At 38.3% G+C, this 253,951-nt stretch overlaps 7 protein-coding genes and 1 non-coding gene across 15 annotated transcripts in view; 2 read left to right on the top strand and 6 right to left on the bottom strand.

Annotated features, from left to right (window-relative positions):
* kcnk5a (potassium channel, subfamily K, member 5a) overlaps positions 1-5,695 on the bottom strand; it is an 11,230-nt gene extending 5,535 nt beyond the window's left edge. Inside the window, exon 1 of the mRNA XM_014974444.2 lies at positions 5,153-5,695. Coding sequence (XP_014829930.1) covers positions 5,153-5,338 — 186 coding nt within the window. The 5' untranslated portion in view covers positions 5,339-5,695. The remainder of the gene's footprint in view (positions 1-5,152) is intronic.
* An 18,715-nt stretch (positions 5,696-24,410) lies between these two features.
* kcnk17 (potassium channel, subfamily K, member 17) lies at positions 24,411-33,286 on the bottom strand. The gene is made up of 5 exons (XM_014974439.2): positions 32,456-33,286; positions 29,430-29,544; positions 27,730-27,896; positions 27,450-27,618; positions 24,411-27,353 (listed from the first exon to the last, which is right to left on the bottom strand). Exons 1-5 carry the CDS (start codon positions 32,669-32,671, stop codon positions 27,103-27,105), a joined length of 918 nt encoding a protein of 305 aa, XP_014829925.2. The 5' UTR covers positions 32,672-33,286; the 3' UTR covers positions 24,411-27,102.
* Positions 33,274-37,832, bottom strand: LOC106908367 (potassium channel, subfamily K, member 16-like). The gene is given in 5 exon segments (XM_088002616.1): positions 33,274-34,203; positions 34,384-34,579; positions 34,582-34,811; positions 34,892-35,006; positions 36,006-37,832. Coding segments are annotated over 5 exon segments (966 nt in total). The 5' UTR covers positions 36,219-37,832; the 3' UTR covers positions 33,274-33,991.
* Positions 37,833-40,125: 2,293 nt separating this feature from the next.
* kif6 (kinesin family member 6) lies at positions 40,126-95,431 on the bottom strand. Its single transcript, XM_088002501.1, has 23 exons — positions 94,942-95,431; positions 92,816-92,925; positions 90,996-91,070; positions 86,408-86,555; positions 85,016-85,125; positions 83,337-83,466; positions 80,300-80,506; positions 79,689-79,832; positions 79,087-79,173; positions 74,602-74,705; positions 73,019-73,124; positions 70,718-70,874; positions 63,720-64,370; positions 54,890-54,992; positions 54,602-54,657; positions 48,116-48,166; positions 46,658-46,745; positions 46,381-46,516; positions 44,854-44,942; positions 42,733-42,822; positions 42,512-42,598; positions 41,704-41,819; positions 40,126-40,546 (listed from the first exon to the last, which is right to left on the bottom strand). The coding sequence occupies exons 1-23, from the start codon at positions 94,999-95,001 to the stop codon at positions 40,524-40,526; spliced, it is 2,928 nt and encodes a 975-aa protein (XP_087858627.1). The 5' UTR covers positions 95,002-95,431; the 3' UTR covers positions 40,126-40,523.
* A 3,274-nt stretch (positions 95,432-98,705) lies between these two features.
* On the top strand, positions 98,706-210,107 carry daam2 (dishevelled associated activator of morphogenesis 2). Of its 6 annotated transcripts, none has more exons than XM_088002912.1 (26): positions 98,707-98,906; positions 145,177-145,465; positions 155,966-156,055; positions 166,065-166,139; positions 172,799-172,893; positions 184,505-184,838; positions 186,133-186,243; positions 186,470-186,573; positions 186,646-186,712; positions 186,802-186,919; positions 187,030-187,168; positions 189,853-189,911; positions 189,999-190,183; positions 190,710-191,012; positions 191,627-191,734; positions 193,058-193,087; positions 194,969-195,075; positions 196,423-196,507; positions 197,122-197,228; positions 197,634-197,722; positions 199,736-199,904; positions 202,924-203,031; positions 203,143-203,203; positions 203,440-203,571; positions 206,855-207,025; positions 207,108-210,107. In XM_088002912.1, the coding sequence occupies exons 1-26, from the start codon at positions 98,794-98,796 to the stop codon at positions 207,318-207,320; spliced, it is 3,462 nt and encodes a 1,153-aa protein (XP_087859038.1). In that variant the 5' UTR covers positions 98,707-98,793; the 3' UTR covers positions 207,321-210,107. The 6 variants fall into 6 exon arrangements, with proteins under 6 accessions (XP_087859040.1, XP_087859038.1, XP_087859037.1 ...); XM_088002911.1 differs by having other exon boundaries at positions 98,708-98,906; positions 190,707-191,012; XM_014992730.2 differs by lacking the exon at positions 98,707-98,906 and adding an exon at positions 110,065-110,351 and having other exon boundaries at positions 190,707-191,012.
* A 2,201-nt stretch (positions 210,108-212,308) lies between these two features.
* Positions 212,309-221,331, bottom strand: LOC106921212 (interferon-inducible GTPase 5-like). Of its 2 annotated transcripts, none has more exons than XM_014992737.2 (4): positions 221,260-221,331; positions 218,815-218,889; positions 214,043-214,602; positions 212,309-213,889 (listed from the first exon to the last, which is right to left on the bottom strand). In XM_014992737.2, the coding sequence occupies exons 3-4, from the start codon at positions 214,593-214,595 to the stop codon at positions 213,270-213,272; spliced, it is 1,173 nt and encodes a 390-aa protein (XP_014848223.2). In that variant the 5' UTR covers positions 214,596-214,602; positions 218,815-218,889; positions 221,260-221,331; the 3' UTR covers positions 212,309-213,269. The 2 variants fall into 2 exon arrangements, with proteins under 2 accessions (XP_014848223.2, XP_014848222.2); XM_014992736.2 differs by lacking the exons at positions 212,309-213,889; positions 214,043-214,602 and adding exons at positions 216,295-217,749; positions 218,074-218,624.
* Positions 221,332-226,030: 4,699 nt separating this feature from the next.
* mocs1 (molybdenum cofactor synthesis 1) lies at positions 226,031-242,276 on the bottom strand. 2 transcript variants are annotated; one of them, XM_014992738.2, is made up of 11 exons: positions 240,120-242,276; positions 239,263-239,374; positions 238,201-238,368; positions 236,375-236,539; positions 235,215-235,276; positions 234,327-234,438; positions 234,068-234,180; positions 229,196-229,306; positions 228,934-229,054; positions 228,805-228,852; positions 226,031-228,693 (listed from the first exon to the last, which is right to left on the bottom strand). In XM_014992738.2, exons 1-11 carry the CDS (start codon positions 240,291-240,293, stop codon positions 227,699-227,701), a joined length of 2,181 nt encoding a protein of 726 aa, XP_014848224.2. In that variant the 5' UTR covers positions 240,294-242,276; the 3' UTR covers positions 226,031-227,698. The 2 variants fall into 2 exon arrangements, with proteins under 2 accessions (XP_014848224.2, XP_014848225.1); XM_014992739.2 differs by having other exon boundaries at positions 228,558-228,693; positions 228,790-228,852; positions 240,120-242,275.
* trnav-aac (transfer RNA valine (anticodon AAC)) lies at positions 231,843-231,915 on the top strand. Its single transcript has one exon. It is a non-coding gene; the product is annotated as a tRNA-Val (tRNA).
* Positions 242,277-253,951: the final 11,675 nt, after the last annotated feature.

The following is a 253,951-nucleotide window of genomic DNA, read 5'->3' as shown; positions in this document are numbered from 1 at the left end:
TCTGATAAATCTGATAAGTGAAGATGTAATTTGTTTTATCATATCCTTCCTGACAGATTGCATCTCCAGCAGATTAACCAACAGAACCATGGGATGCTGCTTATGTCATCAGTAAGAAACAGGAAAGCAAGTGCCACATCCTCTAAACTTCAGTTGCACAATGACGAAAGAAAGAAGTCTCAAGAAAGTTGTCTTCAAAACAACCCCTGCATGTCATACTTCCATAACCACAGCTAGAGGCGAACAGCTCCTAATCAATCATTCTTGACCATACACGTCCTTGAGCTGCCAAAACAAAAACTGGACTTTCCCCCTCTTGGGAATAAGCAAACACCAGACCATGTGTGTTGGGACAATGCATCGCCCCGAGCTCTCCCTCTCCTGGTGTATTGGTAGCTGAGGAAATGTGCACACATTAGCAAAATTCACATAAGCTCCAACATGCTGGATGAAGCTTGGTTGTTTAATAATAACAGGTCTGCGACATCTCTGGTCTGTAATTACCAGACAAAGGGGAGCAATTCTTTGGCATGAAAAACAAAGCTTCTATGTTGGACTGTTGAGGCTTTGAGTTGATCACGTTTATGTTGAAACAGACTTTAACTTAAGAATGTGATGGATTTTAATGTCACAACATCAGTGTTTGCTTTAAAAATATTCATAAGATAAAATAGATTTTGGAACCAGTTAAATGTACACAGAAGATGACGCGATCAGACACAACTTTAAAGAAAATCCGGGAGTCCATTCAGCACTGTGGAGCAGGTTACATTCTATAAACAAGGAGCTAAAGTAAACAGTGATCTGTGTAATGTCATTTGACCTTAAAGTGTTCCAGTTTTAGTATAAATAGTAAAAGAATCTCACTGGATCCAAGGCTAACACAGCTGTGGGACTTAAAACAACTCAAAGTACTGTACAGTAATGATCCAACACAGTTTTCCCTGCATTTGATTAAATGCTTTTTAGGCATTTTGTAGGTCTTAGACACCATTTCTTAGGTCAATGACTTTTTAACCGTTATCTGTGGCATCTTTGAAATTTAATAAAACAATTTCGAACCAGTTGAGCGCATGTGAAATTGACCTTCCAGCCTTATCAGTCAAAACACGTGACTGGCCAGTTGACAACACACAACCAGTGAACCTCCCATGCCAAGGTACTTCCATGTTCAGCTGGAAAAAATAACTCCTTAGTGAAGATAAAGTGAGCTACTTTCCATATCAGAAATATTTAATACTGAAGAAGGAGAAAAACGCAGGTGTGGGAATCATTCAGACTGCAAAAGAGAGCAGGACTATCAGTGGATAACAGAAAGTTGCTCTTGCTTTCTGGACATGTTGGGTTCTTACTACTGGGAACGTTTTGGGCATATCAAACTTAAGTCAAGGATCAAAATTTTCTACAGCATGCGGTTTAGATAACACTAGCCGTGTTAGCACATCTGTGGTCTTTCTGTGTTACCACATCTGTGGTCTTTCAGTGCTAGTGTGTTTTTAGCTTTGCACCTAATTTTAACCTAATAAGGGAAAGTCAAACATGATGACACTTTTCTTGCCAGATAAGGAAGTGATGATTGATGACTTCCCGAGAAAAACTGCTGAATTTATAAAAAACAGTGGGGGTTTATGCTGGCAGTCAGTCTGAAGCACTTTAAAAGGAGCTTGTGAGCTGACAGGACAAATACCAATAAGAGGTGGTTCTCTTCATAGCTGAGCAGAAAAGAGTTGAAATGACCACAAAGAGGTCAGGTCATTTCTTCCTCAACATAAGAGAAGATCCACACACCTTTATAGTCTATTTGTGTTGCTCAGGAGGCCATGTAAACATGGACAAATAAGCAAAAAAAAGAAAAACAACGATGCAATTTTCACAATTATGAGAATCGTTTACCAACCTTACTGCAAGTTAACAATACGACTGATTTCCTGAGTATTCAAAGAAAGTTTCAAGCCAAAATTGTAAAGTAGGACTTTCCTATTTATTCTGCAGATTGGTTTTCTGTCACCCTGACTGACTAATCATCCTCTGTCACTCTATGATAACCCAACACACAGTTGGGGGAGATAAAAATGAAACAAAATATAAAGAAAAGGTTACCAAGACAGCTGGTTGCGGAGCAAGCTGCTCCAGTTGCTCTGTACTTTTCCACTTCCAACTGCAACGCAGCAGCAGCTGCTTGTAAGATTTACAGAGTTACAAACAAAAGAGTCACTTAAGCTCCTCCATGTCAATATGAATTAATTCCCATACTTGGGTCATAAACAGCATCTGAGTGTACACACCACTCAGTGCGCCAACACCAACAATAATCAGGACCTATGACTTCATTGATTAAGAAAGAAAAAACCCTTAAGATCTTTTTTTTATTTAACATAATAAAAGAAGAAATCTGTCATTGAAAGGACTTCTTAAAACTGAACATCTGCAGTTGCTTTAAATCATGGTACTAGTTTAAATTCTTCAGTTTTTTATTTTATTTTATTTTTTAAGACAATCGATACTGTAGTTAAACTAATTAAACTTGAATTACTGCCCAATCTTTTCAAAGGTTTAAAGGAGGAATTGAGAACTTGATTGAAAAGATTAAATGACCACATCACTTTGGGAGAGCTCTAACAAATAAATATCTTAAGGGTGGCATCTACACTCATTCTACTTTCAAAATGAGGAAGATGCATTTTCCTGATAGAAAACAGCAAGTCAAGATCCAGGTCACGAGACAAAAACCTCTTCCTGAAAACACTGCACCATTTCATTCCTGTCTGATCATTCCTCCCGTATCTCAGCAAGAGGATGTTTTGCCACAAACATGTGATTGTTGGGTGTTGAAATCCTGCTTGAATCTTACTTTTGCAGCAAAATGGTTAAACTGAATTATCTGCCTCATCTCGTGTTTAAAATTAGGGAGGTTAATGAGTCGAAACACAAGCTGAGGCTTGTGTTCTTAGATCATCTGTGATCTAAGAAGAGTTTTTAAAAACACGCAATGTTTTTGTGGTTCATTAAAGATGTGTGTGTATCTGTGTGTGTGTGTGAGAGCAAGAATTTCAGGAGATAGAAAGATTGAACAAATGGCAGCTAACCAGTTATCCTTTGGAGCTTTATTTTTATCTGACATGGGTGATGGCTAGATTTAGAAATGTTGGCTAGCTTCTGGAAATTTCAAAGTTAAATATCTACATCCAGGCAGAGGTGTCAAACTCCAATTTTCTAGAGTCAATGTTCTCTAGCTTTTAGATGCGTCTCTGCTTCAGTTCACCAGAGCATATCAGTTGCAGGACACAGGTCCTTCAGGACTCTCCTGCACAAGGAAATACAAATGGAGACCATTTTTGGGTTCCTGATCACCATTGCAAAAATATTAAAGACTGCTTAAGCAGCATTTAATCGGTTATCTATCAAATATTTTGAATACAATTTTGTTCTTAAAGAAAAATGATACTCTGCTAATGGATTGGAAGTGGGTCACAAGGTTTTGTGTGCATGTTTACAATTCACAACATCAGAAAAAATAGGGTTTCAGATATAGGCTCTATCTTTACCAAAGTTTATAGTTCATGAAGATGGCACTAACCTCAGAGCAATAAAATGCATAACAAATTTTTACAAATGACGCACAAATGTGCATACAAGCATTGTACAGGTTGAAGAGGTGTATTTTCATGCTTTAAACTTCCTAAGTCTTCAGGCTTATTTTTTTTTTTGCATTTGTGAAAAATTAGGGAGTAAAAAGGGGAAAAAAATGTTTCTAGTGTACACACTGAAGAGGGCTTAATGCTTTGCCTGTAGCAGAGATAAAGCCTCTGCCCAGCAGCACCCTCATCGTACTTTATAAACGCCTCTCAAGCACCAACACTGATGGGCTATAAAACCCAATCTGTGAACTGTGCCCACTGCAAGGATGCCTGTGGTTAATAGTAAACTTCTTGTTAATAAAACAGAGAGGACTGACTTTTACGAGTGTCGCCTTCCTTGTTGAGCTGCTTTATAAGTTTTAACTGCTTACAAAGTTTCCATCATGGAAATCTAACAACTTCTGCCAGGGAAACCTAAACCAGCACATTTGCAGCAGGTGTTTTGGCAAACGGCAACCGCTATCTGCACGGCTGTGAAAAAAAAAAGAGTGAAATGCCCAATGAGTAACATGATACGATCTTTTCAATGTGCAGTGAAGCCGCACACATGACTTTATGTAGTCCTTTTTGCCGTGCATGAGAACAAATTGTTTGAGTTTCCTCCTTCTTTTGGTTGAATTTAATAATCAATTGCCAAAATGGTAAATTTCCAAAATCATCCAACCAGATTACACTGCTGATTTCATTCACAAGCAGATTTGTTATGAATAAGGGGTGGGAGGGAGGTTCATAGGCATATCCCTTTTCAGTCCCCCCACCAGCACACAAAGAGGAGAGACAGAAGGGGGGATGGGGAGGATAATAAATCCCCCTGACACTGGACCCAAAAAGGGGGCACAGGTTCAGACATGTCTCTGGGATTGGAAAATGAGAGGAAAAGGCAGCACTTTCACCAAATAAGTTAATTAAGCTGCAAAGAGCCTGATACAGACAAAGAGAAATTATTGCCATGTTCGAACATCTCAAATGAATGTAAAGTTTTGAGATTTCAAAGAAAAAAAAATCATATGTCAACCAAATAGGAAAATAAATAAATAAATAAATAAAAAATCCCTTATAAGTTCAGTCCCTGCCGGCTGAACGACTCCAGCACAGGGCCCACAAAAAAAACAGAAATAAAACTGTGAGAAGAAGCGCAAACTCCACTGGGTTCTGCAACCTCTTGAACAATAACTCCTCCAGACAAAGGAGAGAAAATTTGCATCAGTCAGCTGAGAGCTGTGTGTCATAAATGACTTATCATTCAGCCACAGGGAGATAAGGCAACGTCTAAAAGTTTTAGTGCGGGAGAGAATTCAGGCCTTGAGGCGCCTCTTTGGAGGGTATGTTGACCCTCAGCCTCGCACCAGCTCATTCCTCAGGAGTTCTGTTAGTTTTCAGTGAAAGCTTCACAAACCAGCTGAGACTCATCCTGTGTCACCCCTCTATAAGAGCACGCCCATTCATTTTGTTGCAACCAAGCAGAGATAAGTTATAAACAGCTACTTCTCTGATAACCAATACAAATAACATACCTCTAATATTTTATCCAGGTCATCTTTGGACAGGCAAGGGTAGTCCTCGAGTATTTTCTCCTTCTGCTTTCTGTACTGCTTCACAGCGTCTTTCCAGTTGGGCTCCTCCAGGACCTGAAATATCGCTGCCCCAATGGAGAGGTAGAAGATGATGGCAGAAGTCAGCAAGGGGCCTTTATCTACCATACTTCTATGCAGTAGAGCGGGGCAAACACAAGAGGAGGGGGTAGATAACAAGCAAAAAGTCGACGTTATGCGAAGCTCATTCTCAGAAACTCTCAAAAGTTGGAGCTCACGAGAGTTTCTCCTTCGTTGCGACAGAGCTGGGCGCAGATAGAGGAGCGCGCGGCAGCTGACAGCATCGGTCTCGAGACAGACCAATAGCGGGGCAAAAAAAAAGTTTAAAAAGCCGGACCGAGCGCGCGTGCCAACTCATTCACTTGTTGCATATGCTCCCACGTGCACATCCGGCAGCCAAATGCGACCTAAAGGTTGAGAGCAGCGGAGGGTGGAGTGGCGGAGACCCGCCCCAAGCCGAGGGAGGGCAAACACTGCTGGTGCTTCTACTGCTGCTGTGAAGTTTGTCCACAGGTGCACAGCTCGCAGAGACAACAAAAACACACTTAGCTTATGTGGCACTGCTCTAAGCTGCATCATAATCAAATGAAATAAATTTAGTATTACGAATTTAGATAGAAAAAACAATTATCTGAACGTTTTCCCTGTCTAAATAAAATATTCACGTATAGGTATTTATTGTAGAATGTCTGTTATTGCCATAATAACACAATGCACTGCAATATAAGGCCTAATAAAACAATATTTGCACCATTAGAAATTAATTAATATCATGGTAGATCCAATGGGAGGAGCTGAATAGACACTGGCCCCGCCTTAAAAACAATTGGCTCCTAAGTTTCTGCTGTTCAGTCACAGTCCCTCAGACTTTTAAAAAGCTTAACATTTCTGCTATTGAAGACGCATTTATTTCCTCAAGTAAATAAGACAAAAGATAACCCAACTTGAATAATAAAACAATGTATATTGTATTATATTGACAGGCAGCAAAATCCAAAAAGCTCAACACACTGAATTTTCATGGTAAATTCAAAAGAATAATGAAACTTGAACAATGAAAGTTTCAAACTGCGCTAACATTTCTTATAATCAAACTGATGCTGTTTTTATCTTAGAAAAAAAGATGAAAAAGAAAAAAAAATCAAACTCAAAAGGTTGATAAAAGGATTTGTATCAGTATTTTTTTATTTTTTGATAAGATATAAACATGTCAGTTTCATTCATCTGTTCATCACATTTTTATCAGGTTTGTCTTTGTCTTGTTCTACTGCGTTGTAAATTAAAACTTTTAAAATATTTTTCTTTTTTTATATGGCATTGTTTTCAAATGCGTCACTAATGAAATATTAAGTTTTGTCTATTTGTTTAAGAAGTCCAAATATGTTTTTCTATTGGTTATAACCTCTCTGGAGTTTTCTCATTTACAGCTGCTATTGCTACATTTTGTATTGTGATTGTTTTATAATTATTATTGTTTTATTTACTTAGTTTAATATTTTTGGTCAGATTGGTGATTGTTGCTTAGAAGCTGATGCATTAGACAATTTAAAGTATAATGTGTGATTGATTGGTTGATTGATTGATTGATTGATTGATTGATTGATTGATTGATTGATTGATTGATTGATTGATTGATTGATTGATCCATCCTCTCCTGTCTGTTTATGATGAAAAAATATGTGCTCTGTTTTTACATATGCACCATGAAACTCATGCATAAACTAGAATGCATGCAAATAATTCATTTCTGTTTTTTTTACGAGTGTTTTCTGCAGCATTTTAGGTGTGAATAGTTACAATAAGATCTGATAGATTCTTGCAGTTTTGACATCTTACATCATCACATGTGCCATGTTCACCAGCTGACATTTCATGAACCAAGAAACATCTGACCTGGATTACAAGACAAGGGAAAATTCCATCTTCTTCCATAATGTAGGATATTACTCCTCCTCCAAACTTTTGGCAACTTGTTCACAGGGTTTAGAGAGAACTCCAGAACCTCAATGGGGATGATAAAATGTATCTTTCTGAAGTTGTTTTGACGGTTCTGTACTAAACACTCATTAGGTGCTTTAGACAGTCACACTCGCATTTATGCAGTGCTTTGCAGAAGTATTTATAAACCTTTTATGTTTTCATACATAGAAATCTGAAACTCCTGGACAACATTTAGTGCAATCAGTTGTTCCTGTTAGAAAACAAAACTGAAGAGTCTGGCACAACCTCTTACCTAACTAGGCATGAATCACAGTTCAGGTAGGAGAATCTGCTTACAGGAAATGACTAGCTATAGAAATCCAAATCTGCAAACCGGTCCTTCGTGAAAATGTGGCAAGAAGAAAGCCATAAGAAGTGTGATCTGCAGCAACAGGCAAAAATGTGGCTCTAGACAGATGAGACCAAGTGTGGACTTTTTGATTTACATGCAAACTGCAATGCAGCATACAAAAAAAAAAAAAAAAAAAAAAAAACTGTCACTGACCAAAAGCCTGAAGATATCATCCCCACAGTGCTTCACTGGCAGCTTCATCAGGCATCGTGCATGGTGCATGATGCTGCTGCCACCGGCATCATGCTATTAAAGCAGATCTAATCCAGAACCTGTGACAATACTTAAAAAACTGATGTTTATAGATGCTCCCCATTAAGTCAGACTGTGCTGGAAAATTATTGCCAAAGAAAAGTCTGGTCGGGAATTTGCCGTTTGTCTGCCATGTGCTGCTTTGATGAGAAATTAAATGTATAGGAAAGATTTGCTGAGTGGACTGAAAGTTAAAAATGAGAGTAGCAGTTGTGCTTACACACACTTTCATTGGGAAAGCACTGCATTTCTGATGATGGGACGTAATATCAAAGGAGCTCTGTGCTACAGGCACCCGAAGTGCAAGTGTTAACTTGTTCTTTGAACATACCAAAGATATTATGAATGTGCAAAAAGGCTGTCTTTATCTCCTTCTTTTTTGACCGAATCACAAGTTTGCGTTTTTAATACTGTGGAAAAAGTATTCACAAAAATGAAAAAAAAAAAAAAAAAAAAAAAAAAAAAAAAATATATATATATATATATATATATATATATATATATATATATATATATATATATATATATATATATATATATATATATATAAAAATTCAAGAAAAACACTTCTGTTAATTTCATAAACATATCAGCAAGTCCATGTTGTTAATGAATGTGATTTTATGATAGTTCATCTGTTGAAATGTAAATTGTATATAACCAGAATATGGCATTAGAAAAGCAATTATTATTTGCACTTTCTAAACTAAAATAAACCAATAGTCATAAAGGACTTGAAAATAAGATTACCAGAAAAAGATTCTGTTTAAAGAAGTGTTGATGAGGTAGGGATCATTTGGACTGTCAGCAAGCCCAGCACTTGAAAGCAAATTCCGGATAGGAACAAACTGGAATAAAGCGAGCAGCACATCCGAGATCACAGAGATTCCTGACAGAAAGAAGAATCCCAAGAATGATTGGACTGCTGGTTGATCCCCATGCTGAGTTTTCAAAACCCTAGCAGCACATCCCATTCACAAACCAACTGGTGCTTCACATGGGGAGTATTGGACATGATTAAACAGCTTTAAATCTGGGATTCTCCCGTGTTAGACTTGCATGCAAAGAGCTCTGTGGAAATGAAGCTTTAAGAGGATCTGTTTAGGTTTCCAGGTGTAAAACTTATGTATATGAAGTTTTATGTGTAAATAAGAAGGAAAACAGTCTTTTAGGAAAGTTTCACTGGAAATATTTACATGAACGTTATCTAGCACAAGGTTCACATCAGCACATATTTCATATAATTTCAACCCATTTTATTTATGTATACAGTTTTGCAGTGTTTTAGCCAAATTATGATTCAGTAATCAAATGTATATGTCTTCTACTAGTCTTACCAATTGTAGTTGACATACGCATGTTAGGTGAATGGGAATCAGACTATTCCTGCATATTCTGACTAAATAAATTGTAACTGCTCAGTTCTCTCCTATTAATTCCAGATTCATTAACATTTTCTTTTTTATGTTGCAGCATGGCATACCAACTGGTGAAAAATCTTGCCAAAATAATTGATTTCCTGCATGTGGTTTTATGCTGGAACAGGACTTCAGTGTGTTAGTATGGCGAGATTGAGCTGATGCTTTTCATTGTAACTGCTTTTCACTTTCGGTTTCAGTATCCTCAGTTTTGTTTATCGTCATTTCTTGGTTTTTGGTTTCGTTGTGATAGCTCAATATTTAATACCGGCTTTTCACCATGTTCATTTAATTTTTCTTTCTGTCAGTGTTACCCGCAAACATTAAGTTTCTTTTTACCACATTTAAAGGTGTGGTTACCTCCTGCGGTAACTTTTCTGCCTGTCTTGCTTTGTTTCTTGGTAGTTCATTCATATGTGTCTCACTATGTTTTTCCTGTCAAGGCCAACAGTTTTTTTTTTTTTTTTTTTTTTTTGTTTGTTTTTTACTTCCTGTTTATTGGGATTTTTTTCAGGGCATGCCTTAAAAAAAGTTTCATCTCACCACTTGGTCAGGAACAGTAATCACTCAATTCATGTAATTAATTCATTCACTTACATCTCCTTACATATTACATAAAATCCATACCTGCTGCGTCCTCTATGTCCATCTATACCATCCTTCTGGCTGATTTCTGAGTTGCATCCAGTGCATAGTGGCCAAGACAAATACTATTAGCAATGCATGCTAATACTTAAGCCATTTCATGCATTTAATTAATAAGATAAGTTCTCCTACAGATATTTATGTTCCAACTTTGCAACTCTGTCTCAGCAAGTATTCTGACAACTTGTGAAAAAAAAATAAACTACCAACAGTTCTTCCAAGATGCAGTCAGAGCAGGAGATGATCACTGTATGGATCTCGGCTGCAAATACGTCACGCATGCGTGAAGCTGCTGCTGGCTGGGTTGTTGTTGTTGTTATTTTTGTTGTTGTAGGTTGTGGATCATATGTTAGTAGATCAGAAATGAAGTTAGACATCTGAGCATGTTAAACAACACAAAACCTGTTCACAAAACAACCGTTTCTCCTCTGTAAATCAGGAAGCTTGACTGTGTTCACTTAACATGAGCAGCCAGAAGATGAGATACTGAGAAAATGTCATATTTCCCTTAATATTTACTGAAATACAAGTAATCTTTCCCAAATATTGCAGTACTATTTGTTGCGGTCTAACGGATGTTTAGCGATACCCCGCCGGGCACAACAAAGCTGCTAAGGGACCATGATGGTGGTCTCTTGTGAAAACTCTGTTGGGATTTCGACTTCCGTATTTCTGGGAGTCCAGATAAGACAACGGAAACGGCGCATCTGATAACAGATTAGCCACTGTGGATGCATTAACACGTGTTATTTTGTGACCAGCAGTCTCCAAAGATGAGCTGATCTGTAGGGGGATCTTGGAAAGACTTGAACTTGAACTGTTAGATAAATATTGCAAGGCTGGAACACAGAAACTCTTTTGGTTTCTGACTGAGATTAACAGATTGTTGGATTTCTTTTTTTTATGTAAGAGTCATTTCTGTCATAAACAGGAAGTACTCATCTTGTTATTTCAGAGAATTTACTTTAAGCTTTTTAAACCCAATACTCTAAGTTTTCTTGGAATTGAGAAATAAAACTGACATTTAAGGTAAACGTAAGTGTTGTATAAATACAGTATGCCATCCGTTCGCGATGGGATATTTTTAGCAAATGTAGGTGTGTACAGTGGTTTGGCCATGCGAAACTGAAGATATGCTTCCCTGTCCCATTGTATTATGTTTGTGCTGTGTTTTCATCGTCCCCAACCCACCCAGGCCTCTTGCTGGGAAGGAAACTTGCACAATCAGTCAGTTAATTTTTTCAATGTCTGTCATCATGCGTTTCCAAGTGTTCAACCTGAATGACGGAAGACAATAGCTCATGCAACGCTAGAGAGATCCAACTTTTCTTTTAAGTGCAAATTCTATAAACACAATTAGTTATGCTTGTTTTTTTATAAAAAAAAAATCAAAGTCTTGCTATAAGTCTTGCTTTAATAAGAAAAAAAAATAGAAATGAAGTAAGGTTATTACATTTACTCGGACATTTCTGTCTGTTAAAACATTTTGACAGTTCCATGTTCTTGCTCCAGTTTTCCTGCAAACACACTTTAAGATGTTAGAGATGTTTTTTGGTCAAACTCTTTAAATGACACATTTCAGATTTGGGAACACGAGTATGGGTAGGTTGCTCCAGTACTTGTTCCCTACTGGAACAATGGATTAAATGATGGATTGGAGTTCAGATTCAATTTATGTTATCTGTACAGTGCCAATTCACAGAATTTTCTGCTAAACACATGGACATGCCTGGAAAAAAAAAAAAAAAAGGTTTTAAAGGCAACACACATTCCTCTCTGCCGTGTTGCTTCATTCATGCTGTCTTCATCTGAAGGGCTGCGATGCATATCGTACCATCACAGAGCCTTGCTTTTGAAGTTGTTGCTGACAACAGTTTTGATGCTCCTTTTAATCCAGAACACACAGCTTGGCAAGTGTAGACTTTAATTTAAACAGTAAAAGTAACTTCAAGCCCTCGACAAAGATTTCCCAGAATGATCATTTGCTCGTTCTTTCTCAGTGCTGTCTCAGAGATGAAATATTTCAGCTTGTTCAAGCTTAAGCTTGCCCAGTGATGTGCTTGAAGGTATTCCTCGAATTGTTTACTGGGATTCTAGCAGGACAAATGTGCAAATCCCTTGAAATCTTTCTTTGATAAACAGTTGTTTCAGATTCCACTTTAGACTCCAAAGGACTCATTGGCATTTGTATTTTAACACCAAATCATGAATATGGTCATCTTTTTTGTCGTGAAATGGGTGATTATAAGTACCTTGGGCTTATAATCTGCAATCACATTTAAGTTGAAATGTGTTCTGTCATTGCAAAAGTCTTGCACAAATAATCTATTCAAGACTTCAGTGATAGATTTAAGGTTTCTATGAACTGGATGAAGAGTAAAACTAAGCTGCAGAACTGGTTGGCTCATAAATGCAGATCCTTATTCCTAAAAAACAAAATCCTTTTCTTGGAGTGAGACTTGACAAACTCATGTAGGTTCATTACATGGTAACGATAATATTCCTAAGAATAGGCAAAGCATTTAACCGACAATCAGTCTTTGTCCTGTATCAACAAGGAAGGTCTTGTGTTTGAGTGCTGCTTCTGTGCAGCCATGTAACACAATCACTGAGTTCTGGCTTTAGAGGCACCATTGACAGTTCAGATACTGCAGGAGTTTCCAGAGGCTTTACAAGGAAGATATAAAGGGACATTGATGGCATCTTTTGCTGTAAATTACACTGAAGCAGTAGAACCAGTTAGTTTGACATATTGAAAAGACCGTGTCTTAAATAGACATTCCTAGCTTACTAACAGGATATCATTTTAGGGCTACTAATGTATGTGTATAGAGTCGTACAAAGACAATTTTGAGATTAACACTTACGATTATAAAGTCATTTATATTTTAAAGAGTTAAAGATGGCACTGAGATACAGTTTTTGATGAGATTTGAAAGATCCAGCAATAGTATCTTGCAATGACTTGGTTGAAAATGGTTCTTACACATGGAAAGACAAAACATGGTGTGCTTGTGTGGAATGCAGATGATTGGATGGAGTGAAGTGTAATCCTCCTCTTAATTATGCATCATATTTCATCATCATGAGTGACGGTGCATTGCCCTGTTATTTCTTTTTGTTTCATATCCTTTTAGCTCCAACCTGACGATGTAATGAACTTTATGCACATGAATATTTAGTTTTTCCACTTAAACCATCTTTGGATTTATGTTTATATATCGTAGTGCTTTTGTTTTTCTCCCATTATTGGTGCTCATATTCAAAGTAGTGTCTTTATTTAGCTTCATTGCTCTCTGACTCACATCTTATTAAACATCAGTCAAGAGTTATATTCCTTTTCTTCAGAAAATCTAATGTCCACTCTTAGTAACTCAGGTGTCTGAAAAAGTATGGACATGTAATGCAATTATTTTATTCATTATCAGCAAAATGTTCCATGGAATTGCAAAATACATCTATTACAGTAAAGCAAAAGAGCTCTCGGTCAGAATCTGAGTTATAGAGTCACTGAATGCTGTAATGGATTGCTGCCCTACAGGCTTTGCTGGAACCCAATCTGAGTTTCTTCATTTTTACCGAGGCGCTCAGCCCCACCCAGGGAGACTGAAACCAAACTGCCAGTAGCTGTTTAGACTGCTAAATTGTGTCTGTGACTGCTGTCATCTGTGGGTTGGTTTCTTGTTTTTGTTTTGGAGAAGTTTTGTTCTATAAAACTGTTTTTAGCACTACTACTAATCTGAGCACGCTGCACTTAGCGAACATTAGCGCGTTCACCCACTGCTAATTCAAGCTGCAGCTGGTAAACACAGAACCGCTACTCACGAAGTAAAAAGGATTTTCAGTTCACTTCCACTTTCATACTGAGTCACTTCACAGAAATGGGTGTTGGAGATAACTACGTTCTGGGAGAAAACAAAAGTAACAGCTGTCCGCCTGCCTGGTTGGTAAAGTCGTTTCTGAAGTTAGCAAAAATAAAAAGATAAAAGTCTGTTTGACTGGTTTTTCCATAGATCCCTTAATCACCCAGGGTTGCAGGGCTTGTGCTGGTGCCCAGGTTCAGCAGCCAATGGGTGAGAAGTTGGAATTCATCACAAGGCAACACAGATGGATGAAAGAAACAACCATGCACACAAAACCAGGGCCTTGCATCGTTAGGAATATGTGGTCATTTTGATAACTTTTCTGCAATCTGTTGTTAAAGCAAAAGATAGAACCGTTATCTGCTGTCTAAATGCCATGGGTTGCTTAAATCTCGTGCTCGAGGTTGTCTGCACTGCGGAGAGGCTCTAAGCCAAAGAGGAAACACTGTTGGGTGAGCAAAGGCATGCCATCGACTGGCAGCGCAGTCTGAGATGTCACGATTCATCAGTGATGAATGTTGATCACTGGATCAACTGTTCTAGAAACAAAGATTAGTGTTCCCTGGTGTACTGGAGCCACTGAAGCTCTGGCACGTCCCTTCCTATCATGGTTCAAAGTTTGCCCTCAGTATCAGAATTTTTTTTTTTTATCACTGGGCTCCATCACATTTATTGTCGGGTAGCAATAATAGATAATCAAGCTGCAATTGCTCGGAAATAAACAGAACTGTGTTGCCATCGTTAATCAGAATAGCCCCCATAAATTTTTTGCTTTAGGTCAAGTGGGATAGCTATTAAACTAGATTCATCCAATACTTGAAGATCTCTCTCATTGCATCTAAGAACACCTTTTCTGTTCTCTTTTAGAACTTGAAAAGCTCATACAAGGCCTTTATTCAGGCATATGCCAAAGACACATTAAGCCTTTGACGACAGCCTCTTATGACAACAGTCACAAGTTTACTGGCCAGACAATAGTTACTGTAATTTTGTGCATATTGAGAAATAGTTTATCTTTATTCAGTAATAGGCACCAACATGTGAGCCAGTAGCCTGGGGGGAGAGTGTGAGGATGCTTTCTGTCCTGGCTGAGCAGCGAGACAAATTGTCTGGGGTAGCTTTTAAGATTAGAGCAAGGAAACTTGTTAAGGCACCATAATGCTTCTTCTGTAAACTGTTTAGGTGCTTTCTCATTCTGCAGAAGCGCTAGTAAATAAGTTTGCAAGTGTATTAACAATAAACTTTTATTCTGTACGCTGTTTAATTCTTATTTGACATTTTGATTGAACTTGCAACCATGAACAGACTTCAGCTTTCCCCCTCATCTTGTTGGCTCTCAAAACCCCAAAGCAGTAAAAGTTGAGAGTCTATGGACTCTCTATATAAAAGCAGAACGGCAGCAAACATCACATTCACTGTTATTTAATGCCTCCTATAAAGTTCACGTTGCGTCTTGCCAACCGAATTGTACTTTTTTTCATGCACATCTGTTCCTATGTTTGTGGCTGTGACAAATTCCTAGAAAAACTGGGGTGTGTGTAAAGAAGGAGGCAGCTCTTTTATATGCCTGAATGCTTCACAGGTCAGAGTTAAAGTTTAACAAACGAGAAAGCCTCTTCTGAAAACTGTCAGATTGTGCTTTGAAAATTCGTGCGAAAAGTGCTTAAGCTGAAAAAGTTATATAAACCTGCAGCAGGTTTGTGGCTTCAAGTGATTTACACTCTCATGACCCGTGAATATATTTCACGGTTTGTCTACATAAAGAGCATCACTGTGAAGTAGGAAAAAAAATGACACACGGTTTTCAAAATGTATGCAAATAAAAATCTAAAGGTGTGCTATTCATTTCAATTCTGTAAGCATTAGTCAATGCTTTAGATCACATGTGTCAAACTCAAGGCCCGTGGGCCAAATCCAGCCCGTGGTAGCTTTTTACGTGGCCTTCTAAACATTAAGTCTGGTTAAGTATTATGTTTTCAATCAAATCTAGCAACTTGATTGACAATTTACTGCCAAATTATAGCAATCAATCCCTTCAGCTTCTTGCAAATTGTCGTGGAAGTTCACGCAAACTTAACAAATCCCCGCACTTTTTTGCGCTAATCCATAATTGGGAGTTTGTTGCAGATTTTTCTCAAAAATTGTCAAAAACTTTCTTACTTGTACTAAACAGCTGCCTCAGCCTTAGTCGATGTCAGATTATAGTCCACGATCTATACAGCGAGTAATAAAAAGTCGGATTTAAATGAACGCATTTAAATAAATGAGCGCAAATATTTCCAAATTAGTACCACAAACACTTTGCAAAAAGAAAATAAAAAATCACAAAAACAATCGTGAAATTCTGGAGGGACTGAAAAGATGTTCAATATTATTAGATTTTAAGAATTCATTGATGTTCTTAACAATTTAACAGGTTTAATCAATACATTATGGCACAACCGGCCCTTTAAGAGCGTTTATGAACTTGATTTGGCCCAAAACGAAAATGAGTTTGATAGCGCTGCTTTAGATCAACCTTCAATTCCAGTTATAGCTGCACTGTTTTGGGCCATGTCTTTTTCACTGATTCTCTCATTTTTAATGTCCTCGGCTGTCATTTTGTGTCTTTGGTCATTTCTTGGTAGGTTTTGCATTTGGGCCGTACTCTTTTGCTGTTTTGGGTAAATGGTATGTGCATGGCTTTGTGAGATGAACACACGTTTTGATACACTAATGTAGTTGGCAAGGACAGAACACAAAGGAGCGAATGGTTACCCTGTGCTTGCATTAGTTTAGAGTTGCTTGCCTTGGAATTTAAAGGTGTCATGTTCTTTGCAGCCTTTTTGAGGACTCATTCCCTTCCTCTAGAGGCAGAGACTGAGGAGGAGTTCACAAAAGGTCTAATGTTTTGTGCTTGACAGGGGAGACGACCCAAAACACAAAGACCACATCGCAGGAAGCCAGACAAACATGTTTAAGGTCCACAGCTACTCAGCTCTGAGGACTGTCAACAAGAACACACCCACTTATGAGCTGTCAGGACTTCCAGACTTCACAAAAACATGTTTAGTGTAGTAGCATGGAATCCAATCATGCACCATCACTGGAGGGTTACACTGTTTTACTATGAGTTAGCTTCAGACTGTATGGGATAGTTTGGGGACAGACATGCAAATACACTCAGAGTCGCAAGCAGAAAAAACACACAAAACAAAACAAGGGCAGACAGACTCTGTAAATACACTGGCTGGTCCTTTTTGTGTGTATATGCTGCTGATAGCTGCAGCCAGTAAGCAGGACTGGCTGTAGTAATAGTGTGTTATCATGAGGTAAGTAAACTGACCACTGTTTCGGCTCAAGAAAAAAAAATGTGTTGAAATTCATGACTGCAGCCTCGCAGGTCAAGTTGAGGTCAACCTTAATGTTTTCTAGTCAATGACTGATGTTTGAATGTCGTTTTCTGTTCTGCAAGCAAAATGTAACTTTAATAAGTAAAACTTTTATGCGACATCAGTGATGGAGAGAATTTGTTAGTTTGATTCCTCATGGCACCATCACAATTGTTTATTTAATCAAATAAAAAGTTTGCTTTTGTTTTTGTGGGGTTTTTTTACATTGTGGAAACCTGACAGATGTATTTGCACAAAAATGTAGCCTCTCAGGTTTGTAAATTATCCGTGAGATATTGTTGCAGGATCCAAACTACATTTAGGTTCATGTAATTTAAGATTTATATGAATGCATGCTGTAGTGAATGACTACATTAAGGTTAGATGTCGCAATTGCTGCTCCTCTTCTGACCAGCATTATAGGACAACATTATAGGACTAATACCTTCCCATTACTTCAAACAATTGTTTCTACAATATTTTTTATACTGGGGGGGAAATGTTGTTTTTGTAAGTTTCACCGTTTTCCACATCAGTACATATTTTACTTGTGTAAAACCTGCTGTTCAGTTATGTAGAGATCAAACAATTTCAAGGATTCAAACTCCATGAGTCCATTTACTTTGAATTTATGCACAACATGTTTTTTATAGCCCCATAAAGCCACTTTAAAGCCACTTAAATCAAATGCTATGCATGCAGAGGAGGTGTTTTTGTTTTTAATAAACAGACAACATTGGAGCTTACTTATCCTCATTTTCAGTCAATTTGGGATTTCTTTGAGATTTCAGAAGTTTTGCCATCATTCCTATAAGTGGGTGACTCTCAGTTTTTATGGATGTTTGGTTTCAGATATGTTCTGCACTCCACAATGACTGACACTCTTTGAAAATGAATAAAAAAAGACTGATTATGGTAATTATCTGATTGACAATACATTTTTCCAAAAACAACAAAAATCCAAATAACCAAGAAGCTGGAAGGAGGTGACGGCTTACAGCCTGCTAAGATATCCGGTGCCTTTCATCAAGAAACAGGCCAACAGCATCATAGATCCTCCCTCATGCACAACGGTGGGCATGTTGGGATTTTTTTGTTTTTTTTATATTCATCCTTTGATTTTTTTTATGTTTCCTCTTTGTAACTTTGGTCTTCATGCAGAAAATAATGAAAGAAGGCAGTCTGGAGGAAGAATCTGAAGCTTATCCATGTCCTCCTCTTTGGACTCCGTATGTTGATAAACAAGAATGATGTTTCCTGTCGGCGTTTACTATTGGCACGTCCTGTGCGTCAGTCACTGCTAAAGGAGGATAACTGGCAAAATGCAGCTGTTCAGCGTGGAATGAGGATGTGTGGACAAGAAGCTGTTTTTCTTCTGCCAGGAAAAAAAACAAACAAACAAAACAAAAACTGAGATTTAACGTTTCTGTCAAGAAGCGTGGGAGAACGTCAGCTTTCCAAGTATTTTTATTATTTTTTTTTATTTTAAATGTTTATTTTTATTGACTGTCTGTACAGAGTCAAAGAATCGGAGTCAGTCTGACTCAACAAAAACTAAAACAAAACACTAGATGTATAAAAATAATTGCTCTTATAACGTTGAATCCAATTAATTATGAACAATAACTGCAATGGAAACCCAGTTCTGTTGCTTTCTAAGATGTTTGTTTGTTTGTTGGCTATTCTCCCTTGCAAACTAGTCGCAGCTCCGTAGAATAGTGTTGGTGAACATCAGTGTTTTCTTAAAGTCCGCCCAGGACTGGGGTCTAGCCATCTTCTCCACAAATCTGGCTAACATCATTGTCCATACTGAAGGACAACATCCCCACAGCATGACCCTGCCAACACCATGTGTTACCATGGCAATTTAGTGCTGAGGGTGATGAGTAGAAAGTTAAAAGGTGACAAATTATAACATTTTCAAGAGGAATGAGTAAATCCATAAAAAAGAGTCATTAGTCTTCTCCCACTGTGACACGCACAGAAGGAGTCCTGATAAAAATCGCCTGCATTTACTCATTTCAGAGCTGGGCAGGGAGTCTTCTCTGAACTTTGACCAGTCACTGCTTTTAATTTTGACACATCAATATCTTGGAAACTCCCATCGCACCTGGTCTCATTGAGCAAGGACCTGGGAGAGTTTTATCTTCATATAACTAATAACACTAGCTTAAAGCTGGGGATAGGTTGACATAAGTTGCAAGTCTTTGACCTCACACATAGAACAAGACTTGCTTTGCTACTGATGCTGTTAATGAGTGCTTGGAGGAGGGTGGTGAACTTTTGCTGTGTTTTGGGCAGGTCACCTCAGTCAGGAGTTATCTGTCTGCTCTGTTGTGCTTCCAGTGTTTGAACATGACCTTTGCAGTTCTGGGTTTCTTCCTCCCCACTCTTTTTTTCCTGAAGCCAAACATCCTGTTTATATGTGTTTTCTCACTTGCCTTCAAAAACCCGTGCTGACGCAAGGAGAAAGGTGAAAGCACAGACAAGGAGGCAACCCTCATCTATTTCACAAACACATTCAGGCAAAAACATCTCAATGTGCTGCTCAAGAGACCCCGCATAAGGAGAGCGAAGCTTTTTATATCTAAATATATTTTCCCACAGTATTTGCAAACCGCAGTAACTCTGCGCAAGCATGTCACTCGACTGATTACAGTAATTGCCGGGATTCGCCTGAGAGCTGCAGCTGATGCTTCGCAAGGGAAAGTAAACAAGAAGCTTGCACAATCTGTCAGGTTCAAAAATGCACACAAACAGAGGTTTGACGCAGAGAGATATGTGTCACCAAAACAGGTGAGTGCAGGACACTTCGGAGACAGAATGGGAATGTTGTCCTTAAAGTGCAGCAGAGAGAAACACAAAACAACATTAACTATTAAAGACAAATACAACTTGTTGAATAAGTCTGAATTTTCACAGGTATTCAAAATTTATCAGTAAGAAGGTGAAGAGAAACTGCTTATTCCGCTTGGAGTGAATTTACGTCACAACAGGTACAATAAAATGAGAAAACTTTGACACGTTTCCGTATAAATTCTGAAACTTTTAAGCTGCTTCAGGGTTTAAACTTAGATGCTTGAGCCAGAGTTTGACTTTGACGCCCCACAAGCCAGGATGTGCGTTGACTCGGATGGTGAACCTACTGCAAACTATAACAGTGACTATGATTGTCCTCAGAACTCTAATTGACACAAATCTGTTTAGCTTCCTGTCCAAGTCTAAGTCATCACTGCATCTTACCACAACAACTTCTCTCTGTCCTTAATGCGTGAGCACAGTGCCACTTTTTAAATGCGTAATATGGGACACGGGTGTCCTGAGTGGGAGGCACGCTTTCTTGCAAACAACAGAAAACGGAGTCTTCGGTAAACATGAGGGAGGCACTTTTGTTTTGTGTAGACTTTAAGAAAATATTAACAGACACTACTGACGGGTATTAAAGTAACTCATGTGAAGATTGTGTTCCTTACTTAACTAAAACTGGTCTGCATTAGATCAGATGTAGTTTCAGTTCTAAATTACCAACAAGTCAATGACTATAGATTCCTGAAAACTTCCTTCTTTTTGTCAAATCCCCTAAAAGAACACTTTAATTTGTTTTTCCTTTGGTTTGACACAAGTATGAAATCACAATATGTATTTTTTATGTTTACACTGATTGCACAAGTGAAGTTTATTTGCATAGCAACAAGGCAGTTCAAAGTACTTTGCATGGTAAAAACAAAACACAATAACCAAAAGTGAAACAAGCAATAAACATTACATACCTTCATCAAAATCACCACTGATCAAACATATTGATCAGTGTTCTGGTTTTTGGCTGTTTTGGAGTTTCCTGGAAGTTTGTTCCACATTTGGGATTTGTGGCACCTATTTGTGAAATAAAGCAAACAAAACAGGTAGCAGGTTCTTCTCACAAACACATATGGTCCAAATCTCTTCTCTGCTCATTCTTGAGTTCACTTCATGTCAGTTCATGCTAGAATTGCCACTGGCTGATCGTATTGCATGTCTCATACCCTGCTGCCAGTGAGGGCTAACTAGATAAATCAGGGCCATTATAAATCTATCTGCCTTGCAGTCATTTCAATGAGAATGTGAGCAACGAGAGAAAATGAACAAGAATAAAGTATTCAAAACAACTCTGACCGGGTCCTTTGTTTGATGTCACCATGGACCTGCAACTTGTTTCTGGGAGAACAGACTTTGCCTTTATAAAATAACAAATGAGTGATGATACTGAAAAGTCTGAAGGGTGGCTTTAAAATTGAATAAAATGAGTTAAATAAAAAAAACAAGTTCACTCTAAATGTGTGTAAAATATGAAGTAGCATTCTTCAAATCTTCTGTTACAAAACATTACTTCCCTTCTGCAGTATTTTATTTTTTACTACAGTCCCAGTTTCGCGGCATACGGTCCACAGTTCTGTATCAGCCCCACGATTGGAGCAACAGCGAGTCTTACTTGTCAATGATTCCTAACCACAGCCATGTTGTGACGCAACCAACCGCTGCTGACAAGGCGTTGATATGGTCTGAGACAAAATATTTGAAATTTCACTACAACTAACCACAAAGTCATACTTCTGTCGTTCTGCAGTGTCATGCTCCACAGTTTTTTGGGGTTGAATATGAAATGTGGTCATTCTGGAATGTTTTCTTGATCTCAATTTCATTTGAATTCATCAGAATGTGCTGATTCTGCCCCCCCCCCCACCGTCAGTCTAAATGTGCCGTGTAAGCTTATATGATTTGCATAAACTTTCTTGCAGAAGATAACATGCAACTACTTGTATTTTGCCATTGCCCTATTTTTTTTTCGTTTTTTTTTTTTTTAGAAATGTTACATGAGGCTGAGGAATCTTGGCAGTAGTTTGTGAGCAAGGAAAAATGTCCTGTGCAGGTTAATCCATCTTCTGTGTCTCTCTAGGTGATTATAAATGTTATTGGAAGAGAAGCAACTTATATTGCTGTGTGCATTTAGGAGCATTTCTTTATTCTTTATGTACTCAACCCGTTTTGCTTGGTCAGAAGGGAGGCATGCTTTTAGTGTGATACAGTGCAGTCCCCAGCTACTCTACCTCACACTACTTTGACTTGTTCTGACATATAAAATACCAATAAATTACACTGAAATTATTGGTTATAACTGGACGTCATGTAAGAAAGCCCAGAGACGTGAAACGTTTTGCGAGGCACTTTTAATGGGTGGGTTCTGGAAGTCAAGGGTCATGCACCATGCGGTGTTTGCTGTCATGGAGAATGCTCACACATAGGCATTACTGTCTGTCCTCTCTCCCCCTGCTTGTATGCGTTTCGTTTTAAGAAGAAGCACTTTGTGCAGATAGTTGCTGCAACTTATCATCTATGTAATCCATAAATACCTGGTTACTGCATTCACACGTCACCAGATCCTGCTACTGCATTTACAATTTAAGCAGTCACGTCACTTGCCTTTATAAATTGTGCTCAGAAAGATGCTTAGGTTCCCATGAACAAGCTAGAACCCGACTTTATAAACGGCAGCCGCTCCATGGAAGGGGATTTGGGAAATCTCTCAAATTTTCTTGTAAAATGAGAACCTGACGTCTTGAATTCCAAGGTGACGTCACACCGAACACACCACAAAAGTAGCGAGCTCATCTTGTGTAAATTAATTAATAGAAAAAAATTACTTTACCACACTGACTCAGCTTAGAATATCCAACGCTTGCCAGTGGCAGTGAAATTAGGTGGATTTTTCTTTCTAACTGTGGTTAATATGAATGCAAACACCAAAGTTAAGTCTATTGCACTTTACAATTCTCAATGAACCATGTCCAGAAAGGCATTCAGCTGGACGGCGGTCTTTTTTTCAGTCACTCTTTTTTTCCCCCTCTACAGTATTTTCACAACCTCCACAGGGAATAAAAAAAAAAAACTTAACTGCCTTCTTCTGCAGTCTGGAATCTTACACTTTCCCCTTAGATATTTCCACACTTTTTCCACCAACTTAATGTGTCTTTCATTGCTGTGCATCTGTCTAACACGTTCTCAGTTTCCGCCCCTGCTGCTTTCCGTCTGTCTTTGCTATTTACTCAATCTCAGAGTAGCCTGACTTTCTGATATATGAGCCTCAAGACGCCTTTGCATTTCTAACTAGAGTGCCAAAGCACAAGCGAGCGCACGACTCTTCCTCTCTAGACTTTGGGCCAATGACGTAATAGTCAGAAAAACTTGCATCAGGTCAAATTTTGGCTAAATATATACATTTTATTGCTGTAAAATTATATCGACTGTGGAGACATTATCAATACCGTGAATTTGCGTTATTCAAAGTACATTCTGTGTTTGCTTATTTGCCTTTATGTATTTCTACTATGCTTGCTCTTCACTGCCCTCTCGTGGTTACCAAAGTTACTTCAGCACAAATGTATTGAACAAACCTGATCTTACAAATCGTCATCTCCAAAAATAATGACCTATTATGTCTTTTTTTTCTTTACAAAAGCTGTTGTAGGCAAAAATATAAATAAAATAAATAATAACAACAATAATAATAATGAAAAATAAATTGGCAAAAAAAAAAAAACTTAGGCCATTATCTTAGGAAGGTGACAATATGTTACTGTAACTATATTGAACAGGAATCTATAAGTATTTACTTATTTATAAGTAAATAGCATGCAGATATCATGCACAATAACCTTTGCACAGAAATACATAAAAAACATGTTATCTGATGAGGTCTTTTCTGAAGTGTGCATATCCGTTCTAATATTTGATTTTGTACCTGAATACCAGCAGTAGACTAAAGAAAGAAATAAGTTGTTACATTAATATAATTTTGAACTGATAAAATAATAAAGATGCAGATAAAACTACATTTTTTATTTTAAGATGTCTTCATTATATTGTTAACTCCATCTTGTCTTTAAGACAATATATTTCAAATGTTTTTTGTTTTTTTTAAGCAAATATAAGATAGTTGATGCAAAACCACACACACAAACCCCTCTCGGAGAGTCATTAATCATATTGCGCAACATAACCATTTGTCTCATATTTCAATCTCCAGATTTGAGGTTAGATTTGAACGTTTAATTTGAACGAGCCTGTTTTATAACCCCGATGTGTCAAAGACGGTCGGCTGCCAAGTGCCTTGGAGCTGGCAGCTGATGAGTTTGAACTGCAGACAGATTCAGTGGAGGTTTCCACTCTGCTTCGACCTGCTTCCACAGCAGAAGCACAATATAATTTCTCTACAGGATTTTAAAGACAAAAAGTTATTTGAACAAGAATCACTTTTGTCACAGCTTCATCTTTGTGGAACCTTTTATTGATGTTTGTGAAACGACAAACTGGGGGCACTTAAAATGTTGTTTTTGTATCACGGCTATCTAAACAGCCTTGAATTGAGACAAGCATGAAAACTGTAAAATATAAAATGGCTTAGACTGTTTAAATATTCTTTTCCAAACTTCCTGAACTTCAGTCTTTTTGTAAAGATGTTATTAGGTTTTGTGAATCTAGCTCAAGTTGTACAGTCTACAGCGATCTCTATGTTTGGTACCTGGGGATAATACCAGTACTTAAGCAAGTGAGTAAAATAAATAAAAATTATTTATACAGCACGAGTTCAAAGTGAGCATGCAGACAAAGTGATTTACAAAAAGAGTAGCCCAAGAACATACAACGTACAATGCCGACAAAAAAACAAAGACAAACACAACACAGTCAAAAATGCATTTTACAAAAACCCACTAAAGCTTTTAATAAAAATATTTTTAGCTGGTTTTTAAAGGTATCCACAGAGTCCAAAACTATACAGGCAGTGCATTTCCACAGTCTGGGCGACAACAGCTTGGAAAGATCAGTCTCCTTGAGTTCTGATGCAGATGTGCAGAGGACCACAAAAAGGCTCTGATTCAGTAACTTCAGAACATGGGGAGAGGCCTATCTTTAAATCAAATCAACAATAGGCGAAGAAGCTTGTCCGTGTAAAGCTCAGAAGGTTCAGAATAACATTTTAAAGTAAAACGTTGATCTGACTGGCAGCCAGTGTAGCAACTAAAAAACATAGGGTATATGAGTTCCTCTGGTTGAGCTCAACAATAGTCTCTGCAGTTTTGAACAACCTGAAGAGCAGCCAGCCCCTTCTTCCTGAGCAAGTAAAAAGGACATTACAATAGTCCAGTTGAGATAAAGGAATGAATTATCATCTTAAAGTTACTTGTTGACATCATTATTCTAAGCTTTGAGATCCTCAAATAGAAATAGAAAAATAAACAGTTTTTAATCATCTGCTTAATTGATGCTCAATGGTAAAAAGCCTACTTAAAAATAAAACCTAAGTCTCTGAGTGTCTCCAAGTCCTAAAACAGATTACCGTTTGGAGTGGTCAACAAAATTTCAAATTTGCCTGGTTGTAGCTGGAAGTAATTTTTTTTTTTTTTTTTTTAACAATTGCCTAATGTTTAAGTGATTATTAAAGAAGACAATTTCTGAAACTCAGGGATTAAATGAGGAGTATAAAAAACATCATCAATGACAACATGAGAACCGTTACAAAGGTACTTAATGACATGAAAAAGCAACAGGTCCCAGCATGTAGCCAAGAGGAACTCCATGAAACTCGGTTTAGATCCAGACATAATCTAGTTTGCAGACACACTAAAACTCCTGCCAGACTTCCCAACCGGATCCCTCAGTCTGTGTCAAAACCTGAGGAGAGATCTAACAAGTCCAGGGTGGTGTATTCCCCAAAATCTATTATTATCATAATAGCACTGGTAACTTTGAAAAGTTCTGTTACCGTGGAATAAAATTTACGAACACCAGTTTGAAGGCAGCCATAAAAGACATTTTTTCCCCACTTGGCTGTAAGTTGGGCAGCAAAAGCCTTTTGAAAAAGCTTTGACATAAAAGGGGGTTTGGAAAAAGGCCTATAGGTTTTATGTAATGTTGGATCCAAGTTGGGGTTATTTAAGTTTTTGTTCAACAATGGCACGTTTGAAAAAGATGAGGAACACCCAGTCAGAAGGGTAACATTAAAACCCCTAACAACCCAAAAAAGACCAATGACATAAAAAATATAGGGCCTCTATTTCTTCAAAATAATGACGGTTAAAAGCTGTCCCCCCAAAGCCAAAACAATGAATCAGAAATCTACTTTATGGAAAAAAAAAAGTATTTTACCTACAATAAAAAGGTGAGAAATTGAGTGCACAAATGGATGCTGTTGAAAGAAAAAGAACGCGATCTCTAAATTTTCAAGAAATTCTAGTTTGCTCTTTGTTTGTGTACACTTTCCTCTTTTATGTATTTGAACATTTTCACTCTCTTAAAAACCTAAAGAAAGAGTGAAAAAATAAAAATAAACATGTTTGGATTCATGGAAACTACAAAAGATAGAATTAGATTCTTCCTTATTTTTAAGAATATATTAAATATCTCTTCTTTCATCCCTGTGAGCGCAAAGGAGGGAATAACTAATCACAGTGTTTATACAAGAATTTATACAAGAACTGCTACTGACTGAAGTTTTCTTCGTCCTGCCTGGTGCTGCATTCCTGTAGCTATTTTCCTGCTGATAAAACCAGTAAAAGTGGTTCCCTTAAGTATTTAAGAGAATAACAAAATAGGATGATCCCTTCTAAATGAAACATGGTTATTACTTTTTTTTTACACAGATTCATGTATGACTATTTGCTGTATCTCTGGAAATTTGTAAAAGTGACACTTTCTACGCAAACTGCAAACACAAACTGTATCTCCTCCGTGGAACATAATGAGACATGTCGCTTTCTTATTCGGCTCGCTGGCCACTTATCACAACTTTACAACCCTTGATCAGTCACATGCTAATGAAGTGGCGATTATGAAGAATTACAGTATTTACAGCCTGATAACACATGTACTCACGGCCTGTCACCAGTTCCCATATCCTAAGTACAGGGCTAATGGCCGTGTAATTGACTCACTAAAACCTTCACCTTGTTGTTGTAGATTACTGAGTTATCGGAGGCTTCTTGATCTCGTCGTCATCCTCCATTTGAGTGTCAGGGTTGGCGTTGTCTGCGCTCTCAGACTCATCCCCAGTCTTCTCACCACAGCAGCCTTTTTTGAGGAGGGCGTTAAGCCGCTCCAGGATGTCAATGGTGTGGTTGATGAGCAGAGCGAGCCAAGCCAGGCCGAAGAATATCCACGAGGCCATGAGGACGCTGTACCAGTCAGGGTAGTTTTTGTCTGGATTACTATCTGGAAAGCACACACCAAAGAATCGTGTCTTTGTGCCAATCAAGAATAAAAGTTAAGACAGTCAGCGGGTGTTTGGGATTTAGGGCTGTGCTGTACCTGCTACGAAATCCCCAAAACCAATGGTGCTGAGGGTGATGAAGCAGTAGTAGATGGCCTGGGAGTAGGTCCAGCCCTCTTGCTGCTGGAACACAAGCATGGGCATGATGAAGAACAGGACGGTGCCACAGATGTAGCAAAACAGGTGGACAAAAAACCGGGTGCACCCCTGCAGTTTTACCAGGGAGAGAGAGAGAGAGCAGTGATGTTGGTCACACTCCAAAGAACAAAACAAGACAAAACAAAAACAATACTTACTTCGTCCTCATCACTTGCTTACCTTTCGTCCAGATTTGCCTTCCAGGAAGTCTGAGACATTTCTCTCCAATGCGAGCATGTACTTGCCCACTCTGTTGAGCACCACTACGTTGAGAGGAATCCCAAAGAGTGCAAAGAAGACGCAAAAGATCTGACCAGTTGTTGTGCTGGGGCTCATGTTCCCATAACCTGTTAAAAAAAAAAATAAAAATAAAAATAATAATAATAATAATAAAACACATTATAATATCTCACTGTTTGGTGGCAGATGAACTGTTTTAGCTTCATCTATGTAAATATGAATAATTAAAAATAACATTACCCTATAGACTGATGCCATGTACCAAGCCCATACCACCAACACCCCAACATCGTCCTTAGCTCATGGCATTAGGTGTGCACTATGGCCAGACATCTGGTCTCATTTAACATGCTGGTGGAGCTACTGGGTTTCAGACATTACTCGGAGTTTTGCAAAGTCTGACCTTGGAGTGAATTTGCTGGGAGGTTCGTTCTTGGGAAGACTGTGTCCTTTAATGCCTTACAAAACCATAAATGTCCCTTGAACTTTTTTTTATTTTATTTTGTCATGTCATGACCACAAAGTACAATATATTTCACTGAGACATTTTGGGATAGGCCAACACAAAGCCTTTTATTTTAAGTGGATTGCCATTTTCTTGGAAAGGTTTGCAATTATGACATACTCCTTCCATTTTTGGATAATGGATTGAACAGCGCTCTGCGAGATGTTCAAAGTTTGGGATATTGTTTTATAACGTAGCCCTGTTTCAACCTCCCCCACAACGTTATCCCTGACCTGTCTGCTGTGATCCTGGGTCTGCATGGTGCTGTTTATGTACCAGTGTTGACATTCATGGCAAAAAAAAAAAAAGAAAAAAGAAAAAAAGCAAAGACGGTGGTTCCCAAACCTCGTCCTCAAGTATCCCTTTCCTGCATGTTTTAAAAAAACATTCAGGGCATTTTGGGGTATTTTAGGACCAGTTTGAGAATCATGAGGTAAGGCATGTTAACACTTTTCAAAGGACTAGGATTTTTTTTTTCTGCTTGAGAATAATCTTGAATAGCAAACTCTAAATTGGTTAGAAAAAGTCTTAGAACCCTTGTAAATGGGCACCAACCTTTGTACATTCTTGACGATTATTTTACTGCTGTCTTTTCACTTTGGTATCGTGTTGACACTCATCTTGTTTGTGTTCTACGGCAGCAAATTAAACCAAAACTGGCTTTATTGAGATGTCCATAGTACTTATGATCAGTTTAAAGCTGCTAACTTCCTAAATTAAATTCTATGGAAACTGTTCCTGCAAATGTAGCTGTAAATATGACTTGAGTTCCTTTTCTGCCTCTGTTGGTTAATCCCCTTCAGTAAGAGCTTAAGACATTAAATTGCAAGATCTTCACTATGAGGGTAAATAGAAGTAAACATTAGAAATAGAATAAATAAAATAATTATTAAATATGTTATAATACCAGTGCATAGCTGGCCCAGCCTTTAACTACTACTCTAGCTGTGCTCAGATAGCTAATAGTCTTGGCAGAGTGAATCAAACATAATCATCTAGGCACGCTGTTTATCGTTATGACCTTCTTTTGTGATTAGATATCATTTTCAAAATTAGGTTGATATGTAACTGGACCGGTTATCATTTTCAGCAAGTCATACTTCACAGGAAGCGTGTAAAAATATGTGACCCTGACCTATAGTTGTGACCACAGTGGCAGCAAACACAGCCGAGCTGGTGAATTTCCAGAAGCCGTCTGTGGTTTGGTTGCCTTTCAAACTCAGACCAGCTTTTGATGCCTCTTGAACAACCTAAAAGAGAGAGAAAAAAAGGGAAAGCTGGTATTTTCTACGGTTTACATTTATCAATATAAAATGTGTCTATTGAACAGGGGTCAGACTTTATTAACCGCATGCGACTCCTTTACACAGCAATCTATTCTACTTTTAGAACAACTTGGAGCTATTCTGGCCAATAAATCACTGCAATCAGCATTACACAGGAGAATATCTTCTCACCTCTGTGATCAAAGTTCAGCATCAAGGTGAGATATTAAAAATACTGCAAACAACAGGCTCAAAGTTTGCAACGCTTTGCGTGAAGCGATATAAAGGTCACGCACCAGTGGCTTTACAAGTAAATACGCAGGGAATTAACTTAAATCTTAGACTTTTGTTCTTCCTCTTTACAAATTTAGCTGGATTTGCTTTAAGACAATGCAAATCATCGTCTCTCTATTACTGAGTGGCAGAACATTCTGGTCAATAGTTTAGAGTCATAACATGAATTTGAACAGACGCCAAAGTTGCGGGTGCTTCTTAGGTGTTTCAATAAATGCCGTGGTTCTCCTAACAGAACACGGAGAACTTTTGTGGCCGATCAACGCCTTCCAGATTTGACTCATGTAGGCAAAGCAGAGTTAAAAGTTTCCACAAGCCATTTGCATGAAAAAGGGGTTGCCTGTTTGTTATTACATGCTTTTTTCCTTTTCTTTGTTGCTTAGATTTGACATCAAATCAGACAATCACGTTTGAAAAATCCGTGCCTGCTCCCGAACTTCTACTGCAAATTTCTTCTTAATTTTCCCCAAATTTTTAAAAGGCTCAAACTAAAATTCAAAATGTCATGTGAGATTTATTTTAGCTCAACAAAAACCTATTTTTGACACCCCAATAAAATCTAATTTTTCCTATGAAGACATTTCCTTTAATTGATTCAACTTTCAACTCTGTTATGAATTATATTAAAACAAATGATTCCATCGCGCACAGAAATATTGCAGTGTGTGGTATCCTCGTACCTTAGAAATAAGACGTGGACATCTAGTATTTTTATCATGCTCCTTTAAGCTTATTTTGTATTTCACAGGATGAATCACTCCATTGGGATTCAATTGAGTAAAGCTAATGGGTATTTTAATGATTTATTAGATGAAGGGATTGGACACCTGCTGCTTTGCATTTTGCTGGATCATAAACACCTGACTCGGTGTCTGTGTTTTTTTTTTTCAAACTGGCTTTAGTATCTAAAGTATCACTTTTCTGCAATGTGGATTTATCTCCTTTGCAAAGTCTTTCTCAATACAGGACAGTGGTGCATTGTCCTGTATTGAGATGTTTAGTAAGTTATAAGCCAAATATCTGTAATCACTTGTTTTCAGTGCAGTTTAGGCATCCCTCTTAGTTCTAGCTTCTATCCCCAAGCCAAAAGAACATATCAACTTTTGCAGGTTTCCAGGAAAACCAGTGGTTCTCTTTGGTGCATCTGGTCAAGAGTTTGTAGCTTGACTAAGTTAAAAAGAAGCATCCTGCTGAACCAAACATGGCTCAGAAGGTGAAAAAGTTGCCTTAGTGGTTGAATGTGTCTCCACCTTACTCCTGCTAGCGGTACTGAGGGATTAAATAAAACAGAAGTTATAGAAATTGTTTTGAAAGCTAACCGAATGTCATGGGCTGTATTATTTGAAGTAATTGGTTTGCTGCTTAGGTGAGTCTTTTTTATTTTTGTCTGTTTCAGTAATCACACACTTGTGTCTCTGAAACTCCACTATCTATCGCGCTGTTCAAGGGTGCACTTGTCGTTAAAATGAAGCCAGACTTGATGATTCTTTAAGTGTTTTTTGAACATGTACCCAAAGTAAATATAGATCATTACTGAAAACTGAGGTTCAATTTTGATCTCTTTACCCGCCACAGACAAAAGACCAAGATAAATATACCTGAGAAATCTAAACTGGAACATCATCATAGAAAATTTGGATTAGCAGTTCTGCAGAGAAAACATTATGATTTTAGGTTTCAGGACTAACGAGTAAAGTAGCTACGTTTGTTTAGAAGATAAAATGTCTCATGACACCCCAATTTTTTATGACACACATCCCCAAACACACTTTTAATGTGCTCTCAGATGTAAAAGCACAAAACACCTCACCAGGACTGAATTACTGTGCGGCTGTACGGCTTCTTAGGGTTCAGAATGGGCTCTACGTGTCTTTATAATAACCTCATTACTGTGTAACAACCAAGACTGTCAATGTATTCAGGAACACAGCGGATTCCAGTTTGCTTTTGCATCAATAGGACCCTCACTTACTTACAGGTTATTAATAAACTGCGATGCTGGACGGTTTTACCCAGATTCTTCCGTCCCAAAACCATCTAAACATGGAGCCAATTGTTTACATTTTTGCTGTCTTCCCAGTCATCTGATGCATATCATAGCATGTCTGATGGCAGAGAGTTTATGGTTCTAGACTTGAATTATTTTTTGAGCAAACATGTCTCCTCTTAATTCTTAATGATAAAATGAAGGTTTCTAGTTAAGGGCTACCGGAGAGTTTAAAGGTCACCCAACTGCAATTTAAATAAAATTAAAATCTGATGGCAAAACATACAAATTCTTTATTTTTTTATTTTGGTTTTCTGTTTCATGGTGGATTCATCTGCATTAAATGTAATCAATATTTATGAATCGCATACAGACCTACTGTAGCTACATGTTAAAATCTACTAAGCAAATGACACAAAAGTGTGTAAGTTTATAATTTTTTTATAGAATCATAATAGGCTGTGATCCATTATGAGTGTAGAGATATCTTAAAGGAAAAGTGATCTTGATTGATTTATCCATGTATGTATCAATTAGGAGTTTACATGTCAACGTTATACTTTATATTATTTTAACTAATCCATTTAATTATATTCAGACTTCTGAGTACCTTACCTGAGCCACTTCCTCCAGACCTTCTTGGTTCAAGCAGCTGTACGTCATTAGCAGCCTCTGTTTGTTAAGGAGCAACTGGGAGAGATCCTTCCTTCCAAGATCTCCTTCCAGTTTCCAGAAAATCACACCACCAACCAGCACATAGGCCACATAAATCAAACCAAGCATGAGAATGGATGGCACCCGGGCCAGATTGAACATCTCCTTCACTTCCATGTTGGCCTGGCAGTCCGAACGTTGACGTCCAGTTTTAGGTCGGAGCCTCAGCCTCTGCAGTCAAGTGCAGAGAGTAGAGAGGGTTTACCTGGCGGACTCACATCACAGGCAAATGAACCTTCCCAGAGCACTACTGTTTGAATCACTTCACTGGCCTGACATGCAAATCCAGAGGAGCAAAGCAAGATAAGGGAGACACGGCAGCACGAGCAGGAATGTACAATGTCTTGGAAAAACTAAGAAATGCACATCGCTTTAAAGTTTCTCACATTTTGTCAGCTTAGAACCAAAATCTTTAATGGGAAGTTTGAGATTTTGTGTGATAACACAGTCTTTTTAAAGATGATACGCCTTAATAAAAATAAATAAATAAAAAAAATAAAAAAAAGATAGTACCATCAACTGTCTTCAGAAGTCCCCTAATAAGTAAACAGAGTCCACCAGTATGTGATTTAATCTTGGAATATATCTAGCTGTTTATTTCAGTCTCTAGCTCTGCAAAGCTGATAGCGATACATCCTAAAAACCTAAACCAGTTTGATCCAATGCACTGAAAGGTTGTTTTGAAAAGTATTGATTTGTCAGGAATGAAGACATATGGATGCGACATATTTCAGATTTTTATTTCTAATGCACCCTGCGTCCTCTTCCTTCGACTCCATCGTTGTGCAACACTTTAATGTTGGTCAAAAACATGAAAGTTTGTGATTGCAACGTGACAAATTGTGGAATTTCTATAACTTCTGTCTGCACAGCGTCTTGAATGAACGTCGGATGTGTGTATTTAGTGTTTTCAATTTTGCCTTCTGAAAAACATAAGGCAGTGTCAGGTGAGGGTCATCCTCTCTTTTTTCCACCTCGTATCACCATCTTGATTAATGTGTTGGTTTAAGATAGCCGTCCGTGCTCAATTCTCCCGTTAGCACACAAGCACAGATGTGGACTGACATCAATGAACACACAGAAAACACCCCCCCCCCCCCCCACACACACACACACACACTATGTGACACGGTGTCATGAAATAACAGCCCAGATCTGAGCTTCCTGTTTGAACATCTAATCATACGTGTGGGAATCAGAAGAGAACAAGGAGAAGATAAACACCAATCATATAATGGAAAAAAAGAGATGATCCCCAATCAAGCAGACTTTCACACTGAGGTAGAACACAATATATCACCAAAATATGTATGTATTAAAACTTCTGTTGCCTCGTCTTGTATTAAGAGAGATCTTAGAGAGAGAAAACCAAAACAACATTCAATAAAGTATTAACCTGCAGAATAATATTACTTGAAATAATTTTAAAGTCCATTGTCAGATCTTTGATGTGACTTCTAATTTACTGGAGGAAACGTCCTCATCCTCTTCTTTGTGCTTCTTAAAACCCGGGTGAGTCAGGATAACCAGGTTCTCCATGATCCTCACTCCCATGTTGACGATAAGCGCGAGCCAAGCAAGCGCGAAGATGATCCAAATGCCCGCAAGGCAGCGGTACAGGGAGATGTACTCCTTCCCTGGGTCGGTGCCTTTAAGCAAAAACATGTAAGAACGCGTTAAGTGAGTTTGTCTGAGTTCACAGCGCACTTTAATCTTCCAACACCTCGCTGACTTATGCAACAGAGTGAGACCTGGGAGCTTTAGGTAGACAGAGGCGACCGCTGCAGCCTTTCTAGCACATTAGTGGCTTGATTGTGGTCTCTACTCACCCACTACATAATCTCCAAAACCAATGGTGCTGAGGGTAATGAAGGCAAAGTAGAAGGCCTCTCCAAACGTCCAGCCTTCCACATAACTGAACAGAAGAGGAGGGATGACGAGAAACAGCAGGCTGCCGGTGATGAAGAACAAACTGACTGCCAGGGCTTCCACGGCTTTCTGGGAGAGAAAACAAAACCTCTTTATTTAGCCAATATATGCGACCATCAGTTATACGCCGCATTGCAGAATAAAGAGAACCATGTCGGAACCTTGTGAGGAACAACCGCCACCATTCCCGTCTCTAGTCGGCCCAGATGAATGGTCAGACACTTGCCCATTTGTTTCAGGAAAGCCAGGTTCAGAGGAATACCACAGAGTGCGTAAAACACACAAAACACCTGACCGGACACGGTGCTCGGGGAGAGGTTTCCGTAACCTGTGAACCAGACAAGTGAGACGTAATGAAGCATCATATTTTACAACAACTGGAGCTGAAAGGGTAAAACATCGATCTACCAATGGTTGTGACGACAGTGCCTGCAAAAAAGAAGGAGCTGCTGAAATCCCAGTTGCTGGGGTTGGTTGAGTTGCCTGAGGGGTTCACTCCCTTTTCCCAGGCATATAAAATCACCTGCAGACAGGGTAACATGCACATTACGACATAAATCACCAATGACTGATAGGCTTCAACAGAAATATTCTTGCAGAGCCAAACTTAGCTTTAGTTGTGAAGCTAAAACTTAATCTTTTTTTTTTTTTTTAATCTACAATGAGTTTTACATTAATTTCCTTTGGAATAAAGTAATGATTTAGCTGAACCAGGTAAAATATTTTCTCAGTTTATCCGATTTAATGTTAGATAACCCCATATTTGTCAGGGTAAATTATATCAGACTTATTTAAATATTTGTTTTTCAATCAGCAAGACTTACACAACTGAAGGTAAAAAAAGATAAAATATATATATATATATATATATATATATATATATATATATATATATATATATATATATATATATATATATATATATATATATATATATATAATACTTTTTTAAAAGGTAACCAATGACTAGTAATACTAAAAACAAATTATATAAAAGCATAAAAACTAAATAAAACTAAACAGGTAAGAAAAAAACAGGTAAAACATTGCCATTATTGTCAAGATGAATAAAGATAAGCCAATAGATTAGAAATTAATTAACATATTTTACTGTAATCATTTTTAAAATTAATTTTAACAGATCTTTTTGTGAGGGCAACCCCATTTAAATCCTTGAATTAAATCACTTTAAGGAAACTTTTTAAGGTCACCAGGGTAATGATTTTGTCAAATGTTATAAATTACGACACACTTATTGATCTTTCAAACCAGTTACTGTAAAACCATTTACTGTGATAAGCCTGACCTAATAATAAAATCGATTTTTCAGCTTTACAAAGCAAATGTACCAAACATTGACATAATGAATTAGTTCTATTTGTATAAGACTGAAGCCTTTGTCAACCACAAAGTGGAAAATAACTCTAAAACCATGCATTTTAACCTCTCCTAACCTAAAGAAATATTTCAGATTAATAATAATAATAATAATAATAATAATAATAATAATAATAATGGAAACCTGGACAAACTTCTCCAAGGCAGGACCATCCAAGCAGGTGTAATTAGCCAGGAAATGTAGTTTCTCCAGCTGGAAGTGGTTTCTGTTGTTGCTCTCGGCTTCTCTTTCCAGAATCTGGAAGATGACGGCCCCGATCAGCAGGTATGTGAAGTGGGCCAAAATTAAAAGTGCTGTCCAGTTCACTTTGACCCGAGCCAGGTGAAACCACGCCATTAACGTCCCCCTCCCCCACAGCACCAGTAAAAGACAAAAAATGATGGTGCTCAAGCTCAGAAAAAAACATAAAAGTACTTCTAAAAAAGAAGAGGAAGATTGAATTTCTATGTTAAGCACTTCTTGTGAAGTTCTCCAAATAGATGTCCTATTTCTTTAGAAAAAAGCATTCTTCTTAAAAAAAGAAATGAGGTATTTTGAAAAAAGCAGTCCTGCTTAACATCACAGTTGCTCAGGCTGATGTTGTATCTCTCTCTGAACGGCAACGTCTTCAGTCTGATTGGTCAGAGGAGCATGGGTGCTGATTTCTGGGTTACCGAGGTAACGGCCAAACTCTTTTCCTCAATTAGCGAGCGACATCTGCTCCCAAGCTTTCCCCTGTTTCCACTAATAAGGAAGCAGTGGCAGTATCTTGTCAGCAGAACAAAAGTTAATGTTTTACCTGCTTTCCATCTGACACCCTCAGATGTCGGTCTCCTACTTTGGGATCTAATTTTATAAATGTGAAATTAGTTATTGCAACCCTTGGTGTACGGAGTAGAAAGTAAATCTAGAGCAGTATTTATATCCTTTGATCTGATCACATTTTGTGTCAGTGCATCCAAGAATTTTAATGCATTTTATTTGATGCCTAAATAAAATACAGTCCAGCCGTCAATGGTCAGAAGCGAGGGCCGCTAAGGACTGTTGGAGAACGTTGGTGAACAGTAACACGAAGAGCAAGGAAAACAGCAGAGAGGTCAGGAATTAAGGCCTGCAGAAGTTTAATACGGGGGTTAGGATGTGAAACTACTGTACAATCCATCATTTATTGACGGGTCGACCACTAGCTGTGAACTCTACAAGCAATACCATAAGCTACATAAGGACACAGCAAACAAGTGGAAGAATTTTCTGATCAAATAAAACAAAAAAATCACAACTTTTCTCAGTACCTTAGCATATCAACCACAGTGAAACATGTTGTTGACAGCGTCATGCTCCAGAGGTGCGTTTCTTGAGTAGGGATGGGGAAGATGATCAATGAAAGAAGGAATTAGCTCTACAAAGGCAAGGTTAAGAAGAAAACTTGTTAGGCTGCAGAAGACTTGAGACTGAGGAAACAGTTCGCCTTGATGCCTGAAGGCGAACCCATATCGTTATTTATGGGAAATAACCATAAACCATACAGACAGAGCTACACTAGAAAGGTTCATATTAAAGCATGTGCTTGTTTTGAAATAGTCCAGTCAAAGTCCAGAAATTTAGAATCTGTGGAAACACTTAAAAACTGCTTTGCTTTGACTCTATCAAATGAGTGGTAAAAAACAAAAAAAAAACAAAAAAAACAGTCTCTACATGTTCAAAACTGGTAGGGACACGCCAGTTGCAGGTTTGCAGGTTTAAGTGCACTGATATGAGGCTCTGAAAAGCATTAGCAGAGCTGAGCTAAATACTGTATAAATACAAGGCATCATTTTAAAAATAAAATCTACATTAATACAAATTTAAAAACCTTGTGCTCTTTCGCTTTATGAATATGCACTATTTTTTTGACGATCTGTCACATAAAACACAAAAACACAAATAAATCACCCTGAAGGTTGTGATTTCAACTAGACAAAATCCCACGTATCAGAGGTTTTATCTGAGACCAAAGGTTTTCACTTTTATTCTCAGATGTAAGCCCGGATACATGTGGTATTTTGTCTAGCTCGTCTAATTCAGTTGCTTTACAAATTAACTTTTTAAAGTCTAACCAGTGTAAATGCTCAGTCTTTTTACAAGTCAGCTGGAAAAGCTTCTGCACGTTTTCCATCACATCTGGAACCGTTCGTTGTCACACGGGACGAGTTTGAACCTTTTCTTGAATATAAACCAAGAAACTAAGCACTTCAAAAACCTTTTTATAATGAAGATCTTTAGCATCATTGATAATCCTGGCATCATGTTGAAATGTGGCTGCAGTTTATTGCACCACCTGGCTACTGCTTAGAGACGTTCCAAATTATCCAAAAGAATTAAGATCCTTTTAAAGTGAAAATCGTTTCCTTTTTCTTAAGCGCCAACTGTGTTAAGCAGGTGACGGGTTTTTATTTCAGAATGTTTTCTAAGCCTTCTTTAATTTGAATAATGATGCCGGTATGGTCTCACCGTGATTAATTAGAACTTAGCTGGATTGCAGGAAATTTGGAAAACCTTATTTAGAGAGAAGGCAAATCTGACACTGCTAAAGTGTGCCTGCCTATTTTCCATAACCTTAAGATGCCTTCCTGTGACTGTGACCTCACCACTCTCTGTTTACAGCTAGTATTTTACTATGATGATCCTACCCAGTTGGTCAAAGACTACACCACACCCACAGCTGCAGCCTTAAACGACTCTGTGGGAGAGCACTGGGATGCAGCTACGCTAGTACATGAAAGGAGATAAGTCGCCTCGACTCAAGGCCACTATGGTCACTGCTAAGTCATAGCAGTGTAGATGAGCCTCATGTCTTGGATATGCTTCTTCTGCTGCCACAAGTCTCCACCACAAACCAAGTTTATATACGATTTCTTAGTATTTTGTAGATTTGGTTTTAAACTGTGTGAGTTAGGTCAAAAGAGCCGGGTATTGTTAGTTAAATGCCAGGATAATGACAGAATTTGTTTACTTTCTTCAAATGGTTTCTATGAGAAAGAGCAGAGGTGTGTAAGTATTTCGGATGACGGCTTTGTCAGCTTCTAATTTACAACATTTCAGTTAATTTGTGGCCCCACATGCAGATGAACCGGTGGGGCCACACAGAAAAATGCATTGTTTCCTTGTGTGACATGGGGGAAAAAAAAAAAAAAAAAAATCTGGATCAGCATGGATGGCATCAAAATTACTGGGAATACGTACCATTAAAGAATGATATTGCAATGTTATTTCTAAATATTGTGACAATACTGGTTGTGGTAAAAGCACATTTATCTCACACCTCTTCTTTTTCCATCATCATAATGCATATATCACTCTCCGTAAGCTTTCTGATAACAGTCACAAACATGCATTAAAAGTAAAAGGAAATGCAAATGGCTAAATATATTATCATCAGGCAGAATTTTAATGCATGGCGCCTTTAGTATTATAGCCCGATAAATATTTAATCCGTTAGGTAATTTGTGATTGCAATATTGCACATGTTCTTGTTGCAGTAGAGACCGTGAGTTGACATGGATGTGATTGGTTGTATATATAAATATTGGTTTATATTATAAATATACAAATTGAACACCGCCTTCTAGCTGATAGATGAGTGGATTTCTTCCATAAAGCATTGCATGCAGTCGTGGAAAAGGCGTTGACGTTACGGCGACGAGATGTAACAGATAGGACTTTAAAGGGTTGTCTTGGAGAAATATCCAAGGCAACGAAAGAGCCCAGAACTGAATGCAAAGTGTGCAACTTCTTGTCATCCGTCAAACAAATTAATGCAAAGCAATGCAAAATGTTGACAAGTTGTTTGAAAGGTATAGGTGGATCCAGAGTGGCTGGTTGGATCTTCTTCTCTGTGGCTTTAAGCAGAACAGCTGCAAAGATCTGAAGGACACAGCCGATTGCTTATTTTTGTGCGATGGCCTCAAGGTTTTCCCAGAATTTAAGAATAAATTTACCTAGTAATGGACCGTCTTCCTGAATTTTCTTTACGTGACATTTGTTTTTACACAGAAGAACCCCATTTGAAGTTGACAGTGAAAATTTTTCTAGGTAACTGTCCTGGTGACCTGAACAAGAAAATAGGATTAAAAAAGTCAACACATGGCACAGGTGCTATTTGTAGCATCGTAAAAGTATTTTTCTCTGAGGACAAAACTACAAAATATAAAAACTTTGTACCCTGGCAGTGACTTGTTTCCTATAGTGCAGGACAACAGCACAATGAAGTGATGGCTCAGGCATCTCACAGTTCCACTGCTTTTGCCTTAATTGTTTGGGCAAAGCAATGAAAAGCTTTATTATTCACACTACATCCCATAGTTTTATATTAATTTACATAAAAATTAATAGAGCAAACTCAGCTGGAAATATATAAAAAAGCACTTCTTTCTAAATGTTGAAACATCATGTCACCAATTAAAACGTTTCACGAGATTTCAACAAATACTGCGGCTCTTTTCTGGTTATTCTTCTGTCTTTTCTCTGTTGTTTTATTAGTAAAAGGGTTTAGATCAAACGTTAGACACAGTCTGTGGTTTATGCTGCTGTCCAGAATGAGAAAGCATGAGTGGTCTGTGGCAATACGAATTCCCAGACCATTCGTTTTGACTGGAAGTGATGATATGGCTCCTCGTTAGAACTTCACTTCACATCTTTACCGGGGCCTAAAATACACAAAACACAAACCTACTTGATTAGTGGCTATTATATCTAACACATCACAGACTTGACAGATAGCAACACTCCTCAGTTAGTTAAAAACTAAACTCAACTCAATTGTACCTCATTTAGACTGTTTTTTTTCTGTATTGTAAAAAAAAGTAGTCTAGCAGCTCAAGTAGCCTATGACCTCAGCTTCTCTGAATATCTGATGGCAAAATACAACACAGGGAAATCTGCTGTTGGCAAAGCAAACATCTACACAAAAGCTAAAACGGGAGAACCGACAAATCTATTGAGATGTGATTTCTCTGAGCAAATACTTCAAACTGTTCTTTATATAATCTTCTACATAAACACTGTTACAACCGTAAAATTAGAAAATGTAAAATGAATAGTAGAACTGAACACCTGGCAATACACAGTAGATTTAGGTTTAGGGTTTGCACCAAAACGCATTTAATCTGAAAATCAGCCAATAGGCCAATGGTGGCGCTGGGGGTGATGTCTCAAAACGTAGTCAGAGAATAATTAAATTGCTTAGATCAGGGTGTCAGACTTTAGTTTTCGAGGGCTGCTGTCCCGCAACATTTTGTCCAACACACCTGAATGCAAGGACAGAGACCCGTGGGTGAGGTGTGTGGGACCAGAGATGCATCTAGAAGTTGCTGAAGGCCTGGAGTTTAACAGCTGTGGCTTAGATCAAAGAGTATGCATGTGTCAGAAGGGCCACGCTGAAATCCAGTGGGGCAAAACCTGGAAAAACTCAAGTTTTTTTTTAAGGCACTGTATTGTCTGATGAACTCAAGCTCTTGAACGCTAACAAAACTTTGTGACACGTTGTAATTCATCACACCACTAGAGTGCAGTGTTGAGCACCCATTTTTGTGTGCAAGCTGCATTAGGCCTGTGTATATGACCATGTATTTGAAACATTTTAAGTCTCAATAAGAAGCAGAGCTGCTTTTGGGTTAGGGCTTTGGATTAGGACTAAGATGTGAGTTGAGTTTAGGGTTAGGCATGTACTGGCAGTGGTTCGGTTTAGGATAAGGGCCGGGTCTAGGCTATTGAAATGGATGAAAAAAATGGATGGAAGTCAATGCAAAATTCTACATGTGAGAGAATGTGTGTGTAGGTGTGCATGTGTGTGTGTGTGTGTTACCTATCCTGCTGAGGAGATTTTTCCGGGCAATAACAAAGGCCAGGATGTCAGAATCAACTTCCTGATCTCCAGTCAGTGGAATGGAAGAAGACGTGAGGGTTGTTGTGGAAAGGTCCCTGAAACGTACTTGTGGTTACTCCAACATGCCCAGGGTTGAAATTTGTCTTTTTAAAAAACGTGGTCATGTTTGTTTTGGAGAAGGCACAAAAACAAGTCTTCATGTGACCCCTGCATGAAACATGTAAACTGTTCACGGAGCAAAATTTAAAGCAGAAACTTTGACAGAGAACAGCTCCTTGTGTTTCAGAGCCTCGCTACAGAACAAAAGTGGGTCTGTGCTGCGAGTGCTTGTTTAAGAGGAAGCATATACATATTACAGCGAGTGTTTAACAGTGGCTGTAAAATGGAGCTTTCAGCATCTGGGTTAAAGCGAGACTCTTTTGATTTGTGAACACGACTCGCAGACGTTACTTCACAAAGACATTAAAATTTATGACGGCTCTCGTAAGTGAAGAAAAAATACAGAACAGCTATAAAACCTGCAGGTCTGGGCTGAATGTATGGATTTAGGAGTCATTGCGTGTGTGGGTGTGTATGAAAGTATTAATTGAAAAAATTAGGCAAAAAAAAAAGAGGCTTAATTTCAGTTAGTAAGAGTCGCAGCTCATTCAGTAGATGCCAGAAAAAGCAATTTCCCAAGTTAAACTATTTCAGTTTTCTAATTAGCGTTTCAATTGAAGCAAAAATTGGTTCAATTCACATATTCTGGATGCTTTTTAGATCTGTGATAAAACTCTGGTTAATGTACCTCCAGTATGAATTCTTACTCTCCTCTTGGGACTTGTTCCAGGCTGACCAAACTGGTGCTGGAAGTTTGTCTATGGGTTCAAGACAGCTGAAAGTAAGACAAATTGAGTTATTTCCACTCTCAGCTTTTTTTTTTTTTTTTTTACTTTACAAACTCCAATGCAGTACAATCTAAACATACTTCCCTGAAATAAAAGAAGAGATAATTAAGAACTGACTGACCTCAGTTCAGGAGCAGAAGAGACCGAATGGTCCGGATTTGTCTCCTGCTTTGACGGAGACTCCTTCATTGTGCTGCTTAGCTCAGGAGAGCTGTGGAAGAAAGCAGAGCCTTTCATAAAGACGGAGATAACGTCAAAGTAATACCACAGGTTTGTGTTTGAAACATGGAAGTGATCCGTGTCCTCTTCTTTATACCACCAGATGGAGCTACAGCATAAAGCAGCCAGAACGTTTCTTTTGCAGGTTCATCAAAATTCTTGATTACTTTGGGCCCTCTTGTAAGTTTCTTCCAGGCTTGTCCTGCATTCAACTCAAGTCCTCTTTGGCCATGTAGAACTAGAGAAACATTCCCACAGTGGTATGGTGCCCCCATCATGTTTAGTAGTGGGGATTTTGTGTTAAGGGTGATGATCATTGTTATTTCTTTTGCCACAGAATGTTTTGCATGTCGGCCAAAAAGTCCAGCTTCGGGTTTTCTGACCAGAGCCCATTCACCCACATGTTTGCAGTGTACCCTACATGGCTTGTGGGAGATTTTACAGGATTTCTTATGGCTTTCTCCTTCCAGCTTCTTTATAGAAATCAGAATTGTGGGGTGCGCCAGCCTGGCAACAGATGCAGCTTCTGCACAGCTACAAAAGCCCTCCTGAGTGCTTCTCTGATTAAAGCTTCCCTTCGAAAATGATGTATCCTTTTCCGTTCACTTCACACACATTGTGAACATACGCTGAAGCTTGTGGTTGGAAAATGGAAAAAATGGAAAAAAGTAGTTTTCAAAATTGTGATGAGAATGATTTGATTCCTCTGTTCAGCTCTGAGCGAGCTTCAAACTATGACACATGTATTAAGTGCAGTTTGCAGAAGGAATTTACACTCGATGTGGATTCTGCAATTTCTTTGTTCTTTCTTTCTAGTTTTTTCTTATTTCAAAGTGAAAATAAGAGAGAAACGGGAGCAAATAAAACTTAACGAAATAGACAAAACCTTCCTGGTTGCATTGTGTCAGCAAATAAAGTAGCATATTGTAAAACGGCCATATGGTAGTAAACACTCGCCAACAGCAGACATGAGAGGAATCATTTCCAGGGCAGTTTCTGTGATCAGTCTCGGAGGAAAGCGTTGACAAACTCTGGGCTCTTTCCCTCACTGTGTGTGCATTAATAACTGTCATCAGAGTTACTGTAGATTTAAGATGATAAATTCGGGCTGTGATTATGTTGTGAATGTCCTCTGGCTGACGGCGTCACAGATGGTGAAGCAAATGCACACAAACGCCTGAAAGTGATGACAAATGTTCAATGTCTGTTCCGTGCAAGCCAGCAATCAGAAGCACGTCGTTGAGTAATCAACTAATTATGAAAGGGTAAACATTAATGTATTTTGTAGAAATGCGTAATTGACAACTGTTTTTTTTTTTTTGTGCAACTTGTGACTAACAATTAATCTCAATTTAAATTTAATCAGAAGGTGTATATTTTTGAAGGTATTTAAATGAATGAATGAATGAATGAATGAATATACTTTATTAATTCCAGATGGAAATTCACATCTCAGTACAATTCATGAAGTAACATATATTTGGTTGTCCTAAGTTTTTTTTTTTTTTTTTTTTTTTTTAATTCTACACATTCTTCCCTATAATTTTTTCAATTTTGGGCCTAAAAGGGCAAAAAACATCATTTCAGAATTTAAGAAAAAAAAGTTTGTCACTTCTCCAATTCGGACAAAATGCTTTCCTATGTTGGTCTCCGTGAATTTAAAGGAGATGTGGATTGCAGCTGGTTATTTGTCCAAGGATTTCCTCAAGGTTTAAAAACAAACACTGAATAAAAAAAAAAAATTAAAAAAAAAAAAAAAGAGGAGGGGATAATTGTCTTGCTATGTGCCGAAAATCAGCTGCAAAGAAAACAATGAAAAGAACAGAGATAAAGGAAGACTTTGGTTGTGTAATAATCCGCTGTCGTTTGACAAAACCACATCACCGATTCTTCATCCGGAATTTCCAAAATGTAACAAAACAAGTAAAAGAGGCTTTTGAGACCTGTAAAACCATTCTCAATACTCCTAATTGGTAGAAAAGCAAAGAGTGCATATATAAAAATATAGCAGAAAAGGTCTTACCAAAATCCTGGAGTGCCAGGTGAAGATGGTTGCAAGGTTTCATTTTGAGATGAAGAGCCATATTTTGCTACAGGTTCCGACTCAGATTCCTAATAAAAATACATTTTTTAAATTACTGAAACATTTCTACAACAACTGTCAACAAAAACAGCCCGACAGAATAACATGAGCATGCTACAGATTAAAGAAAGCACCTCTGATGCTTTACTGCTCTGGTTCGTCATTTAGCAAACGCAAAGTTTAAGCAAGTGTGCGTCTAATACTGGATCAACGCTGTTGGGCATAAACTGGTGAGAAAAACACTCAGCTTTGTGAGGCAAAACTGCTACACTTCCTCATCGTCCGTCATTCAGAAATTCATATCCAAATGTTGCCGAGATAAAAGAGAGAGACGCTCCTATCTCCATTCATAAGGTCAGCAGAATTTGCTCCTCAGATGTTCTTGCTTTACATCTTTGTTTTGGCTGGTTGCCTGAAATGTGCTCAGCAGTTGTCCAGGCTGAGCAAAGCGTGAGTTATCAGACTCCTCACTGAGTCAGTGTTACAACTGAATCCTTTGCCAGCCGTCCTCTCCGCAATCTTTTACTATATTAGACTGAAATAGACTCTGACTCATGTCATTATCCACTCTGTTAGTGTTTGAGTCACATGGAATTCAGGAAAAATAAATAAACAAATGCATCTCTGTTTGCCTCCTATTCTTCCTCCCACTAAGTCCCATTTAGCTTTGTGACAAACAAGAGGCAGCAATCGACACATTTGTCCAGTGTTGTACATGCTAAATGTCAGCACTGCTCAAAACACCAGTATGGCAAGAAACACAGTTCATAAAGAGAAAAACATTGATACAAACCTAGCATGAGAATCACATTTTTGGTTGTTTCATTCTGATCAGAGCACATTTACAGCTCCTAACAAATTTTTTCATAAACCTTGAACTTTTTCACACTTTGTCTCAAAGTATTAATGTCCTTCCATTTGGATACAAATTATTAATTTTAACAAGCATAATATTGCTGCCACTGTTATTTTAGTTCATTGTGTGTATGCATATTTAAAATGTTTGGAACTAAGCCTCAACAGGACTGCCGGCTCTGCACCAAGCTCTACATCGAAGCGCACACTAGTTTGCCTGCTGGTCTAAAACAAGTTTTTTTATTTGCCATTTTTGCTTGACCCCTGCCCTGACCTGAGATCATATGATTCTATAGTCGTCTTTCTTTTATTTGACACTTATCGCAACACAGTTGCAGTGGATTTGTATTTAGAAGTGTCAAATTAAACATAGGGTGAATACCTATGCATTTATATTTCCAAGATCCTAGTTGTGAAAAGTTTTGAAAACTCTGCATTAGTGGGGGGGTTTTTCAGCCACTACAGTTACACACGACATTGTGTTGTTGTTTTTTTTTTTTTTTTTAGTAAAGATATACTGACGTTTGTGGTTTTATTATGACATAACATGAAAAGTCCACGGGTATGAACACATTTGCAAAAGGCACGGTGAGATGAAAAGAGGCCAGTCACCTGCAGATTCAAAGCCTCCTGACTCCACCACTTCAGGAAATCCTTCTGGATCTTGACCTTCACCCTGTCCATCAACAGCTGCAGATGCTCGATCTCTGTCCTCAGAGCCTTTAGGCGGCCAAGGTTGCTGTTGTAGCTGACAAGGGATATCAGCAGTGGAAAATGTATCTTTAGTTGTCGTTACACAGCACCTGCTGCGTTCAATCAGACCAAGCAGGGTCTTTTGGGGGGGTGGGGAACTGTAATAACATTCGGTAAGTTATTTGAGACAACTCACGTTACTTTCTCTTGCTTAATTTGTTTGCAGAGGCTTTCTTCCAGGGGGTCGTTCTCCTCCCCGTCCTGCGTATCGTTCCCTGTCACAGCTATAAAGCAATTCAATTTAAACATGCAGATATTTAGAAATTTGCGTCCAGAAGTAGAATGTAAGTAAAATGTAATTTATGAGCTCTTCCATGAGGTTGAGATTTAAACTAACAAGAAAAGCCCTTTGACGTCAGAACCAGAGGAAAATGTTAGCTTTATGACCAAATTTTCTCATCAAAGCGTCCGTGTTAACAGATCAAAACCATCAGAAGAGGAGCTAACAGAGTGTAGTTTCGGTATTCAAGCTTGCAGTCACTGAGGCCTTCTGTCAAAGCTTTGAAGTGGCCACTAATGCACACAAGACAAAAGCAGCCAGAAAGTTCAGGGTTTCCCATCCTTTCGGGAGTGACGAGTTTAGAAAAACGATAAAAAAAGATGTTCCATTTGTCAAAATTTATACACTGATATGACATCAGTGTATAAATGTTCAAAGGCGCTTCAACACATGGTCAAGGGAAAAGCTGACATCAAACTCATACGATCGTGAAACAACTCCTCCGCCCCATGCCGGATCCTCCACCATACATAACAGTGGGCATGTGATGTTTTTCTGCTTCTTCATTCTGTGTTTCACGCCACACACATCTAGAGAGGTTGTAGCAAAAAAATAAATAAAAATAAAAATAAGTTGAATCTTTCTGTGCCAGGAGGACATGCTTCAGTTAAAGGTCCAGTTTAGAAAACCTCCACATCTACATTTGTGAATAGAGGCTTTATTGTGGCCTTCTCCTAAACAGACGGTTTACATGACTTGGACAGACTCTAATGAAGGCCTGGTGCCACCAAGATGCAGCTGCTCTCTTTCACTGAGCTTGTCGACTTTATTAACCATTCTTATCCTTGTTTGTCACAGTTAAAGTATTTTAGAACTTGTTTTTTGTTTTTTTTGCTCTAAATGTAGGAATGGGAAGGTTTATAAAATAATATATTTACCTGACCTTACATCTCCTTCACATGCATCGCATATTCTTTTTAATTTTGAAGGATGGCTAGAATGAATTTGCCTCTATTTTAAATCGTATGTATAGCCCAGAAACAAAAGAGATCACTGATTGCAAAACACAAATTAAAATTAACTCATGTTAGTTAATTTTGACTAATGTTCAAATCAACATAAAAAAATGTTTTTATATTTACGCAGTAGATGTCTACGGTACAGGTTACATAATAGGTCTGTTCCTGGCAACACCATTAAAATTCCCTTTTTCCTACTGTGGATTTCCTTCCCCACTACATAACTGTACATAGAGCTTACTGCTGGTGGAACTATCTACAGAAGCTCTAAAGAAAGTGTATAGGTTTACGTGTATGTATGTTGAACATACACGTGGGTTATCTCGTTCAATCATGTACGTTTTCATCTTCATACCCTGAGCTGCTCTTTGTCTCCTCCGCGTCTCCAACTGCTTCTTCAATTCAGCTGAAGACAAAGAAGAATGAAGACAAAAATATGTTAAATTTTCAACATTAAATGTGTTTTCAAATTACCTTTTTACATAATCTCTTTTGCAGCCTGCAAGAGATACTGAACGGGAAGCTGAAAACAAAATCAGTTTGTGGGGACAAACCCGCAGCAACACTTGAAGCCTCTTCAAGGGCATTTCTGCACTTTCCTCAGTTTGTGATTTTAACAGATATCAAGGTTTAAAAAACTGCAATTATTCTTCATCACATTGTTCTTTTGTTAATATTTCAGCTTTTGACTGAAGAGCATTTTGGTTCAGAAACCAAAACTAAATAATTTTGGCTTAGAAATATATTGTTTTAGGAAAAAATATTTAGTTTTAGAACTAAAATTTTAGGTAAAATTTTCTAGAAGTCCAATATGGTGAACTTAAATTATGGAAAACTATTTATTTATAGTATTTATTAGTTATAGACAGTAGAAAAACGATTGGTGTAGATTCCTAGTCATGAAGATTAGGACAATTAACCAGTCCTTATATAATCAGATAAATGAACTTGTGTTTGTTTTTTTCTGTGAGTGTGATCCTTAGCTGATGGAGTCTATCTGCTTCAAGGTTCAACATCTTCAAAGACATTCTCTAAACGTCAGTAGCAACAACCATTATCTGTGTTATTGTTGGGTTTCTATCACCTCAAACAAGTCAGACCCTGACACCAACATAATTTCCACTCACTGGAAATAATTTCTGGGCCGTTCTCTGTACGCTTGTGAGATGGCTGTGTGATCATCTGGGTAGATCAGCAGTTTCAGAAACACTTAGGCTGGTCTGTAAAGCCCCAACAGACATGGCCTGTTCAAACTCACTTAAATCCCCAGTGCTTCCCAGTTCTGATGCTCAGTTTGAACTTTGCCAAATCGCCTTCACCACGTTTGGATGAGTTGCTAGGTTGAGAGTGTCTGTAGCTATTTGTGCAAACAACGCCAGGAATAAGCATGAAGGGGAGGTTTGGGTTTTTTGGGGGTCACAAACAAACAGACATGAAGGGTAGAAGAATGGTAGTGTCTGTGATTTTCTTTAACAATCCCTTAGGTCTCATACATAAAAACTGCTCAGTAATTGAGCCCTGCAAAGTGATGCTATGTCCAATCTAAAATCAGAGGTTTAAGCTCCATAGATGAGAAATCCAGATGAAGTCCTCTCTTGAAAAACTACCTTTACACTGAATACCACCCATGCTGTCCTACAATAGTTGGATTGAAGTGATTCTAAACCCACAAGGATTTTGCATTTAGTCAGCACTTTCTTTCAGAAAGCTTTAAAATTGTTTGCAAAATGCCAGTGCAACCAGTTCGTCTTTCCAAGCGCATCACGAGCACTTTCGTTCAAAGTCAACCGCTTTAGGGGTTTCTGTAGACAGCAGAGATTTGAACAGATGAAGTGAAACATTATACAGGACACACAGAGTCATATGGTGCCCGTGACAAGACTGTTTTTCCAAATGGTTATGAGGTATGAGGCAGAGTTTGGGATCCTCTCATGAAGCCATGTATTTGGGTAGCTGAGAATGTAAATGATCTGAGACGCCCTGTGGCTTCATTTTGTGGTCAGGTGGGTAGCCTGGGTCTTCTCTTACAAGCACGACACTCTAAAACACGCCTACTGATGTCGAGTCTGCGTCTTCAAAAGAACATTAAAGGATTAAGGGATGTTTAAACCATCACTCTAAGAGGGAAGTTCATAAAGACATGATGAGCGCACTGTCTGTGTTGTTTAAATCCATCACATCACGTACATAAGCATTTCAGAATCCCCAACACTAAGATCAAAACAAAGGAACCACAGTGGGAAATTCACGTGATCTACTTTTACGTAGTGTAGTAGTTGTGGCCGCAAATCTGTAATATCTGACAATTCCTGCATGCTGGCTTTGTGGAGCAGTAAAACGCAGTCGCCAGACAAAGCACCACAGATTCGACTTTAAATGCAACTGAAATCCTGGCAGTAACCTCCTTCTATAGCCGGCGCTTTATATGACCAAAAAAAAAAAAAAAAGAACTGCATCTGCAACAAAGTGAAAGAGTTGATGAGAACCGCATGCATAATATAAAACGCTTTACACTCCTGGAAAAAAAATCTAAACTGAGCAACGCCACAAATCACCTGTTGATAAAGAACAAGCAGAAAGTGTCCACTCAGCACATACAGAACTGGGAGAAAACCTGTTTCTCACAATGTCCCTTTTATTTTTGACACACTGCAACTGAACTTTGCTGAATCAAAGAATTTTAAATATATTTTAAGGGCAAAGTCTCACTGAATGGTGGTTCCTAAAATTCCTGATGTTTTATTGATGTCATTTTTCTTTTCTATTTTATATTGAGTTGTAATGAAATTTACCTGCATTAATAACACTGAAAATAATTGGTGGTTGGTTGAATTGTTTTACTAGTGTGGTATTTTTGCTGCCAAAATGAAGAATAAATATTGAAAAGAATTTGATATTGCTTTAGAGAGGACACAAGATTCAACCTAACCAAATTAAGTTTTTCTCCATAGCATATGGTAAAGGTTATCCTCTTTGAAGACAAGCTTTAAGCTATAAGTTTCAATAAATACCCACATTTTGGTGGCATGATGCTTGAATGGGATTTAAAGTATGCCATGAGTCAAGGATCTAGATCAGCTTCTGACGTAAACAGAAGGAAATATTGTTTACACCAAGGAAACAATACATCAAAAGATCGACATAGTAGTAAGAAAAACCTACAGGAAAAGTTTACCAGTGTATCTTGACTGCAACAAATATCACATATCAAAAGAGAGGAAACATAAAATGTTGTTTATACTAAACCAAAAAAATTTACTAAACAGTCTCTGTTTTTTGTTGAATAGCTGTGTTTATAACAGCTGTATGAAGACTTTATGCAAAAACAATTGTATTTGCAACATGAGTAATGCATAAATCATAACACTCATGCAAAATCTGGTTTATTATCTCAATCTGTGACGCATGGCGGCTGAAATAGTCACAGTGTGGCTAAATATTTTTGTAACCTGTCCTTACCTTGTTATTTTTGCCGTTCTGACATCGTCATCTCTCAAAGTGTCTTTTTGAGGTTTTTCGTCAGTTCAGGGGGAATAAAGTGTATCTTTGTAAAAGGTTGAGGTAGCAAAATCCCCAAAGACCCAATTTACAACCACAGCATCCTATATAGTTTAATGGGATTTTATATGACATTCCAACATAAAGTGATGCATAATTGTGAGTGGAAAGGACTAAGATCGAATTTGTGGAGTGGACACGTATTGGTTATGCAAGCATTTTGAAAATCATACACCATTTCCCATCTATCAATTATGCATTACTGTATGTTGGCCTGTCAAATATAGTTTCTGAATGTAACCTGACAAACTGAGAGGCTGATTAAATGGTGTCATTGTTTTTTCAAAGCCCTGTAAAACTATCTCTAACTGCATGATTAATCAGTGAGCCAAGAGCCAGAATGAAACATTTAGAAGGCATGACAAACTATTGATCAAGACCCTTTAAAAAAAGAAATGTCTAGCACACTGGAAAGAAAAAAAATAATAAAGGAGGCTCTTACATGATATATTTTTTGATAATGATATATTTTTGAAACATCTTGTGCTTAAAGGTCATTTATTTAAAGGTGAGCTGAGTGTATTACCTAAGAGATACCAGATGCTTTACCTAAGACCGCGCTGCATAAATCCTCCAACATCTGGCCAAATAATCAGGAGATGCTGCTTGCTTCCAGCTGCCTTCCACGTTTTATACTGCAGAGGACGCGTATCGCTGATCTTTCTGAGCAAATACATACACATGCATGCACTCTCTGAACCGAGAGGCTCAAAATGTATCTTCTTCCAGTGGGACTGGATTCCAGAGCTACATGTCGTGGCCAAGTACAATAGAGTAATGTTTAGACACTGATGTTTCCTCGCGCTCCCATCTCTCTTTTTATCCCCTGCTACCGACCCTCCAAGCTGGGTATGTCCAAAAGCAAAAGAAATTCACTATATTACATAAAATTTTTCCACGGTGCACATTACCCATAAGACATAGGTGGCTAACAGCGTCCAAGCAGGGCTTCCAAAACAACAAAGAAGCTTTGAGTTACCAGCAGAAGAAGCAACACTTTTTTTGATTAAAAACAGTGTGTAATGCAGGAAGAATGCAGTTCCATCAGTATGATAATGTAGTAATATTCACAGCCTAAAGATGGTTTTGAGACAATTTTTTGAAAATGACATTTTTTTTAACATTTTCGAAATGTTAAAAAAGAAAAAAAAAATTTTTTTTTTTTACTTTTCAATCATACAAATGATTATCTTCATTTTACTTTACTGTGTGTGGGTCAAACGGAGGAACAAGGGTTACTAAACGCTGTCATACTTGATTTCTTTGTGATGCACAACAAACATGGCCACGTCAGCACTTCTTGGGGCGAAAGGAGGAAAACAATAGACTGTAGGGGTGACAAACACATGGTGGCATATATGAGGGTGACGGGCACAAACTGCCAAACCACTGAGAGCGATCCAAGGCAGGGATGAGGCGTGGTCCTGCTGTAAACAGATCTATTTTATTGGTGTGTGAAGTCAGCCACAAACACACATGAGTGGATGCATCACAAGAGTAAAGGGAAACTTAAAAATGTACTTTTGTTTGTAAGAGAAAATGTAGCCCACATAAAACTCTAATTCCATCCCACCTACTGCACGAATTTGCATCAGACAGTAACCTACTAAACTTGTCTTCAGATGTCTCCGAGTGTTTCTGTGGAAACATCTTAGACATTATTAACTAACCAATTAATCAATCAGGATCTTCTTTTCTATCTAATTTAGTAAAAAAAAAAACAACAAACTTATTTTATGGTTTTTAACCACTGTGTAACGCCGAAGCCAAATTAAGATGTCTGTTGACAATGAAGATTATTGTTATTATTGTAATAAGCAGCTGACAAACTATTGTGAATGTGGGGAAATTTGGAGAACTTCTTTGCCTTTTAACGCTTAATTTCATTGAGGTTTATTTGTTCTGCCTACAGTCCCACCACAGCACATTAAGTTTGAGGTTTGAACTTTGAAGTATGTTGATTTTTTTGCTTTTTCAGCCAATCTCTGGTATATCTGCCGCTGTTTTAGGCATACTTTTTGCTGTTGATCTAGTTTCGATCAAGCTTCAGACATCCGACAGATGGACAGATTACTCTTGAATACCTTGGTATAAAAAAAACTCAGTAACAACAACGTGTCCAGATCTTGTGGCTGCAAAACAAGCCCATATCATTACCTCTCCACCAGGGAGACATGTTGGGTACTGTTTGTTAAAAACGTAATGACATGTCTTATGCCATTTTCCTTTTAGAAAGAAGAGCCTTATTAATGCTTCTAAACAAGCTGTTCTTATTCAGTCTTTTTCTAACAATTCAGTCAGGAATAACTTCTGGAGGCCTCGAGAGCATCGCATGTAGCTTTTGGGGCTTTCATCTTTTCTCTGAGCATTAAAAGGGTTAATCTTAGAGTAAGTATACCGAGGCGTCAAATCTTGAAAATGTGATTTGAAAATTTGTTTTGTTCTGCGTTGTAGAATAATTAATGTTTTAACCCCTCCCAGACTGATGGGTAGGAACTACTGCTTCTTTGTGATCATTGTTGAGGTCTTACCTATTTGGACTTATTGTTATCGCAGACACCCAACTGCTCCACACTAAACAACTACCAAAACTTCTGCTTTTACAGAGGAGCTCACAAAGATAAGTCCATCAAGTCCATCTGGTAAGGAAAGATTGTATTTGTCATCTTATTATTTTTTTTTTAAAGAAGCAATTAGAATTTTTTTTACTAAATACTTTTGCATTTTCATATTTAGTCCTAAGAATTAAAAACTGCATCCAAAAGCTGTTAAATTTTACATTTACCTAGTATTTAGAGAAAGAACTGTAAAATTAGGCCACTGTACTACCATTACATATAGCTTTACAAGAAGTACATGTGTTAACAAATCGCAGCGAGAGACTGTGAACGTCTTTGGATTCATTCACATTGCATTGCAAATTAATGCCAGGACTCATTTTGGCTTAGTTAAGTTAGTGACTATCAGGAAGAACTCGGGGGAGCTCTAACAGAATCGTCATAAAACAGCCTGAGATCGACTCGTAAAAAGCACAGGTTGGAAGCCCGCTATAAGTGGATGGAAATTTGAATGCCTCCCAGTTCTGGGAAGGCTTAGGAATGCTGTGAAAGATATTCTGACGCTCGAGGGACTCAACACCCTGACAGTGATCTGGTGTTGATGTTTTTTGGTTGGGTACCACAGGAATAACACTGAGAGCAAATTGTAGACGTGAAAGATGTTCACAGCTAAAAACTGTAACGTAATATCTACAGAAGAACTCCCAAATGTTGAGAGAACTCACTGATTCTGTTTCTGGCTCCCTTTAGTTGTTCTCCAAGTCTTCTGGCCTCATCTGACCTGGTCAAAAGAAGAAGCCAAATATTTTTTTTACACTAAATTTAATGAATGGAAAACTACAATTAAGGAAATAACCAAGGGGTGTGCTTTGAGGTGCAATGATTATGAAAAAGGTGAAATAAAATTTTATGTTATCATGTGTTTGCAACTTTACTGTATCAGAAGGAATCTTAAATGCAAGCAGAAGCCATATAACACTGTGGAGGAATATCTTGTTCCTTTCGTCACTCACCTTTCTTTGAGTATATTCGAATTCTCTTCAATGGTTTGATGTTCCTCGTGATCTCTTATGAAAATCTCAAATGCTTCCTGTTTTCCCATTGACAACTTTGAACCTGAGGAGATAAAAATCTGTACTGAAACACCAAAATACTCATGAAGGACCATTCAAAAGTATTAATACTACTTTAATAGTAGACCACGTTGAGGTTTGCGGTTTGCAACCACAAACCTCAACGTATAAAACAACAGTATGTGCAACGATATGTGAACATTTCCATGGGAAATATATATTAACATTTTTAAAAGTCACATATAATCTTTTTAAAACCAGCAAATCAAATTTCAAACTACTTGGGTATAAGATCAGACTTTTTTATTGGTTTCTTTTCTTGTGTTTCATCTTTAGCTAGTGACAAACAGATGGTTAGCTCTGGACAAATGAGAGATAATTATAATTGCACATGCTGGGTTAAAGCTTGAGATCTTTATCTCTAAACTGCCTCCAGCAAACAGCTTACACTCAGTCCTGAATCATGGCTGTTACTCACTGGAAAACACAGTATGGGACTCTAATCTCTAAAATATTTGCTTAACTAAACCCATCATTCAAATTACCTTATTTACAATGTCTGTGTTTGTCATACTCCCCTAAAACAAATCTAATAACTATGAGAAAATTGGACAGAGCTGTGGTCTCTCCCACATCCTTTGACTCCAATCTGGCAGCCAGATGTGGGCCGAACCCCCCAACCTTCCACCTTTTACCAAGGACAAACCACAAGAACAATTAGACTGTTGTTCAGGGTTAGGAGGGATATAAACACAAAGATAAACAGCATGTCAGCAACACCTACTACAGCCCACCCCCTCCAACATAAACTTCTACAAATTAGGACATTAAATTATTTTGAACCCCACATCCTCACTGTTTTATATGCTTGTAATGATTTTAATAGGGTTTGTTTCCTGAAGATCTATGCATGTGCTATAAATATAGTTTTTTTTTATTTGGAACAAGGTCATTCTAGATCTTTGTGTTTTGTTTTTGTTTTTTTGTAATCCAAAACTGTTTGTTTTAACAAGAGTGTTATCAAGATGTAAAAATATCCTACTTTGCACAAGAAGTAAACTTAAGTAAATGCTCAACTTTGGAAAACCCCAAACTTGACATCAGTTTCCAATATTTCCACTATTGTTACTTTTGTGACGTTTGCAGAGGGACATACACAGGGCTCTGACTCGTTTGAGAATTATGGCTGTTTAGTAAGTGATTTGTGTTTCTTCATTTTTGGAAAGTCTTGACTAAAACCAGCAGCCAACATGTGGACATAGACTGTTGGAGCCAATCTCAACAATTCACTGTTGGGCTTTCACAGGGGAACCATTTGGCTTGCATGAACAGCAACATACCAGGAATATCTCAGAGAAACATCACCTCATTTCATACAATAACATAGCTGCACAGATACAAGGACACTGTTTCTTTTTTTTTTTTTTTCAAGTGTTTGAGAAACCGCAACCAGCTTAAACCAGAGAAGATGGCACTAATCCTCAGATTTGGAGAATATGACTCACCAATGTTTTTCTTTTGATATTTATGTGGATAACCTAATTTAATCCGTGTGCTTTGTGGATTTAGATTATGTAATGGGGAAACTTACATAATAGAAGCATGTAATAAAATGAGCGTAAATATCTATCTATCTATCTATCTATATATATATATATATATATATATATATATATATTTCTTATTAATTTATTTTTTTATCTAAACTCAAGTATATTGAAGCTCTCAATTTTATTCCAGACAGACAGTGTTTAATAAACCATTAAAAAAACTGAGAGAGAATAAATATAATTTGTGAGGTTTGTTTATACTTGAATGTGCAAAAGAGAAGAGCCAGGTAAAGTCTAGATGTGTTTCAGTTATTGGTGTGAAACTGTGGAATGAATTGAATGATGATTTTTTTTCTTGGTGAGCTTTAAAAGAGCTCTAAAATGTAAAATGATAACATCTTACGCTGTTATGTAGATGTATATGTATTGTGAAGATATCTTGGTAGGTTGTTGGGCACGAATAAGCTTGGCTTCAGCCTATTCCTTTTTTGGTAAATTATGGGCTTCTTTATTGTTATTTTTCTGTTGTTGTTTCCTGTGTTTAATGTGGACAATTTACCAAAATAAATTGATTGATTGAATATGGTCTGCTCTGTAAAAACAGATTTTTTTTTTTGCAGTTTACTGCTCTGAAGCATACTAGTAAAGGTAACACAATGCCAAGAGAGAAGGACATCAGCAGTGACCTCAGCGAAACAACTGTTGCTGACTATCAATGTGGGTTTCCAAGCCAAACAATTTAGGAATCACTACAGTGGAAAAAAATAATAATAAAAAAAGTCTTCATAAATGGAAACCATTTAAAAAAACAGTTGCTAATTTTACTGACACTGAACATCAAGCAAAGTTCTGATCAAATTCACCAAGGTTAGAGCATGCAGTGTTTAGAGGAACTGCAAAGTACCCAAGAGCTTTATTTCAGAAGCCAGAGACCTCAGTTAGCGTGGCCAAAATAAAAGTTTATGACAACATAATCAGAAAAGGACTATGTATCTTGCTTGGAACATAAAAGAAAAATATTTCCTAACTCTAAAATAAATAGTACCACAGCTTGAGTTTACAAATTTGCACCTGAAGAACCACAATGCTGCAGCAACAATGTTCTTTGGAAAGACGACAGGTAGAGCTATTGGGCCATAATATACAAGCACAGCAGAATTTGACACAGAGAAACCAAAACGGTTGCTGACTGCAGAACATGAAATGTTGGATAAATGTTAAACTCCAGCATATAAACATTTAGTGACCTATTGAGCAATATACAAAGACCTCTGCAGCACATTTGTTTTGGATTAAAACAGAGCAGTGAAGAATGATGTAATGTGCTCATAGTTATCCAGATGCCAAGGAATGATAGATGTTGCAGTACATTAAAATTCAATTCCTGGAATATTCTGGACATTCTGTGTATTTTAAAGAAATTTGATCAATAAAGCTTATATTTTAACAACTATTCTTTTAAACAGTGCTATTTTAAGAAAATATCACAAAAAAATATAAAAAAAAAAAATCAAAATCTTTTCAATCATAAAAAGAAGCGTTGCAAAGAGAGTATACACACTACAGATGTTTTTTGTAAATTTTAAATGGCTCTTATTGTAATGTAATATACAGTAACAAAAACCATTACTATGTATTTGTATTTAAATAATCAAAGAATAAAACAAACATTAACATATTTCTTTCCAAACCATACGTATAAAAAGTGTCCTAATGACTAAAACGTTGAAAAATAAGTAGAAAAACAATTAAACATATTCAAATTTCCAGCAAACATAATGCAATGGTTTCTTTGGCCACTATTTAGTCAATAGTCATCAGTTTTATGATGCTGAATTAACTCCGGATCTCTGCACAGTGATAGCCAATATCACCATAGGCAAATAAAGTTTATTCAGTAATCCTCCTGAAACAGTTTAATGGACTCTTAAACAATTTTTTATCTATTTCCCAAACTGCAAAGCTCGTCTGTAAAGCATAAACTTTTCCCTGCTGCTAAACAGCTGACGGAGCTTAAAATGTGTTCTGCTCAAACTGTCAGAGCAAACAAAGCAGAGAAGAAGATTCAGCATGAAGTGTGATGAAATGGGAGAAGCATTCCAAGCCAGAGACATCATTGCTAGCAAGGGTTTGCAGGACCTAGGAATTCTGTTTTTCCTATCGTGAATGAATGGGATCCATATTCATGGATAAAATACCTAATTTGGCTAATGTGCAATTTAGTTTATGAATATAGTCCTATCTCATTTTAGTTCAGGACAACAATTTAATGTTGGAAAAAAAAAAGAGTTCCCAACAGTAACATCAACTGTTACTAAAAAAATCAGAACAATTACTTTCTTGCTGCTGTCACAAATATTAACTTTATTACTGAAGCTTTTCAGCTTCCATGAGATACTCTAAGAAACAAATGGGAAAAGATAAACTATTCACTTACAATGACCAAGAGAGATTGATTTATTTGCTTTTGCAATTAGACAAGATACATTTTAAACTGTTCAAAAAGAAAGTAAGAAAACTTGGAACTGCGATGATGTTTTTAAAAATCAGCTAATTAAGGAAGTAAGTAATTAAGCTTAATCTCTTTCAGAGAACAATCTCTCTGATTGTTCTGCTCCTTTACAAACAATAAAGGAGCAGATTTCTTCTAATTAAAGACATTTCTTTCCATTCATGATTCCCACTGGAAAAACATGCAAACTTCAAAAGGCCTCATTAAGATATTAATTAGCAACCTTGAAGGTGTGATTTTTCTGTAGAAACTACGAAAACAACAGAAAACATCAAAAGCTTTAAAGAATGAAGTATAAATTAATCTTAATTATCCCATCCATTTTTAAAAATGTATGTAAAAATAAACACTTTTTTTTTTTTTGAACACATGACCCTTAGGAGCCATGCCCCATTAAACGTTCCTCCTGGAAGGTCAGTTAAGAGAATCAGCTGTGGACCAGAATCATTTGTTCTGAGAATGAGTCAAGGGAACAAGAGCACTTAACTGCAGCTGCGGTCTGATTCATTATCAGTATTTAACTTCCCTTTGACCCACAAACAGGGTAAGATTAGCTTAGATTTTAGATACAATACATGATGTCAAAGTTTGGGGTTGTGTTTTTTCTTCTGAGCTGGAGCTGCAAGTTTTCCATGGAGGGTGGGGCTGAGCTGGGTGCTCCCACACACCTGCATTGCATCAAGCTTCATTAATAGCTGAATAAGAGGAAGTGGCTGCAATGCCTGAGTGTTAATATCTCTGGCACCTTCAGCTTGCTATTGAGCTCCATGTTTGTTACTTTATGCATTTGACCTTTATGCTAATACCTCCCCTGTTCTCTTTTTCTGAAGGTTACCTCTTTGTGTGCTCCTGGAACATAATCTCTAAGTTATTCAGGTTTCCTCCACTTACTGCTTTTGCATCATTCGCCCATAACCAACAACCTTAAGGTTTCTCTTAAGACAGTCACAAAATCGGCCTTCTATCACCTGAAGAACATCTCCAGGATTAGAGGACTTATGTCTCAGCGAGATCTAGAGAAACTCATCCATGCGTTTATCTTTAGCCGCATTGATTACTGTAACAGCGTCTTCACAGGTCTGACTAATAAATCAGTCAAACAGCTGCAGCTGATCCAGAACGCTGCTGCTCGTGTTCTCACGAAAACCAGGAAGATAGAGCACATAACACCAGTTTTAAAGTCCCTACACTGGCTCCCTGTAGCTCAAAGAATAGACTTTAAAATACTGTTAGTTTATAAATCATTGAACGGTTTAGCACCACAATACATTAAAGATCTGTTGTTGCTGTACCAACCGTCTAGACCCCTCAGGTCTTCTGGCTGTGGTCTGCTCTGCAACCCCAGAACCAGAAGCAAATGAGGAGAAGCAGCATTCAATTTCTATGCACCACAAATTTGGAACAAATTTCCAGAAAACTGTAAAACAGCTGAAACACTGGGTGCCTTTAAATCTCAACTTAAAACCCATCTGTTTAGAGTTGCGTATGGGTAAATTAGGGTTAGAGTGCGGGTTTTGATGTCTTCAATGTTTTAATGTTTGTATCTTAACTTTTTATCTATTTATTAATTTCTTTTTATTTCTCTGTTTCACTGTCTATGTTTTAATGATGTAAAGCCCCCCTGGAAAACGTCCCAATTAAACGACGTTTAACTAAAGTCCTACGGGGTTTAGAGTCCCAATTGACGGCGTTTCAACTAACACGATAACAACAGAAACGCAAGTGAATTTTACGATAACGACAGAAACGTAAGTGAATTTTAAAAATGCCAAAGTCCGAGAGGTTAGAGTCCTTGTCAAACGGGGTTTTGACTGAAGTCCGAGAGGTTAGAGTCCTTGTCAAATGGCGTTTTGACTAAATTCCCAGAGGGTTAGAGTCCCAGTTAAATGACGTTTAACTGAAGTCCTAAAAGGGGCACGGGTTTTAATGTTTTTATCTTTTTTGATCTTTTTTTTTCAAAATCTCTTTCTGTTTCTCACTGTTTATTCAATCTCGCATGCTGTTTATATTTTAATTATGTAAAGCACTTTGAAATGCCTTGCTGCTGAAATATGCTATACAAATAAACTTTGATTGATTGATTCTCTTCATCACTGCATCATCAAACTCGGTCCACTCCTACCTCAGCTCCAGCCGCACCCTACCTTCCGCCATGCAAACTAACACCCTGGACTCTACCATTGTATATTCCTTGTTAATACTATTTTTTTTAACATTTAATCTTTGTTTCCTGAGAGTATCTTGATTTGGGTCAGAAGTCTATCTAAAACCAAGGCACATATTTATAATAAATCTAACTGCAGTGAGTTTAGAGAGCTTACTGGCAAACAGTGTCTTTGAAATAAGGTTTTGACTGTTACATTGAAGCCACGCTATTACGCTCAGTGTGAGTAAAACACACTTTTCGATTACCAGTCCATCAGGTATACAAAGCACTGTTCTTAAACTTTTCTCATGAATTCCTTGCCAGAAAAAAAAAACTGCCTTATGAACTACTTCTTGAGCATGATGCATTGCTGTCATTACTTTTGTCTTTAGTGTCTACTATGTGATTTTTGAGTTTGCCCTGTATATAACATCATCACTGTTGACTGTTGCAGATCTCTGTGATGTTGGTTTAGAAATTTGAATTTGTGCTACTATATAGTTATATATAGACAACTGGGAACAGCTTCACTGCAAACTAACTAGCCACTGCTCTACTCAACGGGTATGCTGCCAATTTTTTGTGCTCTGAAGATGCCTTCTGCTTGTTTAACTAGACTTTTTATACTTGGTTTGGCATCGTCCTCCGAGATTTTTTATCGACGTTTATGGAATTAGAATTGTCAGAGAATTAAGAGTCTAGAAAAGAGAAAATTCCAAAACTGATATGTCTAGAAATGAATAACTCCTGACTGTAACATTGTGTTAGCGACTCATCAATGGCTACAGGACAATGGATTCTGAATAAAAATACTGAGCTCATTAGTTGTTGTTTTTTACCCCCATCAAATAGGGAGAGCGATTTATTAATGGTGAGTCATAATTGGACAAAGAAAGTTGGCAGAAACTTTAATTTCTCTGCAAGGACCACTTGGATGACAGAGTTTAGCCTTCATGGCATGACATGACAAAGTGATTTATGAAGGTTGCACGTGATTTATCAGTGATTTTATAAATTGCTGGTTTGCAGGACATCCCTCGGAGCTCTTCCTTCTGTTCTGCCCCTTTATATGACTGATCATCAATCCTGTCTGAGTTAAAACATGTGTTTGTTTTTCAGCAGGGACCCGATTTTGTTCGCTCTATTACCAAAGCTGGGCACTATTGCAGAAAAATGTCAAAGCATATGAGGGAGCTGTGGTTCGGACAGACAACAGCACAGCTTCATGAGTTTCTGGCTCGCACATCAATGCTCGATGGCTATGACCAAACTTTTTAAAGGGGCCGAGTTTATCATCACACTTAAAGCTCTACTGAAGCAAACTTAACCAGGAAAAGCCAAATAATTGTTGCCTCTGGCTTGAAACATGAAAGCTCAACTGTCTTAAATGTCAGCAACCTCTGAGTTCTTGTTTCACTTAAATAGCTAGAAAAACAATACTGACAATGTACAAACATCTGCTGTGTTAAGTGTTGCAATTGAACGTTGTAATTATCTTCAAAGGTTTAGATCATAATCTGTGTGCCAGAGAAAAAACGGGAAGGGTAACTAATCAATTTAAGCTTGAAATCTTAAATTGATGTCAGGAAATCAATTTAAGACGAAATTGACCAGCAGTCTGGTTCATTAGTTCATGTTCGAAATTGTTTCCAGCACACAGTGACCAGAAGGAAAACAAAGCAAATAAGTGTTTTTAAGCAATTATTGTGGATTTACAAACTGCTAACTAAGCTGAATAGAGGTTCTATTGCAATGAGATACTGTCTGAACTCTGTGTGGATAAATATTGCAAAGTCCTCTTGGCCTCTGCTACACCCATCATGAGCCACTGAGAATTACAATTTTCAAACTCATCAGGTTTTTACAAGCAACAAAATAACATGTCTAATATATTGTGCTGTCTACAGCTGCTCTGCTGAGACAACAAGACAGTTTGAAAAAAATAAATCTTTTAATTATCCCACAGTTTGCATTCTGCTGAAATTAAAGACGTGTGAAGTCAGATCCGGAATCCAAGATCCTGGTCACGGCCCACAGCTCACAATAGACAGCCACAGTCTATATGACTGCCTACATTCCAGCTGAGAGAGATCACCTGCCTGAAGACTCAGCACCCAATTTATCACAAACTTATCTCTTGATCCAGATCTGGAAGGTTGGATGTCACATTGAAATTTTTTCTGAAAGTCTTTTAGCCGTATTTACTGCTGCCTGGTGGCAGTGAACAGCTACAATTTTGGAAACTTCAAGCTCAACAATCTGATTGGCTGCTTGCCACAATAGTAGGTTTAGGAGTCCTTATTATTCTGCCTTTTCGGCGTACCTGTTCTAGATTTTTCTGCACAATACGCTTAATCAAAACCAGAAAGGAGTAAGGTAATTCTAAAAACGATCGAGCAAAGTGCAAGTAATAAAGTGGCCACTTTTTTGTATAATATCATAACATTATTTTAGTTTTTAACTGAGGAACTACTCTGCTAAAACTGAAGTGTCATAAACAAGAATATATCATTACTAAAATCGTGTTTCTGAAAATAGAGAAAGAACAAAACGTGTAAGTACCTCTTTTCATATACTGCCCAGCTCGTCCTCGTCCCGCTGGAACCGTTTCCGTGTTTTCTCCTCTAAACTGTGGCATTGTGGACACTTTGTGGTCCTCTGCCAGCAGAGTTACCATGTTTTCCACTTTCAACTGAACTGCTGTTGATGCTTGGCCTTCCTGGTCACCTCCAAAGCTGTTCAGGTTTCCTTCGCTAAACCAAGGGCCTGTGCACACTTCTTCTCTTTGGTGCATTGGTAATGTGTCCACGTGTTGCTCCTCCAACTGTGGCACTGTGGAAACCTTCCCACCATGATCCTCTGTAAAGGTCTTATTATTCCCTTCATTATTCTGAAGCACTGGATATGGTTGAGGCGCATGGCCTGTGGCAGAGATGTCAGCCTTTCCTATGCTAAACTGTGGCATTCTAAACATTCTTTCGCTATAGTCTGCTGATGAAGTTTTATTTCCTTTCCTCAAGTGAAGCCTTGTGAATCCTTTCCCTCCATAGTTTTTGAAAAATGTCTCCATATTTGTTTCTTTAGGCTGTGAAACAGGCTGCGTGCTTGAGGGCTTCAACGAGGACAGCACTTTGGCATCAGTAATGTAAGCAAGCCGTGCGATGGCATCATCTGCTCTTTCCTTTTCTTTCTTCAGTATTCTCACAAGGATACCTGCAGCAACTGGTTAAAGACTCAGCAAACGCAGCAAGGACAACATATTTAACTTAATAGCCAATGCATTATAATGAGAACAAAGAACAAAAATAAAAAGGTTAAAATAAACATCTCTGGACAGATATTTAGGAACACCCCAAGAGCTAATTTTAGACTTTATGCTCTTTTTGTAAAATCCAACTCACAAGTGACCTTTTTCCAGTTGATCATAAATTTCCATAATGATATCTTAGGGTGCTGACATGTCCTCAGTATCTGGTATTACAGACTTGGAATGGTGTCATGGTCTGGGATGAATTAGTGGAGAGCAGAAGATCCAGAAGGACAGCAGTGATACTGTCCAGATATTACAATATCCTTTAGTACTTTTTAGTTTTCCCTTACTCTAATACCGCTATATCAAATCCAGTGAAAGGAATTGTCTTCAGAAACCTGTGTGTAATTTAATCTGTGAATCCAGTTGATCTGTTAAGGCCTCGGAGGTTTTTGTCAGAGAACATTATTGAACAAACAGCATCACAGCAACCAAGGAACATATCAGATATATGTTCCTTGGTTGTACATATCAGGTGTGATCGTAAAGTTTTAAAAGAAGCTTAAAGCAAAATTACATTAGAAAACATATCAACTTCAAAATCTCATGGAGCATTAGACTCCTAATAGAACGTGGATGGCAATAGCTTCAAAGATATGCTACAAAGTTAAACCATAACTGAAAACTAACACAGCATATCACAATAAAATCAACAACTCTACAATGAAATATGGAAAAGAGAAGCTGCTTTGGAAAGCTTTACATAAAAGCACATTCATATGTTAGAATGGCTCACTCAAAGTCCATATCTAAATCCAGTTGACAAACTCTGGCAGGACATTATGAAGCTGGTAGGGGCATATCCCAAAAATCCTGCAACACGAGGTGTTTCTACAAGATGTTGTTTCAGGGGGGTGAAGGTAAATGAAGGCCACACTTCTAAATGTCTTATTTGCAAAACATTTCTAAAGTCACATATCATTTTAATTTCACTTCACAAGTATGAATTCATAAGTATGAACTGCTTTATAATGACCTCAACCATAAAATCTGTCAAGAATAAATCAAACATCTGCGTGGAAATTTGAGACTAAAGGTTTAAGGTCTGTGAATTATTTTATGGGACAGGGCACCGTCTGGTAAGAAACTGACTGGCGAAAATGAGAGGATGAATGACATGTTTGGGAACATATCTGTACATGAATGAACTATCAAACAGTTGGGAATTATTGCAACTCCCACGACAATGTCAATGGAAGTGCGTTTGATGCCATAATCCAAACCCATAATTTAAAGTCACACTGCACATTAGTAAGCTATTCGGTTTTCTTACAGTGAGAATAACAGACGTCTTTGTGGCAAGACTGTAACTATCGTGGTCATCAGATATTTTAGGATGTTCAAATTAGAGTAATTTTTTGGATGATGAGTAGATAATTTTCTAAAGGGGCTGGAGAAGTTACTCTATGTCCTTGTCAGTCAACACAAAAGGGATGTCAGTGGTGGTAAAATGTTTCCAGCGAAAACCAACCATTCCCAAAACTGCCAATCCCAATATATCAAATAACCTACAAAGGCCAAGTTTTACGGAAAAATACAACTTTTCTGAGGACTTCAATAATTGTACTTGTTGATAATACACAGTCTGCCCTCTATTAAAATTTGTAATAGACCATCCATTATTTAAAAACTACTTCTAACCCTCTTTATTCTACAAGTATATTTTAAAAAAATGTTATTTATTTGTAAAATAATAAATTATGTATTAATGTAAAATGTATTTGTTCCAGGTGTTTTTCTATTTGGGTTTCAGACTATTCATAGAAAAAAAAGTAACAATAAAAACTAATTGATTATTGGTTAGATTAGACTAATCCATTATTTTTTTAGATCACACATCAATATATCAATCTGTTGATCATATTTGAATACAGCCTGTGTTTAATCTTATCTAAAACCACACTTGTATTAATTTCCCTTATTTAGTTAGTTAATAATATAAATAATTATCAATTCATACAAGTTATTACCTTGGATTGCTGCTTTTTTAATACCAAGATCCCATAATGATGAAGTTGACCACAAAACTCAAGTGACTGTTGAAAACTTCTGTGGGGTTTCACGTAAGATCTGTGGACCGCTTTGCATGTCATTTACTCAACATTTTGTGGTCAAACTCAGTCACAAAGCACTCTCCTCATCTGTCTCAACTCTCCTCATTAAACTGTCCAATGACATCACAGAAAATAAAAGTACTTTGAAAGTAACTGCTGACAAATTTACCACAAACTGCTACAATTTCAGTGTACGGCATAAGTATTTTATTACTGATGAAAACTTAAATTAATAGCTTGCATTCATATTCATTTGATTATAAGTGCAATTAAGAAATGACTACCTTACTACTGTTTCAAACTAGCTTCTGGTGAAGCTTTTTAAAAATCCTGGTCAAGATCATTCTCTAAATTGCAATTATAACATCCCTTCCGTTTCTCGCACTGAAAGTCTAAAAAACTATCCAGTTGTGCTCTCAGTGTCTAAATCTCAATTTGATCATCTTGGTTCTCTATAAGTGACTTTTAATAAACCAAAATGTTTTGTGTTTTCAAAGAAAGAAAAGCTAATGCAGAATGTCCGACAAAATTTGAAAAGCAGAAAATCCTAATAAAATAAATCGATGCTTGTGGCTGTGAGGTGTGAATACTTTCACAAGGCACTGCACCTCTGTACCTTTAGGTTCTACAATGTTACCAATATTAAATATCCACATGTCTTTTGGATACAAAGTGTATCAGAAAATACATGTTTGTATCCAAAGTATCAGAAAATAGATTTGAAGCAGAGGATAGGACAGATCTACAAAAGCTAGAATAAGGCCAGCAGACACGGCTGACAAGCCAATGCCAGTTCTTCTGTTAACACAACACGCTCTGCAAGCAATTAAATGTTTACACATAATCAGTATAATTAACAGTTCCAGTGTGCAAAAGCTACAATTTAGATAATCTTATGCAATGAGCACTTTTGTCTAAAAAAAAAAAAAAAAAAAAAAACATGTGGCCATCTATAAAAACTCCTGCCTGCATTCAGTATTCAAACCAAACCTTGACCCATTTGGTAACAATATTAATAAAATTAAAGCTAAGCAGCAAACAATATGGACCTTCTAAGGTCTGATTTGAATGTTAGCATATTCATAAACTCAATAAAAGGTCTAGTCATAACTATATAGACTATAAAGACTGTTGGGATACTGCTGCATGAGGCCCATCTGAAATTAGATAATATATTTCTAACAAGTTAACCCATGTGTCTAGAAATGGGGTCCAACTGACCCCACACACATAAAACTTGTATCATTTGCCTCAGTCCTCTACATTTGCCTCAGTCCTCGCACGCACAAGGGTTAATAAACACAGAAGATTTTCTTCAGAGCAGTTAAATCCAATGTTCAATAATGATGGGTTCACAGTTATGCTGATTTAAATTATTAGACTGTCTTCTGCTCAAATCCCTGCAGAATAATTAATTCTTTAGACAAAATGGAGCAAACAAAATTCAGGAACGATATGTTCCTGAATTTATGTAACCTTTTGACCTGCTAAAAGGTTTGGAGATATCCAAAAGACGGAATAAGACATTATAAGTCACCCCCATTGCATAAACCAAATATTTTTGGGATACAGTCAACAGAAGTGCACCATAAAAAAATTTAATTGAGCCATCTGTCCGTTGTGAATACTACATCTCTTCTTTTCTGCAAGAAAACTGAGTTGTTCCACTTTATAGCCCAGAGAGAGAGCTCTTGTTCAATCTTTTATCCCCAGTTTCCACCACAGCTGCAAAATATGGCTGATGAATAGTTTGGCTCTTCTGCTGAAAACTCTAAAAAGTCCATAAGTAGAATATAAATCCTGTGTTATACTGCACAAATCATAGGAATCCGGCTAAGAGTGAATACAAGTAAACCTCCCAGGCTTTGTGTGATCTCTAGAACTACACTAAATTCTGTCAACGGATAAAAGGGTAGAATGTGTCAAATGTACAGTTTGGTTTGTTGCATTGAGATGAAACAAGAGGAAACATATAAAGGGGTTAATTGTTGCTCTAAGTTATCAGGTAATACTAGTAATGCCAGTAGTTATCACTACTACTTTATGTTTATGTTTTCATAAGACTCTGTTTCGATCCGTTCAAGTTTACTAATCTGCATAATGTCATAGTGTTGGTATGCTCTCAGAGACTGGCATTGGAGGCCCATGTGTTATATCGTGTAAAGTAGATCTAACTGCGCTAGAATGCTGTAAGCATTAGCCCCATTTGGTTTGACCCATAAGTCATAACACTGCCAAGACGAGATTGTTTATAGCATCACAAATAAATCAGACCCTAAGCAGTTTGTTGTGCGTTTGTTGACTTTTCATGCCAGATACCACAACAACTAAGGTTAGTCACGAGAATGCAATGTCACCCCAATGTTTATTGGTTGCCTTTGTTGTTCCATCATCATGTATTAGAATATGCCTCATCCCACCAGCAGAGCCAGCTAAGCATTACCAGGTGCTCCGACTCCCTTACAGTGGGTAGTGGATAGTTATACACTTTTACAGGCAACATTCCTGCAATTAACCCTATAAAGACCATTTGTCAGTGTGGGAAGTGTGAGCCCGCAGCACAAGCACTGGTGGCTGCTGCAAACACCTTTGGCACAATAAAGTTAAAGGTGTGAAACACTTAGAGGCATGGACACCAGGGGGATTAGCTGGTAAATACAAGCGGCTGGAAGCGATGACACGCCTATAAGCATGGTCAGCCTATACTGTTACGTACTGCAGACAGACCACCATGACTGACAGACTCACAGTTTAGGCTGCTGCATTTAAATATACAAACTCCCCAATGAAAGAAAATAAAGACAACATACTTTGTCAGTAGCGTGGGAGCATTACCACCTGAAGTATATGCTTTCTGACACGCATAGGGGCACTGAAGTGGTCCACATTTGCATCCCATGAAAACCAGGGAGTGACAGTTTGAGAGGGGAAAATATACAAAGTGAGGAAATCACATTACACACATGTGGTCCAAGAAACACTATGCTAAAATATCTGCATGATAATATTTAGTTTATTTTAGTGAGCTGAGGTTTGGCGGGTTAAATAATCAAGCAGATATCTCAAGTTTTCCTACATATGTGCTGGGATTTATTGAGAAACCACAACGAGAGGGGTAGAGTGGAGAATAAACCCTTAAAGTCTTCAGAAATCTTATATTCAAGCCTAAGAACTATAATTATGATCAATAGTGTTTATCATTAACAGAAGCCATGACATGAAAACATATCTGAGCAAATACTTCAAGATATTTTTGGATTTGTGGAGCACTTGGCAAGAATGTAGTAATATTAAAAGTACATTATGTGTGTGCAAATAAGTTATTTAAACAAATATTTTTTTGCAATAATAAACCAAAGTTCTGCAAGGAAGACTTTCCTGATAAAAGTGAGGAAAACAGCAAATTACCCTATTACTGGAATTAGTCTGTAATTCCTATACTTCGTAAATTGTCTATAATTTTCCTAAATTCTTGTGTCAGTAGTGAAAGAAGGAAGAAATGGAATGAATTAGATATTTCCAGTTTGGTAGAGAGTGCTGCCACAGTTCAAAAAGTGACACAGTTAAAAATATTTCAATCCCTTGTTCTTGTGGAACAATTGAGCTTGATGAGTGTATGAGTTATTGTACGTAACAGAACTGAAGCTTAGAAGTGTAACGGGACATTCAACTTGACATGTCCATCTCCATGAGAATAAAAGCAGACAAGGGTTTAGTTATTTTTTGTGGAAAACTAAGACTCATTTTCTGTTTGTTGTCCAAATAGAGTAAAGCTTTCATGTGTTGCAAACTTTGTTGGATTGTTCGACACTCTTTTAAGTGTCGAACAATCCAATCCATGTTTGACTTGTCTATATACAGTTTTTTCCTTTATTTTGCTTTATTAATCCTAAAGTTTTTCTAAAGCCAAAACAAATAAATTAATCAAATTTAATCAAATAAATTTGATTACTTGAACATAGATTGAACCAAACACCTTTAAATCTACTCTCAGTTGTACAGATCAGAGCTTAACAATCCAGAAAGCCAATTTTACTCTTGGACCAGCTAAAAAAATTGTCAATAGCTGTTAACTTTATATGGCTCTGAAAAATGATAGCTTATCGATCAACTCTGTGTTTCATCATAAAACCATTGTCAGAAAAAGAGTCAGAAACTGAAGATTATTGCAGCTGGGTCACAATGCCAAAGGATACTGATCTCATTGTCACGTTGTTTAAGCATTTCATTCAGTTTGGTCAGTTCTGCTGTTGAACTGGAATTGCTGATTTGGGAGTTCTCTCGACTTCCTGTTGGTAGCGGTTGTTGATCACTGCGTCCAGTTTTGGCACCTTTTTTGTCCAAAATCACTGACTGTAAAAAAAAAAGAAAACAGAAAGAGAGATATTGTTAGTAATGTGGCAGTGGGTTCTCAAAATTTTTCAAACACTTAAATATACTGTCTTTTGAAATGATAGTGTATTGAAAAAGTATTGCTATATTTTTAAATCTGTAACATTTGGATGTAGAAATACCCCAAACTCCAGAAGGAGACTATAGTGAAGTATACATTTCATGTATGTCATATGCAGAAGCGGGTTGCTTTCATGTCACAGGGCAGCTTTGCTCAACAAAGAAGAGCCTAACTGTATTACTGACTTTATTAAATCATAGCTGCATCTGGAAACAAAAAAGACAGGTCACAAATATAAGAACATGTGTTTGTTAGATCTTAAGCCTTTTTGGTTATTTATCATGGTGTCTGAGTGTGAATGTGTGCTGGTATAAAATAGGTACGTGTGCTAATTTGTTACCGAAAAGTGTGAGGTTAAAATGCCGAGAAGGGTAGAAAGCGTTAGCGCTCAGCAAGCGTTAGCAAATGAATTTCAAACATACGCATATGCTTTGACATAAATAATTTCATTGTAGCTCTGGTAGGATGTTTAGGGATTTTTCCCCACTATGGCCCACTGTAAAGTGAACTTCCACCAAACTCTGAAGTTTTGTAGCCACAAACAGATTTTCTTCCAGAATTTATGAAATTTTCTTTTGAGCCCTCGCTGTACTTGCTGACTTTGTCGAGTATCCTCAAAAGGATGATGCTGCCACCACCATGTGCTAGTTTCCTTTCCTATTTGCCTCATATGAGTTGGTAGAGTACTTTCTTCCAGATGTTTGCTGGGAGCACTCCATGCATGATGGAACTGACTAGGTTTTTCAACCATTTCAACAAGATTTGTGGAGTGCAAGAGGAAGTTCAGAATTTTAATAGGAAAAAGAAGCCTTTTCTCTTCCACTTTATGTTGTACTGTATGTTCAGTTATATGAAATCCCAATAAACTATATTAAAGCTCACGGCTTTAAAGTGACAAAATGTGAAATATTTCTTGGGGAGTGAATACTTTTACAAGGCTCGTTAAACCTCATGAAGCTCAGCTGGATTAGCAAATTTATGAAACTCTAGTAGCTCACTGTGATTGTCAACACAAACAATCATGAAAAAGAAAAAAAAGAAAAAAAAAACTGCACATCAGCGTTCACCCTGAAACAAGGACAAGCAGATAATTGGAATCCTACGTCAGGACCAAAGAAGAAGGAAATGGGATTTAAACCAGACACATTTCAACAGGATTGCTGGAACCGAAGTGAGGCGTTACTTGCAGGAATGTAAACTGAACAGGAGATAGAGTTTGTGCATCATAACAAGCTGTAGGGAATATAAACAGACATCTATGTGGGATCTGGCACTGCATCTGGTGGATGCTTCAGTTCCAACCAAACCAGAGTGAGCATTGCAGAGGTTTTTTTGTTTTTTTTCTTCTCTTGGCCACCGGGAGCAGCAGTAGAAGCAGCAGCAGCCAGAACACATTTTCTGTTTGTAAAACAGTGTCCAAATAAAAAAAATAAAAAAAACAAACAAAAAAAAAAAACTGACATTTGCACTCAATCATTTTGTCCAGACACCATAACAAAGAAAATAGCTTCACGAAACATAGATTTTACTGTTTGGTGTAAAAACCATCATGGATAATGTATATCGCTTTGCACACCAGAATTCATGACATGTACGTTCTTCTAAATAACCGATTTACTTGTTTTTGAACTTGAATTTGAGTTCTGATTTATTTCTTAGATGACTTCAAATAACAATTCACCTACAAAACTATGCAAAACACTGTAATGTAAAAGAAAATGAAACTTTAGTTATTTTTAACATTGTTGCATAGATTCATATTTGGATAATAAGACAAAGTGATCAGATCCATTCTGGGGTTTTTTAAGAGTTCTGCTAAGAGCAATAACTTTCTAATAGAAATGTGAAAAGTTAAACAAATGAACTTGTTGAAATTGTCATAGGATGCGAATCATGTGTGACAGTGACAAGACAGAAAAGTAAAAAAAAAAAAAAGTAGGATATATTTCACAAACAAAATATATCCTACCAGAAGCAAAAGTAAGCTATACAAAACACATTTCTGCAGTCACTTCACAAACAGAGGCAGCGCTGACTATTTTACCTTCATCAGAAAGAAACAGTGCTGTATCTTTCTCATGTCAGGTCCCAGGGAGAGAGTCACATCTGGATCTGGATCATTCAGAAAGGCTTTGACTAACTCGCCCAACCTAAAAAGCCAAGACACAAAAACAAACACAGACTTACTTTTAGCAATGCCAAAATCCATGTTATAATTTTCCATCACATTCCCTTAACAGGCACTCAAATGGTTAACGGCTTCATCCAAGCAGTTTAAAATGTGGGTCTCGTGAAAGAAAACTATTTACATCAACGTGAGTTTCAGCTCCACTGGAGCAACCTGTTGATAAACTACCGCTAAATGATAGTCCAAACACTGCATCCCAACATGCGGATGCAGCCACTGGAAAAGACCAGAAGACATCCATCCAGACGGATCAAATGCAGGCATGACAATGTGCGGTTCTTGATTTTCTGTTTCTGTTTCCAGGTTTATATGATGGAGGGCTTAACACAAACATGCTGGTCCCTTCAAGAGTTTATGATTTTGGTTTTCTGAAAATCCCTTGATGCCATGCACAATTATTTTAAAGAACAACAAATAATAATAATACAAAAATACTCCTAATCATAATTAATATAATGTAAAATATAAAGTTTTACATTACAAACAATTTAAATGTTTAAATTATTTAAGTGATTAACAATGTGGGCATTTGGTTGCACTGGGTTTTTACTTATGGGCTGCTTACAAATGCAAGCCCATAAGATTTATTTGCAAAACTTTCAAGAATCATGTATCCTTTTCCTTTCACTTCACAGATATGCACTAGGTCTATCAAAAATGTAAATTAACTTCAATCTAATCTCCTCTATTTTTGTAGAAGAGGCTGGCCACAATGACAAAAACGACAGTCATAAAGCAATTTTTTATTCATTTATAGCAATATTTTTATTCGTTTTTTTATTATTTTCTTTTTTTTATTCCTAACATTGTGGCACTTTTGGCTCTCATCATTCATCATTGATGCTAAATGTGGCAACAAGAGTCATTACAGGTTGCCACTGTGAAGTGAACCCCTATTGGGTATAAATAGGAGATACGTCACCCAATTAAAGATGAAATCAAATAAAGCTACAGGAAACGCATCCATATTGAAGGGGGAATTTTCCATGTCTTTAATGAAACCTGTGGTCTAGCCCAAGACGGTTGATGAAATCTAAATTAAGTCCTGGTGAATATCCATCAGTAAAAGCAACAGCCACCTATTAGGAACATCATAAATTCTTATAAATCATATGTTTGATTGTTCAGTTATTTGCAATTCCCAAATTTTGAAATAGAAAATTCCAGACATTTAGGACTAAGATGTCCTGATTGTTTAGGGGAACACCTGAGGCATGTTGCTATCTAAATAAAAGTAAACTAAAAATGCAGAGTTAATGTTGGGACATTCAGTTTTTATGATATTAAACAGAACAGGTAATTTCATGTTTTTTTGTTTCACAGACAAGATATATCTGTTTTTTGTTTGCTTTATTTTGATGCTTGTTTTGTTCTACTTTTGGTGCTTTTTGGAAAAGAAAAACAACAATGACATTTTTGAAAAATCAGAGAAGGCATACTTTTGTATCTCCTCTGCAGTTAGCTGCTCCTGTCTCTGCTCTCCTGTCACAATTGCCAACTCTTCATTCAGGAACTGGATCTCTCTTCTCAAACGTGCAATGAGCTGAAAGATGCAAAAGGAAACAAATGAAGAGTTTCTGTCCTGTTTATTTGGCCTTTTATTATAATCCGAAGAATACAATGTAGAGATCATGGTCCTTTATGAAGTGTCAACAGAAGTCACAGCATTATAGTGGGAGGCTTCACGTCAGATGTCCTTGGGGCAAAAAGCAATGCAACACAGCCAGAGATATGCTAGACTTTTGTAGCTCTGTTTGAATATTTTGGTCACATTGCAAATACAATTCTAACTCCATTTTTAGTATTATGTTAATTTGACAGAAAAAGTAATGCATAAATAAAAAGTGGAAGGAAAAGTGTTGTTTCTCATGAAAAAAATGTACGCAGTCGGTACACAGTTGGTATCTTTATCAGAAGATGCCAACTGTGTACCAGTAACTCAGCAGTGTTCCTCACACAAAGGTCCTAATTAGGCTAGTTTCAGTAATAGCTAATACAAGGTCAAAGGTCAGACTAAGCAATTTAACAGAAACTAAACAGTGGTAATTTTAACTGATCTAAAACTAGCAAAATCCCCAGATGCTGTTGAGTCAAGATGCTACAGAATGAAAACACAGCTATGGTGCGGTTTTTGAGTGGGTGCCACTCCGCTCAACGATGATTACGCCCCTAATCCACCCCATATCGTATGTTTCAACACTGAATATCATGGCTTGACCGTTCCTTCACCAGAGCCGCTCCCTGGTCTCTTTTTGTTAGAACCACTGCTCTGATGGTAATTCTCCCAGCTGCATCCTTAAAACTCTGACCACCGGCTGTTGGTCAGCGGGATGGTGCAGTCTATTTCAGAGCAAAAAAATCCCACACGGGCACCACAGTACCATGGCAGACTTACATATTCTAAGGCTAAAAAATGACCTAGGCCATAAAATGATGAGGTAGTTTTGGGTTTTCTTGTACAAACTCATGTTAGGGCACCTATGCAGCACACTGTAATGATGATATCAGAAGATGTACAGAGCCTTGCAAAAGTAGGCTCTAGAACTTCTTCACATTTTGTCTTGTCAAAGAAAACTGTCACTGTGTGGCAAGCATTGTCTTCAAATCTCTTTAGTCTAGGTCTGGAACATGTAAAATAATAATAAAAAAAATACAGTTCAAGGTGTGCAAGAAATCTTGGGTTCAAGATGGACTAAACCTTTTTAGACCAGTGCAAGCAATTACTTTCATGTGTCACCTAATTAGTAAATAAAGTCGCCTTAGCCCAGGCATTGACCAGCTCTCGTTCAGTTACTGGTATGCAAATTGAAGTAGTATGGCACAATTCACCAAGACAAAATTAATCCAACCAAACTGTCAAAAAAAGTCAAATACATGCCACACGTTTTGAGTTTAAAAAGAGTGTATGCTTCTTTATATATATATATATATATATATATATATATATATATATATATATATATATATATATATATATATATATATATATATATATATATATATATATATATATATATATATATATATTTAAATTTATGCTGCACCTTGTGTTGATCATTTCCATAATATCTAAAAAATAAAAACATTTGTTTCATAAAATCTAAAAAAGTTGTGGAAAAGTGCAAAGAGTGTTATTACAGTTTCTAGGTACAGTAAATGTGGAGTTTCGGAACAGCTCTGCCATCACCTAAATTCTAACTATCTGGTTACCCAATTAAATGTAAAACATTAACACAGCGCTTACTTTAGATTATACCTCCTCCTCTTGTACACGCAAACCACCCACAGTAAACTGTAAGCATTGCAGTATAACCACAGGTTTCACTTTAAATGCATGTATACAGCATCCCACTTCCAAACATGTTGCTATTACAGGGGCCTCTTTTTATGAGGGGAAAGGAGGCACAATTTCCCACTACCTTCTACACGTGGGCAAGTTTTATGCTCCCCAAAAATAAGTAAACAAGGGCTGCACTCATTGCATCTAACAGCAGAAACACTTGACTGAACTTTCTCCAAAACACATGAGAAGATGTTGCACCCACTTGCTCAAACTCTCGTGTTGGTCAGTGAGAGGAAGTTTCACAGATATCTACTAATTGGAGTCGTCTTTGTCTAAGGTACACAAAAGAAATGCAACAGCAAGTTGTGGAGGCATCTTAGAAGAGCTAATGACTGCAGAAAATCTCTACTGGCAAACATAAACCAGCATTTGGTCTACAACTGACCTTTGTGCCCTTAGAGAAAATAACACCCTAATATGGTCAGGTCACTGCAGCAGACTCCATTATGAGCACAGGTCACTTTCAACACCTCATTCTTTCCCATTTCCATGAAAGACTCGCTAAATATTTTGTCTGGTCTGGTTGGTTTCCTGCTGTTCAGAAATCCATTTAGTATCCTGGCTGCACCACAGGACTACTTAGGCAATGTGGCAAATATAATAGTGATGTGAAAACTGCAGCTTTCAAATCAGTTACCACAATGAGCAAGTCCAACAGGGAGCTGTCAATCTAACGGGGTAAAGTGACATCCCGAACCTCAATAAATGACATTTTTATAATTTATAAATTACACTCCAGGCTTTGCTTTATTCCAACTCATGCTTATTCGTGTAGAGATGGTAAGCAGGCAGCAGCAGCAGCAGCAGGGGAGAAAATGCAAAAGACAAGATAAAACTTATAAACAGAGGAAGGAGGTTGAGTTTGCTTGAAGCTGTAACTCTGTCAGACCCAAATGGGAGCAGCCAGACGCTGTCACAATTACTGGGGCCAGCCGCAGACTCTTATAAAAATACCTCTCATGGGTTTGCAAGTGGACAGCCAAATGTTAGCAGCAGGATTACAGTAGCAGTCGGTTCTGAGGAAGATCTGGGTGGAAGCAGAGGACGTGGACACAGCTGTGAAGACTCACAACTCATCCCCTCAGCGGGACATTTCAACACCATGTTGATTTTCAGCTAAAATCAATATGGTGACGTTTATGATACATGTTCACAAGGTAAAGACTGTAAATTGTACTCAGCGTGTCAAAAACGGTGTTGTATAAAACAGGATCGTTTTTTCACATTTGCATTTCTGTATTAAAGGTCTACAACTTCTCAGTCAGAGTCGTCATTTTTGTCAACAGTCCAGCTACAGTTACTCAATTACAGCTGCAAATGTTGTATATTTTTGATACAACATAGGAAATTTGTTGCTATTTAAAAATGAAATAAATAAATAAATCTAATTTTAGATGAAGAAAGTTAAGAAAAACCATCAAACCTTTACAACCCTTTAAAACCCAACTGTTTTTATCATCTCAAGAAATATTACTGGGACTATTAGTATTATTCTATTGTTGGAACTTAATGAAAAATATTTAAAAATTATTGCAGCTATTAAAAAAGTTAGTATTCCTATGTCTCACTACATTGCCTGGCTCTTTATTATTACTAGCCAAAGTTACTAAGACCTATTGTGAAAGCTTGAAAAAACAACTTGTGCCTCCATAGTTGGAGATGTTCTTTACATCTCCAAACTCAAAGTTCCTAATTTTGTAAGGCATTGCTTAAGTACAAATACAAAATCTGAGTATGAATTTTAGATCATCCCACAATGCGTAGGTGTTACATATGAGATGTTTTACAGGGAGGGACGGCAGGTGAATCAATAGATCATTTATATATATATATATATATATATATATATATATATATATATATATATATATATATATATATATATACATACTGTGTTGCTTATCATGTTGACAGTGGGACAGGAAGAGTTTTCATGCTCTACTTTGTTTTTCTCATATTTATTCAGAACTAGAAAAGACCAAAATCAAATTAATTATTTTTCAAGCCTTTTAAGAGGGAGTAAAGAAGCCTGGTAAAGTTAAATACAACGTGCTTAAGGATGCAAAGTTATAGGCATATAAAATTAAATAAATCAACAATTGCAAAGAAAAGCTAAAACTGTGACATTGTCATTGAACTTTAAAGGGGCTGGTTAAAAGTCCTTTAAATTCAGTCGATGCTCTTTTCCATGAAACTTGGCAGATAAATATATGCACATTTTCCTACTGAAATGTTTCCTCTAAAAAATGTGATGTATTTGTATAAAATATGCTGAACAACTATTTATTAAAAGTAAACAGGACAGAAAGAAAATGCAAACAGGACATGTGAGCTGTCTAAATAACATAAGATAGATAGATATCCATGTGTCTAAGATGCAAAAATTCCTGCTGTGAGAGGAGCAGAACTAACACTGGAAATATAATTTCATTCCAAAATTAATCAACATTTAGGTTTCGTAACACTTAGAGTCAATGTCAAAGTTCTGACGACCCACTTTAGAATGGTCAGGGTTGTGTAGTTCGTGGGCCAGCTAAAGTGTTGTTTCAAACAAAGAGCAACAGGACTCTGACAGTCTCACCAGTGCAGGATCCAATTCTTCGTTCAATATGGCCTCGTTCTTGATGAGAGCCACACGCTGAGCAAAGCGGCAAGTAGAGATTGACTCCTGGTGAGAACAATTTTAACAATCAGTCGCTGTTTCTCTGGAGGACAATAAGGGACAAAATAAAGACACTCATGTAATGATTTGATAATAATCACTGTTTTCAAAATAAGCTCAGCCTTCTATGGCAAACTACCATAGAAGGCTGCTGTAGATATTATTTTGCACTCATCTCTTATGTGTAAGTTTGATTGTTTTGTTTTTTCTTTAAAAAAAGAGCTTTGTAAAGCATAGGCTATGTAAGGTGTTAAAAACAAAAAGTACTCGCAAGGTGCTGTTGATTTTTTTTTTCTACATATACCAAATGTGTCTTTAAATACCTGTGATGAACCTAAAGATTTGGTGTGACTGGAGGCACATGAAAATTCTGGCATTTCAAAATGAACTTGGACATCAGAAAATATATTGGTTTCTTATTTTCCTCCCTATTTCTTTTTACCCCTTAACATTTTTTTACATTTTCCAATGGTTTAACAGAATACGGTGTCCAAAACAGGGTTACGGATGCCGATACTTACATCTAGATTCCGTTTGTCGACCGCCATAGTGGCGATCATGGTGGTCATGCAGTTGCCCCCCAGGCTGTCCCTCAGGACTGATGTTAACATGGAGTTTCTATATGGAATATGGGAACGATTCTTCTCTGACAAGGCTATTATCACCTGAGGACAAGAACCAGGAAATGAACCCACTTTTATGATACACAGGAGTGTTTACAGTCAATCAGAAAAAGGTTAGACAATCTGAAAATAGGTACAAAAACATTCAGGAAGCAGAAATGGTTCCTACTTTCCCTTTCAAATTGCAGAAACACATCAATTCTTTCAGTTCGCAACACAATCCAACAACATAATTTGGTTAAACAATTATAGATATGTAGATGATTTCCAAAAAGAGCACCAGATGGAATAAGTCGTTGTGTGAAGAGGAATAGTGTTATCAGGGCATTTTGACATTATGATGCAATGTTTTAGGTCATATTTTGCCCCTTTTTATTCTGTAAACACAACTTAAGACCTTTTTTTCCATAATTTATTGTTGTTGTTCTTTATCACTAACAAACTATTTCCTGAAGAGATGAAAAAAATGGTTAAAAATCAGGAGGATCTTTAAATAAAGATGAGCATACCTGCTCTAGATAGTGGAGCGACAGGTTGATATACTTGGCCTCAGTGAGTAGCTGCCCATCCAGGCCCGTCTTACTGACTCGATCTGACCCGGCCAGGTCCACCAAGTGCAGTTTGGACCGGCGCAGGGTAGCTGAGCCGGGTTCACGCCTGCACAGATGTATGGTGAAAACACAGTGCGAACGAGTGGAGGCCTGGTTCATGGGGGTCTGGGAAAGACGAGAACAAAAAGATACATTAGAGGGCATTTGGGTTAGTTTTGATAGATCTTGTTTGTCCCTCTTAAAGCATCAAACATGTGGACCGACACAACGTACACAGATAATGGTGGCTTATGGATGGTCTTAGGAGAGAGACAGAATTAGGGTATGACTCACTTTCTACATGAAAACATCTTTAACCAAAAGAGGATGGGTGACTCCCGAGACCCTAACTAAGAGGGAAAACAGATGGAATCTAAACTACATTGTATTTTCTTATCCTGAGCCACTTCAGCAACTTAAATGGAATAGCACATGCCTCTAGATTTATGTTATTATGATGTTGTGATTAAGAATGACCTCGCAGAAGAAAAGCTTTTTGTTCTTTCTCTGTTAAAAAAAAAAAAAGTCAGATAAATTCACACATGACATCTCAGCTCCCTCAATTTGGAAAAAAAGGTTTCTCTTAGCCTTAAGTAGTTGACGTAAATGTGCCAACACCTGCTTGTTAGGGTCACAGCAGGTCATGACAGACATTTCTCTCTTAACCTGCAGATGTCCTCCCTTTCCTCAGACCAAATCCCCTTCACTCTGCACGTGTCCAGAGGGTATCCCTAGAAAAACGTGAGACAGCCTTTATAGTTTAGAAAAGGAACCCTTTATGTATTTAAAAGGCATGACTGTAAGGTCATGAACAGGGACAGAGGAGAAATTCTCAGGAAAGAATCTTAGTTTGTGTGCCACTAGAGCTCTGTGGATTACCATGATTGTTTCATTTGAGCCGTAAAGAAAATTCCTGTGAAAAAGCACTAAAAGGCTTATTGGTTTGGACATCGCCTATTAACTGTTGTAGCTGGTAGTGTGCTTCTGTGCATGCATTCAGTCACAGCAAAGGGAAAATAACGCAGTTAAACACGTGTAAAACGACAGCTGCACTTTAATGTAGATTAGGTTAAAGTTGTATGTCTGAATTGTTCACCATATTTTGAAAGTAACACAAACAATTAAAAAATATATATATATAATCTACATTTTATTAAACACAGAAACAAAAAAACAAGAGTCTGGTATTTTAAGAAAAGGTTAGAAGAGTGAATCGCATCTGACCTTTAATTGTTTCAATGTGTAAGCAAGCTAAATTAAGTAGATAAAATGTGATGTCTTTTTGCATTGGACAGTTAATAGTCACATCTACCAGCTGTTCCCTGCAGACAACTCAGCATTTGCTCCGATCTCTAACCATTTTGTTCTTTTCCCCAAGATAATGATGGTTAATAACAAGATGCGATCATTGGGATCGTATTGTCCATAATGGATGAGAGTGTGCAAAAAAATATAATTTTCATAACACTAGAGATGATAGGGTTCTAGTATAAGGAGGCTATGCAAGTGTAGCAGATCTTAAAACCTAAGATGATGCTGAAGGTGTCATACATCTATAATTTAACAAGCTATAAACTACAATCATAAATGCACCCTGCATTGCAGTCATGCTGCTCTGTTTGCAGCACCGGCTGTTCTGACCACACACAGTGCTGAAAGGGAACATCACAAAAGGACATTCTGGTGGCTAAAAGTGAGATGCATAAAAAGGTTACACGAGTATGCAGTCCAGATTTAGACCAGCTGCAATGCATCCATTCCTACAGGTTCAACCGAAGTTAGCGTTCACTGCAGGGAGAAAAGCAGATTTTGAACACGTTTGGACAACAAAGTGAGTCAGAAAAGACCAGATGGGAGAAACAAAAAAATCCCCAAAAACATTGACAGAAGGGTGAGGAATTTAAAATGTGTTTTTTTTAAGTCCAAAATAATTCTCAAACCGAGTGAGCTAATGGTCCTCTGAGTTTTGCTTGAATGGATGTGTCATCTTTTATCCACATGGATGGGATCATGAGAAGAAAGAAGGCATTGCTGTTAACTGTATTGAAACTCTTTATGGAGAACAAACGTCTTGGGGGATTCTGCCAGAGATAAATAAATAATGTTAAGGGCTCTTTGTTCGTTTCAAACTCTGGGGGACTTCTAGAGATGGAATTCCAGAGAGGACAAGCAAGCAAATGTCTCTGTGTGGGTGGACAATTGTGGGGTCTCCCCAAAGCAAAGCTCATTTCCGTTTCTTTTAAGCTGTTTCCAATGAAATACCCCTTCTAGTTTTACAGAATTGAACCCAGAACGGTGTCATCTGGGTGGAACAGAACAAATGGATTGCATTAAGTCCAACACATACCCCTCAGTTGACATTTCCCCTTAATAAAGAACTAAGGTTTGATCACATTTCTGAGTCGTGCTTTTGTTTCATGGAAGAATCCCAACCACATCTAAAATTGACGTCAACGTCAACCAGTCTGTGACTGAAACCTTATCATCTGGGCCACTTTTACTGTCATGTATTTACCAGCAAACCAGTGACAAGAGTAAACAAGGTGCAATCGGCTTTTTTCCTCCAAAACCTCATGAATGTCATGTTGAAAAACTAAGGCTGAGCCACCACACATCTTGTCATCAGTGAGGGGAGCTTGGGCAAGTGAAGAAAAGGCACCACATTATAAACATAAATTACAGAGAGAAAGCTGGCTTTTACTGGGCAAAGAAACTGATAAAAAGGCCCACTGTGGACTAAAATTATGTTTTAGAAGGGTACTAAGGTAGCTTTTAGTATGTATATTGCATTTTAGGAACAACAACAATAACTCCTTATGCCACTTACCCTGGAAGTGGCCAGTGGAATTTTTGCTTACGGTTTACAGTCTTGACTAGGATCACTGCATACATGTTGTGTGTGTGTGTGTGTCTGTGAGCGTGCGTGTGTGGGTGTGTGTGTTTCCCTTTTTCTTACTTCAGCAATCATACGATTGGTGTCACCCAGGAAGAGCAGATTCAGAGCCTCCTCTTCGTTACCAGACTGCTGCACAGACAAATTCTTGAGATGGATGTTCTGTTCTGTATCTTCCAAGATCATCACTTTCCTGACAAAAAAAGAGCAATATGTAATTATAGATTACATCATGCAACATTAAAATCTGAAGTCATGAATAAAATGTTGTAATGTGCAAAAGCCGGTGATGATTTCTTAGCAGAAACAGGAAAAATGGTCGAAGTTAGCGAGAAGATGGGTGGAGGTAAATGTCCTAGTCAAAGACCACACCTAAATCCAAACGACAATCAGTTTTTAAAGTTATTTTAGAAAAACAAATGGGCAAAAACTTTATTCTTTCTACTCAAAAGCTTTGCAGCTGAAACTACGAAGAACATTTTGGAAATCACATGTATATTTTATGCCATTTTAAAATTATGCTCTACTTTGTTTTTGACTGCCACATAAAATCCTAATATTACATTGAAGTTTTTAACTGTAACGTGAAAAAAATTACAGTTCAAGAATTATGGATATTTTTGAAAGGCATTGTATATGATTACAAACATCGTTATTCTTCATTTTTGGAAGAAAAGTAGGATTCATTCCTAGATTCTTGTAAACATGGCATATTAAATAAAAATGTCAGAGCTTGAAAGACTCCATACTTCAAAATTTAACACAAAACTAAAAGCACAACGTCAAATGTGCCAGTTATGTCATCCATTTACCTCCCATGGCCTTGGCGTCACTCAGCACTGAATCCAAACAGTCTGGTCTGCAGACTTGTCTCACATGTGATTTATCTATCTGGGTGTTCATAACTTGATAACAGACAGGGCCAGATCTTAAAAACAAACAGGTGATTGTTTCTCGCCCACATCAGGCGATTTGAAACACAGATGGGACTAAATTACTCCCGTGATCCTACCACATCATTTCCATCCAGCCACCGGAGATGTGAGAGTGCAACTCCTTGACTGACTTGTCAAACAGGAGGAATGATTGGAGAACACATGCAGATAATTATGTTAACATGTGTAGGTAATTCAAGTGGTCTGATAAAACAATATTAATCTTATTGTCATTCAGAGCTGCGTCCTGGCAGATTAATTTTCCGCAACGACCAAGCCAACCTTAGATATAATTTGATTATTGGGCTTTTGCGAAAAAAATGATATAAACATGGAATGAATGAGGGTAATTTGTAGACTTTTAAGAATCCAGATGATGGAAAGATGAGTGTGTAATGAAAACAGATGGAAAGTCAAATGTAAAGCAATATCAAGTAGTGCAAGAATTTCAGAAAGAAAGGAGACCATTCATTATTGGGAGTGAAGGAAAGATGGAGACAGACATAAAATGGGGCAATTGTCACTGCCACTGCCTCTTCATGATTCAGCAAGTATGGCCACAGCATGGCTCACAACGGGCACTGGCTATTTCCAGAAGACTGTGATTTGTGGGTACCTAAAACCTTGACTTCTAGTCCAGAAAGTGACTTAAAATGAAGTGGTACATAAAAAATACATACTACCACACTGAAACTCATGTATCAGCTAATGTAAAATCTAAAAGCTTGACTCATATGGCTTATTTTTTCCCTCTAAGAATGTATATTTACAAAGGCAAACAAAAAAACGTTTGAGAGAAAAACTGACGGTAGGTCCTCCAGTCGCGATGCCTCATATCGGGAATCCAGAAGGTCATATCCCACCTCGTTGTAAATTTCCAGGTAGGAGATGTGCATGGTGTACATCATACTGCCCTCCTGTGGAGCAAAATTATATCATTTGAGACAGGATAGGAGTACAAGCCATCAGATTTTATTACTATTTATTAGTGGATCGTAATCTATGTTACATTTAGCAAGAAAAAAAAAAACTATTCATACATACAACAATCAAAACTTTCATCAAACTTACATTCTGTTAGAACTCATAGGGTACTTTCCTTCCAAAAAAGTAACATGTGTTCAAAGTAATCTGGGTAACACTTTATTTGAAGAGGTGTGCATAAGACTAACATGACACTGTCATAAACATGACATAACACCTTTTCATGAACATAAAGAAGTCTTTATGAATGTTTATGACAGTTGTCATTAAGTGTCATTCGGTAAATAATGACACTTTTAATGCAAAGTTGCTCTAAAAGTCCATTAAAAATGCCAACTTTGCATTAAATTATCATAATGTATAAAATCATGCAAAGTTGGCAATTTTAATGGACTTTTAATCCAACTTTTAGAGAAACTTTGCATTAAAAGTGTCATTATTTACCGAATGACACTTTATGACAAATGTCATAAACATTCATAGAGTTCTTTATGTTCATGACAGGTGTTATGTCATGTTTATGACAGTGTCATATCACTCTCATGCACACCTCGTAAAATAAAGTGTTACCTTAACCTGTAACCTATGTGAAAGTTCCAGAAAGGTACATATCAGTTCCAGAAAATTCAATGAACATTTCAGAAAGATATCATAAAGCAATCTATGAAACAAATTACAGAAAGTAGTCTCTAAATTAATGGAAAGCAATATATGTTCTGGAAAGTAGTGTGTACATTACAAAAATCAACTTGCAAGTACCAGAGATTAATCTGTATGTTCCAAAATGAACCAAATCAGTTCAAGAAGGTACCCTGAAAATTCCAGTAAGTTTCTTGTAAGTTAACTACACCAACCTGCAAGTTTGAGAAAGTCACATGTGTACTTTTTTCTGGAAAGTACACTTCAAGTCATAAGTTTACTGTAAAATGTGCCTTCAAGGTCTGCAAAAGTAGCCAGTATATTGACAGGAATGGCACAGGTTTTATCATATCCTGCTACAAAAACAACCAACTAAGCTATATTTGGTTTAGAAGATAAAAACTTTATTATCCATAGAAATGGAAATTTGATTTAAATAATCTGTGAGCCACCTCTCAGAAAAACAACAAATATCACACAACATTATAAACATTCATCATAACAATAATCTATCCATGCATATTTCCAAATTATTTAGGGAATCTTTACAAGAAAATTAGAGGTGCCTGCTCTGACCTGGTTGAAGCGTTCGTACAGGTAGGACAGGGTGCGAGGTATAATACCACGATCTACATAGCGCTCAGCTCCTCCAGTGATGGTGAATGTTTTCCCACTTCCCGTCTGACCATAAGCAAATATGGTGCCATTGTAGCCAGCCAGTACACTGCACAGAACAGATCATGAGCAACAAGAAGGCCTCAAAGCATTTTTTTTCCCCTGCAGATTTATTACATTCACAGTTTGAAAGAGCAAATGTACAAAACTGTTGGCAAACTAATTTTTCAAATAAAAAAGTTGTGATTAAATGAGTACTTCTAAGGTTTTATGGATCACTAAATCATCTGTTCCTAAATACATTAATACATCTTGAAGTATGCAAGTTATATTTCATTAGTCTAACACACACAAAAAAACTTTAAAAGGCAAGCAAAATCCTACAAATAACCAGATTTAATTGAGCTAAACTCCAATTACTGTAGCCTGCTATAGAATCCCTCCTTTCATCTCAATAATTTTCAGAAGAGTTTGCTCACTAGCAAGTTAGTTCCTATAAGCAATCTCTGTTTTAATTTCTGAAACTGTCCTAAAGCCAATAAGAGTCTTTGTGAATAAAGCTTGACACGTAAAATCCACATTAAAGCATGCCAGTGAATTCAGAGCTGCAATGGCGGCAGACATCTGCTGGTGAGGGTGGAATGCTTTGGAGCATGACTGACAGTGGGAGCCCAAACCCTCACGACTAGGCTGGGTCTGCTGTATTTGGGTTTGGCATGGAGCTGCTCTTCTACACGTGCGCAGAATGATTGAAACCAGTTTTTCTCTGAAATGATGAAACTATTGTGAGATGTGAGATTAAAACATCAAAAGTGGTCAAAACTGCAGTTATTAAGTGTTGAGAAACCAAGAAAAGGTGGTAGGAGGACAGAGAGGCCTCAATGTTTAGACTAACAACGTACATATATTTATATATATATATATATATATATATATATATATACACACACACACCTTACATGAAGCAGCAGGAAAACAGGCAGCTATAATAGAGCATCTGTCCACTCAAATAATGATACCCCGCTAGACTGTCTTGGATGGCCATTGGGCATCAGTACAATCGAGTGTGAGTCATGGTGGTGATTGGCAGCGGGGAGAAAAGACGCAAGCTCAGTGTTTAGCTTAATGTCAGTACTAATGATGCGGGCTGAGGTTTGGGCGTTTCCCAGCTCTTGTTCCTGTTTACACCTCAGCTTTCCTGGCTACTGAACAGAAATGTCTGAACTTCAGCTGCAGGTCTCACTGCCTTGTGAAATGGGATCACACAATACAGACAGTTGGTCTGTGCTGTCAGCCCAATATCATCAAACTGGCTCCTCTTCACCAATAACTGAGGCTGTATTTTTTTTTTAAACTACTTCATGAGACATGAACAGAGTGGTTTATGTTACACCACAGCAAGACAGAAGCGAAGCGCATATTTATGGAGAGGAAAGAAAATGTATGGCTTTCCTAATTTCCTATAAATTAAAATAATTAAAACAGTATTCACTCCTCTTAATTTTTTGATACCCCAAAATAAAATCCAGTTGACTTAAGGAATCACTTAGTACAGACACAATTGAGCACAAAATCATTTCTCCTGTGAAGGACTTAGAGGTTTGTTAGGGAACATTAGAGGAAAAAAATAGCATGATGTAAACCAAGGAACAAAGCAAACAGATTAGTGATAAAGAAGTTTAAAGGGGGTTATGTAGAGCTGCGTAATATATCTAACCAAAATATCCATGTGTGCAAAATACCAACCCCAAACGATCAGATTCATATGATAGGTACTGCTTAGATGAAACCCACACATGGGATATATTACTTCAGGTGCAATACCTTGCATTTCTTCTTTTGAATTTTACATTCAACTACTGTCCATTATACTCACATCTGCTATAGACTCATATGGAAGAAGCTAATCTTTCACGTAATTTGTCAGATGACCTACATCTGACAAATTACATGAGCTACAAATACATGTGTAGCTTTCAAGCCAAGTGCAAAGTGCAGCAGAAAACTAAAACAGCACATGACCCTGAGCACCACACCCACACCAAACAAAATGGTGTTGAAAGTGTCATCCTGTGCTTTGTTTTTCAACAGGGACGATGAGCTGGTTCAAGTTGATGGGAATATGGATGGAGGTAAATACAGGGCAACCCTGGAACAATAAGTACTTTCGACGTTCAACTTTATGTTCTCTAGACAAGCAGGGTTCATGACAAGCAGATGACCTGGCACTAAAATCATCAATAACCGTGGAAACTTCACACTGGACTTCCAAGAATCATTGATTCTGTCCCTCTCTACTCTTCCTCCAGACTCTGAGATCTTAATTTCCAAATAAAATGCAAGCTTTACTTTTCTCTGTAAACAAACCTTTGGACCACTGAGCAACAGTCCAGTTCTTGTTATCCTTAGCCCAGATAAGACGCTTGTAGTCTATGTGTGGGATTCATCTCTGCATACTTGCACTAAATGCACTGATTCCAGCCTTAGTTTAACTATTATGAAAGTCCCCAAAATCCTTCATGAATTTTGCTTGATGATCTTCTCGAGGTCAGCGGTTAGCCCAATTGCTAACGGCAATTTCTACCACACTTTTTCCCTTTCTCTCAACTCTCTATAAATATTCTAGGACACAACATTCTCTGAGCAACCAGCTTCCTTGGCCATGGCATTTTCAGAGTTTGCATAAGGTGGATCTCTCTTGAGGATACAAGGAGCTAACAATGGACTGAGATATGTCTGATTAGGGAAACAGACTGGCCATGCCTCGACAGAGTGATTATACTACAGACAGAAGGCTCATTTCAAAGACTTGAACATCACAAGTTTTTAATTAATGTGGAAAGATGCTGCCTGCCGGTGACTACTGATTTTTATTCTGATGTATACCAGCTGCCACAACAAAATGAGAAGCATTAAAACTGCTAGCTTAGGATGGAAATTTAATACCTTAAAGGTCAGATGCATCAGACTAATTAGTCAACCATTGTTTATATGTCTCCAAATAGCTAAGAAAATCCAAAGTACTTGTGGGATTCCACAAATAGGTCCCAGTGTAATAATGATGTTTGGGTGGAATGTGGAGAAGATGGTAGAGGAAAATCTGAGGTGTAGGCAAGGTTTGCTGGGGTTAAAGCAAGGAAGAGCCTTGCTAAAAAAACAACAACATTTGATTTCAGGAAATTCCAAGTCTTTTCCTGTTTTTCTTGTCTTATTTCAAAAGCAAAAGTTAAAGTGTCACTGACGCAACATAACCACTTCAATGATTTAATTCTGCTTTCATTCTGTGTACACAAAAACATTGAATAATAAATAATTCTCGCAGAATACCATCAATGCAGAGTGGGGCTGTTTTCGCCTGTAGTAACTGGGTCAAACGCCAGCGTCATCTTAAGACGTATTCAGTGCAAGTCAAACTAAAAACAAGTAAGGCTGAGTACACTAAAGTGGAGGAAATTGTGAGTGATTTCAGCAAAGATTTGAGCAATTTATTTGTAGCTTGGGATTAAGAAGCTAGATGGGGTGATGAAGAAGAGGGAGCGGGTTCTACTAAACGACTGCAACCTCAGTTGTTTAGTAGTGTCAACATGTTTAGTATGAGATTACATTAATGAAAAGATAATTTTCTTGGTAGACTTTTTACACACATATCGTAACAATGTCTATGAATCTCCACGTGTCTGTGTGTTTTTAAATCAAGTTTAGGGACAGAGTTATGTACAATACAAATGGAGGTGGAAACGCACAGTAAGATAACATATAAACTAACAAAAACAATACTTTAAAGTAAGTAAAGCGGACAAACACAGACACTGACAGGACTATCATGGAGGGAGCACATCTAATGATATCAATTTGGCCCCATGAGATAGCAGACGGCAGCTTATATTGAGCCATGAATAATAAAGGCACTATGCAAAATAATAAAACATTAAATCTAGATGCTAAAACAACTGACAAATTTGAACGTCAAAGGTAAAACAAGACTGTTACAAAAGTTCGATAAGGAAACCAAAACTGGAGCCGACTGAAAATAAAGAACCAGGAAATAAAACCAGACTCGAAATAAAACAACCAACAGACCATATCAGTAGATGGCAAACAAAACTGTGTTTATCCCATCACTTCCCTTTTCTAAAATAAAAGCTATGATGGCAGATTAGAAAATAATACAGCATCAAAGAAGTATATTCATCTCACGTGTACATTTACTGTAAGCCTATGTGTTAAATATAGACTACAGCTTTGTGGCTTGAAAAGGCTTTCACTCTCATGATGGCACAGTGTGCCATCTTGCCTGCCAGCTTTGTCCACTTAGTGGTTTAAGTGCTTAAAACGTGCCAAGCATCACAGACACCCTCCATTTCCATCTTAAAGAAAACTGAGCTTTACTAACTTCCTGTCAACAAAGCTGGCTGAATCTGTGTGGCCTTACATTAGTCTGGGGTGTACAATGCACACATAAGATCTTTTCCATCACTCGTGTCATATAAAGTTTCAAAAAAGCTAAGGATTTAGGTAAACATCGAATATTTTTTTTTGTTTGTTTTACCTTTCTGCAACTGGTTTGGCGATTTCTTCAAATATCACATCTTGTTTAATGTGCTGCTCAAACACTTTTCGGAACCTGGAGAGAAGTGGGAAACAACACAGTATCGCCATGACACATTTAACGAAGCAGGCTAAGAATAGTCCAAAAAACTGTAGTTTATTTGGAATATCCACAGCTGATTGTTAAATATTTAAGGTCTTAAACAGATGAGGATAGGGTTAAGTGGTTCTGTTCTGTAAAACAAACAAAGCTGCGTCGTGTTCAAGCCCACGGAAAGATGAGGAGAAATGTGAACAGAATCCACCCATGGAAGGTTGTTAAAAGTGGAAACTTTATTGCTATAAGGGCACAGGGGAACCTCTGCGAGCTATTAAAGGACCATGTGGTTTTCAGAGGCTCTGAGTGTCCACTGCTGTCTGACTTCCTAACTGTGAATTTAAGGTTTGGAAGCGTGGCATGGACCCTGCACAGAGGGTATATGAGGCTGCAGCTGAGCATTAGACAGATGTTCTGGCTCTTCACTGACAGGACTTGTGGATGAATTATTCATGGGGAAAAAGTTCAAATGCAGCCACACGAGCCAGGTCTGAGTGTTGGCTTTTCTTATTGTAGCTTTTTACACTTAGATCATCCGGCATATTTGTTCCTCGTATATAAAATTAGTCATGTTTTGTTTGTTTGTTTTTGCACGAATTTGATACTTAGACTGGTCACAGATTAATATTAGTTTAAATCACTGTTAGCCTAATAAAAACATAAGCAGAATGTAGTTCCATCTCCGGTAATCTGCTTACATCCTCGATGATTCCAGAATTATTACTGCATCTTGATTATTTTCAACCATTGAATTGTGTGTCTCTCAGAGAAACTGTAATGACTTGAAATCTTCCACCTGGTGCCCACAAGTATTAAAGAAAAACTGCTTTTAGCTGGGTTTCACCTGAAATATTGCAGGTAGGTAATTCCTTTGTAGGCTTAACCTGCATACCTCAATACTATTTAATTACAGGCCAGTGTTTTATTTTTATTTTTGTTGTTGTTGTTTTTAAAGATTATGGAAAAAAATACATTTATTACAAGCTGCATTCAGTTTTCTACACAGCAAAACAGCAATGTCTTTCATGATTTCCATTCCAGGGAAGTGTTTTATCACACCACAGGACTATGAAGACTATAAAATACAAGGTCACATGTGGAGTTCCCCAAGGTTCCTTCCTCAGGCGACTTCAATTCAGATTCTTTATTCTACTTTTATCTCAGATAACTGGAGAGTAAGAACATCTTGCTCCATATACATGCTGACAATACACAACTTTACATTGATGTGTCACGAGCTGCAGTTCCTTACATTCAGTGAGTGTTTTTTAAAATTGCAAAGAGTGAATGAGTGTATGTCTGTACTCAGTTAATCAATAGCAACGGCAACAATAACATTGAGATAGATGAGATGGTTTCCTGGACAGGACACCAGAAAAGTGGTGCACATTCTTTATTTCATAGCAAGTTAGATTAAATATTATTATTTACAGCAGCCTTTCAATAAAGATTAATTCACCATTTCACTTTAATTATATCTAAAAGTTGGATTTTATTGTTTTTCTTTAAATGTCATGCATATCTTTTTTAACAGTTCACTTTTTTGTCTTTATTCTTTTTTATGCCATTGCCTCTGTTCTTTTATTTTTTCCTTGCATTAGCTTGTGTATAAATGGTGCTATATAAACAAACATGCTTTGCCTTCCCAAGTATCATTGACAAACACAAGCAAATAGGTGTTTTTATTTATTCTTTACAGCAAACACTTATGTAAATGAATGTACCTGAACTTGTAGTTTTCCCTCTTGTGGTTAACAATGCCATCAGCCAGGTCCCTGGGCACCAAAAACTCCAGAGAGCCACCTGTTTCCTCCTCGTGGTTCACAGAGTACACCTGAGGGAGCCAGAGGCAACATAAACACAGGCACATAACTTCTAAAAGTGGCAACTATAGGCAGAAAATGTACCATAAAATGACATTTTAGGAAGCATTTAAGAGCAGTCAAATAAACATTCATGTACTGGTCTGCTATATGTTTCACTGATTTTTTTTTGCCGTAATTGTATGTGGAGTCATACCAACTTCCACATAAAGTCTATACATCATCTTTAGTTAGAAATATAGGTTTGGACATTTGTGGTTTGAGCACTGAAAAAGCCCAGAAATGAAAAGATGGCAGTTTATGGTGCAAGTATCCTGTAGAAAGCAACAGTACTAAAGAGGCAATCAGGATCAGTGCACTGAGAATGCAGGCTCTGCAGATTCAAGCCAAAGCCAGGCCCCAAGGGAGACAAAGAAAATTGTAGAACATTAAACCAATATCGACTGAGCTCTAGCACTGGAGGCCATTTACGTGGGCTTGGCTGGGGTGCTCTAAACACCCATGTTCTCTGCTTTTGAGCCTCTGGCATATGTTTCCAATGGACACTGATGTAATTAGCATTCTCCAGGACTGGAGGAATAAAAAAAAAAAAAGATATGGTCCCAGTGATTAAATTGGTTTTCCACTGTCACCCTGTTTGTTGCTTTGCCCTCCTCTGTTTTTTCCAGAGATGTGTGCCAAACCCTGAAAAAGGCCCTAGGGGGGGAGCTGTGCTCTTTCATTTTGGTGGGTATAGTCAGGTACCACTAAAGCACTACGAAACTACGTTAGATTTTTTTTTTTTTTTAAACAAGGGCTTTGCTCAGTAAAGTGCTTCAATAAGATGAAATTACAGTTTTAGCTCTGCATCCTATGAGAACCTATGTTTACATGTAAAATGTGGAGCAAATGTTCTCACAGGAGCCAAAGCTTCTTACAAAATTTACTGTAAAGTGATTTTGGTCACTTTGCGAAAATGTTTAAACTTTTTACTTTGATGCAGCTTTTTGATGGCACCCTGGAAGTGGACTGGTGGAGAAAACAGAAGCTCAAAAAATGACAAACATAATAACATATGTAAGCTTTAACATTGCCAAGGCAAAATATTTCATTTGACTAGATAAATAATTTCTGATACAAATAGTTTGGTTTTATTTTGCTGTAGACTGTTAATAATCAAAATCAGCAGAAGTACACAGCTCAAATATATAACTGTGGGCATAACAAATCTAAAAAAAGAAAAATATAAATTTTTTGGGTGACAATTTACATACATGTCAAATATAGGAATATAACAGAGGCAATGTAAAGAGGTTTTTTATATAGTGAAGTCAATTTTGCATTAAGGAAAATAAGCAATTTTCCTTCATTTCATTTCATTTTCTTTCAGTACAAACCTGTCCCAATAAGGTAAGGCAACAAAAGCCAGCAGAGAACCTGTATCGGATTGAGGACCTGGATTGCATTGTATTTGTAGACAATAAAATAAAAGCAACATTCAAATTTGATAACTATATAGAACATGTCAACAACAATTGTGTTTTAGAAAGCAAAAAAACAACAACAAAAAAAAGAAAGAAAATGTGGACTTTACAGCCTGAGCTGCTTTTATAATAGGCAAGTTATAGCAAGAAGCGGACATGAAATGTGTCACTGAAAACATTCTGAAACAACTGCATTCCTTCCAGGTGCGCCAGAGCTCGAAACGCTCTGAGACTCTTTTGTGGATTCCTGTTCATCCGAATAATTTATTAGGACACCTTATGGAAAGGAGCCATCATTATTAAAGTTATAATTGACAAATCAAGGTAACAAAATCTTCAGTGGAAAAAAATGTCGTTAAGAAGAAAATGAAACATATATGTAAACATTTGCATATTTTGACACCTGGTGTTTTGTATGCATAATCTAGCTTCTCTGAATAAAGACTAGACTGTATTTATGTGCTAAACGCCACGAGCAATAAGCCCTGTACTGCATCTAATCTTAACACCAAATAACTCTATTTTCCATGACATAAATCTGAATGCCGAGAATTGTGCTCTTACCGCCGCAGTTTTATTCGTGGGCTTAATTCGACCGAATATCTGTATCGTTTGTTTAACCATTTTCTACTATAAAACTAAACTTTTTAGGCTAGCCTCAACTTAGCCCAGGAGCTAACCTTCACAACCAGCGCTAAGCTGGTTGGGTATGCTTTATCTGGTTGCTAGGTGACGGTGGTCACCTCAAAGATCGTCTATCAACGACAAGATGATTCACCGTGGCATAATATTTGTTACAAAACATCCAAAAGAACAATAATTTTTTTTAATGGGCTGGGGGTCGGGTTCAAAGAAATCTTGGGATTGTATGTTTAAGAAAAGGTCACCATAGGTTCAGTGACTCAGTCTGAGGAATTATTGACAAAAGTATTGTCAGTGCTGCAGGCACACCCTGCATATTAAAGAAGGTTTCTTAGAAGGAAATGAGTTCCTGCCACACCTGCTTGATTAAGAAAGGCTAGTATTTCAGAAAACTAATCTGGCAAATAATATGTATCCGGTTCAAAATTCAAATAGATTTTTGAAATCTATCAAAAATCTATCAAAACTCCAGGAAAAAAAGGATTCACACTTTCCTCTGTGACTTCTGGATGATGGTATCTACTAAGTACTTAGATTTTGGAAATGAATTTGTTTGCTAATATATTTAAATATCCAAGACAAAAACTATACAAACTGTTGATTTTTTTTTATCTGTTTGAGCATTTTTTTTTCTTTTGTAAAAAGTTGACAAAGTCACTGTTTTACCATAATCTATGGTCACTGAAAATCCCAAATAAAAATATTAGACCACTACATGCAAGCAGATTATAGGATAAAAAAAAGATTAAAAAAAACACTCAACTAAAAATAATGCTGTAGGAGATTTTGTACATGATCAAGCTAAAGAGAAAGTAATCCAGCAGAGTAGAAAAGAAAAAAAAAAAAAAACTCCCGTTTACTGGCATGTTTCTGCTCCTACCTGGGCATAAACAAGATAGAAACTCTGAAAAGAAGGCGTGACTGCAGGAGCAGACACAGATGAGTGATGAGTTACAAGTGGTAATTAAGTGATCTAGAGACACGATAATGATGAGAAATGAGATATGGGGACAAAGCTCTTAAAAGACGAAATGTTCAATGGAAAATAAATAAAAGCAACAGATCATTTCAACCTGGAACAGAACAAGGAATAAACTTGTGACTTTATCTCAGAGAAGTGGTTTACAAGCCAAATATTTTCACTAGTTTAGGAAATTGAGTAAAGTTGATAAAATACTGCACATGCGAATGTCAGAGTAACGAATTAGACTCGGTGGGGTTACACGTGAAGGAATTTTCCTTAAACATCAATGTGTGTTTTACAATGTTTTGTGGCGCACAACAGTTGACTGTAGATTTTCAGAGAACCACTGCATGCAGTTCACCTGAAACAGCTTGACAGGCTGTGACAGTTATCGAGACGGTGCTCTTGAGTCATGCATGAAAGTGAAAAAAAAAAAAAAAAAAAAAACCTGCGTTTGCAGAGGCTTGAAACTTTGCTAGACAGCTTCAAAGAAGACAACTCAACTTACAGTCCTAAATATAGCAGCAGCTGTTACTTTTTAGGAATACGGTATACACATTAGAGGATGTTGCAGGCCAAAGAGCTTGTTCAAGGTTGCAGAAGCCCCAAGTAGAATTTCATTTGCGGTCACACTTCCAAATCAGAAAGAGAAACTTTTTTGAAACATGGATTAATTAATACGTTTATTCTGTCTAATTTTATTAATTTTCATGACTATAGATCATGAAAACCCAATATTTAAGGCATGTCCCAAAGACCATTGCTAAACAAAATGTCTGTTGATAGGGTGCTGTATTCAAGCATACTATTGAAAAGTTAATTTGGAAGGCAAAATAATGTTTAACTCTAACAGAGTAGCTTTTTAAATTGGTCCCATGTATTCATTTTGTCTAATTAACTGAATTTTGGGTTTTGATTAGTTGTAAGCTGTTTTATTCAAAATGACTAGGAAAAATGCTTGACATATGTTCCTCCTTTTGTAATGACTCTAGTCAGTGGACCCATCTGTAGAATTCCTGAAGTTCATAGATGACACGACTGTGGCTACTGTGGACCACTTCCAGTTCCCTGAAGTCACCCATTCTTGGGACTTGAGATGGTCCTCACGCATAATAAACGTTGCTTGGAATAGGGCCCTGTGCAGGTTGCATTTCCTGTAGCAATTCAAAAAGTGCAGCCTACCACAGGGGCTGTTGTTTATCTTCTTCACAATCAATATTTAGTCTGTCTCATACACATCTGTCACTGTGTTGATTGGTTCATCTACAAAGCAGAAAAGGGACCGACTCCAATAAAGAATTAGGTCTGTAGAGAAGATCTCTGAGAGTGAATATCCCTCCATCCAGGATTTGCACAGGTCAGGAAATGGCCTGCTAATCTCTACGCTACTGTGCAAGATAGTAAAATCTAAACCATTAGTGAAACCACTGTAAATATGTCAAAGTATTTTCATGACTTCTAACTCAAAGTCTGGGCAAGGACCCATTATGTTACTTTACAGTGAAGGCGAAAACCGATACATATATGACTGAAGAGCTTTTGAAACCTAGACGTTACCGTCTGTCTGGGCACAGGGTGCAGCCACTTGTTTTAAAGTAGACCTTGCATAGAGCTAAATGTGATTCCTGGATCGAAAGATGCATGCAGTAAACACCAACCAAAGCTGGAATGGGCCTTTTTGGGAGCTGCGAACTCCGTTTTTAATATCCTGTTTTGGTCTATGTGTTATCTTGAGCTTAAGCTGACATAGCTGTGGTTTCTCCCCAAAAGAGCAACCACGGTTTGAGTCTGTCTTTTTTTTTTTTTTTTACACTCAGACAGCTGAAACTTTCTTTCTCTTTTTCTCTGTCTGTCTGTCTAAAACAACTAAGTTTGCATGCATGCAAGGTAAGCTTTTTCTAGTAGCATAGAATATTTTTTCTCGCCTTTTTAGCGATAAATTCCCACAGTTCATGAGCTCATCTTTGCGTTCTTATTTTCCATTTCCTGTTGTGGGTTCACAAGGAGATCAAATGGCAGTGAGACATAGAAAGTTGTCACAAGCGGATTGTTGCAGTGCCTGGTGAATCTGCAAGTACGTCCACTGAAACGCATGCATCATCTGCTTTGAAAGGACAGAGGAACTGTAAGAGTCTTATTTTGACACAAATGAAGCCACTTTCTTTGGCGGAGCACACTTGAAAACTTGGTGGAGCTTTGAGGCAAAAGCGTCTAAAGAAAAAAAAACCTGTTTTTTCAGTGATCTTTGCCAACATATGACACCTTTTGTCTTGAAGCACCCTCCTGGCAGCTGATCAAAAAGGCGTGCTCAGTCTGTTCAGAGAGATGGCAGCTCTCTCCGGACAAACAGCCTGGCTTGTGGTTGGGATTTTGCCCTCAGGATGACCTGTGAAAACAAAAAACCTAACCTGTGCTTTCACAACACAATCAAATGTAGTATGAAGAAACAAAACAAGCATCATAATGGCATCACTTCTATGCCGAGAAATACAGCTTTGTTTTTTTTTTCTTCCTCCGTCCTTTGCCAGCTCCTTTTCATAAAATGCAACCTCATTCATTAAATGCACAGAAGTGTATCAGACATTGGGCATACTTGCCACTGCTTGCTTACTTTAACTGTAGCCTGACAACCAAGAACCAGCAGAGCACTTAGTGGGAGTTTTCATGCTTCTCTGCATCTCTCTGTGTGTACATGTGCTGTCTAATGTCTGCATCGGTACATGGGGGACTGTAAACACCACACCTTCCACAGCTTCTGGTTAATCAGTCTTTTAAGACGGCATCTCCTTTGCGTGTGGTTGGATTTCTCCATGCCATTATTACAGACTATACAAGAGGATGATGCTTCTGTTAAGTGGTTGCCTCTCTGCGGCTTAGTGGGTGAAGCTGGATGGATTCCACTGGATGAGATATGTGCATTTGGGTAAGTGTGCTGGCTCTTTTCTGCCTGTCATGGGCCACAGGGGCTTAGTGGTGGAGTCCCAATATGCTCCTTTGATCAAAGAGACGATTAGAGACAAGCACACGCTGCCTTGATGCTGTACCGTTGTAGATTTAGTATAGGCCCTAGCAAAAGAAATCACACTCCCTTCATTTTTTTTCCCATTTTTATATGTAATAACCTCAAAAATGTACTATATTTTACACTGGATTTATGTCATAGACCAACACAGTGTAGCACATAATTGTAAAGTAGAAGAATTTATATTCAGCAATCCTGGGAATCCATGAGCAACTTTCAAGTACCCAAGCCAAAATGTCCATTTGGTTTAAATTTGCTTTAAATCACTCCAATTTTTTATTTAGTTATTGCCATGGTGGAAGATGAACCTCAGTCCTTGTATCAGATAGCCTCCCCATCAATTCTGAAAGGCCTTACAGTTCTTGATGGAAAAAAAAAAAGTATACTCCACCATCATGTTTAATTCCAAGGATTCTGTTTTAACGTCTGTCAGTAAAAGTAGATGGTCATGTTTTGGTGGCTTTGCAGTTGTTCTCTACTGTCTTCATTGTCTGATGATGGAGTGCTTTTTGAGATGTTCAAAGTTTACTCTTAAGTTTAACATTGCTTTGAGGTTTATTACAGCGTTATCCCTGATCCGTGTTGTGTTCCTAGGTCTGCAGGAGGCTCCTGGAGCAACGATGTTCTCTAAAAGCTTCTGTTTCCACAGAACAGCTGGACGTATCTGGGTTTAGATTACAAGGTCGCATGTACTTGATTACTAATTACAACGTGTAGGCTACTTTGTGTCGATCCACCATGTAAAATTCTTGGAAGTTTGTGGTTGCAATGTAACAAATTGTGAGAAAGTCCAGCTTTTGCACAGCGTTGTGAGCTGCAACGCACTAAACCATTTTCACATAGACAGTGGAGGCCAGAAAGTCACACCATTAAAACCTGGCAACCATGTGAAATGGCATCAAGCATGTGAACATCTGTAGACACAACATCTGCTTGGCAACATCAAGCTGACAGGGAATGATTGATTTTATTCAACATCAGTGTATTTTATTTAAAGACAGTAAACGCTCAAGTTAGAGGGGGAACAGCGGCGGCTATAATTGTTGTGGTGACACGGGTCGGAGCATGTAAGTCCGCGGTGCGTGGACGTACCCTATTTTTGCTGCTGCTAAAAAAAATGTCAACAAGCTGGAGGCAATAACTTTATGTATCCAGACATGTGACCAACATGTGGGTTTTGAGAACACATTTAAACACAATTAGTGATTAATCTTATGCAATTGCAAAGTAATAAAAAGTTTTCTAACAAAAATATATGTTGAATTGTATAGTCACTATTTGCATCTCTTGCAAAGTGATCACAAAGTAAAGTGGCTAGAAGCTTCAAAATACTTCAAATACTGCTGACAATTCACACATCTAGGAGTGTTCAATCTTGAACTGGAATCCCTGGAAGATGTGGCGTTGTGCCTCACTGGTATCTTTCAATATGAATAAAGGCAAAATAAATAAGAAAACAATGAAAAAAAAACATACTTCTCAGGTAGCAACATGGGAAATCTAGATAGGGGTATTATTCACATGAAGGTCATGTAATTTAATTCCAGAGGCAGGTAGGTGAAGCACAATGTTATATTTACTGGAAAGAAACGGCAGAAAAACAAAACCAAGAAAAATGAAACTGAAACCTGGTTTGATTTATCATGAACAAGAAGACATATGATGATCTAACAAAGCCCAGTGTTGCATAGAAAATGACTTCAATGCATTTTATGTGAAAGACCAAGACAAGTTTATTTTCTGTCTTTTTTTTCCTTTTTCAATCTTGAGGTAAGCTTTAGGTAAGCTAAAAAGACTACGGTTGCTTGAGGTCTAAACCTCTTGCATACTTGCCCTTAGATTAACCCAAGGTGGTGGCAGCGACATGCTGTGGGCAGGCTTTCTAAAAAGCGTCTTTTTTTTTTTTTTTTTCTGGGACGAAAAACCTTCAATACTGGCAAATCCTGAAGGTGAAACCAGTGAGAGGCTGCAAAATACTTGAGACTGCCCCCGACATGACTTATGCTAAATTGAACTTCCTGATGCAATGGCTGTCTTCTTACCATTCTTTGAAAAAGGTCAAATTTGTGGAGTGCGGGCTGCAGATCTCAGTACCTCCTCGATGTAGTATATCTTGCTAGGTTTGTTGTAGCAAGATATACTACAGCATTAAATTGCCATTAAATTGCTCTAAGGAATTTAATGGTTGTAAGCTGACAAAATGTGAAAAAGTTCAAGAGGCGCGGGAACACACAGCAAGGTGCTGTGCGTATCGCACAAATGTTTAAATAAACAATTTAGCCTAAACGCATTGTATTTTTGTCCAGTTTTAGCTAAAGCAAGAAACAGCAGAAACCAAAATGCAGAGTATCTATCTCAGGCAGTCTCCAGCAGCGGAGTCCGTGCTATTTAAGTTTGGGGTTTCAGTAGCTCTCCTGCCCTCCCTCCCCAGTGCATGGTTTTCTGGTTGCTGGCTGTTTCCAAGGGAATTCTTTAGGGCTTTGGTTATGTGTTATTCTCTGAGGCTTCTGCCCTCTGTTATGCTCACTAAGCCCCGGCATATCAAACTTCAGTCTGCATTCCTCAAATACTGTATGTGAGGACTCAAGACAAAAGGACCAGCAGTATTGTGGGACGGTTGTTGGGATGAACAAAAAGTCAGGGACAGGGTGACATTTAGTCACTCTCTGATCCCTGAGAGTGTATTTTTGTTTTCACGTCAGCAGGAAGAACAGGTCAAGAAATGTAAAGCAGAAGGAGAAGAATATGCTTTTGAAGGATTTGTTTGTGAATGTTTGGCACTGCTCACTAAATGAGCTCTCTCGCACGTCGGGCAGATTATAATTATTTTTTTTTCCATGATGCATAGTGAGCATGAAGTACAAAATTTTGCAAAAAAAAAAAAAAATTCTCAAGTCCTAATCTTATCAACAAATCTTTAACTGAAAATATTTAACTTTTGTTCAAATTTCAATGGCGTCAGTTTCTCCCCAGCACCTCGATTCATATCTTTGTTGTTCATCATAATCTTCCCCTTGTGAAGATTATCTCAGAAAACAGTTCCTCCTGTCAGTAAATATTTTTGCTCTGATTGATCTCTCTTTGATGGGCTCCAGATCGCAGCTTGATAAACACTTTTCAAGGTACTTAAGCAATTTCTGACAAGTACAGATAATCCACTCGCCTGGAAAGTACAACACATACCTTTTCCTTTTATAGAAGCTCTAGCGCTTTGTAATGTTTTGCAAGAATAAAATTTTTAGGCCATCGTTACATAATACACCCTACGACACCAGTTTTGACTCAGTGCAACTTGGTTTTTTTTCTCCCAGTTTTCTTTAGATATCTGAAAATATGTTTAGAATAATTTAAAAAGTCAGCTGATTTTACTGAATTCCTGCCATTTCTTTAATTAACTTCAGGAAAATATATTTCCCAGTATCATTCTCATAAGGAGAGACAAGAAAATCATTGAACAATATGGAAATGAGCACTTCAAATGTGCTGCTTGCGTAGTTTTCAAATACCTCATGCTTGTCCAGTGTCTCCTTTTTTCTGTCCATTCCTTCAACCCACACCATCTCTCCACCCTAGCTGCATGTGGTCAGAAACTTGGAGAGTGGAAAGGCACAGGGCTGGGCGGTCTGCTGGCCGCCAAGTGCATGGCAGTGAGAAATAGAGGGTGGATTTTAATCTCTCCTTCCTAAAAAGTATGATCTCTCTGGTCACTTGCTAACCACTCTAACTACAGCATGTGTGTGTGACACAGACAGGCTTTTTGCTGTGAGTGACAAAGGACTCAATGAGGTATGCAAAAGATGGTGAAAAAAGATTATTTTATTATATAATAAAACAATACATAATAAGTATTTAATACATAATAAGTAGAATAAGAAGTTCCGTCAGTCGGGGTGACCTCCAAGTAGAGTCTCATCAAAAGGAGGAGTCAGTTGAGATGGTTTGGGGATCTGTTAAGAATGCCCCCCTGCCCGCCTCCCTGTGGAGGTTTCTCCAGACATGTTCCTCTGGGAGGCAACCTCAGGAACACCCGAAACTTGTTTTGATAGTTTATGGAGTGAAGCAAAATCCAGAACAAATCCAGAACAAAACAGGGTGCATAATAGGAGAAACTGACAAATAGCTCCCCACAAGAGTAACACCTAGACTCCCATCAGGAGTTAAAGGAACAAAAGCAACACCTCAGGCAGGTTGTCAGATATAACGGTGCACAGAGCTTAAAACTCTGTGCTCCACTGGCCAGGAGCTTGATCCAAGGAGTTTCAAACAGAATAACTAAAAAGTTCAGGCGGGCATCCCAAAGAGTTGATGAGACACAAAGAGAGGTGGCCTGAAGGATAACCAGAAGAAGTACCTGAGGACACCAGCCTTCATTGGCTCCTTTATGGAGCTAATGAAACGCAATTTAAGGTTGCTGACCCCGTCCCCTTTTTTGGAACAATGAGAAACACGCAGATTTTAGGCACTGCTTAGATTACCACTGATTATTTTCCTAACGTATAAAACTTTATTTGCTTGTTCATTCAAGCTCCTACATTGTAGCCAGTAAAACTCATACAGTATTTTGCACACAGGTTTTCTGAGTTGTTTTCAGTTCAAACATTTTATTGAAACGTCACAGTTGAAAACTACGGAAGAGGATTGGGGCCACTGGAAAAAAAATAATAAAATAAAACAGTCCTGACTTTAATCTCAGAATCCTGAGATTAAAGTCAGAATTCTGAGAAAAAAAGTCAGAAATCTGACTTTAATCTCAGAATTCTGAGATTAAAATCAGATTTTTTTTTTCTTTTTTCCAGTGGCCCTAATCCTCTTCCTTAGAAAACACAAAAATATGTTTAAAAAAAAAATCTATCCATTTCCCAGGAAGGTAGAAAGCTTGTACCAAGTATCTACTGTGCATTAGACTGGAGTGTTTTTAACAGGGATCTGATATCTAACGTCTGCTGTAGTCAGAATCCTAGTTCTTTCACGCAGGTTTGTTGTGATACATTTCCATCAGAAGGTTGGAACTTTCTTCTGGGAAATGTTCCAATTGCATTTCAAATAATCACTGGGATCTGCTAATTGTGTGTAAAGACTGGACGACACTGGACCTGTTTTCTTCTTTCTTGGAGGCGTTTTTTAGCCACCATCCAAAAGTCTTCTGTAGAACTAATCATAGTTTGGAGTTCCAAATTTATAGACCAACCAGGCATAGCATTATAATGATCTGCCTAGTAATGTGTTTGTTCCCGTTTTGCACTAGCAATTTTAACTGAGCTAGCCACAACAATGAGCCTTGCATGGCTATGACTCTTGTTGCTTTTTCACCAGTACGACACTCTTCACTGTCAGCAGTCATAATATCATACTTGTCTGGTGTACAGCAACAGTAAAAAAATAAAATTATTGTAGCTATGCTGGATTAGGAGATGATGTCAACAGGAACAGGGGACTAAAGTAACATTTGAGGCTGGAAAGAGGATTGTTGTCATAAGAGCGCAGTAAAATATGGGAAACCATTGGAAACAGTAAATCCACTCATGTTATTTAACCCAGCCAGAAGCGTTCGTTCCAAATCCATTTCCTGGTGCAAATTGAGTTCAGGTGAAGCATCTGCATGCTCGCGATGTTATGTAATAAATATATACCGGCTCTTCCAGCCGTACGTTTCTGAGGCTGAAATTCCTGTCGTCAAAAGAGCTACAATGAATACCGAACTGAACTGAAATTGTCTGGCTTTGAAGTCCTATTGAAGACCTCTGCTGTTGTTGCATTCCATTCCTCGCACAATAAGCCGTGTTATGTCACTTTTTACCCCCGTCCAACCCCGTGATGCGGGAGCCAATCCAGGCTCGTATCCTGGGCTGCTACTGGAATCCTGAACTGCTCTAAAGACAGTCTGGATGCAGAAGGAAAGTCTCAGTGTGATACTAAACACGGTGCACTTCAGATATTAGTGTTAATGCCGTAGCTATCAGTTACATATAATCATAGAAGGCTGAATATTCAGATTGTTCAATAAAGGTTTACCATCTGTGACACGGATACACATGAGGACAGTTTATTGAGGATGTGCCCACTGGAACAGTGGGTGGGTGTATTGATTAGCAGCGAGCTGTCATTATCAATCAGACAACAGGGACCAGATGAGAGTGAGTGAGGACATTACTTTGTTTTTCCTTTCACTCACCCAGAGGGCCTATTCTTTCACAAGCTGTTGCCAAGAATTGACATTTCTGCCAGATTTACTGCTCACATAATGACTTTCCAGAGATTCTGCTTCTTACAGTCCCACACATCTGCTGTACTATAAAGTGGAGGAGATAATAGACCGACTGCAGACTCTGCAGACAAGTCAGAGAGGGAGAAAGCGCGACAGATGTAGGAAGACTTTGATGACGGGCAGGAAATGAAAGGGACAGCATCCCAGCAGGCAAAAATAGAACAGTGTGGTATCTTATTGATTCTCAGGTTTTGTATACAATAAAAGGAGGAGACATGAGAACGGGAAGTACAAGGAAGGAATGGAGCAAGTACAGATGACTTTGAGTTATTTCAAAGTGGAATGTGAACTGAGCAGCATTTCGTCACCTCAGAGGTCAAGCTGTCAATGAGTGTTAGTAAAATTCATAGGGTATGAAGTGTCAGCGGACAGAAACAAACAGGCCGTGCTCTCACGTGAAAGAGCAAAGATTCGTGTTGTGTTACAGAGTTCAACCGAGTCATGTCAGGTGGTGAGAAACAAGAGGAGTGACTGCACTTTTTAGCTTGTTGTTTAACACTATTGACCCTTGCAGGGAGTTACATTACCAGCGATATCCTCTCAGTGTCTTCTAACTACACAACTATGTTTAAGTGAACCAGAACTACCAGGTAAGTGATGCAGTGGCCATTCCTATTACACAGGAAATACCACAAAGGCTCAACTGTCCAAGCACATCTCCCAAACTTTATGAAGTCCTCGGTTGTTTTGGAGTTTGATTAATTTATTCTGGTTTTATTGTTATTCTGTGTTCATTAGATAATTATGGTTAATTATTTCTTTTGTCTGGTTATTGTGTGTTACCTTAGTTTTACTATGTATTTGATGTCTAATCATTCTTTAGTTTTAGACTTATGTCTTGTTCCTCTGCTGTTTGATGTTTGTGAGCTATAAAAAGTAATTTAATTTAAATAAGCTCAATTTAATTCAATTTAAATACATTAATTCAATTTAAATAAATTAGGACACAACATTAAATATAGGAAATACATTAGAAAATGTACTTTTTACTATGTCAAAAGTCAATTACACACAGTACCACCCAACAACTGAAGAAACATTTGAGTAATTTTCTAATTGTGTGCATTTAATTTATTTGAAATAAGAATAACTGTAGGGTGCATCCTAATTTATTCAACAGAAAAAAAAAGTGAATTTCTTAAAAGCAGACTTAAAAATACTGCAAAGGTATTTTCTTCAGATTTACTTAAATGGATTTAAATATCTACATGTTCAAATATGTTAGAAAAACACAGGCATTGATTTGTCATCCATAGAGTGTAATAATTATTTTATGAGTGTAGATCTCAATTAAAAGCTAGAGTTAAAAATGCAGCACAAATCACCAAGTGGCACCAGTGTTTCAAACAATTCTTTCATATTTTATTCAAGATGGGGGTAACTTCAGTCAGAGGGGCTTTAATTGTATGAACATGCCATATGTGAATTCACTTAACAGCATGCTGCTCTGCCAGACACCCCTGAGATCTGGAGGTGTTGACTAGACTTTTTTTTTTTTTTTTTTTTGCCTTCTGATGACTGCGGCTCTGTCGTATCAAAAGAGTCTCCAAACAGTCCGGCTCCCGTCTGACAGGCGCTCAGAGGGTCCCCCAGTAACTAAATCTGTTGGCTTTGGCCTTCTGCGTCACACGCGGGGCAGTTTCACCTTATTACAATGATTTGGGTTGAGCTTGATTCGTCTGCTGGGCTCTTTTACCTCCAGAACTGAGACGCGGTGGTTTTCAGGTCTTCTTAAACGTATACTTAAAAGTATGTGGAGCGTGCTTTAACAAAGACTGATCTTGGATCCTGTTCTCCACTGTTCTTTCTGAGGTCAGTTTAAAACCTGGAACAAGTACTTCTGAGCCCTGGATCCTTACACACAGGGTTTTACTGGAAAACTACTTAATCTGTGGTGGCGTCACTGAAGAATTTCTATGACATGGTTAGTTAATTGTCCAATATTTCATGTCATATATGTATGCGCAAACAATACTTAGGACTGATCTGACTCCTGGTATCATATGAAGCAAATCATGCGTGCATGAATTCCTTAACTTTGGGGGTCTCACTAAAAGCTTCAGGTTACTGCTATTATCTGACATGAATCTTACCTCCTGTATGACATACAATCCAATCTGGATTATAGATTTGACTCCCTCTGCTCCAGTTTTGCCAAGATGAGGAGATTAATTGAGGCCTGTTGCTCGCTTCTTTTCCCTCCGGAGTTGAATCATTTGCTTCCACTGGATAATGTCATCACAGCTTTGACAGGCCAAACCGCTGAGCTGCTGGACAGCTCCACTGTGTCTTTCTACCCCTGAGAGACAGATACCCACCGCCTCAAAATTAGGACTCGCACATGACATTGATTCTGGAAATCAACCCGGACACTCATTAGGGACACATTTAAGGGTAACAGTTTTGTTCACATTTTTATTTGTATTTTTTGTGAAGAGGGAATGCACTGACCTCAGCAACACCGAGTACCACACTGCTTTGTGTGGCTGAGTTGAATAAAACAAAGAGCTGTGTGCTTTGCTGTTGTCTAAGGGCATAAAGGGATTTGAAAAATGACAAACACTGCAGGTAGCTGCCGGGTGTCTCGTTTCATTTTGACACTTGATGCCCGCGTTATTAGGATAGTCTGTGACGTTTGCAAGTTCATTTATTTTAGTTTTACTTAAATTTTATAGAAATAGGGACAAATGTAGACATGGGTATGAATGCAATAAGAATGTGCACCCTACCTCTTTAACTCTCAACCCCTAACTAAAATCCAGTCCAACCAGTTATCTTCAAAAGTCCCTTAATTAGTAAACAATGTCCTCTTCTGTGCAAGTTAATCTCAGTATGAATCTAGTTGCTTTATGAAGGGCAAAGGCAAATATGTAAATTTCGTGCAGGACTGTCGGGTGTGCAAAGTTCAGTGAGTTTTGTACATGTTTAGGCCTCCAAAAAGCTCATTCACTTTTGAAGAATATCAAATGCTACATGTATACACCAACCATCTTTCTCTGCTTGGGCCTAATTACGTTCCGTAATAAATCAAGAAAAACTTTAATTAAAACTCTCTTCAGTAAAAAAAAAAAAGATATGATTTTTGAGCCAGATACACCACTTAGGATTTCTGTAACTGGAGAGAAAAATCCCAAAAGGTCATTGTGTCGTTTTGTACAGAAAACAATTGATAGAGTTTAGAAAATGTTTCCCAACGGTGCTGAGGGTGTCCTGTTCATCTAGTGCTGTCGACAGCGAGGCTGTTGTTGAATTATAGTCTTCTGTGTTGACAGAAAACAGACCTTGCTGAACTGGCAGACTCTAAACATGACCTTAACGCGTTTCCTTTGACAGATATAAGTCAGGGCTCAGCCTCCAGTTCATTCATTCAGACAGTCTGAATGATCTAAAATGCCACCGGGACAAAAGCTATGGATTTCCTTGAGTTCAGTTCAGGCCAACTAATCCACATTCAAGCCTGTTTCATGACCTTCAGGAGGAATTATCTCTCTCAATCTGCAGAGACATAGTGCCAGGGTTTACTTTCATTTTCAATCACTTATGAATTTTACCGCTGATCTCCATGTTAGAGCAGTTATGACCGGAATATTAGCAATTAATGACGGATTACAAGCTGTGAAGAGATCAAAACATGGCCAGGTCAAAGTTTTTTCTTCATTTCAGAGGATTAGATGCTTGCCAGCTGGGACAGCAGACCATTTACTCTGCATCACGGAAACTCTGGACTTATTTGAATTACAAACAGAAAACATGCTGAATGTTTTTCCCTGGAATTTCAGTTTGCACACTTAACATGTTCCTGATGTAAAGTTTCACAAAGTGATCACAGGCAGCAACATAAGTAAGCCACATATGAATGATGTTCAACTCCAAGTAGAGATAGCTGTGAAAAAAATGCCTTGTTTGCAGTTGATTACAATAGAAATTAGGATTACGTCATCTTTTTGTTTAATACTTTTAATTTAGTTTCAGAAAACCTAAACAGATTACTACAATTTTAGCATTTTTTCTCCTTTCTAAGAAAAGGAGAACAATCCTGCGCTCCTCTGGACGGCAATATCCATTTTTAGTTTTAGAATTGCAGCCCTTCGTGCCAATATGCACATCTGTTTCAGTTCCTGTGTCCATTAGGCCAATTCAATTTAATCCAAAATCACAAAAGAACAAACAACTCATGATGTGTTGAGCGCCAGGGAAAAATAGATGAGTCCTGAAAATGGATTGAAAAGAAGACTGTGAGGGAGACTGCCTCACTACACTAACACGTAGAGGCGATCTGCTCTGCAGCACAGCCCAGAACCACAAAAGACATGATCCGGCACCCATAGGTTAGTGAATCGTTCCAGTCACTCTTATCATCTGCTTTACAGTAAGGAAAAGGACACTCATATGTTAACCTCAAAATTAGTCATACTCCAAGCAGATTAAGGTTTAAAGTAATCCTGCAATTTGCTTCCTGTCACTGGAAATCATGCTAACCATTTGGAATGGCACAGCCGTAGCCCTGACTTGAGTCTAGTACTCATTAGGGTAATGGAAAGGATGCCTGCCAGTCTCACAGATTTGGAGGTTGTCGCCAAAGATAAAATAGATAAGAGAAATGTGGGCCTGATCATGTAATGTCCATAGAGGGTAAGGTCATTCTCAATATTACATTTTATGAAAATGTAAAATTAAAAACTGAATTTTTCCCTCCCAAAATTGATTATCCCTTTACATTGCAAATAATAAAATACAATAAATAAGGTCTGCAATCTGTAATTTATCTCTGAGGTTTTTTTGGGGGGTTTTTTTGAGTAAAGTTTAAAAGTGCGATCTGTGATCTCGGATTCTGACATGTTGACAGCCATCCAGAGCGCGGCGGCTTTAAGGAGGGAGGCGTGGTGCTGCTGTTTTGACCGACTTGTCAGAGCCGTCTCTCCTCACTACACCCTCAGCTGAATGAACAGCCTCGTACACTCAACACGGGGGGATCCGGTCCTCGCTCCGAACCCACATCTTCTGCCCCTGTCCGCCCTCTGACAGCCTCGCAGGATTATTATTACCGAGCGGTGACAGTTTCCTCGCACAGAATCTGGAAGGTGAGTCCATGATCTCTCCGGGTATGGGATGGTGAAGGCAGCGGCGTGCCGTGCTGGCTCTTCCCCGCAAACTCGGTTCGGCAGGGGCGGACTGACGCGCAGGCTGCAATCGGTTGGAACATGTTTAGGCGAGGATTTTGGTGTGAAACTGTTGCGGTATTGCTCCTTTTGACAATTTTCCAGTTTTTAATTTGTAACATTGAAATGGGTCTCGCAGCATAGGAAATGAATCTTTGCTCTGCAGCAGACCATGCCTGTTAAGGTCTAATACTGGATTTCAATCTTTGTGTAATGCGTTTTTGGTATAATATTAGAGACTGGTGATAAATAATTGTTACAATACACCATATCCCATCAGTTATGAAATAACCTTATAGGCCGCCATTATAGGATTATTGATTAATTTATAAGCACTTCTGCGCATGACAGTTTTATGTCTTCTTTATTTCATCTCGGTACCTTTTTATATCATCAACTGGTAAGCAGATATGACATAAAGACGGGCAGCAGTGTGTATTCACACGCATTTGACCTCGATTTTATCCCGGTGTCGTGCGTTCACTGGGCTAATCGGCCACATGTTAGTTCTAGTGAGTGTCCATAGAGGGCGCTGTGCCCCCTCAGCTGCTGTGTCATCCTCATTCTGCTTCAGCTGGACCCTCTTTTTAATACATGACGTGCAGTGTTGGTTCAGACCTCTAAGCCCCTTTCAAATCAGTTAGAAGAGCTATCTCATTCTTCAATTGCGTTAATTTTCCTGGAAATGTAAGAATTCCCAGCAACTGACTGAGAATGTTTTTGTTGTTTTTGTTGTTCATCTAAATAACTGCACTTTACTTTAAAGGAAAGTTAATTAGAATGAATTAATTAAATACAACCATCCCTTTCGAAGGCATGTATTTAGATTTGTTTGCATGAGAATCTCAGAACTATATTAGATGTGACAAATCCTCCGAGCTTGTGATAAAGCAGCAGTTTGTCTCTCTCCTGAATCAAACTTGGCTGCAGGAGTTTTTCAGGTTCTGTTTCCCATCCAAACATTGTCATGTCAAAATATTTCTTCCTCTAACACAAACCAGGAGTTTGGCTGTCTAAATATCAGAAATGAGGGAAGGGGTGCCTATTAATCAAGGCAGATAGGTGCGTTTTTGAAACTAACTATTATTTAAATACAATAAAGGAGAGTTAAGCCAAACGGTTTGGGTCTTGAGGGCATCTTCCACTCTTATGTCCCATGCAGCTTGTGGGTTTATAGGATTGGGGAGTGCACTGAGAGCTGTTTAATCTGACTGAACATCTGGTAGTAATGCAGCGATGGGTCTTCTTGGCCAGTTGCTGAGGCTTTATAAGCATAGCAGCATCCTAAGCACAAAATGATCACCCACAAAGCTTTTATTGAGGAGTTATTGGCACATGCAACATTTTTCTTCAATGTACTGGGGCTGCAGTGCTTTGTGCTTTGCTCAAGTTTACACTCACTTTTTCACATTTTTTCCATGTTGCAACCACGAACATGACTTTTTTATTTTTTTTTTATTAGTGATTTTATGGAATGGACCAGCACAAAGGAATGTGTAATTATGAAGTGTAATGAAGAAAAAGATTCATTGTTTTCCGTAATCATCTCTGGAGAAGCTGTAAACATTCATAGATCAGATGAGCACAATAATAATTAGTGGCACAATTCACAGATGTGTCTTTTGTGGTTGAGTGACAAGACAAAGGGGGTTGTTTTAAAATAATAATAATAAAAAACAACAACAAAAAACAAGAAGTTTTGCTAACGTTTCCTTCAAGCCAAAAGTACTCTGGTCAGATTAAAATGAAAATAAAACCTTTTGGGGTCCAAAGAACAAAGGAAATTAATACTGTATATCACCAACTCCATGGGGACACAGTGGAGATTATATTCTTCAGCAGAGACAATGAAACTAATGGGAACTGGTAGGAGGATGAAGTTAAATGCAGAATAATACTGGAAGAAAATGTCTAGATGGTGCAAAAAATTTGAGTGGGGTAGAGATTAAACCTTCTAGTTGGACAACAATGCAACCCAAATTCCAACCCATATACATGTGTTGCAATGGCCAAAGTGCAGAAATAAATTTGGAGCCTAAAGCAAGACTTGTACTTGTTTCAGATGCTCTCCATCCAACCTGTTGAGCTTGAGATATTTTGCCAAGAAAAATGGGCTGAGGTGCAAAACTACAAATTATTAACTCATGACATGCATATAAAATTTTTATAAAAAATGCAGTCAGCACTCCTTACCTTTCCATTATGTCAGACTTTATGTTGGTCTATCACATGTAGCCCCAATAAATACATATAATTTTGTGGGTTTTAATACTTTATATTATGAAAACATATATTGATGTGAACACTTTGGGTGCTTTGAGAGAATCTGGTAAACTCTCAACTGTTTGGGAGCGGTCCCAGCAATAAGAAAACAAAAACACTTTTAAAAAGAGCATTATGGGTTTGAGGATTGGAATAGATTGTGACATAGAAATGATATTTTAATCATGCCTTCCTCACACAGAAATAAGTGATTGCAGGATTTATCCATTCAACTCTGCTCGTTGTTTTCTACAATTTTTGATCCGCATGGCGCAGGCATCAACAGGCTGCTCACTTCAACCCCACCGGACTGTGTTAATGGCTATCAGTGATGGATGGATTTATTGAAAAGCCCTGCTCTGTAGCAGGCCGTCACTTTCCGAGCAGAGCTGCAATCCACTGAGCTTTTAATGCGCTTTAAGCTTTTCCACTGGTTCAGCTTCAAGTTAGATTTCACATGCAAAACAGAAATATCTCTCTGATTGTTCCCCAGTCAGGCTGGGAAAGCTTGATCCTGCAGAGTTTTTTTTTTTTTTTAGGTCCAGTGTTTTGACTAAAGAGCAGAATCCTTTTTCAGCTACCTGTGTGTTTTCAGAGGACGGGGGCCGGGGGAAAGAAAATATGTCTGACATCCAAGAGTAACTGAGCCACTGGACTGAGGTGTTCTGCTTTTGGCTGCAGCACTGCTGACTGAGCAGAGGGTAAAACACGTGCGTGTGTGTGAGTGTGTTTCTGTGGCAGGAAGGATGAGTGGGAGCCTTGATCAGCACGGTGTGACTGGGAACTGGCACACAAGGGTTCTGATTCTTAAAGTCTAAACCACCACGCCACACAGAGGAGCGAGAAGACAGGACCTCTGTTTCGTGACCTGCAGCTCAGGGGGAATTGCAGTCAGATCTTATAGTGCCTGGTGTTTTGATTGACAGGTTATCTTGACCTTTGAGTCTCCAAGGTGAATGTCTTATGTTGCGGATCTAAGGCTGTTGAGCCAGAACAGAGGTCTACCATGCTGCTCAGTTCGTATTTCTTTCTGTTTGCAAGGCCTGCTTTCCTTATCAAAGCATATCTGCACTTTAAAATACAATTTTAATCAATTTCACTACAAATTTAGATGTGTAACTATGTCACCCATATAACTTAAAGCTACACCTAATGTAAAGCCTGAAGTAATGACAAGCTTTGATAAATGCATTTGCCCATTAAATGAAGGGATCAAACGTTTGATTAGAGGCAAAGGAGTCACTTTTAAGCATTGCTAATGAGGGAGAAGATTGTTGATGCAAAATAAGCGACTGTAAGCTACCGATGCTTGACTGAATCATCTTCAGGTTACCTTCTGATTCTATGCCTAAAGTGAACATTTTCTAGTTTGGACTCAATGCAGTATTGTCACGTTTGTAGCAAGCGCCATCACATCTCCACTGAGTGACCACAATGTGGCTTTGAGCCAATCTCTGCTTCTCTTCGTGTGGCGGCACACCAGTCCACTGTATCTCTGCAGAGTTTCTGGCTCAGCCCAAAAGGACGTCTGGGAGTAATTAGCCGTGATGGTTTAAGGAAAAACCAGACAAAGTATTGTCCGCATCCCACCACCTTTCCTTGTGATTGTACTTTCATATGAAAAGAAGGTGCAGAATTTTCTTTTTAAAGAAGCTTTGTTGAAGAAAAGGCCAAATTTGGATTTCTTACTCTGCCCAAAAGTTGGATGGTGAGGATAACTCGCTGGACAAAAATGAAACGATTTCATTTTAATTTATTTTTAAAGATCAGTTGAATGCAACATACACAAGCAGGATCAGGCTGAGACGATGACAAAAAAAAAATTGTTGTGAACGTGGTTACCAAATAAAAAACGCATTCATTCAGTGACGTGTCTAAAAATCAAGCCATCGAAAGCCCAGTGATATGCCGACCTGTAGAAATCAACTTACATTTTTGACCACAAATTTCTGATCTCTATCTCTGTCTTTCAGTGCATTACATTATGAGATGATGTGCTTGCTAAATTAAGAGCATCAGCATGATTTCATCAGTGCTGAAGTGTTTTTCGTTTTAATTTGGCTGTCTTTAGACGGTAAAACCGTAAACCTGAATCCTTCAAGTTGACTGTCAAACTGCTCCAGATGTTTAATTTTAATATGTAAGCACTTGGTTTCTCTTGATGGACTGAAATTTCAGGATAATTCAGAGCATAATGGGACAATCAGCAGGGTGATCTGGTCCATTTCGTCCATACAGTAGTTGGGCTGTTCTCTGCTGTACAGAACCTCCAACTGAACACAACAGGAGTGCTCCTGGTGTGCCAGAGATCCTTGGCGTCAGATCAACCTAAAGTTTACTCAGGTGTGAAGCGCTGCGATATAATCTCAATGCACATCTACTAGTGTCTCTCATCCTTTCTGTTTGTTAGAACCAAAATTGGTGTCGGGGCCTTACTTTGCATCACGAAGCACTGAGTGGGGGGTCTTGTGATGATTTGCAGATACTTTAGTGGAGTCAAAGATTGCTGTTACTTGTATTACAATTATTTACAACCGTTGTTATGGAATTAGAATGATGTAAAGTCATAAGTCTATTTGTGGTTGGAACTAATTAAAAACAAGAGGCATCTGCAACGTTCTGAATCATTAGAAACACGGAGTGTACTGCGAAACGGCTGGAAAAATTAATAGAACTTATTGTTGAAAAAATACAAGGGGTTTAGTGCTTACATCTTTAAACAAACATCTGAAACATAATTTGGGAGGAAATAAGTCCCATTGTGCTCATGTTTACACAAAACAATCTTTCCGGAAAAAATCTCAGGTGTTTCACTGATAACATACAAAACCAGATCATTGATGAATTCACCGCTTTGCAAACAGGAAACTGACAGAAAGAGATGAAAGAGCTCAGAGTGACTATTAGCAAATTGACCTGTCATTCAGTTGAACTCATTTTCACAATGACAACTAGCTGATGCACTCAGAGAAAACATTAGTGAACCGAAGAGTCAAGTCAGTATTACTCTTATTGAAATGTGGTTTCTATTAAGCAGGCGGATGTTCTTACAAAGTTTTCAAGTGAACTTGATCATTGCTTCTCCAAGTTATTTGATGGTCTCCTTCGGCTCACTAATCTTTTATCTATCTTTAATGCATACACTGCACAATGCATAAGCTGCTATGGTCTGATACAAACAAAGAGTGAAGAAGCAGCGATGTTGCTTAAGGAAAGAGGAAAGACTTTAAGAGAACGGAAGAACGGAGAGATTCTTGATCTCTGTTCTGAACCACTTCAAATAAGTCTTGGTTCTTTGAAGATCTCTGAAACTTGAGACATCACAACAACTGTTAAAGTTACAACGTTATCTCTTGAATTCAGCTGTATTGAGATATGTCACTTGGCTCAAGTTGTTGTTCCTTTTATATGACGCTTTGACTTTGTCTCGAGGGACACTGAGAAACAGCGCAAGACATATCCTGCTGCTCCCTTGCTTCTTTAATTGATTTCATCTGATTTTATTTTCCACCAACCCAGAAGCTCCAGATTTAAACATGAGAAGTAGCACAATACTGCTGCTGTTAATTAAAAGCTTTCCCCTGAAATATGAAAGAAACGCCCCAAATCCCCATCAGTTGCAGAGGTTGCGAGGCTTTTCTGAGCTACTGTGGTGTTTTTGCAAACAGTAGTTTGCTGCCTTGACTACTTGATTAAATGTGCATGTTTCCACTGCTGCTATAAATGCCTCGCATATAAATTGAAGGTATTTTAAGGCTTGGGTTGACTCCGCTGTTCTTTTCTAAGCCCACTGTAAAACTGCATGATTGTCGGATGATTAGTTTGTGAATCGCAGCAGAGTCCAGGGAGCAGGTGGGCAAGTAAGATTGCCTCCGACAATTATTTTCCCATGAATGGGAGCCATTTAGCTCACGGGGTAATGGAGGTTGAGAATGTCCTAATATTTCTTTCCTCTGTGACAGCCATCTCCCCCTCTTTGGTCAGTCGTCTTTACCCTCCGTCCCTCTCCTCCCATCAAACATCAATGCGCTGGTTGTTTCGGTCTCCAAGTAGTCACAGGTAATTGGCTCCCGCCAAAATAGGAAGCAGGAAGGCGGGCAGAGACTTGGGCATCCAAACACCATGTTTCTGCCCCGCGACTGGCGTTACCCTGAGCTACCGGGAAAGGGTTTTGTCAGTGGAGGGAAGTGGAAGGGGAGTCCACTTGGGACCCGAGCACGTGCTACGTCATCGAACACAAAGCAGCTCTTTCACTTGGGATCTGGAGCACATATGGGATCATTTATAAAATCTGCAATGCGTCAACCTAGTCCTTATTATCCTGGCTGCAGGTTTCCATTCACCTTTACATCTCAAATGTACTTTGCGTCTAAATTTACAGTGAAAAGCGATGGCTGGATGTGCTGCACGACTGCTTCTCCCGATACCGATGCAAACCTATTTTAAAATCCTTTTCGATATACGATTTGAAGTCACCGTTTCTCTTTAAGACATTCCCATAAAGTTTGAATTTATTTGAGGTGCCGTTTTGCTGTTGTGGGGCGGGGGGTGAAATCAATTCATAAGTGAACTAATTAAATGTAATCTTGTCGATCCACTGCTCCAATAGTAACACCATGCCAGTGTGACATCATAAGCAGGGACTGGCCTCTAAACTGCACAGCTGGGTGCAGATAACGGAGCAGCATGGATGTTTATTTTCCACCGCCCCCCTCCTTTGCATTCCAGCTTCTTATTTATAATGGCCATGATCTCCGGCACTGGGGGCTACTTCTATAAAAGGAAGTTTGAAAACTTTTGCAGACCTTCTTGAAGAAGGAGGCTTTCTTCCTGCATTTTCATGAAGATGTAATCTTTAGATTTCAAATTGGAAGTCATTTTTCCATCAGTTGCTGAAGAAAATAAAACAAAGCTTTTTAGGTTTGCACAAATCTCTTGAAAACCCTTGGTAAACTCAGCTGTCTTCCAGTTTGTTTACTGTTTTGCTTGGACTTAAGCCATTACATATCATTTTATCTTTCTAAACTGAGATACAAATTGTGGCAACAAATATAGATGCATATACTCAAATCTTAGTTATAAGATTTTCTGAAAACTTTAATCCACTTTCATCTGATGAAATATAATGGTAGTACTCCTGCTCAAACATAAATAACTCTATTAAATCCTGCTTTTAGATATTGGTAATGTGACTCCAATAGCTGTATTTCCCTACATGACTAGAAAACAGGCAACAACTTTAAATCATTATCTGCCCAATGGTGCATGAATTGTCAAACTTGCAGGGAAAAGTTGATGCATAGTCACTATGAAACATCCACTATTTCATACTAGATGATGTTTGGTATGAAATGAGTTGAGAAGGGGTGAGATGACCAGCTCTTCTTGGGATAAATACCTTGTGTACCTTTGGTCCAATTGTCATCTTTCTTATCATGTCTGCTCTCAAAAGCCAATAAGAGTTGGTTACACTAAACTCTGGAAAATGAACCTTTCCTCAAACCGATGCCAGAGCCTATCTGATTGTTTGTTTCATCCACCTTCTCCTGAGGGGAAGCCTTGGCCTTGTGTTTCTTTTTTTTTTTCTTGTTGATTCTTGGGATCAAGTCCTCCCTCAATTAGCTCTAAAGCTTCTACATTAATGGTCCAGATGTCCTCTGTGGCCTGACACCCTATTTAATTTGCAACAGATGAGTGGATTTTTCACTAAACATATTACCTTAATGAGGTCATTTACCAGTGAACTGTGCAGATTTGGCTAAATTGCCTACTGGAGGCCCACACAGCCCTCTGGCCTCTGAAACTTAAGGTGACTTGCAGGTTAAACAAGTTGGGAGGAATGTTGAGTTCGTCTTTGGATTACTAAGCATCCTTTTAGTAGATTCTTAAATGGTTTTATAGTCATGCATTCTTTCAGCCGTGTTCTTCCAAGTCTTCACTTCTAACCTCTCTCCCTCCATCTCCTGTTTCTTTTTTGCTGCTCTGTGTGGCTCTGTTTTTGTTTGATTGTGGGAAAATGTCTCCACCGTCCGTGAGAGTCCCCCGCTCTCTGGACCGGCTTTTCCCTTGGGTGTCCTCCATACTCTGATACGCTGGGCCCCACCACTGCTGGGCTCTGGGGCCCTTGTTGTCTCAGCAACCACTTGTGGTAAGAAGCAGAATTCATTTGCCGTCTCCTTTTAGGCTCTCTCGAACAGCATTTGTAAGGTATTTGTTTGACCCGAACCCTCATTTTTATTGTCAGGCTCGACAGCACAATTTTTCTTTTCAGGTTCCAGTAGGGAGGCTTTGGGGCTTTCAGCATGGTCATAAGGAAGACTGGCATAAAGAACTCCTTACCAATAAATCACTTCAGATGCTGGAACGAGATTAAGTCGACTCTTGATGTGTCACAGATTTGAGAAAGGCCCAAGCTGTTGAAGGTTTGCTTTGGCCGTGTATGCAGAGTGCCGATCTTGTTACTGACCTTGATTTGTGAAGTTTTTATCGTATGATGAGCAGTTTTGTTAATCAGACCTGCCACTTGACTCTTGCCTTCATTAGGAGGCGTTTTAAAACTTTTCCACTTTTAGTTTTAAATTTTCTGTATTGTGTTGCTTTTAGCAAAAATGTATTTGAATGTTTAGAATGCCTTTTATTTTAGGATCTTTGTGGGACTCCCCTGAAACAGAGGCTATGTTGCAAAAGCTTAGCGGTCAAGAAGTGCAAAGAGTATTTTTTTCTCTTTTTCTTCCTCGTATCTTTGCTTGCTTCCTTCTTCACATCCCTGTTTTCCTTCCCTTTCTTCCTCACTTTTATTTTTTACCTTGGAAAATATTTCCATTTTTTCCTCCCTCCTTTTTTTTTGTTTCATCCATGTTTCTTGTGTCCTTTCAGCTTTCCTCACCCGTTTAGCTTTTCGTGTATGAAAGCTTAATGATAATGTTTTATAACATTTTTGTGTTTATATTTTAAAATGGGTGAGAATAACTTAAGAGTGCTTGAATTAAGTGTTTGGAAAAGTTGGACATTTTTCTCAAAGAATGGACAGAACCACAGGAGTGTGACTTTACTTCGAAAATCCCATTTATCTGTAAATCTCACCAAGAACTGGCCAGTTCTCCAAATAACTTAGCCGTCCTTTTCTATCTTCAATTCAATTTGAGTAATTCACTTTACTGGTGTGACTAATGTGTTTTACTGAAGTTATCTAATGCAGGAGTGCCTCAATTTAACAAGATTTAGGATGCAGATGGATCCCATTCACTTACTGTATTTTCACTAATCCATTATAATATTCTTATCCCGATTCCATCTTCAGGGGCTGGAAACTCAAACAAACATAAACGGAAAGATTGGAAGAACGAGCGCACTGTATCGGGCCGGAATCACTCCGGAGCTCTCACATTGATTCAAAACCAAACTCCTAAGGAGTAAAACATTTTAAAAGATAAACACCATCATAACTCTTCCACAGAGTTTTAGATGACTAAATTTGGCTTCTACATTCTCTACCCATGCATTTCTTTTTAATTGTGTAATAACTTTGTGTTATTCTTCAAAGCTTCTGAAGTAGAATAGAAAGCATTGATGGGCATTTTTACTGCGGGCTTCAGGCTTCTCGCAGACCCTAATGCATCTTCTGAGCTCACTGCCATTGCTCTCAGTCTGAGCAATGAGATGGATTTAGCAGTTAAAGATCCTGGAACGGTGTTGTAATTTTTCTTCTTCTTCTTCTTTTTCTTGCCGTGGTGTAACAAAAAAAAAAAAGCGATCCGAACAGTGGACCTGAGCCATGTCCTTCATGCCAGAAACTTCTTTATTCAGAATGACAAAATGCTCGGTTGGCACGATTACAGCATTCAGGAGAGGAATGAATACGGTTCGGTCTCGAGGGAGGCTTCCTGAGAAAGGGGGTCTTCTGCTTTCGTCCCTTGGGAGAGCAGATTGATCTCCGGCAGGCTTAAATGGACCGTTGAAAGGCGAGGTGTTTATTTGTGCCGTTTTTATAAATGGCACCACTTCTCCAGATCTAACTTCACTGGCGTGTTCTCCATCATCTGGAAACACTAACGGGCCGTCTGATTTCCCTTCGCTTCAGTAATTCTGACATTCACCTGCAACTTCGACCTCGTTTCTGCCTCTCTGCGTGCACTTTGGTGTTTCCTGAGACTTTGTGTGACATAAATAATCATTGTTGATAAAAAACACAGGTGCTCATGTTGGTTCTGGTTCCAATTTCGAAATTCATGTTCTGCAGATGGAAGAGGAACCTGGATAAAACAGATGTCATCACCCTGTGATATACACTCTTCAGTTCCCTTGTGATAAATATCCCCTGGTGATTCTCTTTCCTCCTCCACTTCTGCTGTTCTTTTAGTTGCTAAGATACAACCTCCCCCCACCACCACCACCTTCCATCAGCCTCCTCCTCTTCCTCCCTTGCACTGGTCAGCAACCTCTCTGGGCAGAGTGATGTTTTTCTTCTACGTCTCGTTGTATAAACTATCAGCCATCAGCGTTAAGGGAATCCGGCTGTAAACGCATGACAGGAGTTGGACAAACTCAAATGACCTGATCATGTCCAAGTAACTGTGGAGATGAGGATATTTTTAAATTCCAGTTTCTATATCCATATCCCTGTTGATGGTTGTACAAATGAAACATTCTTATTTTTATAACTCTTTTACTGTTTTTTTTTTGTTTTTTTTGTTTGTTTTTTACTCATATTGTCCATTTCTGGTGTTTGACCATAGACGTATGTGGTGCAGTTTTGACATTTTGCACTGAAGAATTAGAGAACTGACTCGGCTCCTGAGAGATCCACCATCCTTCACTTGTTTACCTGCTGCATGCCAGGTTGTCCATAAATGGTTCACGCCTCTTTGTTGGTATTTATAAGAAATTCTAGTCAATGAAAAGTAGAAGAAAATGGTGAGATGAACAGTTAACCTCCTGTGTGTGCGCCAAATCAGCAGGCATGCATTAAATGTAGGAACTGGTCTGGATTAACAGTGCAGGAGGTTGATATCTTTTTCAACAGCTTAACTTAATAGCTCTTTTTTTTTTTTAATGTCCAGGCCGGTGTGCTCCTTCAGGCAGTGATCCATTGTTTAAAAACCATTTGATGTTCACACTCCCTCCATCATCTCAGTTTTCACCCCACTAACGTCCCATTGTCCAGAAGTCACAGAGATATTTCAGGCCAAACGATATTGTGATCATCGGAGGGGCAAATAGGGGTGACAGAAGGTCAGGGTAGTGATGCCGCCTGGCTTTCCTCAACGTCATCCGCTGGGATTTATGGTGGCAGTGGGGGTGGATTAAAGGTATTAGGCAGACAAACTAGTCCCTGGGTTCAGACACTGTGCAAATACTGCTGCATCCATCCACTAACATGTCTACCCCTGCCCACTCTGTGTCTTTCCACCTCCTCTATTATGCTGACAAGCAGAATCCTTAGAATAGGCAGTTAAATAGCAGACCGACCGAGGATGGAGATCAGCTGCCATATAAACATAACATAAATTCTTATTATTATTATTATTATTATTATTATTATTATTATTATTATTATTAAGGGAAATCCAGTCAGAATTTCAATAATAAAATTGCAGTTTTATTTTGGTAAATTCAGCATGCAGATCCAGAAGTTTAGGCAATACATATTTTGATAGCAACCTTGTTTTGGCAGAAGGACTGTTCTGTGTTTAAAACCTTTTACCCTGTTCCTTTCTGTCTGTCCTTTCCTTGCATCATTACAACTCCCCTCCACAGCCCCAATTTGCTGCCAGGTTGACATGGCGACCGGCCGCGGTACGTAAACCGTCCGAGGTCTGGCGAGCCCAGTGCAGGAAGTTTTGTGCATTCCTTATCTCTAACTCGCCGCCGCAGAGCGCAAGGACCACATCAGCAAACTGAAGCCTCGTTTAATTTTGCTTTGATTTTACCCTTTTCTTTTTTTCTTCTTCTTTTTTTTCCAACAAGGCTGAGAAATGAAATCTTTGAGGTCTGAACCACTCATACTGATTTTATAAGTGTTTGGGAAAGGATGAAAGGGGTTTGTGGAGACAGAATTGAAATAAGAGGTGGTTATGTTGTTGAAATGTTGGAAATTTTCAACAATCCATCATCATTTTTGCGTCTACTTAATTCAGACATTCACATATGAAAATGAAAAACACATTCTTACCATCCTGGCTTTACTTTTGTTAGATTTCATCCAAGATCTGTTGAAAGAGGAGACGTAGCTCCCGATTTGTGTTCTGCGTGATTTTATCTTTGACGGGGAATGAAGGGAGGAAAAAAAAAAAAATCAAGCCAGTAATGTGCAGTTCCACTTTACTAAGATTTTATTCCTTCTTTATTCCCATCCCATAACTAGAACATGTATGCAGAGATGAGCACAGCATTTCAAATAATCTCCAAATGAAACATGGTGACAGGTGAGGAGCACCAGCAATCCCCCTCCCCATCCCCGCCAAACCACCACCATTGCTCCACCATCCAAATGTCAGAAATCGATGCTGGTGCTTTTTGAAAAGGCTGCTTTGAAATGTGTCAGAAGGTCACTGAGGTCTTATATTACATCCTCCAAAGCATTCCGGAGGGGAATTGTATGCGCCACAGTTACTTTGTGTTCCTAATAGTTCCCCTTCCCACTACAATCCTACTGCTGTGGGAGGGAAAGAGAAAAGTCAGACTCATTGTTCTGGGAAGGAAACCAAGATGCAGAGAGAGAGGAAGAGCAGTGGGGGGGGAAAAATTGCTGACCCACATTTTTGTTGCAGTTTGTACCGGGACACAGCTTTAGGACCTGGTCATTTAGCTTAAACGGCATGTAATCGGGACAATGTGTGTTGACAGGTCTCTGCCAGAGGAGATGTGATTAACTCAGATTTGGAGTACGAGGCCAAGGTTTTAGAGCAGGTTGTCATTCTGTTGAAGTTTAAAAAAAAAAAAAAAAAACAGCTGCTCATATTGTTAGAAACAATCTTTGCTTGTAACTTGTTCTTGTCCAGACAATGGACATGAAAACACATTTTTTTACGTCTATACCCTTGTGTGTGTGTGTGTGTGATTGAGTAAAACCTTTTGTTGGACCTTGAGATTGTATGCTACAATTTCACTGTTTTATCTAATAACACGAAAGAAAGATATTACTTCATTGATGTCATTCCTACAAAATAAATGCAATTCTGTTTAAAGAATTGGTCTGAAGTTTTACCACACAGCTCTCTTCAGTCCTCTACATTTTGCAGGAGGATGGTCACATTTTAAATGTGTGAAAACCAACAAAACAAATACAAGGCAAGCACGTTTTTGCACAAAAATGGCCAAAACTTTCAATTTCTCACATGCTTAAAAACATTTTTGAGATAAAAATGTGTGCACTGGTCAAAGTTCTCCTTTTTTTTCCCTCTTCTTTTAACTAAACCTCTTGTCATCGTGCTCCTGCTGAGCTGACAATCTGTTGTATTTCAAATGACTAAAGGCCTGCACATTTTCAGACCGCATCGCTGTCTAAGTTTAGTCTTTGTGTTTTACAGTACTCAGTGTGGATACGAGGTCTGTTTCTGCAGCCAGTCTGTGGAAAATCCTGATTTGAGGATGTGTTTGTTTTGCCACCATGGTTTGATTTGAACTCCACCAACCATCACCCTTGTGATGGAGAGACTTGTTTGGGAGCTTCATTTCACAAGCGTTGCGGGTGTTTGTGTGTTTTTTTTTTGTGCGTTTTGTTTTTTTATATATATACACTTTTAGCAATGGAAAATGAACAAACATGTTGTATGGGCATGTCAGTGTGTGTCATTAAGAAAGCAGATGGATTTCCAAGCCACGTGCCACTGGTTTCCAGTCTAAGGAGCCCACTTGGAGCCCAGCTGGCTTTAATCAACGGAGTCGTTTACCACTCGCGTGGGTGAGTGGTGCTCGATGGATCCCTAAGCGACACCTCCCCTTCCACCTCTGCTCTCTAGCAACACTCCACGCGGCGTGGAGTGATACTGAATATATTTATATTGTCTCTCTTAAGCACACAACAGCGAGAAGGCTGAATCTGTGCTCCCACACTTCCATCTGTTTATTTTAGTCATCCTCGTTCACATAAACACGCATACCTATAGGATTACTGTGATTTCTGTGTTTATGTTGTAGCTTTTTAAGAGTTGTGTCCTAATTGCTGTTTATAACCAAAGAAAATTAGAGCATAATTTTATTTAAGGGTGAAAGTAAATGCGAGGTTCTCAGGTGCTGGCTGTGTTACTTCCTTGGAACATTCTGTGCATTTGTATTTCGGGTTGTTTCCTACCAAAAATGTCAGGTCCAAAAGGAGCCACTAACCACCAGGCTTTTCATATTCCAATGTTTATTTGGTACTTGCTTTGGCAACCAACAATTTCAAGAAATGTTCAACAATCCACTAATAGTCTGCTGTTAGCAGCTGTGGTTATGCGAGGCCTATAGTTGATTTGTACTTGCAGGAGGCTGCTCAAAGTTATTTTAGTGTGATCAGGGGCCATATCCTGTCATATTTTATTAAAGTCAACTGGACAAAATGAGGTTTTGAGCTAGGAAATATTACATTTAAAAACTGTAAAGCCACGATATGCTTGGAGGAGCTGTGATCCACAGCGTAGGTGGAAGAATCTGTTGACAAGACAACTAGTCGTGCACTCACAACTCTGATCTATATGGTAGAATGGCAAAAAGGGAGACAGTGTTAAAACAAAACCAGCGGCAAGACAACCCATGCAGGGGATACTTCAAACCCCTAGAAGAAGGTCTGGTCTGATCTATTTTTTTTGGCTGGTGAACATTCTTTCATCGTCAGGGACAGAAAACGGGTCACGTTTCGTAGGTAGATGGATGGAACTAGAAAACTATTGCAAAAGTCTACAGTCTAGACTCCAACATGATTATAACCCATACTGTTACCAACTTGGCTCATAGTGGGTAACAACATAGGAGACTCCACAGACAAAGATTAACTTGCTCAAATTTATTGCTCAAATTTATTGCTGAAAAGAAAATGCATTCTGCCTGACTTACTGGTAAGATTGAATGACACAGAAATGAAAAAAAGAGGTGTAACTAGAAACATTACCCATTTGGAAAGCCAGCTTCCCAGAAAGAGAAAAAGACGAGCGAGTCCCAAAGCGCCGTATAGAAGCTACCTTTATGTCTGGCAAACCCACCTCTCAGATGCAACTGTAATAAGTTAACCCAAACACCACATTATAGTGATGAACAAATATGCCAAACCCAAGGCTCTCAAGCCACCACAGTACAAATACAATTAAGTAAGAAACATTCCCTAAAAGACTTCCAGAGAACGTTGGTCCTAGACAACATTGATAGATTTTAATTGGTTAAATATTTTGTGAAGCATGTCTTACTTCTATGTTACTATTACAGGCAGATTTATTTTGCTCTATCATGATAAATTGCAATAAACTAACTTTAAAGATTATGGTTCTGTTCTCACAAAAGGATAATGTTCAGGGGGTATGAAAATGCTTAAAGCACTGTAGCTGGGGCCAATCATAGGGTCAGGGTACAACTTAGCAAATGAAGAAAACTGACTAGAAGTCATGATTTGTAACACAAATCTCTATTTATGAATATGTTTATAGATTCATCATCCACTTCTTGAATTCATTTCCATTGCCTGAATATTGGTTGTGGATCAACAATTTTAACTCGACAGCATGGCAATTTTTCTGAAATCTGTCTAAATGCTGCAACTCTGTAGCCCAGTGGCAATTTTAAAAGCTGGGAAAATTTGTGGTGTTGATATCCCTCTAACATCAGTGACACATATGGAAAAGAATGGAGTCACTAATTAAGATTGCGGCTCTTATCAGTTCAAGTTGGGTGTAATCAACACTCATTCCGTCTGTGTACATACAAGTCTGATAGCTTCCTGCAGGCAGGGCTGACTTTGCTTATCAGCTTAAGGCACTGGAGTAGTTCTGACCTAGTCCTGAAACTTAAGCATCTCGCAAACCTCTTTGTCTCTCCATGTAACCACTGGAGGATGGGTTGACTCAGCAGACAACAGTTCGATACCTACATATGTACATAATAAGCTGGTAGATGATGACCAGGGAGCCCCTCAGCTAAATTTAGCGTTTGATGTCTGACCTTTCCCTCTGTTTGTGAGGCAGCTTTGCAGATGGACTCACTGTTTTTGAGTGATGTTGTCAAGACAAAGGTCAGCTGAAATGTGGCAACATGTGTTTGTCAACAGTTAAAATCCATTTTATTTATGAGTATGTAGTTCATTTTGCAAAACAAAATTGCTGGTGCTGGAGGAAGCAGACAATGGGCATTCCACGATCAGTTTTTAAATTTGCTCTTTGTGCCCTTCTTCTCAGATTACATATTGTCATGCTCTCCTTTGCACCCATAAGTAATAACTACAGAATCATGGTTGGAATGAGCAGTAGATCAGAACAGACTGTTCCAACCAAGTGCAGAGATAAACAGGAAGTGTTTGTTATTCTTCTGACATCCCAAGAGAGCTCAAGAGATTCACTCCAGCAAAGTGCAACACCCATCTATCATTCCTAGCATTACAACACATAAAAAAAGAAGGGCACAATGGAACAATAAGTTAACTTTATGCTTATTTTCATCACGAGTCTCTTTGGGTTTGATTGGACCTGTTGGTTATTCAGAACAAGAGCGTCATTTTGGAAAAGTGTTTTTTGCTGCTGCAAATGTGTCTTAGCTATTAATCTTAGTTAAGTAGTCAATGTTGTATAATGTGCAATTAAACTTTAGAACAAGTAACTTAAAATTAAAACTACTAAAGTCAATTTTACATACATAGCTTCTAAACAAAATCCAGAAATATAATTACAGGCTACTAAGATTGCTATTCTGTTGTCTCTAAATGTTCTTGCACGGCACGGTTTAGCTCAATAAAGAAATGAAGCTTAAAGTTGTTTTGACTCCGAAATGCAAAAAGTACCATAACATCGTGGTAAAAACTGCAGATGTTAGAAATTTGAAGGACTCCTGTTATTGTGATCTTTGAATGCTGATTTGTCCACTGATCCAGATGAAAGTTCCCTGTATTGGTCTGAATACTTTTCTTTTGGTGTCGACTGACAAATTCTCTTTTTCAGAATGCATTTTTGAGATTAGTAATGCATTTTCAGTTTTTTTTATTTGTGTCGTGTGCTTCGTCTTACTCTTATTCTTTAAATCAACAATTATAACTCTGCTTTTGGGATCTAAAGAAAGTTGACCTTGGTTGTTTGCTCCACCGCTGAAGTTGCTGGCCTTTTAAGAGTTTCACACCAATAACTAGAGCACAGGGGTCAGGGAAGAAGGAGGGGGAAGGGCCATGAATGCAGACACACCTGTTCGTAGGGCATGACTCCTCGTTTTATTGAGATTCTGTGACAGTCTTGACCCAGAGTGTTGGTCTCGCACAGAGCCGTGGGCAGATATTTTATCTCCAGTGTTGAAAACAGATCTAAACATTTTTGTCACCCTTCCCAGACATTCTTCACCACACATGAACCTGTGATGATGCCTTGATTTATGAAGCTTCGGATCAGTTCTAAGAACAGACATTATTATTATTATTGCAGTTGGAAGGTAGATTTAAACTTTAAACTTGGGTTCAGACTGGTGTCGGGATTTGGACGGTCATATACTGTAAGTAAATGTTAGAAATTACAGTGTCAGTTGCACAGCTGAAATTGGTTCCTTAATAAATTGAAGACCTCATGCTGCCAAATTAATAATGACTTTTAAAAAAAAATGAAAGCATCTGGAAAAAGAGCAAAGTCTTCAGTTTTTTACATTACTATACTGTCAGTCACTGTTCTTCTCTTCATAGTGAACACACCTGGGTTATAGTGGCCAAAGGGGAGCTGTGAAATAAGTCGTTGTATAGGAGGTATGGTTTTCATGCGGACCCTTTGTACCTAACATCTCATATTTCGAACTCCTTAAGGTGTTGCCTATTATGAAGAAACTGTATCCACTTTTAAAGGTTCCATTCTGTATTTAAAATTCACTATTACATGTTAAAACTCCCAACAGATGGCTTCCAAGTTTGAATATTCACATTGTTATACTTTTAATGTGCAATGCTTAACAGCGTGATTGTTTTATATCTGAAAACGCTCTTACAGTTCCTGTCTCATTAAGACTTCTGTCTTAAAATGTTCTGACTCATCAACTGTTTAATTCATTTGGCTAAAAAAAAAAATAAAATAAAAAGTCAGTTAACAGGGTTCCATATGCGACCTGGGTAGGTCTGGATATGTATGGAGTCTCTAGATATTTTCCCCAGACCGCATAAGCAGTACAAAAAATAAAATGGAGTTTGGAATATTTTCTATCCAGCCAGCCATCTCACAAAAGCTTGAACGTGCTGCAGTCCATGCTAGTATTATTGGATTTTAACTCATTTTACATGTTTCACAACTAATACTTTGCCTTAAAGTATATAGTGAACATTTTTGTGTTCTTGCAAGCATGTCTGAAACGTCCAGTTTTGGTTTTTGCTGCAGAACCAGTGAGTTTTGCTTGCTTATTCTTTGGCGCAAAAGCACACAACAGTAATTCTTTTTTTTCTTTCTTTTTTTTAAAGATCTTTTGAAATATATAAACCCTTGGTCTACCAACAAAGCATTGGTATTGTTCAGCTGCTGCCCTCTTTGTGTGAGAGCAATTCCCCTTCACGGTTGCTTAAAAACTGATCTATCACACTGGAAAGGGGAAAACCAGAAATCTGAATACAGCCGTTTTATTATCACTGCTAAACTGAATGAAATCATTGCACGGTCAATCAAAGACTAATACTGATGCCCTTCATGGCCAGCGATCAAAGCATTACATCATCGGTTAACATGATGAGGCTATCATGAATCAGTCTGCGGAAAGCTGAGCCATTGTCCAAACATAACAGCATTTAGCTGGCACACATCCACACAGACACAAGACGTACTGTGGGAGCTGGCGGTTGGATGATCTTTGACCTGACTCAGTCTGCCTCCTCGACAAAGGAACCCTTCAAATGCCCATTACTTTTAGCAAAAAAAAAGAAAATGTGTTTATGATAAGTAATCTTGGGCTTGAAGTTAAATGTAGGTTCCCTTGGTTTTACAGTTCTATATGGAAAGTTATGAGAGACTGAAGTCAAAAGTAGAGAATAAGAGTAAGTACTTGCGGAGTGTGAAGAGTCACCATAAGGATATGGTCATTACATTTGGATTTATTGTTTGCTGCCTTGCTGTGATTACTTTATAAAGATGGATGGGATGGAGCTTCCAGCAATTGTGATTTATAGCTAGCATACAATTAGTCCATGTACACAGGATGTGCCCTCACATTTACACTGTCAAGAGTTCAGGCTTTGTGACAGCAGTGGTACTTTTCTCGGTGGCAATTTATCTCTGCGCGGGCGTGAACGGGTTGGTTGTGTGCAAAGTGCTGCCATGAGGAATTCCTGGCTTAAACAAAACAAACTTAAATGAAGAGCTGTCTGGTCCAGAAGAACCCTAAATAATACTGCGAGGAGTGGCATGTTGTGAAACATGACTGCATGCCATGTTGGCTCTGAGAGCGGCTGGCTTGGAGGAGAATTTGAAGCTTCTCTTCAACGAGGAGCTTGGACGAAATGCCAACTTCTCTGGAACTTAACGGCTGTTTCTTTGCAGACTATGCAGACTATCAAGTTTGATCACTCTAGTGCAGCTGATTGAGTGGCTTAAAGCAATAGGCTATGCCAGTCTTTACCAGAAAACCTGTTTCTGAATCACTGTCATATTTCTGAATGAAGTCATATTCTGTTTTCTCCACTTGACTTCAAGTGACAATATGGAAATATAGATGAGCGCTGAGTAGGAAAAATAAACCCAAGCATGTCCTCAAAAAATAATAGAGCAGATGGGCTTATAATGTGGTGGGATGGGGGTATGATACTTATCTCAAGCATGTGAAACTGGCTCCATTTGCCTCAATTACCAGGTTTTGATGGATGATACAGGAGTAGTCCAAGTGCACTTAGCCAGACTGGAGCTGGAGCTTAGCCTATTCCTGGGAGGGGGCTTCCTAGGAGTATCCTTCGGAGGTTTGAGGATAGTGAGGTAACCCTGGAGAGAAAGTGGAAGTGATGCAGCTGTGAAAGAGAGAGGGGAATCGCAGGAGCGGAAGTGGACGTCTCGGAGATAAGCCTGCTTCTCCTTGCTGGGTTAATGGATACATCCCAAGGGCTTGCTTAGGAATGGACTCAGGCATTACTGCCTTTGACTTGGTGTCATCTGTCTTGTGTCCCCTGACAGAGAAAAAAAGAAAGAAAAATGGCATTATAATCACCTATTTTTCCTCCACATTCCCTTTGCTTATAAATGTCTCCACTTTGTGTGTGACAATTCATCTTTGTGTCAAACAGAACCGATATCTGTTGTTGTTATTTTAGCGATAGATTCTGTTATACAGCATCTTTCAAGTAATACATTTGGAGTGTTATTTTTGAAAAGCCAAAGTAATCAATAGAGATCCACTGACAAATTGACTGGCGACTGGAGCTGGAGTTTTTATATGCTCAATTATCGGTTGCCAAATGGGCAAATATTGATTGGTTGTGGTTTGCTGAAAACTAAAAATGACATGCTTTTTTTTTTTCTTCTTTTTTTCAGTCAGCGAATGGATCATATCTACTTGCTAACATACCACTCTTCTGTACGGACGTTGTTGCAAAGCGCTGAATGTGATAAATGGTTTTTTTCAGTATCGCTGTGGTGTTTAAAGTAAAGTCAGAAAAGACAGAAGGTGGATTCTAGAAAGAAAATTGCCTTTCTGCATAAATTAGCAGAGAATTAAGCAAACAAGACCTTACCTTTTATAAGTATTCAGTTCTGTGTCATGGCACATGCTGGGGTAGCTTAAGATGCATTTTCTTCATAAAATATAATATGTAATCTGAAAAGAAATGCTGCACATAGAGATTAAAGCATAATAATCTGACTCTAATCACATTTGAGTATTTAATCTAATTGTGTTTCGCTTAAGCCTATTAGTAAAATGTTTATTTATTAATCACTGAAGGGATAAGGGAGTGTAAAAAGCAGGTGGTCCTTTTTTTCTGAAGTTCAGTTTACAAATGTTTTCTCATTTGTAACCTCAAAGGAAATGTACATCCTCAATAAATTCTTCTTTTTTTTGCATCAGAAAAGATAACCCAAGGAAAATGTATATAAAGCTGTTTTCAAGTGATGATTTTATTTACTATGGAAATGATGCTATCCAAACCAACCTGGCCCTATGTGAAAAGTAATTGGCCCATAAACCTAATAACTGGTTGTGTCATGGTTGGCGGCAATAGCTGCCATTTAGCATTTGAAATAACTGGTAATCAGCCTTGTACGCACTGTGGAGGTATTTTTGTAGCATTAGTTCAGCTCCATTAGAAGTTTTTTTTTAATTTTTTTTTTATCATAACCAGGCTATTTGAGGTCATGCCACAGCATCTGAATTCAATTTATGTACAGACTTTGACTAGGCCATTTCAAGTTTTTATGTTTGTAGCCACTCAAAGGGAACTTTAAAGAGTGATTTGGATTATTGCCTTACTGAATAAACTAAGTGCCATCACAAACTGTACAATTTCTTACAGCATTTTCTGGTATAGAGCAGAATTCATTGTTCTATCAATTCTGGCAAGTCATCCAGATTATCACACTACCAGGACATTGTCTGACTTCTTTTTTTATTTTTTATTTTTTTACTTTAAACCAGATATAACGAGATGTGGACCTTCCATATGTAACTGTACTTTTCTTACTCGTAGAAAACATCATATGTATTTACTGAGCTTATATCTGTCTGATTTTGAAATTTGTTTGACCTGAAACATTTTTGTGATAAAATAAAATAAATAAATAAATCCATTTAAGGGGACGCATACTTCCTCTTGGCATTATACCAAAACACAGGCTTTAACACGGTTCTTGGTTTTTATATTTAGTTCAAAAGTTCATAATGCTTTGTTTTCCAGTCCTGTTTACATGGCCTTTTAAAGCTGGACGGCTCTAGGTTTTTCGGGGGCAATGCACAGAATGCTGTCAGTCCTAACTAGTGCAGTTGGGAATTTTTGGTGTTGATCTTTGCTCCCACTAACCTCTCACTTTTATCCTGGCTTGACCTCTGCTTCTCAGACGTGTCTATGACATGACCCTCCCCCCTGCAATTCCGTGCATAGCATTAGACTGAGTTAATGCTGTGAACTTGACAAAGCCAGCTGAGTTTTTCTTTTATTTTTTTTATCTTTATCACTATCTAGCATGCCATCTCAACGTCTTGCCTTCTCACTGAACACTGATTGGATCTCAGGAAAATCTGTTTCCTGGTTGGGTCACAGCTGTTGCTTCTAATTAAAAATGCCATGTTGATATGTTTTGTGCTGTTGTGCTAACAACGAGATTCCAGCAAACAGGAAGGTGGCTTTCCTTTGGGCAACTCTTGTGGTATGTCTTGGTCTTGCCTTTCTGTTCCCTCAGAGAAGGAATGTCTCGGGTGGAGTTGCGATTGCATGCATTGTGGGAAATGCGAACCACCGAGGGTCATTTCCTCTTGTCTCACTTTCTCCCCTGGCCTCACATCTGTACTGTACTTCCATGCATGTATTGCCACAGAAAGTCTATCACCTTGTTACTGAAATCCACATGGATGCTGTCATATGCTAGCGCTGGAATCCAGAAAGGGAGGGCAGGAGGGATGAGCAATCAAAAGAGGGAGAGGGTGGGGGAGAGTTGGAGAGGACAGTGTCAACAGCTTCGCTTTGCTTTGAGCTCAGTCAGCTGAAATCCACGGCTCGACTCAGAAGCTCGGAACGCAAGTGGATGGAAACACAAGAACCCCTTTAAAACTAAGTCCAGACATGGAACCTGAAAGAAATGGTCTGAATCCAGAAGATGCAGGAGTGCTTTGAATCACTTTTGTAAACTTACTGTGTGGAGTGGTTCTTTTTCTTGAGTCGTAGTAAAGGGAAGAAAAGAAAATTCATCCCTTAGTGCACCGTCTGTGAACTGAGTAAGTAGGACTTATTTGATTTTAATGCCTATAACTTTTCCTGTCTGTAGAGGAAAGCTTTGTTCTCTCTTGCATACAAGATGTTTAATGCGGTTCGTCCGTGCATTTTGTCCTCTTGCTCAGTCCTACCAGGGAAAACCGAACTGCTGCTGGCTATAAAATAAACAGTTAGATGGTCTGCAGAACTGCAGCAGCAGGACAACAAAGGGCTTCTGTTCTTCCATGATAAACATTCTATGTTTTACGTTGTTGTAAATTGTGGGCACGCTTCAGGTCAAAAACGACAATGAAGGCATGGATGTGAAGTGTGTGTGGTTTTAATGTTTGAGCTCTGCATTCAGCAGTGTTGACAGCACTTCCTGTCGGACCCCCAAATCTACTGGTGCAGACTGGTGATACACTGGGGTTTATTTTTAGATATACTTCCTAGAAGTTTTGTTCCAGGGAAAGTAATTTTCTCTGAATCTTTGCAAATGTTCAGTCATCTGCTTGTTTTTTTTTGTTGTTGTTTGTTTTGTTTTTGTTTTTCTTTCGGTGTTAATCTTGTAAGGAGTTGGAACAGATTGATGCTAAAATTGTCTTTTGCGTTGAAAAGATCTGCGAATTGTTCAGCATGTCAAAAACCAACAGAGAATGAGATGTGTCGTGTGATGAGGAAGGCCTATTTCAGGCATCCATCTGCAGCTCATTGCACATCAATCACATGGCCAAAGCCTTTGGTGCTGGTTGTCAGCTCAGCATTCAGCCTGGCCGCCACACATTCCATATATCCTGAAAGGACTGAACATATTTGCATCACAGTCTGTGCAAGGCATGGGATTTACACACTATACATTAAAACCTTTTCATAAATGGAACACTTCTGTCTCATGTTGGTGTTGACACAAAGACCTAAAACTAAACAATTAAAACAGAAGACACAATTCATAATTCATCACGTACTACTGATCTTTCAGGATTAGCGTGAACAAACGGTAACCTCCCGCAACCAACTGGCAATTCGGTGATGAAGACGACAGGATGATGTTTGGTGAAGCTGCTTTAATCTAATCTTAAGGATCATTTTTATGTTGTGTTTGCAGCAAATCAGTTAGAATGGATGACCAGGAATAGTCTGCGACTTCTTAAAAAAGGTACCATGCATCTCTCCCTCTCCAGAAGGTCACCCACTTCAGTGCAAATGACGCTATTGTATTTGTGCCAGTGACACAGTTCCTGCAGCTTGTGATGTGTAAGCATATCTCCTCCGTACAGTGCCTCAATTCAGCACGGCATTACTGCAGGCTATTTAGGAAAAAGCACGTTCTGCTCACTTCAGGGATAAGTCCCTTTTTGCCTGGCTATATGTATCCCAGAGGAGCATTCCAGACATTAACCAGAAGCCTCCAGTCCTCAATGCTGCAGCTGTTAACCTCTTACCCAGGGAATATTGGTTGCTATTTGGACCGTGGTGCAAAGAATTCAAAGTCAAACAAAGGCAAGGTAGTGAAGCCACAGGGAACTGATGTGAGAACATAGGAAAAAGCATGTACAAAAACAAACTTGCACATAGATTTTTTGAATATTATTTTCTAGTTTAAAAGTATTTTTTCATAAGTTAGAAGCATCTATGTAATTTGAATGAGTTCGAATGCAATTCTTTCAAAATGAAAGGACCCTTGGGTGCTGGAAGGACATTGAGTCTCTGGGAAGTTCGGCATCCTTTCTCTCCTGAGAGTCATGGTAACCGGCTTCGAGGCTGTATCCCTGCCAGGTTTTTTCCCCCGCAAATAATAACATATCTTTAGTCGGGCCTCGTGACTGTGGCGCGTTCCTCCAAGATGAAATAAGACGGCAATTTAACACGGCAGGATTGTGCTTTGGGGTTTGAGGGATACTGATGCCAAGTATTGGATTTCATTCCGACCCCTGTTAATATGTGGGAATGTTGGGGAGCCTTTGGAATGTGTTGTGGTCCACTTTCCTCTCAGCCCCAATATTAATAGCAAGTGCTCCAGTCCGTTTGATGGGCAGAGATCCACCCGATGGCCTGTGGAGAACTGGGTCAGCAGTGTTCAGCCTTCACCCAGGACCAAGTTTAACATTGTTGTTGCCAGAGTCACATTCTCTATTTGGATGACATAATCCTTCTTTTGTAGGTCACGTTTAAGAAGCAGCAGCTACTACAGGTCTTTAAAGATGTTTCTTAAAGAAAATCAAAAACTACCTTTTCAGAAAACCACTACCAATTTCCTTGCTTGACTTTGCTTCCTTCAAAGATCTCGTCTGGCTCTTGGCTTGAATCCAGGCATCCGGTATGTTTACAATATTCGCCTGAGAGTGGCAGGGCAGCTGTTGTTTCAAACTTCAAGATTTTGTTTTGGTTAAAGCATCAAAATCAGCAGAAGCACTGTATCAACTTCCCTGGTTGCCGTTTCAAGTGGTCTGTCCCAGTAATGAATGTTCCCTCCAGCAGGAAATGACTTTTTTTTTTTTTTTTGATGAATCAAACTAAATGAAATAGCTTTTAATGACACCCCTGGAGGATTGAAGAAAATCTCCTCCACTCTTTTTCCAGAGGTTTTAGTTGAAGCATTCCCGTTTAACGGGTGAAGTGGGTTTACCGTGCCTCGCCGGCTTGTGTTTTTGCTGACGTTGCAGCCGATAAGACCTCTGAGGATACTCAAGTGACAGTTGCAGAAGACTTTATAATTTAAGAACGCATTACATAATTTTAAAATACATCCATGTAGAAGTTGGGGTCATCTACATTTGCATGTTGTTAGATCGATGAAGAAGAAAGGTTGCACGTCCATGCATACATATGGTAGTGTCATCTGTCTGTAGCTTTCAGCAACTAAACATGAAGCTGTGTGAGATTTTCCCCCCAGTAATGTTGCTGCTTTTATTCATAACATAGAAGTTATTAAATTATTCCCCCTGCTGATAAAACTGTGTAATATACTGCCTTTATCATATAGCTCTATACAAAACAAAAATGAAACACACACCCATTATTAGTGTTCAAATTCTTGAAATAAATATATTTTGTTCTTCCACTTTTTATTGAGTTACGCAAAAATAACAAGCTATTTACATACTCCAGTTATGTGCTTGGATTGCACTGGTGATATGTTGCCCATTGATTTCCAGTGATACTTTTAATGTCTGACTGCCCAAAAATATTTCCTAACAGCTGAATGTATTTTAGTTGTGAGTGAAAATTGCTTGTAGCCTTCTTTTAGAAAGTAAACCACCACAGCTCAGCCAGAAGTGGGGGCAAGAAGCGTTTTGCAGTACTCAAAGCTACATACAGGTGTATAAAACTTGAGCCACTCTCTCTCTCTTTTCTGAATCCCATTCTTTTTCTGTTTATCTAAAACTTGTATCAGTAGGAATTTCCTGATCTGATCTGTGGTACATTTGGTGTCGGTATCAAAAAACAGATTTTGCTGTTGTAAAGGAGTGCAATGATATTGCTGTAGTTTGGAGCTGCTTTTAAAATTCTATATAGAAATGGCGTTTTGTAATGTCTGCAGTTGCACTTTTACTTTTCGGCAGTATCGGAGCTTTGTTTAATCCGACTGACTCTGCAAGACACTTATGAAGGTTGAATGCTTGTGCTGATTCATCCAGCTCACATAAAGGCTCTGTTGAAGCAACACACTGGAACTGGATCTTTTTCTTTCCTGGACTCCCTTTCTGGGTTGCTGTGGACTACCACACACATTAATTGCAACTTCTTTGGTTACATAGTTTACAGTTTTAAAATTGTGCACTACAGAAAAGAAAGGATTGACACATTATCTGTCTGGATTCTCATTTGTCAGATTCTTCCATTGCTCTTTTTAAATGAGAACTGTGCAAATGTGTGACAATTCTCAAATGAAATTACCCTTTCATTGGCTGTTTGTTAATGGAACAACATGCATCAAAAATCTAGTAAAACCACATTTGCCTTCGAGTAATTATGGGAATGGTTAGGTTATGCTAACAATTGAAGCTATTAAATAATTAATTATAATGTCATCTGATACAAATGAGAGTACTTTAAATGTGTTTTCATACTTAAGCTGCCTGCTTTACATTCTAGTCTTAAGACTTTGACTTAGCTCTAATCCCCCTTCACATTGTTCTCCAGCTATTGTTTAGCCTTGGTAGACGACTCGGTAGATGAAGAAAGGCTGGAGCATGTGAAACTCTTTCCCTCAGGGTCATGTTGTTTCAGAAGGAGCATTCCACCAGGAGATTTCCTGCATGTTTTGCCTCCAACCCAGACAGCCTTGCCACAGACTATGCACTGGTGGCACCGTCTATAGGTGTCTTTCCCAGTTCAAAAGTTGGACAGATTCTCAGCTTTCTTTGCCTTGCAAAATTCTCTGACTGACTGAAGTTCAGAAAAGAAATGATGGAATGAAAATGCAAGCAGTGAATGAAACCAAGTTTTCAGGCATAATTAAAGGGGAGAGTGAAAAGAATAGAAGGGTCTGACCTTTTTCTAATTCTTGGAAGATGCATAGGCATAAGAGCAGAGAGCATGCACATCAACTACCTCCAGAATCCTTGGAGAGCACCTGTGTGTTAGACTAAATATGCTGTCAGGCTGTTTCTTATCTTAACATTTATGCCGGTGTATGGACCACGTGGCTCTAAACCAGAGGAAAAGAAGGTGGTTATGTAGAATATTAAGTCTAATCATGTCTTTTGTCCATGCATATTGCTATGGATGTGGTCTTCTAAAGAACACATATGTATTGAGATAAAGGGTGTGAGATAAACAGTCGTTTTGTAAAAGATGGAGTGTGCAACTGTTGATATCAATTAATTACTTTTTTGATAATTAAGAATCAACTGGCCACCTAAGACTAAAATATCAATACTGAGTGCTCCAGATAAGTCCAAGATCAGGTTTGCTGAAGGAATCAAAAGTTCTGGTTTGCATTCAGTTTAAAGCATCTAGCATGCTGAGGGGAGTGAGTCCTTGTCAATGCAGACAGCATAGCTCAGTGTGACATGTGATGTCATTTTTGGGTGATATTTAATTTGCAGTTGCTTTGATTTTGCTCTGACAGCCTTTGCTAGTCTGTGATAAATTTTTGTATGCTACTTCTTCAAACGTGTAATAAATCATGCGAGACCATTTTTATATTTGGTTTGGAAAGCAGAATTTCAGTAGTGTAATGCTGGTATACGCATGTTTGCTTTGTAGGAAGCAGAAATTCAATTAAAAACAATGACAATGATGACAATGGTGCCAATGAAATGATAAAGGAATGGCTTTCTTACAGATTAGATGCAAATAAACTGCAGTGCCATTGCCTACCGTGCTGGGTCTCTGCAGAACGACTAAGACCCAATCATCTGGCCTATTGTCTAAGTCCACATGAGAAAACTGTGTAGAGATTCATGAAAGTGCTGGCTGTAAAACATGAAAACCCCAGGCAGAATGCATGCTTTCAAAGTGAGCGCAGGAATGCAGCGCTTGCAAATGCACCGTGAAATAATGGCACTTCTTCCACTTCTGTCAGCTCGGGTCATTCGTTAGTGTAGGCTGAAGCTCAATGCTAACTATTGAGACTCTTCACTAGAAGCGGTGGTTGAACTCATAACCCAGGAATGCACTTTAGATTTTGAGGATTTAGTGCTGCTTGTCTCTAGCGTTTAAATTGTTTAGACGGTCGGTGTATCTTGTCATTAGTAATGCCAGTTGCTTCAGATCAATCGCATGTTGTAGTTTCTCTCGATTAATCTGCCCACCCACGCTGCTGAAGTAATTGAGGAAGTTACACATGAACTAGATGACTTTTAGCTTTTGTTGTGAGAAAGAACAGACAGCATATTTGTATGTTTCCATGTGTGCATTGTGTGGTGGTGGAGTGATTTAGTGCTTACACATATGTTGCTCTAATGTAACTGATTAACGCTGGGCTATAACAGGCTAAGACGCGTGTTGTGTGCATGAACTACACAATTCAGAAGTTGGCCTGTGGGTGGGCCACAGATTTTGAGGGATTGTGCTTCCAGTGTACAAGCTGGTTTGTCTTGCAGCGTTTCTTTTTTCGGGGGCTAATTGAGTTATTGTTCCATCATTCTTTGAACAGACAGACAGTCGGATGGGAGAGCAGGAGGGCTTTTTTTTGGAGGGGGCAAGTCTGGGGCAGCGACGGTCAGAAAGTGGCATGGCTCCACTGAGCTCAAAGGCATGGCTGAATAGCTGCTTTATGTTCAATTAACGAGTCACTGGCTCACTTTCATGTCAAAGGACACATGCAGCTTTCACACAGCAGTGTCACATTATGACAGCACACAGATAATTCCTAACCCCTTCATATCCCTTTAAACCTTTTCGTATTTTGTTGTGATACCACCGCAAACTTTTATGTGAAGAAGTAGTGTCTTCAGTATATTAGAAGTGGATGAAATTAAATTAATTAAACTTCTAAAAAAGTGACAGAGACGGTACAAGCTGTTGGGTCTGTATTCCACTAATTTGGCCTGTATGGAAAAATGTCAAGAACAAAGGAGTTGTTGAAAGAACACCTGCTTGGATCAAAGCATATCCGTGTGTTATATTGGCCCAGTTAAAGACCAGACCTAATTTCAACTTCAACATTAAAGGTCAGTTTTCAGCTAATTTTCCTCCCATGTATGGTTCAAATCTAAGGTCTCTTTTTACTCTAGGTGGCCTAGACTGGAATTCAAGTTTAATAAAGTCAGGTTTCACTTTTGATTTTTATCTCGTCAAATTTTAACATCAACCATGATCCATTTTCGTACAGTTAAACTTTCCTGTTCTAGCACTCCTATTTAATTTATAAAGAAAATGGCTGAAACTGCCATGTTGTCACATATTTGTATGTATTAAAATCTCTATCCCCATGTTGCCAGATAACGCATGAAATCTGTTAATCTGCTTTACATTTTGAATGTTTGTGCCAGCGTGGCACTGTTCCCCCATCCCCGGTATCAGCTGCTTACGTAAACCGGACTGCTCTTCCTCCTCCTCCTCCTCCTCCTCCTCTTCCTCCTTCCATGGCCTAGCACCATGCAGGAATGATTCTCATTTGTCGAACCGAACCCAGAAAACAATTGTGTGCAAATAAAAAAATAAATAAATGTGAACCACAACCTCAACTGTGATCTTTTATTCAGTGCTCCTTAAAAATGCAGTCATTCTGTCTTGTTGGTTTTGATATTTCTCTGTGTTACCAGTTTTATTGTTGCTGCTTGTTCTTCCTCCCATTCTTTCTACTTTCCTCCGACTTAGAATATGGTCGAAAAACCTCTTAAACTCCATGGCTATTGGTTTGAGATTGTTTCAAGAAGGGTGTGGACAGATGAGAATGAAAGTTTCAAAGTTTCTGTTAAATTATTCTAACTGAATTATGTGCTTTTTTTAAATGAAATCCAAATGTATGCTCAAATTGTTGTTTACTTGCTCTGAGCTAATTTGTTTAGATTGAAAAGGTGGCTTGATTTTGGTTAGTGTGTTTTTTTTCTCCTGCAAACATTGTACCTGTGTCTGTGTAAGATGACAATGAGAGAATTAAAGTTGGCACAAATGCTTTTCGAACACGTTTTCCTTTATACAATGAACGTTGAAGCAGGAGCTGCAGCCCATTCTTTGCCGCACCTTCATCCTTCTCTTCCACTGACCTACTTCCCGACGACTGGAAGGAGAAGATGAAGTAGAGATCTGAATACAAAGTGGCAGCAGCATCTCCCTTTACGGCCATCATTTGTCAGTCTTCTTGCTTAGCTGTTCCTCAAGCTCTCTTGAATCAAAACAGGTGCGACAACACTGGCTTTGCTTCAGGGCTTTTCCGCAATTTTTTACTAAAACATCTAACGTGTGTGTACATGCATATATTTGGGTTCTAAGTTGACATGCTTTATATTAAGATGTTTTGATATAGTATACTGTGTTTGCATTGTGCTTGCAGTCAGTATATGTGGAATTGATTTTTTTACGTTAAAAATTGCATGGAGATAAAATTCTCCCACTTGACTGCTGTGTTCTCATCAGTGTGTGTGTTGGTGTAAAGTCAGGTTAAATGCATAGGATCTCAGACAGGTACTGAAGGGAAATAGGAAAAACAAATGTGTGTCAAATTAAGATTAATATTTAATTAATGCAAAACCTAGCTGAAAGTTGGTGTAGTTGAAGTTAGGAAAGTTTTCCCCGTATATAAATGTCGTACGTTTTTGATATGATTTTAGGAATTTGTTAAAGGTTTATGGAAAACTCAAACAAGAGTATGGAGTCCAGTATGAGCCAATATTGTAGTGTCAAACCTCAAATTTTTGGTTGCCCTGTAGCAGTTCTCAAGTGCTGCCGGTGTTTTGCATTTATTTGTTTTGTGTTATTTGTTTTGTGTTATTTGTAGTAATAAATGATGATGACTCAATCTACTTAGCACTTCAATGATAGGTCTCTGCAGGACCAACATTTGACATGTCTATTTATAGGATGGACAAAAATGGACAACCATTTACGTTATTGGAGGTTAGTTAACAAGAGAGTTGCATGTCAATGGTAAAGGATGGATCCCATAGCACAACCTTGAGGCACTCCTTTTTTAATAGTAGCTGTAGGGAAGCTGGAAGTTAATAGAAACAGTGGAACAACTAAAATCAGGTGATGTCTGAATCGATCACTTTGTGAAAACTCTTGGTTGTGTGATTCATTTAACATTTGGTTTTGTCTGTACCTTATAAAAACCTCAAATTGATGGACTTGGTGTCCTTAAAAGCAAAAGTGTGCAAATTATTTTTCCCTCTTTAGAGTGGATATGTTTAATGAAAGTCAGCAAACTATGACCATAAATAGGACATATCAGCATATCAGTCCCACAAAATAACAGTAAGTGCACAAAACCACTTCCAGAATAAAACACAGTAGCCCAGAGCTGAGGATTCAGTAACAGACAGGAAACAGAAGGAGGAGGATTAAAGATGGAATAAGTGGATGGCAAGCAGTGGCAAGGAAAAATGACAGATGTTACCATCAGTGGGAGGGTTGTTGCAGGGAACTGTCACTCTGATTTAGCCTGAAACGGAGGAATAATGGAAGACGACAGAGAGGGGGGGAAATGAGAAGCCCAGAGATGGTCAGATGGCAGTGGACACGATCAATCTGGAGTGACATTGCATGCAGAGGAAGGTTACATAAACAGCCGGTTCTTAAATTCCTAACTGTATATAATTCTGACTCTATATAATGTATGCTGTGTGTGTGTTTGGAGTCCCGGGCCTGCTTCCTCTGAGCTGGAGTCAGGCCAATTGGACTGGTGCTGAGTGAGGACTGCCTGCACGTGGATTCTGGTGGGAGAGAGGGAGAGGATAAGAACGGACACTGAGAGACCAGAGGAGGGTTAGGCTGTGTGTTATGCTAAAGGGATTTAATAATCTCCACTGACTGTTTACAGCAACTGTTTGCCACTGTAAAAGCTCATTGCTGTTAAGTCAAAGTTATTGAACTTAACGGTTTTTTTTTTGTTTTTTTTTGACCAAAATGTGCATCTCTGTGCGTATTATGTAATGCATAATTTAACTGCTATTCCTGTTGGGGTACACACCTTGCCTTTCTGACATTATTTAGTTAATTAACATAATTAAGACTGCTTTGCTTTAACAATCTATTTAGGAGTGACATAATTATTATTTTGATGCTTTTACACCTCTTCCCAAACTGCATTCATTTTCCTAATTAAATCAATTACATGTTCCCTGTGGTGCTGCTTAGGAAAATTGTAAAAAAAAAAAAAAACTATGAAGACACTGGAGTCTCTGATAACTACTGATATCCTAAAACTTTTGTCTTGTGGTGTAAATGTAAGACTGGCATCACATTCACAGAAGCTTTTGTTCCTAAATATACCAGCCCATGGTTTCATTCCTGAGTTTGGGAATTTGGTGAACATCTTCCACACATCTCACTCTGACAATTTCCTGTTTAGTGTCTGTCAATAAAGGCCACTAGTTCTACAAAAGGTGTTTTTTTTCTCTCTTAAACTATCATCTGATTTTTATTATTCTTGCTTTTATAACTGTTCAAAATATGATAGTATATGTTATATCAGAAGTGTATGTATTTTATGTGTAATTTTCAATAATTAAAACTGGTCACTTTTATGAGCTAAAGAATAAAGTTGCCATGGTTGCTTCCATGTTTTCTATAGACTGCATATGTTTATAAGTGAATTAAACATTTTATTTATGGTACAAGCATTTTTACTGTCAGCTCGGTCTTTGAGTGGGTTCATAACAATGATAAGCATGTCACAGAAACGGCAACAAGATGAAAGCTGAATGTGGGTTCACAGCTCCAGATTGGAGACTGAAAGAGTTGGTCAAAACAAGCAGTAAAAAGGCAAAATGGAAATGTGGTGGGGTTTTATCTTCCTGTTTCTCTTTCTTCTCATGTCCCTGTTGAGGGCCTAGAATGTTCATAAAGAATTTACCATGCTGCTAATTTTAGACAGCTCAGTAAAAAGCCCTACACTGAACAAGAGATGGTGGTGGAAATGCTCAGTCAGGATACAGTATTTTGGGTTAGCTTTTTGTGGATTCTGAAGTTATAAAATTTGATTGCCTCATTAAACATGGGTGCATGGTTTCAGGACGTACTTGGTCCCTTAAAGGTTACGTAAAAATATTAAGAGAGAGCGTGTAACATTTATAGACATTTTATATTTTAAATGTGGTGCAAGCTTTGAGATTCCATTAACATTCTGCTGCTTCGAAATTGATTTCTCAGTCAAGTACTCGTACTGGATTTGCACGCTTGATGTATTTGCATAACATAAGTGTGGTCCATTCATTCACAAATGTGGTAAACTGATGCATAAAGAAGAGCCGAGGCAACTCCTCAGCTGAGATTGGTCACAATATTTTAGCTTTTCTATACTGAAAAGACTAGAATTTATTAAGCAGGAACCACCAATGTTCTTTTCAAAGCACTGTGGCACATTTTTGCTCATGCAGTAGAGTCATGACTCCGCTGCAGATCCAACATTGTACCTCTTAAACATTTGCTGTGGTAAAGTTGCAACCACTGTCAAAATGATGATGTTGTGCCGATTCCTGCATTTCAAAGTGCCTCTTTTTGGTTAGCCAACAACAAAATCCCCACCCTGGCTTGTAAAAGCCACTTCTTGCTTTTTTTTCTTTTTTTTTTCCCTTGACGCAGTTTCTGCAGGTGGCTTAGTGATGTTTGTTTGGATGTGGTGTAGGTTGCTCACGTGCTTTTTTCCAAACAATATCAGGCTGCTGGAAATGGGGATCGCCTCTCAGTCTCTGGAATACAAAATAAATAAATAAATAAAGATTCCCCAGAGAAAAAAACACAGACCAAACAGCTTAAATCTTCATTAACCAAGAATGTATTCAGTAAATACAGATGACATTGGCCATCTGGGATTGTCAGCAACTCTAATCCTCTCCATTTTTCTTCGTTCTTTTCCAGATCATGCCCCCCAGATAGCAGTCTCGTCATCCTTTCCACTCCCCCCTCCCTTGTCCCTTGGCCCCGTCCTTTACCTTCCTGGTTCAGCACCACCACTGCCAGCTTCGCCACCGTAGCCGCTATGCCTCCCAGGAAGAGGACACGGGCGGGTCTGGGCTTCCTGTGCTGCTTTGGAAGCAGCGAGCCACCGGAGATCAACCTTAAGGACACCGTGCCGCTGCAGCTGCTGGAGTTCAGCTCCCCCATGCCACCTGCAGAGGAGCTGCATGCACGCTTTTCTGAACTGGTGGTGAGTAAAAATGAAAACGCTTGTCTCTGATGGAAAAAGAGTTCTGATGTAGGTTGAATATTCATTTGCATCACATGAATATAACAGCGACTAAATATACATTCATTGCACACAGAACTTTGTGGTTTAAGTGTTTATTTGAGTTAAATTGAAGGATTATGAAAACTCAAACATCAATTTCTCATGAAATTAGATCACACAGGACCAATAAAATGATTTTTTTAACACATTAAGACTATTTAACATAGTCACTGACAAGGAACAAGACTATATTTGTTGGTTGAGTATTGTATTCAAGTATCTTAGTTGAAAGGAGAAAATGAAAGGAGAATCTCCACGAGACTTTTTAGCAGAAGGAAGCATGAACTGCTCTAAAAATTCCTGTTTGAGGATGGCTGTGTTGACTTTGGACTTGATGAAACGCTGTGGACCAAGTTTCTTTAATAGCCTCCTTCTGCCCCAGATGAACATGCTCCCCAAATCACCACTGACTGTAGAAATGTCTCTCTGCTTGTGAAGCAACTTGGAAACGGTGCTCCTTCAGATTCTGTGACCTTATTTTCTAAATGAAATGCAAAATTAATTTTCATCTGAAAACACTTTGATTTTATAAAATAATTTTAAAAATTCCCTTCTCACCCTCCGCGGGTGGTTTCTCTCTTTCATCCTCTGAGCTTGGGTCTTAAAGGTCAGACATTTAGTCTCAAGTTTTTATTTTTTTATGTTTTTTTTTTTTATTATCCTGGTAAAACAAAAGTTTAATAAAAAATAAGTTAAGGAGTTAATCTGGCTGCGTGTGCAACTTTTTTCTTCCACTCAACTTTCCATTAATATACCTAAATATAGTACTATGATGAACAGCCACCTTCCTTAGCTTTAATCTTTTCTTTCGCTCTACATTTTCAGTGATGTTTTGCTGGGCAACTGTTAAGTCTGCAGCTTTACCCATAATGTTGTTGTACATAATATTGAAATTACATAACTGTTACATACTACAGCACACTTGTAGCGGCCGTGTGTAATCTCTCAGCATTCAGACAACCCAATCATCATAATTAACAGAAACAAACACCCGAAATACATAACTGTGTGTTATGACTTCATGTCATTATGAATTTAACGTTTTGAATTGAATCATCGAAACAAATTAACCTGCGTAGAAGCATAATGCACGACATGCCTTTCACTAAAAGCAGAACAAGACTCTTCTTAGTGTTTTCTTTCTTGGCTTGCAGCCCGATAGTTTGCGTGTTGCTCATTATCCTGAACAAATAGGATTAGAGGCAAGAATTAAAATGCTTGAGTCTTGCGGAAGTTGTCTTGATGGTTGGCTGAGGCCATGCCCCAACCCCCATCATCAAACTCAGACGAACACAGTGCACGTCTCGTGCACAGATCACACTTACTGGCAGAAGCTTAGCAATTGCACCAGTGCCAGATGGGGATCGTTGTGCCGACATGTGCCCAGGCAGTGGAGAGAGATCAGGGCACAGCTGTCAGAATGGAGAGCTCTGAAGTGAGTTTCAGCTGCCATGCAAGAACAGGGCCGTGCTGTGTTTGTCCGTTTGCTCACTTCCTGTCTCATGCTCTCACTGTCAGTCTTGTCTGATTTCATCGTAGCACCCTTCTCGCTTCCCTTTGGCCTCGGATTTCCTGCTTTATGCTGTCCCTCCCAACATTATGTCTAATGGTGTGCCTGCAGGGCAGCCTGTGGCATGTCTAACTTCTCAGAGAAAACTAAAAGTCTGTCTGCAGGATGTGTCCCTTCACTGTGGATTTAAATTCAGGAAATATTAAAAAAGAGTGGATTTTTTCTTTTTAGCTAACTGACAAGACAGACAACAGGTTTGCATTGTATACCTTCTGGTACTCACTTGGAACGTGTAAACCATTAAACAACAGTAGCTGAAGATATTTATTGTCAAGATTGAAGAAAATGTAGTAATGAGGCTGCAACAATTATACCATCATTTGCCTCGGTTGATTTTTTCTTCTTTTACGTAAAGTGGAAGACCGTCTGGCCTCGCTGAACATGTAAAACAACAGTTCACGTGTGATACAAGTCAAGGCTTTGCAGAGATACTTTTGCATCGATTCTGCTTTGACTTTAATAAAAAGAATATAATAAAACAATCAGAGACTGTTTTGAGTTTTTCCTGCCTCCTCGTCATATGGGAGCATTTAGCCAAATCACAGCAGCAATCCTCGTGGTTAAGAGGACTGAACGATCCGCGGCTTCTTCTGGGGTAAAATTAAGATGAAAGCAAAACGGATGCCTAAGTGAGGCGGAAGAAAGCCAAAATTATTTGCCACCGATTTATAAAACTCCTGGATTTTTCTTTCCCAACCAAGAAAACACTGAAAACATCTGCTTTTATTGGAGGAAAAAAATAAAAAAAAAGAAACAGCTTTCCATACAAGCAGGTTACGATCCCCTCTTGCTATAAAGTTTGAAAAGATAAAAGGAATTTCCTGTAGGTCGATTGCCCAGTGCCTGTCAACTTAATTCATGTCTTCTTTTTCCATGACCTATGCATGGACTTATTTTCTGAAACCAAGGGCACCTGGCTTCTCGATGTCTGTTTCACCGATGAGGCAGCAGACAACGTGACGCAGTTTTCACAAGTCATCCAAACACTGGTTCAACCAGACCTCTTGGAGACAGCCATCCTGGATTCCCTGTTTGTAACTTAAGCAGAGAGCTCGAGCGGATGTCGGGAAGAGAAGGGCAGGAAGGACAGAGAAATAATACATAACATAGTGAGTTTCCATGGAAACGGGAGATGGGGGGGATTATTGTTTTGAAAGCGTTTCCTGTCTAGGGGAACAAGACTCTGTGGACTTTTTGAAATGGGATTGACAGATCTGGGCCAAGTGAAAAAAGTAAACCACCTACACGTCTCATATGCATAATGGGGTCTCTTTTTACTGTGTCAGAAGGTGAAACGCTGCACAGTCAGCAACCACTTTATTTGTGGAGTGGGGACGGGAGGGTGATAAGGGGGAGGGGGGTTATGAAAGAAAATTTAAATCTGCAACTTTTTATCCCTTTTTTATTTAACCTTAAACCAAAGTTAAATGCCTTTTACTTATTGGGGAATAGAAACTGTTTAACTACGTAGCGTTCACCACATTTACATTATTCTGTCCAGTGTAGAGTCCAGTCAGTTTCATCATCACAGGGGAATAAAGTCAAGCACGTTGGCATACATGCTGCTTATGCAAACATTTGCACCAGAAATGGCTTGTTCTAAAAATTCAAGCCATAAAGCAAAATCCATAAGGGCATGCATAAATGAGTTTTGTGTAGAGATGACAAAACTCCACACAAATCTGTCTGCTAGGATGAGTTATAGGGGAGACTGATCCAGCCCACCTTATAGCTGTTCTCACAAACTTGTGAAAGTAAGAGAGTTGAAGCTATTATAGCTCCAAAGAGTTGCACCAGATTATTAAATTTAATTAAAGTTCATGTGTGTAGAGGGAAGTGACTCAAAACCTATGTTTTTTGTGATGCAATGCATTTCATCGTATTGTCAAGTAGCATCTTTTTTATTTTTTTCCTTTGATTGCTTTTTTTTAAGTGAAGTTATCTACAGAGGGATGACTCGCAGTGCTAAGATCCTCACTGTCCTGCATAGATCTCAAACCACTGCTTTAAGCAAACGTGTCTCTTTTGCGTTTTGCAAAATGCACCTGTATGACCTGTGGGACCGGCAGTGAAGAAAAATTGACATGACATGTAGTCCTCGGCCTGTAGATCAAGAAACTACTGTAACAAGACAAGCATGTGTGGTTATCCATTCTTGGTTCTCCTGTGTAAACACTGAAGTCTGTTCTGTCAGATGCACAGCTCAGCCTGGAGAAAGTGTTAATAGTAAACCTGCCACTGAGTTTGTCATAAACCCAAATAAAAGCCCAGTGCGAATCTGGAAACAATCGCTGCTGATCGTCACAGTGTAAGCATCACTTCAGTTTAACTATACATTTTGCATCTGGCAGCAGCTGCCTGTGTTGTAGGTCTGCTCTTTGGATCACAGTGCACTTTTAAGCTTTCCCCCACCCCAAGAACTTTCTAGGCTTGCATGCATAGTTGATATATCGGCCATGTGTGAAGTCTGGCGGCACACCAAAAAACATCAACAGCTTTATTTTTGTTTGTCAGGACCATTCCCTCCTAATACCTTTTATCATCAAATGAGCAATTGCTCTCGTGGTTTGATCATTTAAAGTGGGTTTTCCTGAATAGGTCCCGTCCTTTGGTTCATTTCTCATCGGTGGCAGCTCAGTAAACCAAAATGAACCTTTTGTTTCTACAAAGAGAAGCCAAGTGTGAGGTTGTTCAGGGACAACCACGCTGGCATTTACGCGTCGAAGCTGATAACAATGAGTGTTTACTGTGGGGAAAAGTGGCATATGGGAGCAATCTGTTGAGACGTTTATAAAGATGTAAAGGATAAATTTCCCATTTCTATGATTTTTTTTTATGATATAATGCTTATATATTATGTCCCACATTTTCAAAATATAGGATTGAACAAACATGCGTTGTGTCCACCTGTGATGATTTGTTGCGAGGATGTAGCGCACAGCGTATCTGCCAAATTGAATCGGCTCTACTAGGCCAACATCTGGATTGTACAATACTCACAGACACGAGATTAATGTTCACTCTGCTTTGCTCTCTGCCCTCTTTTTCTCTCCGTCTGTTTTCGTCTTCCCTTTGCTCTCTGTCATAATTTAGGACAACTTTAATCCAACTGTTCTGTAGCGGTCCAGCTGTGGTCCAGATGCGTAACCATTTACTGTATCGTTGAGCGGTGACCTTCGGCAGTGTCCACTCTTCTGTGTTTTCTCATAAGAAAAATGGAAAATGTAGTCCTGACGGTGGTGATGGTAGAATTACCATTTCTGATCTGAAATGCCAGGAAGGTTTTTGAAACGTTTTGAAACATAAATCTGTTCCCAGTGTTCCATGCTGTGTGACTTTTGAGCCGGAAGCAAATCAAATCCGTTGCATAACGGCAGGGAATGGAAACGTTCTCCTCCCTCTGGGCAATGGGAGTGGGTTTCCTTCCCCGTACACACCCAGGGATGCACCCATCGTTCCTTTCCGTTTCCCTCCCTTCCTTCTCTTGCGATTCTAATTTTTTTAACGTTCTCTTCCTAAACTGATGCAAAGCCAGCCCTCACTGTCCCGAGTCAGCCCCGTCATGAATGTGGCCAAAGCTTGTTTACGCGAGAGCTGTCTGCTAGAAGTTGCTACTGTCTGAATCATCGGAGCGGCTGTGACTCGTATAAAGGCTTCAGAACAAAATGTGACTGAGCCTTTATTAACAGAGTCAAAAAACTAGTGGTAGTATGGTGAGTTTGAATTTCTCTATTCACTTAAAGTTGATCTTTGAGCTTTTTTGATTGTCGTTGTGATCTCTTAAAAAAATAAAAAAAGAATCAAGGTGATATTATACAAGGTCTAGTAAATTAAACATGTGAGCAAACTCACTGTATCTTGTTTGGGTCAATGATGATCACTCCGACTTCCTGTAGTCTCCCTGGAGGTCTAATATGACTTCCTGCCTGCTTTCCCTGCCTCGCTCATGCAGGATAACCTGTACAGCTCATGAGTCTGTTCTCCTGGCTTATGTTGCTGGACCGAACAGGAGGTAAAGACATTTGGGTCCACCCTGGAAATGCCACTTCATAGACATGAATGCATGAGAGAAGATGTCACATTTCCCATGTATGCGAAGCCACAAGTATTTCCAGTCCACAAAGACACTCCCACTGCAAAGCCTCACACCAACTCTCGCTCTGATTCTTCATTCCTCAGGATTTGTGTCTAGATATCAGCTTCCATCTTAAGCCTACATGCAACTTCCAATGTTTTACATGCAAACCTCTCTTTTATCAAATTTGTTTACATTTTTAATCACCTTTCTATCCTATCCAAGTGTGTTGTATCGTTGGACGATCTAATATGAGGTCATGGAGAGACAAGAGTCCCTGCTCATTTGCTATACTTTCTGTTCTTCAACTCACCCCAAAGGTGTAATTTAGGATTTAGCTCTGCGGACTGAGATGGTGATGAAAAAAGTGATGGATTTGGCCATATATTGTCTATTATTGTCCTACTGAAAGGACTTAAATTTAGTAATAAAATCAGCCATATTTTCAGCTAAAACTTCCTGGAGTTTTAATATAGACGTCCCTAACCGTGGTTCTTTGGCCTCACCAGTCACTATTTAAGACTGGTTAAAGACTGGGTCTCTTTTCTCCTATTTTGGAGCAATGCTACAGTTTTCTTTAGCCTTTGTAAGTGTACCAAAGACTAAATGTGACTAATGCTGTTTAGATTTTGAAACTTGCTGCATTGCAACTCTGTCATATCTTTTGAATTAAATTGGCTAAACCGAGAAGCCCACAAGCATTTAGAAGCCGGAAATTAAGTGACAGAAGAGATTTATCTGCAGCGAACATGACGATCAGATCTCACCTTGATAACCTTTAAGAATAGTGTAACATTATTCAGCTGGCAGCTCTGCATGAAATATGAAAGGATTTGGAGGTATGTACTTTTCCCCTTCTCAAGCAGCAGGTGTAACAATATTATCTTTGCTTTATATGATTTCCCAACTGAAACGTGCTGGCGTAGGAAGGAGGCACGTTGAGGGAGGTATGCCGCTACATAGAGAAAAGTCTTGGGTTTTGTTTTGGAAGAGTGAAGGAATTACCTGTTTTCTGGGGTGCTGCTTGGGTCATGAGGCGCTCCACGTGATGTAGATGTGATATTGGAAACTGTTTGAAAGGTGGGAGGCAAGATGGAAGTGGAGGAAAACCGAGCAATGTTACATAACTGGAAAAAGAGGAGTACTCCAGCTGCAATGACGAGAACATTATCGCCAAGTCCTCATCCATAACTTAGTGTTTTCTTATTTCTCTGTTGTGAATGCTGACTTGAAATGTTTCAATCTGACAATAAGTCAATTACAAATTTTGTGTATCTGAATAGTACCTTGCCATTATAGTAGTACCTTTTCCATTATCTTGCTATCTTTTTTTTCTTGATACCTTCTATATATATCTATAGAAGTAATTCTAGATTTCCTAGTCGTATGCAATTTGTCTAAAACATTTAATGCAGTACACTGCAAATTACTAATGGGGTGGAAAAAATAAATAAATTTAGTGGAGGTAAGTAGTGGATTGCAGAACTATGCACACACTTAATATAATACTTATTTGAAGCTCTTTTTGCTTTAGTTTCACCATTCAGCCTTCTGGAGTCCCCCCACCTACCGTTAGTTATAGTGACGTTCAGCTATCCTACTTGGATTTTCCTTTGCACCAGAGGGCTCTTTTTGTACAGTGGTATTTTTTTCACAGATCATGGCATCACCAGAATAAAATTGAAGCTTGGTGTCTAGCCAGAGTTCTGAAATAAATGTTGTGGAAAAAATTAGGGCTTTGCCTCATTTCCCACTGTGAAGTACCTGGAGAGACTGTGGAAAAGTGATTCCCTCATAATCTTGACAGATTTGGAGAACTTCTGAGAGGTTAGGCCAAGTCAAGATGTGTCATTTGGATCAACTCCCGTCAAACAAGCCTATTGCTAAAAATAAGTGTTTCAACAAAGTAATAGTTTAAGAGTGTTCTGCCTCATCCGTTGTTGAAGTCAAGTTGCATGGAAAAAAAAACACAACAGGTGGAAAAAATTCAGAATTTTATTGTGGCCAATGTGTTTTATATTATGCAAACAACATTTTATGTGGGAGTTAGTATTTTCTATAGAGGTAGTACCTTGTTGAGTTGAAACATTAAAACAGACAGAAACTCAAGAAGCTTGGATACGTTTTTGTCTAAGAAGAGGGGAGATTTGAAATGCAATTGACCTGGCCTACTATTATTTGAAAAGCAGGCATTCACCAATGTATTTAAAACAGAAAAAAAAAAAAAAAAACGTCCTTGAATGAAATGTGATGCTTTTTACCATCTAAATCTACATTAAAACCAATTTTGGGGTGTAGTTTTTCTGTCTGAGCTTCTTTTTAAAGATTTAAACACAAATCAGAAGCTTGTATTTATGGGGTATTAAAAGTATTCAAGAAAATTATAATTACATTCAAAATATAGGTAACATTTAATGAATAATTACGACAGATGTTTGATGGATTTGAAGAAGTGGCAGCTCTGTTGTTTTCAATATCTTGACAGCTTTTAATCTAAAAGTTTGGAAATTACTGTATATGCAGATGATCCCTTGTTTTAAATTCCATTGAAATATTTAATATTCTCCTGGATGTCTTTGATACAGAAGGTTGCAAGGCTCTTGCTGTTTAAGTTTCTCGGTATTCATCTCTCACATTGGTCCCACCATGTAAAAACCTCAGAAAGTAGAGGCCTTAGTAGTAGCAGGAAGGAGAACACAAGCTGCATGGGGATAAGATGCTGGCTTAACCACCATCTGGTCCACATCCAGGGGTCTCATTCTCACAGATTCTCACCGGCTCAAAGAATTTAGCTCTTCCAAAGAGCAGCAGATCTGACAGCGGGGCTTTGACCCTGCGACCAGGCAACGGGCCAGAGAAGAGCCGAGTATGGGGAGAGAGGCCTGTGCTCACCAACGAAATCTGTTGACACTAAAGGACACTGAGACAGAGATTTAATATTCAGCTGCCACATAATGGCAAGTTTTGCCCTTGATCTTACATTGTTTTAAGCTTGGTGGGAGTCTCTGAAGTCCTGCTGTTAAAATGAAAAATACTGTAAGATTCTACAGCTTCTTTGTGGTTTCTGTCTGTGTTATACCCCATTTTAAATTCACACCCCTCAGATATTTTCCCTCTCCACCAAAAGCCACAGCAATGCTTCTGCTGGTTATCCCATTGAAAGAAACGGGCCAGGGATGATGTCATTCTTCATAGTGTCAAATTCTTGGAATCTGGGCACCCTCAGCCTTCCCTGCCCAGCGGAGTTGTTGAAGACAAACTCCGGGTGGAATTAAGGGGGCCCCCACCTCTGTCACCAGTGGCCATCTTCATCCTGGGCTTCCTTGGAGGCCTGCTGCCCGTGCCTGACGTCATGGTAGCAAAACCATTATGAGGAGATTAGCTCGAGTTGAGCGCAAATCCTCATTGGCAAAGCTTTTTCTCCTCTTTTGCTGTTTTTTTCTTGTCCCATCAGTTTCCACATCCACAGGTTACTGTTCTTTAATACATCGCTCTGTTTGCCTGTTATTTGACTCGTCTCTTGTCTGATTTGTTCATCTTTGTTTTCCAAACTTTGTTTTTCCTCTCTGGCATGCAGGGACTCATTTCTAAGGTTCATATGCATTTCAAAAGGTGCAGGGGGCTCCTTGTACCAACACGAAGAATTGAGCCGAGTGGCAGCATGAATTTTAAATCGCTCTTCTGTAGTGAGCGGAGCCAGTTCTCAGCCGGACCATTAAAGCTCACAGTGTAAACCAAATGACTCTGGGTCATTTCACCCTTGCCGGTTTCTGTCCCCATTTCATATATATATATGCTGGCAATACTGGGCTTCATTTTTTCATGTCATGCCTGTAAACCTTACCATCTGAATTGATGCCCTTTTCTGGTGTTGGTATGGAAGTTATAGTTTCCTATTTTTAAATGAAAGGAGCGGCATCCGGTGAAGTCTGCTGCTGTTGCCCATCTACTCTAGCAACATCTTTTGCATGATAGCATTCTGCATCCTTTAGTTTATCAGTGATTATTTGAGCTGCTGTTGGCTTTCTATCTTCTCAAACCAGTCTGCTCATTATCCGCCAACATTAATTAACATGGCAAGACAAGAAGGGAATTTTCTCGCCATTCTCTGTAAGCTCAATAGATTGTGTATGTAAGAATCCCAACGTATCAACAAAACCGTGGCATGTTCAAAGTTATTCATTTCCAGTCTGGTCACTTTTAACTTTCGGAAGTTCTCTTCACCACATCTATATGCCTAAGCTGGTCGAGTTGCACCTGTGTGATTGGCTAATTGACAGCTAGCATTAACAAGGAACTGAACCTAATAAAATAGCTGGTGATCCATTTGGGCCAATAGCCTCAGATATTCACATGGATGGATCTGTACAACTGACCTTGTGCTGGTAGCCAATTTTTACTGGTGCCATTTAACCGTTTTTACCTAAAAGTAGACTAACGGTACAGAACAGAAAATTACTTTATATTGTCAGCTGTAAAAACGGGTACAAAGCATTCTCCTGGCAGACACAAACAGATGCATCGTGATCCAAAATGTCCAGGATTAGACCAAACCCCTTTTTATACCTAATAAAAAGTCAGGTATGGAACGATGAAAACTGTAAAAGTAAAACAAAAATGCCAAAGCAGTAAAACGACTACAAGCCAGAACCGACTAATCCATGTATGCATTATAATGTGTCCTTTCTCTGTGTCACAGCTTTCTCAGTTATTGTTTTCTGCACGTTTCTTTGTGCAGGCTGTTGAGGTTAAACTTTTCTCATTGTTTTTGCAGGATGAACTGGACTTGACCGACAAGAATAGAGAGGCCATGTTTGCGCTGCCTGATGAGAAGAAATGGCAGATCTACTGCAGCAAGAAGAAGGTGAGCTAGCCTGTGTTTTGTACTTTATCATACATCAGCTCTGATCCTCTGGCTGGCCTTCTGTTGACTGGCTGCCTGAAGCCACAGTTTAGAACCAAACGTCAACCTTCAGTGAAGGGGAGCGGGGGAAAGCATCCCCTCATGGCCCACATTTCTGCTTCTAATTTCTTCTTTGACGTAAACATGTGCACGTATTGCAGTATTGTTTTAGGGTGCGATTGTTTTTGAAATCTGCGGTGGGATTGTGGCAGGACCGAAAAGTCCATTTGTGCAGTCGTTGAGCGAGCATTTTACTGAAACTGCTAAAGAATTGTGATGACACCATCAGAACTGGAGAGTGTTTTCTTTCGCCCTCTCTTCAACCTTGCAGGAAAACATCTCAATTGTCTTCGATCTGTTTCCCCACAAGACCTCTGGTCCGAGTTTGTGGTTGAACATCCAAAGCATTATGTTTGAAGTACAATGACAATTCTTTATCAGCCTTCTCGCTCATACGTAAATGTCTATTGTGTCTCTCGGCTTATTTGCTCTTGGAAAGTTTCTACTTTCCAAGGCTTAGCTTGGATTGGTGGGGTATGTTCTGACAACCTTTCGTAATGATAAGTAAACCCATATATTGTTTTTTTTTTGTTTTTTTGCATTGGCACACGTTTGTGAGCACCTGCATGTGTTCCGACCTGGATTGGGTTTCAGTATATTAAACAAAAGGGAGCAGCAGGGTTGAGGGATGTTTAGAGGGATGTCAAGGTGAAGATGGAAACTGGAGTGTGAGCAGGAGAAATACACAAGAAAAATACAGTCTAACTTTTATTGCATTATGATAAGCTGCTGTGCCTTTGGATGCTCTGTGCTTCATCAAAGAGGATTGGATTCTTGGCCAAATTCGCAGCTGCAAACCCACAGTACAGTTCAATAAAACTTCTGTATCAGTTATTGAGTAACTCACTAAGGCAACCACAGACTTTTATGAGGACTGTCTGGGCTGTAGCACAAGGTAGTGGAAACAAAGTTTTGGCAGCAGCCTGGGCACTTTGGATCTCTGTGAGTCTAAGCCGGGTTCATAGCTAGGATATATTAGTTTGTCATTCCACCTTCATCTCTCCCAGTCAGAAATCATTTCCTCTGCAAACTTTTGTGTCCAGGCCAGAAAACGAAGAGCTAAACCAGGGTAACGGTGAACAGCGGAAAGCCGGAGGAAAATCCAAACAAATACCCTCATTTGTGGAGAGAGCCGTTGCACTGAAGAATGAGAGGGAGAGACAGGAAAAAAAAAAAAAAACTGGGTGCAATATCAGATAATAATTTGCTTTGTGTATGTTTGTGCAGCCAGGATGATATGAACGTTGCCCTCACATGCGCAGCGTCAGACAGGCATGAAAAATAAAAACGCACATACACTAGAAAGGAAAATTAAGCGATGCAGGTTGTGCAGAAACAACACATAAGGGCGCCACACAGTAGAGCTTTATGTTGCACAGAGTGAACACATGACAGCAATTTGAATGGGGACCAACGTTTCCCTCGAACCGTCCTGCTAAAAGTGAACACTGGTTGTCTTGTTTGGCTCAGTGAAGCGACGGCTCCAGTTGTTGCGGTTAGACTATTCTTTGAGGTAGGAACAAAGAAAATCTATCATTATCCCGCTGCCAAGCAAACTGCACAACACATTTACTGTAAAACTATTAACACATTTCAGTTTCCTTTCGGCATATTCTCGTGAACTCCACAAATAGGAATTTAATTTGCAACATCAAAATATTTATGTCTTAAGAAACCCTTCCAAATGCATTTTGATGTGTGGAGCTGCAAAGATATCCCAACAGATCTCCTGATTAGAAATGTTTGTGCACTTGCTTATTGTGTTAGTTATCCACGTAGCCAGCAATTTTCTAAACTTCTGTTAATTCAAATCAAGCGTTTCAGTTCAACTTTAGTCCAAAATTAGAGTGATGAATTAAAATAGGCGTCTGAAAGCTCAGAAGGAACAAGGTGACTTTGCTGCGCTTCATTCAGCCTTCCTGTCATCTTGTCTAGTTTTTTTTTGTGCTTTTTTGTTCTTTTACACTCTCCTGCAGCGTCAGTGAACAATAGACATGTCTCAACACATTATAGCTTCTTACATCTCTGTGCTTCCTCTAAATTTATCCATTTTATTCATTCTGTATTGGCTACCTGTGAGTCATATTTACTCATTAAATAACTTTCAGACAGATTATTGTTGTTGTTGGTGCCATTAAAACGGATCAAGCTAAAAATTGACTGATTCTCATCACCTGAAGATTTTTCAGTACATTGCTAATTCTTTCTTTATCTCAAAAACCAGGCAGTTAATTTGTCCAAGCTATTCAATGCTGATTTTATGAGCACATATCCATTCACAGGAATTGTTTCCAAACCAGACTCCCTCCAGCATCTTGTGACGGGGAAGGTTTGTTTAGTTTGTAACATGGTTGCAAACGGCTAAACCATAAATTAGTCAAAAATTCTAATTTGTGAGCACAATCACACAAACCTAATTTCGGTCCATAAACCTGTTGAGTGAATGAATCATTTGCTTTAGCGTTTCGAAAGCTTAATTGATCTAAATCAAGTTGCTGTACGGCTAAACCACAAAAATCTTTTAGCACTTGGAGCAATAGTGACAAATTGTGAGACTGGAAAACGTCAAATATTAAATGTAAACATGTAAATAATGAAGATTTACAGTAAATGGCTGTACTGACCATTTGTCTTGCCAAAGCCAACACACCATCTCACACCTCTGCCACAGCCAGAGGGTTTGGCTGTAAATAATGGTTGCACACCTCTCTCATGTTAATACAGAAATGGCATCAGTTTAGCTTTTATATGAGAGTATCCCATTCGTGCCAGTGAGGGTGTGTACTTGTTTTTGCATGACTTGCATCAAGAGTCGCCTGCAGGTAGAGAACACGATGTAACATCTAATAGCTCTTTATAATGGTCCAGTGCTGGAAGCCAAACAGGGTCTCCTGATTTTCATTAGTCGCGCTGCACTGACACACAAACACACACTTGTGTTTTCAGGCCACGATCACAGAGCGAGTCCCTGACCAAGCTACAACCCTGTTTCTGAAACCTTAGGGGTGGTTTAAACCCTTAAATAATCCAATGAAAAGCAGGTCAAAATATGAAGCTATTTTGTTAATGCCTAAAAAATTAAATTTTTTGTATGGTGCCAGAAAAATAGTATAAGATTTTTGAATAAGAGACACACTTAAATGCTTCCCAAAATTTAAAAACTAACGTTCTAATTGTCTGGAAGAGCAGATAATTTCATTAATTATCTGAAATTGATGAAATTATTCTGGAATTATCTGGAAGAGCAGATAATTTCATTGTCTGTTCTTCCAGATATTTTAAACCAAGCCCATTTAATGGGGCTATAAATTGTTTTAATCCTTTAATCAAAATGGTGCCATGGTGACTGGCGTGATATTGCTGCAGGCAGTTCCTGGACAATCTGATATTTAGTAGGAATAATTAGAGAGGGTCATCAGACGCAGTCTACAGACACAGTAACCTGATAGAGTTAGGTAGGTGGTGAGATGTGGGTTTGCTTGGAAAAAAAAAAAGAAAAAAAAAAAGTGTTGTCGTGCTTCTGTCAGAAATGTGAAACATATGCATGTTGCATTAAACCAAGGTTGGAACTAGTGTTTACATGAGTACACTTACACTGCAAATGTTTAGGGTTGCTCAAAATAGCCCACACCCTTGTAGAATTATTTTTGTTATACATCAGATGCCCTTACATCTTGATATCGGAGTCTTTTCATCACCCTGTGTCAAACTGCTTCCCCTTTAATTTCCATCACACAGATTACAAATTTACTGCTCCATTAATAGACTCATGCTGAGGTCTTTTCATCCACAATAAATCCATTTCCAACCATATGCGTGTTGAATCATTCAGTCTGCTAGACCTGGCAGGCTTTGAAGTAGCTTTATGGTCACTTCTAATCTAAGAGAATAAAATGGTTCCAGGACTCCATCCTGCTTCTATCCAGACCAACAAGAGGAGCTCCCACACCCAGAGTGTATTGGGTCGTCACTTTCAAATCTAATGTCTACTTTGAACTCATATTTTTGTCAGGCAGCACAGGCAGATAATGTTTTTGGATAAATGTGGTTGTAATACACTTTTTTGTGTGTGTGCAAATTGTAGAGAGAGAGAGGTTCTAAAAAATGTTCTTAATTTCCTTTCAATTTCCTGCATGCGGCCCTGGAGCATATCTCACGTTATCCTACATCTCAAATACCGATCAGGAATGGCATTACATAACACAATCTGACTGTTATTACAGCGTGGACCGAACCTGGAAAATCACTGAAAATGGTTGCTGATATAACTATTGAGCATGTGGGCTTCATCTTGTCACTCACTGTGATTCGTGGCAAAACAATCAGCTTGCAAAAAAATAAAAATAAAACTTTAACCTTTTCTATCTGTAAAAACAAAAAGGAACAAAAAACATCTAAGTGTTAGGCTTAACAAAATCGTTGGACATTCAATATTCTGTCCCATTTCCAAGCTCTTAGGGTGACCTTGGAAAGTTGGTGGTCCTCATCATCCCATGGGATCATGTTGTGATTGTGGTGACATTTTGTGCTAAGAATTAAGAAAAAAATATTTACCTTTCACTTTAATTAGGAATGGAAGGCATTTGACTTTGTTTTGTAATCAATATGATGAGTTAATCTAATTTATAACTGAATACCATAGCAAAACTGAGTGCATTTAGTTTTTCCTATAAAGACAAGTAATAACTCATTTCATTAAAATGATTGTTGTCCTTTTCTCTCTTTTTCCCTAAAAGTGTCTTTTGGCTCTAGATATTTTGTTTGTGCTTCTTAATCGGAGAATGGCAATACTAGTGAGCCATACTATTTATTTCACGATCAGTTCTTTTGTTCATCTCATCTTTTCTAATTTAGATTAAAAATACAGGGTTTTGACATTCTTAACAGTATCATATTATATAATCTGTCCCCAATGTAGACTTTAAGCTGTTTACTTTTCTATGTCATGTGTTTAGATTAGACTTTAATATGAGTGCATGTAATATCAGGACTGCTTGGATGCAATATTTAGTAGAGTGTGATGTGTACCTTCAAATTCTGTATGCCCGCTTATCTTTGGCCATTTGGCTCGTCTCGGCTTAGCCTTGCCTCCCGCACCAGATATTGATTTCAGTGACCAAGATGCTAAGGCTCACAGAGAATGGTGGAGACATCACCGTGACGATAAAGAAAGCAAAGAGTGAGGCAAATTATGTTTGAGTGGTTTTTGTTATTTCATTGTTGAGCGGTGACATTGAAGCTGTAGGTTTTTCCTGATATCACACATCCTTCATTTGGGTCAATTTTGCACAAGCGACTTTGAATGCATGATGATTCATCAAAAACAAAATTAAAACCATCAGCTCAGATTTCCAAGAAAATTGCTTTTGTTTCCTCCAGGAAAAACCCGACTGGTGCATCAGGTTTTGAATTAATGAAGGTTCACTTGGTGCATGTTGCTTCTTGCTCGTGTCTTTATTAATATTAAGGAGCTCTATTGAGGGTTTTAGAGTTAGCTGCAGTGCAGTCCAATCCCGTGGCAAAACCGGAGCGCTCTTGGGACATGTTAGTGTGTCTCTCGGAGTTAATGTAGAGTTTCTATTCCTTTATACAACCGAACGACCGATTGTGCGTGGTTGGCTACCAAAGCTGGAAATCTTAACAGTTGTAAAGAAACATTTGTTTGAGTATGTGCTTCTTTAGAGGTGTCTGGGGCATTATATTTTTTTTTCTTTGTAATTTCCTCACTTGCTGGTCATCGTCTAAAAGCGAGACTATTTCCTACAGTGAGGCAAACTGTAAAATCTTTCCACATTTCAAAGTACCTTTTTGTTCGGTGCTGCCAGCTGAGTAGTTGGAATTTCACCTCCTGTTGCTCCTGAAGTTGTGACTTGAAAGCTATATGTGCACCAGATTCTTCCAGGCTGTGAGCTCAATTATTTGTCAGCGAAACCTCTGAGGGGGGCTCAGAATGTTTAAGACAGCTTGTTACATGACAGCGGGGAAGCTGGAGTATGTAATTTCATCTTTTCTTTCAACAGGTGCCTTTGCAAACACAATAGCCTGCCAAACAGACAAAGAAATATGCCTGGATGTTGGTGTTAGCCAGGTATTTGGGTCTTCGGGGGCGCAATATTTTCCTCACCAGATGGTTGCAATAAGTGAAACACCTTGCAGATATATATACTTGATATGCTGTTGGGGATTCCTGTCTTTCTTTGCTGTGTCGCACGCTGTAAATCACATTTAACGTCGGCCGACATAAGGAATGTGTGGTCATGGTGTGTAATTGTTGCAGCAGAGTGACGGGGTCGACCCCAAACTGCTGCAGCCCAACGTGTGACCAAAAACACTTTTTGCTTGTGGAGGAGCATCAGCTGCACTTCACTTCTCAGCTTCAGCTGTTTTTAGAAACGGCTGAAGGCATAACACTGTCTGACATTAAACCAGATGAAGCTCGCTCTGTTTTCAGTCACTTGGGATTAAAGCAAGTTTTAGAATATTGAGGAAAAACTTATTTAAAAGTTAAAATTCTGAAGTTTTTTGGATTGCAGTGCCTTCAATTAATTTTGAAAAAAAAACATTTTTGATAGTATAGATTATGTTGCGGCTTCATGAGCTTCTTATAGATTAATTTATAACATTTGAATAAAGTAGAGGCAAACTTATTTTAACATTTAGACCACTTTAAACAGTTCTTTTCCCCCAATTGGTCCAGAACTTTGGTGCTGGTGTGAATACACTCAAGCAACAACGTGAAAGCAGACATACTACAGAACATATACATCTTTTTGGATTTTACAAGCCATCATTGCTGGGTAAAAATGAGGCCTTCAGTCTTACTAAAGCTACTACTGAATGTTCTGGTTGAACTGAAGTCACACCTGATCATCCACAGTTTTCTGCTTACTGCTGCCAGCATGCTGTGGCTCCCAGAGCATCTTGTCTCATTCATCTTGCAGCTCTCATTTTCTGAGAAAATTAGAAATATTCCATTATGAAGCCAGTGTTACACGAGCCGCTCTTGAAATTCAAAATGTTATTTCTGTTGTAATAACAGCTTAAATGTGCACAACAAAAATGTAACTTATCTCAATCTTAAAGTTTGTTTTTTCCGGGTCTGTGCTCTGTTCCACTCCCATCGCTTCTGCTGAGTGGGAGCGATGATCGTTGCCTGTTTCTTTGTTTACAAATTATAGTCCATTTGAAAAATCTAATTTGTGTGCAATCCACACCAAGCAAAAAAAAAAAAAAAAAAAAAAAAGTCTGCTTTTGGTCCAAACTAAATAAGCAGACTAGGACCTTTCTGGTGCTAATACAGCATAATAAAATAAGAAATAAAATAACAAAGATATCAGGAATATCAATTCCAGATGAGTGGATATTTTCATGCTCATCTTTTCAAACGGGTATAAACTCTGTGGGGTAATAAGACGAGTTATGTGTCCAAGAGACACAAAAGTATGTCACACAACAAAATACCTCACGAAGGTATTGATTTATGCTGGTAATAAAGTGTCATCCACACTGAAACGAGTCTTGTATAACCGTGGGCTGAAAGGCTGCAGAGTGAGGATGAAGCCAATTCCCCAAAAGGAACAAAAAAAAAAAAGAAAAAGGCTGTTGTATAATGAGCACATTCATGCATCGAGTCTTCTTAGGCTGAAGTTGGCGTGTTTCATTTGTTCCAAACACCATTCAGTTCTTATCACACAACTTTAATACCTGTCATCAACTGTTATTACTTTCCAGAGTGGTTTGATTGAGCCAGCAACACACACGAACAGACTCTGCACCATTTCACCACCTAAATATTCCATTATAAGGACCTAAATTAAGGAAATGTGTCGACTGATATGACTAGGACCCTCTCAAACAAACCTTGTCATCCTTTTTAATTTGTTCTGAAACGTGGTGACAATTATACTGTACATGTAGTGGCCAAAACAAATGTTTGGGTGGCTGTGATTTGGCCAAAGGGTCACGGAGGGGCAGTTAGATTGTTAATCTGAGCATCAGAATCTGTCTGGCATCGCGTCCTCAACGTGTCGGCATTGGGAAAGATGGGCCAGCTTTAAAAACACAGGCATAGCAGCACAGTGAGTTTTATTGTTTTTGTTTCCTTTCAGCCCTTCAGGGTTGAACCAGCTTTCTGGCACCGAGTGCTGGACCTCAGAAACAATGGTCATTACAGGGACTGAAATGTACATTGACTAAACTTGTACAGAGTCCAGGAAAGCTGGAGCCTTTTTCCACAATCAGAGTATTTGCTGATTCCGTTGCTCATTATATGGCCGAACTTAAATCTCCCGTTTTAATGTAGACAATTAAAGGATGTTATGTCTGAGGGAAAATCAATTAAGTGGAATTTCATTCTGGACTTTGACCGACTTGATCAGCAGAAAGGCTAATTTGCTTTAACTGTGTGGTGCTACGTTGCAAATATTGAAGCAGCATGTCATTAATTTTGATTACAGAGTAAATAAATTCTTGCTACAGCATAAACATGCTTTCAGAGTAAATGAAATTGTTAAAATAGAAATGATTAAATGGACATGCCACCAATTAAACTTTTTTTCTAATTTTTTACCCAGGTCTCCCTAGACAGGTTCCTGGTCTGTTTTTACTGAAAATACCAAGAGATGGCTGGAGCAAGCTGAAACTTGGATAGTTTTGTGTGAAGGGAATATGAGCTTATCAAGTGGTCTGTAAAAGAGTATTAGCACTCTGTAAATGACAAAACCAGTGGAAAATAAGCTTGTTAGAAAGCTGGAATCAGTCACAGTTCTAGTTTTCTCACTGCATCTAAAGAAAGCACAGATTTGTTTGCGAAGTCTCTGTGTCCCTATTAGGAATACGATCTATGGTATTGAGTGCTTTGTAAGAGTAATAATACTGCTTGAGCGTTTTTACATTTTGTCTCATAAACTTCAATGTATTTTACTTGGATTCAGTCATGTGAATAGTTTTCTCCACAGCTTTGCTTTGTCCCTGATCTTCTTCTTAATGCCCCTTTGTCCTCATGATGCTGCTTGTTCTCTAATCTTTAACAGGTTTTTGCAGAACAGCACAGGTGAACTCTGCTTAACTTATAAAGATAATTGGTGTCCCTGGATTTTCATTCAAGAGTAGTAGACTCAAAGAGACTGATTGCATACGCAGGACACATTTGTAGTAAATGTATTATTTATTTTTAAAAAATGGACAAATGTAGATTATCATTTAGCACTATTTTTCCTCCATCATATATATAAAAAAAGAAAAATGCTTTAAGTATGGAAACAAGAGGAACATTTCAAGTAGTAAAATTATTTTTTTCTTTAGCTTGAATTAATGTGACTACTTCCACCATTTTTGAAATAACATTTGCCCAACATTGCAGCTTTAAGGACAGGGTCAGATTTGACTGTGGAATACGGTTGCGGTTGCTTTTAGCATCAAGCATGCCTAAGTTAGACAGAGCAAATTCATCACTAGATGGAAGAGCTATTGTTTAATTTCCATTAGGAAGCTCTTTGTATTTAGACGGAAAATGGGTCAAAAAGATAATCATTTGTATCGATAGCTTCTTTTCGTTTATTGCTCGAAAAGCAGCGCCACTTTAAAGAATAAAATTACCAACATGGGTTAGCAAATACAAATGAAAATAAAATACTTTTCCTGTTACTCATTTTCATCTTTTAATAAACCTCTCTAATAGCTGTCAAGGCTCGTTACTTTAGTGCGTAAGACAAGCCGGCTTATGAGCTAATCCTTCAGCGTACAAACAATGGCTTACTGTATGCATTGTTCTGATTGTGATAGAAACGTCTGACTATGATCTGTGCTGAGACAACAAATGTTTTAATGTGATCTGTTTATTTTCCTGTTATTTCATCACGGCTGAACTGTGACATTAAAAAAAAGCTTAATTCTGTTTCTTTGTGTTTAGGAGCAAGAAGACCCCAACAAGCTGGCTACCAGCTGGCCCGACTACTACATAGACCGCATCAACTCCATGGCCGCTGTAAGTTTCTGTCCTTTTTGTTTCAATTGTTTTTTAGTTGTTTTTTTCCTATTTAAATTTGCACATACAATCCTGTTCAAAACAAAGTAAATCTACTTTCAAACGTTGGGTTTTGTGTGTCAGAACATAACGAGTTGATCTCCTTTGGCTTGTAAAACAATCTAATTTGCAACAGGGACATTGAAAACCGTTTCTACTCTTCACAGTTCCTGCTCAAAAATTACAATACACCCTTCTTCACCCCCCAAACAAGCTTCATCTCAGACTATAACATTTATTGGAAATTAAATAGCAAAAATTGACACAATCACGTCTCCATGCATGTCAAGCACGGTGGTCAAGGTGTGATGACTGTAGGCCTGTCACAGGATCTGGTCACCCAGTTTAGTTAATCCTGAACTTCTTTGCAGACTAAACTATTCAGGAGTGAAATTTGAATAGCTGTGAGAAAACGGAATCAAGGGGTGGCCCAGTCAAAGTCCAGACCTCAACAAAGGTCTAAATGAGCTGAAAAACCATTGGGAAGAAGTGGACCAAATACATTGCCACTGTACATACCATTATAGTGTAGTATATTTTAGGGTGTACTTTCTTTTTACCCTAACTTTACATTCTTTTTAAAATACCTCACTTAATTTAAGTGCTCTCCTCTCAAGAGGTCACTGCTCTCTCAGCCATTCTTTCTCAGACATCTCTCAGGGTGAATTTTTCATCGCGTCCCCGCTGACTGCTGATTGCACTCACATGACCGCATTCCTTCTCTTTGACCCCCGCATTCACACACACGCACACGCACACACACACACACACACACACACACACACACACACACACACACACACACACTGTGATGACAAACAGGCCATTTAGACACTTAGCAGTTCAGTAAGTGGGCATAACTGTCAGCGACCCAGAGTCAAGATGACAGTATACACTATTTTCCAGCCAGTATAGCAGCCAGTGAAAACAGCTTGACACCATAACAAACTTCTCTTCTGCGGCGAGTTCATTGTCATTTAACATGCGCCTTTCTGGGGAAGTTGTGTTTTTTGATTCAGTGACCAGTTTGTGCCATTGACCTCTCCTCCAGAGTCCTTTTGTGGACGACATGTTGGCTCCAAAAATGTTTGGGAGTCATAAAACATGATATTTTAGGAGGCTGACATGTAAGCAGGATCTTTATAGATGAGCAGTGTTAATCACAATCTGTCCACATTCTACTAAGCTTGAGATTTGTTTCTTTATTCTTGTGAGTCTTTCCAAGTTGCAGATCAGACGACTGTTTCGATACAATACATGCAAATCAATATAAGCAATCAGACAAAACACAATGAAATAATGTTGATTGCCATAAAGTTCTTTTGCATCCCTACAGATTTCTTTTGTTTTTCTCACAATTATTTTAGGCCATCAAATGTTATTTTAGGTTAGACAAAAATAACTTGCATAAATTTAAAAAACAGTTTTATCAAATGGTAATAGTTCATTATGTAAATTGGGGAAGAAAAAGCCAAACCAAACTGTCACTATGTGGAAAAGAATTAGCCCCCCTTAATGAAATCAGGAATTAACAATTTCACTTTTAGAAAGTTTTCAATTTTACTTGCCACAGTTTGATTACAAATTCAGAAATCACTTAAACAGGACCTGTCTGACAACATGAAGTAGGCTGAAAGATGTCAAAAAGCAACATAAGAACTGCCACTGACATCTGTCTGGGAGGGATTACAAATATATTTCTAGTACTCTGGGATTCCATCTAATCACAGAAAGAGACATTATTCACACATGAATAAAATACAAAACAGTGAGCAGCATACACAGTGTTGCTTACCAGCATCGGCATGTGAATGTGTGTGTGAATTGGTGAAATAACTGAATGATGTCTAAAGTGCTTTGGAGTCCTCTTGACTTGTTAGAGCATTATACAAGGTCTGGCAATTTACGATTCGTAATTTAAAAAAGGAAGAAAGAAACCAGGTAAAATGAACATAAGTGGGGAGCACCACAGTGGAAGCAACTACTAACCAAATGAAACACAAAGACCTGTCCCAGATTTTCCATAAACATCTTAATGATTCCCATGACTTCTATGAAAAAAAAAATCTGTGGAGTGACAAAACACAATTGGACCTCAAGCAGACTTGTCTCATGTAGGAGGAAACTGATCCAAAGCAGACCAGCACGTCCACCTCTGAATGACTCTAAAAAGGCCATTAGTATGTAAGCAGCTTAATTCATATGGCACCATGCACAGGTCAAAAATCACAATACAATATAAAAATGAATGCAAATACATTAAAACAAACAAATAAATCAAAAAGAAAGGGGTAAAAGAAAAAAATAAAACGACAGTTAAAAACTTAGAGACAAATCATACAATCCCAAAAGTAGTTAAAAGTCATCCTGAATAAATCGCTCAGATTGTTATCAGATTATTATAGCCTGACATTAAAATGCATGTGATCAAAAACATAAAACGGTGAAACAAAAGCAAAAACAGACCTCTGTTAGTGAACAGTTACTTTTTTTGGGCAATGCATTTTTTTCTCATGGAAACAAGCAGCAACAGCTTATGTGTCGTTTTGGGTTTTGAGAGCACTGAAGGTATGATCCCTTCACATGGCGAACATACAGGCAAAACGAGATTCTATACGTCCATTACTTCAGTCTCAAAATCTGGGTGAACAGTTTTTACTGTCTGGGTCAGGCAGCACCCAGCCTTTCACAAACGGCATCACACTGTAAGCTGAGCTCAGAGAAAACTCTGATTTGTAAGCTGCCAAGAGCTGAAAAATCCATCAGCACTGCAGCAGCGCCTGCTGTGCTATTAGGTGTCAGACAGACTGTCATCAAACTCCCTGTCAGCGATGTGTTTCAGCCTTTCCATTGTTTTAGTACATTTGCTACAAACCAATTTGTGCAAATCGTTCGTGAAAAGCCTGCTTCAATATACGTGGAACTTTTTTAACCAATAAGTCCACTTTCTGCTACTTGTTTGTCTCTTATCGTTTTAGTGTTGCAAACTCCTAAATTGAGTCCAGATTTTCCTCCATACAATTATGGATAGAAAACGATAAACAAAACCTCTGATGACGTGACTCTCGAATCGATTTAAATCAATCTTCAGTGACCTCACTTAAAGGGAGTCAATCCGTGCCAAAAAACAGTCACTGGATCCTGGACGAGGTTCCGGTTATTGTAACGCCCCACTGGCTTGGTCGTAACAGTGTCAGTTTAAGTAATTACTCCAATATGAGGGGGAGGATTTAAAGATTGGAAACAACCAGTTATAAAATTCTCAGACATAATCTAGCTTGTATTAGGGAGATTCCAATGCTATGATGCTATTCAGGTATTTCTAAAGTTGAACAAACACCCTTTTGTTCATCTCCCTCCTTTTGGCTCCATTATTCATCTTTCCATCTTCCAAAACATTTTTCATCCTTATTTGCAACCCTCCTTGTTCTCGACACCGGAGCTCCTGAGTGCATCCACGCTGCAGATCCATGACTTCATGTCTTGGCGAGTAATTGAGCTCACCGGGGACAGACCTTCTACAGTAGCTGAGTTATTGGATGATCTCACTTTGGCTCCGTCAGCTTGAGAGACTGCCTCATGACCTACATCTTGACATTCATTCATAAAGTCACGTCGGAGCTCAAAGGTTGTTTGCTGGCTGTACAGTTATAACACAAATGTGCTTGCTGTCCTGACGTTAATAACCTGATGATGGAATAAGCTTCCCCAAAGAGGGGAAAAAAAAAAAAAAAGATTCAAAACTTCTAACCTGGGATTAAGCAAGTCACTCAGCCATGGCATGGCAGCATCTTAATAAACCCAAACGTCAGGTATCAAATTATGTATTGTGTATTAAATCAACTGCACAACTGATTTCTCCTCATCATATTATTTGTTGTCATTTGACCATCAGAAAAAGCTGTCGGCTGAAACTATGGTTTTCCCTGAAATATGTTTTAACGCAATGGATATTTATTTAACTTTTGGTTTTTGTTACCATTTCAACAAGAGCCGTGGCAGTAATCCTGTAGAATTACACAACTTGTTTGATAGACGTGACTTAAAATGACCTTGGAAGAGCATATCTTAAACCTTTTTGAGCAAGAAAGCTAGCTGGAATAAAGCCGATACTTCCTCTCTGTAATACTGGAAGATTGTTCCAAATTCAAGAAACTTTAAAAAAATTAATAAAAATAAATGCTGCTTCTCCATGTTTAGTTCTGACTCTCGGAATGTAGAATAGTCTTGAACCACAAGACCTGATTAGAAACAACAAAATCTTTAATGTCTTATGGTCCTATGCCACTTAGCGACTTGTAAACTAACAGAAGTATTTTAAATGTTAAATAAACAGAAGTATTTCAACTGTTGTGCCAGTAGATGTCACTAGTTATGATTCGCAAACAACTGAATTCCCTAAATCTATGATGGAATTATGATTACTCTGGAAAAACAGCATCCTTATTTTAATGGCTGTTTTTGTGATTTCAATACCAGCAGATTACTTTTAATATTATGAAGATATTATGAAGTGATCATTAAAACCAAATGTATGCATTCTGAAATCAAACTATCACTCGCAAATTTTAATATAGCATGAAATCTTTTAGGTTTTTATGATAACGTTCCATAATTCTCAACATTCTGAAACCTCAAATCAACGGCATGAATTAAAAAAAAAATGTTTTTTTAGCACCTGAGAGATAATTTTTACTGGTTTGATTAATCTAATACTTTGTCTATTGTTTCATCTTTATTTAAACACATTAATATGTGTTCTTTTTTCCCCCTCTTAGCATTAAAGCCATATTTTTAATTGGCATGCCAGTGACTCACATGGCCTACATTAGTCTTTAGAGCAGCAGCACCAATCCGGCTGGTAACAATGCACTGATGATCAGCTCTAAGGCAATGTTCTGGCTCTGGGCTGCATTTCCTATAATAAAGACTCTGGGAAGTACCATCTGCTGGTTTACCAACAGGCTGTAATGGTATCCTTGTGTGGATGTTGGCAACAGGTATGAATGAGCTGACAAATAACAGATGTAAGGAAGAAGCTGTTGGCTAGACTCTGACATCGAGAGTTGGCTAAGAGAACTGCCTCTTCAGGGCTTCTGGACTGTCTGCAGTTGAGACTAAGTCAACTTGATAAATGTTTTGACTGTAGCATTTTTCGATTAAGCACTAACTCTGCTGTACAAAGTTGCCGAGCAGTCAAACTTACAGTTAAGCCTTAGTTGACTATAAGAGTTACATGCTGTAGGATTTCCAACTCAGAGATACCCTGTTGAAGGACCAGAAAAGAAGAGATCTTTTCAGAGTTGGCAGATCCGACTCAGAGTGCTGAAATAAACTCAGGTCGACCGCTTTGGCAGTGAGCAGCCATGGAAAACGCCCGGAGAGGCTAAACAGAAGCCGTGACTAATGGGAGCACGGCTGCTCTTTGATGTTACTGACGAAACCTTTTAAGTGATGCAGAGATGCATTAACACGAACACTGGTTTGAGTGTTTTTTATTATTTGCCCTGTTTGTTGTAAGTTTGATTAGAGCCAGTTGTCTGCATAACTTCTGTTGACATGGTGTTTGGTTTCTCTTGACAGAAAAGTCACTGAAAGAAGGGGGAATATACAATGGTTTTTAAGTGATTGTGCCTGTGGGGTGACAAGATATTAACTTGATACTATTTCTTATGAACTAAGTCTAAGTTGCTGTTGTGGGCTATGGATATGAAGGTGAAGAAACATGACGAAATGTATCAGTGTACAAGACTTTAAATTAAAATTAAAAGAGTAAAACAATTTTTTTTAGGCTTCTCTTTATGTAATTGCACTACAAAAGAGTAATAAAAGAGTAAAAGAGCGTAGTCTGTTCCGCTGTCTGTGGTAGGGTTCTGGGCATTTCTGTGGAAAGTGTGGCAAATAAGATATGAATCATATACAAGCCCTGTAAGGATGTTGCAGTTGGCAAACCATTAGATGTTACAGCGGTAATGTTAGCATCTACTTTGTAGCTTCATAACTAAAAGTATACTTGATTTTCTCTGGACTACATCTGATCATCTCTGGTTCAAAATTAGATGTATTTTGATCAGTCCGAGTAATATTTATTACTCGGACTGATCAAATCTGAACTCGACAAGAATTCTTTGAAACGGCTTGTGATTTATGAAATCTCCAAGGCCTGTTCACATTTTTGCAAAACAGATTTTTTCTTTCTGTGTTTCCACCTCCCATCTTGATGTAAGCATAGATTTTGGTGTAACAAAAACTACCAATTTGAAAATTTGTTTTGAATTTTTTATTTTTATATATTCTTTTAAACTCTCCCTGTGGTGTTTACCTGGAAATGATCAAAAGGATGCAATAGCATAAGAACCTCTAAGATATGAGAATCTTTGACTAAACCAAAAATAATTCCGGGCTAAATTATTGTCAAAGATTTTAAGAAAAAATTTAAATGCATAGTCAAAACGTGTCTGTTTTGGCACTGTTTGGTATCCAAAACAAACACGTATGAGATGACAAAAACTGCAAAATGAATAAAAAGATGAAGGGATGAACAGAAATATCACCAGCACTTTTGAACTGGATCCACAATTTAGATCCACAATGATCTGAATTCCTTGTTATATTTGCAGATGCAGACATTGTTTGCCTTCGATGAGGAAGAAATGGAAATGCGGAACAAGGTGGTGGAAGATCTGAAGACAGCACTCCGAACCCAGCCAATGAGGTATGTCCATCATGTGGTGTTTTCCTGGGCTGCAGAGAGTCCAGAGCTCTGCATTGCATGGCTCTCAGTCAAGTCACGCATTCCTGCCATTTGACTTGTTGAGGTAATATCCCACAAACTAATTACGACTAATAATGTAACATACTACTGGAAAGATTTGCTTTACAATAATAGTGCCTCTTGTCATTTGGAATTATCCCCACTTAATTACTTCCAACTGAAATGCAACCAATTAGAGGTATTTTTAGCACCGCAGTTTAGCTTTTCCCTTCCCTGACATGGCCATCGGCAGCTCTTAGGCCTCACACATCAACACAAAGAGCCATTTGAGGACATCAGACGTCCCACTAGTGCAAACTGCTCTCCTCTTGCAGTCTGCGACACCCTCACATCCGTATACGTCAGCCATTCGTAAGACGTGGGGGGTCTGAACCAAAGTGGGCCTGTTGATTTTATTTTATTTTTATGTCATGGGGAGATATAAAGTCACAGGCTACATCTAGAGAGTGACAAAAACTCAGGGCAGCTTTGAAGTCTGGGTCACGTCTGTGTTTATAGGCCAAGTGAACATAAACGTTGTTGGGTGTGTGTTCCAAATGTACATGGGCCCATTTGCTTTTTTTGTGTTTAAAATGGCACCTTGTATATCAGTGGTGGCAAAATCCAGCCCTCAGCTCTTGAATGGGTACCTTGTCCACACCTGACTCAGATGTGAAAATGACATAAGTACAGAAACAAGTTCTGCAGAATCCTGTTTAAGACATACTTATTTGACAAATGTATGCTGGGACAGAGATAAATCTAAAAGTTGAAGGACGCTGGCCCTGGCTGGTGATTCCCTACATTTGGTTGTTGTTTTCACATCACTTCTCAATAATTTTTGTCATTCTATGTCTCAGCTTTTTGGACCTCCTTTCTTCTTTTCTGTCGTCTTTGCAGTTATTTCCACTTCTCTCAGCTATGTGCAGGTAATGGAAAGCAGCCATGCTGATGAGACTGTCTGCTCTGCACATGTGTCCGCATGCGTTGTTTGTTTACCAGCCTAATGAAATAACCGCCGACAGATGCTGGCAAATCATCAGCCGACTTTTATCTCAAAATGTCATTAAGTCGGCCTGTTTGTCATCTAAGCAGTCAGTCTGTCTTTGACCATTTTGTGTTTCGCTCTGTTGATGAAGCTTAGAGATGGACCGATTGAGGCTTTGAAGTCAGAATGGTCAATTTTGTTTTAAGGCTCTACATCCATGCTCATTTGTGTAAATTGCACTTATTTGAACAATAAATCTCAACACTGTGGTAAAAGTACAATCTTTTGCAAGTTCCTTATTAGAGATAGTAGTTTGGAATCAAGCCAAATGTAATGTACTTTGTCTGTCCAAGTGGAAAGATCACATTAAGACATGTTGTCTTCTTTTGCGAGAATACCCTAATCCCTTTGACACGGATGCCTCCAAAACCAGATATATTTTTAAAAGTAAGTGAACTATTCAGTTGTGGCCAGAATTTTTGCGACTAGCAGAGCTTAAATTTTTTAACAAAAACAAGATTGTTTGCTCCTCTGCTGGCAAACCGCGGGGTAGTGGTCACATTTGCTTCTCCAGGTACCCGTTTTGTATTAAATAGTCTTAAGGGACACTTCAATGGGGGAAATACCCTTACCACAGCCAATCTCACTGCCTCCCACAGTATATCAGTCTATCTTTGATGGTTTTCTTGGAGAGGAGTGACTTATTTGCTGTCCTCTTTAATAGTAGACCAGCGTTGAGAGGCCTCAGCCTCAATGTGTGAGCAGAAACGCTCACACCTGCCGACTGCCATTCCTGAGCAGGATTGTCCTCATGGCATCTCAGTCCATTAGTTGAAAGGAAATTTCCCTACCACGTCTTGGTCTTTCGAATGTCCCCTGAAGCTTTCTTCACAGCAATTTAAACTCTCTTGCAAATTTCAGTTGTGTTTTTTATAACAAGGTGATTTGGTCGCAATCTTGCTAGCGGCAGTAGTCTGTGAATTGTTTTTCATTCAAAGCATTGATGGCGGCTTGTCCTTTGATTGAGTTTATCATTTCCTATCATTTATTAGCACAAATAGTTTAAACTCCCAGTCTCATTGTTTGCAACCTCTCTGTTGTTTCAATTGATTCAAAATTGATCAGCTACCCTGTCCTTGCTAACTCTGACCCCTGACCTGACAATAAAGTCATTGAGATGCAGATCACTAAAACAATTGTGGGTTTTGTGATGACATTGATTTTATTAACTTTACAGGTTTTTTTTGGACAAGAAATGTATTTTTAAGACTACATTACAAGCAGAGCAGAGCATCGTCATGTGATGGTAATCCCTTTTTCGTTTTGTTTTCCCAACAGCCATTCTCTTGTTCCTGCTTCTCCTTCAAGTGTTTGTTTGTGTTTAATTCAGATAATTTACTTCATCAAACTGTAACGGCTCAATGAGCTCTCTTTAGTGATGCACCTGCTGTTCTTTTCAGGATGAGTTATGGCCCATTAACCCGCACATGTTTCTCACTACTGTATACCTGATGTGGGTTCCAGGTGCCTCCCACAGAATATGGATGCCTGGGGGATTTGTGGGCAGTGAGTTAATATCCAGCCTTGGTCAAATTTGAGACACATGAACGTCAAAGGGGGAAAAAGATGGTTCAGAGCTTAAAGGTCGGCGAGAAATCTGAGCTTGTCGCCAACTTTGTGGATCGTTTCTCTGTGCCCTCAGTGAGTCGTCATGCTGTTTTTATGGCCAGCTTTTGTGGGACATGGTTGTTTCTGTCCGTATTCGGCCTTGATTCATGCCTGCCTCAAGTGGCCTCCCTCTCTTTTTCTCCTGGCGTCTTCCCAGAGGCAGCTGGGCCTGGCTGTGAAGAGGGCGCCTTGTTGCCCTCAGCTTGTTTTGCAGGGCCACAGGAGCTAAACACATGCTGGGTATGCACTGTGCCAGGCAGAGGGCACAACAAGAGCACATTGTCAATGATCCATCCGTTGCTGTCACATTCTCACGCAGGATGATAATTTGCATAGCAAGGTGACATGTATCTCAATGTTTTTATTTTTTATTTTTGCATTATGTGCATTTGTAGCTACTTAATGTACAAATGCCTCCTATTTTTTTTTTTTTTGTGGAGCCTAAAATTAAAACAGGTGCAGTATATTTATCTGAAACGCAAACTTTGAGAAGACACTTTAAGATTGTCTAATATGCACCTATAACTTAAGTAATATTCATAAATAATTGTACCTTTCCACAGGCCAAAAGGCAAAGAGATTTGTCCTGTGAATGATTATGGTCAGATTTTCAGCTTGGTTCCAGTGAAATACTGGGAAAGAAAATCACCTCATCAGTGCTTTTTGTATAGTTTGACTGTGCCTGCCAGGCATGCACCAATCTATCATGGACTGGTCTAACGTGAGCCAGTTTTCACTTGATTAGCTCTGATGAGCGATCCGTAGGTCAAATGAAAGTAATCAGATGTTAATTATATGTTTTACTCCATTAAATGCATCAGTGTTTAAAACCCCCACTATTTTTGGTTTATCAGCATATCAGTGAGTGATTTTTGCTTTTTTGTTGTTGTTGTGGTCTTGAGCTTAGTAATATCGGTTGATGAACATGTGGATTTGCTTGTTTTGACATTCTCAAGAACAAATTTAGAATCGGCACGTCAAGAGAAAACTGGAAATCAAGCTTTGCTCCAACACTTCTTTATCTCAACATATCAACCCCAAGAAAAGTTGTTTACAGATGGGGATTTTTTTTTTTTTAATTCCTCACAAACTCTTTGGGCAAAAGAACTGACATGCTGCTTTGACTCTTGCTTGAGCGAAAGGCAAATGGATTTGGCCTTGAAATACCTTCTATACAGCTGGATGAATACTTAAAAAATCTCTTCATGAGACTGTATAGGAAAACAATGTCTTCATTCAGAGGCTTCTTCCAATTCACTGTAGTACGGACAGCTACAGGAAATTTGTCACCACTATCTACTATAACTCTTTGTATGAGTTATAATATTTAATTTCCGTTTGGGATCAATAAGATATTCTTGAACTGAATTTGACTTAAATTACTGACAAGTCCTCTGTTTTGTGAAAAAAAAGAAGTCGGGTAAATTAAAAACTTCTTTTATACTTTACTAGATATTTTGTGTTTTTGCCAATGTAGTTTAAGGTTAAACTATGACCCTTCAGACATTGCTCTCAAGATTCATTCTCAGATGTTTCTCCTTTTCTAGATACAATCACTTCATTGCTTCTGTTTATGTTTGCTGTACTTTATGAGACAACTTGATTCTCGTAAAATCATGTGAGCTTTCAGCCTCTTCATTTGACTCAGCTGGTGACCCTTTTTGGCAGGTCGCAGGGACATTTAGTAACAGCTTTAAAGCCACGTTTTGCTCCCTCGTTAGGCCGTAACTCAGATTTTTTCTTTTCAGCTGACGTTGATTAAGAAAATTGGATCTCAACAAATAAAACATAAAGATGCCACTTTGCAGAAATACAAGTGGACCTTGACGAGCCAAAGTAAAGAAAAGTCACGGGGAGGGTTTATTCCAATGCTGCAGTAAATAGTTCATGTAATTCATCAAATGTTGTACTCTTTCTGAACAGACAAATATAGGCACACTGAAATTGTTCTCCTTCTGTAAGATCTGTATTGTTTATCATCCATCAAATGGAGCTGGGCCTGTGTATTTACCCACACAAAGCTAAATCTAAACTCAAACAGGCATGTCAGGGCTGATGGACATATACAAACCATGTAGCCGTGTAGTAGATACACAGTCTGTGTTGCATTTTAATTTATCTTCTAAATATTTCAATATTTGTTGCATGTTATTGTGTCAGCGCTGTTGCATAACTGTTAGCCTCTTGAGTTAAATCCACATCTGTGCTGATATTTGTGGTTCTACTCAAAGCGTCTGTGTGTGCATTCTTGCATCTGAGACACGAAACCCCACAACTGCTGCCATTTAGTTGAAACATTATTGCAGGGAAACAAAGTTTTTTTTTGTTTTTTTACCCCTTTCAGGTCAGTGAGGCCGTTGTGACCCATAATGCGCCGCAGTCCAAGCAGAGCATCTCAGTGCTTCCCATGACAGCTGTCTGGACATTGTTTTTCCAAATCTCTTCCAGCAGGAATATTGACTTGAGCCCTAGTTCAGTCTCTTCTCCTGCTCCTGAGTCAATAACCCTTTGGAAGGTCTGCTACCAACACAAGGAGAACTTATTATTCAGAACAGTCAGATCTCTTAAAGTCCTGCTGTAACTGGGAGGAAAACCTCTGTTTTCATACATTACGCAATATGTTTCAGTGGGAGAGCAAAGCATTACATCTTTAAAGAGTGTTCGAGACGTAGATGTGAGATGTGTTTGCTTCTTTCCGACGTCTGATACCAAGTAGTGAAAAGGGATTTTCAGCGAAAACCCGAGTGGAGTGCTACGCTCAAATATTTTAGGTAGATAAAGCTTGAGCTACTACTAAATATGTACATAATAGATAATAAACAAATAGATTGTACTAGAATCTGAGGTTTGATGTGTTATGTAATCACACAAATCACTAACCTTTAACTTCCTGTGTGACCTTTAGCTTGGTATATTGACAAATATGCAATGTCCTTTCTTGTTTCAATGTTTTTTTTTTTGTGTGTGTGAAAGGTCAAAGGTCGCACATAATTCTGAGGTGGAAGAAAAATGATGCAGGGTTTCACACTTTCCAGGTTTTTATTTGTAAAGAGAGTATAAACTACGTCTCCTTTCTTTTTACATTATGCATCGCTTTGTGTATGTCTGCCTCATTAAATCCTCCATTGAAGTGAAAACGCCAACTAAAGAAAAGGTAGTTCACGCCCCTCTTCCCTCAGCTGTCAGATTTGGGGGAAAAAAAAAAAAAAGAGTTGGTGTCAAGTCTGCAGAGTAGCCACTAGATATTGCTAATTGTCACACTTTGTTTCTCAAAAACGGAGTCAAAATAAGGTAAAAAGTTGGATGTTTGATGGTTGTCTTAATGTTGAATCTTAACTGGTCAGATATTCCTTCTGTTACTAGAGTACTGGTTTCCAAAAGTGGCTTCTTTGCATAAGCCATTTGGCATTTTTCTATACTTAGTGGGTCTGTGTGTTGTGTACAAAAGTGTTGTGCATATAGAGTTCTGTATTAGGTAGAAAGCGATCCACACTCTTTGTGTCTGAAGAATCATAGAGTATTTATTATGTGTTAAAGAATGTGTGTGTGTGGGTGTGTGTGTGTCCATCTATAACAGTTCAAACCTCAACAATTTCATAGCGGTTCCAGCAGACTCTCTGTTGAAGCTTTTTGCACCTCATCACCTCAGCACCAGATGACTATTTACACCACAAAACATTTCTATTGTAACATAGCTGACAAGCAGAACAAAAACTGTTTTGCAGAAATAGACCATTTCACCAAACCCCACTCTCCATAATTGCAAATGTGTAAAAATACCCAATATGATCTTTGTTTATACCTCTAGTAAATTTATGTTTCAGTTGTTAGGGAAAGAAAAATATTTTTTTTTTTTCTCATAAATTCCCTGGTCTGACTTGTGAAATATTGTGACTTCTTTAAAGTTTTTCATGTGGAAAAAGTAGTAAGCAGCTTGAGTTCTGCATTTAAATTTCGTACTCGCTGAACTCGTTTTTTTTTTTTTTTGTCTATTTAACCAAAAGTTGAAACATCAGGAAAGAGGAAACAGATTTTGTGGATTATTATCCAACTCGCATACCTCATTAGATACTGAGACTATCAATTTTCTTCCTCACGGTTTTCATTTGAGTTAATGACTGCAAGGCAAAAGGTGTAACCTACAAAGCAGGCCTTTTTTGAACCTTCTAACAAACTCACGAACTAAGAAAGGATGATGTTCACTTTTGATTTTTGTCACTTTTTTGGTGCATTTGTTGAAATAACTGTGTAAGTAAAAATAAAATGTGACTGGCACTGATTGGTGATTTTGTCAGAAACTACAAATTATCTCGTTTTGCATTCAATGAATTGACCTCTAGCCGCTCGTGGCACTAACAACATTGCAGTATAGAAGCTCTTCCTGAGTGAAGCACATTTAGTTATTTGTATCAGTAAGTTGTGTAACGTGAAGGACAAAAGACGCCAAAATAAAACTTTTAAAAGTTGAACTATTTCTTTATGGAAACTGGACATTCAGGCTGATACTTCAGCATTATAGGAGAAATCAAGCAGATAGAAAAGGGAGGCTTTGCTTTCAGAAGGTTGAATTTGTTGCAGAACATTTTCGGTTTTATCTTTCAGAGCTTTCAGCCTTTCTGTCAGAACAAATGATTTAGGCAATGTTGAGCGTTATTTGGAAATCTCCCACTAATGGTAACGGTCAACTTTCTTTATCCATAAACATTGTTCTTAACAGTTTTTAATGATATAATGTTGTGAGGACAGTCTAAAATATCACCTCGGTTATCATGTTTCATTGTGGTAAAATTTTTAAGTGCAAAGCTGTTTAATAGACTCATACATCTTCTATTGTTTATTATCATTATTGGACAATTAAAAGTCATCAGTTCTTTTCAGTATGACAATATATATCTCCACTCCTCATCATGCAATGTAATTTATTTTCGTTTTTACGCAGCACATTTTTTACATGATGCTGCTGACATTTGTGGGAAATTTGTCATTGATTGGACGGAAATAAATTATATGACGGAAAACCAGTGAATCCGGGCAAAGGCAGGAGACCGAGGGTTTGCTCTTTTTAACAGACATCAGGGAGTGATTCCTACACAGAGAGTCTAATTTTTACTTAATTTATAGCCTCAGAAAACAATTTCCTAATCTCTTTAAGCTAGCTTCAAGTCATTCCTAATACCATGGGAGAATGACGTTTTTAAAATATAATCTCGTCTTAAAATAAAATAGCATTGTTTTTCATTTTTTACTTGAGTTCTATGGAAGTGCACTGCTGTTTGTCCTGTTGACTTTATTGACCACTGACAGGAGACATCATGATCCCAAGGCCCACCTGAGATCAGCTGACCCTGCGTATGAAGCGCTCCCTGTGGACATGCCTATAAACGTAGCCCAGAAGAACTCCTCTGTGCATGGCTTAACATTTGCTACAGATGTGCCCTTTGGCTGAGGCTTTAATCGTATTCTGTTTATGTCGGTTTTATGTGCATTGTCCTTTGTTCAGCCTTCATGTTACCTCGGTTAAACACCAGGCCTCACAAGTGAAAAGCATTTAAATGAGAGCTGTGCTGATATTACACGATACACAAAAACCTCCAGTCAGGGTGCTGTAATTGGCACCTCTGACAGCCTTTCTTGGCCTCTTATTCACATTCTTCCTTTCTAGTCAAATCAGTCCTGTGTGTGACTGAGTGTCCCTGGATGGAAGCGAGTGGGTGTTTGAGAGAGACTTTTAGATGTGTGTGTGAATACGAAGGGCAGCAGAATGGCTCCGGGGAGCACATGATCGCTTGAGTTTGTGCATTTGGAAGGGCTGGACTTGGATAAGTGTGTGTGGCTGTGCTTCGAGGCAGACTGTCTGCCACTCTGGGGTCATTCTCGGTTCAAACAGGAAAACCGTTTTGGTTCTGAAGCTGAAACCTCAAACAGTACGTCTAGCTGGACTCCAGTTCTGAATTTAAATGTGCGCTTCTGGATTACTTTCCGCTTCGTTCTGCTTATTAAGCGTATGAGATTTCAAGATAAGGCCAAAAGTCTGGAAGATCACTGATGAGCAAATTATTTTTATTAATTGTGCTAACAAATTAAAGCATTAAAAAGAATTTTTATGCCTGGAAATGTTTGTTTGTGACACTAAGCGGCTAAGTTGTCAATAAATAAAGTAATATACATTTTTAAGTACATATAACCAGAACTTGATTCACTTAATTATTTTTCATGTCTTGTCAACTTTACCTTTCTGACCACTGAGGTCGAATAAAAAATGACCAAATTGTACTGTAGTTTTATAGCTGCAGTTTTCTACTGTGACTTTTTCTTTTTTACACGTATGCCTAATTCCAATGTTTAATCCATGTTTTCCATAGAGGTGAATTGATTAAATTTAAGATGTTGTATAATTTTCAGATTGTCATTCAGCCTGGATTGAAGTCCACAATTTACAACAATGGCAATCATCTCATTACACAATAAATCACACTATCTTCTACTTTATATCTTCTTTAAGCCATTGTTTTACTTGAATAATCTGAGCTTAGATTTAACTAATGCTTGTTTTTTATTATTCATTTATTTTTTATCTGAAAAATGTGTGCGGTTGAATTACTTTAAGTGCCATTCAGCAGCCCAAGTCAGCTCATATGCAGCATTAGCTGATCCCAGGTGAGGCTTAAAGTATGCAGCACTTGTTCCAATTGGAAAGAAATGCAATAAGACCTTTATGCCAATCAGCTGAGTGTGAATGTCAGTTATAGGGCGCAGGAGGAGATTCATTTATTTAAGAGCTCGCCGGAGTAAAAGGAGACGGCAGAAGATTAGACACAAATGAACCCCCCGTTGAAATCTTGCATGCACGTTAGTGCTAATGTCTTGCATGCATAAATCACACACACATGCATTAGTTTATGGTTCATAGTTTGGGTTTTGTGTGTGTTTTCTGGCAAACGGTCGACAATTCGGCGGAGCGATTTGAAGCAGCCAGCATGCAGAGCTTTGAATCTCATCCATGCTTTTGATTTGAGACTCCAAGAACAACAGCTCTCACCCTCCGCTTTCCATACATTAATCACAGGGATGTTCAGCCTAATTTCTCCTCAACTATGAAAGCTCTTCCAGAGAGAGCCCTCGGTTCATGAGCAGGCGAAGGACTATTCCAGCATGCTATCCAAAAACTCCTCACAGATATCAAATGTGCAACTCCTCATAGTTGGACCAGTTGTGTCTCGATCTAGCTCCCAGTGCCTGCTTTGAATTTAAATCAAGTCATATTTAATGCATGGGATTCATCTGTCGCCACCTTGGTGCAGGACAAGGGCTGCTGCTTTTGTGCTCAGACAAAAAGTGCACTGTATGCCGAGTGGGAACTTCGAGACTGATTGCATGTATACGTGTAGGTGCTCTCAATCAGGAGGAAATCACAAATATTTCAGAGCAGTAGTGTTTTTGCTGCTATCTAGACATCTGCTTGTGATCTCTTATTCATCTGTGGTGAGAAAAGGAGAAGCCCTTGCCTCAAAGTAAATGCTATAAACTGTGTTTTCTTTTTTTTGTTTGTTTTTTTTACACGTTTCTGCCAAAACAGCAGGAGGTGAGGAATTGGCGTTGAGCACGTAATTATAAACAATGTCCAAGATCCGCCAGAAGTTGCTATAAATCATAGCTTTCAGCGTCACTTTCACTCTCGCCCTCCGTGTCACTTCTGTCCTCTATGTCTCCCTCTCACAAACCCTCATTTGTCTGAAATAATTTATGAGGTCTATCAGGAATCTTATTGAGTGGGATGCTCATTTACAAAGCAGCCCACACTGTGCTCACTGGACGTGACATCCCTCAGTGTTTACGTCTCCTGCTAGTCACTTCGCTCCTGTAGAGGTCATTGACTCTCTGATTTCTAATTAGTTCAGCTAACATCAGCTTTGAAGGGGAGGAGAAGGTTGTACAGTTTTAGGAAGTCTTTTGGTTTTTGCTTTGGTGGCCCTTTTGGTGTGGATCCCGGATGCAGAGAAATGTGTTGAAGTAGAATGAATGAAAGATGTGGGTGTGTTTGGATGCAATGAAGAAGATCCATTGTGAATCCTCAACTTTACTGAAGCAAAATGAATTCTGTCAAACTGAAGAAATAAACCAGGACATTGTGAGCGGTGGCGGTTCTTGCTTGAAGCAAGCTTTTCGAATGAGTGGCATAGAAGAGAATGATCCTTACAATGGCTGAAATGTCTCAGCAGCAAAGAGAAAAGCAAATGAATCATCTGAATGTCATGGGAAGTCCAGACTCTACAGATCAGAAAATGTATTTCCAGTCGTTCATTATCTATTCTTGGCGAGTCTGAGCTAATTTTTGCTTAGTTGAAGAAGTTGGTACCTTTCTATCGTCTCCAACCAATTATTTTTTTCCTCCTCTTACATCTGACATCAACACGGCAATTTTGTCCACACAACTTCTACTACTTAATTTAGACAATTAAATCAAAATCAAAAATTGTAGATTTTTTATTTATTTTTTTTAAGTGAAATAGGCTTTTAATTTAATGCTGAACAGGAACAGGTGAGCCAGGTGGTTTTAGCCAGCTTCAGTGTAAAACCGAATATTCTGTTTTTTTGTTTGTTTTTTGTTTTTGTTTTTTTTAGCCAAAGAAAAATACAGTCATATATAACATTGTTATTCCTTCTTTATTGGTTTGACATGACCATAGAGAAAAGGTCACACATGACATTTTTGAGTTGTTGAACAATCCCTCATAGACTAGCACTCTAGGTACAGAGTATTAGAAATTATTACCTATTATAAAATAAAGATCTTTGATCTAAATTTGAGTCACAAGTACTGGACTGAGGGCCTCAGAGACCAACATCTGCTAATAAAGAACAATTTACATGGTCCATAACTTCATTTTCTCCATCTTTATTCCTCTGCTTCTTTAGGTTCGTCACACGATTCATCGAACTCGACGGACTCACCTGCCTGCTCAATTTCCTGCGCAGCATGGACTACGAGACGTCAGAGAGCCGCATCCACACTTCAGTCATCGGCTGCATCAAGGCCCTGATGAACAACTCGCAGGGACGCGCGCACGTCTTGGCCCATCCGCAAAGCATCAACACCATCTCTCAGAGCCTGCGGACGGAGAACATTAAAACTAAAGTGGCGGTTCTGGAGATTCTCGGAGCCGTTTGCTTGGTGCCTGATGGACACAAGAAGGTGCTGCAGGCCATGGCGCATTACCAAAAATACGCTGCAGAGAGGACTCGATTCCAGGTGAGTAAAGCTGAGCTGAAGTAATATTACTGTTATTGTGGATAATGTGTAGTAGAAGATGTTCCTAATTTCCTTAGATTTTACTTCCTTTCAGCCAGGCTTTTTTTTTATCTTTTGAGTTGATGTTGTTACTAAGTCATTTTCTTAACAGAAAAATCTATGGGGTTTTTTTGCAACACGTTGACCTTCTCATGTCCATTATTGCCAAAATTTTTCTTTACAGATCATAGCATATGTCAGAAGAACAGTATTTAAAATACTCCTGGCTTCCAATTGTGAGCAGTCTTTTTAAATTTCATATTTGGAGCAAACAGTACTTCATTCAACCTTTCTGTTATCTGGTAACAGTTTTGCTCTCTCTCATTCTGTCACAGTCTATAAGAATTAGTAAAGTCTTCAGGCTTTCACAGTAAATACTTCTTTCTCTTTACAGATGATAATCACAGCAGTTTGAGTCTTACATATTTCTGCTAAGCTTGCTAAGTTTGAGTCTTTGTATTCTTTTGAAACAACTTAGCTGTGCCAACATTTGATTTTCTGTCTAGATATTAATTCTGGACTCCAGTTAGTTCCTAATCTCTTGCTTGGTGGTTTCGCAAAACATTGACTGATGCACTTTTTTCTGAATAGTCACATTTTCAGCATCCAAAGGTCAGTTTCTTTTGTGTACTTTAGTCTAGTTTTGGCAACTCACAAAAACATTTGAAAAGCCAAAAGAAAATTTGCTTCAGACAAATTAAAACCAAGTCCTCCACCTTGGAATTAAAATAGAAAGAAATAAGTGATGGCTCAAACCTCTAGCACATGTCTGTGGTACAAGAAAACTTCCCAAGATGCCTGCCTACATCACTGTGGTCATTTTAAATTTAGCCACTTGTGCAACTCAACTGGTTGGTCGTGGGTCAGGCACACAAGCCAATGGATTTAAAACTTGTCAAGGTCGCAGAGTGTTGAGTGCTTTAGTAAGTGGCAGGAATGAGTCAACAACCACATCTTACACGTCCCCTTGGGGGGTCTGCAGTAAATTGTACCATGACAGACTAAACTATCACCTTAGGATCTGAATCATTGCGAGCTTTGGAAGCCTTTAAATGTCGGTTTGAGCTGTGATTAAAGTTCTGAAGTATGTTAGGGTAAGTTTAACAAAGGATGGATGGTTAAAGAGCAGTGACCCTGTGTCACCTTCTTTTCTTTGATATTGTCAGTGTAATACGGGTTCCTTAGCATGCCTTCATTATCACAGTTTGAATCTGACTCTTTGAGCTCTGAACTGCATTTATGCGTTTATATCCAGACGCTCCTCAATGAGCTGGACAGAAGCACTGGCCGCTACAGGGACGAAGTCAACTTGAAGACGGCAATCATGTCCTTCATCAACGCGGTGCTCAGTGCTGGAGCCGGAGAGGTCTGCACGTGCTAATCAACGTTTTTGTGTTTTATCCATCAGTAGTTTCTTTCAACATATGATAAGATAAGCTTGAATCTGCTGTTAGACACTGTTTCTTACCAATCAATAAATTCACACGTGTTTTGTTTTTTTTTTGTTTTTTTAACATTAAATATTGCCAAATAATTTCCAACTTTGCAGTTGCAGGTATTTTGAATATTGTTGTACTGCCTGATGCTTTCAGGACAACCTTGAGTTTCGTCTCCACTTGAGGTACGAGTTCCTGATGCTGGGCATTCAGCCGGTTATTGATAAACTCCGAGAGCACGATAACGCCACTCTGGACAGGTGAGTGATCTTCTGCTGTAGTGCTGCTTTCCAAAATGTATAAATGTCACAGTGTTTTGCTTCTTTTCCCAGACATCTGAACTTCTTTGAGATGGTGAGAAACGAGGACGACTCTGAGCTAGCCAAAAGATTTGATATAGTGGGTTTTTCTTTTTTACATCAAATCATTTTATTTTAAAGTTAGGTCTGCGTTAGAAATAAAACATCTTCTTTTTTTTTCTTTGTTAGTCCCATGTGGACACAAAGAGCGCTGGTGCCATGTTTGAGCTGATCAAGAAAAAGCTGAGCCACACAGATTCCTACCCACATCTTCTCTCGATCCTTCAGCACTGCCTGCAGATGCCCTGTGAGTCGAAGAGAAATGGGCCAAAATATCTCCAGTACAGATGAACAGGTTCACTCAGGGTTCATTTGGATTCACAAATGTGACAAACAAGAGCTTCTCTTTGTTTTCAGATAAACGTGGAGGTTGCAGCTTGCAGCACTGGCAGCTTTTAGACAGGATCCTTCAGCAGATTGTCCTGCAGGACGAAAAGGGAGAGGACCCAGACGTCTCCCCACTCGACAACTTCAGTGTTAAGAACATTATTCGCATGTAAGTGAAGAAATTCCTCAGACTGCTGTATGCTCATACTGCTCAACAATAAACTGGTAGCAACAGTATTCCAATTTGACGTTTGTACTCGTTTCTGATCTATCAACTTCGAATAAGGCCAACAGACTAAACTTTATCTAGTGCTATAGCATAACTATATCTTAATCATAAAAGAATTCCGATTTTTTTCTGCTGTTACTTGCACATGCATCTTATTAAACTACAAAAATAATTTAAAAAAATTAAAATAATAATATTTCAGGTCAACAGTTTGCCTATTTTTAATTAGGTAACAGCATTACATTTCTGTATCAATAATATATTTTATGGGTCTTATGCAACATTGTCATCAGAAAAAAGTAAATGTACCACTATGTGTAAGCAGTCTTTGTTCACCCTTTGAAATAAATTATTTTTTTCAAAGATATTCTAAAGTAAAACAACAAATGGCTTAAATTTGTGTTTTAAAATTTTTTTTTGTTTGTTTTGTTTTTGGCCAATCATTACGTTGTAAATAATATAGTTTTACTACTCTCTTCACACCATTTTCAAAGCTTTATTTCAGCTTTGAAAATGCTGAAATAAAGCATTTTCAAGCATGATTCTTGATTTAATCAAGAATCAAGATTCTTGATTAAATCTTCAACACTAAGACCAAAACCTGATGAAAACACCATCATGCAACAAAAAGAAACTCTAGAATAAAATCAACTTTAACAGGAATACTCCAGCCCTTCCAGGGTTCACTAAATCTGGCTCTCTGGTGTGTTGGGAGCTGGGGCTTCGGTCTTCTCAGACAAGATGAGACTATTTGAAGGCAGCAGCAGGGGGCCGGTGGCCGACTCTGAGGAAGCCCCACTCAGAGCGCGAGTTGGGCATGAAAGCAAGAGCCGTAGATCAAAGGAAACCTGCTCTAATCGCATTAATAGTCTGTCCAAGTCAGTCATGTTGAGATGCAGTGAAACAAGCACTCTTCAGCAGTCAGGGAAGCAACAAGGAGGCGGCATCATTTTATTCAGGAGAAGCAAGAATTATAAATTGGCGGTTTGGATGTGTCGTCGTGGCTGTTGCGCAACAAGAATGCTTTCCAAAAGATCGTTAACATTTCCTGATGTCTGCGGCGGAGGGTCTCATTGATTTCAGAGACTGACCTGATGTTGTTTTCAGCTGATTTAATACATTTTGTTGGCAGGGTTAGATGATGATTTTTAGGCCCTTGTTCTATACACCACAACACCTCAGTTTCTTCTTCCGACAGGCTTCCTTTCCTGTTTTCACCATCTGTCTTCTCCTTACTTTTGTTATGTTTAAACTGAGCTCCTGATCGGTGATTAATGTGTTTAGTCTCTGTGGTGAAAGCACCATAAAGCATGTAGCGTGGCTCACTTTTGGCCCCTGACAGCTCCTGCTTTGTTCACTAATTCAACCACCATTGTTTTTGCAATCACTTGAGTGCAATCCTTTCCAGGAGCGCACAGAAACCTTCATTCCTGCCCATCACTGATCCACCACATCGGTCAAACTCTACCCACTCACTTTACGCCTCGGCCAAAGTCTTATTGTGTGTTTCCATAAACTCTCGGAGAGTAATTTGCGCCTGGAAAAAGGGGAACGTAAACGAATCGTTCCACATTGCGTCGACTTGACAGCGAATGGGTGAAAATGTTAAGGCCCGTGCCATGAAAACGCAGAGGGAGAAGCGAGGCTTGTTGGAGCAACTGTTAAAACAACTGTCAGGAGAAGCCATCCATCATCTGCGGTCAGCGTGATGACGGTGAAGGACACGCGTGCAGGGCATGAAATTAAAGCATTGTGGAAATCAGAGTTTTCCACAGCAGTGTAAAGGTCTGCAGGTTTGACCTGCTGATGAAGAAGAGAGGATTTGTTTTATTCATTCCTGGTGTAATTAAAGAAAGGATTTCGCGATCAAGCTAAGAAAGACCTTAATTTTATTAATGAGCATTTTGTTTCTAAATTGCTTAGTAAAAGCAGCTAAGTGTGAATCGGTTCCCTAAAGCAGTTACGGTGCCTTACAAAAGTTTCCAATATCCCCCCAAACTTTTTCCTGTTTTCTCATAACCTAAACTTTCATGTTTTGATAGCGTAGGGCTGTTAACCTGTTAGAATATCAAACTCAATGGTTGTTTCAATTGTTATTCTGAAGCATAATTTGCAGTGTCTGATTATTGCTTCTGAAACATGTTTATTCTCTCATCTCTAGCCAAGGCTACCAGCGCTCCTCAAGGTTTCACTTTCCAATCTTTCATCATCCTTAACAGCGTCTTACAATATCCTGTTGCTAATCTTTAAGTTTATATGTCTCATGTCATTATCGCCACTCTCAACTCTGATATCTTGCATAACATGACCTATTTCCAAGCGCAATCAAGTCCCAGAGATAATACCTGAAAAAAAAAAAAAACATAACCACTTTCAGCCCTGCAGGGTTTATCCCAGCACTAATGTTTTCCTTCTAAGCTTCAAACTGCTTCAACTCAGTCAATGCTGGTCAAATCCCATCATTGATAAGGGAAGTCAACCTATTGATCAGTGATACTGATCAATAGGTCAGTGATTAAATTCCCTTGGACCATCCCGGCTTGACTCAGTTGGAATGCAGTTGACCCCGCGTGTTGAGCACTCTTCTGCAACCTTGTGCTTATTTGTCTTTGTCCACTTCGCAGGCTGGTCAACGAAAATGAGGTGAAATTGTGGCGAGAGCAGGCCGAGAAGTTCAGGAAAGGTGAGGAGCTTGCTGCCAGCCTGCATGGATTTCCTGGACAAAATCTGCATCAAGTGAACACCTTTATGCCTTCTTGTTGAACTGCAGACCATGCAGAGCTAATGGCTAAGCTGGAGAGGAAAGAGAGGGAGTGTGAGACAAAGACCCAGGAGAAGGAGGAGATGATGAAGACTCTGAACAAGATGAAGGACAAGCTGCAACGTGAGGGCGTGGAGCTGCGTTCGGCCAGAGAGCAAGTGCTCGACTTGTCGTCGCGCATCAATGACTTTGCAGTAAGAACTTATGTTTTATTGGTTCTTACACTCATCTGGCTTTTCCTGAATTTCTCGGCAAAGGAATTGTGACGCTGTTTGCCATGCATGTATGTTTGATCTTCACTTAAAATGTCTCGAACTAAATAGTGCCACTACATTTATAGGCTGAAAATAGTAAGACGTTTTTATTGCAATCGTTTCATTGAATATAAAACATAAATGCTCACACCAGTCTCTGGACTACTGATCGATTCTCTTCTAACCTTGAAATTGGATATAACTTTACAAGCATTACAGAAATAATCCCCTTAAAACGGTAAATAAACAGTTATTTTCTCTGTAAGCACTTAATATACAGTTATGTTGAATAACTGGTTAACTATTTTATAAGTCCTTCATAACTGCAGTATTACTGTAAGTTAAGATTTCACTTTTGTGTTTAATAATTAGAATATTTTTACTTTAAATAAAAGGTTTAATTCCATTTCCTCCTGGATGAGATAATGGTTTCATTCAAAATATTTAACCCTTTGTCGTTTAGCAGGGCAGCAGTGTTTCCATGCTGCCTCCCCCTCCACCTCCTGGAGCACCAGTGCCTCCACCTCCTCTACCTATGTCAGGCAGCTTTCCTCCACCACCGCCTCCACTGCCGTTCAGCTGCCCGCCGCCGCCCCCGCCACCTCCTCCGCCCGGGGCACCGCCTCCTCCACCTGGAGCTCCTCCTCTTTTTGGAGCACCGCCGCCTCCCATGCCCTCCTCATTCAACTCCATGAACATGATGCGGTCAAAGTCCATTCCTCAGCCGTCTCATCCGCTGAAGTCCTTCAACTGGAGCAAATTAGGAGACGTGAGACGAGACTTCCTTAGACGTTCTGTAGTAATGTGCAAACACTGACATGTATGATTTTAAAAGACTACCACCATTGATAAACACATCTCAAATTTGCTCATTTCGCACCCAACTTTTAAGGTGTGAATTTGTGTTGTCTACTGTTGGAGGTGTGGTAGTGCCCAATGCATTAGTTGATAATTTATACCCACTTTGACCACTGAAAATTTTTATTTTTTTTCTGTTCATGGTCTGCAGCAAGTAAATGATGTTGTATGCCTGAATCTGGCTAGAGGAATTTTGGTTAATCAGGGTCTTTCATATTTCATAAGACTTATGAGGCCTAAACTGGGATCAGAAACAAAATAAAGAGAAAGGAGCATAATGCAAATATGCCCTGTATATTTGTGTTCATGAATAGATTAGATGTGAACATTATTACACATGCTTATCTCCATAAAATAGTTAACTGCAATGATAAATAGGCTGATGTGCTGCTTTTACAAATTGTGTGAGTTTGCACACAAAATTACAAAGATCCGGTGCGTTCATCTACTGAGTCATTGAAATAAAGTAGTGGTTTGTTTTGCAACTGGAGTGAAAGCAATAACCCCCATCCTGTGTTCTTTCAGAATATGATCACCGGCACCATCTGGAATGAAATTGATGACCTGAGGGCGTTCAAGGTTCTGGACCTGAAGGACATAGAGAAGATGTTCTCAGCGTACCAGAGACAGCAGGTTTGGATTTGTTTGTGGGTTATAAATACCTGACTACACTTATGCGTATGTGTGTTGAATGCTGAGTATGTGTTGGTATGCTTGAGCATGCGAATGACTCTTTTATAGCGTAAACGGTCCAGCTTCAGGCTTACAGGAGCAGCTGTTGGCTGCTGAATGGCTCATTGTAGCTTCTGCTGATGTCCACAAACCTTTGGTGTGAGAACCAACGGCAGGTCTTGAATCAAGGTCAATGCTGAACCCACAGGGAGTCACAATATGAGAAAACATAAAGCTTGTTATTGAGATGTAGTGAAAATAAACAGATTTATTGAGTAAATCATCCTGAAACAGAGACGAGCTGAAAGCATAATTGGTGCATCTCTTGGGCATATGTCAAACCATGCATAGCAAATCACTCTCCTCTCTGCTGGGAATCAATTGTACTATTTTCATTCCATAATATAATGTACAGTTGCACAAACTGTGCCTTATATCACAGACATATTGTCCACTTAAATGAGTTTAAGTGGAGGGTTAATTTGTTCTAATTGGTTTCTAGTAATCAGTGAGGTCCTTAAGGTTCCATTAAAGAGCACTAAATCATCTCCACTGAGGCATCGCCATTGTTGAGTTAATGCATTTTACAGCAGTCGGACAGTTACAATCACAGTGTCTCCTTGCAAGCTTTTATTAAAGAGGAATGGGTCATTTGGGGTTGTTGCTGACAGTGATATACTGCAGGTATTTATTTGTGCGGAGCAGGTTTTTATTGGCACTGGCCGTTGCCTAAATGCTGATCCCAGTGGATGCAGTCGCATAAAAACCCAACATCTTCCTGTCTTTGACAGCCTAGTTCCCGTTTGGAAAGAGCCAAATTTAATTTAAATTTCACTGGGCAGTAATGCTGTGTTTATACATGACATACTTTTGTTTTAGAGCTTTTCATTGCTCTTTCTGTCAAAATGGTATTTTATTTACACTTGCACTCTGTAGAATTGTCTGCCACAGCCGTATTTCATCGTCCTGTTTTTCCATGTCAGACTGATGTAGATGCAGTCAAAATTAAAACCACCAAGGCATCCGTGGCCGGTCTGAGAAGACAAAATCCGAACTAGAAATCTATTTGTGTTAATCTTTCAGCCTTTTATGCAGATCTTTTGAACCACAGACAACATGAAGAATTTAGCATTGTTACTCTCACAAAAGCTTTCCAGCTTCAGCTTGTAGTTTGCATATAGTATTAGTAGTTCTTTGCTTTTGCCTTTCCGGCCTTCAGTGCTAATCTTTGCATGTGTTCTCAATTTCTTTTTTTGTCCCTGCTCTCTCCGGCTGCCTGGGCAGGACCTGCTAACTAACCAATCCTTCAAACAGGTGAGTTAAACATCTTTGAGCTTCTTGACCACAATGGTTATCCACTTTTACTGCTTTCATCACCTCGCCTTCTGCCTCGCAGCGGCCAGGCAAACAGCAGTCAGCTTCGCACATTGAATTTATTATTTTCTGTGATGTTGTTTTTTCAAAGTCTCCATTTTAAATTAAAACCAAGTGTCTTACTGAAGTTGCTAATCATCTTTTGCTAATAAAATCTACACAAATAATTGATCATCGTCATCAGTCGCCTCTAAAAGTCAAACATGTCGAAGTGGAAAGACTCCAGCAATAACCCAAGACAAAATATTGTTGGAACACTTTAATTTGTGGAAAGTTCACAGGGCCATTTTTAAACGGTTTGAAATCTGTAATTCAGCAGAGAAAATATTCACAAGTGAAAAATATTTAAAGCATCTACCAAACTCCCAGAAGTAGAAAACCCCAGCAAATTCAGTTAGCACATTGTTGGAGGGTGATAATTTTTACTTCCTTTGCAGCAACAGGACCTGGGTAATCTTTCATTCTTCAGCTTGACCACAAACACCAAAATAATCTAGAATCAGATGTGAAGTCATATGTCTGGAATGCGAAGCTCATCCTAAACCGGATGATGTAATCAGTGAAGGAATGATGTGGAAAGGAGACGGGACCAAAGTTTTTATACAAAAATCTGAAAATCTGCGAAAGTCATGCAGAAGAATAGCAAAAAGTCACTAAAGGTGGTTTTATAAACTACCCTTGGCTACTTTTTTGAGCCTTTGTGGTTAGATCCAATAAATGTAGAATCTGGTAAAGACCAGATCTGTTTCCTGATGTGTAATAACCTTAGCTGTGATGTACGGTGCTGTTTATTCACATATTTTTGAATTAGCCACTTTGTGATTCACTAAAAGCAAAATGTTTTATGTTCCAATATGACTTTAACAAACAATGCATTAATTTATTTTACAGAATATTTTGTATATCACAAGACATTTTGACATAACTTCCATAATTACTGACTTATATTTCTTCACCTCGTACGATCCTTTGGCTATCGCATCCAGACAAGCAAACTATTAAGGGTTCTGCTCGAAAGTCCAAAGCACAACACCTCGTCTTTCAGCTGATGTCACTTTGTGACCAATTGAAAAGTTCAACCTTTCAGTCGGTCGTATCAGCGCCTACGAGGCGAACAGTCTGGCAGAGCTTGCGCTCGTCTGTGAGCCACGAGAGAGAGAGAGCGCGCTCTGAACGGCTTCAGTGGATGGGAGTTGTCCCCCTAACCTGTTGCCAACCCCGCTCAGCTGCCAAACACCCCGGGTCAGCACGGACGCAGAAAAACGACACTTTCTTCAAAATCCACATCTGTTTTATATATGTCATGCCCAGCAACCCTGAAAACAGAGATTTTTCTGGCGAGCAGGAAACCAGCCTGCACCATAAATAGAATGTGTTTAACATGCAGGCCCCAAACAGCTCTCTCAGAATTTATTCTTTGCTTCAGGGATTTTTATACTACATTTATGTGAGGTTAACCAACATATCTAACGGGCTTTGATTGGACCAGCATTTCTGCTCCTCCTCTGAGAAGTTTCTGATGAGGTGTTGCATTGTGAAGGCCTGCTTCTGATCCTTGTTCTTTGTGTAAGCTCTCTCTGTATCCAAAGGTAACTTGACCTGAAGCAAGTGCTAAATCCTTCTAGTTTCCCTCGGCTGTTTCGAGTCATGTCTCTTCATTAACTCCTTGTTAAGTCCCAGAAAAGCTTTCCTCGATCAGTTAAAGATATTGCAAAGAAGTGAGGAGGAGATGTTAATGTGTGTGCTGTGGATTTTATGTGAATACTCATTAATCTGAGCTACAAATTAAAGCCCTTTTCTCTTTATTTTATTTTTTTACAGAAAGAGACTGGCTCTATGGATGACATCTACGTCAGCACACGGAAGGTCAAAGAGCTGTCGGTCATCGATGGCAGACGTGCTCAGAACTGCGTCATCTTGCTTTCAAAGTAAGCGATCCGAATTGAGGAGCTGCTCTTGTACAACTAAAATTATCACCATGTTAAAGTGACTTAATGTTCAGTTTTCTTGACCTAATTGATCTTCACTTTTAATCAACTCCCACATTTTCAAGCCCTAAATACATTGATGTTTTGTTTGTCAGAGAATTAAATCCAGCTTAATGTTGAGCTGAATGTTAGAAGATCGGAGATAAACAATGAGTCTTCGGTATCACTACACATTTGTGGCGGGCAAAAACTACTAAAAATAATTGTATTAAAATGAAAAGAGATGTACAGGATAAGATCATTAAATAGTTCAAGGAAGCTCCAGTAATATCAATGCATCAGGACGAAAAAAAGAAAACAAGCTGCAACACAAACTGCTACAGGAGATCTCCTTGCCCATGTTTACAATCATCTATTATCACTCCTGGAAGCAACTCGGATAATAAACGTTACGAGGTCTAATTCTTCTTTATACAAGCCATATATTGAACTACATTTAAGTCTACTGAATTTAAATGTTTTTCCAGTACTTATTTTGGAGTGTGTTGCAGCTTTAAATGCAGTAGTCCACCTATAAAAACAAATAGGTTTGGTTTGTAATGTTTCCAGTAATTTAAAACATAAATAATCCTTACTTGACATAATCTGAACCTGAGTTGTTTGTCCCACATTAAGGAAGACCCTGCAGCCATCCATTGAGTTTTTGCTGTGCTTCTTCATAATAGGCTATTCATATAAGCAGCTGTTTACGCCACAAAATGTGTTGGCTGCTCCAGCCAAGAGAGAATTTATCCGGAAGCAGTGCACGATATGAAATTCAGTCTATAATTAAACATTCAAGTGCTATCGGTGTCAACGTTAACTCGCATCAAAGATGCATTAATTGACCCTTCTCCCAAAGGGGTCACGCTACATCTGAAGCTGAATCCATTGCTGTCTTTTGAGATCCACTTGACAATATGTTCCCCATTTAAATCCCCAAACAGCAGTGGTCCCGGGGCCCCCTTGGAGGGCTTAAACGGTGACCCCACTCTACAGATCAATAAACGGGCTTCCTGAGTCCTTTGTGCGTCTGACAAAAGAGCGGCACGCTCCCTGCACTCTCTTTCGTGTCAATAACAGACTGACCCAGATGGGGTTAGCAGATGGTCAATACAGCTTTGATGCGCGTACTGACAATGCTGTTATTGATCGAAGCCCAGCGCACGTACGTCTGAAAACAGCTGGCAGTGCTCTCAGGGGGTGAGAGTGGAGCTGTCCAGACTGGTGCTCAGATCGCCACTATCAGGACGCTTGTGTTTGTGTTTCGCATTTGATGTCATTAAAGTGCATTTTGCTTCCCTGCAGGTTGAAAATGACAAATGAAGAAATCAAAAGGGCGATACTAGAGATGGATGAGAGGGAGGAGCTAGCCAAAGACATGTTGGAGCAGGTATGTGTCCCTTCGTGACGATCAGGATCTTTACAAGGCAGCTAGATTTTATAGGTTATTCAGAAATTAGTAGGAGAATGGTTTGCAGATGTTCAAAATTAACAGAAAGCTTTCAGGGGCCTGAATTCTCCCCCAATTAAAATGTTAATTTAGTTAAATTTGGATCATTTAAAGATTCCCTAGTGCTTTTAAATGTGAGTCAAGTATTTTTTTATTTTTTTTTTATTAGATGATGGAAACCTGGCTCTGATATTGTCAATTTTAAAACACAAACAGCTTTATCATCAAAATAAATGCAAACAAAGCACTTATTAGATATAATACAATTAATTAGTATTAATTAATTATATTTATATTAACTACCATTAATTAAATGGCAGTAAAATACAATTGAATTACCATGTAATTAAAAAGACCTGTAATGTGTCATAGACATAATTTGAACCCTATTTGGGTAAAAAGGAAATACTGAAACTGATTGTGGTTTTAGAGAGTCACATGCATCTGTTTACTATTTCTTTGAGGAAAATTACTGTCGATGAACTTTAAGTGGTTGCAGCTCAAACTTGGAGCTATTGTGGTTCTAATAAACATTGCTTCTGCATCTTTTCCAGCTGCTTAAATTTGTCCCTGAGAAAAGTGACATAGATCTTTTAGAAGAGCATAAACATGAGTTGGAGAGGATGGCCCGAGCTGACCGCTTCCTCTTTGAGATGAGCAGGTAACTGTGATGCTCTTTGTGTGAGAGGGTGGTTTTGATTTCTGTTTTAAGCCAGCTTCGTCAAGAAAATGTACCGAGCGTTAGCTTGATTCATTATGTAGCAGAAGTCCTGAATGCTTCCTACTTGACTTCATCTCCTGTGGTCAGGCATTTAATACCTCTCGTCTCTCTTTGAAACTCTCCCTCCTTGCTTTGGTGAACCTTTAGTCGAGTTTTACATCCCCATTTGTCATCTCGTCCTTTGACAAGAGCCCTCTGGATGCTTTAGAAAAGAGTGTAAAGTGAGAAAGGGGATTTTGCACATTTCACTGACTTGTAACATTTGAAGTTTTGCTCCCCCTAAAGACAAATGTAACTGACCCCTGCTAATCTCTCCTCCTCTCGTTTCTTTGTTCTTCCCGTCAGAATTGACCACTACCAGCAGAGACTACAGGCTCTGTTCTTTAAGAAGAAGTTTGCAGAGCGTTTAGCTGAAACCAAGCCTAAGGTTGAAGGTAAGGACAAACATGATAGTTCAGTGGTTCGGTGAATTAATGCCTCTGCAGTCGGTCGCCTTATAAAAGGGATAGTTTTATAATTTAAACAAGGAATCAATCACTATTGCACAAGAAAACTTTTATAAACACATAACCATGAACACTGCAGTTCGTCTTGACTCGCGGGTATCATTTTGCGGCTCAACAATGTCTTTGTTTGAAAAACATTTTTAGATATTCAGAGCAGATGAGCCGTTAGCCGATCTCGAGGCAGAAGGTGCAAAGTATTTCTCTTTGGATATGTTGAGAAAATTCGATCTAATCAAATTAAGATTCTATTAAATATACAGCTGCTGAGTCGACATCTCCACCAGTGGGTTCAGATTGAAGCCAGATCTTTCCCATCGTTTCTCGAGGCTGTGCAGTTGTTGGAGAACTCCTGCAGCATCTGGACCTGCAAACTGCAGCTGCCTAAGAACCGCTTGAGATTGTTCTTTGTCGATGTGCAAGTCGGAGGACGTCAGGATCGACTTGGATGTGAATCTAACCAGCAAAAGCGATTATCAGTGATTTATGTTTGCAGATTTAGTTCATCTCAAGCCTTAGCAGAAAGAAGGGATGAAGAACACAGTGGAGAGATGTTAAAGTAGCTGAAGTCTGGTACCGTTTAACGAGGCACTTGATCCAAATACAGTTGGAAAACTGAAACATCTCTACTTGAATTTTGCTGATATTTGCGCAGACTTGATAACCTGTTGATAACCATGAAATAAAATGATGCAGCTATGATTTTATGTATGACGCAGCTGTCCAATAGGTGACTTTTTGCAACTTGTGAGCAGACGAAGGTGAAAATGTAAAAAATATATTTTGAAGCTGGACATAAATTATTAAGGAGCATGCTTTTAAATGAGATTGCATGGTTGTATGCATGTGTGTGCGCATGCTGGTTTTATGCAGTTTTTCCCTCTCTCACCCAGCATCCGTGTTACCATGGAAGCTGTTTTGGAAAGCTGGCTCACGTTGAGAGAGGACAGCATCTCCTGTGAACCTGAATCTCACTTCAAAGATGTCAGGGAAAAAGCTTTCCAGTGCGCGTGTGTGTGTGTGTTTGTGTGTGTGCATGCACGGATATCCATGACCGAGTTGTCGCTGCAGCTTTTAGAGCCAGGGTTACTTTGATGAGAACATCACACTGTTTATTGTCGGCGTTTTTATTCGCACTGTCAGTTCGATTCTGTTTGTGCTGCATAATTTCTTCTGAGAAACTCGATTCCTTCTGGTCTGAGGTCAGGGTAATATATTCTGACACACATTTCACTCTCAGCTGGCGCGGGAAGAGAAGAGAAGAGAAGAGAAACCTTCACAATTGCTGTTGTTGGATCCAAAAGTCCCCGGACCGCACTGTTCAAAAAAAGAAGAAGAAAAAATCTCATTTTGTTTTATTATTCATATAATTTTGTCACATACTGCAGATTAGACTGTAAGTCTGCAGACCACCCAGCCTGTTCAATGGGAGCCTTTTTTAGAAGACGGCTCCATCGGCCAGAGCCAGGAGAACAGTTCCCATGCTTCATCACAACACGAAGAAGTGTAACAATAACAATATGATGTTTGTTAATGATCTTCACAGTTACGCTGATGGTTTCCTCTGCGGAGACGGGGAACCACCTGCACTTTGCCAGACGCTCCTTTCTCAGGGGAAATGAAACAGACAGAGTTGGCTCATGTTCAGTGTATTCCTTTCCCCTCTTGCTGTTTCACTGATGGAAGGACAGGATACTTTTCCCACCAAGCTGCCCAGTTGTTATGGAGAATACCGATCACTCATCGTGAATGATGTTAAAAATAAAGGAAATTCTGGGGGAACACGGAGTCGAATTTGAAGCTCCTGCGTCTCTGTGGTGTTTGAGTGGAGTAACGGAGTGGAAGGAATAATTTAAGCCCAGTTTGTTATGTAACAGACAAAGCTGAACAAGTTTAAATCATGATCTCAGCAGCTGTTTTTCCTCTCTCCACGTTCTTCTGCAGCCATCCTGAACGCCTCCGTGGAGGTGGTCCGGAGCAAGCGTCTGACTCAGGTCCTGGAGGTGGTGCTGGCCTTTGGAAACTTCATGAACAAGGGCCAGCGGGGGAACGCCTTCGGATTCAAGGTTTCCAGCCTGAACAAGATCGTCGACACCAAGTCGAGCATAGACAGGTGGGCAACAGAGGGGGGGACTTGAGCCTTGCTGCAGCAGTCACGACCTGAGTCTAAGACCTTAGCTTGTTACAAAACAAAATATTTTAAGATTTGACTCAGATTCAAACTCTTAAAACTTCTGACATAGAAGGAGAGCAGGGAAAGACTGCAGGAGACCACAGCTGCTGTGGTCTTTGAACGATGGTTTCAAATGTAACTTTCCTCCTACATCTCAATCTAGAATCATCACGAACAGATATTTCTGGCTTTTCAAAATATTGAAATTCTTATTCAATTCATTCAAACATTAGGTAATCTTTTTCACCAGTATTTTATGCCTAGCTCTGTATTCTGTTATCTTGTAACAAGGTTTACCATTTATATGTAAAAACTTCTATTCCATGTTTCATTCATTTCAAAATATGACATTAGCTGATGTTGCATAATTTCTACTATTTTTCTTTGAACATATGTGGCATTTGTACTTAAAATTAGGTAAATAACTTCATGAATTTGCTCTTTTTTTTGCACTACTTGTTCGCACGTTAATGTAAAGTGCTTCATAGGAAAACAAGGGAAAAGAGATAAAACCAACTAAAACACATCAAAACATACACATTAAACATGATATAGATTAATATGTATATCATGAGTAATATCTATATAACATGAGTATGAAATCTAAACTGCAAAACTTATTTAACTTATAAAATAGTATTTAAGCTTTAATAAAAAACATTTTAAGTCCAGATTTAAAGGAACCAATAGTATCTCAGGTTTTCAGGAAGTTTGTGTCAGAGCTTATTAGCGTAGAGATGACGTTGTACCTCATCTTTCTTATTCTGGTCCTGGGAAAACAGAGTGAAGACCTTTCTGATGACCTGCGAGGTCTGTATGGTTTGAGCAGCATCTCTGGAATCCATCTAGGTCCAAGACCATTGAGTGTCTTATAAATATCCTGAGTTTCTTTTTACAAACAAGTAGTCAGAGTAGTGATTTAAGGACTGGTGTTTGGCAGAACAGTGTCTTTTGGATCACATGCAGCTGCTTGATTGATTTTTTTTTTCTTTTATTGTTTTAACAGAAACCTCTATAGACACCATTAAGATATTCTACCCAAGTGAAAATAAAACCTGTTTTGATTAGAAACCCTTTATTCTGGCAATTCTTTAAGGTAGCAGTAAGCCAATATAGCAATATAACCAATAATCTACCGCAATTCAATGTTATGGGGAGAGCAGATGGCCAGAATCCAATGTGAAAATGTTCATTTCAGTCATCGGAGACTTGAAATTGGGGAAAAAAAATTAAATCTCTAGCCTGTCATAAAAGCAAATCTCATCTCATTAGCATTTAAATATTAAGCCAATTATGAGAAAATAAAAGAACGAACAGAGGAGGCCCTGTGGTAAAGCTCGCCACCCATGTACAGAGGACATGAACCAGCTGCGTTTTGGGTTTGAGTCCCGGCCCGTTGGCCTTTGCTGGATGTCTTCCCCCTCTCTCACAACCCGCTTTCCTGTCATTTCGCTAGCAAATAAAGGCAACTAGAGCTGGAAAACTCCTCTAAAGAATGAACAAAGAGTGCCTCTGCTCAGTGTTCCTTCGCCATCCGCTGGTTTCTACAACAGTTAACTCAGAGTCTTGAAAGAAATTGACAGAAAAATATGAAACCACTTCAGCGTGTTGCAGCGGCGATAGATTCGCTCGAACAAACGGCGTGTGGGAGCTCTTTTCTCTTTACAGTAATGAAATGCTGTCCGAGCCATCGGCGTTGCCACGGAAACAGGCACTACTGGCATGATTTCCAGTGACTCAGATGCGTCTTAATATAAACAGGGAGATGAATTGAAGCACAGCACTCTTACTCCACTGCCTCCATGACCTAATTTTCTTCTGTGCACTGTGGTGTTTGGATCCAGCATATGAAACTTTATACTATCCAACTCTCTCCGAACACGGTACTTGTGAGGGAATAAGTGGGAGCATTGATATTTTCAGAAGAATGTCATATTTGTAATTATCGCATCGCTTCCTCGGGGCCTTGCTGCTATTTAGAGGTGTGTTACCACGGTAACTAATCAACAACCTCTACACAGACAAATGTGCCAAGAAACAAGTTCTCCTAAAAAATTTAGAGCAAATGTTGAATCTTATTGAAGAGATTTTTAGAATGTGTGTCACACGACTGCGTTGCATTTTTTAAAAATATTGAAACATACCGATACTTGTTGTTCAGATTAACTCTAAAAAAAATCATTTAAAATGGACCTTTTTCTTGTTATTGTGCAGGATATATTTAACGTTGAAACATTAGTTATTATTGCCAAGAAAAGAAAGATTTCTGAAAGCATAATAATCTTGTTCATTGAACGTGATTATTAGATTGAGCAGCATGTTGGCATGTCAACAGTTCAGCTGGACTCAGAAAAACAAAAGTCGTAAAAATCCACAATAATATGAGCTTATGTTCTGGTACAAGTGTCATAAAACAAAGTGATGATGTTTGTGAGACCAAAAGTTGAGATTTCTGCGTAGTTTACTCTACACACCTTGAAATTAAATAACAATCAGTAAGTTTTCCAATAAAAACTAAATTATATTTAGAGAATTTCCTAAGTCTGAAAGCCTGTCCATATCCGGACCAAATGAGTCCAGACCCAGTCTTCAGGTGTTTTTACACTTTTCATATTGAGCTGGTGCTCAACTTTTTTATGACAAAATTACTTGAAGTTAACTGGGGCTTTCTGAAATCTCAAGAAAAGTTGTTGATTAGGTACTTTTTTGTCAGAAAAATACAGAATGTGGGAAGAATAAAATGAAATTTTGCAGGGGAAAAAAAAATTAGGGTCAAAGTTTGGACAGCTTACTACAGGCAGACAGTGGTATTGTTCACACCTGGTTGTTCTTTTTCCAGTCTGTGAATCTTTGATCATTTGGATTTTTACTGACAGACAGATGAAAACTTTTCTCTTTTTTTTTAATGCAGATCAAATGTTTATTTTAATCAAATTAAACATTGCTTTTAATGCAACAGGAACATCACCATGTTGCACTACTTGATCATGATCTTTGAGAAGAACTACCCAGACACGTTGTACATCCAGGAAGACCTCAGGAGCGTGCCTGAAGCCGCCAAAGTCAAGTAAGAATATTCCTACCCCCCAAACTTCAGCGTCAACTTTGTAACACAAGGTGCAATCTACTAAACTATGACTGATAACTGGAAACATTTGTTGATCTTCTTTCTCCTCAGTTTGTCAGAGTTGGAAAAAGAAGTGCACAACATCAAAAGCGGGCTGAAGGCTCTCGAGGCGGTGAGTTGGGCTGAATTAGTTTCCTTCTCCCTCCCGCTGGTTCTTCTGCTGCCTGTAATTATGCTTTTGAGCAGAAACAGTGATGTACGGCACGCTGAGGTGTTTAAACGCCGCTAACGCTCGGCGCTCTGCAGCACGGCCGTGTCGCGCACAGGAGACTGGAGCAATTATAATTCATTTAGCCGTTTGGTAAACTCTCAGTGACAAGCTTTCGTGTCCCTGTCGCTTCTCACCAGGAGCTGCACTACCAGCAGAGCAGGATGAGGGAACGCGGGGATAAGTTTGTGGCTGTGATCGGTGACTTCATCACCGTGGCGGGGTTTAGCTTCTCTGAACTGGAGGACCAGCTGAGTGAAGCCAAGGAAAAGGTAACTCAATAACTTTCTGGAGCAAACTGATGTCATCGGTTTTTCAATCTGTTCTTGCCGTGTCGACATGAAAGACTGGGTGAATTTAAGAGACCATAAGAGCGAAAGCTCGTATGTCCACGTGGGTGGCTGTGGTGGATCCGAAGCCAGTCATCCTCGCTGACAAGCCTGTATGTCAAGCGGACTGAGGAATAAAGCAAAAAAAAAAAAAAAAAGGCGGAATCTGAGAAGCGTGAAGCCTCTGGACGTCCCTCTGAGTCCTGCGGGGCGATTTCAGCCGGGCTGGGAAACCCAGAATTGAAAGATTACTCGGGAATCCCCCTTCCTCCCACGTCTTCTTTGTCTCTTTAAGTTAGTGTTTTAAATCCCCTCTCTTTCCATTTACAAGTGGAACAACTGGCCTTTTGAACTCCGCTGGCTCAAGTACTGATGTATGGTAGGAAGTGTGTCAGCTGAAGACGTCAGTGGGATGGAGAGAGTGTTGGAGTAAGTCGGTGTTGAAAAGATTTATGGGAATATGTTTAATTTGCCGGCTGTCGGTGCTCCAGCTCGCATTTAGCGCTCTGAACGCCTTTAAATCTCACGGAGCGGTGCTTCGGCACAGATTTTTACATTTGTACTGCACAGTCTATCCTCTCTAATTAACGACAGTGTTGAAGAGCTGAACAGCTGTATTTCTCAGAAGAATCAACAGGTTTCAAGACAGATGGGAGAAAAAGACATGAAACCAGGTTCATGGGTTTCATGCAGAGCCTCCCTTTTGGTTAATTATTTGCTCAAGGAGGGGTGAATATTGGAGGGGAACATAGTTTGGACGTCACGGGAGACGAACTGGGAAGAATAGGGCACCAGTTAGTGCAGTAAAACAAAAGAACCTGTGTTCTCCGGCCCAGACTCCAAACACACAGCTGTGTATGTTCTGTGTGGTTGGTAAGTGGGTGTTTGTCAAGGTCCTCTGATGGCCTGGTGGGCTTTCAGTGTAATACAAATATGGAAGTCGGGATGTGTGTTTCTTCTTTAAGAAGGTGAAGGATGACCAAACAGATCAGCCTACAGAGACTAATAACACTCCATGGCAACAGATGTGTGTGGCTGCTACAGAAACAGGGCATTGCTATGCACAATACAAAGGGTTACTGTTGCAAAGGTCATGCAACCACTTAGAGGTTTTTTTTTTTGTTTTTTTGTTTTTTAAAAAAAAGCAAAGTATTTTATTAAACTATAAAACCTTCTATGTCTCTATTTCTGACCAAGAAGGATACTCAAAATTAGATTAAAAACAAAATTTACGAGCTCAAGTGGGCTGTAAATATCCATGTTTTGGCAAATGTAATCTAGTTTTTGTACTGCAAGCAAGGTCTGAACTTTTAAAAGTGGCACTTCTGGATCTTTGGTAAGCTTTAATTAATCTTGTAAGAACATGCCAACAATAATTTCTTCAAATGATTTGTAGATTAGTGAGCAATCATCAAAGCATATATCCTCCATCTGCTTATCCAAGTTTGTTTTATTTACTAAAAAAAACGTGAATGGAGGCAAAAAACTAATCATGCTCATATTTCATCGTCATATTGAGTATGACGCCATTTGGTAAAAAAAGAAAAACTGCAACAAAAAATTATTTTTACAAAGTTATTTTTTTTTTAATTACATACAAACAGTATGAATTAAAATATTTGCATGTTGAAGACAAATTTGACTTATTGCATTTTCTAAAATATTCATTCCATGCATCTTAAACTTCTAAAGTTCAGAATATCTAATTATGAACTTTCACCAAAATTATTATTATTATTTTTTTTGAAAGTTAAGTTCAGGAAAAATTTTGTAAGTTCGTACAGCTCAAGCATTTTTCATGATGCCCTGGAATTTTTATGCCCTTTTGTTATTTATTATACCAATTGTTCTTTTTGTATTTTCAAGCTTAAATTTTCTCAAATGTTTAGTGACCATTCTAGCTAGTCACTAAACTAGCTAAGCTAGTGACTAGTCACTAAAGTAGCTAAACCAAGTGGAGAAATGCTAAGTGCTTTCAGAGGAGGACGACACTCCTTTGCTTTGTTTTGCCTGACGCAATGAAAATCATATTCCTTCGTTCATTGAGTGTTTTTGTTTACCCATTTAGCTCGGATCCCGAGGGGGACCAGAGGAAACACTTCTGACCAGATACATAATTACAAGCAGAGGGGAGGGATGGTGGTGAGGTTGTTGTCATGGACACTGGGCCCATAATGACAGGATGGTTTTGCTTCCTCAGAAAAGAGCAACTGTGTTTTTCATCGCAGCGCTGAGACCACATACAGAAAACTAGACGGTTATAAACAAGAGGGATTTTAAGATGTTCTGTCACTCGACACCCACATAGAAGCGGAAAAGGCACGCTGCATTTTTTGCTTTCTACTTGATTATTTTACTGCCTAGCTTAAGTCACTCAATTTCCTCCAACATTTTGGATGAAAGAAGCTTTTCTTCTAATTAGTATAGATTTATATTTAACATCTGTATTTCTTTGATCTGTTAATACCTTTAAAAAAAAGTCCCAAGTTGTAAAATGAGCAAGTGGCAATAAAAATGATCCAAGTCTCACCACAGACTAGGTGAAAACTCAAACATGGCATTTAAATTAACCAATTCTTAGCAGTGCTTTGCTATTAAGCTCATTACTGGGGCCATTGTTCTGTTACCTTTAAAAGCTAATTGCACACTCAACCCTCCACCAGTTGGTAAAACTGTTGGTATTAACATACTTTCTATTGTCGGATGGGGGGGAAAATAAAGCAAAAGAAATAAATAAAAGTAATTTTAAAACATAAAAATAAAAACTGTATGAAGTTATAGTCGCACGTATCTTTATTTCTAGCTTCTGTATTAGCCAACAAACTAGTAACTGATGAGAAAAATATTTATTTTTCATTTTTGTTTACATATTAAGACTTAAGAACTTGACTGAAGAAAAGTGGACCGAAGTTATTTCTACTTGAAGACGTATCTGTACTGCAGAACAGAGCCGACTGTGTCGGAACATTTGGCTCCGGGCGGCGTTCTGGCGCCAAGCACCGAACAGCTTGAACAGGACTGTGTGGACATACGGTGGTCAAATCAAGCAGCCCTGCTCCGATGTGTGTGTTCCTGCAGCATTTAAGAAAATGAATTTCACATACCAGAGTTTATTTTGAAGGGCGTACATATGCATGACCGATTGGGTTGATTCTGGGAAATCTGGGTCAGAAGATTCAGTTTGTGCATTCATTCTTACCTTAAAATCCAACATCTGTCTTTGTAGTTCGCCAAATCTCTGAAGCACTTTGGAGAAGAAGAAGGGAGGATGCAGCCTGACGACTTCTTCGGCATCTTTGACACCTTCTTGCAGTCGTTCAGCGAAGCTCGGCAGGACCTGGAAAACATGCAGCGGCGCAAGGAGGAGGAAGAGCGGAGGGCACGGATGGAGGCCATGGTGAGGCTCTCCTCAGAGGCAACGTCCGACTAAATTTGCTCTCATCTTCTTCAAAATAACGGTTTCTTTAATCCTTATTCAGCTGAAGGAGCAGAGGGAGCGTGAGCGGCGGGCTAAGAAGGGCGGGGCCACGGAGGAGGTCGGCGGCGAGTTTGACGACCTCGTCTCTGCGCTGCGCTCTGGCGAGGTCTTCGACAAGGACCTTAACAAATTCAAGCGAAGCCGAAAGCGCTCCGTCAACCAGCTAGTGGAAGGTGGCGGCCGAGAGAGAGCCGTCACCAAGGTGAACTACTAAAGTTGGAAAAAGGAAGTAGAAAAGCAAAACTTTAGAGATCTAAAATTTACCGTGGCGTAGATCAACTTTAACCCAGAGCTTTGGACAGTCACGGCTTCCTTTGGAGCAGATGTTGGCAACAGCTGGACTGGACGTGTAGAGGCATCCATGGACAGCTTCGCTGCCTCAAAAGATGGAGCTCTCCCCTTGGATTGGTCTTCTAAAGCTGTTTCCGACCTGTTTATCTCCACAGTTGGGATGGAAGGACGGACAGACCACTGTGACACATTGTCCCACGTCATCTAACTGTATCCATTGGACACTGTTCTTCAGGTTCTCCTTGTCGATCACTCCTGCTCTTCCTCAGAAACCTTCTCTGTTCTTCTGAGAGCTCTTTGGTGCTGAAGTTTGGTTATCGGGATCAGAACTCCAGGATTAGTCAGTCGCGTTGTATATAGACACCAAATGGAAAGTTTGGAAACTTGTGAAGCTTGGCAGGTTAAATAAAAACACAAAAAGATAGATGAGAGGGGGGGGGGGGGGCGGGCAGGGTATCTAAGCCATTACGTCCACAGTTATGGTGCTTTTTCCCTGAGAAAAACCAGATTTTGCAGCCACAGAATGGATCTACGATCACAAACCTCTGACACTAAAACAACGGGTATGGAGTCAAGAAATCTCCTGTTGCTTCACAATAATGAATCCTTACCAGTGGCTTCTGATGGCACACCGCATCCCCAAGAAGATACCAACCACAAATTTTCTAGGAAAAAAACGAAAAAAAAAAACTCCTTCACATACAAATGATTGTGCCACAATAATTAAGCCTCAACATGTGTAAATGGTTTGAAAGTCTTTCTGGCATTAAGTAGTGCCAAAGCAGAAAAGAAAAACCAATGTAAATGTATTTACACTAAATATTCTGCAATTAGGCGTTGATATATATTTATATTTAGATGCAGACAAGCTAATTGCAAAGATGTAGAAGTTTGGGGTTTTTTATGTTTCAGCATTTTTGGGATTTTGTACACGATGCATTCTTTTATGGTGTTGCAGGTTCACATTGCTGTTGAAGTTAACTTACTAAATATTTTTGTGCTTGACGAATGAGAGGTAACTGCTCATCCTTTTTCACTCCTTCATGTCTTGTTTGCACTGTAGTTGTTTTGTGTGTGTTTTTGGGGGTTTTTTAACAAAAAATTTAAACTCCAGCCAACAAAAAACACGGTTGAAGGGATGCCATAAACAAACTTAATGGAGAATTCCTCTTTGATCGGTTACAATATTGTCCCTATTTGTAGCTACTTATTCTCAGATCTGCCTGTAGTATTTCATCATTTTCATTATTGAATCCCCCATTTGTCTCAGACCTCACCTTGTAAGGAGGCAGTTTTTTTTTTTTTTTTTTTTTTGTAACATTGGGGTATAGCAAGGCACTTCAAATTAGACTAACTTGACTAGATACCAACCGGACACAAAGCCTCCATGCTTACTTATTTTAGGCTACTGGTTGCCAAAAAAAAAAACATAGAAGCTAGCTTTATTTGCCTTCATAAGATTTTCCAGTTTTAATTTGGAGGTGGAGGGGGTTATTATTATTTGCACATGCTTTTCCAAAACTTCAGCAGCAGGAATGATGCAAGTTGCAACGATGGGTTGAATTCTTTGCAATATGTAGATCTATTTCTAAAAGATACATTAACCAGATCTAGATCATCATATATCTAAACCAGCTCAAAAACCACGACATTTCCTCGTTTCATACAGTCTACGTTTGAATAACCAGCAAGGATCAGTTTGTGAGGCGTCCAAGACTGCAATCAGTCTGTGGGAATAAGATGTTTGAACTCCTTGACTTTGTTCAGACGTTGCAAAAGTGACGCGTGTTCAGATTGCTGGAACACAGAAGCAGTTGTTTCCGTAGCAACGGTTAAAATAAACCAGACCCACTTGTTTACAATTTTATTTGTAATGGATAATAAATATCCCCACTTTATATATAATGAAAACCGTATACATCCATGTGCTCAACTACAAAAAAGGACTAAACAAAGGCCTTTCCATTTGACCCATATTTTTACATCTTATCTGCTAAATGTTTGTAAATGTTCACCGATAAGTGCCTCAGATCCTGTTTTTTTTTTTCACACAAACCATTCCTCTGTTTTAGTGCTTGTGTCTTTGCAGAAATCTGTTTTATATGGTCATTAAATTATACTTGGTTTGCAGTAACTAGCGCCATCTCGTGGTCAAAGATGGTACAATTGATTTGCAGGTCAACCTAATCTTCAGGTACCACAGAAATCGCCTCTAAACTTTTTTTTTTTTTTTCCTTTGGCTGTGATTGATTGTATAATGTGCAGATAATCCCCCATAGCTTTAATTTATCCTCTTTTTTTTTCACTGTGACACCTCATATTTAATAGATTTACGTTTCCGTCAGACTAAAAAGACCCAGATGTGCAGTTGAGATGGCGCAGAGAGCTGCAATCTCTAGAGATTAGCCCTTACACCAAATTATTTAGACACTTTAAATTAAAAAAGAGGAATCATCTCTTCTTAAACCAGCATTTTAATCCATGTTTGATCTCTTCTTTTTAACCTCTGCTCTCCTTCCTCTTGCAGCTAATCAGTCAGTGTACCCGACTTCAGCAGACCATTTTTAAATTCCTCATTTAGAGCTTTAACCCATTTAGTGCAGAGTATTTGCCAAGGGATATTTGAAAAGTTGTCAGTATTAATACATGTTTGTGTTGTTACATGTTTGGATGCTTATTTGGCCATTGACTGGCTGTTTTGAAGTGTAAAGATGGAAATCAGAGGAAAGAATTTAGTAGCTTGTTCAATGCACTTTTTATAATGATGACGATGATGATGATGGGACATTTCCATTTGCAGCACCAGTTTCGAGGACTTGGCTCCTTCTGAAGACGATAGTTGTGCAGCAGCAAATTAGTGTTGCTAAAAGTAAGGCGTGCAGAGAGAAGAATGGAAAGTGAGGACAAGGATGCTGGCTGGACCGCCGTCAAACAAGTTGACAGTCAGTGTGAGTGGCAGGGACGGGATGTGGAAAATCATTAAAAAAAAAAAAAAAACTTCTTAGGGGTTTTGGGTGGGTTCTGTCTCCACCGTATTTGTTGTTACATGCACATGACGTTGATCTGCATGCCGACAGAAGGTTGCACAAAGTATGATTTATTGATCATTTAAAAGAACATTGCTTGTAGAATGCAACCCACCTGTTACACCACAGTCTGTACTGCCTGAGAAAAGTTGCACCCATTCTTCGAGTTTGTATAATTGTGAGAAGTCAGTATTTTTTACAGTTGGAAATAAGAAAAAAAATGCTCCACTGAAAGATGTACAGTTGGAAAAAAAGAAAAGCATTTTGTACACCTTTGTTGATGTTTGAGGTAAGATAAAAAATAAAAAAAAGATGAAATCATTGAGGAATGTTCCATTGTTCCTGTACATTGTACCTCTATTTATTTGCCTTATTTAGTTTGGTATATTTTGTATGTACACACAGCATTACAGCAAAATGTTATATTAAAAATATGAATAATTGAACTGTGGTCCATGTTTGGATAATTCTGAGACTTGTACAAGAATGAACCCACTTTGTTTTTGTTTCTATAACTTCATTTTTGTATTTTGTTTTCTCACCCCATGTCTTTTGTAGGGTTAAAATAAACTGATGTCCCTAAAAACAGATTGTCTCTGCAACTGCATTTTGTCTTGAAACAAATTTTGAGGTAATGTGGTGAGAGAAGTGTGAAGGGTATTTAGTGAGGATTGTCTTAGAGCCAAGTTACATTTTAAACAAAAATAATACTGTTGCCATTTATATGATTCCACTGGTTTGTTAATTGCTGTCATCCTGGGGTGCTGTGGTGGTGCAGGGGTAGCACATAACTCGCATAAGAAGAACTTAGTCCTTGATGCAGCTGTTGCAGGTTCGATTCCTGGCCTGATGACCTTTGCCGTGTGTCTTTCTCATTAGTGGTCAGACTTTCCTGTCTGACCATGCTCAAATAAAGGCCACTAGAGCCAACAAAACCTTTTTATTATTGTTTGACTTAATGTGATGATTCACAAAATTTCATAACCATTTTTGCTGTACTATGTGGACTTCTTGTTAACTAAACTTTCACAACAACCAACTCTTTAATTTTCAGGTGCATCTTCAGATGTGTTTGGATGAGTTGACCTTTTCCAAATGAGAAGGTGCAATATTAATATTTAATATTTAAATCCCGTCCTAACTCCCCCACTCACCCATTTTGTGTAATACAACCTAAACACAACAGAGCAGTAGAATCGGTAGAAGCAGCCTCCATCTCATCTTCATTGTTGCATCTGGTGTCTTCATCATTAAACATTACTTTAATGAAAGTTTACTGTGCCTGTAAACATTAGCAAAATTAAATGTAAAGATGTTTCTGATACATATCATGCGTAAACTGTTGAGTCACCTTTCATGCAGTCCTCATTGATTGCATGTCAGCAAACACAAGCATAAAAGTCCTGTAAAATTTAAAGTAGACGGCTGACATGAAACTTCACACTGGACTTCAAGCAAAGTGGATTTTGTGCCTCAAAAGTATTTTTTCCTGATTCTGGGACCTTTGATCCAAATGAAATTCAAGCTTTACTTTCATCTGTATAATCAAGAGGAGTTTGGACCACTGATCAGTTCTATTTCATCCCTACTGACCGCCAGAGGGCGGTGCTGAAAGCACTGAATGTTCCCTTCGCGCATGCGCCGTTCGAGCAATAATATCAACAGTCACACCTGTGACCTATCGGATGATCAATCAGAGGCTATATAGCATGACGTCACCCGATGCTCTGTTCCTACAGAACCTTCTCGCGAAATGCAAGGATTCTGAGTGACAGAGAATCTCTGGCGGTCATCCGGGATTCATAGAACCGTAGTTACATTCGTAACTTTCGGTTTATTAGTTCACACCTGCATATTTTAAGTTTTAAGCAAAGACTTCAATCAGTTAACTTCCCACTTTTTTATTTTAATTATTTTGAGGATAATTATAAGCTTTAAGATGGACAAAGAATACAATCTTTCAGTTCTATTCTTATCTCTATAATTACACTTTCTTCCAAAAAAAAAACAAAAACAATAAAATAAAAATGAAAAATAAAAGTTTTATAGCTCTCAAGTGCAGAAATGGACATATATCAAAAAGTTTATTACACAATCAAGACCAAACATTAAATACAACACTTAAAATTATATTTTAGTGTAGAACAATACAAACTTCAAAAGTAATTCATTTCTTTTAGTACCTATTTAAAGAGATTTCATGTTATATTGGTTTCTGAGATCTGTGCATATCTGTAGTAAAACACAGCAGTTTTTGAAGAAGTGCAGTTATATTGAAAGGATGGTGGAGATGGAGTCTGGCAGTTCTACCTTCAATGGCGTATCTGTTATCTCTAATCAGAACATATCCAAACAATCTTAACCTTTTCTCTCTTACTCTACCTCCAAATTAGCCGTCTTTATAGTTGACCATTTCTAATCATGCCAATCATTATCACTCCCAAATGAATGTTTCAGGCTTCAACTCTTCCCCTTCAAAACAAGCCTCATCATTATGGTGCAATAATCGGAGGTCTTAAATAGAAAGTCATTCATTATCATGAGAAAATTATAGTTTTCTTATTATCTTCACAAATCAAAGTTAATTGAAAGTTGCTCAACTCAATACATGACAAATTTCAACTTTTGCATGTAAGCTACGGAGTAGTAAAATATTTAAGAAATTGCAATTTCCTAATATTCCACAAGATGGCAGTATTTCACACACTGTGGCTTTATGACATGTTACATTATATGATCTAAGGACAAAAAAGAAAATGTAGCTGATCTAGCATTTAGCTTTACATATTTATTTTTGCAGATTTCATTGTACCTGCTTTAAATGAACCATCTCTGTAGCATTAGCACTATGTGTTCAAACCCAGAGCCCTTTTGAAAATCCTGAGTGATTTCTCAGCAAACTCAGTGACGAAAACATTTAGAGCAACATATGTTGTTGCAAAGGACAGTGTAGGAGCAACTAGGATTCTTGACATTGAAACAACACCCTCTTTCTTTGATGCTATTACAAATGTATTTGCAACATGGATCAAAGCCTTCGAGATAAGAGAGCTCTTTAAAAGCTTGTTCTTGAATTTTAGGTTGGTAATTTCATCATTACATGATATGCCTGTGGTAGCAGCTAGTTTGTTCAGTGAAGAAGTATCAAGGCCAAACCCAACAAGATACCATCTAAATGCTAAACATATCAAGCTCAGATCAACACCAGCAGAAAGCAGTGGAACTGGAAAGATGGCTCCAGTTGCAGAGATAAGAGAAAAATATTTTATTTTGGCCAGAAAGTTTTCTTTCTTATTGTTTAAAACCTGCTTGTAAAGGTCGATCATGGTCAAACGCAGAGCATGCTTCTTGAGTTCAGGAAGTTCTTCCTCGAATGTACTCTTTAATTCCTTCAGACCCTGCAGGCTGACATCAGGGCTGCGCAGAAGGAAAACTTGTGGAGACTCAATTCTCAGCTCTTCCAGCCCTGTGTAACAGAGAGGACACAACAATATTTATTTGGAAAACAAATAGTATGACATGTAAACATTACTTTAGTTAAAATTTACAGTGCCTGTAAACGTTAGCAAAATTAGATGTAAAGATATCTCTGATACATATCCTGTGTAAACTGAGTCACCTTTCATGCGGTCCTCATAGATTGTTTTCAGAGTCTTTTCTTCTGTAAAATCCATCTGACTTCGTTCTTCATCCCTTAAATTATGGTTGACCTTTGAGCAAACAAAGTAGAACTTCTTCTCCATCTTTTGGATCTCTTTGACCAGTTTCACATCATTTTCTCTGAACCGATCAGCTGAGAGGATGATAAAGAAGTCAAACTTCTCTAATTCAACACGCTCCCCATATTTATCTGCTGGCCACATGGTCGAACCAATACCAGGAAGATCCCATAAGATTACTTTGCTGTAGTCTGGATGATGGTATGACGTAGGATTTGTGGTCATGTTTTCACAACCAGTAGGTGCAGCTCCCTCACTATTGTTATTTATCCCTCTAAAAGTATTGACAAATGTTGATTTACCAGTACCAGGTTCTCCTGTAATGGCAATGTTTAGTTGAATGTTATCTGCCTCTTCTAAATATTTTCTGATCTTTTCTACAGCAGCAGCTGGGTCAGTTTCCATCATTACTCGAATTTGTTCATTTATTTCTCGATCAAGTGGACCATCCATGTTGAACCTTAAATAGAAGAGAAACATGTTTTTAAAATCATTAAAATATTATATTTGGTAACAAACCAATGACTTAATATTCATGTGAGAATCATGGCCCAAGTTACAAATATGAATTGGGTGCACAAGTTTAATTTATGGGTTTTAACTTTGTGGATTTTATCTAATCCACAAAGGGTCACAAACACAGACAGACTCACCAAAGTGTGTTGTGAAACATTATCCCCTTAAAAATGTATTCTATATTGTTTTTTGTCACACTTGAATGTTTCAGACTATCAAACACATACAGGTGCTGGTCATAAAATTAGAATATTGTGATAAAGTTCATTATTTTCCATAATGTCATGATAAAAATTAAATTGTCATATATTTTAGATTCATTGCACACCAACTGAAATATTTCAGGTCTTTTATTGTTTTAATTTTGATGATTTTGGCAAACAGCTCATGAAAACCCAAAATCCCTGTCTCAAAAAATTAGAATATTATGAAAAGGTTCTCTGAACGAGCAATAAAAATAATCATCTGAATCAACAAAGTAACTCTAAACACCTCAAAAAGATTCCTGAGGCCTTTAAAAACTCCCAGCCTGGTTCATTACTCAAAACCGCAATCATGGGTCAGACTGCTGACCTGACTGCTGTCCAGAAGGCCATCACTGACATCCTCAAGCAAGAGGGTGAGAAACAGAAAGAAATTTCTGAACGAATCGGCTGTTTGCAGAGTGTTATATCAAGGCACCTCAGTGGGAAGTCAGTAGGAAGGAAAAAGTGTGGGTCCGGTCACCTCTTCTCGTTGTGTAGCGTTTTCTGCCACACTTTTTCCTTCCTACTGACTTCCCACTGAGGTGCCTTGATATAACACTCTGCAAACAGCCGATTCGTTCAGAAATTTCTTTCTGTTTCTCACCCTCTTGCTTGAGGATGTCAGTGATGGCCTTCTGGACAGCAGTCAGGTCAGCAGTCTGACCCATGATTGCGGTTTTGAGTAATGAACCAGGCTGGGAGTTTTTAAAGGCCTCAGGAATCTTTTTGAGGTGTTTAGAGTTACTTTGTTGATTCAGATGATTATTTTTATTGCTCGTTCAGAGAACCTTTTCATAATATTCTAATTTTTTGAGACAGGGATTTTGGGTTTTCATGAGCTGTTTGCCAAAATCATCAAAATTAAAACAATAAAAGACCTGAAATATTTCAGTTGGTGTGCAATGAATCTAAAATATATGACAATTTAATTTTTATCATGACATTATGGAAAATAATGAACTTTATCACAATATTCTAATTTTATGACCAGCACCTGTATATATGTGAGAAAGAGAAAATGAGACTGCTGTGTTTAGCTACTTCGTCAAATGATGTAGTCTGATTTATTGCTTTTCTGCTTCCTTGTCCTTTTTCCCAGCATTCATTTCAGTAGTCTTGTTATCAACACACCAATGACAGAAATAGTTTCAAATCTATTCATTACCTGCATTAGTTTTCTTTATCACGGATCTCGTCTGAATGTTCAGTTGCTACTAAAAGGGAGACTAGTATTTTTGGTTTAGACAGAACAGAAGAAAAACAAATGTTTTTTGTGTGTTTTTTGTGCGTGTGTGTGCATTTGTCCTCACATTTGACTAAAGAATTATGTGGTAAAGAGGAGTACTGTTGCCTTGCAGCAAGATCCAGAGGACTGTATCACAAAAGTCAGATTATAAGGAAGGCAAAGACATTTATTCATCTTAAATTATACAATATTATTTACAGTATTTGTTTTAGATTCAGCACACTGAATAATAGAGTTGATCATTAATTTACATATAACCAGTAAAACTTAGATCATTTTGCTTTCAAGATTAGTAAATCATTTGCAGATTTTAGTCAACATTTTATCTATGTACTTCACAAGCATTTCAGAATTTTCTTGTATTTAATATTGACATGGGGCTGCACAGTGGCAGCACTGTTGCCTTGCTGCAAGAAGGTCCTGGATTCAATTCCCGGCCTGGGAAATCCATGGAACACAAAACCCCACAACAAAACAGACCAAACACCCAGACATCATGACAAATTCCTTGTCGACAATAAGTTTGTAGATTAAAATTTGATGTATTTATGTTTGGAGTTGTTTAATTACTCAGACTTATTATATTTTGATACCTATAACTTCATCTTCTAGCAACACGAACATACTGGGGGAATATTCTTAGATGTGGTTGTATTTCAGCATAATCACTCTAAACTGTAAAATTGTTCATGTTTATTCCTTCATTAAATATTCATCAAAAAATAGAAATATTTTCTCATTATTTCACAGAGTAGTGGAGTAAAAGCATTCCAACATGAGAAGCAAATTAGAAGAAATTAACGCTGTAACAAAGCAATATAAAAGAATAAAATATTTTCAAAAACAATCAAGATGTGCAGCCAGATTATGATTGTGTGATATATATATTCATTTTGGAGGTAGTCAAATGCCTTTTCTTCAACAAAATGAATTAATGTGTGATGAAATGACATTTACTCTCCCCATTAGGTTCTGTTTAACCCCAGGGCTTGCCTGTAAACCTTATTTGCCTCACTAGCAAGCTCATCAAGGAAGAAATTCAGAGCTCTGTGTGTAGCTGTAAAGGAAAGGGCTGATGCTATGGGGATTCCCAAAAATGGAATGAACCGGGTCCATTCCTCTGTTGCAAATAAAAAAGATGTGCTTCCAAGTTGGGTCAACAGCTTCAGGATGACGTCTACAGTTACTTCTCCCTTAGCAAGAACTGACTGGATACTAAAACTCAGATCATCGTATGGTACTCCTGTGCTAGTAGCTAGTCTATGCAGTGATGAAGCATCAAGACCAAAACCTGCAACATACTCTTTAACAGCTTTAACTATCATGCCAATATCAAAAGCAACTGAAAGCCCAGGAATTGGAACAACTGCTCCAAGTGCAGATACAGCACCATAATACTTTATTCCAGCTTTATAAGCCTCCTTCTTATTGTTTGTGACTTCCAGGTGTATGGCAGCCATGACAAACAGCAGTGCATATTTCTTGAGATCAAATAGGTCTCTCCTAAAGGTTTTATGTAAGCGAGGGAAATCATGCTGCTGCCACTCATTGTTTGACAGTAGGAAGACCGGTGGATCTTCAAATCCTTGTTCCCGAAGACCTGAATTTTAGACAAGATACAATGCCATTTAGAATAAAACTGATTCCCACAACAACAGACACTGAAGTCTTTAAAATAAGTCCACTACCTCTAAATTTAGACTCTTTGATTAGATTTTGAACTGAATTGAACTGTAATTAGTTGGATCTACAATGTTTAGCTTATCTGTTTACATGTCTTATGAGATGATTTAATGTAAATGAATGACATGTTAAAACAATAAGGTTGAAAGACATATCATTCCAGTCAATTTCTTAACACATTGAACTTCTTGTTGATATACTGTAACTTGAAGCATTTTCATAAGATAGAAGTGATACTCACCTTGAATGCATCTTTCTCTGATAACAGCCAAAGTTCTTTCTGCATTGAAGTTCTCCTCATTTTCTTCCTCGTTGGTTAAGGTTTGGTCGATCTTTGTGCGAACAAAATAGAACCTTTTCCCCATTTTTTGGATCTCCTTAGCAAGTTTCATGTCATTTTCCCTAAAGAGAGTGTCTGAGGCGATGATGAAGAAGTCAAACGTGTCAAACTTAATTTTATTCACATATTCATCTGTTGGCCACGTGGTCGAACCAATGCCTGGAAGATCCCATAAGAAGACATTTGGGTAGTTTGGATGGAAATAAGGTCCATCAGCTTTTGACTTTTCTCTAACACCAACAGGTGCAGCTTCCTTATCCTTGTTCTTTATCCCTCTAAAGGCATTTACAAATGAGGATTTGCCAGAGCCAGTTTCTCCTGTGATGCCAATGTTGAGTTGAATATCATCTATCTGTTCTAAATCTAAATATTGATTCCTCTTTCTTGCTGCAGCTGCAGGGTCGCTCTTTGTCAGATCTCTGATTTGTTGTTTAATTCGTTCCATGTTTGACCTTAAATGAAAAAAAGCTGCTGAATAAACTGCTTTAAAAATTTAACATAATCCAATCATACAATTAATAATAAATAAAACATGTTTAAGAATATCTTTGTATTATTCTATAATAATTTTCAAACTAATGTGTTTCATTTTGCACATTAAAGCCAAACACGTTAAGCTGGAGAGAATAAGGAACTACTCACTTTGTTGTTCTCACAAGATGAGATCTCTACAAACTTGAGAATAACAGGAAAGCAGCACTGTCCTGAATGCACCTGCTAAATGTTAAGCAGAAGAACATTAGCTAAACTGACAAAACAAGTTTGCCAATCTGTTGAAATCTAAACACTAGTAAAGTGAAACCTGTGAGGTGTCCTTAGAAAAACAGTAAGGGGGAGGAGTCCTATTTATATTTTTATCATGGTCTGGAGTAATGCACTAAACTGAACTTCAGGTAAACAGGAAAAATGTTGTCTTTTACTTTGTTTCCTTTGTTTTACAACAGCCATTTTCTTATTTCTGCTCTGACAGTAATTCTGGTCAAAACACTCTAAAAGTGTATTTGGGCTGTAAGTGATCCTATGGACTTATTTACATTAATCTCATTTAATTATTTTGGCTTAGAGATAACTTACTTTTTGATGTTCAATTAACTTAAAAGTTACAAATCTTTAACCTAACAGTACATTTTACTTTGACTTTATTTGAAACAAATGAGTTCAGTGCTAGTTTTGTATCCTACGTCTTCATAAAGTTTAATCAACTCAATTTACTAAGTTTCTATAACTGAATTCATTAAGTGTTTAAAATGACAAATTAAAGTCAGTCTTACTCAAATAATTTAGTTTACTTTAAATAAAGAAGGAAACGATTAAATTATCTCTTTTTTACCAGTTTTTTTTAGTTCAGACAATTAGACAGGAATAGCACTCTACCACTGCGCCACCACAGAACCACAGTCACTACAGGGACTGACCCTGGTGAAGCTTGCATCATGAAGTCAGATGTAGGACACAAACACATCATTGAATTTAATTGTTTCAAATATACCAGAGACAGATCATGTATCAATCAGGGTGCTGTGGTGGTGCAAGGGTAGAATACAACAAACATAAGGAGGCCTTAGTCCTCAACGCAGCATTTGTAAGTTCAATTCCAGTCTGATGACCTTGTTTGCATGTCTTCCTCCTCTGTCATTACCCACTTTCCTGTATAACTACTCTCAAGTAAAGGTTGACTCAGCCTAAAACCCTGGTAAAAAGGAGATCATTTATTAGTAACCTTCTTTATTTGAAGTAAACTAAATTATTTGAGTAAGACTGACTTAAATTTGTAATTTTAAACACACTTAAAGAATTCAGTTAAAAGAAGCTTAATATCCAAAACAAAGGTGAATTAGCAATAAGTGTTTTAAAAATGAATTAATGATACAAAAAGGAGACGTGACATAACAAAACAGATGTGAATAAGGCATACAATAAATTACTGAGCATATTGACTTCATTATACAATAAGCACTGTCCTATTAAGGACTACAAAAAGATACAGGTATATAAAAACAGAAATGCCTGTTAAAAAATCAACTTTAAAGGAAATTCCTAGCACAGAGAATAGAAAACGCAAGAGATCATTTCAAAAGATATACAAAGCTATCTCATGTAATAAGATCACAAAAAAATTATTAATACTAAAAAGACGTTAGAGGAGAATAAAAACAATATCAAGGGAATCTGGAATGCATTAAACAATATTTACTACTGGTACTGTTGTAGTACTGTTGGTACTAACCAACATACTTTACGAAAATATTTCCTTAAATGATATTGAAAACTATATTATGGGCAAGGTGGCAAATAGCTTCAATCAATTCTTTGTAGAGGTCAGCCCTGAGTTAGCAAAAAAAAATCTCACACAGGGTCGGATGAAGAGTTTGAGGTATCAATAGAAAAGAATCTCCACTCAATGTTTCTAAATGCTGTTGAGGAAAATAAAATTATATACTAAGAAATGCAATGATAAAATATCTAAATCTTTTTGATAAAATATTGCTGTCCTAGGATAGGATGGTTTTTCAGCCATATCAAAAATGTTACTTTTTCCAAAACTGAAACTTTTGATTCATCTGTGTGCATCAGAATTGGAGGCCATGAAAAACAACACACTTTCAAACAAACGATTCTTTCTTGTCACCGGCTCTATCATGAATGCGCATGAATACACCCTCTATTTCCTCTGGGGTAAGAGGAAATCTTCTGATCGCAGCTTGGAATTTTTATAGAAATTGAATTGTTAGCAATGTTAAAAAAATGGACTTGGAAATGTTCTGCATTGAATATTGGACAGTCAGGATTCTACTATTTTTTTTTCTTTGTTAGGAAATAAAACAGAAAAATAAGATGAACTTATGACTTTATTTTATGTCTTTGCACACATTTACCAAAAATGCAAAAACAGCTAAATGCAAACTATTTTGTTTAAAATACATGTCTTCACATTCTGATAATGTCATAGAAATAGCCCGTTCTTATGAAAAAACATTTAATACAGACTAGAATACTTCAAACCTGTGAACTAACCAAAACTTACATTTAAGACACAAAGAGTCATTGCTTTAAAAAATTCAAAGAAAAACATGTACTTTGATTTACCAGAGTATGCAGAATAACCTCTTCTGGTCTTGGAACCTTTGAAACTGAAGCAAAGCAACAAGCAGAAACCTGGTTTGCATAAGCAATGCAACATTTTTTGCGTCACATAATGTAAACAAATTTATTCAAAATGCTTTCTACTGGTGAATAGAAATTTCATCAAAACTTCAAACTCCAAACGTGGAGAGGGGTGTGTCAGGTATCATATTACAATCAAGGTACAAGTGAAATGTGCTGGAAAACTATTTTTTCCCGAAGAATAATCTGCTTTAAGTTGCAGTCATTTGACACAGGTCACGACTGTTAGTTTTCACATATTTTCAACAAATAAATTATAGCATTCAATTTGTAACAGATTGCAGTATTTCCTTTAAAACGGCATGGAAAATATTGTTAACCTTTAAGATCTGGAAAAACAAAAAAAGACCTTATTTATTTATTTGTTTTAAAGTTTTGTTTCTTAACAGCTAACAATTTGACTGAAAGTTACAGCCTTGACATGATTATGAGTTGGTTTTACAGAGAAATTGATCAGTAGTAATAGTAGTAATAAATCCTATGGAGGACAAAAATAACTTCGTAGGCTAAGAATGAAGCATAGTTTTGGAACTTCAAATAGTCTTATAGCAGGCTCCAATAAAACAAATCTATTGCTTCAGAACAAATTATTCATCCCAAATGATTCCAAGGAACCAACTCAGCTTGATCCACCCAGTTTTTCATTTGTTTGTTTTGGAAACTTTTATTTAACTTTTCATTTCACAATTCTGGCACACTGGGATGGACTACCGACCTGTCTGGGGCATACCCCAACTGTCCATTGATAACCTCTGGAAATAAGAACCAGGAGTGGATTGGGGGTGTATTCAGATGGATGTATGGAATTCTGTCACATTCAACTTACAAAGTATTTTAAGGTTGGTACCTCTGAATATCGTTCAGAACATAGGTAAAATGTTTAACAAAAACAAATACAGGCATATTTCCTTGTTCAGTTTTGAAAACACAATTATGTTGAATGCAAATCAAACCAAATGAAGATGGGGATGTTGCTCTGAAAACAGGCTCAGGCTCAGAACTTCCTACTGTAAAAATCGACAGTTTTTTTTGTTTTTGTTTTTTTTTTTTAATCCTTTGTTCAGTTTTAAAATGATTCTGTTAAATGTGAATCAAACCAAATGAAGATGGGGATGTTGCTCTGAAAACAGGCTCAGAACTTCCTACTGTAAAGTCGTTGACAGTTTTTTTTTGTTGTTTTTTTTTTTTTTTTTTTTATTCTTGTTCAGTTTTAAAAACTAATTCTGTTAAATGCAAATCAAACCAAAAGAAGATGGGGATGTTGCTCTAAAAACAGGCTTCCTCTTATCACAAGACCTTCCTCTTGTCATAACAAATGTTCCTTTGTTTCTCGGCTAGAGTCAGCCGTGCCCCCCTTGGACTGGAAGCTGTTTGTTGTTAATACCTTAAAATGGCCAACTCTCTTTTATTCCCATGTCGATTTGATACAGTAGGGGTTTCCGCACTTCCCATATCTGTGCCTTCTGTCACTTTTTTCAGCAGTTAAAACTGTTTAATCCGTTAACACATTGTAACCCGATTTCCGAGCCGCCTTTGAACTCAACATGAGCGCTAAGATGCTCGCGCTGGGTTTATACCTGTGCTGCAGCAACGGAAACCTGCTGCTGTGCAGAGCTGCACAGGTGTGTTATAATCATGGCAACAAATCAGCAAAATGCAAAGAACTTTGCACAGTTTTCCCCAAAACAAACACATTTAAATGAGTAACGCTGCTGGATGCAGGTGATGTTAGCTAAAAGATGACTATCTAATACCAATACAGCACGTTAAGCTTGTTAACAAGTAGCATATATAGGCTACAGATGTTATCTATGTTCAACAGTGGGTAGTACTGGTTACATTCACTTGAGTATCTTTTTTGGAACAAAGATACTTATAAGAGTAGTTTTACTGCACTGTACCTTTTTATTTTACTTGAGTAACATTATTATTGCTACCTAAATTAATTTTGGCCCCCCAAAATAAGCCAACGTGCCCCCCATGTTAAACTCGTCTGGAGCCGGGGTTGCGGAGAACGCCTTGGGGTTCCCTTAGAGGAGCTGACCCAAGTGGCTGGGGAGAGGGAAGTCTGGACCTCCTTACTTAGACTGCTACCCCCAACCTGGTTCCGATGGATGTACGCATAAATTATATCGTGCTTGCTAACTTGCTGTAGTCCTGCTGTAGTCCTGCTGCTTAGCCCCATTTCATCACTGTGCTTCCTCTTGGTTTTTTTCTTTATAAATTTTCCAGTCCCACTCATCTCTTTCTGCTTTCATATATAGTCATTCTTATCAAACTGTCTTGAATAGGAATTAAATAAACTCAAACATTTATTTTTATCATATTTTACATTTCCTATTTCAAATTGCACTTAACATGTACACTTCAAAAATACACCTGAACAGGGCCACGACAATGTCGTGTGTGACATTCTAATTATCTTGTTTTAATGTAAAATGTTCTGTACCTACTGCCATCTAGTGATAATAAAATTACATGATTACACCGCTAGTCACTACTACAGCAAAGACACTCAAAGATGGCATTATTTGCAGATAATCAATTTGTTTTCAAAAAATCTTTTAAGACCAATTACCGTATTTTCCAGACTATGAGCGCACCATACTATAAACCGTACCTTCAAATCTTTTGAACCCTCCTACCCCCGGAAACTTGCATATATCAGCCGCACCGGGCTACAGGCCGCTGGTATCTCTGCTGCTCTCGGTTTCCCATAAGGACCCAGCAGAGGACTGATACATTTAGAAGACATTTATATATCCATTATGGAGATGATAGGTTTTGGACGGGCGATGTGCCACTATAGCATAAGCAATATTTAAGAATGACTGCTATCATTAACGATAAAGGGAAGAAGCTTTTCAGTTATCTAGCTTTGCTAGCAAAGTCGTTAGCTAGCAGTTAGCTAATAGCACAACAACAGCCTAATGTCTGTATGATAAAAATACTGAGTCGATAGATAAGAACAGTTTCTCCTCACCTGTCTGTCTCCTTCCACTCAATACCTCTTCAGAGAAAGGCAGACGCAGAGGCCTGTCAATGTCTGTTGTATTTCATTACCTCTCTGCTTAAACCGCGACTCCGTGCTGAAGCAGAAACGATACTTCAACGTTTTCCGTCATCTGACAAGTAGCAAGTCTACTCCACTTTATTCACCAAAAACGTTTTTTTTTTTTTTTTTAATTCACCAAAATCTGTTCTGTAATCTGGAACGTTCGCTATGTTGAGCTCCGCAGTTAGCCGCCTCATCTCACTGCGCGAGAGGCAATTGCGTCATGCGTCACGGGCAAAAGGCCAAAGGTAACAAGGTGACCGGCTTATAATGTTGTACAAAATAATAATAATAATAATAATAATAATTTTAGTACATGTGTAACCTGGTTGTAATTCTCTTTTGTTATAATTACACAAAGTATCTTGTTTTTGATTATTTGTCTTGTTCCTTATCTTACTGAAACACCTGTCATTGTTTTAACCTTGTTACTTTAAGATCGGAAGCCCTTTCATTTCTTCTTCTGTGGTATTGTCTTAAAATTGTTTGCGCCCCGAAGCCCCTCCCCTTTTGTCATGTCCTACGGGAGAGGTGTGTGCTTTTCATTTTTCCATCTAAATACATTCAGTTTATTCATAGATCTATTTAGTTAATTTTTGTTTTATACTTTTGTGTAGGACTTAGAGCGGACAGCCTTTAACACGGTTGTGTTGTCTTTGTATTCTCGTCAGGTATGTTGTACAAAAATGTTTATAGCTTTTTTGTAAGTTGTGAGAGGTGTTCCCGCCTTTTGTCAAGTTGTCCTGCAGGAGAGGACTTGGAACGGGCAGCCTTTAACACGGTTGTTTTGTCTTTGTATTCTCGTCAGTCTCGTCAGAAATAAACCAAGAATCATCCACTTGAAAGAAACTGTGTCACGGTCCATTCACTTGATAACCAGCACAACGCAGAAAATAATACCAAAAAAATTAAAAATAAAAAAAATTGACCAAAAGGGCACTTGGGGGCAAGGAGCAAAAGGGGCAGGTGCTGCCCCGCTGCACGCGTGCCTGTTCAGTCCGGTAAGATATTAGGTTTGCAGGCATGATATTTATTTTTGCGATCATTAATAAGCGCTCCCTGAACTGTTGATTAGTTAATCTTAAACTTCTGCTCTGCTAGTTATTTTAGAAATGTTTTTGAAACAATAATTACCGAGATTATTATTGTTGTTGGGTCATTAATTTGAACACGTTTTGTTGATTTTGTTGTTGTTGTTCTTTAATAAAGTTACGAACGTTTTAAGCGAGCCAGAGGAGGACGTGCTGGTCTCAGGGTCCTGGCGGTGTTCGTCACCTAATGCCGAGATCGACTCAAAAATAAAGTTATTTATTAGCTGATTAGGTGTGTTTTAGATTGTTCTTGAAAAACTAATCAGTCACGGCTAATTAGTGGGTGAACTCACGGCTACACAGTGAATCCATTGATTTTGTTTTACAGCAGACAGCCGCTCCCCTCTCTTGCTGGTACTGCGTACCCCCGCTAAATCTTTTAGGGGTACGCAGTACCCTGCTGTACCCCCTTACTTTCACCCCTGGTTATTTCTACAATCATATTAAAACATCCATTCATCCATCCACTCTTTACTCTTTAAGATAAAAAGAAAAACGGAAAATTGGTGAGCAGCTTTGTTGGATATCATCCAGTATGACAAAAATATTTATGAATCAGAATCATGTTTTATTAAATTAGATCAACATGTTAGCACCGTCATTAGTCCAGATTATATTTGTTTCAATAACTGTCAAGTTCTTGGTTTAAAAAAAAAAAACAGCTTATATTTTAACTGAAATAAAACTCAATGGGTGTCCAGTTTGCTTACTTGTTACTTCACACATTAAATCATGTTCTGGATTCAAACTCAGTGAAATAATTTTTCACAGGGACCTATGGTTTCTACACAAAACAAAATACTGTACTATAAATTTACAATAAGTCCCTGGAAACTTGTCTGCATATGTTTGTAAAATTTGAGTTGACATTTGAGTTCAGTGAATACAACTTTTTATTATGAGAAAATAAACTAACGCTCAGACCATAGTGAGGACCATCATTGTCTTATGTAAAACCCATAATCTACAAAGTGGACTAAAGAAATTATGTTAAGTACAAAAATGCAAAAATCTATTTTATAAAAGCAAGATAATGAAAAGTTAGGCTGCATTAAGCTAACATAATAAACTGTAAAAAAAAACAAACATCCATGGTGTTAGGTACAATGCAAATCAGATATGATGTGAAATATAACTTCAGATAATTAAGGACATTCAGAATGTAAACATCAACATTCAGTTAGTTGTAACTGAGAAACACATTTAGTAGGTTTGTAGTGTCTGTAGACAGAAAGAAGAAAAAATAAGCTCATGTATGACACTGAGTGTTTTACTAAACAGAAATTAAACGAAGAATGAACACTGTTTTGCTAAAATAATTAGAGGTAAAGACAAATTAATCTTCAAGTAATGTAAAGGTCAGGAAATTACAAATCAGATTTTATTATGTGATTGAAGAGGCTTTTAAAGAGAGACAGTTTGAAAAAGTCTGGAAAACAGTGGAATGTCCTTTTGATATATTCCAAGGACATAAGCTTTATAATGTTTAAAAAGTGATGTGATTTTATGTTAATCTGCATCAGATAGTAAAAAACTTCTGCCTCCACTTGCCACAATACCTCTTGGTTTTCCCACTCATGAATAGAAATAAAAAAGTTCTTGAGTAGCAAAAAGGTTCCAAGTTCAGGTTAAATTGTACTTGTGGTTTTTAAGCTTGATCTGAAATGCAGTACAATTAAATTTTTTAGAAATTTCACAAAAATGTCAAAATTCACAACTCATGCTTCTGGTCAACGTTGAGTGGGTGTTCCATTCTTAACACTCCTGTGGTCTTAAGAGACGTGGGTCCTTTGGACCAAGCCATTTATCCTACCCTCCCCGCCTTTTATCTAGCGGTCTAACGGGATACTCCTCAAAGCCCCCTGTTCTACTCACGCTTCCCCGCAGTCAGACCGTTAACATCTGCTGCACTCCTTCTGAGCATCATGCCAAGACCGCAGGAAGATTACGAAAAGAGTTACTGATTTTGAAATGGAATTGATCTAAGTACAAATGCCAGAAAGCCATTTTCTCTGTTAGATCCTACAGATTTTAAGACCTGACTACTACTCAGGCAAGTTCAGAGTTAAAAATTTGTACTTAAATGTCCAGAAAAAATCTAATTGTTTTTGGATGAATATGGAATTTTGTGATTGTGTATAAGCTCGAGTTATTGGTACACATTTGGGTTTGCAGAAAAAGACTTTCTTCATCTTGCAGTTCAGTTCTCCTGTGTTCATTGACGGTAAAAGTCCCTCTTCCCACCCGTCTTGGTGAGCAGTTTCACATCCGTGATGACAATGTCGTGGCTCACGGCCTTGCACATATCATAGACCGTAAGCGCTGCCACGGAGGCGGCCGTCAACGCCTCCATCTCCACGCCTGTCCTACCCGTGGTGTGACAGGTTGCAGTGATAATAACAGAGCAGTGCAGCTCATCCAGCTGAAATGAGATGGAGGTGTGGTCCAGCGGGAGCGGGTGGCAAAGTGGGATGAGGGCAGAAGTCTGTTTCGATGCCATGATGCCGGCCAGCTGAGCCACAGTTAAAGCATCACCTTTAGCCAGCTGGTTATCCCGTAGGAGGTGGAAAGCGACGGTGCCCAGGATGACAGTGGCACTGGCTGTGGCTGTTCGACATGTGGGAAGCTTCCCCCCAACATCCACCATTGTTGCTCGGCCCTCGGCGTCTGTGTGCGTCAGCTGGGGTTTAGCACTACCGGGACTGTCTAAGGCTGATGGGGTGTTATGCGTGTGCTCTTCACCAGAACTTTGACTGTGAAACAACCTGACACTTAGATTTTTTTGATTCATTTTGGCATTCGGTGTGCAAAAAGCAGAAAGGGACTGGCTCCTTGGGTTGTTAGGAACACTGGATTGTTTGTACCTGAGGGGGTCTTCATTAATGAAGCTCATATTTGTGCGTTTCTTAGTGTGACGGCTGGTGAAAATGAGATCATAATCATAGTCTGAGGAGTGAAGCGGCGTCACATCGTGGCACTTCTCTTTGCTAATATGGGTCTTAATGAGTGAACGGCCACTCAATGAGGTCTTAAAGCAGCAACTAAAGGCTGTCTGTGTTGAAGCAGTGCAGCTAGCAAGGCACAGAAACTCCTTACGAGACTCATCAGAAGATGCAGTCAGATAAAGGAACGGGTCACGTTTTAGCTCAGTAAAGATGAATGAAGCCCTTTGTCGGTTTTCTGGCCTTGTGAGAAACATCTCGGAGAAATCTGTCACACCAAAAACAGAAAACATATGAAAGACAAGTTTTAAATAGAATAATTCATTAGCAAAAAAGCAAAAGAACACAAAAACTGATTACGTACAGCAGAGTCACCCACCAATGAGGACCATAGGTCTGTTCTTCATCTGAGAGATGCTGAACATGCCTGAAGAAAAAAACTAATGAATCACTTCCTAGATAAATGTATTAATTGGTAACTACCACACAATGCTGAGAGGGCTTTCACCTGCATGTTGCTTCTTCTTCCTGCCCACAGCAGCTCCAATAATTTGCAATAACTCCTCATCAGACGCTCCAGAACGGAGAATATCTCTGAGGGAAACTTCAGAGTTACCGAACAAACACACCTGAGAATCAAAGAGGAAAGCAAATCAAAAACAAGAACATACAGAGTTTTAATCTTAGCCATGACTTCTGGCTTTCAGTTTATGCATTTTATGAAAGACATGTTATAATGTTAGAGAAAATTTGATGAAGTCAACATTTACCTTGAGGTTTCCATCTGCAGTGATGCGCAAACGGTTACAGGAGCCACAGAAATTGTCTGACATGGAGGTGATGAAGCCGAGCTGACCTTTGAAACCAGGAACTTTAAAAGTCTGAAAGCAGAAAGAAGTGTTGAAAATATTTTAGGAAACAAATTCAGTGATTATGTAATAATACTGTCAAAGTTCAAATGTATAGCTTGTGTACTTTTTCCTCAGCTCTGCTTCTAAATATTACAGAACCCAACGAGAGTTTTCATAGGACTCTTTAAGTCTGTAAGACTCATCAGTAGCATAAATTGTGAACCCCTTAGGTTTAATTTACACAAGCTTGCGGTTTGATTGCAGCTTTCTCATTTGGGTTGGAAAGAGAGTTGATAGCCTATAATCCCAACCTATAGGCCACATGTGTCAAACTCAAGGCCCGTGGGCCACATGTGGCCCGCCATGTCATTTTATGTGGCCCGCCCCAGCATTTTATAGGCCGATGATTGACTTAAAATAGGTTTTGAGCACGAATTGACTACAAACTACATCTCCCACAATGCATTCCAATTGTTACCAGCAAAACATTACGGCTTCTCGCCACTAGAGAGCAGCAGAGTCACCTCAAGCTGCTTATTGATTTTCCCAGCAAATAAGACTGAGACATGGACAAGCTAACATCAAAACGTCCAAGAAAAGAAAAATCGATTTACAAGTAAGACTGTGAATGAAGATGTGTGTGAGTTGGTGTCAGTGCGGCAGGTGGCGCTAGACTTTTGTTGTTATCTGTTATCTTGACCGACAACAAAAAAAAAAAAAAAAAAAAAAAAAAATCGGTCCGGTACTATTTTATCCGTGAAATTACAATCATATTAACATCGGCTATTTAGTCGCATTTTATGCGGTTTAGTTAATATTCACCGTGAATCCAGATCTCATCACAGATTAAGCAGATAAATGTATCTACATTTTTATCGTAGTGACAAAAACCACTGACTGAGGCCCCAATAACTTTTAATAAATTAAATTAAGCGACTTCACTTACATTAGCATCACTTCACCCGCTGGGGTCTTAACAACTTCCTCCTGGTTCCCATCTGCAGAAAATTCTGCGCTAATTCATCAGTCAGTTGGATCTGTCTGATCCAAACAGATCAACTGAACTCTGAGTGTTTTACCCTGCGCAGTCGGTGTGAGCTTTTACCAGGATTTTTATTTATTTTTTTTTGTTGCATGGTTTTGCTTCTCCGAAACGGACAGATGTTATGTCTGCAGCTCCTCCAGAACGCCGCTCTCCTGGGTAACGAGCACCAAGAAGGCTCCATTTGTTAAATCCGCTGGATGAGCAGCGTTTTCTTTCTAATTCCGCAGTGGTTGAGCAGCGGATGTTACAGTCTAATTAACTTTTGCATCGTCATTTATTTCCTCAAGACAAACTACCGGCTCCTCAAATGGATTAACACAACGTTGCATTCTCTTTAGTTTTCTCTGGTCTGTAATGGAGACTTGAATTTAACGTGCCATTTCAACAAAAGGTTTGTAATGCGCTTCCTAACCATTGTTTATTTGTAAGTATTGATGTTATGGACTGAACAGACAGAAACAGAACTGTTGATTTTATTTTGAACCATTTTTTAATTGTGAAGTGTTGATTTTATTTTTGAACCCTTATTTATTTTGAACCATTTTTTAATTGTGAAGTGTTGATTTTGTTTTTGAAACCTTATTTATTGGTAAAGTGTTGATTTTATTTTTTGAACCCTTATTTATTGTAAAGTGTTGATTTTATTTTTTGAACCCTTATTTATTGTAAAGTGTTGATTTTATTTTTGAAACCTTATTTATTGTAAAGTGTTGATTTTATTTTTGAACCCTTATTTATTTTTGAAGTGTTGACCACTGACCTGAAAGACCTTACACATGAATTGTCCCATACGGGGATTGAACCAATGACCTCAGCATTACCAGCACCGTGCTCTAACCTGCTGAGCTAACTCACCTACCTTACAAACTGTTGAGCTTCCATGGATTTAAGAACTTACATGATCTTACCACAATGAAGATTTGATAAAAGTGCTTATATTCTAATGTTTTTCAAAACAACATACATCATATTTTATTTTCCAGAGATTTTGTATTTTTAAGTGTTGATATTATTTTTGAACCATTTTTAATTTTCAAGTGTTGATTGTATTTCACAGATATTTTTTTATTTTAATGTTTTAATTTGTTGATCCCAGGCTTAGTTTATGGACTGCAATGTGAAATTAGGCACAAGTATAAGTCTTACAGTTTGTTCACCAAGTGCTGTGCTCTCTGAGAGGATCTGTGGTATTTGACATCGTTCCATACTCGTTATTAGTCTCTAAAAAAAATGTTGATCATCTACCAGGAACACTGCAGAGAGCATGAGTTTCTAGTAGTGTAGTGGTTATCACATTTGCTTCACACGCAAAAGGTCTCTGGTTCGAAACCAGACAGAAACAGATTTTTGCATGTTCTATTCATCACAGGTGTTTACTAAAGGTCAACAAGGGTTCTGTGGTGTCATGGTCTGTACTCTGAATCCAGGCATCTGAGTGCAAACTTCAGTTGAAATGTTCATGTGTTGAATCTCACATCATCAACTTTGGAACCTCAAACTGAATCAAAGCAGAGAAGCTCAGTTCCTGTAGTGTAGTGGTTATCACATTTGCTTAACACGCAAAAGGTCTCTGGTTCGAAACCAGACAGAAATGGTTTTTGTCGGTTATGCATCTCTTGGGGTGCAGTGAGACAACAAGAGCCTTCCTCTTTCGTGATGGTTCATTTGCCAATCGACTTCAATGTTGGCTTCTTTGAAATCGAAGCTACTTTACTTCAATTACCAATTGGCAGTTCTATGGTGTGTCAAACTCGTGGCCCCCCAGCATTTTATAGGCCATGGGAACTCAAATGCAATATATAAAACTTCAATACATAAAATCAGTTATTTAACAATATGAGGTGTTTAATTTATTTTTAACATTGTATTTTCATACATTTATGCTAGGGCTGCCCAAGTCTAGTTTTCCAGAGCTACCATCTGCAACTTTAGATGCATTCCTTCTCTAACACACCTGGACCATTGACTCATTATAAGCCTCTACGGACCTGAATGAGGGAAGTCAACCTTTTGTCTGGAGTGTTTTAGCAGGGATGCACTCCTGATTTGTACCGTCAATGTGGCCCGTTGAGGGGGGCCAATATGCTGAAGTGGCCCTCGATGAAATTGAGCTTGACACCCCTGCTATAGGCTATCATTAGTATTTCAGCTAGGTGTAGTTTTTTAGCTCATGTTAACTTATAAACTGTTGTGACCTTACAGTTTAGCTTCTGCAATTTTCACTAAAAATATTCATGTTACAGAATTCACACTGCATTTTTGCATTTGTGTGAATTCTGCATTTTAATGCAAAAAAAAAGTTATCTATTAATTTTCACATAGATTGGCTTTGTTTACTAATTAGGGAGACTTTTGAAGGCAAGTGGTTGAAGTGGATGTTATTAAGGGGCATCAAAGTCATGGGAACTGAACTGAATCTTGAAATTTTTTGTATAATTTCCCTTCTGTATCACAATTATACACCATCTTGTGTATAATTGTGATATGGAATTATATATAAAATCTCAATAATATACATTTAAGTTTGTTGTCGTATCATGACACAATTTTAAAAAGTTTAAGAAGTGTGAAAACTAGGGCTGCTGTAAACGAATATTTTAGTAATCGAGTAATCTATCGATTATTCTTACGATTAATCGAGTAATCGGATAAAAAAAATATAAAATGAAATATTGGTAAATCTGGCATAATACCGGTGTTACTATCAGATATCAATATCAGTCCAATGTTTCATATTTGAGCATCCCTAACAGTTGCTTTTTTGTAGTTTAGAAAACTAACCTGTAACAATAATAGCTCACTTTCTAAGTTAACCAGAAGAAAAGTTATAGAAAAATCTGAAATTATATTGAATTTAATAACAAAGAGGCAGGCTCACAAATATGCTTATAAAAAATGTCTACAATCCAGCTTTTAGTTTATGTATTCATCTTCAGTGAGTTTAATAGATTAATTAAACTCACCTTGCCACCTAACCTGTCACGCTTTGGGTTTGAAAATACGGGAAATGCCGCCTGGAGTGGGAGGAGAGGGCGAATGAACGAACGTAAGATGGGGTGGAGGGGAGGAAATAGACCAGCGGACTGACGAACCGTTAGACCGGGGGACGAACACGGGGGAAGCAATACGGGATATTTACGACACCTTCACTGGTCACACTCAGAAACTCATCTACCAGCCATGTACGATGCGCTCCGCCACCCGTTTCTTCAGACCGGGATATGAAATTTATTGTGCGGTTCGTCGGTAAAGCTACATTTACACGGTAAGCATCAGCTACTCAGCCGCCCGCCCTGTTCAGTCTATCCGCTCACCTCAGCGCTCTTCCCGCCGTTCGCTTTCAACCAGCAGCCCCGGAGGAGAAATGCTGCCGTACTCCAGGCATTCCCCAGTCATTTTAAGGATGCTTATTGGTTCCCCAAAAACGATAAAAAGTCGGGCATTATCATCAATCAATAAAATTCCCACGGGCCAATCTTGAAGATTGGACTTTATGCCGCTGAGACTTAGCTTTTGTCAACAACTCAGAGGCGGAAGTGAGAGCTCCGCGCAACGCAAATGAAGTCCCGGCCGGAACACGGTGCGCTAAATAATAAAACATAAATTAACGAAGCTTCGAGGCAGGTAAATTTTCCTCGAGGAATTTTAGTAATCGAGGTACTCGAATCATTCGAGGAATCGTTTCAGCCCTAGTGAAAACCTTTGTAGCATAAGAATTATGTTCCATCAGATGTGGAGAACCTGACCTTGGCAGTGTCAGCAGGTCCAGACTGAAGCCTTTCCAGGTTGGGCCACTGCTGCCTGATCTGGTCCAGCATCTCCTGGTAACTCACCATCTTCTTAAAGTTCCACTTGTTTCCTGCAGAGACCAGAGGAAGCCATGTTGAATTTGTTCCATGGGTTTACGCTAAAAAAAAAAAATATCTACAACAGAAACTTCTTTTACATGAAGATACACGCCTCCCTTACATGAACCGAGTCATTTTGTGAGAAGAAAAACCTCACCATCGAATGGCATGTACTCAATGAAGCGAACCTCCAGAGGCTTCTTCTCTGTGAGCTGCACAAAATCTAAGAGCTCATCCTCGTTCAGGCCTCTCATCACCACACAGTTGATCTGCAGATGGCAGCACATAACAATAGACCAAGGTTATATAACCATAAAAATGTTAAATACAAGGCCTCAAAGTGGGAGGAGATTTTTTTCAGCATGGTAAAAAGAGGTTGAAAGGTCTGTAATCAACTGTTTGGCATGTTGACAATAGATTGGGAAGATTTAGTGTAACTGCAGTTCTCTGACCAGACAGTAGAGGTCAGCCTAATGAAGTCTGATGACTAAAGTCTTGAAAGCTACCCAGTATAGTTTGGTACAGCCCAGTTTGGTTTAAGCATTTTAATCACTCATCTGTCTGTAGACTAGTTAAGTTTAGGCCAGTAACTGATATATAATGATCAACACACATCTGCCAAGTGCAAAATGTAAAATTTGCTTGTTTTTCACACTGAATGGCTATGAGAAAAGGGTCACTGTGTCACGCAATATCTATGATCCAGTGTAACAAAGTCGTAGGAAGATGAATGTTCCTAGACGCCCCAATGAAGAAAAATTATAAAAATGCTTCAGTTTTATTTTATACAAATCGTCATCAGTACAAATAATTATGGCACCAGTTATATTCTCACAATTATTTCTAACTGTGAGATTAATTTTATGACATAACTTCACTCTAATAAAAAAGAAAAATCACTTTTCAGTATTATATGTTTCTGTGGTAAAAGTGGAATTTTCTGAAGCTTTTTATATATATTTACACAAAGTGTGACCACAAAGAGTAATTTAAGAAATGTTTTCTTATGAGAAATGTATGATTATTCCTTTAGTTTGAAACATACCTTGACTGGATTGTAGCCCAATTCAACTGCTTTGTCAATGCTCTCCATGACTTTATGAAAACCTGAGGAGAAAGAAGGATGGAAATGTCAATAAAAGTTAAGGGTATCGTTAATAAAGAAGTTACTGAAACCAACACAAAAATAAATAAGTAATATTTCCTTCAACGTGTTCTACTTTAGCTTTAAAGGTTTTCTTTGTTCATAAGTGTAAAAACATCAGCATCCCATCCCTCTGCAGTAGTCAGAGCTTTGTGACAATCAACTATAGAGAATATGATCATTTGTTTCTATGAGCAGAAAATAAAACAAATCCAGGGAGCTGCAGGTAATCTTCTCTGTGGGAGGTGGTTAATTGATCTGCCACAATGGAAATTAAACATCACATTTATTGTTCTACTAATCTCAAACGTTAAGATTAAATTCAGTTTGCAATTTTCAGCAACTAATCTGAAAATGAACAGACAACACTGCTTCCACGTTCTGGTCTTTTTCTCCCGTTTCATTTCCTAATCTCATTCGGTCCATCTGTTCCTGCTTTTCTGAAGCCAACAACCCAGAGCTCTGGCCTGCTGCTACCTCTAGGCTGACTGCCTGGGGCTTGCAGACTGTAACCTGCTGGGGTTTATCAACAACCATAGCAACATACAAAACGCACTGATTCTGATTTTTAGCAGTTTTGTAACTCGGGATAGAAAAAGATCTGCCTGAATGAATTCCCAAATGTACTTTGTCATCAGACACAGAGAGTCGGCTGGTTAAGGACATAAAAACAAAGAGTGGCATCAGTCTCCATAGCAACGAGTTGTCTCTAGTCAATATCTCTCCCAAAAATCTCTTTTAATTAGATGAGACCAAGATTAAAGGTCTCTGGCATGTAGGATGAATATGAATCCGTGGAAAAGTTCCTCATCCCAAATGCCAAGTATGGTGGAGAATCAGTGATGCTGTGGGCCTGATTCTCTACCTCAGGTTTTATTTAAAATATCTCTTTCTCTGTTTGCAGCAATCATGTCAAATTTTACGGGAGAGAAGTAGGGGTTCAATAACAATGGGGAAAAAAAATGTTTCAGCAAATAAACCACAGTTTATTTTACCACATGTTTGCTAGGGGTGTCTGGGTGCGCTTCAACAGTCCTTACAGGTTAAATCTTTATCCTCACCTTTTCGCCTGACTACAAACTCAAATTTTGCTGGAACCAAAGAGTCGAGGCTGATGTTAATCAGGTCCAGTCCAGCATCTTTCAGCTTCGGCAAAAGCCTGGATAAGTTAATCCCGTTGGTTGTAACTGCAACAGTTTTCAGACCCACTAGCTTTTTCAGTTCAGCTGCAGAAGAAAAAAGCAGAAGAGAAAAATGAAAGAGTGAAGAAAAATGTATTCTATAAACCAAAGGGTTTAATCTCAAACCACAAGGGATTGAATGATTTAAACTGCTCTCCAAAACAGATTACTCAGCATTACTCAGCATTTTGTAGGACTTCATTCTACAAAACACTACAGAGTTCACAAAATACTCATACCTTATTACTGTTGCAATTGAAATAATCATCTTGAGAAATTGTAATAAAGCAGTGGCTTCTACTTGTTTTATGCTTAAGTTTCTGCTTTGCGACAAGACAGCTTTGGATGACACTGACAGCAGAATAGCCCGTGGTTCTAACTTAAGTACATCAACCATTAAATTTAATTCAAAAGCAGCAAAAACATACAAAAACCTTGATGACATAAGTGTCTCTTAAGAGTCTCAAACTGATTGTTTTTGAAACTCCTGGCTCTTTCTTTCATATTTTATAATCTGTGCTTATCATTTTTAACCAAATATCAGTTAGAGAGACCACAATTAAAGGAAAAAAACATAATGTTCTACAGAAAAGCAGTGGACTAAAAGGTTAATGTTAATTTTCCACTGGAGCTTAGAGCTTAAAACAAGTCACCTGACATCCCGCTGGTCACCTGACCCATGACACTGCAGTAAGTGTTTATCTTTATGCTGCAGCCCTTAGTCCTCTTTATGCGATTGTGTCGTTAACAGTATAAAGGCGGCTCACGGAGCAGAGGTTGAAAAGGTTAATTTACAAACGAGGCTGTAAAATTAAGGCAAAGATAATCAGTCATTAAACTGAACCAGCTGCTGCAATGTGACAACTTCCACAAACTTTTGTTTCAACCTGAAGGAATGCAGCAAAAATCTGTTCAGTTCTGGTGCAGTCAGCTGGGCTGGCACATGAGCCACCGTCTGAGAGGACTGTTACAACATCCATCTGATCATTCAGGAAGCCATATAAACAACCCCGTGTTCAGCAGAAGCTTTCAGAGATATCACTGAGACAAACATTAAAAAAAGTCCTCTTCAAAGGAACGTGTGTACTACTTGAGAAATAATTCATTCAGCTCATTAAAATAAGTCTAACTGTAAAAACAAATCTAAGCACAGTTTCGGGGCATTTTGGAGAAGAAGAGAATCTTGTATTCTGTATTTTAATCGTCCTGCTGCTCAGCCTTGAGCTTGTTATCTCAGTAGGAGGAACATTTATGAGCTTGTCATCTATTGTTCATTCTTTTGATCTGACAAAGATCGTAGTTTCATAAATATTGTTTATAATTAATAAATCGGAGCAGAAAGGAGTCACACAGAGAAGTCTTCTGTTCATTCTTGCAAATAGCTTCTGACATCCTAAGCCTCCATCTTTGTATTGTGCTCATTTTGACATATTACATGCAAAAGTTTCAATGAATTTCATTGGGATTTTATCTGACAAGCCATTCAAAAAGTAGTGCTTTAATGTTAAGTAGGTAGGAAAAATGTTACATTCATCTACTTAAAATGTGGTGTGTATTTGTATCCAAACATTTTTTTTTCACTTCACAATTATGTAGTAAGTTGTTAGTTTAGCACATAAAAATCTAAAAAAAAAAACACTATTACATTTGTGACTGTAACGACAACAAAGTGTGAACACGTTCAAGGCCCAGTAAGTGTTTCTTACCAATGATATCCAGAACATCGGGTCTGATGAGAGGCTCCCCTCCAGTGAGGCGGATTTTGTCCACTCCCTCTCGGACAAAGAGCTGAGCAAGGGTCAGCACCTCGGAGGTGGAGAGCAGCTGGCCCCGCGGCGTGAGCTTCACTCCCTCCTCTGGCATGCAGTACTGACCTGAGCGACAGGAACATCCAACATGCGAGCTAAATAAAAACACGTCATTATAGACACAAAACATGAAGGAGGAAAAAGGAAACAGTAGAATAATGGGTGTTATGAAGTACTAGGATGAGCTCAAGTCAAAATTTTGTAACATGATCATTTATTAGACAGGCTATTATTCAAAAATCTAAATTTAGCAACAAAAAATCTAACTTCCTCACGACTGTTCTGATAATCCATCTTTGTACTACAAAGATTTGCTTATTTGTCCATCTAATACGTGTTTTTTGTTAAGTGAAACAAATTTTATCTAAATACGTTTGTTTAGCAAACTGACTATTTCAGTTTGTTGCTTTCATTTAAAGCAATAGTTAGGGATACGTTTCTTTTTAAGATAGAACCAAAATATTATTGGCAGATTTTATTCAAACGTAGTGGATCTAAATACTTAATGAAAAAAAAAACAAACACTAAGATCAATTTAAAACTTGGAGGTCTTGGAAGAAACAAAACAGAAACCATCAAAGTTTCATTCTTTGATTATGAAAAATTAGTGTAAAGGGTATTAAATTCTGTGCAACAAACACCTGAAAACTACAATGAAACTTAAAGAAAGCCAGCCTGTAGAGTTACATTTTTTGCAAGCAATGATAAGTGAAATGGAAAATAACTTTTAGCAACGATCGTCATGACAGCTCTTCTGAGCTTTGTTGCTTCTGCAGCAAGGAGAAAAGTTAATCAGATCCACCACAATAAACCATTATAATTTAGAGTTATAGATAAAACAACAAATGTAATCAATATGTTTTGCTATTTTAGCAGCAGACACTCATTACCTTGTTTGTTGTGGTAAATTTACTCAGGTTTATTGTACAGCGGGTCTCATCCCAGCCCTAGTTTACTCACAGCGAAGGTTGCATTTCTCAGTCAGAGAGATGCGAAGATAGTTATGTCTGCGGCCAAAGCTGTCAGTCAAGAAAGCTGAAAACGGCAGAACCTTCTCGTCTGTTAATCTCTCCTGGAAGAGAAAACCAGAAAAATAAATACTAATAACAAAAATGTGTCTTTGAAACAGTGTTGACAGACACATTTGTTCAATTAGTAGAAATAAATAATATTATTTGCTTATAAAAAGCTTGAGCAAACTTTTTTTTTTCAAATGATCTGTGACCTACAGATGCCAGAAGGTTATAGGCCAAAAGGCCAGAATGTGTCACCCCATCAGATGGAGCACAGAATCCCACTAAAAATAATCTTTTGATTTCCTAAACTAAAACGATTACCAAAATAATCCAGTCCTATATTTTAGCAGAACGTTTTCACTAGCATTAGAGGCTGGAAGAAACAGTGTTAAGCTCATGTTCATGTTACTATAAGATAGACTTTGTTTAAGGTAAATTCAGTCATTGATTATGTCATAACAATGGATTTTTGTGCAGAAATAGAGAACTTTTCACAAAAAGGGAATCCAAGTCATGAAAAGTAGAACAAACATTAGGTTTATTTTTGCACATCTTGGTCATTTAGAAAGCAGATCTTGGTTATTTGTAACATTAAATCACATGTATTTCTAGTCAGCATGGTGTTGGTTAATAATCAACCCGGAAAGATGGTCTGATTCAGGCCTCAACGTGAACTCGGACTGCAGTTTCTTAACAACAACTTTGTGACCAAACCTCATTAGCCCGAACTGGGAAAACTCCAGGACGTGAACCCAGAACCCCAGCTTTAACCTGCAGTCTGTATTCCAGCACCAGTCTTACCAAGCTGGGTCTGGTCTGGAAGTTTGCAGCAGCCACTGAGGAATCTCGGAGTTCGAGCTCATTCTCCTGGTGCGTAGCGCTGGAAAACAGCCGCTGCTCGCTTCTGTTGTGGCACCGAGCGAAGAAGGTTCTGGCATTTCTCAGACTGCAGCAGATACGGGTTCCAGCAGCCATGTTAGTGTTGCTTTCTGACAGCTCGGACACCCAGTGGTAGTGAGCTTTCCTAGAAACATATCAGTTCACCCTAAGAACACCGGGGGACTGTGAGGGGCGGACACTCACCAACCAATCAAGTGAACAGACGTATTTCCCACTGCATGCTGGGTAATGTAGTTAAAACCGCTCGTCTAGATTGGATGACGGCAATCAGAAGTAAGTTGTGGTATTTGTTTGTAGGGGCCTTAGTAGTTTTACTTAAAAACAGACCGCATATTTGAACCATGTAAGCGAAGCAAAAATGTATTTTAAAGAGAAAAAAAACGAGTTATTGGTAAAAAAAAAAAGTGTATTATTGTGTTTGTTATAAACGGTGTGGGATTTACTAAAAATGTATTAGAATTGTGTCTATTGGACAAAAAGTATTTGTGTTTTTTTTTTCTTCGTCCAATGTTTGTAAAAGAGAAAATCAATAATAAATCGAGTTTGTTTTGCTCAAATCACTTAAATTGTTGCAATGAATGAAAATGAATACAACACTGATAACCTCGTGTAAACCTCTAACAAGAACTGTACCTTTTGATGACTAAAACTATTATCTATGATGTAAAAGTCGCATAAAAATCCATAAAAACTTTGAGGAACAATTCGTCTTTTAACCACTAGAGGGAAGTGCAATTTAAAATATTTGTTCCTCTCTCTATTGGACTTCACATTTTCAAATTCAATTACGTCAAGTAAATGATATTAAACCTAAAATGCATTCACAGATGTTTACATTTACGGGATCAGTTGTAGTTTTGCTTATATTTTGATACTCTTTGATTTTTTAATGAGTACATCTATTTTTGTTCTTTGTATGTGGGTGTTATGTTTTAGCATTGTCTTGAAATATATGCCAGGACACTCTTGTAAATGAGGTTAAGTAAAAAAATAAAAAATAAATATGGATGAAAAACAGTGGACATAAGAAGGAAGGTACATTTACAGGCTACAAAATAACAAAAACAGAATCTCATTTGCAAATGCAGTGGCAGAAATTTTATTTTTATCAGCTCTTATCTTGAAAACACACACACACACACACACACACACACACGCACACACAATTCTCGACATAACAAATAATGACCACCTCCAAAGGCTATAATCAGAAAAACAACTGCAGACTCCTGGTGATTTCTGATGAGGTGTATTGTATTCAAGACTCCTTTTTTGAACTCTAACGCTGTTCGTTTTTGGTTTATATCTGTCTGAATCTGCTAATGTCAACCCTGCTAGCTCATTGGTTACCTTTCTCTGTAATATTTTTGTTGTTGTTAATGAGAACTATTTACATAAGCGAACCCCACCAAGAACTGAAAATATTGTGTTTTTCAGATGTTTGACTTTCTCACAAAGTCAAACATCTGCAAAAAGTCTGAAATATGCTGTGGTCTGGGTGAAAATAAAATCTACAAAATAAACAAACTTGAACAGATGATCAGAATCTGAGTTAGCGTTTATTTAAAAAATAAATTCCTGTAATTTTAATATGAATTGAATGTCATTATTCATCCTGTTACAGCAATCTGTCGCAATGATTGTGGTTTAACTTCACAAGTTGCAGTACTCTAAACCAAAATATGGTCTTGGATTTTTTTTTATGCATTTTGCTCAAAGCGTTTTTCCAACACTGTTATGAATTCATGGAAAATGCTGAACATGAAGAAAAAGCAGAATTAATGAGTCCCATTTAAAACTTGTGCCATTCTGTATTAAATCCTGCAAATAATACAACTCAAGTTAAACTGATTTTACATGCAGAAAAAACATAATGAAGAAAGTTCCTCTGCTTTGTTTGAGGCAACTTTACTTTTTGCTCATTGTGAAGTTTAGTTTTATTGTCCTTTTGACTCCTACAGATTGGGAAAATTACACCGAAGTACTCGGCAAGTTCCATAACAACACCCATTTATTGGTAAAGTCTGGCTTGTTCTGGCTTCTCTGCTCCTCCTCCTGTCTGAAGCTGGCATTGGCTCAACCAGTTTTTGTGTGGGTTGATGCAGGATGATCTGCTTCACCACCAGCTGGTGTAGATTAAGCATCATTAGGGTCATTTATGTTTTTGTCTTTGGTTTGTTTCCATTAGCCTTGCAGACTCCAGCCACCTGCCTTCTGGTCACTCGTCTAACTCCCTCAGCATTGATAACCAAAGATTTTCAGCTGTTCTATGAGAAATGTTTCCACTTATTTGTTCTCTAGCAAACACAAAATATTTAATTTTGTGTTTTCCCGTTCATCACTGTTTTATTTGCTGTAATATTCTCCAGAGATTTATTTGCATCAATGTCTGCTGCTATTCACAAAATTTGTTGGGCAGGGTTAGAGTTTCTTATTGGATTAAATTCATGCATTGTTTTGTGTGTTTGACTGAAGTTTTTTTTTGTGTGTGTTAAAAGTCTTTTATTTGTACGATCTAGTTGTGGAAGTTCAGAAATTCTTGCTGGTTCACAAGTTTGATTGCTTTGTCATTTGCCTGAGGTGGGTGTCTACAGAGATGATTGATTCTACACATGATTTTCTCTGCTCCAGCTGCCATGTTCATGCTTTCTTTCTGTCTTGTGAAAATCTTTTATTTTAACTTTGGTGACTTTTAATTAAATAGATGCACAGATTTTCTAATCTGTGTTGCTCTTTATAATTAAGTCCATTACTTAGGCTGGAACAGTCCCTGGTGGTTAAAAGCAGCTAATTACATTAAGGTGTAATATTAAGTTGTTGGAGTTTCACTTTTTTGTTTCACAAAACTTAAAATCACCAAGTTTTTTTTTATTTTATTGCTTGTTCTTCTTTTGCCCTTTTGCCCTTTAGTATTCAGTTATTCTAATTTGATCTGACTTTAACTCGTGTCTTGGTGAGATCACTCCGAATAAATGTTACTACTTACTTCCCAAACATTTTGACTCTTCATGTTAACAGTAATGTTTTTTTGCTTTCCTCTACTTTCATCACTCCTCCTGTATCCAGCTCTGTCTGCTCCTTCAATTTGTAAAAAACTAATTTTTAATGTTTATTGTCTTTTTTTTTTCCATATTTATTATTTTAATACTTCTAACCTGAAGGGTTAAAGATTCAGATGAAAACTGCCAGCTGCACCTGAACAGGAACGAGATGCTCACGGCTTCTAATGCAAAATCTCTGCGTTCATTTTCAAGATGCAGGTTTAACACAGTGCATTAATTAATGTGGTGGAGGTTGGACACAAAGCCTTGTGACAACTACATCAGTGCATTTATTAGAGACAGCATAAATCTAAATAATATCATTAATTATAATTCTTTAACAATCATGCAGTCAGTTTTAATACCAAATGTCTCTTTTTCACGTCTACAGGAGTGCCGCAGTCTGAATGCACCCAAATCCAGGCTGAATATGAAGCACGCAGATCTTGTTGGATCCAGGAGAGCAGGTGCCAATCAAAGCCACAGTGAAAGAGCTCCACTTCTCCCCTTTTCGCTCCACTCCCTGGCTCTCGGTGGATTTCTGCATGTCCGCCTGCTAGTACCACCCTCTGTGGTTGTACCAACGGTGGCAATTATCCTGTCATGACAGAGCAATTAAGCAGAGGTATTTAAAACTAGCGCAGCTCGTAGAAGTGATTCCTTAAATCACAGGCTTGCTTCCCACTCTTGTCCCCGCAGCACACTCTCTCCTGCTCTGCGTGGGAGTCATTTACTATTGCAAAAGAGGGAACATAAATTTGCATATGGCCAGCACCATGTGGTGTCACACTCTTACAGCTAATTTCTAAGGGCTGTTATGTTCAGGGCGGTGTAACCGAAGGATTAAAAGCATTAATGTCTACATTCAGTTGCGTAAAGACAGAAAACAACAGAGGCATTTAAACCCTTGTAATTTAATGTGTCTTTAAACACATGTTAAACGTAAAAATGCCAGAAAGGCTAAGAATATGGAACCGCACTTGTATTACCAGACTTTGTTATAACTCTGTTATTTTAATGTCCATTGCGCCTTCAGTTGTAGGGTGAAAGAGAGTTGCATCATTTTCTGAGCTCAGACACTGTTTTGTAATATTCTTGTAATCAATATTAGCATATTGCTTACCAAAAAATCTAATTTATATATGTATATAGAAAGAATTTGCTTTGTGTTTTTGTCTCCATGGAGATGATTCAAAGAGAGTTGAACACATGAACTGATGAGTCAAAGAAATAAACTAGTGAAGTGAATTAGGAGTTAATTGCAGATGTGAAAGTAAAATCAGAAACGGCTCCACGGCTCTGCAAAGCGCGTTTACATTCAGGGTTGGGAATAAGAGCCACCAGAAAGACCATGTTGAGGACTATATCCTGTGTACATGGGGTGCCTACCCTACATCTACTCTGTGTGTGAATTAATTCTGCTAAAATCATTTTCTTAAATAAATAGTTTAGACTCTATAATTGAGTATTGGTACTTCTGTATATTCGGTACAGTTTAATTCCCTTCCCATTGAATAATAAATGAAAATGTTAACAAGCTCAGCAGATGTTGAAATAAATGACAGGCTGTCTTATTCGTATGGGTCCCTACACCATCTTAGACAAATTATGGCCTTTGAGCACATTGTGTTGTAGACCTCTGCACTCAAAATATGACAGGGATAGCTAAAAGGACAAGACTGACACAGTTTTTGTCTGAAATTGCACAAGGCACGAGATCACTGTTGTCTGTAAACAAATAGTGAATAAGTCATTTCTACTTTCTTACTATTGATCGTGCGCTGACGGGAATCTAATGTGCAAAAAGCATGAAACATAAAGCACTGAATACATCCTGAAGTAACTAAATGTGTGATATTTCCTCCACGCTAACCCCTGTGGGAAATATCTTGCCTTTTGCTTTTAAATCCTGCTTATGTCTGTTTCTCTAATTACACAACAAACACAATTACTAGTTCTCTGCAGGCCCTAACAACAATCAAATCCAGTATTAAATATTAAATCTTGTTGAAAAGAAAACTGAATGTCTTTACAGCTGTTTTGCTCATGAGTTCCCTTTGCTGCTAAAAACAACTCTAAAAAATGTTTAATGCCACATGCAGCCTGCAATCTTTAAAATGTACAAGATCCAAATGAAAACAAGTAAATATTGAAACCACTGTGGTATTTGTAATTTATATTTACACACTAATCAGCCTTACAGCCTTCAAGAGCAGATCAGTCTTTTAACCTACATCAAAAACTGCTCGTCATAGCAAAGGATGATTTCTAAATTAGCTAATAAAAACAATCACATAATACTAAATTTAAGATAAAAACTCTGACAGGCATTTAAACAAAACTGTGTCTGACCAGAACAGCTGTTGAGGTCATGAAACCAATTGTGTTTTGGCAACCAGACGGAAAACACCCCAAAACTGTTCTTCTGTACAAAAAGTCAAACACAACATATGTGAGAGGGAGTGCTCCTAATGCACGTTTCATCGTTATTTTTGTTGCTGATGCAGCTTTTTCTTTTTAATGAGCTGAAATGCACAGATGATGCTCTTTATCTGCACATCAGGTGGAGCTTTCCTGATTAGCCTCGGGGAGCCAGTGAAATCATTTCCGCCCTCAAGCGAGGCACTCGCCGAGGCTCCGGTGCGCCTGGCCCAGTAAGCAGGTGGTGCAGGTCTATGAGGCTGATCAGCCGTTAGTCATCAGCATTTGTTGAGCCATTTGGGAGGCAAGGAGCCTCCACATTTTCTGCCTATACGGTGGGGGAAGTTCAGCGCCTTCCTGTTCTGTTTGCCACCAATCAGGTCTTGGCAGCACTGCAAGATTAATGCATGCATCGCTCTGAATCAGTGGAGAAGGAGTTATTTAACCCATTCAGAAGGAAAAACTTGATGAAAAACGAAGGGAACATGTTTGTTCTTTCAGTCATTATCAAGAAGCATAATGATTCTGAAAGCAGCTTTGTTTCTGGCCTTTTAAAGGAGGTAAAAAGCTCTTTTTACTGAGTCAGGTCCTACCAGCTCCATCCAGTTCAGTGTAAAGAGCAGCACAGCAATTAAATGTGCTTTTAGACTCTCTTGGCAAGCTTATACTTTCATATTCCTTTCTGTGCAGTTCAAAAGCACATGAGAGCAAAGGGACCTATTCATGTCTCTCTTTACGATCATGCTTGGTGAACTTTGTGCTACAGAACGAACACACTGGCACCCTATGAGAGGATCTCCATCGTTTTAATGAGAGAAATTATTCTGTGGAAGCCAATTGTTGAACCGTCAAAGTTTTAGCCTTTTTGACTGTCATACACACAGAACAAGGGAGAAAAACATGACAACCAAGATGTCAAGATGGATGATGAATAAGACAATCTGATGTTTTTGACATTGCATCTGTCTGGCTGACTAACGGCGCCATGTCACTGTCAAATCAACACCCTTTACATGCCCACGGAGTTTCTTAAATTATTGAAATAGTTGTTTTTGAACTCTTACCACAAATAAGGAAAAAGTTAAGTTTAGTCTATGTGTGCATAATTTAAAAGAGTGGAAATATTACAGTGTTTGTGTGGGCTTAAGAGTTAAAAATCATGTGTTACAAGTTGCTTTTGTATGGAGTCAAGTGAGATTTGACATTGATTCTGATGTGGTAAAAAAAAAATCAGAGGTCTAAAAAACAAATTGATCTTTTCACTGAAACAGTTGACTGTGACAGTAAAGCTAATAGATCTTTATCAGCACTGATTTGAAGGGGGTTTATGTGAAAATGATGTACTGTAATTATTACAAAAGCATAATTTTGTGTGAATAAAACTAATACTAAACAAATGAACCAGGATCTGAGTTATTGTCATGTATTAAGAAGGCACTGGCCAAACAAGAAATTCATGTTCCTTAATTAAGACCTCGCCTATCATCCCAACAGAAATTTGTAGCTGTCCACTTGGACAAGCCAAACACACGTGCTGAAGTAAACTTCTAGCCAGACAAGACAAAGGTCAAGGTATTTTTGTCACTATGACAGGTTTGTTTCTAGGATACATACAACACAGAACAAGCAAACTTGGGAGGGATGTATGATCTCGGTTATTAAAAGTAAAGGCTAATAATAAAATGGGAATTTAAAGCAAAACCCAAAGAACAGAATGCAAGAAAAAACAAAGAATTTCAACAGCGAGGAATTAACCTGTATGGAACACCATCAATGTCAATAATCAATAAGTTATACTAAAATAAATTTAAAAAAGTGAGAACAAAAACAAACACCCACCAATCACGACATGGTGAGATTTCGTAAATCAATTTTTCAAGACGATTAACAGCTTCATAGTTCACCAAATGGAAAATCCAATGAGTGATAAACTAAAGATAATCAATGCCTTACACTGCTGTTTTATTTTTTTTCCAATTTTAACTTGCAATTCTCTGTTGACTTCACTCTTTAACTTCCAGACACAGACACAGATTCTCAGCACAGGGATTGTTTCTCTGTAGTTAATCCTTGAGGCATTTTATCAGTTCTCTCCCAGAGTGGGTGTTAGCCACAAGAGAAACTGGGACACAAAAATGTTCAGAAACGAGAGGAAGAGAACAGCAAAACAACTCCAAGATAAGAGTGGTCTGGGAAACCGGATTTTCCTAATTATGCAAATTGATTGCATCCATTGATTTTATAATCAAAGCCCCCACTTTCACATGCAGCACAGAACAATTGCCATTATGCATCTAAATTTCATGGTCATTAAACTTGGATTTCATTTTTTCTCCCAAAGTTCCTCCAGCACTTTTTACAATTTTATGATATAGCCTTTTTATTTTGTTTTTGCTGGTGTGCAGCCTTAAAAATGCAAGAGCAGAACACGAGCTGCTAACATTATTTTCTTGGATTCATTTTTATTTAAAAAATGCCATCTAATAAAAACAATAATAATTGTAAAGATCATACCTTATGGCTTTAAGCAAATGACCTCCAATGGAAATTAATGTAAAGACAATTTATTACGTGACTAATATTTATCAAACCTCAAAACTAAAACATATAAAACAAGTCCAAACTAAATTCATAAAGATAATACTGATTTAACTCGGATATTCTGTGAATATAGAAAATAATTCATAAGTCTGTGATATTTTAGTCAACTTGTATGTTTTCTAATCTCCACTCTTTAGTGCATCTGCTCTCCACACAGCAATAGTTTTAGCTTGTTGAAACACAGAGTCCACAGTCTATATTCTAAGATTAGAGTGTCCTTTGTGCCTCAGCAGTTTGAACCATCTCCCATCTTTAAGCTGTTTTTTGCTAGAGCTATTATTAACCTCTGCAGAGGTGAAGCACTTTCTGGTTCTCCGGGATTAATGAAAAGGTAGTCAGCATGTGAATAATTTAGGTTTGTCCTCCTTATTCATCTCTGAACTCCCTTTGGACACAAATCCACTTGTCCTGCAGTGTCCGTCTCTCCTAGATAAAATAAAGAAATGTTTTTTTTCTATGTTTACCTTTTCTAAACGTTGAATAAAGGAATAAATAATTTATTAAATGGGCAAAATGTAAATCACGCAGAAGAGTGCAAAACTTGCAATCCAGCTTCTGCTTGTGGTTGATGCAGCATCTTTTAATGTTGGTTTTCAGAAGTTGTGCTTTGAACACTAAGTTGAAAGAACTTCAGAACTGCTTTGACTGCATTTATGTCAGTAACCTTTAAATATATATCTTTATCCAAAAAAAAAATGCTGCTCTGCAATAAAAGTTATGATCAAAGAAATTTGAAAGTCAGCTGTGTTTTGGGTTTCTAGCTGCAACAGTAAAGTGTGCCTGCATGCATCTTCATTATTTCATCAGGAGGTACTGGGGGGGGAAAGTCCTAAAAACTTAACAGTTATTTATATCAAAGAAAGATGTGTGAAAATCACACATAGTTAAACCATCTGAACAAATTTGTGTCTTGGCAGGATTTTGACCGTCACCAACTGTTATAAAACACTACATGATCTTAGAATCTCTTGCATAATAAGCACAAGTCATCTGTATTCTTTTTTTTTTTTTTTTTTTTTTTTTTACCTTTCTACTCCACTTAGTAATTTGTAGTTTGTGTTCAGCCCTTAACAAGGCTCCATTTCCTTCATTTTCTGGCTGTTTGGTTAGGAATAAATAATAAGAATACATACACTCACAAGGATATAAGTGACTAAGTTGTTATTTCAGTCCATCCTGCCGAGTTAATTATTACCTACCTGGGCTGAAGGAGGTGAACCAAAAGTTTACAGTTTTGGAGTTTGCCTGGTTGTGTGTCTGGAGGAGATTTTTGCGGTACAAGCTGCACTGAGTAAGAAACTTCAGGTTATTCCCTACATTGTTAGAACGCAATCAGAACTCTGAGAGAAAAGTCATTTTATTAGGTGCCAAATTTATTTTTGCATCACGCAACAATCAGTCATTCATCAGAAAGTGCGCTTTTCTCATTTACAATTTGAATGTCACATTGAAGGTCAATTTAGAATGCAGTCAGTCTATATAGCTGGCACTTGTTTTTTGTTTAATGTATTTCTAGCTGTCAGTAGGTGAGAGGCAGGGAACAAACAGGTCCCAGTCTGTCACAGGGCAACACCAAGATGCTCTGATGAAACAACCAGGCACAAATGCTTACCCAATAGCAACATAGAGACCAGTTAATGTAACATACATAAGACTGGTCTGTGGGAGGACGCTTCAGAACCCAGACTGCGTCTCAACATGTAAAACTCCATACATGGAGCCCTGGCCAGGTTTCAAATACAGAACCTTCTTGCTGCAATCATCTGTGCTAGCAATTGTTCCATCATGCAGCCCTTTACTAAAAAAGAACTATTGTTATTTCATGTAGTATTTCAACTAGGCTGCACAGTGTTTCTTCTTGACAGACAGTACTTGCAGCAGAATGTGGAAAAAGTAGCTGTGAAAGCCATCTACTGACCTGCAAAGCCCTGACAATAGCTTTCAATAGAATCCCACATTTTACTCATTCTCTCGCTGCTCTTGAACTCTTTTCAAGCCTTACCAACCATGCTCATATCTTTGAAGTCCTCCAAATTCATCATCTCCAGGATGATTTTTCTAAAATAGATTTTGTACTGCTATCCTCTCCTAGTCTTTGCGATGATGTCAATTTTTTATTTATTTATTTTTTTTGGGCAAAATAAAGCTTCTTGTTGCACCGGAGTGAGTTCTTCTTATATGAAGATGACGCATCAGGCTCTGGGCTGTATCCATCCACATATACTTCTTCATAGAAAGCCCCTACATTTCAAATCAGAAACATTTTGTTGGAAATGCAGGGGGGAAAAAAAATCTGCTCCACTTCTTTATAGTGAACGTCTGGTATCTGCACAGAAAGAATTATGAGTTTTTTATTTTATCATCTGCCCTGCACTCTGATGGTTCTGCTTGAAATTGTTACGGTATTTTGATCTTCAAGAGAAAATCATAGTTTTGTCTGAGCCTAATTACAAATGTTTATTTATTTATTTATTTATTCATTTTGTGGTTTGTATGTTATGACTGATGGTTTTTAGCTTACATGTAAATGTGAATAAAAGAAATGTTTTCTTTTTTTATCAACAATTACTGGGAGTTCTGGGTTCAAAATGCCCTCAGCTCATCCACACTGACAATTGAGTTACACTGCAAAGTCTCAAATATATGCATCTGGACAGCTTAGTTTTTTTTTGTTTTTGTTTTTGTTTTTTTACTTTTTTTTATCAGTAGTTACTTTTGTCCTGTGGGCATGCTATCACATATTATATCAGAACTTTGCAGCAGTGAGTTATCAAGCGTTTTTAATCCATGTGAAACCAAAACCGACCACCATCTAGAAGTACACACTGCATTTCTGACAAAAAACAATGTTTGAATGCTTTTATAATAATGCAGTAAAACTATTGAAGAGTTATATCAGTGTTGACACACTTGTTAAATCATCTGCACATTTCTATTAAGTATTAACATAGACCATTGAACCAGAAACATTTTTTGTCTCGAGTAAGTTGTTTTCCTCAGTAAATAAAATGTTCCTGCTTAAATGAAAAAAAATTCTAGCTCAGACTTTGAGCCTCCAGAAACAAACAAAATCCCCTCCACACTACATAACAACAAGAGAACAACATAATTCAAAGAACATATCAGAAAGGCACTCTCTACTCTCATTCTGTTTCAGATAATTCTCCATAACCCACACTGGGATAAGAAAATATAGAATGTGCCCACAGAGCTGCTACGTCTCATATAAAAAAATAAAAACTCCCTCTGCCTCGCAGTATAGACCAAGTTTCCTCTGAACCAGTTTTACTTTTGTGCGTCCCCCAGGCATTCGGAGTGCTGGAAAATGCAGCTTTGTACATTTACCTGAAAGCACGCCATGGACTAAAATATTCCCATTTCTCCCCGAAGGAAAGATTTTTGCATTCTCAGAGCGGATCTTGCTGCTGTGACATTTTAGGGAGCAATATGTCAGAAATGGATGGGAGTAAGATGCCAGCTCAACCATGTGATTGAGTTTCCCTCACGTCCTTGATGATATTTCACAAAGAGCACACCCAATAACAGTTGAGCTATAAAAGCCCATTATCTTCTGTCGGGTATGCTTAAGAAGTGGTGTTTGCCATGGCTGAGGGAATGCTAATTTTATATTACCAAAAAGTGATGAGAGATCCAGGGCCTCTCAGCGACTGTATTTACCTGGAGATCATCAATCACAGAAATATTCATAAGAAAAGAAACAAAAGTGGGGAAGCATTAAGTTAGAGCTGCTGTGTGGGAAGAATAAAAACAGATCATTGTTCTCATGTATTTTTTTTTAAAACAGACAAACTACTAAAACATAATTTGCAATACAAACTACACTGAGAGTATTGCTCAGTGGAAACCTTTCTAATCATTTATTAAATACTGCTTTGCGTTTGGTTTGGTTTGGTTTCATTTTGATTTCATGTTTCATGTAGATGATTTCAGAGATAAGGACAAGACCTTATAATGTGGCCTCTAAAACAGTCTTGAGATGAAGAGCTGTATCAGTTCTCATCCAGCCAGACTAGACTTGAGAGAGAATAAGGGAAGAAAATATTCTTAAAAATGTGTTGTACAGATATAGCCAAGAGTACTGAAACTGTGCCTCCAATAGCGCCTCAACCAAATATTGTGCCATGAGTTTAGGAAACATTTAATAAGCAGGCTTTAGGTGTTATAAAAATTTCCACAAGTTTCTAAAAACCGTCATAAGATGCCACGTGTGGGGCATCTGTGAGAAAGGAGTACATAGATATATTTTTAAAGTAATGGTGAAAAAGTTAAGGATGTGGAAATTTTTTAGTGAGTGCATACAAAAACATCAGACAGTGTTTTAGTTATTAGGCAGCATTCACAAAAAGGTGCACATCTGCATTTAAAAGTATAATGAAATCAATTAAATTAAATTATAATCACTTAATGTTACACCTTTGTCGCATTTTACCTCCACAACACTAAGAAAGCAGAGCTTTAGGTTTAAAAAGCACCTTTTGTGTCTCCCAGATTAGAATCGTCCTGCATAGGTCAGCTCACTCTAACACATCGAACATTAAACCTCTCCACCCCCCTGTCAATGGTAGCCTTTCACAGGGAGCTGCTGCTATTGACTGAGAAACTCTTTGCAAAAACTAAAAATGAGAGGCATAAAAGGGTCTCCGGGGTCCAGACTTGTAGATGGATTCTGTGAAAGAGCAGAGCTGCCCTAAAAAGTGGATGGCCAGCTGTGAGAATGGACCGGGTGGGGAGGGGGGCAACCAGACGCACAAAGCATTTATTGAGTGGGCAAGGCTTGAAAGCTCATATACCTGAAAAATTGGATAAGGTTATCATCCCGCTGCTTCTACAGACTAATTTTAAACATCAGTGATGCGGCTGCAGGATAAATCTGAAAGTGCTTCAGTCTGCCTTTAAGTTCCCCTCTATTAAGCACAAGTGTTTCTCAACAGCATCGAAGGTCACCCTGGAAGAGAGCCTTTCACCCAACACAAGCTGAGAGAGCTGAGAGGAGTGAAGGTGAACAAGAGCCACAAGACCCGGTATGAGTCAGTACAACCAATAACAAGAATTGTAAAGAAAGGAAGGAAGAATTTTGAATTTATAGCTTTTAACCCTCAGTCAGCTATTTTTGTATAATCTCACAAAAGGAAGTCATGTGTTTGAAATATCGCCTTAAGATATATTCAAATTAGTGTCTCCATTACACTTATATGTAGTGAAAAACCTGCTCTTTTTTCCCAGATTGAATAAAGGGGCAGTATTGCTATTTCTTATTACTTCGTTTTTAAATAAAGTGATTACATTTTCCTGGTTTATCAAACAGAAGTAACATAACTGGCCTAAATTTTGAAAAGCTAACCCTGATTTATTGTCAGAAATTGAGTATAAATGATTCTGAGTGTTTTATACAGGATATTGAAAATATCTGGTTTCATCTCCATGTGTGTCGTCTTTATTTGAAGGAAGAAGTCTTTTACCAGAAATATAAATATGTGAACCTTTCAAATACACACAAGTTAATATGTTATTCTGAAGTGGCAGATGTGTTGAGATGTAAATCAGAAGAAAACAAATCTGCCAACCAACTACATTGCATTTTACAGACGCTTATAAATCAAACAGGCGATAAAATCAACCACAAAATAAAAATAAGGGAATTAAAATGCA

Source organism: Poecilia mexicana, unplaced genomic scaffold (assembly GCF_051168715.1).
Source record: "Poecilia mexicana isolate PSO_F unplaced genomic scaffold, ASM5116871v1 scaffold_22, whole genome shotgun sequence".
NCBI classification, from domain to species: domain Eukaryota; kingdom Metazoa; phylum Chordata; class Actinopteri; order Cyprinodontiformes; family Poeciliidae; genus Poecilia; species Poecilia mexicana.
Note: the sequence above shows the minus strand (reverse complement) of the source record. Positions and strands in the feature narration are given on the sequence as shown.

Coding starts and splice junctions, on each gene's coding strand:
- kcnk17 (XM_014974439.2), bottom strand. CDS start 32,671: ATGGAAGTGAAGGAGATGTTCAATCTGGCCCGGGTGCCATCCATTCTC. Junction 29,545..32,455: donor GTCTGGAGGAAGTGGCTCAG/GTAAGGTACTCA, acceptor TCTCTCTTTTAG/GTTGTTCAAGAGGCATCAAA. Junction 27,619..27,729: donor AAGGCAAATCTGGACGAAAG/GTAAGCAAGTGA, acceptor GTAAAACTGCAG/GGGTGCACCCGGTTTTTTGT.
- kif6 (XM_088002501.1), bottom strand. CDS start 95,001: ATGGTTAAACAAACGATACAGATATTCGGTCGAATTAAGCCCACGAAT. Junction 42,823..44,853: donor CCTGGCACTCCAGGATTTTG/GTAAGACCTTTT, acceptor TTTCTTCCACAG/CTCTCCTGAGCTAAGCAGCA. Junction 40,547..41,703: donor AAATCTCCTCAGCAGGATAG/GTAACACACACA, acceptor TGTGTATTTTAG/GCCCCGGTAAAGATGTGAAG.
- daam2 (XM_088002911.1), top strand. CDS start 98,794: ATGCCATTATTACAGACTATACAAGAGGATGATGCTTCTGTTAAGTGG. Junction 187,169..189,852: donor GTTAAGAACATTATTCGCAT/GTAAGTGAAGAA, acceptor TCCACTTCGCAG/GCTGGTCAACGAAAATGAGG. Junction 193,088..194,968: donor CTAACCAATCCTTCAAACAG/GTGAGTTAAACA, acceptor ATTTTTTTACAG/AAAGAGACTGGCTCTATGGA.
- LOC106921212 (XM_014992736.2), bottom strand. CDS start 218,617: ATGGAACGAATTAAACAACAAATCAGAGATCTGACAAAGAGCGACCCT. Junction 217,750..218,073: donor CAGAGAAAGATGCATTCAAG/GTGAGTATCACT, acceptor TCTAAAATTCAG/GTCTTCGGGAACAAGGATTT.
- mocs1 (XM_014992738.2), bottom strand. CDS start 240,293: ATGGCTGCTGGAACCCGTATCTGCTGCAGTCTGAGAAATGCCAGAACC. Junction 229,307..234,067: donor GACCTGCTGACACTGCCAAG/GTCAGGTTCTCC, acceptor TTCTGCTTTCAG/ACTTTTAAAGTTCCTGGTTT. Junction 229,055..229,195: donor CTGCAGATGGAAACCTCAAG/GTAAATGTTGAC, acceptor TTTGATTCTCAG/GTGTGTTTGTTCGGTAACTC.